Here is a 221,943-nt window from a genome sequence, read left to right as displayed (position 1 = left end):
TGTTTAATCCCATGTTGGTAAGTGGTTTAGATCAGGGTGGCCGATCCTCCTAACCACACCCCTCCAGGTCTCACTGTCATTGCCCACGCGAGCGTTGAAATGTCAAAGCAGCATAAGGAAGTCCCCAGGAGGGCCACTCAACAGCACCTCTTCAACAATTGGAAAAAAGGTGGGTAATCTAACCTGCTGTTTGTCAGGTAAGTACAAGCAGCAAATGACTGAGGACAGATGGTACCACTGAGGTCCACGTTTTACAGGAATTTCAAAGATTGGGTCAGGAATTGAAGGATATCTTAAATCGTCTGGACTGACTGACCATGGGAGTATCAGGGTCAACACATCGGTGTCACTGAAAAAGCATTTTCTCTTTATGTTGGAGTAGTGTGGTTGTAAAAGTAACTCACTCAAACTGTGAGCAAGCAAACACATCCAGGTCCATTTGGTCATGAGGAACATTGACACTTTCAAAAGCAACAAAGTCTTCTGATGCCTTTACTGTCAAATCCATAGTTGTGGTTTTGACGGTAACTTTCTCATCCTTAGAGGAATCTTCCATGTCCTTTTGGTCTTCAGGGTTCAATGTCAAAAGCAAAGTAGTTTGATCTCTCGTCCTCAGAGCTCTCTACAAAAATGTCATTGCCTCTTGTGATATATTCTAACAAATTTTCAACTCCCTTCGTAACAAGAAATCCAAGGTCCCATCACAGGCAAAAATCCTCTTAACTTGGTGTTCAGTTAAAATGGTTTGTAAAGTCAGGTTGAAGTCGTCTCTCTGGAATCGATCTACCTCCAACCAAGTTGAAAAGCAAACAAAGTACCATGCTAAGAGGCAGAGTGTTGACAATGTTTTATGTTGCTTGGTTCAGTTAATGAGATCTAATGAAAACTAGCAATGTTTGTTTTTCTGCAACAGCAATATGACTAACTTTAAACACTTATAAGCAGAGGCTGAAAACAGCTTTTACTTTTATTTTTTACCTTTCAATGAAAGTAAAATATATGTAATATACTATAGAAGAAACAAAAAAATTAATTTGCTTTATTAAAAAACATATAAAACACTCCATTAGTTAAACATTTAAAGCTATGAGTCAAATTTACACTGATCACAAATGTGTCAGAAATTACAGCAAACTTCTACAATACACAAGAAAAAGAAAAGAGAAATGTTTTAAATATTTCAAATTGTCAAAAAGAAGGTTTTCTGTGAGCAAAGCAATACTAGACAAGATGTGAAGTTTTCACCTGATGAAGGTTACCATAACTCACAAACTGAGACACAAACTGAGTCACAGCTCTTAGTTTGCAGCACAGATAAAATGAAACTCATCATGATCAGACTTGATGAACCAGAGATGGTCTCCTTCTTTCTCCATGGTTTGACGGTAACTTTCTCATCATTAGAGGAATCTTCCATGTCTTTTGGTCTTCAGGTTTCAATGTCAAAAGCAAAGTATTTTCATCTCTCGTCCTCAGAGCTCTCTACAAGGACATTGTTGCCTCTTGTGCTATATCCTAACAACTTTTCAACTCCCTTTGTAACAAGAAATCCAAGGTCCCATCACAGGCAAAAATCCTCTTGACTTGGTGTTCAGTTAAAATGGTTTGTAAAGTCAGTTTGAAGTCGTCTCTCTGGGATCGATCTACCTCCAACCAAGTTGAAAAGCAAACTGAGAATTCTTGTATCTCTCTGAACATTTATGACATCACTGACATCACACAGAGGTTCTCATGGATACGATGATGTCAAACAACCTGTGTCAGGGTTTTGTTTGTTTTAGTTGCTATGAAAACACAAGGAGTTATGACTGGCGTAAGAATATTGTCAATTAAAAATGCATGCCTAGACATCTAAATTAGTAAATGTTAGTCAACAAATGTGCAGAAATTTAAGTTTGTATTTGTCTTGTTTTCTAACTTATACATGCATGTATAAATGGGATATTGTACATAGGAGGATACTCATGAACAAATTTAAATAGTTATGGACAATCCATGAAGAGCACAGAGATCCAATAACAGAACACCACTCTGGTTTAGATCAGGGTGGCCGATCCTCCTAACCACACCCCTCCAGGTCTCACTGTCATTGCCCACGCGAGCGTTGAAATGTCAAAGCAGCATAAGGAAGTCCCCAGGAGGGCCACTCAACAGCACCTCTTCAACAATTGGAAAAAAGGTGGGTAATCTAACCTGCTGTTTGTCAGGTAAGTACAAGCAGCAAATGACTGAGGACAGATGGTACCACTGAGGTCCACGTTTTACAGGAATTTCAAAGATTGGGTCAGGAATTGAAGGATATCTTAAATCGTCTGGACTGACTGACCATGGGAGTATCAGGGTCAACACATCGGTGTCACTGAAAAAGCATTTTCTCTTTATGTTGGACTAGTGTGGTTGTAAAAGTAACTCACTCAAACTGTGAGCAAGCAAACACAACCAGGTCCATTTGGTCATGAGGAACATTGACACTGTCAAAAGCAACAAAGTCTTCTGATGCCTTTACTGTCAAATCCATAGTTGTGGTTTTGATGGTAACTTTCTCATCCTTAGAGGAATCTTCCATGTCCTTTTGGTCTTCAGGGTTCAATGTCAAAAGCAAAGTAGTTTGATCTCTCGTCCTCAGAGCTCTCTACAAAAATGTCATTGCCTCTTGTGATATATTCTAACAAATTTTCAACTCCCTTCGTAACAAGAAATCCAAGGTCCCATCACAGGCAAAAATCCTCTTAACTTGGTGTTCAGTTAAAATGGTTTGTAAAGTCAGGTTGAAGTCGTCTCTCTGGAATCGATCTACCTCCAACCAAGTTGAAAAGCAAACAAAGTACCATGCTAAGAGGCAGAGTGTTGACAATGTTTTATGTTGCTTGGTTCAGTTAATGAGATCTAATGAAAACTAGCAATGTTTGTTTTTCTGCAACAGCAATATGACTAACTTTAAACACTTATAAGCAGAGGCTGAAAACAGCTTTTACTTTTATTTTTTACCTTTCAATGAAAGTAAAATATATGTAATATACTATAGAAGAAACAAAAAATTTAATTTGCATTATTAAAAAACATATAAAACACTCCATTAGTTAAACATTTAAAGCTATGAGTCAAATTTACACTGATCACAAATGTGTCAGAAATTACAGCAATCTTCTACAATACACAAGAAAAAGAAAAGAGAAATGTTTTAAATATTTCAAATTGTCAAAAAGAAGGTTTTCTGTGAGCAAAGCAATACTAGACAAGATGTGAAGTTTTCACCTGATGAAGGTTACCATAACTCACAAACTGAGACACAAACTGAGTCACAGCTCTTAGTTTGCAGCACAGATAAAATGAAACTCATCATGATCAGACTTGATGAACCAGAGATGGTCTCCTTCTTTCTCCATGGTTTGACGGTAACTTTCTCATCATTAGAGGAATCTTCCATGTCTTTTGGTCTTCAGGGTTCAATGTCAAAAGCAAAGTATTTTCATCTCTCGTCCTCAGAGCTCTCTACAAGGACATTGTTGCCTCTTGTGCTATATCCTAACAACTTTTCAACTCCCTTTGTAACAAGAAATCCAAGGTCCCATCACAGGCAAAAATCCTCTTGACTTGGTGTTCAGTTAAAATGGTTTGTAAAGTCAGTTTGAAGTCGTCTCTCTGGGATCGATCTACCTCCAACCAAGTTGAAAAGCAAACTGAGATTTCTTGTATCTCTCTGAACATTTATGACATCACTGACATCACACAGAGGTTCTCATGGATACGATGATGTCAAACAACCTGTGTCAGGGTTTTGTTTGTTTTAGTTGCTATGAAAACACAAGGAGTTATGACTGGCGTAAGATTATTGTCAATTAAAAATGCATGCGTAGACATCTAAATTAGTAAATGTTAGTCAACAAATGTGCAGAAATTTAAGTTTGTATTTGTCTTGTTTTCCAACTCATACATGCATGTATAAATGGGATATTGTACATATGAGGATACTCATGAACAAATTTAAATAGTTATGGACAATCCATGAAGAGCACAGAGATCCAATAACAGAACACCACTCTGGTTTAGATCAGGGTGGCCGATCCTCCCAACCACACCCCTCCAGGTCTCACTGTCATTGCCCACGAGAGCATTGAAATGTCAAAGTAGCATAGATCCAATGACTTTACAGCACTTCAGTTAGCAAATACATATGGTGACAGGGAAAAAGTTCCACTGCTTAAAAAGAAATCTTCTGCAATCTGTGATTGATTGGTGGCCATTTGAGACTATAGGACCAGAGGAAAGCCAGAAAAGCACTACTTGACAATTAGTCTTTATGGGGGAAAAGATTAAAGAAAACATATTAAATAGCCACCCATGTCCAAGAAAGAAATACAGTTACACATGGAAGTATTAACCCAAGAGATTTCAGTGGTTAGGGAAAAAACATAAGCAAAGAGTCTGGAGTACTTTCTATGGGAAAGAAAAACAAAGAACGCAGTGAAGCAACATTAATAGAATAAATGCATTAAGGGGATGATAACAGAGTGAGGAAAAGGTTTGACATGTGTTTGAATTTGGCTGAATCCTCCATTAAAACTTATTGGCAGCAGTACTCTGTTGTTTATTGCTAAAAAAACAGGATCAATAGTGTTTTATTTACTGCATGTATCAGTGCTTCTCAATTCCAGTCCTCAGTCCCCCCTACTCTGCATGTTTTAGATGTGCCTTTATTCCAGAACAGCTGATTCAAATGATTGCATGACCATCAGATGCTGCAAAAGCCTGTTAATCACCCATAGATTCAATCCAGGTGTGTAACAGAAGGGAAACACCTAAAACATGCAGGGCAGGGGGGCCTGAGGACCGGAATTGAGAAACGCATAATGCAAAACTAGATTCAGCTTCCTTGTATATTTGTTTGCTTCATTTAATGCAATGGACTGATTTACAGTGACAAAAATAAATTTGAACGCAGATGCGCCTCCCTTTTGATTTAATTATTTAAAGGAATAGTTCAGTCATATTTAGTAACCTGTTGGTAAAGCCCTTGGAAAAGAATTTATATTTCTGTTGAAATTGCACAAAAACACGGAGAAAAGCAAAGAGGATGGTGACAGAGAACTGGAGCCAAAAAACATTTTAAAAATGTAGATAAAATATTTACACCCCATGATTTTTTTTGGAGTGAAACACTTCGGAGAAGTGAGTTTACGCTTGTGTACAGTAGGTGGCGGTGTACTTGGAAAGCTGTTCAAGAGCCGAAAAGTTTGTCAAAGAAGAAGAGACCACATCCTCCCAAGCTCAGCTGGCGCGGAGAACAAAATATTTCGGGGGCGTTGGAGTTATTTACAGGTAAGTAAAATAGCTTATTAAATGTGTTTACATTTTTAAACCATGGCAGTGAACTTTAAGTGGAAGAGTGAAATAGGTTCTCGTACTTCGCGCGACGTTTCCTTCGAATGAAAATAGCGTAGTGCTTAGAAAGTAATTGACGTTGCCGAGACCTTTAAAAACCATTGCAGTTGTTACTCTGGCAAAGATGGTGAGAGTGTCGGAACTCCTCTTTGTAAACCGAATCTCTGTTTGTTTTGTTTTTTGCCTTACAGATTTATGATGGGGACCTCAGGAAAAAGTGAGGAAATAATCATCCTCAGTGATGACGAAGATGATAAAGACACTTCCTGCCTCATTGTGGAAGTGGAAGCTGTGAAGAAGACCGGTAACGTTGCTTTTTTCAAATCTTCTAATATTTTTGATTCGTTTGTCTGAATGCCTCCAACAAAAAGTTGATCCTTCTCTTTTCAGGTGGTGTTTTACCTGTAAGCCCACAGGATGAAGACCTGGTGGTCACCTTCTCCCGTCGGCCTGACGTGCTTCCTCACGCCCGTTACGACTGCCCCATACACCCTTTTATGTGAGGAAACTCTTCCACAGACCCACTAACGTAGAATAATTTCGTGGCATAACAGACAATCACTGCTTGTTTTCTGTCCTGCTCAGGCCGACAGATTGTGAGAGGACTGCTCCGATGGCCAATAATCAACTTATTTGTGATCAGTGCTTCTGCTACGTCTGCGACAAGCTTGCGTCACTGGTGCGTGAGGAGGATGTTTTTATATCCCTTACTAGAGATGCACCGATCAGGCTTTTCCTGGTCAATATTTACAGTTTATTCTGTAGGTTTTATCTGCTGATTCAGACTTTTTTCTTCTTCAAAATGTCTGCTTTACAAATCTGTAGATCAGGGACCCCTGCTGCACCTTTTTAGATGTTGTTGCTTCAATAAAACTCCTCCAGGATTCTGTCAGGTTCAGCTGAAGCCTCAAAATGTCTCTGAAATCAGTTGTGCTGAAGCTTGAGCGTCGTTTTTGATCAAACAAGAATTCCAGATGTGTGATTATCTAACGGTGTGTGTCGTGGTTGTGTGTCAGTGTGGAATGTGGTGCTGCAGTGGAGCGTGTCACTGCAACAGCCACAACAAAAGTGACTTTTGGAAAAGCGTTAGGAACACGGCTCTGCTGGGGGAACTGCAGAGGTTCAACCTCACCCTGTCAGAAGTCGACCATCATCTTCGTAATGCAGGTGTAAAACGTCATCATGTACTTAAAGGCGTCATTTTAAATGTTGCTTTTATTAAAGTTTCCTTTTTTTTTCCTCTTTGTTTTTTACTTTGATTTGTCCAACTCCTTTTCAGACATGATGTTGCAAAGCTTCAGAGACGAACTGTCGGCTCTGTTTTCCTCCATTACGTTGAATCAGGCGAAGCTGCCAGATTACAAAATGGACCAGCAGAATCTGAGCTCCAGGTGAGCTGTTTAAAACAAAACTTAAACAATACATTTGAAAACAAAAACTGCTGAACGAATAAGCGTTGCCTTTAGAAGTGAAAAGTGCTGCAATAATCTTATTCAGTTTTCAAGATTTTATAGGAGACCTACTTGAAAAAGTTGAGAAACTACAGATGACATTATATCATTTAAAAACATATAATAAGCCAACTTATTCCTTTTTTTTCTTTGTTTCCCAGGTATAGACCTGTGCTTGAGTGTGTGACCCTGTTCCTGAATAAAGCCGAGAAAAAGAACAGTCGGGCTGCAGCCATCATGCATCTTGGAGCTGCTGAAGAGTTTATGAGACATTTTCAAGTGTTGGGGTGAGCAAACTGGAGGCGGCTTCTAAATTTAACTCAGGATGTGGGATTTGTTAGGTTTAAGGGCTAATGATGGAAATGTGGAGTATTTTTATATTTCCAGTCATTATTCATCATCTGTTTGTCTTCGTGTCGTCTCCACCTGTCTGACAACCTGACAGGTGTTGTCAGATCTGATATTCCTACAGTAAATCATAACATAATGCCATATTTGTACTTTTAAAATGGGCCAATAATGGAGTGCAAACTTTAATTAGAGTCTGGAAAAGTAGAGAATTTGGGAATTAAAGTGTAGGAACATCATCAGCTGTTAAACTCACCTTCTCTCTCTCCTTCACTGAATTTTCTTTCTTTAATATTTACAGGTTCATGGGTTCATCTTCAACTGCTACAATCTCTGAAACTATAATAATATTATTGCACAGGTAAAGAATAGTGATGCAGCATTATTAAGTTTGTACGTTTTATAATCCTTGAGGAATTTTTAATATCTTTTGGTAAACACACTTTGGTGCTCAAAAAGGAATGTCTGAACCCGACATTATTGGCTACAAACACATGTTAACATGTATATATAATTCATGCTTTTTTTCAGTCATTCTTTTTGATAATAACTTTGCTTTTTATGGTATTTTTTCCAGAGTAATATCATCAGTACAGAGACGTATAGTAATGGGTGACATTACGCCATTGTTTATGCAAAAACTGCAAACGTTTTACCAGAACAGGATATGTTTCCCAGCTGACATGAGGCCGCTAAAAGACAGGTGTGTATCAAAGCATTTTAACTCTAAAGGTTCAAATGCTTCATATTTGGACGTAACTTTTCATCCGTGTGCTACAGTCTGACCATCCGACACTGGCAGGACGTCCTGCTGGTGTCGGTGCTGAAGGGGCAGAATGTGTTGGGCTTCCGGAAGGACAAGGGCAAGAAGGACGTCCTGCTCGAAACCATTTCTGTGGTTCTGCTGAGAACTGAACTGCTCCAGCTTCAGTCCAGGTTAGCATGTGTGCTACTTCACACTCGTGTCAGTATTTGTCCATACAGTCCGTCTCCGGAGGAACGATGATGCATCCTGTGTTTTAACTGTGTGCAGGTACAGAGAGTTGTGTCGATACCTGCGAGTCGTCCTGACCGATAACACCACACTGTGAGTTTAACCCACGTTCTGCTGTATAAAAATAACCAGTGTGTTTAGCATTTTATGGCATCAAAATGTGTCGGCTTCCAACATAGCAGCAGCATCTCACTGAAATGCTTATTTTTAGGGCTACACTGATTGCAATTTTCTTTCAGATCGCCGATTACAGAGCTTTAAAAAGCCTAACTTACCAATTCCGATTTTGGCAATTTTTTTTGTCTGAAATGTTGCTGAATTGGCAACAGTGAGGTAACTATTGTTAACTGTGAATATCCAGATATGACCTGGTGGGCCGGACTGTCAATCAAACCTCTCACACGGGAGAACAGGAGAGGACAGTGGCTGATTTTTAGACTTTTGCCAAGGTAGAAAAACTCACTGGATGAGATCAGCTTCTCATGTCAAAATTGGCCAATCACCGATCTCCAAAAATTAAGGAAATCGGCACCAATATATCGGCACCAATAAATCGACTGGCCGATAAATTTGGTGCAGCCCTATTTTTTTTATTTAAAAAAATGACATCCAATTTGCTAATTTGTGAATAAATAAACCTTTAAGGAACAATTGATTTGAACAAAATCAGCTGTTATTGGTCCCACTATGAACTGCTTTCAATGAAATGAGATGTTTGCTCTACTCTTTTAGTTGATTCATGCTGTAAACTTCGGATTAGTAATTCATGACTTCCTGCTTCCTTTGGGTGTAAATATAATGTGACAAAGAGGCCTGTTTCTTATAGCTGCTATTTAAAATGGGAAAGATAATATTTATTTTAAGTAAGATGGAAAATGGATATAAACCAAGAAAATGGCTTTACGCTGAGGCTGGTTTATACACACACAGTCAAAGCAGTGAAGAAAAAGTTTGCAGCTCCTGGAACAGAGGCTGGAAGAGGACGCGCGTCTGTTTTGTCTCCATGCACAATGAGCAGGATGAAGATCCAGCCTGGGATTCATGTGACGTCTGAGCACAAACTGGGAGTAAATAAAGAGAAAGTTTTATTCATCAACACAGAAACCAGTTAATCGAGAAGATAACATTTCTACCTCTGCACGTTGTCTTGTTTTCTGATTGGTACAACAAAATGATCAACTTGTATTTCTGAGATCTTAAAGACTTCTTGGTAAGCTTGTTCGATCAAATCAAGAGGAAAATTGAAATGTTAATTTCTGTTGTAAGTTTCATGTCTTTCAAAAAACATCTCAAGTTATCACTTTTGGAAGAGAAGATTTTGACCCACTTGATCGTCCAAATATGTATTTTATTTCTATTTCCCATTTGTTAGGTCTTTATACAATTTTTCAGACCTCCTTGGTTTTGGCTGTTTCTGTTTCTTTTAAGAAAAAGCTCATCCCTAGATGGAGATATGTAAATCATTCAGACACAAACAGTAGTAAGTTGTTTTATTTCCTGATTTGGAATCAGGTATCGGCACCTCCAAGACCTCATTCCTTTCTTCAAGTGTAAGTTGGGAGAGTTTGGGTCTGCATTGGAAAGCCTCTTTCCCCCGGCCAGCCCCCCCGCCTCCCGCTTCACTCCGGCCATTTTCCTCCTCTACCTCCGGATATTTGAGACGGCGACGGCACCGAGGCTGACGGTCAGTCAGCCGGAGCATCTCTGCTTCGCTGGGGCATCCTGGGAACCGATTAACGGTCAGAAAGAGGATTGTTTGTTTTGAACAAAACGTGAAGAGGAATGGTTTTAACACGTCTCCTGTGTGTAGATGCTGTGCCACTGAAGAGGTCTGAGCTGGTGAAGTTTGCTCTCAAAGCCCAGAGATGCTCCTCGTCGGTCTACTCAGATGTAAGTCTGCAGCTCTCGTTTCTGCTGAAATGTTTCATGAATATCTGGCGTATCTCTATGCTAAAAGAAAAACACTCTTCAGTTGTAGTGGTTCAGGGGGCAGAAAAACACAAGTTAATTATATCTTCAAGTGTAAAAACTTTATTTCATTTAAACTATGACTAAAAGGAATAGAAAAAGCTGTGGGGAAAAACAAAGTTTACCATTTTCCTAATAGTTAGTGGAACGACCTTCAGCATCACTAACTCTTGTTTTATTTTATCTGTCTCAAATTAGATTGAATTTTAGTCCAAATTTCTTAAAAAACATTTCTTTATTTCATTGAGATTTGCATGCATTGATTTTCAAATGACTTTTTTCAGCTTATTGTCCTCTTGATTCTAGAACAGTCCAGGTTGGCTGTGACTCAGGCCTGTAGTCCAGCTGGAGCTCCCAGGTCTTTAGCTCTTCTGCGTGTCGCACCTTGTGGTGCTTTTGCTGGAAAGGCTGGCTGAAATGTTTTATACTGATCAAAATGCTCAAGTGTTGTAAAGTGGCCTGATGGGGGCGCCACATGACTAGGTGACAAAGTAGTTTTTCCAGGTTTGATTCCCAGCTCTGGCCTGCTCACTGCATGTCTTCCTCTTCTCTGTCTGCCACTAGAGGCAACAAAACCTTAAAAAAGAAAAAAAAAACTGGTCTGAGGACAAAGTGCAGAATAATTCCTAGAAACACAAAACAAGAACCAAAAATGTTTTTGGACAATGAGACCAGAAAACATGAACCTACTTTCCTGGAGCCTCTTGTTTTACCCCAACTGTGTTCATTTGCACCTCCAGGTCCAAACTGTTGCCTTCACATCATGGCTCCGGCTCAGTCTGGGTTAAAGGCTGCTTATTGGTCAGCAGGGCTCTGACTGTGTCGGCCTCAGATACATTTCAGAGTAAGATGAGACCAGTGTAAACGCCTCGGCTCATCCAACGTCTCAAACACCTTAAAAGAACAACCAGGACTGAAAACATTAGTGTACTGCAGATTTTCCGTAAACTTGTTTTATAAGTTCCTTTATGTCATTTCTTAACTTTTCTTTATCATTGAATTTTGTAGTAAATATTTATTTTTATATGATGACTGTTTCTATTATTATCTCTTATTATTTTTTCTGTATTGTCGCCTTCTCCTTCTCTACATCAGTTTCTTTATTGTAGTGAAAAGCAGCTTGACCTTGTGTATAAATGGTGCTGTACCAGGGCATTACTTAGTGTTTCCCACACAGATTTTCCAACTTTGCTCTATTTTTTGTGAGAAAAAAAATGACTAACCCTAAAATGTTTCGTATTTATATCCTATAAACTGTGGCGAGGCTGCGTGTTGGACAGTTTGACAGATTTGTGTCCGGTTCTCTCCTGAAGTCTCGGTGTTGGACCAGTTTACTGAAAGTGGTCTGCTCGCCTCATGGCTCTCCGACTGCCCTGCCCGTACCCAGCCAACAGTTTCTATACGTATGTCCTTCAGTTTTAATAGTTGCTCCTGAGACTCGGGATCTGCTATCGATTAATGCTCAATGTTTGAAGTTTGTCCGTCTTGTTCCTGATGGTCCAGGAGTCGCGGGATGCCATTATAGACCAGCTCAATCAGCAGGGTTACAACATACAGATTTCCCGCTGCTTTCTCAGGGTAAGTTTGCAAAGATATCCGTATCAAATATGTGACTCATTCATACTGCTGTGGTAATAGGTTGTGTGCTTTTGTTCTCAGACATACCCAGATCAGGCCTTGTTGCTGTTGGTAACAGGAGCCTTGGGTGTCAGAATCCTTCAGGGTTCTTTTAGTCCAGCTCTGCCTGTTCTCCATGCTTATAAGGTAACGTCTCCCCATATGAAAACAATGTGCGCTTGTTGCTGGTGATGAGGTTATTGGCTTCAGGTCGGCACTAGCAGCCAAACACAGACAACATGAAGTCTATGATAACCAGAGCTTATTAGGTTTTGTAGGAAGCTGGTGATTTGATTAGCATTTTTATGCTAAACTTTTAGGATGATTCACACCGAACTCTGTTTATTGTTTTATTTTTATTTTTTTTGGATTGCAGCTGTTTAATATAAAAGCTACATTTTAAAATATCCATTTGACAAACATCATATAATAAATTTTGGGGCAAATGCAGAAAATACATTTAAGATAAGATTTAAGATTCCTATGTGATTTATAAATCTGAACTATTATTAAAACTTAATGTAAGAAAATGTTTTTTTGTTTTTTTTAAACTAAAGTGTGTTAATGAACCATTTTGGTTTTTGGGTTTTATTCCGTGTTGCAGGACAACTTGTGGGCCTTTCAGTGGCTGTGTGATGGCATGACTTCCAGTAAAGACCGTCTCAAGTCCTTCCTGAAGGAGATCGCACAGGAGTCGTCAAACACACCAGGTATGAGGACATGTTGTCATGGCGATGGGCCAGAGCTTTGTCCTGGGCCTTAAGTCAAAAATGTTTACATCTGGCTGCACTGCAGTCCATGTTGGCTAATTATTGAAGTACCACAGATTCAGAAAACATTTTCAATAAAACCATGTTGTTCAGATGGAAATATTGAAATTTGGGGTTTTTGTTTGTTTGTTTTTCCCTTCAGCCTGAAGACTCAGACTGAATCTGTAATCTGTGTTGGTAATAAAAAATCATGAGTTGTGTTGTTGAGCGATTTTTTTTTTTTTTTTTTTTTCTTCTGAAGCCAAAGTTTGATTTCTTGATTAAACAATGGAGTAAATGAAACCTGCTTTATCTCTACTAGGCCATAGGTCCAAATTTTAAAATGGCTTTTTGCGTTATTTCCCCTTTTCATCAGCTGAGAATAATGCAAGTTCAGTATAAAAAGATTTTGATAAGTCCAAAATACAAAAGCACTAATGATGGTATTAAAGGCAAAACACATCTTTCATTGTTTGATAGGCATGTTTTTCTGTTTTGTCATTAAAATGGTTGTTGTAGTTATCATTTACTACTGTCATCAGATTCATTCTGACTTTTATGGTTGGGTTGTCCTTTTTGGGGGTTTTTTGTTGTTTTTTTGTGGTGGAATACCCCTTAAAACTTTGACTTTGCCTGTGTCGTCCTGATGAGCCAATCTGATTCAAATGAAGTTTTCGTTATTGTAACAAATGTCATAAACCTTCAGCTCAACATGGAGGTTTTCAAACTTCTTATCAGTGATGAACAGAGCTTAACAGCAGGGATGTGCCTGTAGCTGGAGGACAGGGGCCCGGATCAGAGTCCTGGTCCTGAACGTTGTCAGTCTGTGTGGTGGGATCATGTGTGTGCTCATGGTGCACACGTGAGTGGACACAGCTATTTGTGTCCTGTAGCATATTCTTGACAGATTCAATTATTAGGAAGGAGTTTCCCTTTTCAAACTCGGAGCACACGTTTTCACAGCGAGAGCTCAGATCTGCTCCGTCTGCAGAATCTTCCTGCTCTGATCTAAACCTGCTTCTCTTTGTGACCTGCACTCAGATTTGTTCTGTCTGCTGGTGAACCCTTGTGAGCGTACCAGACGCTCCCCAAACAGGGCAGCAACGTCACCATCATGGTCTTACTGTTACCAAGCTGAGTGGCCATTTGTCCTGGGAGGGAGCAGAGAAAAAACACACCTGGGTGGTTTCATCCCACAGTGAATATAAAGCGCAAAGTAATGGATTCCAACAGCAGAAGAGGCATTTATTATTATTTATTGAATTGAAGTGTCTCAATCAATTCCATGGCCAAGCAGCTGACATCAGCAGGTGTGAGGCAAAGTGCCTGATGCAGCACAGTAACATCAGAGCAGTGGGACCTGTTGGGGTCAGGGGTAAGTTTGGGCTTGGCAGCCATGGAAACAGCACTTGAAGTAAAGAGTGTAGTGCAGAGAATCTGCTGATGTTTCTGACATTATGAAAGGAGTTTGGGAATCAAACCGGCTCCAAAACACAAAGCCTGGCCTGGAGGAACCTGACTGACCTCAATCAGTCCTGGAGAACTTTGGGATGAATCCAAGTGGAAGATGGTGAGCACTTCTGGAATATTGGCCGACTTTCAGCTTTCTTTCTTGTTTTAAAGTAAGAACAAAGATCTGGGAGTAAAAATAAGGAGCCTTGCTCTCAAACAGAAATTTCTGTTTGGAAGAAAAAAATGTTGTGTTATGCAACCCTAACCCTGTACAGTTTATAAAAAGGCAAAAAGAAGTGAATCAGGTTTTGTTGCAGCCTGTTTGTGTTCTTTTCCCCCAATAATCTCTTCTCTGTTTTTCTTTTAACTCTGCAGGAAATCAGCTGATTGTTGATATCAAGCCCTTCCAAGTAAAGTTTCCTTCAGAGGTTCAGCTCTGAAGCTCTACAGTCTCACCTGGATGATCTTGCCTGTGCTGAGCCCACTTCTTCCAAAAAGGACTGTTTTTTTTTTTCTTTTTTGTTTTTTTTTTTAGCTCAATGTGAAGCCATGTGGGACTTTTGTTGGATTTCTTGCTTACTTTAAGCACCATGACAGTAACGCTGCGCAACAGTAAGAATCTGCTGTCATGTGCTTTACATTTGAACCTCTGTCTGCGGCGCGGTGGATGGTAGGAATGTTCATCAGGTGACGCACACAGTGAAAGAGAGAACTCTTTACTCTTTCACACTTTTGTTGCCACTTATTAAACTAAACATTTTTGCACTAAACACATCTTCAGTTTGAATTCCCTCATTTCTCTGCATGTAATTTAATGAAACTGGTTTTTGATGCGCTGTACAATAACACTGGTTTTAGACCATTACCTGTAGATATGTTGCTTTATACAGTTTGAAAATCAGTCATCTACTTCAACAATTTAGACAAAGCTGAAAGATGACTTTAAAAAATAACTTTAGAACAAACTAATACTGAAATTAGTTTTCATTTAATTATTTGCTTATGTTGATAAAGGTTCCTGTGCAGGTCTGATTTACAGACATGCACAGCAAAATGAACATTTCAGATGGAAAAATAATTATTTCCATACTATATTTTCTTTCATTAATGTACTCATCCATTTGACTGTTTTTTTTTTCTACTTTAATATTTAAAACAGCCGGAGCAGCTCTGCTGCTGTACATTCTTATTGAATCTACTTTTGAAGATTAACCAAATATTTGCAGAGTGCTGCTAAGGTGGACATGAATTCTGTTTCTGCTCCTGTCTAATGATTTTCTTTCATGTTCATTAGGAATCAAACTGCCATCAGTGTTAATGATTTCTGAGATAATCTGGTTTAATAAATGACTCCAGTGTTTGGCCATGATCTTTTCTCTGACTTTATTTTCAAAGTAATCATAAACAATAGAATATATCACATTTATTACATGTATAAATAAAACATATTCCAGCAATTTTGCACTCTTTAGCTGCTGTTTGATTTTTAAAGCCAAAGTAATGTTCATATATTAATAGGTTAAAACTTTTGCAGTCAAAATTTGGCAAATTCTTCAAAATGGAAAACTTTCAGTCATTATTGTTGAAAAAGTTTATTTTATGCATTAAAGTTAGGAAGCTCAACACTTATGCGGATGCAAGTTGCTGACAGTCGGTGTTAAAAAACTTAACAAAAATAAACCCTCAATTTTAGGGTTTCATATGCTTTGGATTTGATTAAATAAATCTTGAAAAGAAATATTGCAGATTTTGATTTCTCTGATTTGCTTTGTTTTACATTGTCTATAATCATGACATTTATACTTAGGGTTGCATAGTTTGACTAGCTTAAATAATCAAAATGACAAAAAGGTTTTTGTTCTGAAAAAAAGGAAAAAACTAGCAAAAGTCACAGTACCAGACTAACTGAAACCATCCGGTGTACAGGTTTTGTTTGCTTTGGCTTATTTATTGATGTGTATGAATTTATGATGAAGGTATAATTTAATTTGGATGGACTGGTGACCTGTTCAGGGTGGAGGTCTGCACCAGCTCTTTCATGTCCACCTCCAGGTCAAGCTGATGGCTGTAGAGAGTTAACATTCACATTCGTTTGAGTCTTAAATGTGCACATATTTATATTCATTTGAACAATCCTTTGTGCACATACAGCAACTGCTAATTACACCTAAGGCACTGTATGGAGGGCACGTAGCAAAATAAAAGCATCTTGCTCCACTCCTCAGTCTGTTTATGTTGGATATGTGTTCCTGTGAAGCTGCACAGAGCTGTAGGAAAACCTGAAAGGCGGCGGTCCATGTCTGGTGTGGCGCTGCGTGATCAGGTCAGTCAGAAAGTGCATCACTCGAAAATCATTTTCACTGCTGCAGAGTTGTGGTGCTTGCTGGAAGTCCTTTTCCTCGGCGATGGCTCTGTGAAGCTGGGAAGCAGCGGTGAAGGTCTGCAGCAGCACCCGGTTGGCCAGCGCAGTCAGGCAGCTCTCCAGGTGCAGCAGGTAGGTGAGGCCGCGGCCGATGCCGGTGTGAGGGTTGGCTAGGAAGCCGACCAGGGATCCGGCATATGAAGGACAGCGCAGCGTCTTCTGATCCAGGTCCAGCAGAGCGATGTAACGACTCAACTGAGTCAGAGACTGAAGGATGGAAGATGATGCACTGGAAGATGATCTGGAGAAGAAAACCAAGCAGGATCTTATGACATATAGAAGTATGAAGTTCTTGCAGATGGAACTTTGCCTCTGAATCGACTCACCTATTGAAATGTTTTCTGCGGTGCAACAATAGTTACTGACCTCATTATATGCACGCATACAAAAGTTTCATGCAGCTTAAAAGCTGCTATTTGTGTAAGAAAGATCAGCTTTATCTGGTCACAAATACCTTAATTAACAAATCTGTGTGGAAGGACTAGAAGGATTACAAAATGTTCTAAATGTATTGATTGGTACTAGAGATGCACCAATTTCCTTCATTTTGGGAGATCGGTGATCGGCCGATACTTCTATGTGAAGTCGATCTTATCTGTTTTAACAAAGGTCTAAAAATCAGCCACTGTCTTCTTCTGCTCTCCTGTTAGAGGTTTGACTGTTAGATCGCCCCACCAGCTCATGTCTGCACGTCATCCTCACTACTGGCAACTTTCTTGCTATATTTAATAACATTTCAGACGAAATAAATTGCTATTTTTTTGTCGACGTGTCAGGCTTCATACAGATTGGTAATTGGCCAGAAAACTGCAATCAGTGCAGCCCTAGTTTATATCAAAAACTTCTGGGACAATCTCCTGTCCAGTAACAATTGTTACTGTGACAGGAGGAATTAATAATGTCAACAAACCAATGCAGAGATATGAATGAGTCACATAACAGTCACCTGTGTATTCCTATGAGCCTCCAGGTGAGCAGGTCAGTCAGCTGGAGGGGCGTGGCCAAACATGACATCACGGCGCTCCCGTCAGCACCAGGAGCTGGCAGGAAGAGCCTCAAGCCGTCCACCAGCTTCCTCACCAGCTGCTCGTCTCCACCGATGACGACCAGCGGCCGGCCAATCAGCAGACAGAAGATGGCATGCTGGGAGAAGGAGAGCTGCTTGATGAACCGTAGGGCTCGCAGGCCAGCCCTCCTCCTCCTCCTTTTCTTGTCCACACATGTGCTGGTGAGGTTGACTGTGGTGGGAGACGGTGGCTCTGAGCTGCTGGTGAAGCTGGTGCAGTCGGAGAATTCGTCCACGCTGAGCAGCCTCAGAGGAGCGCAGGGCGGCGTGCGCAGAGCTCCCTCCGCCCCGACGCTTTTCGGAGCCATTTTTACATGGAGGTCTAACACCGGCCTCGACTTCTTCTGCCTCGACTCCACTGCATCTCCAGCTGCGTGGAAACAGATTCATCACGTGATTACAGCAAAGAAAACCGGTAAGCTTTTCTAGTACAGGAGTTTGTGGGCTGGTGCCAGCAGAACCACACACTGCACAGTTTATGTCAGGTACAGGGACTGGGAGGTAAAGTCGTCTAAAACCTTTTGAAAGATTTTTAAGTCCAAAAATCTCTTAAAAAATTACAGGAAGATCTGACTACCTGGGATAAAATAGTTATATATGTTGTTAAATGTACAGTAAATGTGTTACCTTGGACCAGTTTATTCATTTTGTCTTTATGGACTTCATTACTCTTCTCTGTGAGTGAATTGTCTTTGTCTGGTACATTGAACATTATTTCCTCCAAAAGTTCTTTTCTTCCAGCAGATTCTCCACTTTCGTCCCCTGCAGTAGCAGTGTTCTTCATCCTCTCCTCCTTGAGGACTTCGTCAGGCTTACAGTCAGCCTCTGACTCTTCCTCTTCCTCAAATCCATTGGTCAGAGTGTGATGCTCCGCCTCTTCCTCTGTGATGGCGGACAGGTCGTCAGGGACGATGGACTCAGTCGTGCTGAGAACCTCGATGCTGTCCTCGCTGTTGGCACGCCTGGCAGGGGCCCGCAGGCGCCGAAGGCCTGCGTCTCCTGCTGCATGCTGGAGAATCACGTCTGTCGTCCCGACACGGGTTTCTGTGCAGAACAACACAAACTGCTGAACCGACTGTTTTCAATCGGATCATTGCTGTAATAAAATGTAATAAAACACAGATCTAAATGGATCATTTTTGGAAGTTTAGTTACTTGATAAATTAAAGGCATAGTTTGAATTATTTTCAGATGTGCTTCTGTACCACTCTGCTGAGAGAACGAGACACAGATCATTAACTGTACAATAGAAACAAGATGGAAATAACACAATAAACTGTTATCTACTTAATCTATGGAAAAGTCCAAATGTCCTGTTTAAAACTCCATCCATCCATCCAGCCATCCATCCATCCATCCATCCATCCATCCATCCATCCATCCAGCCATCCATCCATCCATCCATCCAGCCATCCATCCATCCATCCATCCAGCCATCCATCCATCCATCCATCCAGCCAGCCATCCATCCATCCATCCATCCAGCCATCCATCATTCCATCTATCCATCACGCTTTTCCCTATTGGGGTCCCAAAGGGTGCTGGTGCGGATGAGAGTCGGGGTCACCCTGGATAGGTCACCAGTCCATCACAGGGCAATACAGAGACAGACAGGACACACACACACATACACCTAAGGTTAATTCAGAGAGACCAGTCAACCTAACAGTCATGTTTTTGGACTGTGGGAGGAAACGGGAGTACCTGGAGAGACCTAAGGCAAGCACAGGGAGAACATATAGACTCCATGGAGAAAGACCCCAGGCTGGGAATCGATTCCATTTAACACTACAGACTGGATTGTTTCAGAAAACTTGCCTAGAGTCAGAGACTCTGATGCTTCATATCAGACTGACTCGTCTCTGAAATATGATTTTTGACTAAACAGTTTATCATGTAAAATGCTTGATGACGGCACAGGAGATTAGAACAACTTTTCTTGATTGATAAAAGTCACAATCAATCATGCAGGTATTAAAGATACCATGAGGTGGCGTATCATTTCCACCAACATGTACAATAGAAATTAAAATGCAGATGAGTTATTAAGTATAGATTTCATCACCCAGGGTTTCAAAGTCCAGTTTTTGAAAAGCAACATTGAAGAAAAAAAATGCTACACAAGTAAAATTGTGTCTTGTGTACATTCGGATTGATGACATCACAAGAGGATGACATCACTTGAGCTTCTGTCAAACGAACAACTTCTGAAACGTGACGGTCTGAAGCGTCACAATCAGGAATTATTGACTTAAAACAACCACATATTTATTGCTGAAAATATGTTTTTAAGTTAGTTTCATCTTATCTCAAGTGTGCTAAGATATCTGCACTAGAAATAAGACCAAAACTATTTGTGTAAGGTTCTATATTTTAGCAGTGCAGCTGTTCTTAATTTGGTTCATCAGAGACTGAAAATAGTCATTAAATTTTCTCCAAAAGGCCAGGAGAAAATCTTTCATACCGTTTAGAGACGCAGGTTTTTGTTTTCCTTCCACCATCACTCTGAGAACGTACCTCTGCTGTCGGACACAACGGCCCCGCGTTGACTCCGGTACGACTTCTCCGTCCCGAGAACCTCGATGCTGTCGCTGCTGCTCACGCTGCCCATCACGTCTGTGAACGCGCTGGGGTCAGGGGTCGCTCTCCCGCCTCCCCCTCCTTCCATCTTTATCTGTATTTCTTCCACACAGGAGAACAACTCCCCACCATGCTTTTCTGATTGACCTCCCACAGCTCCCACGGTGCTCCCCAAGACCCGCTCTGCTTCATCCTCCTCCTCTTCCTCCTCAGCATCCACAGGGCAGCACAGCTCAAACAGGAAGTTTGTAAGTTTCACCTTCCTGGACAGTAGCTGTGAGACGCGAGCAGTTCGCAGGACGCTCCTGTCGCCACGCAGACGCCGCTCTGTGTCTGACAGCTGGTTTTTCACCAGGGACAGGAAGTAGAAGTTGCAGAGCTCCTCCAGTGGCTTCAGAAGCGACTCAGACATGCAGGAGGCAGAGGAGGGAAGGCAGGGAGAGGACGGCTCAGGCGGCAGGTCAGCCGTGTCGTAGGGCAGGAAGTCAGGCTGCTGGAGCTTCCTGTTTGGGTAGGATGTGACCTGGCGAAGGAGCTCTCTGTGGTTCAGGATCAGATGCTCTAAAGCTTCCAGCTCATCAGCTCTGCCTCCTGCTCCTGTGGAGGCGTGTGTGTCCTGCAGCAGGGCCCTCCGTCTGTACCTGCAGCAGTCAGAGGGATTCTTCAGTCAACAGACAACTCAGTTCCTCACTGTTCAGAATTTAATCACACACTTTGTTCTGAGAAATCAGAATAAGCAGGTTTTCTGCACATTTGCTGCACTTCCAATTCCATATGTCTTAGATTTTTATTTCTCAAAAAGAACAGAATAAAGTCAGAAAATAGGAATATTTCTGCCATATCCAGGCTGCAAAAACACCAAAATGCAAGATTTAACCCTGAATGTTTTTTTCTGAGACAGATCTAGCAAATAAGAAAATATATATCTGAATATTTAGTGCTCAACAACTAATTAGATATAAAAAAAACTTTTTGATTTGTACTTTTATCTTCTTCTTCCTGCTTCCTTTAAGTGTAACAACAGTGGATCATCTCTCTCTGTTCCTCCTTCTACTGCACATTTATCCTCCTTTGTGGACTTTTTTCCTCTTTTCCACCATATTTTCTACCTTTATCCTTATCAATCTCAAACTGAACCTTTTTAACTCTGAACTATTTGAGCTCCTGTCTTTGTATCGTGGCACCATCTACAACCAAAACTCTGCAGTCTGACTCCTCAACTGGAAACCTGTAGGAAACCTTTTTCTCCTGCTTCTCATTCATGCACATAAATCTGTACTCCTTCTATTAGCACTGCTAATTTGAAATGTATCAACACAAACCTTTATAAAGAATTACTGCCACATAAATACATTTATTTGAATCAGTTGAACCAATTCCACAAAAACACTTTACATCTTTATCAGGCTGAACTGACTGGAACAGTTTTGGGGTTGTTAGAAAATATGAACAATTATTGTTAGGTCCAAGATTTCTACAAATATTCCCGTTCAACATTCTAGATTTGTCAAGCATTTTTATAACATTCCAGACATTTGAGGACAAAACATGTAGTTGTTATAATCAGATAGTAAATATAGAAATCTTTAAAGCTTCTGATTTGATACATTTATTTTGTTTGTAAAAAGAACGCAGGTCTGGTTTAACTAAAAGTAGGGAAATGACCTGTTTTGATTTTTGAGTGAGTACATTTACCTGGAAGTGATCTGTGAGTAAACCAAAAAATAACATGATCTATTAGTTAAAAAGAGTTGAAAGTTGTGAAATGAAGGTTGCCATCCAAATATGAAACATCGAAATAACATTTTCTTCTTTTGTTAACAGAAGCAAAAAATCTGTTGAAAATGTAACAAATTTTCCAATTTCATCCCGTCGTGGAAAAGGTTCCTGACGGGGCTCCATGCTTCTCACACGTTTCAAGGCCCTGATTTTCTCTGCTGAACAAACAGACAGTTCTGCTGTACTTTACCCATCGCAGACCTTAATATGCTGCAGAACATTTGAAAGAATTGGCCTATTTGCCAACATAATGACAGCAAATTCTGATAGTGTGGAGTAGAAGGATGTGGTTGTAAGAATATTGCATTCTTTGTTTGACTGTGAACCACTTAATGAGGAAATTGAAATATTATTTAATAATTACAAATAATTTCTCTTTTCATCATCTAGACTATGATGAATTTCGTTACCAACAGCAAAGTCTGTTTTTGAAGGTCTTCCTTTGATTGGATCAAAATACCAATTTGCTTAATTATGCATCCTTAGAATTTGTTCCAGTCAGCTTCCAGACAAATTTACTCAAAATGAATTGGTAACCTCCTGGTTTGATGCAACAATCCTAAAAAGCTGAAGCAGCTCGTTCTTTTATTACTACAAACAAACAAACAAACAAACAAGAACTTACTCGAGCTCCTGCAACTTTCTCTGCAGTTCAGAGGAGAACGCTTGCCTGTTTCCCGTCTTCAAACTGTCAGAGGCCTGAGAAAAACACTCGGACAGCTCAGAGAAGTTCTCCATCAGCTTGGTCCGGTCCGAACAGACGTAGGCCATGCAGAAAGGCCGCACCATCCCCCGAGCCTCCAGGTCGTACAGGGTCAGGTGATGAACGTACGCAAACGAGTCGTCTGCGGAGTCTCCCAGGATTACCTTGGAGTCCTCGCTGAAACTGAGGCGGGGTCCAGGCAGAGCAGGGGCTGTGTGACCCGGGCCGGACGCCTGGTAGTCCACAGACATAATGCGGACGGAGAAGTGGTTGAGGTCAAACGAGCCGATGACCTTCGAATCATTTGGTATTGTTAAGACAGGCTTTGGACCAACCTGGAAGACAGAAGAGGATGATGTATCCAATTTATCATTGAGAGCAACAAGATGTCTGGATTCTTTTCTGAAAAAAATGACTTGCTCTGCTTTTCCATTTACACCACAACCAACACCACCAGTCTGGATTTTCATTTTAAAGATTTAATGACTTGCCACGTTCTGTGTGAACAAACTGCTTTTTATTTTACATTTAACCAAAAACCTGTACTGATGCTTAACTAAACTCCACTGCTGTTTGGTAATATGATGAGTAACAGAAGGATTTTGTTTCTTTTCTGATTTTCATCATAGCCATATCTGATTATAATGTACTGTTAAATTATGTTGAATTAAGATGATGAGGTTCAGCTAAGAGCACAAACTGTCTTTTTCTCATAAGGTTTGGTATTGGGGGAAGAAAAACACTCGTGTGTGAGTTTGTCTTTGTGACTGGTGTTTTGTTTTAATGAAGAATCATTTGAGGAACAGTTCTCTCTTAAAAAGGAGAAATACTTCCTGAAAAAGTGAAGTCCTGTAAAACAGTTTACTGTTTTACAGGACATTTTATTGATATCATACAACAGCAACAACAATGAACTTTTTTGTTATTTAATTCATTTATGAGATCATACTGCATAACAACCATGAAAAATACATAATTTCACGTTATTACACTTATCCATTCCATAAATCTACCCCACACACTGACATGTCAGTGCAAGTTGTATTTGACTTATGTTCTGTATTTTCACAGAACATAAGTCAAATACAACACACAATAAGTCAAATGTGGTACAATGAGTGTATTACATAAAGTATTCAGAGATTTGTTGTCCAGGACATCTTATCAAAACAGCAACACTTTTGACTAGTTTTGATTTTACAGATCTGTGGTTTCCAGCTAAATTTATCATCCGATGTTGTACCTAAAAATGTAATCTCAGGGACTCGTTCTAAGTCAAACGCTGTCAGTAGTTATTTTGATTGCATTATTTTCTTGTTTATTGCGGTTTCTAAGTTTCATGAATTGAATGATAATTTATTGTTTTTGAACCAATGTTTTAGTTTTTTTCATTTCTGTAGAGACCACCTCTGAGAGTTGTTGGATGTTTTCTCCAGCACAGACGATACAAAGACACTAAGTATCACCTTCAAATATAATGGATTTTAGCAGGTTTGATAGATTGACTGTCTTTTATATACAAATTAAATCATTTGGGACTCAACACTGACCCCTGCAGGACCCCACAAGTTATGATGTTTAATAAATCTGATTTCTGATGACCTTTCTATAAACTTTGTCCAATGAAGCTTCTAAAGCTACCCCACTAATTCCAAACCTTCTCAGCTTTTTGAGTAAGACATCATGATTGATGGTATCAAAACGTTTCTTGACATCAAGAAATACACCAATTACAAATTAGCTTTTATCCATACTGTCTATGATTTCTTCTGTTGACTGCATCAATCCCACTGATGTTGGTTTCTCTGAAGCCACAGTCAGTCAGTTTACTTTTTATTGAAATTATTTTAGATAATTTCAATATAATTATCTAACTTTTTACTAAACACTTCTTATAGTATTTTAGAAAATTGACAAAATTTCGACTCTATGTACTCTATAATTATTAAAAAATGATTGACAGATTTAAACAAAGGAATGACTTTTGCAATGTTCATAGTATTTGGAAATGCTCCAGTTATGAATGACACGTTACAGATGTAGGTCAGCTGGTCTGCAATATCATCAGTTACTTTCTTAATAAGTCATGTTAATTCCATTCCAGTACATTGATTGTTTTATTCTTATATTGATAAACTATTTCAATAATTTATTTTTTGTCTACATGGTTAAAGTACATTGAGGATGTATTTCTCATTGTCCCCATCCTCCACCATTACAAAATATTCATCCAGGGTTTGGTCAAAATAATTAAATTATTAAGGGTGAATCGTATCGGAAGACTTCTTTCTTATAAAGCTACATATTGTCTACTATATTCCCTTATGAACCCTAAAGAAGGATAATAATCCTTCTTACATTTTCTCATAATAGTTCATTCATTTTTATCGGTTTTATGTTTTGAATATAGAACTTCAGTAGTTCTATATTTTATAAATTTTTTACATAGATTATTCTTTTTCTTACATGCATTTTGTAATCCTTTAGTAACCCACGGCTTATCTTTGTGTTTTTGCCTATAATTAAAAAGGTCAGTTGGACAGTTTTTATTATACAGTGATTTAAATACTTTTTAAGAAATAGCTCAAAACCTTTATCAATATTGTGCTTTACAATCACAAAACTTTACAGTTCTGTGATTCCGAATAACAGAACAGATTCAGACAGAGTTGATTTAGAACCAGATCATATTTTCAGGTGTCATGTTGAATAATATACATTTAGCTGGAAACCACAGATCTGACGTTAATCTTTAGTATGTGACGTTTGGGCCCTAAATGTACTTTCTGCGGATCCCTTCAAGGATCACAAACACCGACATTAATAATATTATATTATATATAATATTAATAATTCATTCTTTCATTTATTCTACATAACTGCTCGTTTATTTTATGAATAGCACATGGATTTAATTATCCATTCATTCAATCACTTGCTTGTTTATTCTATCTCTATCATTTCCTTGTGTATTAATTTTATTCCCTATTTATTTACTTATTCATTCTCTCATTCACTTATTTCTTTAGTAATTGATTTAATCAGTCATTTTTCCCTTTTCATTCATTCATTTCGTTATTTGTTGGTTTTTATTTATTTACATAAAAAGTAAACATAGAATGACTGACTGACTCCAATCAACCTGAAATAAAGCGCTGACCTGCTCTGAGAATTCAGCCACCAGTATAAAGTCCCGGTGAAACTGGGCTGCTGTTCTCCAGGGGTTGTGAGGCGGCAAAAGGCGGACAGAGAACTCCTCAGGCAGAGTGTGAACCTCCGGCTCCTCTCCTTCCTCCTCAAACCCCCCGCTGCCGGTGAAGGGCAGCAGGTCCGGTGAGCCAATCATCTTCAGTCGGTGACGGCTCAGCCCATGGAGGATCCCACCGTCGACTTTCACCTTGAGGCAGCAGCAGGAACGTCTGGGTCGGACACCGCCATGTCGCGGCGTGGAACCGCCTCAGCCTGGCTCTCTGTCAGTGAGTCAGCTGTTTCTGTTGGACAACATAATAACAGCCGGAGAGTTACAAACAAGCTGCGCAGTTATTTTCGGCCATGGTGAGACATGGATATGCCAGAAGCTGAAGCAAACGGAAACTGCGTCTTATCCACTTATCAGCTGCAGTCTTTGACGCGCTAAAAACTTTACAGTGTGAAAATCACGCTGAAGTTAGCGTCTGAATTCTAGCTTCAGAATCGGTTCTTCTGAAGCCCTTTCAAATAAAGGGCTATTACACCGTTCTTAAGGCCTTCAGGCTTAAAAAATGTAAATCAGTTTGAGATTTGAGTGACAGAACCAAACAAATTAGACTGTGCAAATAAAATAATATAAAATATAATTTATATTATATTATATTACATTACTGCGCAGTGGCGTAGTTGGTAGTACTCTTGCCTTTGTAGCAAGAAGGTTTTGGGTTCAAATCCCTGCCCGGGCAGGTTCTTTCTGCATGGAGTCTACATGTTCTCCCTGTGCATGCGTAGGTTCTCTCCAGGTACTCCGGCTTCCCCCCACAGTCCAGAAACATGACTGTCAGGTTGATTGGTCTCTCTAAATTTTCCTTAGATGTGTGTGCATGGTTGTTTGTCCTGACTGTCTCTGTTGCCTGTGACGACCTGGTGAACTCATATGTAGATCCCTCATGTCCCCACAAGGATAAGTGTGTTACATAATGAATAGATAATATATTATTATTGTTGTCTTTATTATTATTAGGCCCGAGCAGCAAAAGTGCTGGGAAGACCTATTGTAATAGTGTTTATTATTATTATTATTATTATTATTATTGATCTTTTCAAGCCTGAGTTGTCTCTGGATACTTCAAACATGTTTGGTCAATTGGTCACTCTAAATTCCCTTGTGGTATGTTTGGTGCGTTCTCACTGTTTATCAGGCGTTGCCAGGTAACACAATGGCAAACTCAGTACCTATGTGGTCTACTTACTGTACAGTCTTTGCAGGTATCATCATAATCTGCATGCATTTGACTCTGAACATTGTTGCAGTTTTGTGGTGAGTCACTAATGTATAACATAATGGCAATGGTCCCAAGATGGATCCTTGTGGAACACCCATGTCATAGTTTTGAAAAGTTGTTTGTAGTCTGAACTTTAACACGCTGCTCTTGCTTTTTCAAATAGGAACTAAAGAGCTTGTTGTGAAAAAATTCACTTTTTAAAGTTTATTTAAAACAATGTTGTGAGTAAAAGCTTTGTTCATTCCAGGTTTTATACGCTTCAGCATTGCCATTAGAAAAGGGTGATTCTTACCTTTTTTCAACCTGAACGTATTGAACATAAGTGGAGTAAATGTTTAGGGGGGAAAATGTGTAATAGTTCTTCACTAAAGCAGAAGCATGAATCAGATACCAACTTCAGTGTCGTAGATTAGCAAGTTCCCTGTGGCTGCGGTCATGAGGCTTCCTACACAACCTTCGTCCCGAGATTTCTGTTCCTCTTTCGCTTCTGTTTCGAGGTAGCAAGTTTTTACACCCAAAGGAATGAAAACATGTGATGGACTGGCCTTGCGTCAAGTCGCATAAGTGAAGAAAGAAATATATTTCCGCTTTTTCACTTTCAAAGCAAACAAGCCTCCATAAAAAGGGAACATGAAAACAGTCTGAAAACATAGTTTAGAGATTTTAATAACTGTTCTATTTAAGGCACATTATGAACAGAGGGGTTCATTTCAAGTTTTCACCTTCTTTTCGACTCCGTTCTAGGTCAGTTATCGAACTGATATCGATCATGTACATCATCATATGTAGCAGCCAAACAATAAGTTGAAATGTTTAGGCACTAAAGAATATGCGGATTCATTTCAATAAAAATACTCAATATTACATTTTACAGAGAGTCTGCAAAACGGAGCAAAGAAAACAATCTCAAATTTTTTCATTGATAAACAATCTTCACATTACTTTGGAATCAAAATACTTTGTAGTGGAGGCGGCAGCCACAGTCCGAGTTCACATTCATCTTTATTAACATGTTTATTGTTTGCAGCAGCAACAAAAGCATAAATAAGAGTCTAGAAACTGATGACAGTCACATGTTAAGCTGCTTTCTTTATGGAACAGGTTCTTCCTCTTCTGCATCATGGCTGGCTCTTATTAACTGATCCAACTCTTTGAAATTCTCCCTTCCTTCACCTGTGCAAATTGTATGGAACCTGCATCTAAGTCCTTGTTTTTCTCTTACCTCTTTGTTCATTGCTATCTTGCTCATAAACTAAGGCTGTGACAAAGCAACAGCTTAATTATTACCCACTTCATTTTTGTATGATTCTGAGGCTATAAACTGGAGTTAATATTCAACCACCTTTATTGGTTTACACAAACGTGTGAAAGATCTTTCTATTTATCTGAAGTGCAAATATGACTTAACTCCTTTTTACCACAGACTGAATGATGATTAAAGTTTATCTTTGCACAGTAAGGAGAATGTTAAGGGCGTAAAACATCTCCAAAGCTTCCTGCTGGAGAACTTCAATGTTCATCATACACAGATGTCGTCTACTCGCTGTTTTTTGGGAGCAACAAAAGAAAAAAGAAAAACTTTACTTGCTGTAGTTTCTCTCATCATGTCACCTCTTGTGTCTTCTGGTTCTTATTCTAGACATTTATACTTCTTAAATAAACAACCACTTATAACATTAAGTTTATGAAGTTCTGCATACATTGCATTCACATTTAAGCTTCCCTTCATGCTTTACCTTAATGTCAGATGTATGGCTCCCTCTGCTGGCCCAGTTGCTCATCTTTACAGCAGAAATTCAGTTATGGCTTTAAATTAAAGAGGAAGTTTTTTAAAAATGGGTGTATGACAGAACTCTCATTTGAATTGTTTCATTTCTAGATATTAAAATCTCAAATCATAATTTTTACCTGGCATAAAAGTATTAACTTACTGTACATAGATATTTTAAGATCAGAAAAAATCCATGAACTTCACAAGTTACAGGACTGCTTGTCTTTAAATACGGCATAAACTAATGCAGTATTCCACTTATACTGCACTGCAACTTATAACAACTTATAACGGGAACTGCACTTATAACAGATTTCCATTCTAATGACAGTCGCGAGTCTGATGGTATTCTTCTATTGTCATTTAATCCGTCATGATCTACTAAACAGATTAAGAAAAAAACCTGACTGAAAACTGCTGAGTGGCATTTCAGTCATGGTGGGTTCTTCAAACGGACTTCAAACCCAAGAACAGACCAACTGTGAAGCAGGGTGGTAGCAGCATTATGCTGAGGGGTTGTCTCGCTGGCAGCGGTAGCTCTTCACCCTACACCCACAGATGGAAATCTGAAACTGGATCCCAACTGGGCCGTCCCACCGCAAAGGATCATAAACTCAACCAATCACAAGACAAAACCAGATAGAATGTATCAAGTTTATAATAAACCATAATAGCATCAACATTTTCAATACAAAACCACATTTCCTGACTTCAACCATTGTATGACCCAAGTCCGTTCATGTTGATAAAGCCTAATAAGACTGGGAGATGTTTTTCTTATTGCGGCGAGAAAAATGTCTCCTGGCTGCTGCTCTGTGGTTCCTCTGAGCCTCAGTCAGTCCGTCCACCGCAACGCCTGACTCACACTGCAGCGCCGACTGCTCCTTCTGCTCCTTCTGCTCCTCTTCCGCCTCAGTGCTCTGAGCCGCTGAATCCTTCAGCCACTGCTGGTAGTAACCACGGAAACCATCTATGTGCACCAGGTAGTTGTTTCTGGATTTGTACTGGGATTGAGCAAAGAGAGAGGGAATTAAAGAGGGGAATTATGAGAAATAAGCAACATCTGAAAATGACATTAAAGAGCATGATACTGGAAGGTGTGAAAAACAATATTATTTAAAATGATTTATGCTGGGTTGTTTTTATTTTTTGCTCTGACCTGGTTGTAGTTGGGAGGATATTGCGCAGCAAACTCCAGCTGCCGGATGATGACCTCATTAGGCCACACACTCAGGTCCTTCATGCTCTTCAGGAGAGTTTTCAGGTAGATGTAATCCAGTCTCCGAGTTGCCCGGCCAATCAGAGCAGAGAACACATGGACATTGGGCCGAAATCCTGCATCCTGCAGAAACAATCAGAGATAAGCAAACCAGTTTACTACCCGTCAAGTGGTTAGAACAGCTGTGTGTATTGTGTGCAGTGTCAGGTTGTTTAATGTCACCTGCATGTCTGTTAGCAGCTGCAGACCTTCCTCCTGCCGATCGCAGCCTAATGCCAGACATCCATATGTCTGAATATTCAGGCTGACATTCCTCTGTCGCATCACATGCAGCACAGCCTGGGGAGAGTACTATATATACACACGCATAGTTTTTCATAACATATACAGTAGTCACAGCCCTTCGCCTTTTCCACATTTTGTTATGTTACACACAAATACCCCGTTATGACAATGCATAGAAGGTTTTTGAATTGTGTGCAAATGTATTAAAAATAGAAAGCCAAGAAATCGCAGAATCACAATAAATATGAACCATAAACACATGGAAATGCATATTAGATCAGCCAGAAAACTGCACTCAGTGCACCTCTAATGATGTGTTTTAGAAAATGTCAATCACTGTCTTGAACTTAAAGTTACTCCAGATATCTCTAGCTAGTACAGGTGGTAGCTTTATAGAGTAAGAGTAATTATGCAAACATTGTCTCATGTTTTCATGTAGGTCAAATATAACTTGCACAGATGGACACCAGCAACTAGTTCAAGGGGATTTGACACTCACTTCGTTTCTGATTGGTTTTGTGTGTGCTGTTACCTTTACATCCTCTGGGTTGCTCACTCTGACAGTTCTGCGGATGGCGGAGTTAAAAAATGCGACGTCGAGCTTCACCTGATGCTGCTTGGCGGCCTTTAACAGCATCTGGAGGGACTGGTGGCCAGGCTCCATCATGTCAGCCAAGAGCGTCAGAGTTTTCAGGTCTGGACTCAGTCCATTAGCCTCCATCTTGTCTAGGAACCCTTTAGCTCCACCAATAAGGGCCAACCTGTCAGAGGCTGTGTCTACAGAGCTGAGAGCGAGCATGGCCCCTCTTCTGCCTTCAAAAAGGTCCAGCAGATTAGGGGCTGTAGAGTCGGCTACTATGTCAGAAGGCAGTGAGATGTTTTCTGTTTGTCTGACTGGCATAAGATGGGTGGGTTTCTCCTCTTCACTGAGCTTGTTGTTTGTCTGACTGTGTTGAAGAAACAGCTGCCTCTCTAGAAGGTCGATGTCTATTACACCCTTGTAACTGGCTTCTGACGCATCTTCCTTTTCCCTCCAAATTTCATAGTCAGGATTCAGCAGAACACTTGATGCTAAGGCTGGATCACCAATCCCACAATCCCTGGCTGTTCGTAGGAGCAGAGTATAGTTCTTTGAGTCTGGGACAATCCCCGACCGCAGCATCTGACGCCACACCTGCAGTTAACAGAAGCAGCAAAACGACAATCTTTAAACAACAAAATAAGAAATGCTTTGTTTTGGACAGAATATTCATTTATTTACATTTTCTTCACACATCTTTATCAGCAGTGCCAATAAGTGGAGGGAGCTATGTACTGTATACTCTCTGGTTCAGTCAAAAGCAACTAAGTTATTTGGGCAGCATTTGAAAAGCACTAAAAATATTCAGTCAGTTCAAAAAATGCTCACCGCTCCGGAGAATCAGAATTACCTGCAAAGCCAGTCTGAATCCTGTGTCTTTGTCCGTCAAACAGCCCATCAGCAGGTAATGAAACGCCTCCTGAGTTACAGCGTGTCCATTTTTCACCATTTCCTACAAACACAAGCAAAACTCTTCAACAGACGCAACGCAACGTCTTACACCCTGACATGAGAAGGCCGCTGTCGTACCCGGAGTGTGTGAACACAGGCTTGGATGTGGTTGGTGATGGCGTGGGTCTTGAGCAAAGCGTGGTACGTAATGGTGCTCAGAGGGTAGTTCTTACGCAGGAGCTCTTGTTCCAGCTTCAGGGCTTGCTGGAGTCCGGCTTGCTTCGATGGCGACTCGGCGCAGGCGTTGAACAACGCGGTGTAGGTTGCATCTGTTGCAGCCAGACCTCGCTTTTTCATCTGAAGGACACGGCAACAATTACACACAGCATTACAGAGGTCACTGACTGGGTCACTAGGAAGGTCTGTAAACTGGAGGGTTAGACTCCAGAGTATGAAAAGTTTTGGTATACGCAATATTCAGGCTTAACATCCAACGAATTTGGCTGTTTGAAAATATTTCCAGTCAAATCTTTTTTTTAAAAAAGCACACAAACAGTGAGATTGTGTAACACTAAAATAGCACCACTTATCTGGATTCCCACACTTTATCCATGTAAAAACTACAAACGTTTTTCAGACTCAACTTTTCAGATTTTACTATTCTTTTTGGTCATTTAAAAACATAAAATCTCAAAATACTGGAAATAAATAAGAACTACAACAAGGAAGAAAAGAAAAAACAGGGATGATGGCAGGGGACAAAAATGACAAGAGGCAGATATTAAACTTTACATCGTTGTAGAGCTTGAAGGCCTTTTTGAGTTGTCCAGCTCGACCACAGCCTCCAATGAGCACAGAGTAGTTGAACTCCTCCGGCTGCAGCCTCTCCTCTTTCAGCATGTTGCTGCTGAAAACATCCAAGGCCTCTTGCAGCTGTGGAGCAAATAAAAACATTAATACAGAGAAAAGAGGTGAAGGAAGTCGCAAAGACAGCTCACTAAGGCAAACCTTGTTCTCTTTGATAAGTCTCTTGCACTGTAAGAAGTACCAGTAGGCAGTGTTTCTCCTCGCAGTCCTTCTGTGGGGTTTCTTCAGCTCCTCATCCTCCTCCATAAAATCCTCCCGGTGTCGCAGGTTCTGGATGTCCGGGCGGCTCTTCCTGAACGACCTCCTGGAGGAAATGTCCTCAGACAAGGAGCCGAAGTTTTCCCGGTCAGGTGAGGCTCCAGTATCCGTTCCGACAGAGGCGGACAGGGACACAAACCTGACAGGGAGCCGACATAGAGCCGCTGAGAGGACTGCGAACCTGCGCTTTGGTATTCTGAGACCTCCTAGATGTGTTTTTAGAATCCCCGTCTCCGAAGGGAAAAAAGAAACCCTGGTCACAGATATTTTACTCCAGTCTCGTAAACATCTAACAGCTAACATCTTTAAGCGCTTTCACGGTGGTGACTCTCTATCTCTAAAATAAATTGAAAGTCAATTTATTTTAAAATATAAAATCTCAAATTTTGTTTGGAGGAAACCATGTTGACCTGAACGACCATGCTTCAATGACGCAGTAGTCCAGACCTGAAAAATAGAAACCGAGTCATAATTTAGAGAACAAATTCGCCAGACTTTAGCAAACAAACGAGGATTTAGACGATGTAATGTGTTCACAACATATGGTTCTGCTTCCTGCTAAACAAGTTGTCAAAAAACTCCTTCTAGTCCCACATTTAATCGATTTTATCATCAATGTATTATTCTGTCTGCCGTGATGCTAGACTTTTCTGCACACACTGCCCTCTACTGGTCATAAAGATAATTGCATGGGGTACACTCTCAAAACGTATGAAAAACCCCCTGCCAATATCGGATCATCAACAACCTTAATCAAATTAGGGTTTTTTTTTTAAGTTAAATATATAAAATTGGGTATAACAATGTAATGTATTTGATTATTATCAGGATTTCTGGGCGCTAAGTTCACTTTAGCCCACACTACATCTAATGAAGGCTCCATATGTGGAATGTCTCTACTCCGAATTATATGTAATGCCAGAGGTCTGGATGTGTGCTGCAACAAAAACCGATAGTCTTGAAGCAAAACCAGCTGTACCTTTAACAAAATAAAATAGTTTATGAAGTGGATGTATTGTGAGAAGGTCCTGTAAGGGGACCCCACCATCTTAAAGGTGATTTTACTTGCAAATAAAAGAAAAAAATGTAACTGTCCTGAAAAGTAAATAACCTTCCCTCCCCATAAATATTTTTCTGTCCTAAGAAATTAAACTACACAACTGAATCATTATAAAAAAAATAAACAAACAAAAAAACAGAAAGATGCCTTTTTGATAATCATATTTTTATGAAATACTTCCAGCATGGCACAAAACAGTTAAAATATCAGACTAAGAGCTTCCAAACAATGAACATAATCACTAATAAGGATATTTCTGTATTAAATAGAATTAAACCAGGTTTGATTCATCAAGGAAAACTGGAAATGTTTGTGGCTTAATGTGAAGAATTAATATGCAACAGAACAATTACACTTTCATTCATAAAAATCATATTTTGCACATCTTTAGGAACAGACCATTATTATAAGTGGACTTTTGTTTAAACTTCCAGTTTGTAGAAAAATACATGCACACAAGAAATCATTTAAAAACTCCAAAAAAAACCATTTGTTGTGTCACAGCTGAATTTACAAAGTTTCATTCTCTACAAATATTGTTGGCACTTATTTTAAAACAGAAACTAAGCAACTGAAATGATTTATTATTGGGATGCGCGAGCAGCACCATGTGTAGATGGACGACTAAACAAACCATTATTACCCAAAACAGTTATGCTGATGTATTTCTTTTACACTGCTGATGTTACCTAATCAGAAGCTTGACAGATAGTATTCCACTAAATTTTATTTTCAGCAACAGCAATTACGTTACAGATCACTGGTGATGTCACATGGGTGATAAATGTGGAGGCTGCGCAACGTGGCTCTGAAACAAAGTTATCCGATCCAGCAGCGTCAGTGAGATGCCCCTGATGACGGAGGGCAGGTCCTCGTGTTGTAGCGGGTAGATGACCACACTGAGTGCCGAACGCTCAGCTGAAAATCTAACAGAAAGAGAAAGCACAAAACTGACTTCTAGTTTATTGGATGATGCTATAATCGCACCATCGAACCTTCTGACCAACACCAGCAGGCAAGGTGGACGTTTTCCCCGAGGACACAGCGACAGAGGCGGAGTGTTGGTCAGTAAAAATAACTTCTCTTGATTATTTGCTCAACTTTGTTCTGCCATGCTCATCACCCAAACATACATATCATGAAGAAGAGTATAAACCCCATAACATTTGATACTGGCATGGCAGTGCCCCCTAGCGTTTGGACATGTAATACAAACAAAACAAAGGCCCAACGAGGAGCGGGAATCGAACCAGCGAACCACCAGTTGTAAAGAATTTACAATTGGTGGGTCGGTGAAAAGAAAATTATAAAGAAATGGCAAGGCGTTTCAGAGTCATCACACTGAAACGCCTTTCTGTATTTATTTAGGTAATATTTATCTAATATTAACACATATTCGATAGTTTGAAACACTGAAGTGTGACACAACAATAAAAGCACAAGAAATCAGTAAATACAACTTAATCTTCACTTACCTGTCCAGCAGGGACTTCTGCAGTGTCCGACAGGCAGCCAGGGTGCCGCCCATGAACATGTGGCACATTACAACATGGCAACACCGCTCCATGAAGGTCTCTGTGGCCAAAGAGTCGAAGGTGCCGCTACGGGAGATGATACAGAGCCGCTGCAGGCGATGGCAGCTGGACAAGGCCTCAAAGAAAGACGCATTGGCATTTAGGTATGGCTGCTCTAACCTGAAACAAAGATGAAGACTTCAGATTTTCAGCAGAAAACCACACTGTGAGGATGGATGGATGGATCTGTTAAAAGACGATTAGATGCACAGATAGACAAAAAATGGTTGGATGAATGGAAGGACACATTCAGACAATGTCAGAAAAAACTGCTTCAGTTCTCATCTTTTGGTGTTCTTATTGATAAGTTGCAAATCTTAAGATTAAATTCCAGCGTTTCCTTGACTGCATATAAATCCCAACTTGACTGAGATAATGCTAGCTAAATTGAAGACTACATTAAAGGAATATGTGGTTATGTTTATGAATTCACCATCCATGCACAGCCAAATGTTTCTGAACAAGGAAAAGAAAAGTCGAAGACATCCTCTGACCTGAGCTCCTGCAGCTGTGTGCACTGTGTAAGTGTCTCCAGCAAGGAGGCTGTGTAGTTCATGGTTTTCAGAGATCCCAAGTTGGCTAAGGACAACACCCGTAGGTCTCTGCACTTCCTAGTCAGCTGTACCAGTCCAGTTCCTTTGAGGACTCCAGGGAGTCCAGCCAGAGTCAAGCGATGCAGCCGAGGTAAAGCGTCTAGCGCTGCTAGGTGCACATCTCCAACTCCTCGCGCCCAAGCGCACATCCCACGAGGCTCCACGCTGGCACGGGTGCACGGCTCGAGCCGAGGCAGCGCCGATGCAAAACCTGGACCGATGAGCTCAAAGGTTTCTAAAAAGTGACAGCCAGCTGTGAGCAAAACCAGCCCAGAAATGCTGTCCCCGGCGAACGAAGGCTCCGAATCAGGTCTGTAATTCTGGAGACCCACACGCGGGGCCTTCTTTAGTCCCTGGAACAGCAGTGAGGGAGTTGAGCCGCGCGCTGAGGTGTGATTCAGATTTACACCATCTGACAAAGCGCAGGCAGGCAGGGTCAGAGACCGCAGGTGTTTGAATCTGCCCAGGCTGGCACCCAAGTGTGTTTGTCCGTCCAGCCCAGGTGAGCACTCGTGATGATAATGCGTGTGCATCAGGTTCAGGTGTTTAATGTTGGAGCAGGTTGCAGCCACCTGGCCCATTGTCTCAGCAACCAGCTGATCCTCCACACTCCTGCACTCCGAGTACGGAACATGGTTGATCCCGCTGAGGTTGAGGCTGACGAGCTGAGCGGCGTCTCTGACTCCGCCGCCAAGCAGCGACTGGAAGACCTGCGGCCACAACGCAGGACAGCGGCTGAAGCTCAGGTGCTTGGGGCTGTTTCCCTCCAGAGCTCGCTTCAGGGACAGTGGATCCAGCCAGGTGCGTGGCAGCTGCAGCGCCACCAGGTCTCCGCGCCGACCGAGGCTTTGAGCCAGCGAGGGAGCAGCGGGCCAGTGAGCCGGATTGGGACCAGGAATTGAAACCAGGAAAACTCTGAGGTGCTTTGGAATGTGAACGCTAAACACGGCAAGGTAGAGAAGGAGCAGCGTCTGGTTCACCTGGTGCAGAAAAGACATCGATTGATCTCTTAAAGCGTACATTACAGGAATCAGACGGATAGTTTAACAGGAATCCCAAATAACTCACCTCTCCTGGGGCCAGTCTGGCCGTGAACTCCTCCAGCTGTTCGTAATGTGGCACGCTGCTCTGGCCGACCATCAGCTGACAGCAAACACCGATGCCCTCTCTGGTCACATCTGGAATGTCAAACTGCAGCATCAGCCTGAAACACAACGGCAAACATTCAACTCTAACACTGTCCAAACATACACCTCACAGCCAGTGGAACAGTTGATAACAAAAAGAGATTTTTTTGGAAGTCGTTTATGTTTTTTCAACTGAATTAGGATTATTTTGCATCGCTGAATCCAAAAATGACATCCATTTTTCTCAGTCAGGTCAAGTTTTTATTCTAATTTGATTTAGAAAAATCGGATCTTCTGATTAAATTGATGACATTTTTGTGACATTATCAGTTCATTTCCGTTAATATTTCTCATCCAAAAAAGGTTTTAGGAGAAAAAACACTGTTTTCTAACAAAGTATTAAATAAATGTTATAAACTTGGACTTTACTATTAGACAGTTATTGACAGATTCATATCATCAATGAAGACAGTTACTGACCTATGAGGCAATCACTATTCTGGAAATGCACAGCGATGAAAATTCTTCATACTCTGTGTATGAAAAGCTGGATGTTTGTTCTCTGGAGAGCTTTATGAGCTCCTATTGTTGTCTGTAGTGATACAAATAAGTTGTAACCCCTTTTCAGTTATCAGTTTTAGTGATGTCATTACAGAAATAGAAATACAAAGAGCATATGTATCTGTGCATAATAAGACCTAACCTTACAATTTTCTCACAATTCCTTTGATCCCACAGACTCTTACTTGCGAAGTTGAGCACAGCAAGGCACTACGCCATAGCTCGGCGTAAACAGAGTCTGTCTCAGCTCCGTGAGGCGGCTCAGTGAATCAACGGCTTCCGAGCTGAGCAGTGCGGAGTTGAAACAGGACCTAACATCAAACGCCAGCGATCTGAGCAAAGACAAAGAGGATAAGAGACGCGACAGGCAAAGGGAGGTGAGGCGGCAGCCGGTTACATCCAGATGTGTTACTCCTCTGCATCGTGCCAGTTTGTCTAAGGTGGAGGCTGACAGCCAGTAGCAGCTGTTGAGGCTGAGCGATTGTACGTGGTTGGCTAGCAGCTTTAGAGTGTGACGAACCAACTGATCGTCAGCCTGGAAACAAAAAATGAAAAAACAAGGCTTATTATTATTAAAACCAGAGCTGCTGCCTGTTTTACACTTCAATGTTAGGGAAGGTTTTATGACTCATGAGCACCTGTACAGATATCTCCTAAAAAAAGTGTATTTGATATGCTGTGCATGTGGTTGTTTCTGACCTAAACACAAAGTTAAAACAAAGAATTTCTCAGTCCTGAAATGTCTTATCATCTCCAAAGAATGTAAGAGATTTTTAATTCCTTTACCCGATATTCTTCCGAAAATCTGACGTTTGTGAGCAGCATCTTGTCGTAGCAAAGTGTGTGTAACTTCTGGCAGACATTTGCCACATTAGTCAGCAGGTCACACACTGGAACATGACGAAGGATACACAACAGGATCTCATCAGACAGATCCGACATCCCAACCGAGCCAGACGACATGGTGTCCTGGTAACAGAAAGCCTGACAGAGAGACAAAAGATCCGTTATATCAGTCAGTTAACGAGACAGCTCACTGAGATAACCCAATAAAAGATATTGTAAACCGTAACATTTGTAAATATGTTGTTGCTTCAACCAAGAACCAGTCAAAGTGAGGACTGCTTCTGGTGACAGGACTGCTGATAGAATTCTGCAGAATCTACAGAATCAAATTTCCTGACACTCAGTAAAGAAATGCGGTTCTTTTTAACCTGAGCTAGGAAGCTGAAGGAACTAACACTCTTTTCCTTTCAGGAGCTCAAAAGTAAATGCCTTCCATGTTCTGGTTCATCCATGAATCCATTATCTACACACTTATCCTTGCAGAGTAGCAAGGGGGGGCTGGTGCCCATTTCCAGCGGTCAACGGGTGTCTACTGGTCCACTGCAGTTCAAGAATATCCAACAATATTTCACTTATTTGCTTTAATGAACACCTGGGCTGTTTTATCTGTATGTGTTGGATCATTGTCCATCTGTATTTAGAAACGCCGCCCCAAAGATTTGCCTGCATTTATCTGGATTTGGGCAAACGGTGTGTTTCTCAAAACCTAACGATTCACTCAACTGCTTTTGTCCTGTGTTAATATTAAAACATCAATGCAAAGAGGCCAGCCTGAGTCTCACCAAAGCTCTTATCGTAAACACTTAAATTGTAGTTGTTGTCGCACAATTCAGATGATCTTTGTCTGATATCACAATAACCTGAGCTAGGAATTTATGACCTAAAAATAAACATGACGTATAGAGCAGATACTTTTTCACACTGCGTGTACATTTCCTGTGGCAGAGTGTATGTGCCCTACATGATGCTACAGCACATGCAGTAACTTAGATTTTGTACAAAAAAATATGCTGCATAATCATTTATGATAATAAATGATTTTTCATAATAAAAAGAAATGCATCGTCGACAACATTTTCTTACTTTTTTTTTTCTTTTACGCTCTTAATCCACCAGACCATTTCAAAATGCCTACCAGTCTGTTTCTCTATATCTGAATATTAAAACCCTCCAGGGTAAACTAAGCAGAATGTCTTGATCTTAGAAGCGATTAAATTAACAAACGTTAGTTAAGATATCTAGCCCGCCCTGTTAAAACCTCTCCTACCTACCTGCTCGATCTGTCGATCCATTCCCTCCATAAACCCAGGTACAGTCTCATTCATGACTGGTGCGTTATTTCTAAACATTGATTAGAAATTAAACCCTCGTGCCTTTCATGTTCCAGTCCTCCTGCTTAAACACCGAACCACAGGCTGCCGTTAGCTGCTACACGGAGGATATTTGCGGCTGCACCAAAGGGAAGATCTTAATGAACGTACTAACTTCCTGCTGGTCGTTCTCTTCTTCGTGATTTGTATTGGCGATTGGCAAAAACTATAAGTAGCATTACCGCCATCTAAGTTCATGAGGATTCTATCTATCTATCTATCTATCTATCTATCTATCTATCTCAGACAGACAAAAAGTAAAAACAGAAAAAAATAAAACAAATAATCATGCCCATTGACATGCAATTTTACATAATTTGTTTGAAAAGGAACAAGTAGAAGATACAAGATCTTATGACTTTCTGCCTCTCGTATACTCATCAACCTACAAACATCTAAATCTCCCCACACCAGATGAACTATTAAATTGAATGATTCTTAAACCTCACATTCTCATCCTGAAAAGGAGTGGTTAAGTAGGAGGGATAGCTACACCCTTCAGAGGGTGGTTGGAGTTTGTGCTTCAAAGAGCCAGCCAGCAGGCTAGCCAATGAGCTACAACTGTAGTTCAGTCACTGCTTAACCAGGTAGATAACGTGTCTTACCTGAACAAACCAAGGATATCCAATTTTAAGATAAAAAGTTTTGCATTTCATTTGGAATTAAAGTCCCAAAGTCAGATAGAAAAGGGGTATGGTGATTAAATTGTTCAGTCAGTAATAATTTGGGAATTAAGCCACATCATTGGCTGGTGTTAGTCCACTGTTTGGTCTCAATTATAAAGTCTGTGGCGCCATCTTTAGAGCACTTCATGCTTCTATCTGCTCACAAGCTTTATGGAGATCCACTTCAATTTTGAGCAGAACTTGGTACCTGTCCACACAGCCACCAACACCTCCATTAAAGACAACAGTCTAGTTGTGCTTGATTGGCCAGCAAATTCTTCAGACCTAAACTACACAAAGAATATGCAGAATTGGCAAAGGAAAGGGGAAAAACTCCAGAATAATAAAAAAATGGTGATGAGCTGAAGGCCACCAATAAAGCATGTTGGGTTTCATTAACACTTTAATGTCAAAGGCACCTCCATCAATGCAGTGATTCATGAAAAAGGAGTCTAGACCAGCTATAAGAAATGAAGCTCAACTCCTTACACAGAATACACGTGAATTATGTTGCATAGTGAATGAGTTTACATTTTTAATTTATAAAATTTTTATAACTGATTTTAGATGGAGCTCTAAATCAAAGCTAAACATAAACATAAGTGTACCATGGTGAGTCATTGACCCATGTAACTGCATCATAAATTTCAAGATAAAATGCTTGATGCATGACAGCAGTGTTTAAACGTATGAGGCATTAATACTAGTTGTACAGAGTTAGGCCAGTAACATGTTTGATTTTAGATGCACATTTAACCACCACCCCCCCGACACCACTCAAGATCAGGCAGACAGAAATCTCAAACATGTGCGCTTTATTGGGCTGTTGTGTACATTAGAGACTTAACACCCCATGCACAAACCTTCATACACCTCAAAATGTAGAAGTCCTTTTTGCATGATGACAAACTGGACCAAATATTAAGGCTGAGTACGACAAAAAATAAAGTTCAGATTACATAATTTACACATTAAGCAATACACAGTAAGCCCAACAGAGAATAAACCTTCATAGAGGCAAATAAGGTAGTGAACAAAGACATCTGGAATGACATACACAACTGACATGTTTCACACATTCACACCGCCAGGGATGCTCTTTACTTCCTGTAGTGTCACCCCATCAAGGGCCATAGTGTCATAGCCAGAGTGATGACAGAATGGAAGAGGTGTCGGCTCAGCACAGTGTGTTGGTGCAGGTATGCAGAACCTGTTTGGGCTGGAGCAGTGTTTTTTTGGGAAGGTGGCAGGTTTAGAACTGAAAGTCTTTTTAGAAGCACTTCCTGTGGACGATGCTGGGGCCAGACTCATCATACTCCTGCTTGCTGATCCACATCTGCTGGAAGGTAGACAGGGAAGCCAGGATGGAGCCTCCGATCCACACAGAGTATTTCCTCTCTGGAGGAGCGATGATCTGGAAAGACAAGCAGCAAGTTGAAATTCAGAACTCTCCATTGTTCAGAATGTTTCAGTCCAAAGGCATTAAGGTCTTGCCATGTTCTATCTTACCTTAATCTTCATGGTTGTGGGGGCCAAGGCAGTGATTTCCTTCTGCATGCGGTCAGCGATGCCAGGGTACATGGTGGTACCACCAGACAGCACGGTGTTGGCGTACAGATCCTTACGAATATCCACATCACACTTCATGATGCTGTTGAAGGTAGTCTCATGAATGCCACATGATTCCATACCTGTTAAGCATAGTGATTTGTTTAAAACAAAAAATAAGTAAAAATTGCATTCAACTGTTAAAAGATTAATGCAACTTACCCAGGAATGAAGGCTGGAAAAGGGCCTCTGGGCAACGGAACCTCTCGTTTCCGATGGTGATGACCTGGCCGTCGGGGAGCTCATAGCTCTTCTCCAATGAAGAGGAGGAAGCAGCAGTTCCCATTTCCTGCTCAAAGTCCAGTGCAACATAGCACAACTTCTCCTTGATGTCACGCACAATCTCACGCTCAGCTAGAGGACAACAGGTTTTGACATGGTCAGGGCATAGATTACCTTAAGGCAACTTATTCCAGTGAACAGAGAAGTTTGCTTACCTGTGGTTGTGAAGCTATAACCCCTCTCAGTCAGGATTTTCATGAGGTAGTCTGTGAGGTCTCTGCCAGCCAGGTCCAGCCTCAGGATGGCATGAGGCAGAGCATATCCTTCATAGATGGGCACCGTGTGGGTCACACCATCACCAGAGTCCATGACGATACCAGTGGTTCGGCCAGAGGCGTACAGGGACAGCACAGCCTGGATGGCTACATACATGGCAGGTGTGTTGAACGTCTCAAACATGATCTGGAAGGAGAGGGGACTGTTACGCACTGAATTCAAAAGTCCTGAAAAAAAAGTTAGAAAGACAGAGCTTTGTCATTTTTAGTCAAGCAGAAAACCAGATTAGTCAGAACTAATCTACAGACGTGCAATTTGAAAACTTCATTGCCCATGCTGCATCTAGTCATTTATTCAGTGCAGGGAAACAGAAACCTGAAGAGATGAAAAGTTCAGCTCAGGGAAGAGAAACCTACAAGTTGAGGAACAGGAGGAGTTTAAGACCAAGAAATACTTAAAGACAGTCTTGCAAATAGAAAGCTTTGAAGAGACATTACACTAGTTACCTGGGTCATCTTCTCCCTATTGGCTTTGGGGTTCAGGGGGGCCTCTGTGAGCAGCACAGGGTGCTCCTCAGGTGCAACTCGCAGCTCGTTGTAGAAGGTGTGATGCCAGATCTTCTCCATGTCATCCCAGTTTGTCACAATGCCATGCTCAATGGGGTACTTCAGGGTCAGAATTCCCCTTTTGCTCTGTGCCTCATCACCAACATAGCTGTCCTTCTGGCCCATTCCAACCATCACACCCTGGAAAAGCAGTGTTTTAGTTTCACCCTATAAGGTTTGCAATCATGTTTTCAAATGAAGGGAGAAGGAGGCGAGTTCATACCTGATGCCTGGGGCGACCAACAATGGAGGGGAAGACGGCACGTGGAGCATCATCTCCTGCAAAGCCAGCTTTGCACATTCCAGAGCCATTGTCAACAACGAGGGCTGCAATTTCATCTTCCATTTTCTAAGAGGGAAAGAAAAATTTAGATCCAGTAGCTGAAAGTCTTGTTGTAGCGTCTGAACGCTGGGTGTCGCAGTTGAGTAAATCCTCGGTCAAATCCAGAGCTGTGAAACAAAAGGCAGTTTCTCGACCGGTCTGGACATGGCCATAAAAGGCAAAAAGTGAGGGTAGCCTGGAGGCAGCAGTGGCACACCGGCCCGGAAGTCATCACGGCAGTAGCCCCAGCCTCACGCGACCCCGACAGGCGGCCACACCCTTCACCGGAGTTACTGGGACAGAATAAATTATCCATATGTCGCATATGCAGTCCCTTAAAAAAATAAAGCTATTTTCTGAAGTAAACGATATCGACCAAGTCGTACAGACGTGGCTTTTTTAGATGCTGATTATAACTTCTCAGCTTCTAATTGCACGCTCAAACCATTTTTAATTTTAAAAAGACAAGTTGCACCTTAACCTGAAAGCCAAGGAATCAGAGGCGTTACTAACGCTGATGCGCAACTGGAAAGCCAGGTCAGTTTTAAGCCAGATTTAAGTCAGTGCGAGCGGTAACATGATGCTTTGAAGTTACCGTTTAAAAATGCAGCGACACTAAGCTGAACACCGACACTGAAAGGTTTTCTGGGGTATCAAATTAAGCCACCTTTAAAGATACGTTTAACGAGATCACAAAACATTGAAGACGAAAGCGACAACAGTACAAAGTCTGAAACCACTAAAGAAGTGCAGCCATAACATCAGCAAAAATCCTCCACATCCGTTGCTCTTACCTCTGCGAAGAAGAGTTATCAGCTTAGTGTCTGGACCGCTGTGTTTAGTGCTCGAGTGTCTGAGGTCGACTGCAATGAAGGCCAACAATTCCCTGGACTTTATTTGCGCTCGAGCTTCAGCCCCTTTCCATATAAGGCAAACTTTCCGCACAGCGCCTTCTGATTGGCTCCGCTGCAACCACTGGGTGTGGAGCATGCAAATACCAGCTCTGCTTGCTGATGCTTGATACTGAAGTACAGAAAAGCGCCACAAAAAAAGAAAAACTTAATCCATATGTAAGTAATTTTAAGAATTAGTTTTATTAAGTCAGCCAAAGGTCAGGGTCAGGGAAATACACCAACCTGTCTATTCCTCCTTCATCATTAGGATTTTAATGGCTTTTGGAAAAAGGCAAAAGTCTATTTTGTCATGATTTAACCCATAAACATACTAGTTTTTTTTTAGTATCCTACCATTATATTCATCATTTGTCTGATTTAGATGAATTAGATGTGTTTAGAAACACAAGCCTGGGCTTACAATAGTTACTACAGATAAACTGGAAAATTACAATCTCAGGTTTGCTGTCAGCCGTGTTAATACACTTTCACACACAATGACAGTGGTCTGAGTGACAGATACACGTGGGCATTTTGAGGTGTGTTTAACATCAAAACTCAGCAGACTGTAAATCTCATTACGTGTTACCACTTGTGTAATAGGTGAGCAGGGAACACCTTTTGGCTTCATGATACATAACAGGTGAGTTGGCATTAAATTATGTGGCCATGTTATGACTCATTTTAATATGCGTGCTCACCTTGCAAACATGGCAAACACTTCAACTTATTGGGGTAAAAACTAAATCTAAAATTGAACAAATATTGTAGTGTTCCTCTTGAGAATGAGAGGCAGGGTTAGGCCGCTGTTTTAACTTAATTAGGGCACTGGGGGAAGACTTATAAACTGACAGTGGGAATTCTTTCAAGCTCTGAGGGTTCCTAATAAGGATATATGGAATCCAGCTCACCAGTAGGGACGGGAAGCAGGGTTTTATAGGGACTCTTTTTTTCTCTCCCGTTGTTAAACACGCACGTAGGAAGTGACCACAGCTGAGGACAGCATCCAGGCTGGCTGAATGAGCTGATCAGGGAGTTGGCTTTTCACAGTGGCATTATCCTGCTTTAGACTCACAAGCACCAAGTATAGACTCAGGGCAGGGAACCATCCCTTTAAGAGGGCTTTTGGATGACGTCCATATAAGGAGATATTGGAGGATGTCACATGGGGAGGGAAAAATGCACAGCTCAGATCATGTGACTAGTCTGAGGAAATGAATGAAGCTCTTTTTAAGGGTATACATGTGTTTTTGGTGGTTTTAATTTAAATGGTGTTTGCAGGAACTTCTTTTCCCCTTATTTATTTATATTTTTGATACATTTTACCACATTGAGATTTCTCAGTAATTTATCTGAACTCTGTTTTTAAGCTATTTCAAAACTCAGCAGCATGCATGAGTAATACATGAATTACAACACAAACGTACAGTAGGCCCTCCTCCCTGCGTTACTCACTCACACATTCACAGAGAAACTCTCAGGCCTGGCTCTCTGCTCTGACTAAGACCTTATATGGAAAAAGCCAGCAGGTAGCCTCTGTCCACTTTCACCCCTGCCTGACCTCCGGTGCTGTCTCTCCTTTAAATACTGATTACCTTCTTTATCCTTCTTTATTTTAGAACATTTTCCCTTCCTCTTTACTGCAATTAACCACTATCGTTCTGCTTCACATTAGACTTTTGGGCATGTCAAACAGGTTAAAGAGCATTGTTGCCTTTTTGCCTTTACTGTGGTTTCTCCCAGGTGGTCTGGTAGGTTCATCACATTCCAGCAGAGTACATTAATTACAAGAGTTGTGGCTTTAGTGCATGCTTGAGTAAACTAAAGAGAAATTTGTAAAGAAGTCTTTTGAAACTTAGAGAACAAACTGATAGGATTTGATGCAATTCAATGATGAAACTTCTACAACAATTTGCATATGTTTGATCAAAATTCTAATCATTTGTGTGAGCTGTGTGCTATGAGCTAAAAGATACTTGAATAAATTTGGTAATTTCAAAATAAAAAAATATCTGAACCAGTAGTGTCTGAGATAATTTTGCTTAATTTAATTATTCTAATAAATGGTTCGTAGTGTCTAACTACACTGCTTTTTTACTTAATTTTAAGATACAAAAAACTATTTTAGCCAGTGTGTGCTGATAAACATAGAAAACAGCTGTACAAACAAGAATTCAAAACCAGATAAAAATAGCTTAGTATATACAGTAATCCCAACCTTTAACCCTAATAAATTAGAATATTGTCAAAAATGTAATTTAATAAAAAATAGATTCTTTACACATTGTATATTCCAAGCTTTTCTTTTTATTACAAAGGTTTATAGCTCATGAAAACCTCAAAATTAGTTTCTCTGATCATCACAATATCATGACCAGTAAGAAACAAACAGAAAAACAAGAACAAAACTGTCCACACACAGGGAGGATAAAAAACAACACTGGTTGGACAAACACTGCTACTCCTTAACTTATTCCTCTGCTCTTTAACGCTGTCTGCCCGACGTCCAGCAGAGACGGAGTCATGGATACGATCCTGCAGCCAAATTTCAGTAAAACATGTTACACTGCATTTCTGGAACTCTGGCTGACTTCTTGTCAGGGCCTGGACTTTATCCAACTAGCTAAGCCAACAGTTTCAAACTGCACCTTATGATTGATTGAAGAGGTGGTTTGAACTTCTTTTTTCCTCCTGCTCTGCTACATCCACGCTGCCTCCTTTTCAATTCATCTGGGATTTGTAGTTTCAATATAAGTATTTGTCATGTTTTGCTCTTAATCCATTGCTCAAGACTGTAAACTACTTGGTTGCCATGGTTAGTGATCATTCTAAATGGCAAAAAAAAAAAAGGTTTAATCAAAAATCTTTTCAGCTGCTCAGCATCAAAAACCAGAGAAGATAATTCTTCAAAAATATGTTTCTGCCAGAAATGGAGGAATTAAAGTTTTAAAAATAAAAAAATCTGAACATACATTTATAACAGGGGAACTCTAACATGCATCCACCCTGACAGGCGGAATGCTACAATGCCCTGAAACTGGTAAGAACAAACTGGGGCTCTCTTTCTGTAATGTTGATAAAAAAGCTGAGCAATAAAAATGACCTTATTGGTCCACATTGAAAACCAGGCAGTGCAGGTGAGCAATGAGACAAAAAACACCAACACTGGTAGTTACTCCAAAAGACAACACAGGCAGGATATGGACATTAGACACAACAAGGACCCAACAGGGAATGGGAAGCACAGGTGGGTATAAATACCCAGGAAAGGTAATCAGGGGAAACAAGGGACAGCTGGGAACAATCAAGGGGAAGACAGGACAACACAGGAACTAAATAAACACACAGAAAACCTAAATCCTCACAATCAGACTCACTTTTCTTCATTCAGTCTAGGTTGTATGATTCACAAATTTCCTAACTTTAATTTTTCTGAATATTCTGTATCATTGAATCAGTCAAAACTAGACCTTATTGATTCATTTAAGAACAATTCAGGTGGAAGCAATCAGACTGTATTTTGTTTTAAAACAGTCATTTGTGTGAAATGGGTTTTTATGAAATTTGTGAAACATTTCAAACTATGCAAATAATTTTCCACAAATGTACACATTATCTCAAACTGCTTAAGACTTCATTTTAGCTTAATCTAAATATTCTGTACTGTTTTTACAATTCTAACATTCAGATAAACCTTTGATAGCTTCATTATGCAATTCTCCAAGTATGTAAAATATGTTTTCTCTTAATAAAAAAAATACACATTCATATATTATTTCCTTACATCTTTTATTGACAAAGCATTTAGGTTTAACATAAAAACAGTAACAGATTTTCTTGCTCCTCAGGTCATCAAGCAGTCCAACTCTTTCCCATGTCTACCAGCTCCATGCCTTCGCAGTAGGACCGCGGCCGTGACATCCTGACCTGATGGAACAGGAGAAACATCATGAAACCAGATCTTCTCCTCTACCAAACTGTTTCCACAGTCAGACACTCACTGCAGGATTCCTGTGGGATGCCAGCTGCTGCAGAAGTGGGAACGGAGTCCAGTGAATGGGTTCCACAGGCCAGCTACAGACAGACAGGTCACTGGCCTTCCCCGAGTCCAACACACCATCCCCCATGCTCATCCCGCTGCCCCTCCAACCATACTGGGAGCTGCAAAGTCCAGGGATTATTTACACAAACCAAACTACAAAGAACTGACTGGTGCAATCTGAGGTCAAGGTACAAAACTGAAAAACCACAAATGTTCAAGGCAGATACATGATAAGATTTTCAGTATAATCAAGTATCTGCTTGAATCACTCAACGTTGATTTATTTTTCTGAGTAGCATAACTTTTTATCCTCAAAGTTAACAGGCAGCTGATGATCACTTTCAATAAGTAGTTCTGGAAAGATGAAAGCCAGTTTCTGTGAAGGCTAATGTGTTGAGTGTTCATGTTTCAGGACGGTAAGCACATGGTTTGTTCACAAATTGCATATGTAATTTGTCTGCACAAACAGCAACATGAACCTTCTTCTTCCAGAAGTACCCTAGGTTTTCAGAACTGGTGAAATGTATAACCATATGGAATATAACAAAGACACTGAATATGTGGGCTATTGTCCCTTAAACTTAACCATGAAAAGAAGAATTTAAAAATACCAACTTAACTAAAAGTGAAAAGATTTCTTAATTTCAGCCATTTTAAAATAAAGCCTTCTATCCTGCCAATTGTTTCTTGTTTCTAAAAATTGATAAATGCTAGTAACCAATATATGCAATATTTATGTAAATAAATATATTGAATAAAAATTGGATTGTATTATCAGAATTATATCTATATGTTCTAACTTGAATGTCACTTTTTGCTTTGAGCAGACTCCATCCTAGGTCTTCCTGTGTCACTTCTGTGCTGAGCTCTGGAACAGCTGAGCGTTTCCACAGGGCACTGACCCCACACACTCACATCCAACTGGACGGGAAACAGATGCTTGTAGGATGATAAAATATCTATTTCTTCCTGCTGGTACTCAAAAAACAATTAAAAAAAAATGTAAAACTTTAAGCATGTTTAATGTGCGGTTTCTTTTTAAACTATGAATTTAACTCCCACATTAAAAACACACACATCCATGTAGTGCAATCCTCCATCTGGAACTGGATGTCTTATTTGCTTCTCTTGTTGATTTGTTGATAGTGGATGATGTTGAATGTGTGTATGTTTACCTGTGGGGGTAAATTGTGTTGATACGCATCCCATGACTGGGGCAGGTGGAAGGAAGGGACAATGTGTCGTCGTGGTAACAGCAAGGCCGGTCAAGTGCCTGCAGATGCAGTAATTCATCCGACCGCATGAAGGCAGGGTTGTCCAGAGAATCTGCAGATCCGGCCCACGAACGCAGCCAGAACCGACCCGACAGCTCATCGAAATGGTTGAACCTACGATAACTTCACACATAAACTATAAGTAGTAACAGATGACACAATGTAAAATTACACTATGGATGATGTAATTTGTGTAAATCTGCAAGTCAGTTTTTTTTCCAATAATTTCTAAACTGCTTTCATTTTGCTCTACTGACCATTTAATAACCAGGTCTTTATAATGTTAGAACATTAAAGGTCATTACTATATAGTTTTAAACAGAGTTGTTTTTCCTTCAAAGACATTTATAAAATGGCAGAACACATTAAATTGGTGATCAGGACTGTTGTCTCAAAGAATGATGGTCCATTTTATTTTGCTACATTCATTAAGTGTTTATTTGAACAATTTGTGCCCAATTGAGGAAAAAAAAAGTTCTTACTTGAAATTTCTGGAGATTGAATTACTACTACTTACTAATTAAGATTGAATTACTTGTTCTTTGTCTAAAGATTAAAAATATTTGCCTTCATTTGGATAAAAAGGGAGTTGATACTATTTCAGTATAATCACCAATTTCAATTTGAAAAGTGCAGGTCTATTATTATTGCAATATCTTGGCTGTAATTAAATATGGAAATTAATCTGAGCCAGGGGTTGGAAAGGTGCTTAAGATACTATCAAAAGCAGTGGTTTCCAAACCTGTGAGCTTCTGACCCAGAGAATGATTGAGATACAGATTAGATTTAGAGCAGGACTAACCCCGATTAAAGTAATTAGCTACCATTTAATCTGCTATGGCAATTCAGTTTTCATTATCCTTCAGTTAATTTGTCTGAAAAAAGCTACATGTTCAGAGCCATTACTTGGTGCTGGAGCACAACTGACCTAATCCACTGAATCTATAAAAAGTAATACTAATAAAAAATTTAATTTTGATGCTAAAACTTTTGTTGCTAAAACTTGATTCTCAAAATCTTCTCTGGATCTAGAGAAGAGTTTATCTTGTCAAAAGATAAAATATTTTGGGAATATTTTATCTTCTCAAAATCCAGATAATTCTGTGAAGAATTATCTGGATTAACTCTACGACTTTTAGGATTTGAGAATTAACTGAACACTGAAATCTAGCTAATCTCAATAGTAGGATTTATATGCAACTGCCACTCTTTTCTAAGCAGTTAGTCTAATCTTTTCCTTTAATTGTGTCTGGGCACAATGTTCCCAATACTTTTTTTTAAATAAAACAGTTTAGGCTTGCACTTCCAACAGGTTAAATCAAAAATCTTTAGTTTTTGATTTAAACCACAACCCTACCCCCTGCTGGCACCAAATAGAACTATTACATTACTAAAATAAGAAATAATCATAATTACAATAATAAAGCTAAACTGTCCAACCAACCATATAGAAGTCAATACATTTTACATATCAGATCAATTTCACCGAAAAGCCAAAAATCCCCAACTTTTTGTGATTTCACTTTTTGTGAAAGTGTGGCGTTTATTTGTATTCGGCCACTAAACTCAATACTTTGTAAAATCAATCTTTTGCTGCCATAACAGCTACAGGGCTTTGGGGTATGCATCTAGCAGCTTTGCACATCTATAGACAGAAATTCATTACAAAATAACTCAGTACTCAATACTATTAGTTGTAGTTGGAAACAGATTCAAATGGAGGATGTTGCCATGGTTATTCAGGTGGTTAAAGCTTTCTATGCTAATTTGCATATGCATTTAGGGGTGGAGAAATATGTAGCTGCATGGTTCACTATAAATTTGGATTTATGAAGGCAGCATGTGCAGTGACATGGTTTTATGCATTTGATTTTTTTATGAACAGCAAGTTTCATAATGTATCCCTGCTGCAAACTTTCAGCATGAAAGCTGCTCACTCTTTTGTACATGAGGCCCTGCATTCCACATACCTGCTCTGTCCCCTACATGGGCTACAGCAATCTGTAGAAAGAAAACTTAAAGTTGTTCTATTTACAATCGGTCTCTGTGTTATTGTTCCTTAAAAGTCTGATTTTTGGAGAGCACAAGTAAAGTCCACTTTCACCCTGACCCGTCTGCTGTGTTCCTCGGTCTTCATGATGTCACTAGTTACTAATGTTCACCACATCACTACTTGAAGAAAGAAAAATGTAGGAAAGACAAACTACATAATTTTCCTTACACTTCAATCATATGTGACTTTGTGAAAATTTATCAAAGCTTGTGGTTGTATTATAATGGACTAGAAAAAGTTCAAAGGTTATGAATTTAGTTTTAAAATATGAGCTTTGGCCCTGCGACAGACTGGCGACCTGTCCAGGGTGACCCCGCCTCTCGCCCAGAACGTTAGCTGGAGATAGACACCAGCACCCCTCCTGACCCCACTAGGGACAAGGGTGTTAGAGAATGGATGGATGGATGGAATATGAGCTTTGCCTGCTAGCATTATGCTAACTAGCAGAACTCTTAACATACAAAAGAATTTTTAAATCTATTTCTAAACATACATGAACCAATAAAATTCCCCCAATAGAAACCTTAAATGTTGGTGTAGATTATAAGAAATCATTAATGAAGTATCATAGGTGCCCGAGTACCTGCTGCGAGTTTGGTCCACTTTTGCCTGGATCAGAATGGCTCGGTAGCGCCGCACAGCCAGACAAGCCAAAATGCCAATAAGCATCACTATGATGAGTAAGATGGAGAGACATGCACCTATGAGCCGAGCTCTGGTCATCCTCATGTCACACCTCTGACCCATGTACCAGAAGTCATCTCCTACAAGACAACTAAAGCAAAAAAAAAAAAAACTCACTCAGACCACAAAGATATTTTCTGATAACTGGACAGAAGGCGTCAGTGTGCTGATGTGGCTACCGGCAGACTGGAAGCTGCCCTGGATGGTGTGTGCAGATGCCGTGGTGGTGGCAGTAGTCATAGCGGCAGGCGGAGGAGCAGCTGTAGTTGGTGGTGCCGGGCTGGAGGACACATTTGTACCCGGATGGGCACTGCAGTAACCAGTTACACACGTCGCCCTGCAGGCCTGAAAAAAACATGTTTGAACGACAAAGGCTGGGGACAAATGTCCAGATTTGGATGCTTCACTGAAGTCACAAAACAAACCCCATGTTGTGTACTTAACTCAAATTCAAAAATACTTTATTAATCCCAAAGGGAAATAAAATTCCCTCCACCTGTAATCTGATACAAGTCACACTTACGAAGAGCTTCTAAATGATTGTGGTGGTTGATTACAACTGAGATGGTTTCAACTTCTTTTTAATTCATCGTATTGGTATGTAAACAAACATGTAAAACATGTAAACAAACATGTAAAACATGTAAACAAACATGCTAGAATTCCAGATTGATGGATTTAAGAGATCTCCCACCTTAAATGTGACACGAATACAAAATCAACTGAAAAAAACAATACAAAAAACAAATAAAACTGTTTGGGCGAAGGGCATAAATACAAACACCCTTCAAAGAAACTTGAATGGTGAACTGAAAAAATGTTTCAACAAACATCAGCTAGTCTGTCAGCATGAAATGTCTAATCTTGGCAATATTTAGCCACTCAACTGCAAAACTTTTCCAAATCTATCAAATTGGACATGGGCCTTCAAAGTGAATTAACCAGTAACTATATATACTGCTCAAAAAAATAAAGGGAACACTTTAAGTGTTAAACACCTGTTTAAGTGTTCCCTTTATTTTTTTGAGCAGTGTATAAAACTTTCTATTACAGGTATTTTAAATAAAATGTCCAAACAGAAAGTATGCAGGATGGTAAGAGGAAGGTAATCAAAAAGTACAAGCATACTTAAGCAACATCCATCATCATGACGGAGTGAAACAACAAAGCACCTCACCGATACTTCAAGCATCTTACAAATGTGTCTGGCATGATAATAGCAGGAACATAAACTAAGCCAGAGCAAAGCTGATGAAGGAGTGGCAGGAAACTAAAACATGTTCAGACACGTTCTCTGAATGACGACTAGCGACACATTGCATCTTTTCCCGCTGGTCACAGCAGTAATGACCTTCTAGAAAGAAGTTCCTTCTATAGACCAGATGCAATGATCAGATTTTTCATGAAAGAATTGAATCATGCCGGTTCAACTGAACTCACACAGGTTCGACTGCAGCTCACTGAACTCATTCAGGAAATTAAGGGATGAACTTTAAGCTGTTTTTGTCTCAACTGTGGAGAAACTACATGTGGAAGACAACTTGCACTGAGGGCTAGTCAGTGGTGTGTTTGCTCACCTCCAACTGTGATGTTGGTGATGCTACATGATCTGAACATCTTCCCCTGGTGAGCAGCCTGAGCTAGTCCTGTTCGTTGCAGCAGTGATGCGGCTCTGCTTACACCGAGCCACTGCAGAGCCTCACTAGTTTGAAACACAACCAGGCTCTGCACTGCCTGCCCACTGGGGAAAAAGTAAAACACAGAAATGTCAGCCTATGCAACCTTCATAGGGGGATGAACCAAAAATTACCTTTAACTAAATTAGCTCACCTGCGCCAGACTCCCAGCAGTTTACAGAAGCCTGGTGCTCTCTGCAGGTAGGACTCCAACTAAAATTTTAAAAAATGGAAAGCAGGAGGTGGGCAGAAGCAGAAAAAAACTAAAGTCAGACAGGTACTTTGTTATCTAAATGTGTTTATTTGTGCCCATTATAACATCGTCTGAGTACACTTTCTCACCCATGGCATTATGTCTTCCTCCAGACCAGCAGTCGAAATGGAACAAGACTCTTCTACAACTATCTGCAGGAGCAGCTCAACTGATTCCACTAGACAGAAAAGTGTCATAATCTCAACATTTAGTTTAATACAATAAATTAGAAGCAGTAGTGAACTTGGATGGCACCTCTTTGCTAGTTCACACCTTCATTCCGTCCCTTGGAACAGTAATTTTGTCCCTTTAAACTTCAGATTTTGTCATCAAAAATCTTTTTTTTTTCTTTGTAAATATTTTCCATGAATTGCATAGATAATATTGTCAAAAGTGCTTAAATCTCATTGCATTATTTTTTTCTTTAGAAAACCTTCTATGCCTCTCCTCTCTTTTTACACTGATTTTAGATATCACCCTGACTTTGGTCGACTGACTTATAAAATATGGCAAATTATGACCCTTGATCAAATAAAACATTACTGTGATCTTCTTCTAATAGATATTTACTGAGGTCATAAGACTAAAAGTAATCAACTGGAAAGCATTCTTTGTAAAACTGGGAGCAAAACATTCCTGTGTGGCAGACACAAACTGACACGTCAGGAAGCAACATCATGCTGAAAAGGTTTGGTTAGTTGGTTAGAAATGACCAAAACTTCAGAAAATATGAAATGACCGAGGCAAACTGACCATCACTCACCTCTAACTGTAGCAGGTTGGTTTGGAACAATATAGTAGATGGGACTTTTTGTTGAACTCCCCTTAAATAAAGGGGTAAATGCTGATGATGTGACGCCAAAATGGTTCTGTTTGGTGGGATGAAAGGGCTGAGTAGGTCCACCTGGACGTTTATGCTTCATCGTGCCACTTGGAGACCGCTGCCAGGTTGTGGTTCCCTTCACATCGCTACTATCAGATTTCACCGGGTGCGAAGGTGTATTTTCAGTAGTAAAGTGTTTGTTTGGAGAGACTGTAGCAGAAGACGGCAGGAACAGACGAAAGGTTTGTGAGGACTCAGACATAGTTTTTGGGTTCATGCTGCTTGTGTCCATGGAGGATTCAGCCATCGAAGAGGGAAAAGTCGCCTGCGTACCATCAGGAAGTCCAGTTTGTTTTTGAAGTCCATATGAAGGAGTAGATGAATCCATGGGTGATTTTAAAGTTTCACTAAATGATGGTGTATGCATTTGTCTGATAGTTGTTGTACCTGTTGAGGTCTGGAATTTGATTATCTGTGCTGGTCTGGTTGTAGAAAAAGATCCATCCTCGTTAAACAGAGTTTGCATCATGTTTGTGGGGATGTACAAATTAGTCCCACTTCTTTGCATTCCTTCTGTCGACGTTTGTGTGTCTATTCCGGGTGTTTGTGTTGGGATGGGGGAGGGATACAGAGGATGAGAGAGTCTCTCCATGTTTTCAGGAGAGTTTGTCTGATTCTGTGTGGAAGGAGTGACTGTATGAAATCCATCCGTATTGTCCAGCCCATCAGTCGACTTCACAGCAGCTCTCCGAGAACTATTGTCAGACTCAGTTGAGTCACTCTGAGCTGTGTGTGGATGAGGTAAAGCAGCCTCCACAGTGCCCACACCAGTGGGAATCTCTGCCATGTGGGTGGTGGGTGAAGGAGCCCGACTGGAGCCCTGTGAGGATGATGGTGATGACAGAGAGGGCTCTGTGCTGGTTGAGTCATGCTGTTTGTTGGAGGATTTTACAGTTTTTGAGGATGTGATGGAGGTGAAAGCCGCATAAAATCCGTCTGAGTGAGCTTGTTTATTCTCCGGAGTTTGATCAATAGCACCACCGTGTGGATTTATTGAGGTACTGCTGTCAGACGTCAATATCCCAGGTAAAGAAGAATTAAAAACACTGTAACTGGAAATACTTTGGTTTGTCTGCATATCTGTACGTCCATCCATCTGTGTAACAAACTCCTCCATCTTTAACATCTGTCCAGATGTAGATCTTTGTAAATCTGTGGTAATGGAAAGAGCGACTTTCGTGTCTGTCCAGGATGTCTCAGTTTGCACTTGGGTTAGGCCAGTAGGATTTTCTGTTTTGGTGTCTGTACTGACTACAGGCTGAAAATATGGGCGTGTTATGGCAGTCGTGGGAGTGTCAGCGAGGTTAGTCGCTCCAGATGTATCCGCTTCATTGTTCCATTTTTCCTCAGGAAGAGGGAGAGTTTCCCTATCAGTTCTCCCAGCGACTGGGAGTCCCCACTGGGATGAGGTTGGCTGCAGCAGCTCCTTGTCCTGAGAGAAGGTGCTAGACGCAGAGCGAGTGCCAAAACTACAAATTTCCCCTTCATGGACACGATCTCTGCCCTGTGGAGTACCCTCCACCACCCTTTGAGCAGCTGTGGCAATGCTTTTATAGGTGGCTCCCGTCACCGACCAACCAGTAGGGTCCTGCTGCTGTTGATGGACTGACTGGCCCTCTGAGGAATTTCTCTCAGCTTCCTGAACTAGATGACCAGGAAGAACACAGAAAAACAGAGAGGCAGAGAGGGTCAGGATGGAGAGTAAAAAATCACAACATTCCCCCAACACAACACAGCAAGTGTGATAAATTTCCAACAAACACATTAAGTGAAAACATTTTCACTGGATGTTTTGTTACACGCCCAGATTAAGCCTGAATAAACTTGTTCCAGCTCTACTGCAACAAAAACACATTTAATGCAACCAGAGCTAGTAAGAAAGCATGCCTCCAACTTCATTAGTACCGGATAAAGATCACATGAACTAAATAAGTAAAGGCAGTGTGGTCAAGCTGTAAATGAGGAATGTGTTTTCTCACCACAATAAGTCAGATGAATTGAATTTGAGGACATTCTTGGCCCTGTCCAACTGAGGACAGCTTTGTTTTCATCACAGTCAGAGAGCAATACTGTTTCCCCACGACTCTGTAGGATCTGATCTTCCTCAACACATCTCAGCGAGATCCTCCAATTACTTTCTGTCCATTTTAACTGTAAAAGTAGCTTCTTCCTCAGAGGAATGCCCAACAGCCAAGTGCAATTTGAAAGTGGTAAGCTTTCCTCCGACTGCTGGCTCATGGGGCTGAGGCTGCCGGTGTGGTTAAAGAACCCAGGTAAGAGGAGAGTGATGTGGCCTTCAGGTTCTTGGTCCAACGTGACATTTCCACCACAGTGTTGGTGCAACAACGTCACAGCTTTATCTAAAAGGAACAAATCAGATGAATTAGAGATGAAACCTAACATTTGTAATTACTTAGGGAAAAAAAAGAAAAAAACTCATTTATGGTCTTACATAAAAGGACTACAATCATGGACGTCTTCTGGGCTGTTAGAACTATAGCTATAATCCTTCTGATATCTATAAATATCCATTTGGATGGAAGCAAGTTTTTAGGTTGACATAATCAATGCAAGTTTTTAAATCGATTGATGCTATGATCATAAGGACCAAAGCAAAAATGTGTGAGATAAAAAAAAGAATAAAAGTGTATGATCTGTAGCATTTTTGTACACCTTAGTTTTGATTTTATTCAGACCGAGATACGAAAAATCCTAGGAAACACAAGGTTGAATGTAGCATATCTCTCTCCTCACCACAGTTCTGCAGAGGTCCATTACTGAACCATCATTTAATCCAGGTGTGCTGAACCAAATAAAGAGCTAAAGCATGCAGGAAACCAGCCCTTGAGGTCAAACTGTTTACACCACTGGCATAGGCCGTTTACCAGAAACATCCAAGATTTAGCAATCAGAGCTGTTTCACAAAACCAGGATAACATATTACAGATTGTCCAGATATTCTGGCTTAATTAAGCCTCAATTTGGTTTCACAAAAATGGTAACACAAGTTTCCATGGCAATTTATCCTGTGCCGCTTGCCTGCTCCAGACCAGGCTGACAGCCAGGATTAGTTAATCCTGGAGTCTGTGAGACGCTCACACCGATCAGAAACCAATATATTTCTGACATCTGCCTGTTTTGGTCTTCTTTTTAATCATCCTGCATTAAAATACCACTACTTTCTTTTGGTTCAGTCAAGTGCTATTATTTTAACATTATAAGATAAGATAGATAAGATAAGATAAATCTTTATTGTCATTGTCACAAGGACAACGAAATTCAAAAGGTGCCGTCAGTCGGTGCACATGCCCAAAAACAAAAAATAACTGTCTCACAATTCACACACAACGCAAGAATCAACAAACAACTGGCAAAAACAAATAAACAAAAAAACCCAAAAACCAATAAATAAGAAGTCACATTCTCACATACATCATTTATGATGATTAATGGTTGTTTTTGATTGCATTTAGTTTTGTTATTGTTATCGGGTAGAAACTGTCTCTGAGACGGTTGGTTCCTGTTCCGATTGCTTTGTATCTTCTGCCTGAAGGCAGCAGTGTGAACAGAGAAGGTCCGGGGTGAGAAGTGTCCTTTGTGATGTGTTGTGCTTTTCTTAGACAGCGGTCACTGTGCAGGTCCTCCAGTGAGGGGAGAGGGCAGCCAATGATTTTTTGGGCTGTATTCACAACCCTTTGGAGAGCTTTCCTTTGAGCCGCAGTGCTGCTGTTATACCATACGCAGATACAGTAGGTCAGTATGCTCTCTATGGAGATGTAATGTAACCAAATGTTGTGATGTTAGAACATATTATTATTAATTGTAAAATGATCCATGTGGACTATGTTATTGTTCTTTTGTGTTTCTGAAGACCTTTGTTCTAGTTTGACAGACAGGCCTTTAATAGACCATTGCAGTGATGAGTAGATTAGAGAAATGCCTGATAAAAAAACAAAGGTATTGTAATCAAGTCAAGCCATATCAGTTGTAGAATACTTTACTGATTAATTTTAACTTCACTTAAAATAAGGTTCAGATTATAAATGAACCCTAGTTTTGGCACATAATTAAAGCACACAACATTTAAAATATTTACTTATTTATTTACACCATAAACATCCTTTTGTCTCTGTCCAGGGGGCTGCTAATAAGATACATTTTACAAACTCCATTATAACTTATCTTCTCTTCTGTCTTTTGATTGATTAAGCCTTTGCACAGTAAAACAAGAAATTGGCCCTTCAAAACAAAAAAGCATCACAACTCCACAGGCACCCAAAGTGGGTCCTCGAGGGCCCGCATCCCGCATGTTTTAGTTCTCTCCCTGGTAACGACCTCCTCAGCAAGTCAATGTTCTTCTAATGAGCCATCATTTGATCCAGGTGCATTAAACCATTGGGTTATACTATTAAAGGCGATATAGGCACGGATCTTCTAAGTTATTAGTAAGTCATTTGCACATTGTACTCTATTGTTGTATTTTTTTGTATTGTATTTTATCCACATATTCCCCAAATAATGCAAAATGTTATTTAATTTTGACCTGTCATGTTTGTTCTGTATAAATATTGATAAGATGTGGAATAAAAAAAAAAAAGAGTAACAGGAATTAATCAGCTGTCAGATTAACTTATTATATTAACTTGCATTGTTCATTTATTAGGTTAAAGATGTTTATTTGAGCAGATGACAGGTATGATTATGACAATATTGGCTAAGAATTGTCTGCACTAATTGTGCATTTAATCAAGCTGCTATTGTTTGCTATGGTAGCATCAGTGTTTGTCTTTAGTATGATGTGCTTCAATTCCTCACAATCCTTCAATGAAAGATGCTGTTTGGTGTGAGGCATGGCGTGTGCAATTTATCTAGCATAGCATCAGTGAATCTGTGATTAACATCTTCATTTGATGAAAAAAAATCTGTTGATGCACATTCACCTGCATTATTTAAGCCTGGCTTGACATGCTGCACCTCCTGAACCGGGTTTGGTTTTTGTGAAACGGATAAAGTCAGGGTGAACTGATGACGCCTCACTTCGTCTCTTATCCAGGATTTCTGAATCCAGGACGAGTAAATATAGTAAATATTTGAATTTCAAGCTATGAAGGTTTCCCATAGACAATTCTTAGCCAATGAACATTAGCCAACACGTCTTATGAGAATTTCCCAGATAATAAAATTCACTGTCCCCGTTTAAAACCCTTGAATTGAAAAAAAAAGAAGATATATTTTGAATCATGTTTTCTTCCCTCAATAAAAGAGCCCCATTCTGCAGAATTTTAAATGCAATCTCACACAGCTATCTAAGCACAATTCATTTACAAGTCTGATTTAATTAGTCACATCCTAACGATTTAGTAGAAAAAGGCAGGAGGGATTCTAGAGAAAGGAAAACAGTATAAAACACGTCCTCACTATACAGTTAATAGCTATTAAACCAGTTCACTGAGCAGGTAAATGGCTTTCTACCCTGGGGGACGAAGCCACCCCTGACCCTTCAGTTTTACTCACGTCCTTGACGATATTGCTAGACGTATTTAAAAAAAAAACAAAACAAAAAAAACCGTTAAAACCAGCAAAGAGACATTTGAAATATTTTTTGTATCATCTTCCCCTTGGTTATTTTTATGCTTACGTTGTTAAGCAGGCATTAATACAAAGGCTAAAATAAAAAATATTTAGACTATCAATAAAATGAACATAAATTCTTCATAGTAACAAATTGCTATGCATATTCTTGCCGTTTTAGTCTAAAATGTTCATATGGCGAGGGCTGCAGATTCGCATTAGTAGTTAGGCTCTAGCTGCTGTTCCTACCTGTTGTAAAGAAAAGGAGCAACAGACAAACGTGGAGCTGCATTTCCAGCGGTGAGACATTTCAGAGACAGAACCAGCCCGTTTTCCTTTCTGCCGCGATGAGGGCGAACAAACTGCGCAAAGCCCGAATCAATTCATCCAGTCTTCCTGTGGACGGCGGGCAGAGAGGCGTCACAATCCCCCCTCCTCTAACACCACCATCATCATCATCATCATCATCATTTCCCCTGCAGGACACAAATGGAGCCCCACAGCCTCCCTGTGTCATCTAATGACACACACGTGTGTGTCAGTCAAACGCAGCGTCCTGCGTGGTCAGCGCCTTGTGCTTTAATGACGAACTCCACGGCGCCTCCAGGCTGCGGCTGCGTCGTTAAGGTCCGTGGAGATTTCCAGAGAGGAGAGAAAGGGATCCTCTGGTCGCTACAGATGCTGATGTTTTACACCATAGTTAACTTGTTGCAGGAAGTCTGAGTTTACTGCAGGAAGCAGTGAGATGTTAGACCAGACTCTTCATTAGCGTCTGAAACTCCTGAATACTCCTGACTAGCCAAGCTGAACAACCAATTAAAGCATTTTTGTACTACTTTTCAATCCCCACTGGCATAATAAGCAAACTGTTTTTAGTTTTTAAAAATCAACCGCACCCGCTTCTCAAAATAAATAAATAAAAATAAAAATCCAATACTCATTTTGAGTGTTTTAAATGGGCCACTAAGTGAAACTTTTGGACTTTTGGAAAATGAGAGAGGATTTTGGTGATTGGTTAATTATTTTATTCATTCATTTATTTATTTATTTATTTATTTTGCTAAATAAGTGCCTGCACTTCAATCTTTGAGCCCCCATCGAGCTGATTTCAATTGTTTTCAAGCAACATGGAACTGATCAGAGGGCTGTTTCACAAAACCGGGATAGTGGATTAAGTAGTGATTTTCCGGATATCCTGGCTTAATTAAACCTCGATCCGATTTCACAAAAGAATTGTCACATACGTTACCATGGCGATTTATCCTGTGCAGAAAAGAAACAAAGCACGTAGTGTTAATCACTTGCTTCTGTCCTTGACTTTACAGCAATCCTTCATACCAAGAATGCATGGAGCGACAGTGGAGAGGAAAACTTTCCTTTAATCTGCCATATGCCACGACCAACTGCTGGTTTGAGAAGAGAGAACAGCTGAACAAGAAGAAACAGATGAACTGATGAAGGGTTTTTTTTATGTTTATGAAAGTAAAAAGTTAATAGCAGAAAAGGGAGAACGATTAGTTGATGGCAGCAATATGCCTCTAAGAAGGAATCACAGCCAATCAGCATGCCAGACCAGGTTTAGTTTCTATGGAAAGAAAAATAACTGGGAGGAAACAAAAAGGTTAACTATTGAAATTAAAGCAAATAATTCAAATTGGTGAGTAGTAGAAACAGAAGGTAACAAGAAGTGGTAAGTTTGTCCTCCAGTAGCCTAAACCTATAGCAGCATAACTACAGAAATAGCTCAATCTAACCATAAGCTTTATTACAAAAGAAAATTTTAAGCCTAGTTTTAAAAGTAGACAGAGTGTCTGCCTCACAGAGTAAAACTGGGAGCCGCTTCACACAGGAGACAAGCCTGAGAACTGAAGGGTCTGCCTCCCATTCTACTGCTACAACCTAAAGAAAGCAGCAGTAAACCTGCAGGCTGACAGTGAAGCGCCCTGTTGGGAACATATGGACCAATCAGATCTCTGATGTAAGATGGAGCTTATTATTAAGGTCTTTATACATGAGAAGGAGAATCTTAAATTCTATTCTGGATTTAACAGGGAGCCAGTGAAGGGAAGCTTAAATAGAAGAAATATGATCGCTCTTTAATTTTTATCACAACTTTTGCAGCAGTATTTTTGGATCGTTTGAAGGCCTTTAGCTGTGTTTTATGAACTTCCTGACAGTAAAGAATTAGAGTAGCTCACTCTGCTGGTAACAAACGCCTGGACTAGTTTTTCAGCATCATTCCTGGACAGGATATTTCTTGTTTTGGCAATGTTCCAGCGATGAAGGAAGGAAACCTGTTTTCAAACTTTACGCACAAAACTAAAAGAGGAATCCTCCAATCAAAACCAGACTCAGCTGAGTGCTGAGCGAGGTGAGCTGAGGACCAGAGTTTATAAGGGAATCAGAGAAGTGGCACCAATATCTCCAAGGAGACAAGGAAGATGAAAAAATGAACAGAACAAACTGATAATAGAGTTTAATGAAGTGGCCTTGGAATTAGTGAAAGTGTTCTGTTAACTTGGTTAATAATTAAAGATGTCAAGCTAATGAGTAAAAGTGACTGTTACAAAACAGTTGTTTTCTGTGTAATGTCTTAATTTGAGTTTTTATAAGACCACATTTACCAAATTCAGAAATTTTAGCATTTACTCGTAAAGCCTAACAACAAAAACATTGTTCAAAGGAGTTACAGAAATGATTTCTTTTAAGACCTGGGTGTGGTGTATGCATACACATACACATACAACAGTACATCTAAAACATTAGAATATTGCATAAAATTGCATTGTCTTGCCAGTCATCTCAGAAAGTGAAACTCGTATCATAGAATCACCAAACACAGAATGACATATTACAAGTTGTTGTTTCTTGTAATTGTAGTGGCGCAGTTGGTAGAGATAGTACTAAGGACACACAGTACATTAAATATATAACCAACATTTAAAACGCAGAGCTGTAGAGAGTATATATATATATATATATATATATATATATATATATATATATATATGTAGCACAGTCCAGTAACTTTGTCACCTTCATTATTATTATTATAAAAATAATGTCTAGATTTTACATAAGAACATAAGAAATCTAACTTGCCAATTTGACACCTTGTAATTGGTCTCTGTCTCTTTAAGGATCTCCTGCTCTGTCCAATACTTTGCGTGGAGGATGTCATCACAACAATATTTCTCCATTATGCCATTTGCAACAGCTCTTAGGACTATCTGACTGAAAAGTAGTTTGTATGAAAAGCTCATCAGACTTGTAGTTCCAGATGATGTTTTCTAACTGCTGCTGCAGGTAGTCTGCAGGAGCCTTGAGGTGCAGGGACAGAAAGGGGTGTTCTGACTCAGAAAATCAAGCCCAAGAAGAAACTTTGTGGAAACAGACAGCGCTCAGTGGGAGCAAGCGTTTAGGCAGCCTCAAATGGTTGCCACAAGACATTAAAGACTCTTCAGGTATGTTTTTGATGAGGAATACCATAACTCACAAACTAAGTCACAACTCTTAGTTTACAGCACAGATAAAATGAAACTCATCATGATCAGACTTGCTGAACCAGCAATGGTCTCCTTCTTTCTCCATGGCTCCACTGGTGTCACAGTTTTCTTTTGTTTCTACAGCACAGTCATCAACCCAGAACCAATAATGGAGGGAGGAGATGTAGTGAAGGCAGAGCCATATGAAGGGACAGTAGCTCAGGGCTTCTTCCCAGGTCTTGTTTTGGTCAATCAGTAAAAAAGGTCAATCTTAATCTTTATATGACAGAAAGTCAAGAAACTTCATATAGGATATAATGTAAACAGCACAGTCAGCGATGCAATAAGTTTATAGCAGGTGTGTGAATGATGTTATTGTCTAACTGTTGATTGCAGCAATACACATTATTAGCAAATATAGAGGGCCCCAAAACCAAATTTTGCTTATCAAAGTTAACCAACTCGAAACAAAACACTCTTCAAATCGCCTAACAACCAACTCGAAAAAAAACAATGTTCAAATCGCCTAACAAAAAACAACAAAAACCAACTTGAAAAAAAACAATTTTCAAAACGCCTAACAACCAACTCAAAAAAACACACTTCAAATCGCCTAAGAAATAACTTGAAAAAAAAAAAGATTTTCAAATCGCCTAACAACCAACTCGGAAAAAAAACACTGTTCAAATCGCCTAACAACCAACTTGAAAAAAAAAACACTGTTCAAATCGCTTAACAACCAACTTGAAAAAAAAAACACTGTTCAAATCGCCTAACAACCAACTTGAAAAAAACCCCATGTTCAAACGCCTAACAACCAACTTGGAAAAAAAAACCATGTTCAAATGCCTAACAACCAACTTGAAAAAAAACATTGTTCAAATCGCCTAACAAAAAACAACAAAAACCAACTTGAAAAAAAACGATTTTCAAAACGCCTAACAACCAACTCAAAAAAACACACTTCAAATCGCCTAAGAAATAACTTGAAAAAAAAAAAGATTTTCAAATCGCCTAACAACCAACTCGGAAAAAAAACACTGTTCAAATCGCCTAACAACCAACTTGAAAAAAAAAAACACTGTTCAAATCGCTTAACAACCAACTTGAAAAAAAACCCCATGTTCAAACGCCTAACAACCAACTTGGAAAAAAACCCCATGTTCAAATGCCTAACAACCAACTTGAAAAAAAACATTGTTCAAAGTCACCAGGAAGTACTCTGCCCAAGTCATTCTCCATGGCCTCTGTGAACTTCTCTAATGCCCAAGTTTTGCCTCATCAACCACCCGAGCTGCATGCCGCTTGCACTGCCAGTACCCATCAGCTGCTTCTGGGGTCCCACAGACCAAAAAGACCCGATAGGTCTCTATCTTCATCTTGACAGCATCTCTCCCTTCTGGTGATTCTAGGGTTGCCCCCAAAACAGACACTGAAACCTTATGGTCAGAACTTCGATAAATTGCCTCAGCAATGAAAGTGGGGAATGTGGCTGACTCTGTGGGGGCCATGTTCCACCCACTTCCTCCAAAATGTGTCTGTAGTACTCTCTTTGTAGTTGGTCAGGGGTCACTTTGAGCCCAACACTAAATTCGTCCTGTCCTTCTGTGGTCTTTCATAGATGTAAATGTACCCATTATGGCAAATGTCAGCTTCACAGTCCATATTTGTAAGTGATACCAGGTCATCCTCAGCCTTAAACATCAGTCGTCCACACATCAGAAATGTTTAAAGGATGCTATTGTCAGAAGTTGTTTATCTTGTTTCTTCGTAACAAGAAATCCAAGGTCCCAACCAATGTCAAAAATCCTCTTGACTTGGTGTTCAGTTAAAATGGTTTGTAAAGTCAGTTTGAAGTCGTCTCTCTGGGATCGATCTACCTCCAACCAAGTTGAAAAGCAAACTGAGAATTTTTGTATCTCTTTGAACATTTATGACATCACTGACATCACACAGAGGTTCTCATGGATACGATGATGTCAAACAACCTGTGTCAGGTTCTTGTTTGTTTTAGTTGCTATGGAAACTCAAGGAGTTATGTATGGGGTAAGATTACTGTCAATTACAATTCAAATTGAAAAATACTTTATTAGTCCCAAACAACAAAATAAATGTTGTTGTGACTCATTAATTCTTCAAAGAGTTGTTGTAAATTTTAATGGCTGTTGGCAGGAAAGATCTCTTATAGCGAATTTACAGTAATTCATAACAAGCCTCTGACTGAATATACTCTGCCTTCTCAAGACAGTCTTATGAAGAGAATGGTCAGAGTTGTCTAAAATCTTCTCGATTTTATTAAGATTTTCCAGATAAGCAGAAAATGGATGAATGGATAAATAAATGCTCACGCACACTTTGCGCTGTTCCATTCCTGTTGTAAAATTGTCATTTCCTTGTTTAAAAATTTTCTACAAATTGTCACAAATGTTCCACAAGTTGTTTAAAAAATGAAAAAAAAATATAGAAAAATGAAATAATTCTAGCAAAATAATGTTTTATTCTTGTGTGGAATAAAACATAGTAGAAAATATTATAGCTCAAAAAGTGAATTTTTCATAATTCCAACTCCACCTTCCAACTCAAGTTCTAAGCAATCAGAATGTATTTAATATGAAACCTTGGTTAGATGCAGATCCTTCTGACTGTGTCACAGTATGTCGTGTCTTTTTGCAAAAGAATTAAATCAAATTTTAATATTTGGTAATGTGTTCTTTTGGTTGCTCATATTGAGATGTTACACAAATTAAGGTGCGAAAACTAAAACCAGGAAGATAGAGCACATAACACCAGTTCTAAAGTCCCTCCACTGGCTCCCTGTAGCCCAAAGAATAGACTTTAAAATACTGTTGTTAGTTTATAAATCACTGAACGGCTTGGCACCACAATACATTAAAGATATGCTTTTATTGTATCAACCTTCCAGACCTCTCAGGTCTTCCGGTTCTGGTCTGCTCTGCATCCCCAGAACCAGAACCAAACGAGGAGAAGCAGCTTTCAGCATCTATGCACCACGAATTTGGAACAAACTTCCAGAAAACTGTAAAACAGCTGAAACACTGACTTCTTTTAAATCTCAACTGAAAACCCACCTGTTTAGAATTGTATTTGAAATGTAATCAATTACAAATTTATTGATGTAACTTGACTTAATGATTGATTCTATATTGCATTGTGATTCTGTGTTTGTTATGATGTAAAGCACTTTGAAATGCCTTGCTGCTGAAATGTGCTATAAAAAAAAAAAAAAAAAAAAAAAAAAAAAAAAGTGCCTTGTGTAATCATCACCTTTATTCATCAGCTTATCCACTAACTTAAACCTCTATCTAATCTCAGATTGTTGTGTTGTTATGTCATAAATATCTCCTTGGAGATGTTGGTCATCCTCTCTCTGATCTCTTTATAAAGTCTGACCTTCTATTGATCTTCCTCAGGTGTTGGTGCTGAATCTGGTAATAACTGCTGCAAGTAGCAGGCAAACAGTAAGTTTTCCAACTTTTGCAGCTGATTCAAACTCTTTTAAAATTATTTTACTTCATATTTTCCAAAAATAAAATAAAATAAAATAATGACATAATTTATTCTGTAATGCATTGCTGCATAACAGAGAGAACAAATTGGCTTTAAACTACTTGGAAGAGAGGTTTACAGTTTTATGGTACCGTTACTAACTCCTGGTGCGTTTACCTCGCTTTGAAGTGTAACTGAAGTAACTGAAATATTACATCACAAAACCTGCGTTTAATGATAATGCTCTTGACATTCAAAATGTTGTTGCAGTTGTAATAACAGCAAAATATGCACAAAGGAAATGGAGCAGGTAGGATTTCCAGAGTTTGTTTTCTAGCTCTGTGATCTCTGAGTAAAAATGGACCACAACTCACTTTTGAATCAGTTATCAACCATATCTCCTATCATCTAAGAAACATTTCCATTCTTTCCCTCTCAGACTCTGAAAAATCACTTCATTCCTTTGTCTCCTCCAGACTGAATTACTGCAATGCACTAGTCCAGTCTGAAATGATTCATTGAAGTCTCATTGATAAAGACTGAACTGAAGACTGACCAAGTGTTTTTTGTCTATGTTTAATCAGTTTGGGCTGGATATAGCACTTAACGTCTCTGGCAGTCTGCAAGTGGGAGGAACCCGCTCCTCCGCCTACAGCTTTGCATCTGAGAGGACCAGAGAGGACAGCTACATTTTCAGCACACACAGGGTCACATGTGCTCATTATGGGTAGGATTGGAAATATTTTTTGTTAGGCTCTGACAGGTCATGTTCACAAAATAACAGACAATTTTTTTCCCTCTTGGTGTTCAGTTTTCGTGTATCAAGCACACCTTCCCTCAGCTCTGAGTTCAAAACGCATTTAAGCTCGCCACCAAGTCACTACACCTCCACCACTGCTGCTGCATACAAGGATGTTCGAAACATCTACGGCACACACTGTATCAGGACTCAGACCATTTAAATTGTTTTATTTTCCAGATAATTAGGGTAACCTTTTGAAGAACTTAAAACTCAGTTTTAGATTCATCTTGGGGGTCGAATGAGAAGAGTGACAGCTTCACGAACCTAAGCGGTAACAACGCGCTCATTTAAACATTTCAAATTTATCACAAGTTTGTATGTTATTGCACTAAAACACAAGATGACAGCAATTTCTGGTATAAGAAAGCCTAATGAGATGGTTTACAAGTTTTATTGCCTGATCCTGTTGTGTGTGTAACAGAAATACTCAAAAAACATTTCTATTATGAACATCTTGAGCAATAACATCGTTGTTCTTCTTGTCATCCAGGTCCACTCCTGTTTATTGAGTGGTATCGCTGTCGGCCTGGGGAAGATTAAGCTGTCTAGTGTCTCTACTTTGTGCAGTAGCATCCTACAACATCAGGATTCCTCCAGCAGCTACAGCTCTGGTCTCCTGCAACATACACAGAAGTATCAGGAGGAAATGGTTGGTTAGGGGAGTTTGCAATTTCTCAAAATGATTCAACTGGCTTCTCAACTTGGCTTAAGAGCCTGAAAAACCAGCCTAACATTGTCTGGTACTCCCTCCGGCCACTTTATGAGCTCATGCCAAGCAGCTCGCAAAAGACAGGGATGAAGGTTCCTATTGAGCAGTATTTGGAGAGCAGCGCCATGAAGATCTCACCTAAAGAGCCAACATGTTCAGGTGTTCCTAACCTGGGCACCAACTGCTGCCCCCTGGACCCTTCGAGGGGTACCCTGTCAAGGGGACTAGTTTTGAGTTCTACAACACTGGTGGACACACAGTTTAGCCTGAAAGGGGTACTACTTACAGTACCACCACAAATTGTTCATTTTTAAAAGTATATTGGACAAGATGATTATATTATTTGCGACATTCTGTAATTCTGCAAACTATTTTAAAAGCACTATTTTTGTTGTTTAACTTTAGTTGTAGTCATCAGCAATTATGCTTTGCAGAGATTTTGGAAATGTCTTAATACATCTACTTTCTCCTTGGAATTAATAAAGTCATACTGAACTAACTTGGTTTTTAATTAATTGTCGATTTATTTCAGTAATTTATTGTTTATTTGTGTTATATAACAACATTAATTTTTGTTCAACACATTGTTAATAAGGGATGAACTAGAAAGATTTTTAATGATGAGGCAAATATTTTGTATTCAGTCAGTGTGGCAAGAAACATTTTATCAAGAGCTGTCTTTGTATCTTCTGTAGCAGAGTTTGATGGGAGGAGTCACAGGTCTGATATTATGCTCAAAAATGGTCAGATATTACAATCTGCAATGTTGAGATTCAGGTTTAGAGTAGCACTTTCATGCAAATTGCATCCTCAGTGCATCATTTGTTAAATTTTTGCAACTATTCATATTTTAATATAATTATTAATACTTTCCTGTCATTTTTAAAAACTGGGCAGCTTTAATGAACAGTTCAATTAAGACTGTATTTTTATTCTGAATTTTTTCAGACTTTTCAATGCGTCTGCAGGGCTGCTGCCCGTTGAGCCGACAGGTTTCAGCCCTCAGTGCTGCTAGATCTGGAGAGAAACAAGCAACCAGCTCTATGAAAACCAGACCAAAAATGCCCAACTGGCGGCTACAAACACAGGCTGCTTGTAAACAGAATACATTTACACATTTATTATAAGAAAAAAAAAGATCAATAGTCTATGTTTCCACTAAAAATTAATAATGAGAAAAATAGCATAAATACAACAGTAAAAAAAAAAAGCAACAAAAAAACTTACTTTAGGAATTTTTGTGTGGTTTTGGGTGCATTTCACCATAATCTGGTAAACTCTAAATATTTTTTTAATTCTCAGCTCTGTAATTAAGCTGTTTCAACATTTTTTCGTCACTGACAGAAAACCTAAACGCTCCTCCAGCGGGTCCACAACTCAGATTTCCTCCTGCACAGATTAGACACTTCCTTTTATTTTAAGAATTAAAATGCCGTTTAGTTGTTTACCTTTACGGACACTTCGCTCACGGTTGTTTTCACGTTCAGGGTGCAGTCCAGATTAATCTCCATGTCCGCAGTTTGCTGGAGTGCAACGTCATTCCCAGAAAATATTACTGTGACATTAACAATAGACTACACTACACCACTGCAAACTACCCACCATCAGCGCATTTATCTATTGGTGAACTCTGCATTGATTTGGTCTGGGTCTGCGAGCACTTGTGATGGAGATAGAAGATAGCAGAAAAAGAAAGAATAATTAATGTTTCACTCAGTGAAATGTGACAAATGGAACTGAGTAAAGGGACAAAAATGTGTTTTATAACTTTATTCCTCAGTTACAACAGTGTCAACAATTTAAATGAATATTGATGCTTTTAAAAGCTGTGAGGACTGATGTTAAACCCTGCAAGCTTTCAATGGTACTGTCTTGGAATCAATCATGCTCTTTCTGAAGTCATTTCCATAAATGAACAAATTGTTAGTTTTTGAATGTTGGGTGTAGAACGCAAAAGAACAGCTAATTCTCCGTCTGCAGGGATGCACAACATCTTGAAAACGATTTAAACAGCCGACCTACAAATCTTGATAAAATGGTTTACATAAAGGAACTGCTTTTGCACACAGCAGGAATGGAGGAGAATAAAAAGCAAACAATATATGGTCCATTTTAAAGACATGCACATGTCAGTTACAGTAGCATCTGCTTTTCAGGAATCAGTCACAACTCCAGGCACTAATGCTTCTCTATCATGGCATTGCTGTGGTAGATAAAAGCTTCAGGTCTTTGGGAATAGTCATTTGTTCTCAAAGTCATTTTATTAATCAAACTTGAGTGTGGGATTTTGAGCACATGCAGTCAAACATTACTGCATGTGTTTGACTTACTGGGGTGATGAGTGCATTTTAAACAAATGGCAGGCCTGCTTGGGTTAGTTTCAGTAAATGCGTGTATGACAGTGGAGTGAGAGCAGGTGGTGCCGTCTTTCAGCCGGTACGTAAGATGATGTGAACTCCAGAGTCGGTAAAAACAGGCCCACTCATGTCTCCTACTTTGAGAGCGAAGGAGGCGTCTTCAAAAGGCTTCTGCATTTGACCTGAAGCATACAGAATGTGCATTCAACAAAGAATAGGATTTTTCACGAGTCAAAAACAAAGTTAGAATCCTTCAGTTATTGACAATAGCACTGTAAATCCTGTAAGTATTTTATGTGGATGCCATTCTGGGTTTACCTCTTCCAAACACACCAAGGTCGCCACCATTTTTTGCTGAGCTGCAGTCGCTAAACTGGGAGGCTAAGCTTTCAAACTTCTCCTCTCCTGACTTGATCTGTTCGATGTACTCTGCATGGACAAACACAAACATGACAACTCAATTAATAATATCTTTGAAAATCCACTTATTTAAAACTGAAATTTATATAATTATGTACAAAGAGTGATATAATACTTCAAGTGCACATTTCTGTAAAAATGGATGATTACGGCTTAAAAAAAAAAAACAAGTTTATTTTTTGCCAAACTTAGAATTAAATTAAGTGCTTTAATGTTTCCTGGAAGATGGTTGCTCCTGGTTTGAGCTGTGAAAACTTCATGCTGGACCTCAAGCAACATAGATCATGAGCCTCTCATCTCTTCTTATGGAGGACGCTCTTTCCCATGATGCTTAGGCTGTAACATGACTTTAACATACAGTACAGACCAAAAGTTTGGACACACCTTTTAATTCAATGAGTTTCCTTTATTTTCATGACTATTGACATTGTAGATTCACACTGAAGGCATCAAAACTATGAATAACACATGTGGAAATATGCACTAAACAAAAAAGTGTAAAACAACTGAAAATACCCCTTATATTCTAGTTTCTTCAAAGTAGCAACCTTTTGCTGTGATTACTGCTTTGCACACACTCCTTATAAATAGTCATGAAAATAAAGAAAACCCATTGAATTAGAAAGGTGTGTCCAAACTTTTGGTCTGTACTGTATGTTAAAAAAGAAAGTAAACAATCTTTACTTTTGAAATCAATTACTGACATATAACAATGACATCTTAACCTCCTGGACTGCAGCTGTTAGCAGCTCATGCTTTACACAGTGGCATCCTGCTGCAGCTCAGATCTGATCATCTCTACTTACTCTGAATGAGGTCCAAAGCCTCATCTTTAGATCGTGTGATATTTTGTTCTCGCCAGGAAGACGGTCGACGTGACTGATTGTGTTTCACCAGCAGATGAGAGCAGCGAACCTGCAAGAGGGAAAGAAAAGCCATGAACCCTACGCTCAAAGATCATTAATAATTTATCCAATGGGACCTACTGTAAGTCTGTCATGATAGCACATTTTGTAGATGAGAAATTGTCCCAGAAATTATTGCAGTAAACAACAGTATTGTTTGTTTTGGGACTATTTTCAAGTAATACATAGATAATGGCACAATAATGCAGGTTTACGTTCTCAAAGACGAGTAAACTTTAACTTTGTTAACAACTCTTAACACTGGAACTGGAAGATATTTTTAATGTCCAAAATAAAACAACTAAAAATAATAAATTAAATGTAAAATCCAAACACAACCAGGAGCATAAACAACACGGATTATGAAGTCTCTGTAACAACACTACACAGATACACAAACACAAGAGCTATAAAAAAGAACATCACAAACAAGGACAAGTGCAAAAACAGTAGGCTCAGGTTGTAACACAGGCATATTCATCTTAACTAATAGTGATACATTTCATATATTATTTTTGGTAATGATATACAGTTCTTGTCATTGGGTGCCCTGTGAAATCAATTAAAATGTAAGAATCGTTATTTCAGCTCAACCTTTTCTGGCTCTCCACGTCCGTCTCCTACTGGACGTTCCCACTGACTGGCATTGGTGATGTGATTAAAGTAATACACTTTTCCTGCAAGAGCAAACATACAGACGTCCAAATTACGTTCATTTTTGAAAAATAGACAATAGACACAAAACGCTGATTATGTCATATAATTTTGTCAATTTTTAACTGCAAATTAAATGACAGTAAATCATGCTTTGGCATGATTTGGAAACAAAACAACAAAAAGAAACAAACGTATAAATACAGTTTGTCAGTATCAGTGTTTAAAGCTCAAGCTCTCTGCACCATGTTGGTCCCAGCAGCATCAGCGCCATAACTGATCAGTATGACAAGATCCCTGTAGGAAACTTTTTTTTTTAACTCTAAAAGGAGAAAAGCCCCTGTCAAATTAGACATAAATATGTGACTTTGCTGATTTAAATCAAAGAATGCGTTTCAGCATAACCAGTCACACCTGGCATTAATTTCCTCTACCAGTGGTCAGATTTCAGCTCTCTGCCTTATTGCAAGGAAAGGTTGTCATGCACTACCTGTAAATAATGTGAACCAGCAGGAAATCAATCAGAATTATTTTGGTTTGCTCTGATCATTTATATTTCATAAGATTCAACTGGCTCAAACAAGATTCAAATCGAACAATAAAAATAACAAATAATTTAAAATCTAAATAATAGAAATTAAAAGAAGTCTGGCTAAGTTTTTAGAACATGACAGACACATGAAATCACTTTAGCTACTATATATATATATATATATATATATATATTTTTTTTTACACATTTAACAACTGATTTACATTAGGCATTTTGGTTTTATTTGCTACAAAACTCTTTAACAGCCTTATTAACAATTACAATGGGTGAAGGAGAAGAAATAGAGAATAAATCATGCATATTTTTAATTAAGGCAGTCAGAGAGAAAGGAAGAGAAAATAACCCAAATAATTGTTATAGGTGTCAAGCTGTACTAAATTGCATGTTTGTACAAAATACTGTTGCTTTAAATGTTTTTGAAGCTATAAAAAACAATATTCAGTCTTATGTACTTTCTTTCAACAATTCATCAAAATTCCAATTAAAAAAAATCAAATTCAAAAATACTTTATTCATCCCTAAATGTTGTAAATATATTGCAACATGAAATTTTTGCATGTACGTTAATTACTGAGTAATGAATATCCCTTATTTTAAAGTCAACAGTGTAGCCACAGCTAAAATTGCTTCATGAAAGCAAGTACTTAATTTGATTAAATATTTGATAAAAAATAGTCTGAACTGCATTTCTGGAGTCATATAGAAAAAAACAAATACAGACAATTACTCCTATTTTACTCAGGTTGGCGTTTGTTAAATCAGTTAAAACAAGATTCTCTTAAAAGGCTAGGCCAAGACAACCTGTCTCTTTTCAATTTTAGATTTGATTATTAGATACTTTTATGTTAATTAAAACTCTGGGTCTCGCGCTATTTTAACGCAAATCTCTACAACGGGATGACGTCATGCGTGGCCCTGCAGCAGCAAACCTGAATGAATTAGCTCCTCGTGCAACGACACAACCACTAAAGTCGAACCCGATCTGGGAAAAAAGCGTTCATGGCTTCTTATTCTACATCACTTCTTTCAGCCAATCATTCTGTAGTAATAGGGTTTCTCTAGTTTGTTTCTTTATTGTACCACGATGCACATGCAGCTAGCTAGCGAATCAAGCCTACTTACAATACAATTTTATAAAACTCTGTGGCTCATTTATCCTGTTTCAGATTGGGCTTCATTACCTGAACTACGACTCATTCTCTTCTCCCATCCGGACGGTAAATTTTCTTCGTCTCCCATATTTTCTGTAGTAGCACCGTTTTCAAATTTCAATTCACTGTTGCAGCGAAGCAAGGAAGGAGTTACAGCGCAGGACACGACAGTTAATAACTTGTTTTCGATACAAGTTGTTTTCAGTACTTGTCCCGCCCTACGGTGGCCTTCCTTCTCTCCCATTGGATTCCGTTTCTTGTGAAACAACGTTCCACTTGATTTGATTGGTCTAGAAATTGAACCTGCTTTACGGCAAAACGAACGAGAGCGTTGCAGAAAATACCAGAGAGGGAGAACTATTTTTCAACCTGCACTTTTAGTGTATGTGAAGAGTGTTTAAATTTGGTAAATGAATGTTTACTTAAGTAAGTATCTTCGTGATTATAGAGGCTGTTTATGCGTATAAACAGCCTCTATAATCACGTTTATAAAGTAATAATTTAACGACGGTATTTTTTTTTAGCATGTTAGCTAACTCACACGGTTACTGTGTTGAATTTAGGGATTTGCAGACGAAACTGCTTCATGTTTTGACCCATTGTTTAATCAAGTTCAGCTATGCTAAACGCGGGCCCAACTACGTTCTCCCTCTTTTTTTGTGACAGACGGTGAAAATGATCGAGGTGGTTTGCAACGATCGTCTTGGAAAGAAAGTCCGAGTCAAATGCAAGTATCCTTGTGTGACAGTGTGTGAAAAGCAGTGGGTTGATGAGAAAAAAACCCCAAGTTATTAGTTATTCAGTTTCTTAGTGAAACCTATTTGGATATTATTTCAAAGGACATCCGTTTTCCTTTCATGGTCCTTTCTCAATATCTTGGTTTTATGAAGGCCAAATTATTTCTGTAGTGCCAGGAGTCAAACTTTTAAGAGAAGTGCATCATCAAATCAATCCAGTGCAGTCCAATTTTCAATAATAAAGTGCAGTAAAATTCGGTTCCTAGTCCTAATTGTTAATTTTATATCAAAAGAAAAAAATCAGCCTCATTTAGTTCCTAATGTTAAATTTTGTTGGACGGTTGAAAAGAGTCTAAGCAGGATTTCAGCCTGTCTGTAGATGAGATTTTTGTTGTCTGACAGAAGCAGTAGTTGTTTTTGTGCCGTCCCACTGCTCCTTAACCTCCATGTTCAGCTCAGAGGATACCATCGGAGATCTGAAGAAGCTCATCGCAGCTCAGACAGGAACACGATATGACAAGATCGTTTTGAAAAAATGGTAGGCTGCTGATTTGAAATGCTCCCACATTCACTACTGTTCACATCTGCAAAATGTCCTCACATTTATTTCTGTTGTTTTTTTTTAAAGGTATACCATATTTAAGGACCATGTGACTCTAGGAGACTGTATCCTTTTAGTGCTCCTCTTGCACTCTCTATAGCTGATCAGTGAGACTGCACCAGGTTACTGATAATCACAAAGGAATGTTTCTGTTTTCTGGTTTGTTGTGTTTCCTGTTAGATTCAGCTTGTTTTGACTGGATTTTGTGCCCAGCAGCAAAAACTATTTTGCGGTGTTATGACACACAGATTGCATCTGAGGGACAAACGGGACTTAACCAGATGCCAATATCTTGTTGACAGAAAACGCAGCAGGTCTTCAGGAGGGTGGTGGTTTTTAGGACCTGTCAGGTCTGTTTTGGCAGCAAAAGTGAAATACTTCAAATGTGTTCAAATATTTGATAACCATAGCTTTTCCCACTAATCATTGTTAAATTAAACTTACTAATCAGGGTTTCTGCCTGTATATTATAAGTCTGGCAGTTCAACAGACTTTACTTGCCCACTCCCTAGCCCTGCCTGGCTTTGCGTTGCTTGTTTCTATAAAAAAAAAAAAACAACATAAAAATTTACTGAGCTGTAACTACAGAGAGAGCCATCATCCATAAATGCAGAAAGAAATGGCCAACCTATCATTATGACTCAGAGCACACCAAGGACTCATGCAGCAGGTCAGAAAGAATCAATTTAAAACACTGTAAGGCTCACTTGACTCAATGAAGGTCTGTGTTCATCGTTCAACAATAAAATCAAGAGACTGGGCCAAAATGGCCTCCATGGGAAAGTTCCAAGGCCAAAACCACTGCTCCAGTCCAAATGACGGTTTTGCAGTACCAGTAGTCTTTTCAAAGACTGGTGCTAATTCCAACTGAGTTGCTGTGAGATGACTTTTGATATCTTGGGCATGCTTGATTAAAACCACGCTGCAAGAACAACCCAAAATTCCTTCACAGGGATGTAAAAAAACCCCAAATAAACAAACAAAAAGAAAACAACTTTACATCCAGTGGCAGATCACTTTTGAGGGCAACTAGATCTTTGTTTTTCAGGTCCATTTGAATTGCATTTTTTCCCTTATTAAGTAAAACAAGCTGTGAAAACTACACCTTGTGTGTAATCAGGTTGTTTAATTTGAACCTTTTTGATAATATGAAGCCTGCTGTGGGCAAAATAGAAGAAATCTATGTGGGCACTTTGTTTGTTGATGTTTATTTTATACTTGTGCCAATAAACTCAGACTGTTGTACTTAACTGTTGCTCCTGCAGATGAAATCCACGATGGGATGAACCTGGAGTTGTACTACCAGTAGATGAGAAGGACCACAAGTCAGAGATGCTCAGACACAACTTCATAGACACACAGCCATGTTCAGCTGAAAGGGGGCGCCATCCACCGGACAAAAACACACTGCTGTCATATTAGTCTCAGCATAAGCAGTTATTATGGGAAAGTTATGTTCTGGTCAAAATCCATTTCTTTTGATATTCTGTAAATAAATGCAGTGTGTTCACAAGACAAGTTGCTGGTGATTGTTGCAGCTTTGAAAAAACAATTTTTCTTTGAACATAACCATTTGGATGATTGTTTTGTGATGCGGTGTTTTGTTATGATGTCAGCAATCTCTGTGTTGAAAATTATTGGAAAAACATGACTAATTGATAGGTGATCAAGTAGTTTAAAGTCTGTGGAGATGTAATCAGCTGTTTCTCTGCATTTTTCTGGACATGTAATTGAGTTTCTTTTCTTTATCAATCCATTATCTAAAAGGTTAAAACTATCAAACAGGCATAATTTTGATTCTTTTCTAGATGTCTTCTGTTTTCTATATAAAAAAGTATGTTTTTTCCAAAAACATTGGTCATTCTGGGGGTTTTTTTTTAGGTAAATTTTCCAAGTAAGATGCTCGTTCTTTTATGAACAAAAGTCAGTTTCAGTGACTTATTTTTCTTTAAAAGCCTCTAATTTTCTCAAGTTCATGCCTTCAAACTTTGCAGTTACACAAATGCAGGCCTATATTTTGCTATATATTTTTTTCTATAATTTAAAAAATAAATTTATAAAACCTTCAGTAAATAAACTCTCAACAGTTAAATTGTAGTGCATCAGTTTTGGTAATCATAGGAATTTTTTTTTTTAAGTAAGCATGGATAAAATAGGCAAATTTGAGGATAAGTAAGCTTACTTATCCTCAAATTTGCCTATTTTATAATTTGTGAAACTAGCTAGCTAATCAAGTTAGCTAACATTACTGTTTATATTCTATTGGGCTATTCTATTGTGTGTGTATTTGTTTATCCATTCATCCGGAGTTGGGTCATGGGGGGTAGCAGCCTAAGTAATTGAGGCCACTTGTTCCAGATCATCTGGGGGAATCCCAAGGTATTCCCAGCCTAGCAGAGGAACATTGTCTCTCCAGCATATCCCTGGTTTCCTCTGGTCTCCTTCTGGTGGGACTTGCCCGGAACACCTCACCAGGGACCAGATGCCCTAGCCACCTCAACTAGCTCTTCTTGATGTGAAGGAGCAGCAGCTCTACTCTGAGTCCCTCCTGGATGACTGAGTTTCTCACCCTATCTCTAACAGAGAGCCCAGGCAGACACCCTAAAAACTCATTTTGGTTGCTTGTATCTGTGGCCTCTTTATTTTGGTCATGACCCAAAGCTCATGACCATAGATGAATGTAGGAACGTTGATCGACCAGTAAATTGAGAGCCTCGCTTTTTGACTCAGCACTCTTCACCAGCACATCACCGCTCCACTGCAGATGCTGTCAATCTCCAGCTCCATTTTCCCTCATTTCTGAACAAGATTCTGAGATACTTCAACTCCTCCACTTGGGGCAGGACATCCTCCCGGAGAAGGCACTCTACTCTTTTCTGGCTCATTTATTCATGCATTTATTTATATACTGTAGCTATGAATTGAGATGATAAAAGAAAGAACGAACCTTGAATATATAGGGTTTTGCAAGGCACTCAACACATTCTCTTTCTTTTGGTTTTCTCATCCAGACAAACAGAGACACACACACACAAACAATACACATGCACAGTAAAATATAGGCAGTAATGTTAGCTAGCTTGGTTAGGTAACTGATGTTAGCTAACTTTGAAATAGGCTAATATGTAGATTTGTGACAATAACACCGTCAAGGTACTCATGATTGACACCCACACACATTTATGAGGTAAAAAATAAAGATAATACTTATATGTAAGCGTTATTATTGTGTAACATATTATTATTCAGGGGTGGCACTTAGGACTCAGTATGTATGGTTCACAAAAAATGTGTTCTGACAGTTACAGTTGGTAAGAAACAGATTCCCATTATTGCCATAGGAATTAAATGCGGGTCACTTTAGACACACTTGCAGAAGAATAGAATACTAATTTAAAAATGCTATTTCTTAATATGTATGCAAGGTGCATTAAAAGTTTTAATTGCAAAAAATCAGTAAGATGTTTTTCTTTAAGGTTTTATTTGCTCTAGTAGCCTTTATTTGATAGTGAAGTGACAGAAAAGTGGGTAATGAGAGGAAGGGGTAAGATGTGGCAAAGGTCGCCAGGCCAAAAATCGAACCTGTGACAGCCGAGTCGAGGACGAAGGCGCCATATGTGCATTGCTTGCTCAGTTTGAGTGAGTTACCTTTACAACCACACTACTCCAACATAAAGAGAAAATGCTTTTTCAGTGACACCGATGTGTTGACCCTGATACTCCCATGGTCAGTCAGTCCAGACGATTTAAGATATCCTTCAATTCCTGACCCAATCTTTGAAATTCCTGTAAAACGTGGACCTCAGTGGTACCATCTGTCCTCAGTCATTTGCTGCTTGTACTTACCTGACAAACAGCAGGTTAGATTACCCACCTTTTTTCCAATTGTTGAAGAGGTGCTGTTGAGTGGCCCTCCTGGGGACTTCCTTATGCTGCTTTGAGATTTCAACGCTCGCGTGGGCAATGACAGTGAGACCTGGAGGGGTGTGGTTGGGAGGATCGGCCACCCTGATCTAAACCAGAGTGGTGTTCTGTTATTGGATCTCTGTGCTCTTCATGGATTGTCCATAATTATTTAAATTTGTTCATGAGTATCCTCATATGTACAATATCCCATTTTTACATGCATGTATGAGTTGGAAAACAAGACAAATACAAAACTTAAATTTCTGCACATTTGTTGACTAACATTTACTAATTTAGATGTCTACGCATGCATTTTTAATTGACAATAATCTTACGCCAGTCATAACTCCTTGTGTTTTCATAGCAACTAAAACAAACAAAAACCTGACACAGGTTGTTTGACATCATCGTATCCATGAGAACCTCTGTGTGATGTCAGTGATGTCATAAATGTTCAGAGAGATACAAGAAATCTCAGTTTGCTTTTCAACTTGGTTGGAGGTAGATCGATCCCAGAGAGACGACTTCAAACTGACTTTACAAACCATTTTAACTGAACACCAAGTCAAGAGGATTTTTGCCTGTGATGGGACCTTGGATTTCTTGTTACAAAGGAAGTTGAAAAGTTGTTAGGATATAGCACAAGAGGCAACAATGTCCTTGTAGAGAGCTCTGAGGACGAGAGATGAAAATACTTTGCTTTTGACATTGAAACCTGAAGACCAAAAGACATGGAAGATTCCTCTAATGATGAGAAAGTTACCGTCAAAACATGGAGAAAGAAGGAGACCATCTCTGGTTCATCAAGTCTGATCATGATGAGTTTCATTTTATCTGTGCTGCAAACTAAGAGCTGTGACTCAGTTTGTGTCTCAGTTTGTGAGTAATGGTAACCTTCATCAGGTGAAAACTTCACATCTTGTCTAGTATTGCTTTGCTCACAGAAAACCTTCTTTTTGACAATTTGAAATATTTAAAACATTTCTCTTTTCTTTTTCTTGTGTATTGTAGAAGTTTGCTGTAATTTCTGACACATTTGTGATTAGTGTAAATTTGACTCACAGCTTTAAATGTTTAACTAATGGAGTGTTTTATATGTTTTTTAATAAAGCACATTAATTTTTTTGTTTCTTCTATAGTATATTACATATATTTTACTTTCATTGAAAGGTAAAAAATAAAAGTAAAAGCTGTTTTCAGCCTCTGCTTATAAGTGTTTAAAGTTAGTCATATTGCTGTTGCAAAAAAACAAACATTGCTAGTTTTCATTAGATCTCATTAACTGAACCAAGCAACATAAAACATTGTCAACACTCTGCCTCTCAGCATGGTACTTTGTTTGTGTGGCAACCTGGGGTGGATTTTCTTTATTTTGAAACCCAAATGTAAGATGTTAAAGTTTAGGATAAGGGAAACCGACAACGCCACCTGGAATAACTCCAGGAAAATAGAATAATAATAAGGACACAGGTACGTTCTACTGGGAATGAGACAAGATTCAGACAGTTCTACAAAAAATTTATTAAACTTTAATGGGTTGTTTAAATTCACAATAACCTGAAATTGAATAGTTAAAACAGTGAATGTCTTTTTAATAAAGTTGATTATAAAATGTTTAAATGTCGAAGGAAACTGAGGCTTACCAGTGGGGGGAGAGTAGTGAGGAAAGGGGCAACATCCAGTGAAGAAAAGGGATCACCCTGGACACTACAAACACACACACACAAAAAGGGGTGTTCCAACAAAACACACAAGACAAGACACCGCCACCAGGGGTCACCACCGCCACCACAGAAGCCTCAGTCCCTAAAAGAAAGACAAAAAAATGAAACAATACGAGTAAAACAGTGATACAATAGCACTACAATATTGCTTTTTTTTATCCCGTTTGTGGTGCCATCAATACTCCCGGCAGCGGGGGAAAGTTCATACAAATCTTTTAAAACAATTCAACGTAGGCAAAACAGCAGCGAGTGTACATCCAAATAGAATAGTTGTCAGGGACTCGGCAGGAGGCTAAAAAAATAAAGTAGATTATTAATACAACTGCTGATAAAAACTATGACTTATGGTAGCTGCTTACCTGTAAATTACCACACGGCCAGATTAACAGATCCACAAGTTCACCTACGGAGCGCAGCTGTAACAGAATACTACATAAAGGCTTCGTTTACATGAGACGGATGTTACCTAGCCATGCTAGCGCTTACCTTACCGGCAGCAAACAACCGAACAAATTGGTCCAGGAGTTGGAGGCACAGCAAGGGAGGCTAAACAAATCAAACCAGCTTGCATTAATGGCTATGATAAAAGCTGACAAACAAAGAAACAGCCACGCTTACCCAGCACAGCTCAGCAAACAAACTAAGCAAAATGAGTTGACGTCATGACGCAAGTAGTCATGTGGCAGGTAGAGACCTGCTTATATGCAGCAGCTGAAATTGATCTTAAAGTGGCAGCGTACCATTTATGCTGCTACAATCTACCCCCCCAACTTGCATCGACGCCCCGACGACGACCCCAAAAACACTAGCACCAAGGTCTAAACAGTGCAGAAACAGCATTACAGTGTGGATCAGGAGAGTGTGCAGCCCCATGCACTAATCCCATTGGTCTTGGGAGATGGTGGACATTGGAGTGCTGACCTGCTGTTGAGCGTGTAGTTCTTCTCATTACCCTTGGAAGGCCCTGATCTTTACTCGAGCTGGCAACACTAGGAGCTTGAGATGCAGATGTTGAAGGAGCTTCATGAGGATATACCTCGGCAGACAAAGGAACCGTGTTGTTTCTGACCAGATGTGGGTTGGCTGGCGGAGAAGGCGGTGACTGGTGGACATTTACCCTCAAAAACAAATCAGGATCAGTTTCATCCTCAGAGGATGAATCAGTCAACAGTGGTTCCCCAATAGGGGATGCTGGAATGTCACTGCAAACAACTGGCTTCAGTAGAGACCGGTGGACCCTTTTAGTTTTGTTCAACTCATCTGCAGGAGCCACAGTGTAAACTGCTCCAGTATCACCCAGTACTTTTAGGACCTTATACACCTTGGAGCGCCACAGATCCTGAATCTTGTGTCTTCCTTGTTGACTGGTGTCTCGAAGTAGGACAAGTTGGCCTTCGTGCAGAGGAGAATCTTGAACATGCTGGTCATTATTTCTCTTTCTCCTATCTGCAGCAATCTTCAGCTTCTCCCTGGCTTCCTCAAAAGCCAGTTGCAAGCGCGTCTGGTGCTCTGCAACCCACTTGTCAACACCGCCAGCACTTGGTTCTGATACATGGCCAAGCAAAAAGTCTAAAGGAAGCCTAGGTTGTTGGCCAAACATCAGGAAGAAGGGACTTTCTCCAGTGCTTTGATGTGGTGTGGTGTTATAACAAAAGATAACTTGTGGCAAATAAGAGGTCCAGGCTCTTTTACTGGTGGTGGGGAGGGTACGCAACAGGTTATGAAGCGTACGATTAAACCTTTCACATTGTCCATTTCCAGCAGGGTGGTACGGTGTGGTCCTGGACTTCTTGATGCCATAGAATTGACAGAGCTGCTGGATGAGGGAACTTTCAAAATTACGCCCCTGGTCTGAGTGAACACGGGCTGGTACACCAAACTTTGAAAACCACTCTGTCACCAGGACATGAGCCACAGTAGAGGCACGTTGATCTCTGGTTGGTATGGCCAGGGTGTACTTGCTAAAAACATCAGTTAAGACGAGCACATTCTCCCGCCCATCTTGAGAAGGCTCCAGGATTGTGAAGTCCATGGCAAGGATCTCATTGGGTCGTGACGCTAACAAATGGCCCATATAGGTCCGTGCAAGAGGTCGAGTATCTTTTGCCACTTGGCATCGCTCACATGACCTGCACCAATCAACGACATCAGAGGACATTTTTGGCCAGTAACATCTTGTTCTCAGCAATGAGAGAGTCCTGTCCACACCTTGATGGCCATGGTCCTGGTGAGCCTGAGTCAGGACCTCCTCCTTCAAGGCTGTGGGCAGCAACAGCTGTAGCATCTCCTCAGCACCATCGGGACGAAAGGTCTTGCGGTGGAGGACACCATCCTTCTCCACCAGGCGATCCCACTGCCTCAGGAATGCCAACAGAGGTGCAGGTAAATTCTTTCGCTCTGTGCGGTCGGGTTGTTTCTTGCGAGCCCAAAAGGTCCAAAGTTCCTGCAAAACTGGGTCAGCATGTTGTAATACTTGCATATCCTTTGTAGTGCGTTCAGGGAGGACTGTGATGGCAGCTTGCGTAACTTCCCGTCTCTCCATCATCAACTGCAGAGATTCAGGCAGACTACTCCCTGGAACAAGAGCACCAACCTGTTCTCTAGTAGATGGATGTTTTCTGGAAAGAGCATCTGCGTTCCTGTTTGTACGCCCTGAGCGATACTGGATCTTGAAATCAAAGGAGGCAAGTTGTGCAGCCCATCGATGTTCAGTGGCACCCAGCTTGGCAGTACCAAGATAACTGAGGGGATTGTTATCAGTAAATACAAGACATTTATGGCCCAACAAGTACTCTCTGAATTTTTCAGTCATGGCCCATTTAAGGGCTAAAAATTCAAGTTTCATGGAGCTGTAGTTATCCATATTACGTTCAGTTGGCCTTAATCCTCGGCTGGCGTAGGCAATGGGACGCACCACCCCGTCCTGTTGTTGGGAGAGGACAGCCCCCAGACCACCATGGCTCGCATCAACCTCTAGGATAAAAGGCAGAGAAAAGTCAGCGTAGGCTAGCACAGGTGAAGTAGTTAGCCTCCTTTTCAATTCCTCAAAGCTCTGTTGGTGTTCTGCAGTCCAGCCCTCAGCGATGTCCTGTCTTAGCCGCTTCTTTGTTTTTGAACTGCTTAAACGTCCCACTAGTTGGTGAAGGGGCGCAGCCAGCTTGGCAAAGCCTGCAACAAACCGCCGATAGTAACTGGCGAACCCAAGGAAGGACCTCAGCTCTGTGGATGTGGTGGGGCGCTGCCAGTTAACCACTGCCTCAATCTTAGATGGATCAGTTGCAACACCTTTGCTAGAAATGACATGGCCTAAGTATTTAACTTCTCGTTGAAGAAAGGAGCACTTTGTCAGCTTTGCCTTGAGACCCTCTTTCTTCAGGCGTCCAAGCACCATCCCCAGGCGCTCCAAATGCTGTTCCACAGTGGAGGAAAACACAACTATGTCATCAAGATACAGCAGCAATGATTGATTCTGCTTATCAGAGAAAATGCGTTGCATAAGCCTCTGAAATGTACTGGGCGCATTACAAAGGCCAAATGGCATTCTATTCCACTCAAATAGACCAAATGGAGTACAGAACGCCGTTTTATGACGATCTGCTTCTGCAACAGGTACCTGGTTGTAACCACTTGCCAAGTCCAAGGTAGAGAACCAGCAAGCACCTGTAAGTGCATCCAAAGACTCCTCAATGCGTGGTAATGGAAAGGCATCTTTGCGGGTTTTGCTATTAAGCTGCCGATAGTCCACACACATCCTCAGGCTCCCATCCTTCTTTTTGACTAGCACAATGGGAGATGCATAGGGGCTGCAGCTCTCTCTGATCACATTAATACTAAGTAACTGATTGATGTGATCCTTTACTGCTTCATAGTCTGACGGTGGTATACGCCGGTAACGCTGGTTTACAGGGGTCTCATCAATAAGGGGTATGTCATGACTAATTATGGTTGTACACCCCAAATCACGGTCATTTTCTGCAAAAACTGATGAATAATCCCTAAGAAGGGTCCTCACCTGCCCCTGGTGTGTGCAGGGCAGTTGGGAGAGGTCAATGGCCTCAATTTGGTCCTGCACAGTTGGGAGTACAATCTGAGAGGACACCTTAGCTGTATATGATGGCTCTTCTTTAACACCGGCAGGCAGACTAACAACATTAACATGATGCAGAGTACCTACAACAGTACGTGGGTAAAGCAAGATATCTGTAGAGCCTACATTAACAATTGGTATGTAGGCTGTGCCCCGCACCACACGGATTAGGGCAGGGGAAGCAAGCAAACCTCCTGGCAGACCTGCCTCAGGAGGCTGGTATAGTACAGCCTGTGACAGCTGATCAGAGCATGTAGCAGCCACAAGCTTCATAACCCCACCTGGGACCCTGCATGCTGCACGACCCCGCACCTTTACCTTCCCCACATAGTCTAATGGGCCCTGCAAGCTTGCCTGATGGCACTTTTGCAATGCAGGCCAGATTTCATGAGGAGCCTGGGGGACATTGTCCTGACTGAACAACCCTGCGCCATGCTGCACAAAAAGCTCATGATAGCATTTTTGGATTACATTCATGCCTAAAACACCTGGCGTGGGAGCCACTGTGCCAGGAGGATCTTTTACAATTAAAACCCCGCAGTTTGGGATGTCTTTGCCGCAAAGCTCAACACTAAGCTCTATGTAGCCAAGGTACGGGATATTTAACCCATTTGCTGCCTTAAGCTGCAACCAGTGACAAGGGCGTAAACCATCAGGGCCACCAGACTTGAAATGATCCTTAAAGAAACTTTCTGTAAGGGTCGACACCATAGAACCAGTGTCAATTAGGCAGGGCACCTGAACACCTCCCAAACACACATCTAAATGAGGACACGATGCAACAAGCTTTGGCGTTTCCATACCATTATATGGTGCTGTGACTGAGCCAATAGTGGCCCCACCCGAACTGCGGCTCAACAATTCAGTGGGAACTAGTTTTCCGAGACCGCAGAATTATGAGGCAGGGAACTCGAGGGCTGCTGAGGGCCTCGAGTGTGAAAACGGGAAGGGACACGTACACCATCACATTCCCTAGCATAATGACCTGGCTGTTGGCACCGTCTACAGACTATAGGGACATTACGAGGGGGACGACTCTGTTGGTGAGTTTGACTAAGAGAGGCAATGCTCTGAGTGAGTTGATTTAATTGCTCTTGTTGTCGTGCCAACATATCATGCAGTGACCTCAATTCTGACCCCTGATCCCTTGGACTAATCTGAGAAGTGCCATGGACAGCATATTGAAATCCAAGTGATGGAACTGAAAGACTCCGAGCCCTACTACCGCCTGATGATCCCTCCAGTTCCCACCTAATAGCTTCAGCCCTGACATCAAGTATTGTAGCTGCAGGTTTCTCCCGTACAAACTGTTTCAATGCACGCCGCAGTGGACCATCTAAAACATGCTCCACAAACTGATCCCTCAACAATACAGCAGCATTAACCATGCTAGTGGGTGCACAAGCTTTAACCTTCTCCATTAATCCCATTAGTGCAAGGGAAAATTCTTGAAGGGTTTCACCCTCCTGCTGCTTTCTAGAAAAGAAAGCCTCTTGCAATGAGACATAGGAATCAGTACAACCATATACCTCTTTTAGCACTCTAATAATGCAAGCTGGATCAGTCCGTTCAGCACTAGGACGGTGTCTAAGTTCCTCTCGTGCCTCACCCTCCAGATGATCATACAAGTAAAAAGCCTGATCAACAGGTGATAAGTGACGTGCCCTCATACAGGCCTCAGCCTCCTCCAACCACTCATTTAACCCTATTCCTGATCTTCCCCGGAACATCGGACATTTCCGGTCACGAGGCACAAACACCAACCTCTCTGACACAGGGGGACCCAAGGCAGGCAAAGCACTCTGAGATGTGCTTGAAGTAGAAGGGGCAGTAGAAGTACCTGGGGCCGAGCGTGACTGTTCCTGTCGTAATCGCTCGTTGTCTGCTTTCAATTGGGCAATCAAGTCCCGCATTTCTTGGATCTCCTCCTCCTCCATGACCTGGATCCTTTGTGATTAGATAGGCTCGCTGCTGTTTTGCCTGTACACACAACACAATTCTCTTCCAACGCAAAAAAAAAAAAATACGCCACTACACAAACCGGAAAAAAAAACAACAAAACACAACAACAAACAAAAAAAGAGAAACAGCAGAAGAATCAAGTCTCACTTTACACAGCAGATCCTGCCGACAACGCCAATTTGTGGCAACCTGGGGTGGATTTTCTTTATTTTGAAACCCAAATGTAAGATGTTAAAGTTTAAGATAAGGGAAACCGACAACGCCACCTGGAATAACTCCAGGAAAATAGAATAATAATAAGGACACAGGTACGTTCTACTGGGAATGAGACAAGATTCAGACAGTTCTACAAAAAATTTATTAAACTTTAATGGGTTGTTTAAATTCACAATAACCTGAAATTGAATAGTTAAAACAGTGAATGTCTTTTTAATAAAGTTGATTATAAAATGTTTAAATGTCAAAGGAAACTGAGGCTTACCAGTGGGGGGAGAGTAGTGAGGAAAGGGGCAACATCCAGTGAAGAAAAGGGATCACCCTGGACACTACAAACACACACACACAAAAAGGGGTGTTCCAACAAAACACACAAGACAAGACACCGCCACCAAGGGTCACCACCGCCACCACAGAAGCCTCAGTCCCTAAAAGAAAGACAAAAAAATGAAACAATACGAGTAAAACAGTGATACAATAGCACTACAATATTGCTTTTTTTTATCCCGTTTGTGGTGCCATCAATACTCCCGGCAGCGGGGGAAAGTTCATACAAATCTTTTAAAACAATTCAACGTAGGCAAAACAGCAGCGAGTGTACATCCAAATAGAATAGTTGTCAGGGACTCGGCAGGAGGCTAAAAAAATAAAGTAGATTATTAATACAACTGCTGATAAAAACTATGACTTATGGTAGCTGCTTACCTGTAAATTACCACACGGCCAGATTAACAGATCCACAAGTTCACCTACGGAGCGCAGCTGTAACAGAATACTACATAAAGGCTTCGTTTACATGAGACGGATGTTACCTAGCCATGCTAGCGCTTACCTTACCGGCAGCAAACAACCGAACAAATTGGTCCAGGAGTTGGAGGCACAGCAAGGGAGGCTAAACAAATCAAACCAGCTTGCATTAATGGCTATGATAAAAGCTGACAAACAAAGAAACAGCCACGCTTACCCAGCACAGCTCAGCAAACAAACTAAGCAAAATGAGTTGACGTCATGACGCAAGTAGTCATGTGGCAGGTAGAGACCTGCTTATATGCAGCAGCTGAAATTGATCTTAAAGTGGCAGCGTACCATTTATGCTGCTACAATCGCTTTTCAACTTGGTTGGAGGTAGATCGATTCCAGAGAGACGACTTCAACCTGACTTTACAAACCATTTTAACTGAACACCAAGTTAAGAGGATTTTTGCCTGCGATGGGACCTTGGATTTCTTGTTACGAAGGGAGTTGAAAATTTGTTAGAATATATCACAAGAGGCAATGACATTTTTGTAGAGAGCTCTGAGGACGAGAGATCAAACTACTTTGCTTTTGACATTGAACCCTGAAGACCAAAAGGACATGGAAGATTCCTCTAAGGATGAGAAAGTTACCATCAAAACCACAACTATGGATTTGACAGTAAAGGCATCAGAAGACTTTGTTGCTTTTGAAAGTGTCAATGTTCCTCATGACCAAATGGACCTGGATGTGTTTGCTTGCTCACAGTTTGAGTGAGTTACCTTTACAACCACACTACTCCAACATAAAGAGAAAATGCTTTTTCAGTGACACTGATGTGTTGACCCTGATACTCCCATGGTCAGTCAGTCCAGACGATTTAAGATATCCTTCAATTCCTGACCCAATCTTTGAAATTCCTGTAAAACGTGGACCTCAGTGGTACCATCTGTCCTCAGTCATTTGCTGCTTGTACTTACCTGACAAACAGCAGGTTAGATTACCCACCTTTTTTCCAATTGTTGAAGAGGTGCTGTTGAGTGGCCCTCCTGGGGACTTCCTTATGCTGCTTTGACATTTCAACGCTCGCGTGGGCAATGACAGTGAGACCTGGAGGGGTGTGGTTGGGAGGATCGGCCACCCTGATCTAAACCAGAGTGGTGTTCTGTTATTGGATCTCTGTGCTCTTCATGGATTGTCCATAACTATTTAAATTTGTTCATGAGTATCCACATATGTACAATATCCCATTTTTACATGCATGTATGAGTTGGAAAACAAGACAAATACAAAACTTAAATTTCTGCACATTTGTTGACTAACATTTACTAATTTAGATGTCTACGCATGCATTTTTAATTGACAATAATCTTACGCCAGTCATTACTCCTTGTGTTTTCATAGCAACTAAAACAAACAAAACCCTGACACAGGTTGTTTGACATCATCGTATCCATGAGAACCTCTGTGTGATGTCAGTGATGTCATAAATGTTCAGAGAGATACAAGAAATCTCAGTTTGCTTTTCAACTTGGTTGGAGGTAGATCGATCCCAGAGAGACGACTTCAAACTGACTTTACAAACCATTTTAACTGAACACCAAGTCAAGAGGATTTTTGCCTGTGATGGGACCTTGGATTTCTTGTTACAAAGGGAGTTGAAAAGTTGTTAGGATATAGCACAAGAGGCAACAATGTCCTTGTAGAGAGCTCTGAGGACGAGAGATGAAAATACTTTGCTTTTGACATTGAAACCTGAAGACCAAAAGGACATGGAAGATTCCTCTAATGATGAGAAAGTTACCGTCAAAACATGGAGAAAGAAGGAGACCATCTCTGGTTCATCAAGTCTGATCATGATGAGTTTCATTTTATCTGTGCTGCAAACTAAGAGCTGTGACTCAGTTTGTGTCTCAGTTTGTGAGTTATGGTAACCTTCATCAGGTGAAAACTTCACATCTTGTCTAGTATGGCTTTGCTCACAGAAAACCTTCTTTTTGACAATTTGAAATATTTAAAACCTTTCTCTTTTCTTTTTCTTGTGTATTGTAGAAGTTTGCTGTAATTTCTGACACATTTGTGATCAGTGTAAATTTGACTCACAGCTTTAAATGTTTAACTAATGGAGTGTTTTGTATGTTTTTTAATAAAGCAAATTAAATTTTTTGTTTCTTCTATAGTATATTACATATATTTTACTTTCATTGAAAGGTAAAAAATAAAAGTAAAAGCTGTTTTCAGCCTCTGCTTATAAGTGTTTAAAGTTAGTCATATTGCTGTTGCAGAAAAACAAACATTGCTAGTTTTCATTAGATCTCATTAACTGAACCAAGCAACATAAAACATTGTCAACACTCTGCCTCTTAGCATGGTACTTTGTTTGCTTTTCAACTTGGTTGGAGGTAGATCGATTCCAGAGAGACGACTTCAAACTGACTTTACAAACCATTTTAACTGAACACCAAGTTAAGAGGATTTTTGCCTGCGATGGAACCTTGGATTTCTTGTTACGAAGGGAGTTGAAAATTTGTTAGAATATATCACAAGAGGCAATGACATTTTTGTAGAGAGCTCTGAGGACGAGAGATCAAACTACTTTGCTTTTGACATTGAACCCTGAAGACCAAAAGGACATGGAAGATTCCTCTAAGGATGAGAAAGTTACCATCAAAACCACAACTATGGATTTGACAGTAAAGGCATCAGAAGACTTTGTTGCTTTTGAAAGTGTCAATGTTCCTCATGACCAAATGGACCTGGATGTGTTTGCTTGCTCACAGTTTGAGTGAGTTACCTTTACAACCACACTACTCCAACATAAAGAGAAAATGCTTTTTCAGTGACACCGATGTGTTGACCCTGATACTCCCATGGTCAGTCAGTCCAGACGATTTAAGATATCCTTCAATTCCTGACCCAATCTTTGAAATTCCTGTAAAACGTGGACCTCAGTGGTACCATCTGTCCTCAGTCATTTGCTGCTTGTACTTACCTGACAAACAGCAGGTTAGATTACCCACCTTTTTTCCAATTGTTGAAGAGGTGCTGTTGAGTGGCCCTCCTGGGGACTTCCTTATGCTGCTTTGACATTTCAACGCTCAGGTGGGCAATGACAGTGAGACCTGGAGGGGTGTGGTTAGGAGGATCGGCCACCCTGATCTAAACCAGAGTGGTGTTCTGTTATTGGATCTCTGTGCTCTTCATGGATTGTCCATAACTATTTAAATTTGTTCATGAGAATCCTCATATGTACAATATCCCATTTTTACATCCATGTATGAGTTGGAAAACAAGACAAATACAAAACTTAAATTTCTGCACATTTGTTGACTAACATTTACTAATTTAGATGTCTACGCATGCATTTTTAATTGACAATAATCTTACGCCAGTAATAACTCCTTGTGTTTTCATAGCAACTAAAAAAAACAAAACCCTGACACAGGTTGTTTGACATCATCGTATCCATGAGAACCTCTGTGTGATGTCAGTGATGTCATAAATATTCAGAGAGATACAAGAAATCTCAGTTTGCTTTTCAACTTGGTTGGAGGTAGATCGATTCCAGAGAGACGACTTCAAACTGACTTTACAAACCATTTTAACAGAACACCAAGTTAAGAGGATTTTTGCCTGTGTTGGGACCTTGGATTTCTTGTTACGAAGGGAGTTGAAAATTTGTTAGAATATATCACAAGAGGCAATGACATTTTTGTAGAGAGCTCTGAGGACGAGAGATCAAACTACTTTGCTTTTGACATTGAACCCTGAAGACCAAAAGGACATGGAAGATTCCTCTAAGAATGAGAAAGTTACCATCAAAACCACAACTATGGATTTGACAGTAAAGGCATCAGAAGACTTTGTTGCTTTTGAAAGTGTCAATGTTCCTCATGACCAAATGGACCTGGATGTGTTTGCTTGCTCACAGTTTGAGTGAGTTACCTTTATAACCACACTACTCCAACATAAAGAGAAAATGCTTTTTCAGTGACACCGATGTGTTGACCCTGATAATCCCATGGTCAGTCAGTCCAGACGATTTAAGATATCCTTCAATTCCTGACCCAATCTTTGAAATTCCTGTAAAAAGTGGACCTCAGTGGTACCATCTGTCCTCAGTCATTTGCTGCTTGTACTTACCTGACAAACAGCAGGTTAGATTACCCACCTTTTTCCAATTGTTGAAGAGGTGCTGTTGAGTGGCCCTCCTGGGGACTTCCTTATGCTGCTTTGACATTTCAACGCTCGCGTGGGCAATGACAGTGAGACCTGGAGGGGTGTGGTTGGGAGGATCGGCCACCCTGATCTAAACCAGAGTGGTGTTCTGTTATTGGATCTCTGTGCTCTTCATGGATTGTCCGAAACTATTTAAATTTGTTCATGAGTATCCTCATATGTACAATATCCCATTTTTACATGCATGTATGAGTTGGAAAACAAGACAAATACAAAACTTAAATTTCTGCACATTTGTTGACTAACATTTACTAATTTAGATGTCTACGCATGCATTTTTAATTGACAACAATCTTATGCCAGTCATAACTCCTTGTGTTTTCATAGCAACTAAAAGAAACAAAACCCTGACACAGGTTGTTTGACATCATCGTATCCATGAGAACCTCTGTGTGATGTCAGTGATGTCATAAATGTTCAGAGAGATACAAGAATTCTCAGTTTGCTTTTCAACTTGGTTGGAGGTAGATCGATCCCAGAGAGACGACTTCAAACTGACTTTACAAACCATTTTAACTGAACACCAAGTCAAGAGGATTTTTGCCTGTGATGGGACCTTGGATTTCTTGTTACAAAGGGAGTTGAAAAGTTGTTAGGATATAGCACAAGAGGCAACAATGTCCTTGTAGAGAGCTCTGAGGACGAGAGATGAAAATACTTTGCTTTTGACATTGAAACCTGAAGACCAAAAGACATGGAAGATTCCTCTAATGATGAGAAAGTTACCGTCAAAACATGGAGAAAGAAGGAGACCATCTCTGGTTCATCAAGTCTGATCATGATGAGTTTCATTTTATCTGTGCTGCAAACTAAGAGCTGTGACTCAGTTTGTGTCTCAGTTTGTGAGTTATGGTAACCTTCATCAGGTGAAAACTTCACATCTTGTCTAGTATTGCTTTGCTCACAGAAAACCTTCTTTTTGACAATTTGAAATATTTAAAACATTTCTCTTTTCTTTTTCTTGTGTATTGTAGAAGTTTGCTGTAATTTCTGACACATTTGTGATCAGTGTAAATTTGACTCACAGCTTTAAATGTTTAACTAATGGAGTGTTTTATATGTTTTTTAATAATGCAAATTAAAGTTTTTGTTTCTTCTATAGTATATTACATATATTTTACTTTCATTGAAAGGTAAAAAATAAAAGTAAAAGCTGTTTTCAGCCTCTGCTTATAAGTGTTTAAAATTAGTCATATTGCTGTTGCAGAAAAACAAACATTGCTAGTTTTCATTAGATCTCATTAACTGAACCAAGCAACATAAAACATTGTCAACACTCTGCCTCTTAGCATGGTACTTTGTTTGCTTTTCAACTTGGTTGGAGGTAGATCGATTCCAGAGAGACGACTTCAAACTGACTTTACAAACCATTTTAACAGAACACCAAGTTAAGAGGATTTTTGCCTGTGTTGGGACCTTGGATTTCTTGTTACGAAGGGAGTTGAAAATTTGTTAGAATATATCACAAGAGGCAATGACATTTTTGTAGAGAGCTCTGAGGACGAGAGATCAAACTACTTTGCTTTTGACATTGAACCCTGAAGACCAAAAGGACATGGAAGATTCCTCTAAGGATGAGAAAGTTACCATCAAAACCACAACTATGGATTTGACAGTAAAGGCATCAGAAGACTTTGTTGCTTTTGAAAGTGTCAATGTTCCTCATGACCAAATGGACCTGGATGTGTTTGCTTGCTCACAGTTTGAGTGAGTTACCTTTACAACCACACTACTCCAACATAAAGAGAAAATGCTTTTTCAGTGACACCGATGTGTTGACCCTGATACTCCCATGGTCAGTCAGTCCAGACGATTTAAGATATCCTTCAATTCCTGACCCAATCTTTGAAATTCCTGTAAAACGTGGACCTCAGTGGTACCATCTGTCCTCAGTCATTTGCTGCTTGTACTTACCTGACAAACAGCAGGTTAGATTACCCACCTTTTTTCCAATTGTTGAAGAGGTGCTGTTGAGTGGCCCTCCTGGGGACTTCCTTATGCTGCTTTGACATTTCAACGCTCGCGTGAGCAATGACAGTGAGACCTGGAGGGGTGTGGTTGGGAGGATCGGCCACCCTGATCTAAACCAGAGTGGTGTTCTGTTATTGGATCTCTGTGCTCTTCATGGATTGTCCATAACTATTTAAATTTGTTCATGAGTATCCTCATATGTACAATATCCCATTTTTACATGCATGTATGAGTTGGAAAACAAGACAAATACAAAACTTAAATTTCTGCACATTTGTTGACTAACATTTACTAATTTAGATGTCTACGCATGCATTTTTAATTGACAATAATCTTACGCCAGTCATTACTCCTTGTGTTTTCATAGCAACTAAAACAAACAAAACCCTGACACAGGTTGTTTGACATCATCGTATCCATGAGAACCTCTGTGTGATGTCAGTGATGTCATAAATGTTCAGAGAGATACAAGAAATCTCAGTTTGCTTTTCAACTTGGTTGGAGGTAGATCGATCCCAGAGAGACGACTTCAAACTGACTTTACAAACCATTTTAACTGAACACCAAGTCAAGAGGATTTTTGCCTGTGATGGGACCTTGGATTTCTTGTTACAAAGGGAGTTGAAAAGTTGTTAGGATATAGCACAAGAGGCAACAATGTCCTTGTAGAGAGCTCTGAGGACGAGAGATGAAAATACTTTGCTTTTGACATTGAAACCTGAAGACCAAAAGGACATGGAAGATTCCTCTAATGATGAGAAAGTTACCGTCAAAACATGGAGAAAGAAGGAGACCATCTCTGGTTCATCAAGTCTGATCATGATGAGTTTCATTTTATCTGTGCTGCAAACTAAGAGCTGTGACTCAGTTTGTGTCTCAGTTTGTGAGTTATGGTAACCTTCATCAGGTGAAAACTTCACATCTTGTCTAGTATTGCTTTGCTCACAGAAAACCTTCTTTTTGACAATTTGAAATATTTAAAACATTTCTCTTTTCTTTTTCTTGTGTATTGTAGAAGTTTGCTGTAATTTCTGACACATTTGTGATCAGTGTAAATTTGACTCACAGCTTTAAATGTTTAACTAATGGAGTGTTTTATATGTTTTTTAATAATGCAAATTAAAGTTTTTGTTTCTTCTATAGTATATTACATATATTTTACTTTCATTGAAAGGTAAAAAATAAAAGTAAAAGCTGTTTTCAGCCTCTGCTTATAAGTGTTTAAAATTAGTCATATTGCTGTTGCAGAAAAACAAACATTGCTAGTTTTCATTAGATCTCATTAACTGAACCAAGCAACATAAAACATTGTCAACACTCTGCCTCTTAGCATGGTACTTTGTTTGCTTTTCAACTTGGTTGTAGGTAGATCGATTCCAGAGAGACGACTTCAAACTGACTTTACAAACCATTTTAACTGAACACCAAGTTAAGAGGATTTTTGCCTGTGATGGGACCTTGGATTTCTTGTTACGAAGGGAGTTGAAAATTTGTTAGGATATATCACAAGAGGCAATGACATTTTTGTAGAGAGCTCTGAGGACGAGAGATCAAACTACTTTGCTTTTGACATTGAACCCTGAAGACCAAAAGGACATGGAAGATTCCTCTAAGGATGAGAAGGTTACCATCAAAACCACAACTATGGATTTGACAGTAAAGGCATCAGAAGACTTTGTTTCTTTAGAAAGTGTCAATGTTCCTCATGACCAAATGGACCTGGATGTGTTTGCTTGCTCACAGTTGTAGTGAGTTACCTTTCCAACCACACTTATCTCTTTGCCACCACAGATTTTATAAAAAAATGTCTTTACCAGTCTTTCCAAAAACGTAATGGACCTGGATGTGACTCCAAGCTGCAACAGCGAGGAAATTGTGACAGATTTTGAAGAAATCTCTGAGGATTTATCATTAGAAGAATCCTCTTCAGCAGAAGAAAAGAAATTCAAAATGACACTGATGATTTCAACAGCGTGGATGCTAATCTTGAGCCAACCATGTACTTTTGAATGTTTTCCAATTCAATCTTCAACTGTTGGACGAATGCCACAACATTATGAACTTGAGTATTACCTGAAGGTTTGTGGCTCAGAATCTGGACTTTTTGCAGAGGTGCTTTTGTTTGTGAGGTTTTTCTTCACAGCAATGCATCATTGAGGAAAATATTTTCCCCCAGATGAAGTCTTTACAGTTCAGAATGAAATAATTGAAACAGTGAAGATAAAGGATGTAGTACATCGGGACAAGCGCTTCCAGAGAGACGACTTCAAAATGATCATACAAACCATTTTAACTGAACTCCAAGTCAAGAGGATTTTTGCCTTTAATAGGACCTTGGATTTCTTGTTACAAAATCAGTTTAAAAGTTGTTAGGGTCTAGCATAAGAGGCAATGACATTTTAGAAATGTTCAATGTTCCTCATGACCAAATGAACCTGGATGTGTTTGCTTGCTCACAGTTTTAGTGAGTTACCTTTACAACCACACTTATCTCTTTGCCAACACAGATATTACAAAAAATGTCTTTACCAGTCTTCCCAAAAACATAACAGATCTTAATGTGAAACGCAGCTGTGACACCAAAGAAATCTTGTCAAATTTTGAAGAAATCTCTGAGGATTCATTATTAGAAGAATCCTCTTCAGCAGAAGAAAAGACATTCAAAATGACACAGTTGATTTCTCCAACATGGATGCTAATCTTCAGTCAACTATGTACTTTTACAAATTTTCCAACTCATTCTTTATCTGTTGGACGAATGCCACAACACATAGCATTATGAACTTGAGTATTACCTTAAGCTTTGTGGCTCAGTATTCCGAAGATATATCTGGATTTTTTACAGAGATGCCATTGTTTACAAGGTTTTTTTTACAGCAATGCACCATCCATGAAGATATTTTTCCCCAGACGAAGTCTTTGGAGTTCAGGATGAAATTAGAAATTTTCCAAAGAAATTTAAACAGGGCCTGCCAAAATATGCCTGTTGGTCGGAACCCAGCTTTCTGATACTAAAAATTTGCATCAATGCTAAAGTAAGCTACAACGTACTCAGTAGCATTGGGAGAGTGACAAGCTTGTTGAGTAACATGGGCTTTGTTGAGAAAACGAGATATTTTTGCTACCTGCTGCTCGTTGTGTTCTCGTCTCCCCAGGTCTGTTAATGTCATGTGTAAACGTGAAACCACAAAGACAACAGTCACTATTCAACTTCACAATCAACCAGAATTTTATTTAACAGACACGAAACAGTGTCAGTTATAATTTCTTTTGATTTGAATTTGGCTTGGTTTTCGCTAACAAGCCAAAAACAACTTCTGTTCTATTACAACAGAAGTAATAGTCCGCATGCTGAGATCCAGTCGCATGTTTTGATATATATATTGTGGGGGTGCACGCAGCGGTACCAGCCGCATTAATGGTGAAGTGGCAGTTATTTTGAGGTGTAAAGTAATAGGTGCCTTCCATGCCTTGCATGGAGGCATTGAAATACTTTGCTTTGCAGTTGCCCTGCTATGCATTGCTATGGCAGGCCCCAATAATTGAAACACTGAAGATGAAGGAAGTAGTACATTGGGACAAGCCAGGAGTTTTTTTGTTTTATATGTTACACTATCTGACCTGATATGGCATTAAGACTAATGAACTAATAATGCTAATAATGTGGATTAGCATTATAATTGCTGCAATCAGCAGGTGATTAGATCATTCGTACACCTGCTATAAACTTATTGCATTTCTGACTGTTCTGTTTACATTATATCCTATATGGAGTTGCTTGACTCTCTGTGATATAAAACATGTTTACATTTCTTTTTGAGATTCACCTTTTTCGCTGATTGACCAAAACAAGACCTGGGAAGAAGCCCTGACATAACCACAAAGAGCTGGCCTCCATCTTGGATAATCAGATGCAAACCTTTGCTGAAGTAGAGGCTGAGAAAGCCAACAGTCCCTTCGTATGACTCTGCCTTCACTACACCTCTTCCCTCCATTACTGGTTCTGGGTTTATGACAGTACTGTAAAGTTTAAAGACTGGGGCCACGACAAACCAAAAGAAAACTGTGACACCAGTGGAGCCATGGAGAAAGAAGGAGACCATCTGTAAATAACCCCAAATTAAGCTCCTTATTTGTTGTATCCTTTTTTAGGACTTATTGCCTTTATTTATTTATTTCTTTTGCATGATATCTGGTTGACTACCGGTTTTTGATTTGATGCCTTTATTTTGATAAGACAACTTCCGCTGTTTACATTATAAAATGGCAGCTTAACGACAGAAAAAACAAAAGACTAGTTGCAACAACATTGTTAAAATGTATGTTGTTATTAGCGGTCTCCTTGATAAAGGCACAAGGTATGTTTATTTTCTAAGTCTACAAAATTTGACTTTGTCACCTTTTTTCTTTCCATCACACATTCTGAGTCCTGGACTTAAAACCACAAATACTCTGACAATCACATCTATCTTTGACGTGCGTAGAGTTAATTTATCTTCATCAAGCATCGCAGCTGAACTGAGTTTAGTTTCATGCAAGTACCTTGCAGCAGCTTTCAAACAGATTGGCGTTAGGCTTTTCTGAATGCAGTGTAGCCTGATTTTAAAAAGAACCTATTAATGAGGCTTTATTTTTTATCAAATTACAATTATATTTCATAAAGCTCTATTCAATCCATTAGCCAAATATGGAAATTTGAAAACCTGCTGATCTGGCTGTCCACCTAAACTGGTAGAGAAACAGACGGCCAATAACTGGAGGACATGCACAGATCAGAGGTCAGAGAAAGTCTTGGATGTGCATTCCACAAATATGGCTTTCAAATAAACTTTGGTTTAAAGTTTGCCACAATCTTTGTAAGGTACAAAGCAAATCAGTGGAAGAGGCTGTGTCAAATACAAAACTAAACATAACACTAAAGCAGTGGGCTCAAACTCCAGTCTCTGCTTCAGCTCACTGGCTCCAATATCAGCTCATCTGTAGAGCTGAACTGCATGCTGGTCCGGCAGTTTCACCATTTAATTCAAGTGTGTAAAACAAGCGACTAAACGTTGCAGGACAGCAGCCCTCGATGAATGTAGTTTAAAGTAATGCTGAACTAATGCCAAAAGAGAACATGTAACAGCCTGTGAAAGACTTGAGACTGGGAGCCAGAGGTTCACCTTCCTGCACAAAAACCCTAACCAGACTACCAGAAAGCACATTAATGTCATATAAAATGGCCCAGTCAAAGTTAACACGTAAATAAAATTGACCACTTGTGTTACAACTTGAGCATTGATGTTCCTAGAAACCTACTATCCAATCTGTCTAAGCTTAAACTATTTTGCAAAAAAATGGGCAAAACTTTCAGTGTACAAATGGTTGCCACACTTTTCAGTTTTATTTTTAAAAAATGTTAAGACTTTTAGCATTCTCTCTGCCTCCTTCTTAATTATTTACTTTGTGCTGACATACTGTAATGATCCCATTGAAGCTTCTAAATGCAATAGCAACAATGTGGAAAAACTGCAAAGAAAATAAAACTTTTACAAGATCCTTAAAGACCCATTTTTGAAACTTTTAATTGATCTCAGATCAAATTCCTAAAGCTCCTATTACATATTTATATGTCCTATTACATATTTATTTATGTCTCAATAAATATTCAAGTGAAATTGTTTGCCAAAACACCGTAGAAAGGTTTGCTCAAAATCTGTAATGAATTAATGAGACGGATGAGACCAACTGAATAAAAAGTTTTATTCACATCACTGGACCCCAGCAGCAGAATCACATTTCCTTTCACACACACAGCTTCACACTCATGCATTTGGCTTAATGCAGTCACTCACAAAAAACGTTTGACATTCAGAGCGGGTTGACACATCTCAGCAGTAATCAGAGTAATCCTCCTCCACATAGTTGGATGGAAACAACCCCACCTGGAAGTAGAAGCAGAAACAAGTAAAACAAGATGGTCTCTCAATATTTGAACGTTTTGTCGTCGTGTCGATGACGTCTTGCTAGTCTCACCCGGCCGTAGACTTCTCCCTTCCACCAGCCCGTGTGTCCCTTCTTGAGGATCTTGATGGTGTCCCCCTCTCGCAGGGACAGCTCAGTGCGGTCCCGGGCAGAGAAGTCGTATCTGGCCCTCGCCAAGCCGAAGCTCCTTATGCTGCCCCCTGTGAGACAGAGCCCACATTGCAGCATGAAGAGGCTTAAAATAAGATTAGCATTTTAAAACACCTGTGTGAGAGTCTCATGTCTGTTATGAAGCTGCAGCCAGGACATCATTAGCCAAAACAGAAAGACGTCAAAAGAGTTGAATGTCATCAAAATCTCCATTTATTTTACTAATCCAATTGAAAATGGGAAACTCGTGTATAGATTAACTTTTCAGTATGATTGTTTTAATTAAGGAAATTCGGATATTACATAAGACCAATACAAACAATAGTTTTTTCTAATACAGACATTAATGGGCTACACAACCCATTAAAAAAAATCTAAGATCTCATTAAAATGAAATCTGAATCCACTTGAAATAATAATAATAATAATAATAATAATAATAATACTAATAATAATAATAATAATAATAAAACATTGAAAAAAATAAATACACAAGCTGTAATACATCAATTTTCGAAACGTACAACAAAGGCTATAAAAATAAATATTTGCGGTTTTGTGTTTAAAATTGCAGATTTAATCCTGCTGACCTGAGAAAACAGACAAAAAAACACATAAAGGTTTCAACTGATAAAATTATATTTTATATTAATTCATGAAGAAAACAAATTCCATTGACAAAAACACAGATACAACCTCCTATTTCTTTTTTATTTTTTATTTTTTATGTAGTCACTGGTATCAGCTTGCCAGATGTGCAACCTTAACATTCTGCCCGAGTTTTGTCTTTTTTGTCTCAGACATTGTCTTGTCCTTCACCCATTTGAGTAATGACTGCTGTTGTCCTGGAGACCGTCGCTGACGTCCTCTGCAAGCATGAAAAAACACAAAATGCTGCTGCTAAAGAGCACGGCTGTTCATAAAGTGCTGTGTCCATTAAGGGCAAGTTGGTAGTAGAGTAAACAGCCTAATTAAGGATTTTATTAAGCATCATTGCTGACATTTTAAAGCATGATGACATTTCTGTATTTTTTTATTAATCTCGGGTTATTTCAAATTTTCATACAAGCAAAATATGGAGTTTTCATAAGCTTTAGCAATCCTAACAGAAATAGAAACACATGCATGAAACATATCACTTTGTGTGTAAAGGATCCATATAATGTATAAATGCACCTTTAATAAATACTGGAAATGGACTAAAATGTCTCATGTCACTTAATTCCTCGTCTAATTAGCATAACAGAGCAACCATAAATAGTCCCTCAGTATACCCGACTGACACTTTAAGGTTCTCACAGGAAGGCTTCTGTACCTGAGGTTGTGTGTGGTGTGTTGTTAGATGAGTTGCTTTGCTCTGGCTGTTTAAAAGGGATGCGCAGCGTCGTGTCCACATCCTTAAAGTACTCCTTCAGAGAATTCTTCTGGTAGAACTCAATCATTTCCTGGTGAAGATAGAAAAAAGAAAAGGGCTCATGAGAAAACATAGAGTTGTCCTAAAAAAGGGAAACTTTGTCAATCCGAAATCCCTGACATAAGAACGGCTGTCCTACTTCAAACTTACGATTAAACCTCTGAATGCCTTCTTGTCGTTGATGCGGTAGAGGCCCTCACAGGAGGTGATCTTGATGTGTCTGATGTCCATGTTGAACCTTGAGACGAATCATTACTTTGATTTTAAACAGACCCTCATTTTCACAAATAAAGCAAAGAAAAATACAAGACAGTTCTTTGGTTAAATTACTGACAGATTACCAGCAACAAGCAGAAAGTCCATTGTTTTAATTCACTCTGAATCCACTTCTGCAAACAAGAGCTGCCTTTTGTATGTCAGTGATTTCCAGTCAGAACAAGAAGAAATCCTTTGTTTGAAAAGGTGTATTCGATGGAGAAGAAGTGGCATGAAACAGTTTGCACATTACTTTGTTTTTCACCACGATTAGCAAGATGAAGCTAAAACAATCACTTGAAGATAACCTGGAATAACACTTCAGCAAAAAAAATTACAATTTCCCTTCCATTAACATAAAAATATTAATATATGACTTAAAAGAATAAACTTTGCTCTCAAACAGAAGTATAACTTTAAATGTGTCATAAAGCCATGCAAATATATTTGTACCCTGCAACTTTGTAACCTCAACAAACTCTGTTACATTTTATTAAAAAAATATTAAGAAATAGACCAATATGATGAATGAGTAATTGTGGAAGGCATATAAAAGTGAATGAAACATCAACCATATTTTTAAAAATTTTGGACAAATAAAATCTGAAAAGTGTGGCATGAACTTCTTGTCAGCCTTCTGTTAGATTATAGCAATATATATATATATATATATATATATATATATATATATATATATATATATATATATATATATATATATATATATGAAAACCAGAACATGCTGGATGGAGGGATTTCTTTCTTTCTTGTCTGGCTGAGGAACACTTAGGGTTTCCCCAGAATAAAAGAATTGTATAACTTGGGTGAAACATTTCGGGTATCCCTTTTCACAAGCTAATCAGAATAGTTTGCTGGAATTTTGGCCCATTCTTCCTGTTAGTTATGTTTGAAGGCCGCCTCGCTCACAGCTCTCAAATTTGTTAAATGGGTTTAGTGGTCCTGAGCCTGAAAAGCTTAGGTTGATATAGAGTCTTAGTTTTACTCCTCATATAGTCTTTTGCAGGTGAAAACCATCATATTTGGTCTCATCTGAACAGAACTGTGTTCCCTGCATGGCTTGTGGCTTCCTCTCATAATCACCTTTCTCATTTGCATGAAGACCATCCTTGAGCTTTGCATTGTCTATCCCATTAAATTATCTAAAAATAAAATATCTATAAACGTATTAATTCAAGGGATATTAAAGAGGACATTATCATTAAATTAATTAAATGTGAGATCATTTTGAACAAGACAAACAAACCGAAAACCTCCATTTCCAAATTAAGCTTTGCTGACAAAGCACTCTTTGTTGCTATAACAAAACTAACATTTCATCAACAGAGAAACATAACTCCTAGAGGATTCTTACTTGATGCTGATTGCAAACTCTCCTCCATCCTTTTGCCTCACAAGGAACGTTCCATCAGAACGTGATATTAACAGGTTCTTGGCAGCAGTGCGGTCCATGTTTCCAGCAAACCTTTAATCAATGTGAGATAACAAAAACATAAGCTGGGAAACAAAACCAGAGTACAGTTCATGAGTATATGACAGATAAGTGCTCTGAATAATAATAATAACAATAATAATAATTATTAATAATAATAATAATAATAATAAATAGTTCAACTAAGAAAACATCAGAAAAACCAAAAAGCCAATTAAATTTAGTTACAGGAAAACAAAGTTCAATAGTAAAAAGTGTTAAGAGTCAAAAACTCTTCATAATTGTTTAAGGGAGAAGTTCTGGAGCTTGGCAGAGTAAACATACTGCTCCATTTCTCCTCTTTTGCCTATAAAGTATCAGTCATTAGAGGAAGTCTTTAAATCAGCTTTAAAGCCACAGGAGGTCAGTGGAGAAATTTGAGGTTGAAGTAATGTGCCTCCATGTCTGTGGGCTTCCTTAAATTCCGTCAATCCTTTGCACATTTGCAGCATATGTCTTTGGGAGGCCAATTGCAGTTATCGAATGTGGATAAAACAAAAGAACATATTATTCACTTCTACTTTAGTTAGTATCATCAGCATAAAATCGCATTTTGGGCCAAAATCACTGATTTGTCCCTGATTTATCATCGCACCACCCTGGTGAAAACCAGACCCTGGTACTTCACTTTGCTTTGTTCAGAGGGCCTGGGCTCCTCTGAACCTCTCCTTCCTGGAGGCGTGGCCTGTGTTTAAGTTTTAAATGGTGACCAGTCGCTAATGTTTGCCCGTGACATATGTAATGTGCCAGTTTGACATAAAGAAGCTTACCGGAAATTGCCTGTCCTGAAAACAACCATCTTCCACCACAAAGAGAGAGAACAGCCGATCTGAACGAAGCGGCTGTTAATGTTAATTCAATATTTGGAAGTGTGACCAACACAGGCTGAACGGCTTCCTTCACTTCCTCCTCTGCCATCGCTAAAACTATAAGTAGGCCACAATTCTAAAACAGCACAGAAAATTGGTCTGCTATTTTTTTTAAATACTCAATTTATTATCTAAGTTGTATTAACAGTTTTATTAAGCTTTTCATTTAAATTGATTTTGTTTGTACTGTTTATTTTACCGGTTTGACTAATTAGCTCTTATGACAGATGTTTAAAATAAATGTAGATTTTACAGACTACTATGGAAGAAGATTAGGGCCACTGAAAAAAAAGAATTCAGTCTTTAATCTCAGATTAAAGATTGATTTTAGTCTCAGTCTGACTTTAATCCAGGATTAAAGTCAGAATTCTTTTAATTTTTTCAGTGGCCCTAATCCTCTTCCGTACATACACAGACTCTACTAGGTGATGGTAAAATCTTTTTTATAAAAAAAAAAAAAAAGTCAAGGAAATTGTAGTCCAGACGGGATTTCATTGTGTCTGCTTTAACAATACTGACCACTAGGTGGCAGCAGTAAAAGATTCTGGCTTCTTGCAAAGTGATGTTTGGGACTTTATCTGCGTCACATATATTATCTTTTTTTTCCCTAAAGTTTAATCACAATCTTGATCTTTTGTTGCAGCATTTTACTTATAGTGAGACACCAGTCTCTGTACACTGGAGTTACATTTTGCACGGCAGAAATCGTGTTGAGCTGTATCGCCCCCATCAGTGTTACACAAAGTATCTCGCAAGCACAACTTTACAAACACCAGCATATTTTCCTCAGTATGCGCTTCTGTTTTATGGCTATCAATAGTGTTTCTTTCTCTGTGTCAGGATTGTGGTGTTTCCCAGTCAGGTCTGCTAAGGACTGAATTGCATACAATATGAGACTAGTTGTGGTTGGTGAGTCAGTCGCTTTGCTCAGTTCCTGTTCATACTCACCAGAGGAAGTCAGACAGGTCTGGGGTTGGCCTCTGGAAAAGAACCAGATCACACAGAGGTTATATGTAAGCCCATGGTCATGGGTGTAATAATTCCTCACTTCCTAATACTGCGAATGTTTGCTTTGTGCTACAAATGGTGTTAACTGGAAACTAGCTCAAAACACAACAAACTGAAGCTTGTGTTTTGTTAGGCCAGCTTGTGCTGACTGCTGTACTTACAGAGATGTAGGGCTGAACCCTCTGGCACGGGAACCATCCCACTTGACCAGCTGTCAGATTTCTTCCCTGAGAATCACAGTCACATGATCAGATTACAGCACATATACACTATTATACTAAATATAAATCATTTAGCTACATAAAGACAAAAATTAGGTTTGAAGCAAGGTTTTTATAGTCAACTAACTATTGACATAAAAAATGAAATTGAGAAAATATGTCAACTGAAATTAATAACTGCAGTAATTAATGGGGAAAAAAACGATAATTATCAGGAACTATATTGCACGTTTGTAAAACTAATTAAAACTTATTGAAATGATCGATATTATTTTCTTCATTTTCCTGTTTATGAATTTATTTATTAGCTATTTGAACTGAAGTGAAACAGATTTTTTCTCCCCACACAAGCAGTTTTTGTCAGCTGTCGGCAGATTCCAGCTCTGGCAGCACTTACACTAAGTTGTGACAGCAAAAGTTGGAATAAAACATCAAAGTCAGTTGGTTGTTCAAGAATAACTGAATACATTTTTTAAAATGGTATCTTCGGTTGAGTATTCATTACCCAATCAACGTATACAGAATCATAATACAATACTTGAATTCTGGACCTAAAAATTAACCGAAGTATGACAAAACTAAAACTACTGCAATAACTAATAAAAACTAAACAACTGATTAAAACTAACTAGATCAGACAAACTGAAAGTCACAACAAACCATATTGAAAAACTCAAAAATATTATAAATTTGATTTGAATTAGCAAGTGGTTACTTGGAGACAGAAAACTAACAAACCAACCATGAGAAGAGTCAGAGTTCAAAAAACACTTGTGTCCAGAAACTCTGCATATTGGTCCAAAATTTCTCCATTAATGCTGAACTGTTCTTACATTGTGTGTAGTGGAAAAATTTATGGTTTTAAATACCGCAAAGGAGTAAGGATAAGTTAGTAATAATAAACTACAGCCCCAAAGTCAAGGTGTCTTTATTAGTCTGCAATGGTCACAGTGCATAAACACACATCCATCTTTACACTAAATTGGTGTAGAAATGTAGCCTTATATTAAAATTATGCTTCTTTTAACGGTACCATGAGCTGTCAGTCATGTTCATGTTATAAGTTTTACCAAAATTTCCACTCACACTATTTTTCAATCTTCGTGTTTTCTTGTGTTTACCATCAATCTTGAGTAGAAGCCCTTCTTTTCTTTTCTTTTCTTTTCTTTTTTTTTTCATTCTCTGGATATAATAACTCTTCATTTTAAAGCAGCCTTAACTTTCCGGTAAATGTTGTGGAAGAATATCACAACGATGTTGCTGACTAGCTAATACTAAGTGAAGTAGGAAAGCTATGCTTTCAGAAAAAAGGCTTTTCTTTTGGAGCTGCAATAAAGTTATGCTGACAAACCAATTTTAAGGAAAATATTTCAGCTTGTCTTTTTAACAAATTATGTGCAGAGTTTTATTTACCAGCAATATAACACAGAGCCGGGGCATATAAATGCTTCTGCAGCTAAATGAAACGCCATTGCAATGTATTTATTTTTCAAGCCAACTTTCAAATGAATCTCACATCATGTAAAGACCGCAGACAGCAGCTGTGCAGTGAAGCCTTGATTTCAGGAAGGAAGTAAAAAACAGAAAATGAAATGAAAAAGAAAAAGGAACAGCAGCAACTCACACAAAGTCTGAAAACTGCACAAAAAAGTTGAGTGACCCCTGAATACTGAGCTCATCCAGTCTTACCTCCCACCAGGGCAGGTCAACGTCGGCACGGGTCAGCTCGATAATGTCACCTCTAAAGAGCTGAAGGGGCTGGCCGAAGCCCACGGGGGGCGGCGGCAGACCATAATACTCCTGACACACTTCCATCTTTGGACATGCTGTAAATGAAGGAGAAACAGAGGAGATGATATAATGTTTGAAAGGACATTATATCGCAATCGCTTTCACGTCCAGAAGTGTAAAAAAAATATTTACAGATCTGTCTTAAACCATGAGAATACTTTTTTTACTTTTTTCACCAGACAATCTAGGAAAATCCCAAAAAACAGTTTCCAGTAAATGTTTTCAAATATTTTCATCTATAAAGGGCAAGAAATGATCCAAATCTGCTGCATAATTGTAAATGATGGCTGGACATTATCCTTCAGCGTTTTCTGGAGCAGCAAAGCAGAGCTTGACCATCACACTGTCTGACTGTCAGTATGATGTTCCTCCTCTAAAATGCTGCAGGTCTCGCTTTAAGGCAAGTGAGGCCTGCAGGGGTTTTCTGACCTCCTGATGACCTTTGAACGTGCTTCCAGACACCAACCGCTCCAGGAAACGTTCTCTCCTGCTCCATGTTTTTTCTACTTGTGGATAATGTGAGCTTTAATTCACTAGAATCCAAAAGCCTTAAAAATAGTCTTACTCTAAGAAATATGGCTAATTACAACTAATTCATGATCATCTACAACTTTGGAAAAGTGTGACATGAATTAATCAATCAATCAATCAATCAAATTTTATTTGTATAGCACATTTCAGCAGCAGGGCATGAAAACCAAATACAAACAAAATCTGTAAGAATCTGACAGCATAAATGACCACAGAACTAAAATGCTGTGGCAGACAGATTATAAGGTAGTTTAGGTTTATTGTGTAACCTCACCTGTGTTGGAACTCCCTGAGTTTTTGTGACTTTTATCCTGAGAGAACAAAATAAAGTGATAATTTATATAAGTACAAAATTTCATTTAAAGAGGAAATTTAATTCTGTTCATGTAAAACAGTTTTGTACCTGTCTCTTAATATTGCCAGAATGATCTGTAAATTCAACAGGACAGTTTATGTAAGAAGAAATATTTAACAAATCCAGAATGACCTTACAGCTATGAATGATTCATACAGACCTGAGTTTCGTCCACATCCCGGCACTCTGCCTAAACACTCTTTATGTGCCGCCATTTTGCAACGAGTGCACTGGTAGCCCTGGAAGAATGTCCCTCTGGTGACAGTATGGACAGATTTCACCTCAGTTAACTTTTTTTTTTTTTTTTAATCATAAGAGTTGTGGGAGGTAGAAAAATATACCTTAACAGCATTGAACAGGCTTTGCAGGAGGTTGTTTCCTCAAAGCAGTGCATCTGGAAGTCGTGGTTGTTTGCAGTGGAGTTCTCAGGGCACATGTTTGACCTGCAGTTATATACAAAATATGAAGGCTTTGACCAAAGCTCCACACAGCTGGTTTTATTTGGTCGTGGTTGAATGAAAGCTAAGATAATGAATGTTTCTGCTCTAGTAGTGGGAATGCAAATAAGACAATAAACAAAATGAGAGATTCCCACACATTTCCTGTGAGGTTCACTACTGCAAAGTATCAGGCAATTCAGGCAAGATTAGTCTGTGTGAGTTAAGTTCATATTGTTTGCATATAGATTTTTTTTTCAGTTGAATTTGATCAAGTTTTAAAACTCTCCACACTCGCAGATCATGTCTTCTAACTTCAGACATGCAGCAGCTTCGATGTGAGCCAAGAGATTCTTACAGATTCTCATGAATTGTTTTTTAACAACTCCTTGGGGAAACACCTGACCATTCAGCTGTGAAAAGACAAGCCACTCCTGTTTTTTGTTGTTGTTGTTTTTTTTTCTGCTGTAGTTTGCAGCTGTATGTGTGTTTTTCCATTTTGCGGTAACTCACATTGCCATCTCAAACTGTTCCAGCCACTTTTTCTTCAGTTCTCTGGTTTTGAAGTAGAAATCGTAGCCACACCTCCCGAAGCAATCCAACAAGAGGAACAGATAGGACCACTGTTCACACACAAACACACACATTGCCTGCTTAGACAGCACAAATAATTGCTTTTCACATTTTTCAAACCCTCAAACATTGTTTTCTTGGGATCATATGGAATAGATCAACACAAAGCGGCAAATGTTTGCTTCAGCTCTAATGTTCTCCAACAGAGAAAGTGCAATTGTTCTGAGATTAAATTTCACAAAGGAGAAACATATTTACTAACTAACTGTGAGACCATTGGTTTCACAGTTTAGTTAAAGGTATTCAATTTATTTATTTTTTTTGTAAAATAAATAAATAAAATTATGCACCATTTATTTTCTTCTTGACAGTTATGTTGATTTATCAAGTAACATCCAATTAAAATTGATATGTGGTTATAATGTGCCATGTGTCAAGAGGTGTGAATACTTTAGCAAAGTAATAGATCATATAAGTGTTACTGTAGCAAAATGAGCCACACCTTCTTGTTGTCCTTCTCTCCTGTGGTTTCGTCTCGGATCTGGTAGTTATGCAGTTCAATGATATCCTTGAGCTCAAATGTTTCTCCACTCTTCTTTTTACAAATGACTACAGCTTTGTCAAAAAGGAACGCATACCTGATTCAAAGTAAAACAGTGTCAAACATAAGGCAACACTACAGACCTCATGATGACGATGGTAAAACAGACCTGTCCTGCTTGGACTTTTTCTCTGAGCTGCAGATCTTCAGCTCTCCATCGATCTTTGGGCGACCAAAAAGAGCCAAAGACTGAGTCTGAGGAGGAGAAAATTATCGACGTCACCCAAAGAACAATCAAAGAGAAAACAAACAAACACACACACACACACAAAAATATGACCTCACCAGGTTCTCTATGGACATCTGAAAACTGGTGATTTGTTTGATGACCTCGTTATCTCGTTTCACTTCATTCACACATTGAGCCAAGTCCTGATAATACACACAGAAAAGACTGAGTGGAAAGTCAAACGGTTCTAGTTATTAATGGTAACACACTTACTCTCATTGCATCGAGACCTGATCGCAGATTGTCCTTGTCTGCGGCATCAGTGGTGTGTTTCAACAATTCCTAACACAATCAAACATCACACTGCATGAAACCAGCCAGGAAACAAAGGGACAATTTTATCATTAGTGTCCACACAGACCTGTAACAGCAGGTGGTATTTAAGAACCCTCTGCATAGGAACCATGAGTAAATCTCTGAGGGAAAAACGGCCACTGTTTGCTCTCTTTGAACATTCCTGAGGAAGAAAACAAGAAGTTAATATAATGTAGATGCTAAATGTGGATAATAAAATGGTTTGATGGGCTATGAAGCTGTTTCACATGGTCATTTAACTCCTTATATCATGTTTACTTTGTGTGGAAATGTTTGTGTGAACATTTTGAAGGTTTTTTTAAAATTATTTAAGTCCCATTTTTAGTCCTTTTACAGTTTTGTTTAGTTTTCTGTTTCTCCACTCGTGTCCTCATGGTTTTAGATTTCATTGTGTTCTTCATGTTTGATCATATTACATATTACGTATCATATTACACATGTTCTGCCAATTCAAAAGTATGCCACATATCTCTTCATTATGTGCTTCTGTGTATTATTATATTTTCCTTTAAAAATATTTTTCTCTTTATTTTCAGTTTTTTTTGTTTTTCTTTGTTCACTGTAATGTCTGGATCTCTCAAAAATACTTAAAAATGTATTTAACTCTGGACAGTGACTCCAACACTGGAAAAGTGGCTCAAAAATACCTGGAGAAACATCCAACATTTCAGCCCAGAACAGAACAAACCTGGAACAGCTGAGATAGTAAAGAACCCGTAAACCCAAAGGCTGCTGGTAGAGAACCTGAACCTGAGATGAACAGCCCCCCCCCCCCCCCCCCCGCCCCCCACACACCCCCACCCCCCACCCCAACCCAGAGAGGAACGAGGCAACTGCTTAACAGTCAACATGGCATGAAGTACAGTTGAAACCAGATATTTACTGTACATACACTGAATGAAGAGACACAAACACTTTTTTTTCTAGCTGACTGAAATTAAATCAGACCAAACATTTCTTGTTTTAGCTTAGTTAGAATTACCAAAATTATTTCTATTTGCTAAATGTCAGAAAACTTAGTCAGAACATAACTTAACCCATAGTTAATAGAACACTTGAAAATGCTCAGAAAGAATAAATGCCATGCTGTTCTTTGTTTTTTAAAAAAATGCTAACTAGATTTAGTTTTTTATGTTGTTACTCATTGTTTCCTATTTTTATGTCCAAATAGAAAACCTTCTTCAACATTATAACCCTTGAATCTTGAGACGCTGAACACTTTAGTTGCCAGTAATAAAGCATAAGAAAGGGCAAAGAGATGAGTCATGAAATACATCAAACATGGACCAGAACCGGCCACTGTGTCTCTATAATAAGGTCAAACTGAGACTCAGTTCTCCTTTTCACTTCTAAATGACTGTGTTAGAGAACAAATCATGGATGTAAAAAAGAAAAAAAAAACACACAAAAAAAAACAGAACCAATCTCAAATGCAGTTTCCCGTAAGTAGATTAAAGTTGCTTATCCAGCACAGTTGAACAGAAAAAAAAGGGCAACTTTCTGTCTTCCCGGTTTTATGGAAGCTATTTGTGACTGTGTGGGACGTCCTCACCTCCAGCTTCATCCTGACGTCCTCCCTCGAGTTTGATACTTTGTCCAGGTGCTTGCTTGCTGCCTCCACCTGGCTGCAGTAATGGCCGTAGAGAAGCAGCCTGCAGGGAGGCACAACAGAAAAGGCATCCGCTGCTCGGATCAGTTCAAACACACAGTGGGGTGTGTGAGCTGCTGCTGCATACCTTTCCTTGTAGTTAATAAACACCTGGTAAAGATTCTGGGCTCCGAGATGCAAAATGGAGTTTCGAACGTCTTCCAGCAAACAGCGATGAGTTTTAGCCAACTCCTACGAAAAACCCACAGTCATGTGAAACATTGAAATAATCTGATGTTTACACCTGATATCTGAGTGTCTGTCCAGATAATCTCCCTCTTTACCTTTATGTTGATGAAGATACTTTCAATGTCATGAGGTTGAAGAAACTTTTCAAGGGGTTTCATAAAGTGCTGCACAAAACAGGGAGAAGTTCATGACTGTGTGGGCAAAGACGTTTTAAAAACTTTATAATGTTTTGGTATTATTGAAGCAACATTTCAGCTTTAAGAAAGAAGAAATATCTAAAAAAAATTATATACTGTATGTCATACCTTTAATTGATGTCTTTATATATACATCATGTGAAATTCATGTTATATATAAAAAAGCAAAAACAAAAGAATATACATTTTAAAATTGTATGTGAAATGTAATAAAATGTATTTCCAGCTGAGGAACAACATTAGAAAACCCCACATTTATTTTCACTTAAAATCTCATCAACTGATGAGAACATTTTTACTCATCACTTTGAAAGAGGTTTGGCCTGTTTAAACCACCGAAGTTCAGTTTAGTGTGCTCCTTTTACGTCTGTTAATGTGAGACTGATCACCATGGTTACGTCGTAAAGACTGCCTGAGACCTTCAGAAAGACTGCTGTTGCAGTTAATGAGTCCTGAAAGGGGATTAAAATGACTTAGAAAGAATTTGAAATCATCAATTTTACTGGGAAGTAGGTTCATCGTTTTGAATGTTAAAGGGTGCAGCGTGTTCACCCTAAAATCAGACCACAAGATGCTAATGGCAGCCTCCAAAAAATGCCTAAAATGCCATCAAAGGTCATACAGCTGACTCCTAATAATGTTTATATCAAAGTTTAGATCTGAACACTCAGAAAGTGAGCGCACATGTAAAAATGAAAAAAGAAAACGAAACCAAAAACAAAACTTTTGCTGTTTAGAAAAAAAACAAAAAAAAACATGAATGCCAGAGGCAGAATAAGATAAGATAAGACCAGGACTAAATTTAAATATTTGGCAGCAGAACAGAGGATCTGTTTGAACGAAACCAAAAACAGTTTTTCTGAAAAAAACAAAATAAAAAAAAACCCTCTTGAGAATCTATGAAGCAGCTTGAAGAGTTATGATTTGTGGAGGTTTTGCTAAAGCAAGAACAACCAAGCTTAAAGTAACAAAACCCATAAATAACTATAATGTTATTCAGAAGATATTTAAGGAAATATGAGACTGTATCTAAGAATTAAAGCGGAATCAGAACTATAACCTCCAACATGACAAAAGATACCAGTAAATCTACCAGAGAAAATTAAGTAATGGCAAGTCCAGGGCCTAGTCAAAGCCTAGTATCATTTTCCCTTATGATGAAATGTATTCTTGTTAAAGTCTGTTGCTAAATGTTTAAAACAAGTGAACTCTTTGATGCTTAAATGGAATTAAATCCCTTTTTCTAGGGATAACAAAATTTAACTATATATTGAAATGTGATTTTTTTTATTAAAGAACTGTATCCTCATTTTCTCATGTGATTGATATGCACAACGACTTCCACATTTATTGGGGAAACAGCTGTACATATGTAAACTGCCTAAACAAATTCACATTATCATGCTGTCCAATCTCTTTTTAGGTTGATGCATGTCAAGGAACGTTTCATTTGAGAGGTTATGCTTCCTTTTTCCTTGAGTTGTAAATATGATCACACATTTTTCTTTTCCACTGTTCAAAGTGGAAAAGAGGGGAGAACATCAGGTTACAGTAAGCCATATGTGTGTTGAATCATAATGGCTAATAGTTGACCTAGACTTGTTAATATAATAATTAAAAAGGAAGTTTTGATAAACAAGGTTGAAGGGGAATTTTAGTTAATCTTGGTGTGAGGATCATAAGGGAGACAAAAAATGACTAGTACCTAAAATAAAAGGTACATTTATTTCAAAATGATATATTTGTCATATGAATGCCAATACAGTGCACAGTATGTTTGTGTGTGTGCGGGTGTGTGTGTGTGTGTGTATATTTACCTGTAAGATAGAGTCCAGTGTAGCGGTGTACTTTTCTTCAGTCTGTTGGATTTCCTGCAGGCAACACTCTCGTTTGTCAACACCAACCTTCTGCTGCTGCATGTCCAAGAACACACACACTGTCAAACAAGGCCACACATTTCCACATTTCCACAGGGTGGTTACGTTTATGATTAATAACAACAAAAGTTGACCAAAGTGGTTCACAATTTTGCCAAACAAAATGAGGCTTTGACAGAGTTGAGCAATTTTATGGTGAAAGCTGGCAGAGCAGCGAGGCTCCACCACATTTGGGTTGCTACAGCAATCGCCTATCTGTTGTTAGGATCTGAACATCCAAGAGAAACTGTCTGGTTGACCATGGGGTCACCTGTGTGCCAAACATAGCCCCGAATAAAATTAATCACACCACTTTTCTTTTTTATTCACCCAACCACAGTCTTACAGAAAGTGCTCATGAGATGTGTTACTGTTTTCTGATGGCTCTTAGCCAATAAATCAGGCTCTGGTCACGTCACACAGTGCGTTGGGCCGAGTCACAGCGCAGATAAGCTTAACAGTTATCTGTGCTAACAAGCTGTTTGTAATTTGATTGGCCAAAAGCTTTTTGACTTGATGTAGTTCTATTTGCTTTGAATCTGGTCACCAGAAATTCACCACATTTAAAGTCAATATTTTTACCAGGTACAGATTTGCAGGTGAAGGTGAATTTTGGATGGAGGATCTAGTAGGTGAAAGGTTTGCTGGCAAATTTAATGCAAAAAAGGCACAAACTTATTCATAAATGCACATGATAAACATTAAATGTTGTCCTCTTAATATCTGAAAAAAAAAGCTGATTTCAATGAGATCATATTTCTTCCATACACATGTAATCAAAAGGATTAAAACATGGCAAATAATAAAAACATTAGGCAAAAATATCTAGAAAAATTAAACAATATACTTAAATGCATGAGTTTTAAATTTGGCAAACAGTTTTTTCACAACGCAGCAAACTTTCCTCTAGTTTGAATCTAAAAAAAAAAATCTAGAATATTTTTATTTTGTTGCAGTAAATTACTCAAACGAAAGACCTCAAAGCTCTCAGGCTGGTGTTTGACGGTGAACAGGTGTCGGGGCAAACCAGACTCATTTCAAAAGTTCAAGATGGTGAATGTCAAAGACCTGCAGAGATGTGGGTAACCAGATGCTGCACACAGGCTGCTTTCTGTTTGAAACTCACAGTTTCAGGCGGCTCCTCTGTCCTCATCAGGTCCTCATAGATCTCATCCCCTTCATTATCTTCATCCTCCACAAAATCGTACAAATCATCATCTTCATCCACCGTGTCACTGTGAGACATCATACAAACATCATGTTACCACCTTTAGTTTTCCTTTAGTGAAATTTGTGCACAAAGTTGCACTAATGTGCAGTTTTTAAAGGTAATTTGCGATAGTGTGAGATGAGACTTTGTAAATCAGCATTAAGGTCATTTCTGAAAAACAGTTTAAATATTTAAGAACTTTAAAAATGTTTTTTCTTCTGTTTTTTCAGATAAATTTCCTTCTCTTTTTTGAAACTGTGCAAACTTTTTGCATTGGCAGAATTCTTTAGCTAAAATCTTTCTGACATAATGCCTCAAAAAACCTAATTAGAAAAAATAACTTATGATTGTTATAGTTCTATTGTATTCTACTGTATCCTATAAAAGTACTTTTTTATATTTGGTTTAACCTCAAGAAGCAAATGAAGTTAGTATTAATACTATATGATCTGCTGCTAAAATGTTGTATAATTCTGTTTACAGTTTCTTAGTCGCTTTGGTGCATTTCTAAAATCAGTTTTGATATTTGCACAGGAGTAAGTGCATTTCTCAACACAGTTTGTACAAATAGCAGAACACCATGGTTTTCCTTAAAAGTCAAGTTTCCTTCTCAAAATCCTTACTTCATCTCTCAACATTAAATATCTGTATGAATGATCATATCAGTGCTTCAGAATAACTTCTTGTTTCATTGTGTCCGGACCGGACAGTCAAATTGATTGGTCATGTTGTCCATATCACAGTGATTCTGGACGTTTTGATGTAAACTATGGCAAAGGTATTGTAAGTTAGAATGGTGGGAGATCAATGGCAAAAGACTGAACAAGATTCACATTTATGAAGTTATTGTAATTTTTGGGAGATACTGTCAGTGTGAGACAGGAAGGAGAGCACAAAGAAAATAAAGCAAAAGTAGAAATGGGAACTTAAGTCCCTCTCACAGTTTTCCTCAGTCACTTTGCCACATTTCTCAGAACAGAATTGAAATTCTCAAGACTACTTGTTCAGTCTTCAAATCAATTTGTCACTGGTGCACATAAAAAAAACGATGTTTCCTGTTCCTTTGAGCAAGTTACAAATGTTTTTTTACAGATAATCTGTGAAAAGGTCGATCTCCTCCACCTCCTCCCTGAGCGGCTACCCGGCGGCAATTACATTTTCATCAAAAAACACTAAGTAACTAAAATCAAAATAATAATAATAAAAAATACTATTTGTCTCTTTTTTTTCATTAAGACTAAGAATATATGACTTCTGAGAAAAAGACTTACTCTATCTGGTCGGAAAGGCCGCTGTAGATCTCATCATCAGCAGCACATCCTTCCAAAGGAAAAGGCCTGGAGCAGAGAAAAGGATGTTTAGATGAATTTGTGTTATGACTGTGCAAAACACAAACCATCGAGACAAAATGTAATGAGAAGTGTTATGTTGTGAGCATTTTAGCTTTGCGTTTCTGATTATAAAAACAATACATTATACAAAGCGTGTTTGTAAAGACAAAAGTTTTGCTTGGTAGAATAATGTGTAGAGAACAAAAGGCTTATGGCCAGTGGTCTGTGCAGCAACAGTAACGAGGAATTCAGACCAAAGCATTGCAGCTCTACTTTATATAGACCATAAGTGAATGATTTACATGTGAAAAGGAAGGATTGAAAAACCTGATGTATCCACTTTAAATGGAGTCTGGTAAAACTGTATGATTTTTTTAAAAGATGCACTACGCTTTAAAATTTTAAAATATAATATATAATATAATTTGGTTCACAGCATAGGACCAATATTGTATTATATACAGTTATATATACAGATATAAATATATAAAATATTAGATGAATGTAAAGCTAGTTTTAAATGTTGTTTACCAAAAAGAAACACTTTTACAGTTGCATTAAATGTTAGAATGAGAGGAACAGATTTACTCACTGAAGTCCTCGCTGTAGAGCAACGTGTGAATGGGACAGGATGGACAAAGTGTTCATAACCTGTAATTCAAAAAGACCCACACATTTAATGAAATGCATGAAGAGAGAAAGAGACAGAATAATGCTATTAAACATGTTTCAAGTTAACACTGAATAATTGTTAACTTGTTACTGCCTCTATTTCAATGAGTGATCTCAGGAAACCAGCTTCACTAACCACTGGCATGTGACATAGTGGTCAATACTAGACTGTCTGTGTGTGAACGCAACGAGTTTGAAGTTTTATGCCACAATTTGGAAACTTTAAAATGCTTCTTTTTCTTTTAAACAAAGACTAATTATTGACATTGTTCTGTGTTGAAATACACCAAAAATAATCCTTAGTGCAGCTTTTTGTCTTTCAGTAACGCAAACACTTAGTTCAATGGCACTGAGTGACAAAATGCCCCTTCAAACCATAAAGATTGCTTTGTAGTCAGCAACTTTTGAAAGTTTCAGTTTGATTTCTGCTTTCACTCAGGGCAAAAAAAAAAAAGGATGAAAGATTTTTAGAGAAGTAAATATTTGAATGAACTGGTTTCTATCTTTAAAAAAAAGTACTCTCAGTTGATTGGTCGGTAGGCTGGTATGACTGGCAAAAGGCAGAGCTCAGCCCAGTGTGTTCAGCAGGCTTCAGAAAAATAGAGACATTTGGCAAGAAACAGTTTTGGTTCTTTTTTGCTTTTCTAATCCAGGAAAACATCTCGATCTGGACTTTTTAGCAACTATTTGATTAAACATTTTGTCTTCATATGATATGTTAAAGGTGCATCTCAATAAATTAGAAGTTGATTGAAAAGTCAATTCATTTCAGTAATTCTATCCAAAACCAGAAACACATATTGTCATTTTTATCACACAGAAATCAGTTTCACTTTTCAAGACGTATTTTTAAAAATACGGCTTCAGTCTAATGGAAATGTCCCCAAAATCTGATTTCTTAAATAGTAAAAGTTTTATCTAAGACCAGTATAAAAGTATTTTGTTGATTTACTTTATCTTGGGGAAAAATGCTGACTTGAAGATTGTCCCATTGACTGTCTCTGACACCCTCCACTGAATGCTGTGTCCACCCATTTGTATGGAAAGTAAAAGTGTAATTGAAAAATCAGCGGATGCCACAGAAATAACCTTCAGATCACTTATTTTTTAAGTTGTTTTTTTTTTTTTGGCTCTAGTGGCCTTCATTTGATAGTGACAGGACAGTAGGTAATGAGAGGGAAGACATGTGCCAAAGGTCACCAGGCTGGGAATTGAACCTGCGACAGCCCAGTTGAAGTCAAAGGCCTCCCTATGTGGGTCGTGTTTAACCCCTGCGCCACCACAGCACCCCCAACCTTCAGAGAACTTTGAAACAAAACCAGATCAAGAATTTGGTGGTCTGAGCTTTAACAGCCAGAACTGTCAGTTCTGCTCAGGATCCTGAACACATCCTGAACAGGCTGTGTTCAGGATGGGGGTCAAGATTGTTGTATTTCTTACTGTGGCGTTTTGCTGTATCTAAACCCCATTCACAATCTATAAAGTATTGTCAAGAGAAAGATGAGGAAAGCCAGATTCAACAATGTAAATCACCTGAAGGCAGCTATCAAAGCAACCTGGGCTTCCTTCCCTACTGCAGCATAGCCACATGCTAATCGCTCCATGATACGTTGTATGCATGTACAGGACATGGATATCTTTTTTGAATGTTGATATTTCTGTATTATAATCCTTTTAGTGGATCTTGTAAAACATTTCAATTGTTTGAAAAAGTGAGTTTTTGGTTTTCATTAGCTGAAAGCCATAAACATAGAAATGATCAGTTATATAACATTCCAACATTTGAACTATATTGCTTTATGCAAAATGAAACTACATGAAAAATGTTTCACTTTTTTTTAAATGAATTAAATTTCCCATGATACTCAGATTTATTGACAAAACCAAAAACTGTACACCAAAATACATTTACCATCAGTAAAGATACGTATTTATATGCAGTATATCCCATATATTATGATTTTTATTACTTTATGTCCAAATAATACAATAAAGTTGAAATGTTTCATCATGATATAAAATGTACCGCTCTCCATACCTCACTGCGTGACTGACTGGAAGTAGTAAAGTGAAGCAAGAAGAGAAGTGACAGTAACAGGCAGGAAGCTAAAAGAACAGAGTGCAGGTATCAGCAGCTCACTGACTCATTATGTTACTGAAGGAAGAAATTCTTTATTTACACATAAAGCCAACAGAGCGGCCATCTTTGAAGCCGCTTTTTCTTACTTTAGACAACGATTAAAACACAGAGAGTGAAAGAGGGCCGTGAAACACTGAAGTGAACGCCGTCACTCAGCCCTTTCAAATGACAGACAATGACAGTATCAAAGTGCTTCCTGTTGGGGCTCTGTGGGTTGCCTGCAAGCTGCACTAACTAGTCCAAACTCCGATCATGGCTTTGGTTTCTGCACTGTGTTACATATTCCCCATTTTTGTAGGGACTATTGCTAGGACTGCATAATAAGCACCACTCCTAAGAAGTTGTGAACTATTTTTATTCAAAAACATTTTGAATAAAAACAATGACACTAATATATCTAATGTTCTTTTTTAAATCGGGCCATACATTCTTCCAGGTCTTCTAGGAGTCTACTTTACGTAAATGAACTGTCTGAAGTGTTAAAGACGAATCAGGTGCAAAATGTCTCACTTAAGCATCCACAGCTTTGGTGTTTTTTTCAAAATGAATCATGTTCATTTTGAACCATGTACACCACAGAAATGAATGCCATTAACCCAGGCATTCTGGGTTTTGAACTGTGAGTTGGAGGAACTCTAGCAGTAACATTTTTAGAGAGGTTTTGAATTTATCAGTACAGATGTGTTCACGCAGTTCACTGTGTAAACACACCAAATGGTGCTCTGCTTCAGAGTGAATTAAAGATGGAAACAGTGACCTTGGATGTACTAGCTTTGGTACTTGTAAAAAAGAGTCACAACATTTTTTCCTGACGGCAAGAGCTTGGTGACAATTCAGTGTTTCACACGTCTCTCTCTGTGGAGAGCTCTTTTTGATATTTCACTTTAAACTTTAATTTTCTAACCTGAAGGCTCATGCTTCAACCAGCAACGATCAGTAGAACTGATCGATCATGTTGTTTCTGTAACCCATGGAATCCTAATACGGGCAGGAAATAAATGTATCTGTGGGTTTTGCAGCTCAGTACATTTTGTCACCATTAACGTTTCTCAATGACCACTATGAAGATAAGAGATGTAGCTGAATAACTTTTTAACAGAATCAGGATTTTAGAATAAAAAGGATTACCATTCAGAATGTTGTGGATATGTCCAACAATCAAAAATGTTGTTTTAGAATAACAAACATATTGTCTGCACTCTGACAACTAGACCGGTATGTCATGTAAACGAGAGCCCATTTATTTAGATTTCAGATCAATTAAAATAGAATTTATGAAAGCAAACTGCAAATCTTACAGCCTCATGCCCTCTGTTAACCTCTACGTATCCAGATGTTTCTGAAGATACACCAGTAGGTTGTGATACACAAAAAGACACTAGTGTCCTAACAGAAACGTTTGTTCATACCTTTCCAAAGTCCCGCACGTCGAACAGTTCAAAGGCTTCAAACAAGTCATTCTTCTTGAGATAAAACTTCTCCTGACAGATTGCCAGGAAGGTCCGGATATTTTTCAGGCATAGAAACTAAAAAAAAAACAAAAGCCCAAACATTATTACACATAGAGCCAATTTATTGCACAATCAAGTAATTATGTCGTTGTAAAAAATTCTGCATATATCAAAAATAACTTAAAAGAAATTTCACTTCACAATTTCTGGAGCTCCACGGCAACCTTTGTGTAAATAGGTTTAGTTTAGTTTAGTTTGGTTAGGATCCACATGTCATAGTTGTTCTTACAGTGATCCACACATCACTTCACTACATCACTAAAACAGCTTTTAGAAATTAAATAAAAACAAAACAACAACAACAACAAAATTCAATACTGCCACATTGGACGAGCAAGCGTTGACTGCCAGGAAAGATTAAAGGATTTCTCAAACACATGTGAAAGAATCAAAGTAACTCTTTAAGTATGTTTTTCATTAGGGAATGACATCATAATATGATATGAATCTCAAAATAAAGTTTTAACTGTTCAGTCTTCTATTTTAGACAATTTATTAACAGAGTCCCAATTCATGAGTAATTAAAGTAAAACCATATTGAAACACTTATTTTTAGCCACACCATGAATAAATCTTCCATCAGGTTTGGATACCTGCTTATCATCTCTTGGTAATGAGGGGCCCGCTGCCCTGCACGTCAACAGCGCTAACAACTCTGATTGTGTGCAAAACACAATTTCAAAAGTAGGTAAGAAAGAATTCCTTAAGGCAACGTTTAGAATGTATCATTAGTTGACTTCCTTCAACAAAAAACAAAGACAGATTTTGAATCTTTGCTGAGTTTTGCTGCGTATTTCTAAAATAAACAAATCTCCATACTAACATTTATATTCACTTTTCTGTTAATTCTTCTTTCATTTCAGTGTTTGATGTTTAATTTTGACTTACAGTCACACACAAATAATCTGCAAATGTAAAACTTCAGTAAGTCAACAGTCCATGAGTGTTGCTGATTGAGTCTCCGTTTCATGTCTCCACCTTCATGAAACTGTGTCGCTGTTAGTCGTACAACATGAAGGCTGGCTTTTTACGCTGAAATAACAAATGATCAGGCAAGACGACCCGCTGAATTTAAGCATATTACTAAGCAGAGGAAAAGAACTAATATGTAATTTAAAGAAAGCACACGTTTCTTTAAAAATTTCAAAGTACTCTTCTGAAACACATTGGCATCCACTCATGAGATTTAATCATTTTCCCCCACCGGCTTCCAGATTGGGCTCAGAAGATGAGAGCTTTTCTTTCAAGATAATATCAGGTATATTTTAAAAGGTCTTTGTGCAACAATATTGATAAACAAGATTTTTAATGTTTGATAAATGATTTTCTGCAACCTTTAAGGACATAATTGTCAGCCACGAACCCTTGTTTTAAAAAAATATTCCATTTGTTAAATGCTCAATTCAACCCCAGTCAAAAACTAATGTTTTGATTCTATAACATTTTTACTTATCTTGCATTTTGTGGTGTAGCCTGAGATTTATAAATGGAGACGCTTAAAGTCTGCCCCTGTTGACTAGCAACCCAAATGTTGAAAACATCTTAGAAATTGGATCTTGCAGACAGAACGGGCCACATGAACTCACACAGAAATGCAATAAGATAAAAAAAAGTGTCTTAACCTAAAACAACTTGTCAGAAGAACGGTAATTGAGACCAAAATAAGGCAATGAGAGAAACCGCACGGAGCACGGTTTGAGTGATATGGTGGTCAGACATTTGCTGCTTTTTGTAACTTCCTGAATCTGCAGCTCTCCCTCAGTCTGTTTCTCTTCCTGGCTGTTTCTCTCTGTTTGTCTGTCTCACTGTGTCTCTGTCATTCTACCTCTACACAACTAAATGCAGAACTCTAATTTGAGAAAAGAGGAAACATTAAGTTCTAGCTGCTGCTGCTGCTGCTGCTGCTGCTGTGCACATCAGGGTATAAATGAACAAAACAGCAGCATACTTGTTCTCACAGAGCAAACATAATCAGAGCAAAGTAATCATTGGTGTTTGATCATAAGGGATATCTCCGACTTGTGTAATGTCATCAGGTGAGCCGATGCTCTGACGACACATCACAGTGGACTCTCTGTCTTCTGTTATTCAGAGGATATTTCTCAACCAAATCTGACCTCATAGGATTTCCCAGAGTTTCACGTGCACACTGCACCCTGCACCCTGCACCCCGCTCACGTCTAGCAAGGTTGCAACGGCACACACTCATTTAGACACACACTTGAATTGGTGCTCAGACACAGTGTCATTTCTCTTGAGGGGATTAGACCCAACATGTGACAATCTCTCTGTGTCAATGTCTATTTTGATGTTCCCAAACTATCATACTGTCATCTAATATTGGCCTCTTTGCTAATTATGTCATCTCATTTTCATCCTGTAGCAACAGTAATTTTCACTGCACTGAGAATATGATGCTATCAGAATGTAATCCCTCCCAAAAAAGCAAACCTTCAGGCCAGTGCTTGCCATGCATGAACTGCTGGTCTCTCTGAGTTTTGGAGCTTTTTCTTCTTTTACATGCATGTTTATATAAGATTTATGTCAGCTTCTGTCAGCCTCTTCAATAACTTAGAAGGCTATATAATATAGGTAATAGTGGCTACATTAGCTAGCTCTCTGCTAGCCTGGCTACCCCGATCCAAAATGTAACAAAATTAAATCCCACAAATTCGTACAACTTCTGAAATGTTTTTTTTAAATTTATTTCTTTAATTAACTTTAACTAGATTTCAGCCACATGTACTGTAATATATATTGATTAGTCGGAAGATAGCATTTAGTTCAAAGTGAATCTTGTTGGCTAACCCTATTAGTTTTAGATGTGAATCAGCACATTTTATGACATATTTTACAATGCATGAAGAGCTTTTTGACATACTTCTGTTTTCTGTTAAAAAACAGAAAACAGTAGGAGCCTCATTGACGAATCATTCATCTTTTTATCTAAATTCAAAATTCAGACACTAAATTCATTGGCAGATACAGTTTTATGATTTTTCCAGGGTCTAAAAAAGTCATACAAATTTAAACATCTACATTTAGGTAAGTTTTAAATAACAAAGATTTTCCTCATAAGGGCTGAAGTAAAATTTAGTTACATTTGCATGTGTATCCATTCAAAACCTCTTTTCTTGCCTTTTGTTGTTCCTTTCAATGTAGCAATAAAATTGGGAGTTGTGCTGCTCTACTGGGAAATTGGGTCAGTTCTGGCACAAACTGCTCCCTCTTTTTGCTTGATTAACTAACAACTTCAGTGTCATTGACCAACAGTTGTCTTATTTTCTCACAATGCTTACAGTGTATTCGTATGACCGAGGGAAACCCACTTCACATTGACAAGGCATGCCACAAAACAATAAAACATATTGCCTGATCGATAGCTTTTTTGTGAGTGATTATGGCTCCTCCCAAGCGGTGCTGCTCTATGTACAGCTAAGTTTATGTATGTCACCCTGATTAAAGAGAATTATATTCATAGCAAAAACATAAGAGAAGTCTATGATAATACATCGCAAAAAATGCTAAGTTTTTGTATTTTTTAATTTAAATTAAAACCCCAAAGTTGATTTAAATGTATTAAAATATGTTTACGTTGTTTATAATAAGTTATCTTTCATTTGTTGGGAATTATCAGCCAAAATTGTATTTTCCTACAGGAGTATGGTCTGTGAAGGTTGCACCATGTGCAAGGCAAAAAACCCCCAAAAACAAATACAAAAAAACAGCGTGAGCTCACAAGGCCAGACAATACCGATTCCCAGAAAACGTCTAAGAAGAATTTTACTTCTAGTTTTCTAGGGTGTGTTTAACATATCTTTGTTTTTTAATAATTCAGCACTTAGATTTAAATTAAAATGATCTTTCAAATGTTTCATAAAGTCTTAAATTTAACTGAAATTTAATTTGCAGGAATGGAGTTGGTATGACAAGAATATACTATGAGTAACTCATTTTTATACCTTGTTTCAGATTTATTGTCACTAAATCTTTTTAGCGTATTTGAGCTTCAAGCAATAAAATTTCTTGTAAAAGAAACTTTGGTATTTTCTTATATCAACTACACAAAAAGTCAGCGTTACGCTACTGATTATCAAAAAACTCCTAAATGCGAGCTTACAATATACTTTTTTTTTGTCAATGTACCAAAATTGGTTTTTAATGCAGTGTATAGATTTTTTTGAAATGTATGTAAACTTTACCACATTTATTGAAGATGCTGTTTTGTGAGATATGAAAAGTTTTATAACTCCTAAGAATGATTAGCTGTTTGATCAGAAATTGACTGAATGCAAAAAATCCCCTTAATTTGCTTGAGGTGTAGATGGTGTAGATCAGTAAGAAGAGAAAGTCTACAGTTTGGGTTCAGGAATTGAATTACAGAGTTTTTGGGTTTCCTGTTTTTCTATGTACACCATTTCTTTCTGTTTGGCTGCAAACTTACTCCACCATCACCACCATCTCTACTATAGTTCTGCATGCTTCCAGAGCAGGTGCGATAAGACATTTCAATATTTTCTTATCATACAGCCTTTTGGGCCTCAGTGATGCATGCTGGCAGAGTAGTAGCTATGAAAATCACCTATGGAAATGGAAGAGGAAAAGATTTGAGTGATGCACCTGGGACATTTGTGGCCGCAGGTTGATCTCTCTCAGGTTGACAGCCTGAGGCAGCAGGTTGTTGAGCAGCTGGCAGAGCAACACACCATCTCTGAGAGCTTGAGCCAAGTCACACACCTAAGGACATCAACAACACACACACACACAAATTTGAATGGAGAAGCAAAGAGATGAGGATGTACATTTGTATGCAGGTGTTTAAGTGTGGGTGAGATGTAGCTGATTTACCTGTGCGCCCTCCCATGTGACCCGGTGGTTCTCAGGAAGAACACGGCACTCTATCAACCACATCGCACACTGCCTCCATAGCTCCATCTTTGCTTTTCCTCCAATATAAAGTTTATACAGAGTAATTTACAATATATGCTTCTTGCAAAAGACAAACGCTTGACTTTTTATTTGACCTTTGACGCAGTAAGAGTCCATTTAAGTTCAGCTTTACAATAAATCGGTCGAACTACGAAGATCACTGAACTGTCACGCTTGCAGCCATTTCAAAGAAGCAGCTTTGTGAAAAATAACAATTCCCTGAAATCTACACGGAAATACTTCCTCTTTCAACTAAATGACATTGTACGAATTTAAAACAGTCTAGTCTTACCTTTACTAATTCCTCTTCACAGCTTTATGTCTTCTATCAATGTTCACTCCGTAACTTAACTTTCATTATCTCATGTTCAGACTTCAACTTCAGTGCTCTTGTTCTGCCTGTCTTCCGTAGTGGGTGTTCTGCAGAGCTGCACTGTGTTGAAGGCTTTTAACTTCATCCCGCAACTTCCTTTTTCCTCTGACGCACCCTCACACACAACCATCGCCCAGACACACACACAGAGACACACGTGTGGCCATACGCAAAGTTTTTGCTGTTGCTGCTGTTGCAAACTGATAAAAAAAAAGAGTGTGAGTCTGCATGAGAATGTGTGTGTAGACTTATTGCAAGGAACTGATCAGATGCAAAATTACTAAGCGTGCATCTGTTTGTGTGACATGCAAAACAGAGGTTTGCCTGCATCAATTTTTATAAAAGCACCTGCACATGCAGATTTTAGAGCTGGATTGTTGGGTTTTGTATCATTTTACCAAAATGTTAATTTAGGGTCATGTTGAAGAAATGTTTGAAAAGCACATGCAGACACCAAATAACTAAGTAAAGCTGTTACAATGTTGATGAAACATTTCTATGTTTCTGTACAGTGTTCTGAATTTTGGTAAGTTTGTCTTGAAGCTGAAAACTGCAGACAGATTAAAATTTTGGTTAAGGAAAAAAAAACATCCTAAAACTGCATAATGTATATGGATACATTATACATTATATGGATATATTTGTTCACAAAGAACAGAAACACCTAGCAGCAGTGAATCAGACTCAGACTGTTTTCAGACGTTTCCTCTGAAGCAAACAGAGGCTCTAAGAAATAATTCTTCCAGGACAGGAACATTTAGTTTTTATTATTACTTAGAAACTGTGGAGTACTCATTACTTTTACAAATTTAGAGCATACTTAGAAAGACCAGAGAATACTTATACTTATCTACAACTCTGAATAGGAGTATCCAGAGATTACTTACTTATACTTATCTAGCATCCCAGAGGTCCAGAGGATATTTACTTACTTACAGTTATTTAGCAACCCAGTACAGGGATTAGAACTTGGAATCCAGAAAAACTACCTTAGCAACTACTTTTTAGACTCCTGTTCTTCCAACCCAGAAAAGGAATTATACCAGAGGATACTTAGTTATACTTATCTACCAACTCTGAATAGGAGTATCTAGTTTATTTACTTTGGATCAACATTATTAGTTTTTTCTTCTTTTGCTATTTCTTTTGGTTTGTTATTTTGTTTGTATTTCCTTTTAATTCCTGTAAAGCGCTTTGTATTGCCTTGTTGCTGAAAATGTGCTATATAAATAAAATGACCTTTACCTTTTACCTTTAAGAGAAGAAATGTGATTTTTAAAGGTACTGTTACATAGAGCAAAAACAAGTCTTAAAAATATAAATCTTGCATTTTAGCTGTGAATAGGTTCTGAACTCTATATAGTATAAACCACTAAGTAGCTTACACTGTGGCAAATTGTTTTTTTGTTAAATTATGAGCAAATGAATCCATCATGATTACAAAGGATTACTCAAGATTTCTAACGTTTCATTAAGTATGCAAAACCTTCACACAGTCCTAACTGTTTAACAATATAGACATGTTGTTAAAAGATATATTGCTGCTTGCTGTTTATAGATGATAATAAATTCAAATTTTAAGTGTTACCTTTGTAACCCTTAAAACATAGCAGACTAATTAAATGTAGTTTTTCCAAATACATAAAGCACGTTTGATAAAGTCAGCCGGCACATTTATACTCCATAAAATATTAATATTAATACTCCATATTAATACTGTTAATATAATAATTTATAATAATTTATACTCCATATTAATTAGTAATGCACACAGTATCAACAAAACATATTTGGAATTATTTTAAAAAAATTCTAAATTTCAAATATTATTGAAGTATTACTGAAGACAGATACATGATTGTATCAATAATTATTGATGCCTTTACACTAAAACCCAGAGGATGATGATCCTAGTTTAGATTTCTGCTTCCTGGTGTTACATCATTGAAAATCTGAAGAAGTCAGGCAAGACATGAGGAAGAAAACTGTTGATCCAGATTTGTCTTAGGAGGGCAATTACAATAGACAAGGTTATTTGCGGAGACAGACATTAGCAATGGATGTCAGAATCTAACACCCAGCCAATCCAGTTACGCTTTATTAGTCACTAAGTTTCAAGCTTGTGTGGTGGCGCTTGTGTGGTGAAGCAGAGCTATTACCGAGGCGATCAGGATGTAATGAGTTTAACGTTTTTCTTTTTATGCAGCATTGTTTTTTGTGCATTAAGTTAAACATGTTATCTTACAGCGTGACAGGTGGTCTGTGGGGCAGTAAGAGGCCCCAAAAAGAGCAGAGGGCGTGGCATGCCGGAGTTTATGCCACCTTGCTCACACACACCTTTCAGTCCTGCCCATAAATTTATTACATAATAAGTTAATTACAAAATTGCTTAAGAAACAGAATTTTATCATCTTGGAATAGCAATCAAACAGATTTAAGTTCCATAAAAATTCTTGGGGAAGAGTTCCAGATATGTGTAAGTGTAATTATGTGTTTTTACCGTTGTGCAGGTTTAGTGTTTTCATTTTATTATTATTTATGTGCTGTGTGTTGAAACTGGGTGTTGAGCATTTGGCATTGCTACTTACTTGTCCTTGTGCACACAATAAATATCTATTAAAGGGGCCATGTTGTTAAACGAGACCAAGACAGAAGCATAACAATACGAGACCGAGACGGAGAACACACAGGTCCAGACCGGACTGCAGCTCTCCATCCCTGCTAAACCCTGATGACCCTCCAGCAAATTTGAGAGGGTCTCTTTCCTAAATCCATGATGAAAGTCATATTGCTGGAGTGCTATGGTGGTGCAGGAGTTAAACACAACCGCGGCTGTCGCAAGTTTGATTCCTGGCCTGTTGACCTTTGCTGCATGTCTTCCACTTTCTCTCATTACCCACTTTCCTGTCAATTCACTATCAAATAAAGGCCAGAAGAGCCGATAAAACCTTAAAAAAAGTCATACTGTTCCTGAATCCAATCCAAGATTATTGAATTGTATTCCTCTCTCAATTTGCAGTTGATAAGAATTTATTTTCAATGTGTTAATGACATATCACGATAAATTAAAGTTTGAAGTCATTTTGTGCTAATGCTTTAAAATGTGTCCCAGCACAGTGGAACTTGGGAAGATGCTACTGTTGAAAAGGTCTTAAAGGTTAGAGAATCTGTGGTATATCAGACGGTGTGTATGACCCTAACATTTATTTTATTTATCCTTTCAGAAGCAGAAACATCAAATTAGTACAGCTTTCATAATAATAATAATAATAATATTTGTGGGGTTTATTTTAGTTCCCAACCTGCAAGGAAACAACCAGAGACCTAAATTGCTTTTCTGCAGAAGAGGGGAGAGAAGTCAGACACGGAGGACTGCAGTCAAACAATTGTCTGGGATCAACTCCACCGGCTCTCAGTCCTCAGCTGCCTTTTATTATCACAACAAGGAAAAAGGGGGTTGGGTTTCTTCACATAGTCACACAGGCAGTTTTGTCAGAGACTTCTACCACAGGATGTCCTGGGACATGTTCTTTCAACTGCACAAGGCTGACCAGTTTATATCAAGCAGTTCGATAACACAAGAAGAGTGAGTAAGCGTTTCTAATCTCCAAACAAACATCCAAAGAGCAGTTAATAATGTACCATAAAAGAAAAGGGGCCAAAGAACAGAGAAAAACACAAAATAATAATAATATGAAAACATAACCTTTCAGACAAACGTATTAAATGAACTTAAATAATAATAAATCCAATAATAATAATAATAATAACTCACCAGCAAGAAAGTGTTGGCTGAGTCTCTTACCTTTCTTTTCTTTTATTTGTTTTTTGTTGTTTGTCTGGGGTTGTTTAAGTTTGGTTTTGGATTTTTGTCATTTTTTATTTTCCTTAGTTTTTTTCTATTCAGCGTTGCCTTGTTTTCTAATTCGGTTCTTCCTTAGTGATTCTAGTTACATTTATTTCTTGCTTCTAGTTATTCTCTGTTCTAGTTTCATTAGGTGCAGTGTCTTCCGGCCGTCTTCTCTTGTTGCTGTGTGGTGACATTGCAGGAAAAAGGCTCTACATGCCACAAACTTTGACTGAGCAGCAAAGTTTTATTAGAATAATGCAGCCCAAGTCAGTATGACCGAATTGTGAGGAAATCTTGGCCCAATCATAAGGAAATGCTCCTGATCTCTGGGCAGTGTCACATACACATGTTCCCCAAAGTAAACAAATCACCACATGTATACATTTCACGTTCACGTCTTCTTTCGGGTCCTGGCTTCGGATTGTCTGCTTATACATCTGGAGACCATATATTAGACTTATTTTTCAAGCTTAGTGTCTTTTGACCCTTGACCTGACTTCATTCCCAAATCCTCCAGAAAGTTCTCCTGTGTGGTCAGACACTACATAGGTTTCTTTAGTCCGGTTATTCTTTCGTGCTTGTATTTTGCCTGTTCCCCTGAGTTCTCTCCCTCGCTTCCCTGTGCCACTTTCTCTCTCCCCCTCCTGAGTCTGCCTTCACTCCCTCCACTCAAACCTATGATCAATTGGCTCACCAGCCCAAGTCTTTTGTTCCTACACTCAACCTCCCCAGTATTTAAGCACTTCATTTCTAGTCACTACTTGCCGGATCGTTATGTCTACTCCCGTGCTTCCTATTCTCCCATTTGAGTTCTGCTCTGGCTCCAGTGATTTTTGTACTTGTTTTTTTTTTCATTTTTCATTAAATACCTTAAAATAAACCATGGTCCCAGCTCTGGTCTGCTTTTTGGTTCAATCACAAACCCACACTTCATGACAGTTTTATGTTTGTATAGTCTCTTCTGTTAATCTAGCTGCCTTTAATAGTCTAAAACCAATAGTGTAGTTCTCTAAGGAATGTGCACAACTGTCTGCCCTGTATCTCTCTGGCTCAGAGATGAACTGGGGTCCTATCCAGGGTATGTACTTGCCTATTGACTGTTAGAGAAATGGTATGTCCAATTTATACACTAGATGTCCCTCTTACACAGCTCAGTTGCACATACAGACATACCATCTTTAACTGTCTGTTTCCACTGACTTGAATAAAGACAGCTTGGAGGACACACCAGTGTGCACACATACCTATCTCTGACCTGACATGCTGCTTGTTTTTCTCCTCTTCCTGACATGCTTATACCTGCTCTCTCCACCTCCTGGGAGCTTATTCTAATCCTTGCATGGTGATTTGCTGATCTCTTTGGGGTGCTGGGTGCCCGCTGTACAATCTGATTGGCCTCTAAGTGACCCTGCAGGTTTGAGGGGGGAGCGGGCCTCCACTGTAACCACAAAGAGAAAATAACACTGACTGTATGACAGGGATGAATTGGAAGGGAGCAGTTGGAAAAGAAAACAGGAAGAAAATACCAGAAGGAAGTAAGATGAATTAGGAGGGGCACATGTAAAGATTGCTAAACAAAAAAGCTAAGAGTGCCACTGTGAATCCTGCAAATAGGTAGGTGCTGAATTCTCTTACTACTGAAAGCCAAACAGTACAAGACCTATTCCTCGTGTGTCTGGTAGAATGCTTTCTGAAAGTACGATGATGCCACAATAATCCTTCATTTGTCTTTCTTAAGCACTTTTTTTGTTCAGAGACATGTACAGGCATATGTGTGTTAGCATTTGCTTTCGTGTGTCAACAGTTTCCTTTCTCCTCAGTTCGTTCAGACATGAATAATCGTTCTATCACCTGGTGGCTGAGACAGATTGGTCTGCCCCAGTACAGCAAGACGCTGGAGAGTGAATATTATGGTCTGGAGGTATGTGAAGGCTCAAAAGGCATCTGTTTGTGCTTGCTGGGATGTACATATTTCTTTCTTCTGTGTTGAAATCCTCACTTCAATCCGGTGTAATCCCCTGCTGGCTCTCACTGTTGTTACTCTGCAGGGTTTGCTGTATGTAACGGATGGAGAGCTGAGGGATGCTGGTATAGAGGATGCAACACACAGAGAGACAATCCTCACTCAGCTTTCAAGAGATCGACAGAGGCTGGACCCACTTTCTGGTCAGACACAAAGAACACACACAGTGTGATATGTACACAGTCATGCAGGAAAAAAAAATTAAAAAGGTTTTCTTACTTGAAATCTATTTTTGTAACTAAAGCTAAATTATTCACAATTTGAAACACAGCTAGTTGCAAATTTTTATAGTGTTAGTGAAAGATTACAGTGGCAGCAAATGACCCATTTCTGTCTGGATCAGAACAAAGTTTTCAGCAACACCCATCACTAAACTTACAAAATGGCGAACAGCTTAATTAATGGTCATAATTAACTTTCAATTCATGAATCATAATCAATCCCACAATCTTTATTAGAATTATTGGGAGTTTCAAATTGCTGACTTTTCTGACTTCCCGTTTCAGCTAGTTGTGCTGCAGTACAAATGATAGCCCATAATTAAAAGACACAATGATTCTGTTTGTGCTTTCTTTATATGTCATTCTCTATTATATTTCTAACACTCTAAATTTGACATGTTCTTTGCATTTTTAAAGATGCTGTTAAGTTACTGTAATTGTCCAGCCAGTGATTACAGAACACACTTAATATTGGTTTGCTTGATGTAATATTACAGCTCATATGATGCTAAAACAAATCATATCCAACAAATAATAATAATAAAAAAATCTAACTCCTACAGTTCAGATACTAAAAATGAAATATTTTTGTTTTTCAAAATTAAGTCTCTGTTGCCAAAGACTGCTTCTATGTTCGGTCACATTAAAATCATACAGTTTAAAGCTTTGGGGGGTTCAGTCAGTGTGAGAGACCAAGATAAAATAGCACGTTGTGAATTTAAAGGAATATAAGCATTACTCTGATGCTTCTAAGTTAAACACAGTGCAAACAACTGCCTTTATAAATGCTGTAATTAATAAATAGTGTGTGTGTTTATATTATTCTCAGTATCCAGCTGTTTTGTGAAGGACTTTAAGGCTTCTTATAGAACAAAGAGCATCATAACAACTAAGAAACACAATGGACAGCACAGGAAAGATTTTCACAAGATAAGTTCAAAGTACAGTAAGGCTAATAAAATATCCTATGTTTCGAACAACTTGCAGAGTTTTGGAAAAGAAGTGTAAGGCAAATTAAAATCTACAAATACAGACAATAAACCAAAGTCCACACCAAATACAAATGGTAATTGCAGACTTTAGAATTCCTGTATACAGAGCCTCTAGATTCTGATTTTAAGTTTATTTCTAATGAAGAATGGGGGCAAAAAAATCTATTTCTACATGTGCAAAGCTGGTAGACATCCATGCAAAATGACTTGCTGTGTTGGTTTTTATTTCTTAAGAGATATAAAAGCCTGAATCTTTTCATTTCACAATATAGTACTACTCTTTTCTTGTTTTGCTTCATGACAAAATCTAAATCAAAACATCTTGACCTTTGTTGGTGTATAATTCTAAATTCTAAAAGAGTGTCTGCAGTGCTGACACGCTTATCACAGCACTGCCTAAAGAGAAGACCACGTTGGCTCAATTAGAGGTGCCACACACACATTTGCTCATCAAGATGTTTATTAGCAGACAGACCAGATGGAGGAGCAGCAGGTGTGGAGGTTTGTACTGAAGATTTGTCAAAGACTTAATAGCCGTCCACAGTTTGTTTTTCAACTTGCGCTGAAATTCCAGCCCTTTCAAAATCAGTCACTTTCTCAGCTTTTCATTATTTTGCCAAAGTAAATAGCGCTTTAAAAGAAAAAGCACACACTGTCATGTTGTGAAAGGGAGCATCTCAAATTAGTCACTTGTTTTAAGGTGATGCTGTTTTAAAACTAAAGTTGGCAAGCTGCTGGGCGGTAGCACAACTGACAGCTGCCTTTAATATTCTGTACAATAAGCATTTGGCAACTAATACCACCTTTAGCTAACATTTAGTCCATATTTTCATTAGGTAACCCAAATAAATACACATTACAGATGACACGTTTGTTCATATAGTCAATCAATACACTTTACAGTTACAGTAGCAGTAGAAATAGTGGTTATTTTCCCATTTCAAATAAAAGCAATATGATCATGTTACAACATTTTATCTGTCATTCTTGAACTACTTATGTGAAATGGAAATCTCTTACTAGCTCATGTTTAAATCAGAAGCTTAAAGACAGTAACTGACAGCTTTCTCTAAATAAGCTACCAGTTCAAGGCGTTCTCCAATAAATTGAGGGAGACCTTTTTAGTTTGCAACATAGTAAAACAAAACCAAAAGTAAACACACGATGCATGAATACACCTTCTTTTTCAAGGATACCAATGCCTGCTTTCATTGCAATTTTAATTGACCACAACTGAAAATCTATTTATCAGGCTGCTTGTATTCTTGAGAATTTGAAAGCTTGATTTAGTCCTCAGGTGTAAAACTTTTATCTGTACTTTTTTACTTGAAGACAGTCAGTCGTTACTAAAATTGTTTATGATGTGCATGACGAGCTGGTTTATCAGGCCATCTTGTTTGGTATTTAGATGTCTCCTTCAAAAAATCGAATCCCTCAAGGTAAATGTATCAAACAATTTAATGGCAGAAATTTATATAACATATATCCTTTACATCCAAATTGAATTTGTATGTGAAAAACAGATTAAACATCCACTTTGGCTCAGTACGAACATACTGTTAACATGGTGTTTCCTTCTCTTATCTCACAGGTTCATTTCTACCACACAGATATGACTGTGGTATGCATCTTCTCTTCTAAGAAATGTGTGTGTCTGGCCCAGGAACTCAAACCTTAATGGCATTTCTCCTTGTCAGATGATCAGGTTGTGAAACACAAAGTCAGTCGACAATATTCCCTGGGATCATCATCGGACCTGGTGAGGCCTTCAGTAAACCCAAAGTTAATATTTACTGTATTGTTTATATCAAGCAATACATAGATAAACCAATCAATAAAAAGATTGTAATTTATATTACTTGCAAAATAACATAAATCATCAATTGATGTAAACATTTTTCTCAGTTTAAATCTTTCTAATGGGGCCACTGAAAGTTCACAACAAATGTCAACGTCAACCCAAATAATTCATATACACAGGAAATCAAAGCAAGGTAGTCACTGACTGAAGTTGTGTGGAAACAACTGGAATGACACTGGGAATATTAAAAACAAGAACAAAAAGAAACAAGGAAGAGAAAGAAGGGCGCGATGGTGGTGCAGGGGGAAACTGCGACCCATCTATAGAGTCCTCAGCCCTGATGCAGACGTCACAGGTTCAAGTCCCAGCCTGTTGATTTTGGCCACATGTCTTCCCTCTCTCACAACATACTTTCCCGTCAATTCACCCTCAAATAAAGGCCACTTTAGACAATATTCTTTAAAAGAAAGTCAGGAAATCTGAAATCTGTCAGTATTTGGAAAGCATTCCAGTTTATGTGCAGATCAATATCAAGTGGTTTTACATTAGCTGATGGCCTTTGGAAAGTTTTTTAAATACCAAAGAATAAGAAAGCTTTATGAATGATGCAAATTTGGGTTTCCATCCAAGGGAATAGTTCATAAGACATATCTAAGGAAACTTGAATTGTTTTTTTTTTTTTAAGTAAATGTTACATTCATTCTTGAATCAAATTGAAAAACAACAGAAAGAACTGGAGATAAGAAGGAATAAACAGCACTTCAAAATTTGAAGTGCTCAAATAAATTTATTGTAGCTCAGGTGGGTCAAAATCCCACCTGAGCTACAAATGTGACTGTAATTACTGTTTATTTCCTGTACTATTCCTCTTCATCTCACAAAACTTAACTGATGGACTAATTTCTATTTTAGGCAGCCTGCCTGTTACTTGGGTTGTTGCAGACATCTGGTGGAAATTTTATGTCAGTTGCCCCATTGGGGATATTTAAATAAAAAAAAAAACCTTTACATGGTATTTTTATTATTAAAAATGTTGAATAAGTAATAAAAAAAACAATAGTACACAATGAATCTTCATCTTGCAACTGTTTGCTGTGGAACCAGCCAAAGGATCTGTTTCGTCAGCGCGTTCTTCCCCGCCTCCATCGCACTGACAAGAAACACCGTTTGTCGGCCTCCTGCTCGCAGCTCCGCCCTCTAGATGAGGACAATGCTCTCAGTCAAGAGGGCAAACACAGGTAAGCTTACACCTGCTGTGTTTGTCTGTCAGAAGCAGGAACATGACTGTGGCTTTAGGGCAGGGGTTTTGCAATTCCAGTCCTTGAGGGCCAGTACCTGCAACTTTTACATATGCACCTGCTTCAACACACCTGTAAAATAATTAATTCATTAGCAGGGCTCTGGAGAACTTCACTGCAGACTGAGGAGGTGATTCAGACATTTAATGCAGGCAAATCTAAAAGTTAAAGGACACTGCCCCCTAGGACTGGAGTTGAAGAGCCCTACTTTAAGAAGCAGCCCACTCACATCAGGATAATAATTAACATGTTTGTCATAAAACCTCTGAGACTTTGTAATCATAAAACTAACCATCTACTGAAAATCTGAAAAGCCTATGAAGAACTGCTCCGTTTGTGAAACATTAAGTATGATTTAATCATCAACGATAACTGCATTTTTTATGAGTAATGCTATGAATTAACCATCTTAATCTCAAGACTATTTTAAAGCATTTTGATTTTAAGACTGTCTTTGATGTTTGCTTTAAAGTTCAGGCTATTATAAACTGGAAACTAAAGTAATTAAATCTGCCATTGGCTTTCTAGTTCGAACAAACAAATAAATAAAAGCAGTTTCAACAAAGCAAAGTAAAAAGCCTTCAGTCATCAAACTGCTGCTTAAAAATTTCAAAAGCATCTTTTAATTGTTGGGTGATTAAATGGGACACATTTTCTCCAAAAGATATTATTTAAAACACTGGTTAATATTAGCAAAGCACAATGAAAATATTTGAAACCACAGATATAATATTTATTCTTTCTCTGACCCTCTATAAAAAAAATGATGTGGAATTGATGTACAAATGTAACTCTTTTATTTGACATTGGCAGCTATTTAATTCATTTTCTGTCCAGTTCTTAATCATTTCTATTCCAACTGTACTGTGGCCTTGAAATGCAAACCACTTCAGCAAATTGAAAAACGCAACAACATTAACAAAGCGTAATAAAAAATGACAAAAAACACAACAACAAATTGACCTCAGGGCCACAGTACATCTGTGTTCAGTGTGTATAAAAATGTTATATATTTGAAGTAGAGGAAAACAAAGTGACCACCACCAGCAGGCGAAGTGTTTTGCCCAAGGACTCAATGACAGAGTCATAATAGAACCAGCGACCCACCGATTGCGGGATGAACTCCTATCACCGTTGCCACCATCGTCCCAGTTATGATATTAAAAGTCCAATGTGGCATTATTTTGTACTTCTTATCAATATACAAAATGCTGAGAAATTAATAATTATCAGTTCATAGTTGCTAATATGTTCTCACAGTTCAATGTAACATTTTCTTTATATCCTTTCAGTGTCAAGAGTAAAAGAGTAATAGAGCAGAAGGTCGAGCTGAAAACCAAGTTCTGAAGGAGAAGATGGCTAACATAAGTTAGAACCCAGACTGTCCAATCTTTTACCAACATGGTAATGGTGGTAGAAGTTCACCCTGTAATCAGTGGGATTCCTGGGGCAAGACACTTCACCCACCTTACCTGTGTTGGTGGTCAGAAGGGCCAATGGCGTGATATGGCCTGTCAGTCTGTCCCAGGGCAGCTGTGGCTACAATCCAGTAGCTATCATCACCCTATGAATGAGAATGACTGATTTTGTTGTAAAACGTCTTTGAGGGTCCTGAAAAGTGTTATACAAGTCTGACTTCACTTCATTTTACCTGTTTGCTTGTAAGATGTTCATATTAACACCTATGCAGTGCAATTGCTTACGCTAATTAGTGCAAAACACGTTTTTCACTGAAATTATACGACCACATGTCATATTTAAAAATAAGCCTTGAGTAATCAAGGAATAAAAAGCTCAGGACAACGTTGTAGCAAGATTATCCACCGAGCTTAGTAAAATGAGTCATTGTGTTGGTTGAGACACCAGCATCAAATACAAACATATTAGCAAATCGGAACAGCAAACATGAATCCCTTTTATTTGTAGGCACCTTTCAAGGCCCCCATGCCACCTTACATAGCCAAGTGTAAGCAACATTGGTGAGGAATGACTTTGAAGCCCTCTAACTGTTTCGGACCGTGTAGAGTGGTGTGTGCTGGTAAAAGTAGGTCATTTAAGTTGAGGGAGAAAATCAGCTGAGAAACACCGTAATACAGCTGCTCTCCTAAAAACAGACAGGAAGGCAAGGTAGTCCTGCTAAATGAGACCAGGTGATGTGTAGGTATCTCAGGAATGCCTGACGCAGACTGCCACAGGAGGAGGAGGAGAGAGGAAGGAGAGCTCGGCACAACTTGTGGTAACTTGTCGACTCTGGGCAGGAAGGACAGTATCAGGAGCTCAGGGAGGGGCCAGAGGAGAGAAAAGACAGAACATTACATGTAACCCCAGCTGTTGTTTGGTTGCTGTTGGTGTTAGCGTGGAGCACAAGCCGCGAAACATGCCCGAGGGGAGTGAGTTGTGAGGCGGTCTTACAGGTAGGAACCACCGCTTTGGTCAGTGCTACGCCGCAGCCTGACACGGTATCATTTTCAGCAAATGTACCTAGTTTGTTCTTGGAGGGCTTGAGGAACATATAGAGCTTCAGACAAATGCTGCTGTTTACGTTGCTCCTGCTGTATAGCTTAGTCCAAAAAAAGTCAGTATGCTGTTACTATGTGTTTGCTTCCTGTAACTTTCCCAGGTTTTCCATTAAATAGCTTACCTGTTGCGCAATTCTACTGATACTCTTCAGGTATTTAAATGTATTTGGGGTTTGATTGCGTTTTTTTTTATTTATTTACATTTTTTAAAATGTTTTTTATCAAAGATACAACACAGGTGGTCATTATAGGTGCTGCAATCAGTGACCTCACATTAGATTTCACAACGTGGTTTCTCAGCACATTTAAAAGGTGTTGGTAGTGGCGGTTCCACCGTGGCCAACGCCCCTTAAAACTTGGTTGCCCCATAAAAACTTTAAAACTTTGATCACATGGACTTTGTATCTACTTCAAGCTATGTTTTTTAAAAATAACTGAAACACTCAGCTAAATAAAGAAACATAAACAGACCATATTATTCTAATTAAAGTCTAATGCTTTATTTTGTAGCATGTTTTATGTTTTCTTCTATGGAAGATTAGGGGTAACACAATTATTGAAAACATCATTAAATATTTAAGTTTGCCACTAAGTAAGTATATATATATATATATATATATATATATAACATTAATAAATACACTAATAAATAATTTAATATGTTGTGAAACTATACATAGTTAATAAATGCCATGAAATAATTAATTCAAATAATATATTGTCATTTAATGATATATTTAAGCATTTGTTAGTGACTTTAATTATTTCATGATGTTTAATTTTATGGTACATTTATTAATTGGAAATTCACATGACTGTATTTCATGATGTATTTAATTTTGTTACTCTCAGACCTCTGTGCTCTTTGATGTAACAACATGCATTAATGTTTACAAGGCACAACAAATAAAGTACCTTGGAGTCAGAGAAAAAGTATGCTTCTCAAACATTTCGCAATTTATCAGGTTTCAGACATGTGCTGTTTTACTGAGCTTTCATGAGATTGGTGAGCATAAAGTTGACCATAATTGGCAAATTATGGCCAAAAGTAATGACACAATTTTCAGAATTTTTTTATTTTTAACTCATAAATATGCTTTGATGTTAAATATCCTATTGTTCTTCTACCTGCATGTTCAGTGTTTGTGTTTTGCTGGAAGGGGAACCTTTATCTTGGTCTTTTGCAGTCTCAAATAGTTTTACTTTCCCAAGATTGCCACAACTTGCAACAATTTATCCAACTAGTGGGAATATTGAAACATGTAACTGCAGATATTCAGAGTTATTTTCTGTTTCCCAGAGTGAGGTCCAATTTTGGAGGGCACTCCAGTCAGAATTTTCCACATCTGAGTACAACTTCAATGCAGTATTATTTTCAACTGTTACATTTTTTCATAGTCGTCTCATGTTATGTTTTATTGTAATTTTTGAATGTGCTTTTTAATTTTTACTCATTTGCCTGACTAATTCAGACTAAGATCTGAATTTGTTAGTATAATCAAATCAAGAATAATAAATAAAATGTTAGATGTTTAACAAAATTGGCTATAAAGTAAGGCATACACATTTGTTAGAAAATGTAAAAGTTAACAGGGATATTGTTGTTGCTAATTTGTCAAGAGGATTTTCAGTGGTTGGAGGGTCTGTGCAGGGATCTGCTTTTGCTGTTGACAGTAAAGCAGGAGTGTAAACCTAGTGAAGGCTGATGACTTTGAAACCTGTTAGGTTAACAACTACTGAGGCTTTCTTTATAATAGTGAGTTGTAATGCAGTGGAGTCTTATTTCTTGTGAAATAAGAATAATTGTGTGTTTTGCTACTAATTATATTGTAAAGCTTTTAGAGACAATTTGATGATAAATCTTTGAATTTTGTACTGTCCATATTTTCCACTCTGCCTGGGATATGAAGTGACCTAATCCACTTCCAACTTAACAGTCTATTTCCAAGTCCCAAGGCAGGAAATCAACAGGATTGGTTCTGTTTTACTCTGTGACTTTGGGCTAGCTACTGTTAGCGATGTATTTCTTTTCCAGTGTCACTGAATCAATGAGAAAAAAATAAATAAAAGAGGAGCAAATAAATGGTTTATTGCTGACATTTCACAATGTTTGTGACAACCATCTTGGATTTTAAGGGCGATGTTAATTAGGAACCTCTAACTTTCCAGTTTAGACTTTACTTTTTTTTACAGTACAAATGAAACGCACCCAAAGGTTGAATAATTTCATTCATTAGCTGAATTTAGTTTTTTTCAAAGGGTATGTTCATGTTTTCCATTTTTAGTTTGTAGTTGTCTCTTTGTTATCTGATGTAAAGTTGAGGTGGAAGTGTTTACAGTGGGAGGAAGGTGAAAACTCAAGGGAGGAAGGAAGGACAAAAATGAGGCATGCTGTTAGTCTGTTGGTTTTTCTGGTACTAATGACAGATCCAGACCTTGGTCTTCTGTCCTTGGCTAGTAGGAAAGTGCAGCACCATAATCTTTGGCCTGTACAGTAAACCTGCATCCCTTCCGCTTTTGTTTGTTTCAGCAAGAGGAAGAGTATCAGTGCATACTTCAGCCACCTGAAGGTAAGGACAGAACCTCTCTGTGTCTCTGCCCTTTTCCCTCCCCCCTACATATTGGTCTTCAAAGCCACTTTATACAAAAGTGGATAGGCAGATATAATTTTAATGATGTTTTCTAGATGTTTGGTGGTCGGAAAGAGATGGACATTCTGAAGAAGGAGCTTGAAGAGGAGCTGAAGCTGAGCACTGAGGATCTGAGAAGCCATGCCTGGTACCACGGATCGCTGAGACGAGAGGTGCACATACCGTAATATATTTGCTGCACACACACACAAATGAAACATTATGCTGTTAGTTTAATAACATCAATTATCACAACCACAAATTTTCAATTAAAACTGTGATATGGGTCTGCAACCAGATCTACCTAAGTATTTTATCAAGTATCAAATTATTATTGACAGTTCTGAACATCCTCCTTATGAAACTGGTATACAACAACAGTCTTCAGTCAGAGGCTTCACAGTAACACAGACCTCTACAGGAGATCCTTCCTTTCCATAGCCATCAGCATTTGCATACATGTTTTTGAAGAAAATTGCACAATGAGTTAAAACAACATTTAACTCATAAATCTCTGAGTAATAAATTATTTTGGAATACAGGAAATAAAGGAAGTTCCTCCTTTTTTAAAAATTTGTTAATTGCAAATACAAACTTATTTAATTTTGATTTTATGGTAGACCAGCACTAAAACATTCATAAATTGAGGTGGAAAGAAAATTATTTATTTATACAAACACAATTTGATTCATTGATTGATTGAAAGAAAATTATGCAGCTCTGCATATCTGGAGACTGAAAATGTGTCCATTTCCATTTTAGTTTTTAGGGATGAGCAATATGGACGAGAAAGTTTATCACAGTATTTTGTGATACTCATGTGATAAAAATAAGTGATAATAAAAACTATTGCAGTCATTTTGACAAAACGATAAATATGTACATATACAACAAACATAATTGAAATGCAATTTATGCATGTATTCACTAGCATTATTCAGCACACCTTTGTGTTTTTGAAAAATAAACCCAATGATGCAATGATTTTCTAGAAAAACTACAGTATTTCTCTTACTTCCTGAGACTTCTGCTGTCAGTTGGTTGAGTGCTGCTGAGTGGTTGGGGTTACGTCACGTCCTGTAACACAGCTCTGTGGGGCTTTTCTCAGGCTGCATTATTTCTGAATTCACAAATACTAAAGTGATGTAATCACAAGCAGATATATTGCCTAGTGCTCATACAAAGAGGATGCCATATGAAGAGTTTTGCTTTAATTCAGCCATTCAGGCTTTTGTTGTAGTCTTAGTGATTTAAATATTAAGTCCGTCTTACTGAAGTTAATGCTCATTAAGACAAACATACAACTTGTTCATTATAAGACGAAGTTGACTTATTAACCTAAATGTACAAGCAAAGTTTAATGGCAGTTATTTGTAGGTGAGTTATCATAAAGGCTGTAAAGTCTCCATCATCATCAAGCCGAATATCCTGTTGGCATATAAAGTGAGAAGCCATTATACTTCTATTAGGAGACAATTATTGCATTTTAAATATATAATAATAGTCCTTTGCAATGTTGTGTACAAGCAACACTATTTTGATGTTATTCATGTGATGCTGTATTCAGTAGAAGCTGATAAGACAATGTAATATAAAGCAAATGCATCAAAACATAATGGGCATGAATTTGTCAAAACTTGTTTTATAAAGGTGTTCACATGGTAGTATTATATTTTGATGCTTTGTGTCACTGGTCTTTATCATTGCTCCTGTTTTAGACTGAACTATTACAGTGTTGATTTACTGGAGTTAAGCTTGAGTACAGGGTCTAAAATGGTAAACTAAATTTCTGCTCTGTTGTGCCTGGTGGTTAATTAGCATCTTTCTTAAATAATGTGTATTCTAGCATCAGCACAAATGTAATTCTATACAGACCCATACAATAAATTAGAATACCATTAAAAAGCCTGCTTATTTTAGGAACTTTATCACAAAGTGAAATATATTATATAGACTGATTACATGCAGGCGGATGTTTGAAATACTTGATTTGTCATTTATGATGATTTTCCACTTACATATCCAATGATATGCAAGTGGAGTAAAACTGGATATTTAAATTTTGAATATTACATCAGACCAATAAAAAACTATTTTTAAAAACAGAAATGTGAGCTTAATATGAATTATGTTTAATACTTGCTTAAGGATATTTCTTTCAGAAACTACTTTTAATCTGATAAATGAGACTCATTTGGGATTATATTCTAATTTATTAAATATGACTGCTGCGTTTCCTCCAGGCTGCAGAGTCTCTGTTCGAGAGAGACGAGGATTTCCTGGTCCGAGACTCATCCTCCACTCCTGGAGACTACGTTCTAAGCTGTTTCTGGAAGAATGGTCCGCACCACTTTAAGATCATAAAAGTAGTTCTTCGGCCTAAAAAGGTGTGTGTATGTCCTGCTACCATTCACATATCCACATGATTTATGGTTTTACAGTAAATGTTTCTGTACAGGTTTTATATTTTTCACTGTTTCCTTATTACTGGCTGGACTAAAAGCTCATGTAAACATGCCACTGGTTCAATGGATTTTCTTGTTTTTGTTTTTTTTTCTTTATTTATGGTGGATTTGTAATAATAACACTAAATATTAATCAAATAAAAATGACATTAATGTTTGCAATCATCATATTTGCTTTATAAATTTTTTATTATTAGTCATGATTGTAAATGCATGTACATGTACACGTATGGAGATCACTTGAAATATTTTCTAAAAATACTGTTGCTATGCCACCAATAATTAAGAACCCAATAAGAGACCAAAAATATGAAACAACTGTTTTGTTTCTGAATCAGGATTTCTTTACAGAATTGTTGCATTTTGTTATCCAGGGTGACATAATGACTTGATATGTATCTTATTAGTTAGAAATGATGGTTATAATCATAACCATCACAGAAAAAGGAAACAAAACACTCTGAAACTCCTCAAGTCAAACCCAGAAAGTGACTCCCTTCTCTCTGCTTGTCAATAATTTCTGCCTCCATCCACTCAGAACGAACCTCTTTGCAGCTATTGATTGACAGTGATTTCACATAATATATTGAGAAATGCATAATTTTTGAAGTGCTGTGCTTCAAAATAGATTTGAGAAATTTTAATACTGTGTTCTGGTACGGGTTGAGAACAGCTGCTGGGTTTCCACCCGTTTGGGCTCTTTCTGCTTCAAAGTACTGTGCTGATACACAAGTCTTCCCTGTGACAGGGTTACTCCCGGGAGCTGTTCCAGTTTGAGGAAGATCGCTTTGACAACGTTCCCGCTCTGATCCGATTTTACGTGGGCGGAAACCGACCCATCTCAAAGACTTCAGGGGCCATCATCTCCCACCCGATCAATCGGACCCTTCCTCTGCGTGTGATCAGTGAGGGTCACATGGAGCTTAAAAACAGCAGCAGCACCATAGGCAGAGTGAGAGAAAACCAAGGTGGGAGCAGCAAAAGGCGCAGCCTGAGCTACTCCCAACAGGACACGCTGCAGGTCATCAATCCACTGCTAAGGTTCGGGACGAGGTCTATGAGTGTTACTGTACTAAATATTACATACCATAGTACATGCAGTACTGTCAAACAGTTGCAAAGCATATCTCCTATGTTTATATCTTGCTTCCAAGGAGTCAGACTTTCAATAATGTGACTGTTTAGTTCTTTTAGTTTGATCAATGTTTCTACCACACTCCTCAGTATCCTGTCAAAGTCCTGTTGAAGGACTAAATTAAAGATGAGTTGGAAAAGAAGGTTTGGCATCTTGTTAGCAACATAATAAACTAAGAGTGGTTGAAAACCTTTGCACTGAATTGCGATGTTGAAATAACAAACTCCATACTGTATGTGTGACAGGAGTGGAAGCCAGCCTGCTAACTTGGAAAATGTTGGACGAAGGCCTTCACTTCAGTCTGCACAGTCTGACAGCAATCTGCGAACTGGTACACCGTCATGTTTTTTTTATTTGTTTTTTTTTAACTCATCATCAAATGTAGTGTAGAACTGGCCACTACATTTGAAGCATTGTGGTGCTGCAAAAAAAAAAAAAACCCTGAAAAAAAATACAGCATAATTAATAACTGGCCTACAAGACGAGCACAACATTTCCTCCACGGGCTGAACCACCGGCCCACTAACGCACCGGCCACCTGAAGAACACATACAGACTTTATTAGCACAGACACGGAGCCACCCACCGGTGGCAACTTACATTATACTGGGGGAAGCCTGAAGATGTCATAATTTTCTCAGATTGTTTAAACACAGTAACCTTAGTTTATCTAGTAGTAACAAATTCATTATTTAGCATTTAGTGGTGAGAAATAATTTCAGGTTTAGCCTGATTTAATGCCAGATGGTAAAAAAACATGTATTTTTCTACAGCATATGTAAATACTGTACCTGGTTTCAATAGTTTATGTTCTCATTCAGGTGCTCCAGAGACAATCCCACCAGACGACACAGACTCCGACCCCATTTCTCCTGTGTTTCGCACAGGCAGCGAACCCCTGCTGAGCCCAAGACCACATCACACGCGCCCCTCCCATCCAGGTACTAATAAACTATTTTCCCTAGGAAAATATAGTGAACCCACATGAAGCACACTTGTCTCTGCCTCCAGGTGGTGGTGCAACATTGCGAGGTTCAGATGGGCAGCTGCATCCCAGAGCTCCTCCCAAACCCCTCAGAGTCTCCACCGTCTTCTCCAACGCCTCGCCTGTTCCTTCCACAGACCCAGATGAAGACCCCTCATCGTACTACAGTGAGCTCATCATACGGGTAAAAATAATAAACTATTTTATTCCTAGCAGTAAGTCCTCCACAGGAGTATAAGGCCTGTTGTTGTGTTCAGGTCCCTCAGTCTCAGAGGAAGGGCCATGTGGACCGGCTGCGTGCGGAGGAGAAGTGGCAGAGCCGAGCTCGCCTCACAGAGACTTCCTTTGGGTTCTTGGAGGCCCAGAACAACGGCCTGTCCTCACAGCTGCTGTTTCAGAAAGAGCTCCAGAGGAAAGCAGCAGAGGAAGAGAGAGACTGGCATTTTGAACGACCGCATGTTTGTATAAATAACATTCAGTTTACAGTTAGGAGTATTTATATTTGCAGCTGATTTGAGTAGATGTATGGACTATACTAGCAATTATTATTATTATCAATAATCTATACAGTTCTCCCAGAAAGTATTCACCCCGCTTCACTTTGTTTCATATAGTGTTACATCACATGGTTGCTTTAAGGCAGCCTTGTGTTAATTTTCTCAAGGATAAACACAATTTCCCTTAGTGAAAATGAAATATTTTTTCTCTAGAAACTGTTTTTATTGTCAAATGTTGGGTAATCCAGTCTTTCATAAGAATTTACACTCATACCGTAATATTTTGTTGTAGCAGCTTTGGTAGTAATCACTGCCAGATGTATATCTCTACAAGATTGACTCACCTACGTTTGGGCATTTTCTTCTCCTTCTGTCAAGTCACAATAGATGAACACCATCAGTAAACTATTGAGGTCTTTTCTGAGATGATCGGTTAGACTGATTCTAGCCTCTGGCTCTGGTTTTGCCCTTCAAAGTCTGCTCCTGAATTCACTCCTTTGTTATTTTGGTTTTCCGTGTCAAAGGAAAGCCATGACAAAGAATAAATCAGATTATTTTTGCTGTGCTCTACCCAGCCTTTCTGTTATCTGCTGAAGTCCTCGCTCTCACAGCCTCACATCCCCAAAAGCATGAGAGACAGTTCTTTAATTTCATTTTATACACTTCATTCTGAAAATAACAAACTTTTTCTCTGAATTGCAGCATCCACACTCAAGAGTGTTGTTGTTAGCACAATCTGGTAGAGCTTAGCTATGATCAAAAGAAGGCAATTTATTTTAGTTTCTAACTGCTTTGGGTCTTTTGAACCAGAGATTACTGGTCAGTTCGGATCAGGTTGAAAATTGTCCGATTCCAGTCAAAACCACTGCCTGGTACACTTCAACTTTCTACCTGCTTATGTTAAATGAAAAAGATCAGTGTTAAAGTTGGTGCAGTCAAAATTAATAAATTCATTTCAAGTTTGGACTTCAATTTTGGAACTTTTAGCTCTTCAATGATTACCATAAGTTCAGACCAAAGGTGTGACAGTTGTCCTGTTACTGACTGTGCTGCAGATCGAGACGTCGTCCTGTTTCCAGTTGGACCAGTTCACCTCGCTGCTCTTGCCGGATCACAACAGGCCTTTGGAGTCGAATGTTTTGCTCGCTGTCAAGGAGCTCTTCAGCCGATCAGACACCAAAACTCTTGCTCTGCACATGCTCAGTGTTGACTGTCAGGTAGGAACTTACATTATGCGATGGCAGCTGCAAACATTTCAAAACCTTGTATTATGTTTACATTATGTTTATTTAATGAAAATATGTTTGTCCATTTTAATCTTATATCGACTAAATATTTGACAACTTCTATCTTATTTACCAGCATTTACAGTCAGAAGTTAAAAGGAACCACCAAATATACTTCATTTTTAATTAGTTTGCACTCATTTTAACAAATTCATCTGAATTCCTTGACTGCAACAGGTTGACCAGGAAATAACTAATTGTGATTATTAAGAAATAATTTATCTATTTTGATTATTTGGGGTTTCTACATCATCTGACAAAGTTTGGAAAAGTATATTGTTTATTATTATTATTTATTTATTTTAGTCTTTAAAACTCTGCTGCTTTGGCTCTTTTGAAATTTAACCTTTTTTCCCTAGAATTCTCACTTCATTTGTCATTCACATGTGGTTTAAATATTAAATACACTAAAAACTATTTTAATGTAATCATACATGCATTCTACATGATTGTAGCTATCAAACTGTGCAGCAAAGTTCAGTTAGCTATTCTAATTGGTTTGAAAGGTTTTCCATCTTGCACATACTTGTCGCTATCATGTCTCTATTGTGATTACTGAATTACAAGCTCCTGTACAGCAAACACCTGTAAAATGTTCAAAATGTATTTAAAATGAATCAGCTAAACAAATGAAGTCATGTTGTCCTCATTTAGAACTTAATGTGAAAACCTTTAATGCAGGTAGCACGCATTGTTGGTGTGACTGATGAGCAGAAGAGGATTATGGGAGTGAATTCGGGACTGGAGCTTGTTACTCTGCCACATGGACATCAGTTACGGCAGGACTTGCTGGAAAGGTAATTAGCAGTGATGCGTTTGGTTCTTTAAAACGGAAAATTAGCCGACCCAGACAACTTCTTGGTTAGCTTCCAAATGTTTATGGTCACAATTTCTTTAAAAACGCTGTTTATATTCTTTTCAATTGCTCTGTGAATTATACCATGAAAGCAAGTTGCACTGAAGTCTGTTTTAGTAGTTTGATGCATCTAGTTCTAGTATCCTGACAACCCCCTGCACTTAATTTCTATTCTTTTCTGTAGGCATCATCTGATTACCCTTGGCGTGGCAGTAGACATACTGGGCTGCACGGGGACGGTGAACCAGAGAGCAACGGTTCTGCACAAAGTAATCCTGTTGGCTCAGGCCCTGAAAGAACATGTGTACAACCTTTTCTCCTTCTCAGCTGTTATGAAGGCTCTGGAGATGACTCAGGTAGTGCAACTTGGCAAGAGGCTTAAAATCCTTCAAATTTTCTTTCACTCATCTTTGTTTGTGCTCTCGTGTCCAGATCGTGCGGCTGGAGGTGACATGGCGAGCGCTCAGGAGGAACCACACAGAGTGTGCAGTTTTGTATGAGAAGAAACTCAGACCGTTCATGAACTCATTGAATGAAGGAAATGGTGAGTGTTTTGATTGTCTGATTGTCACGTCTGCATGTTCGGCGTTAACAATAGTCACCATACCTTTACCAACACAGCAACTATCTTGCTATAGTTAGCCGCTTTCAGGACAAAAACATTGGTATTGGCTAAAATCAGAATCGGCGGGTCAGGCTTCCTAATGGTCGGTAATCAGTGATCATTACCGATCATTAGTTATTGATTGGTTGAGTAAGTTTAAAACTCAACCAAACTATTTCTTGAGTAAGTTTAAAGCTACCAAACCAAATACTTTGGTTTGGTCTGAGGAACTCTGAATGCAGCATGGTTTGAAGTTGAAGTGGGAATGCAATCAATAAGTGGTTTTCTCCTATTCACTGCAATTCTTTAAACTCACATAATTAGATATTTTTAAACTTAGATGGCCACCAATGTGTGGCAAGTTACCTTAGACAACAAAATATCTATTGTCAAGCTCCAAGTAGTTTGAAAATGTCATGTTGTTTAATAACTGAGGTCAACATACAACGTAATAAGGTAATGTAATTGACCTGTTAACTGTATGATTTGACTGAATTTACTTTCTCGTGGTCCTTGAGGCGAGTTGTTAATAGGCATTATGTTAACGAACTGAATTGAGTAAAATAAATACAACTGTAACCCATTTCTTTAGCTGGTGACTGATGGGGTTCATGTTCGTCTGCAGATTCTGTAGTCCAGGGTCCCATTGCTGTGCCACACCTGGTTCCTCTTCTCATGCTGATGGAGGGAGAGGACCCAGTGGAAAACAATGAGCGGGGCTGCCAGGTGCTGTACGACGTCCTCCAATCAGCTCGCAGCGCTGCGTTACACTCCCAGGTTTACCAGAAGAATGCGCAGACTCTGCTCACAGGTTCGCCTTCATGACATTAGTATGAGAGCTGATTAATTTAAAAACTGAAACAGAAAGTAAATGTAGAGGGGGTATGGTGACCTGAGCGGGGTACGTTACCTGAGCAGCAGACGATGCTGCTGCTCAGGTAACGTCTCTCAGCACCCCTTCAAATAAACGCAGGCTGAATCTTTAAGCTTTAGTCGTTAGGCTGCAAGAGTTTTGAGACTCATAGGAAAATTGCTCATCACAACTGTCTTATGCTACATATCAATCTGTTTAAATATGGTTATTGATTAGGGCCTTTTCAGGGTAGGATCAACATGTTGCATGCTCAAAAAGTGAGTTCTGATCTCATTTCTGCTGCACCTCTTCACCAGCAGACTGGACTCCAGTCCCGGAACTGCTGGAGACTTTCCGGACAGAGTTCGCCCTGCGGTTGTTCTGGGGGCAGCAGGGGGCGGCCGCAGACAAAAAGGAGCGATACGAGAAGTTTGACAAGATTCTTTGTGTTCTCTCTGATAAACTGGAACCTGTGGAGGTCTCTCCACAACAACCGGGCACTTTAACCTGAACCAGTTACTGCACAAGTAAACTGGACTTCCTCATCAGTGGAACACATCAGTGACCCTCGATGCGTTCAGAAGTGGAGAATATTGCAGCGGCGAGATGTTAACTGACAGAGATGAAGGACTCTGTAAAGTTTCAGATGACTACTTAATTTTATCTAGAGTTTATCTATGAGCAGACTCTCACTGTGAAAAGACTTTGAGTATTTTTTTCATTAACAGGAAATCTGAATAAGATTTATCAAAAACATTTTTATTACTTTAGGTTTTAATTTAGCAACTTTTTCCTGCTGAGCTGTTGGTTCTGTTCACCCTTGAATGATTGTTTTATGGGACTTTATTGTAAATAATGTTTTTCATTTCAGGATGCACAATTCAATAAAACACTTTACTTTAAAGTAATAGTTCTTTTAACTGCTTCTGAAAAGACAGAAAAGACATACTGTATGTTTGTCACTTGATACAAGGGGCACTTGTTTAAAGGTCGTGTAATGTTTGTTAAATATTACATAAAAAGACAACAAAGGCAACAGATGATTAAACATGATATGACTCAATAAGAAGGAAATCTCTTCATAGTTCAAGTCAGGAGATCAATCTTAAATCCCTCATTTCCTCCATTTGGAATGGTTTGCATGAAGATGCAACTTATTTATTGCACATTGGGCAACACAGTCGATATGGATTTCCAGTTATTTTTTTGATGACTTGCTTCTTTTTTTGAAAAAGAACTTTTGTTTACTCCCAAATGTTTCAGTCTCAAAACATAAATGGATCAACAACTGATTAAGAAATCCACATTTTTCTTCATTTTAATTTTTTTTAAGTCTTTACTTTTAAAATAAAGCATTTTGGTTCTAAAATAGTAAAGAAATAACATTTTAGACATCTGAGTTTATACAACATAGGTAAATGTGAAGTAAAAAATTACATTTGAGGTATTCTGGAAGTTGAGAGTTACTCTTGGACTTTCAGCTACATTGACTTGCAAAAGTACTTTTAAACCTTCAATGTTTTCCATAATGTGTCACGTCACAGGCATAAACTTTAGTGCTTATTCTGGGAATTCTGTGTGATTGTCAAACATAGTGGATTATTGTGAAGTGAATAATAAATTATGAATGGTTTTCTAAAAATTTCATCAACTAAGTTTTATTCAGCCACTGTTACACTGATGAACTTGGAACCAGCAAGATTACGGAGCTGAAAGTTTTTGCAAAGTTCCTTAGTCTGTTTTAGACTCAGAGGACGTGAATACAGAAACTAAAAACATAAGAGTGAGTTGGTCATGCTAAGAGGCAGAGTGTTGACAATGTTTTATGTTGCTTGGTTCAGTTCATGAGATCTAATGAAAACTAGCAATGTTTGTTTTTCTGCAACAGCAATATGACTAACTTTAAACACTTATAAGCAGAAGCTGAAAACAGCTTTTACTTTTATTTTTTTACCTTTCAATGAAAGTAAAATATATGTAATATACTATAGAAAAAAAAAATTTAATTTGCTTTATTAAAAAACATATAAAACTCTCCATTAGTTAAACATTTAAAGCTGTGAGTCAAATTTACACTAATCACAAATGTGTCAGAAATTACAGCAAACTTCTACAATACACAAGAAAAAGAAAAGAGAAATGTTTTAAATATTTCAAATTGTCAAAAAGAAGGTTTTCTGTGAGCAAAGCAATACTAGACAAGATGTGAAGTTTTCACCTGATGAAGGTTACCATAACTCACAAACTGAGACACAAACTGAGTCACAGCTCTTAGTTTGCAGCACAGATAAAATGAAACTCATCATGATCAGACTTGATGAACCAGAGATGGTCTCCTTCTTTCTCCATGTTCTGACGGTAACTTTCTCATCATTAGAGGAATCTTCCATGTCTTTTGGTCTTCAGGTTTCAATGTCAAAAGCAAAGTATTTTCATCTCTCGTCCTCAAAGCTCGCTACTAAAGCATCATTGCCTCTTATGCTATATCCTAACAATATATCAACTCCCTTAGTAACAAGAAATCCAAAGTCCCATAAAATAGCAAAAATCATCTTGACTTGGTGTACTGCTAAAATGGTTTGTAAAATCATGTTGAAGTCGTCTCTCTGGAATCGCTTGTCCCGATGTACTACATCCTTCATCTTCACTGTTTCAATTATTTCATTCTGAACTGCAAAGATTTCATCTGGGGGAAAATATTTTCCTCAATGATGCATTGCTGTAAACAAAAGAATTTCTGTAAAAAGTCCAGATACTGAGCCACAAACCTTCAGGTAATACTCAAGTTCATAATGTTGTGGCATTCGTCCAACAGTTGAAGATTAAATTGGAAAATTTTCAAAAGTACATGGTTGGCTCAAGATTAGCATCCACGCTGTTGAAATCATCTGTGTCATTTTGAATTTCTTTTCTTCTGCTGAAGAGGATTCTTCTAATGATAAATCCTCAGAGATTTCTTCAAAATTTGTCACAATTTCCTCGCTGTTACAGCTTGGAGTCACATCCAGGTCCGTTATGTTTTGGGAAGACTGGTAAAGACATTTATTTTGTAATGTCTGTGTTGGCAAAGAGATAAGTGTGGTTGGCAAGGTAAAACTGTGAGCAAGCAAACACATCCAGGTGAGGAATATTGACACTTTCAACAGCAACAAAGTCTTCTGATGCCTTTACTGTCAAATCCATAGTTGTGGTTTTGACGGTAACTTTCTCATCCTTAGAGGAATCTTCCATGTCCTTTTGGTCTTCAGGTTTCAATGTCAAAAGCAAAGTATTTTCATCTCTCGTCCTCAGAGCTCTCTACAAGGACATTGTTGCCTCTTGTGCTATATCCTAACAACTTTTCAACTCCCTTTGTAACAAGAAATCCAAGGTCCCATCACAGGCAAAAATCCTCTTAACTTGGTGTTCAGTTAAAATGGTTTGTAAAGTCAGTTTGAAGTCATCTCTCTGGAATCGATCTACCTCCAACCAAGTTGAAAAGCAAACTGAGAATTCTTGTATCTCTCTGAACAGTTATGACATCACTGACATCACACAGAGGTTCTCATGGATACGATGATGTCAAACAACCTGTGTCAGGGTTTTGTTTATTTTAGTTGCTATGAAAACACAAGGAGTTATGACTGGCGTAAGATTATTGTCAATTAAAAATGCATGCGTAGACATCTAAATTAGTAAATGTTAGTCAACAAATATGCAGAAATTTAAGTTTTGTATTTGTCTTGTTTTCCAACTCATACATGCATGTAAAAATGGGATATTGTACATATGAGGATACTCATGAACAAATTTAAATAGTTATGGACAATCCATGAAGAGCACAGAGATCCAATAACAGAACACCACTCTGGTTTAGATCAGGGTGGCCAATCCTCCCAACCACACCCCTCCAGGTCTCACTGTCATTGCCCACGAGAGCGTTGAAATGTCAAAGCAGCATAAGGAAGTCCCCAGGAGGGCCACTCAACAGCACCTCTCCAACAATTAGAAAAAAGGTGGGTAATCTAACCTGCTGTTTGTCACGTAAGTACAAGCAGCAAATGACTGAGGACAGATGGTACCACTGAGGTCCACTTTTTACAGGAATTTCAAAGATTGGGTCAGGAATGGAAGGATATCTTAAATCGTCTGGACTGACTGACCATGGGAGTATCAGGGTCAACACATCGGTGTCACTGAAAAAGCATTTTCTCTTTATGTTGGAGTAGTGTGGTTGTAAAGGTAACTCACTCAAACTGTGAGCAAGCAAACACATCCAGGTCCATTTGGTCATGAGGAACATTGACACTTTCAAAAGCAACAAAGTCTTCTGATGCCTTTACTGTCAAATCCATAGTTGTGGTTTTGATGGTAACTTTCTCATTCTTAGAGGAATCTTCCATGTCCTTTTGGTCTTCAGGGTTCAATGTCAAAAGCAAAGTAGTTTGATCTCTCGTCCTCAGAGCTCTCTACAAAATGTCATTGCCTCTTGTGATATATCCTAACAAATTTTCAACTCCCTTCGTAACAAGACATCCAAGGTCCCATCACAGGCAAAAATCCTCTTAACTTGGTGTTCAGTTAAAATGGTTTGTAAAGTCAGTTTGAAGTCGTCTCTCTGGAATCGATCTACCTACAACCAAGTTGAAAAGCAAACAAAGTACCATGCTAAGAGGCAGAGTGTGGACAATGTTTTATGTTGCTTGGTTCAGTTAATGAGATCTAATGAAAACTAGCAATGTTTGTTTTTCTGCAACAGCAATATGACTAACTTTAAACACTTATAAGCAGAAGCTGAAAACAGCTTTTACTTTTATTTTTTACTTTTCAATGAAAGTAAAATATATGTAATATAGTATAGAAGAAACAAAAAATGTAATTTGCATTATTAAAAAACATATAAAACTCTCCATTAGTTAAACATTTAAAGCTATGAGTCAAATTTACACTGATCACAAATGTGTCAGAAATTACAGCAAACTTCTACAATACACAAGAAAAAGAAAAGAGAAATGTTTTAAATATTTCAAATTGTCAAAAAGAAGGTTTTCTGTGAGCAAAGCAATACTAGACAAGATGTGAAGTTTTCACCTGATGAAGGTTACCATAACTCACAAACTGAGACACAAACTGAGTCACAGCTCTTAGTTTGCAGCACAGATAAAATGAAACTCATCATGATCAGACTTGATGAACCAGAGATGGTCTCCTTCTTTCTCCATGTTTTGACGGTAACTTTCTCATCATTAGAGGAATCTTCCATGTCCTTTGGTCTTCAAGGTTCAATGTCAAAAGCAAAGTATTTTGATCTCTCGTCCTCAGAGCTCTCTACAAGGACATTGTTGCCTCTTGTGCTACATCCTAGCAAATTTTCAACTCCCTTCGTAACAAGAAATCCAAGGTCCCATCACAGGCAAAAATCCTCTTGACTTGGTGTTCAGTTAAAATGGTTTGTAAAGTCAGTTTGAAGTCGTCTCTCTGGGATCGATCTACCTCCAACCAAGTTGAAAAGCAAACTGAGAATTCTTGTATCTCTTTGAACAGTTATGACATCACTGACATCACACAGAGGTTCTCATGGATACGATGATGTCAAACAACCTGTGTCAGGGTTTTGTTTATTTTAGTTGCTATGAAAACACAAGGAGTTATGACTGGCGTAAGATTATTGTCAATTAAAAATGCATGCGTAGACATCTAAATTAGTAAATGTTAGTCAATAAATGTGCAAAAATTTAAGTTTTGTATTTGTCTTGTTTTCCAACTCATACATGCATGTAAAAATGGGATATTGTACATATGAGGATACTCATGAACAAATTTAAATAGTTATGGACAATCCATGAAGAGCACAGAGATCCAATAACAGAACACCACTCTGGTTTAGATCAGGGTGGCCGATCCTGCTAACCACACCCCTCCAGGTCTCACTGTCATTGCCCACGAGAGCGTTGAAATCTCAAAGCAGCATAAGGAAGTCCCCAGGAGGGCCACTCAACAGCACCTCTTCAACAATTCCAAAAAAGGTGGGTAATCTAACCTGCTGTTTGTCAGGCAAGTACAAGCAGCAAATGACTGAGGACAGATGTTACCACTGAGGTCCACTTTTTACAGGAATTTCAAAGATTGGGTCAGGAATTGAAGGATATCTTAAATCGTCTGGACTGACTGACCATGGGAGTATCAGGGTCAACACATCGGTGTCACTGAAAAAGCATTTTCTCTTTATGTTGGAGTAGTGTGGTTGTAAAGGTAACTTACTCAAACTGTGAGCAAGAAAACACATCCAGGTCCATTTGGTCATGAGGAACATTGACACTTTCAAAAGCAACAAAGTCTTCTGATGCCTTTACTGTCAAATCCGTAGTTGTGGTTTTGATGGTAACTTTCTCATCCTTATAGGAATCTTCCATGTCCTTTTGGTCTTCAGGGTTCAATGTCAAAAGCAAAGTATTTTCATCTCTTGTCCTCAGAGCTCTCTACTATAAGGTTGTTGCTTCTTATGCTACATCCTAACAACTTTTCAACTCCTTTCGTAACAAGAAATCCAAGGTCCCATAAAATAGCAAAAATCCTCTTAACTTGGTGTTCAGTTAAAATGGTTTGTAAAGTCAGTTTGAAGTCGTCTCTCTGGGATCGATCTACCTCCAACCAAGTTGAAAAGCAAACTGAGAATTCTTGTATCTCTTTGAACATTTATGACATCACTGACATCACACAGAGGTTCTCATGGATACGATGATGTCAAACAACCTGTGTCAGGTTCTTGTTTGCTTTAGTTGCTATGGAAACACAAGGAGTTATGAATGGGGTAAGATTACGGTCAATTAAAAATGCATGCGTAATTGTGATATACCATAAAGTGGGAGATGGTAAACATCATTTGTTTATATAGTAAAGAAAATTTGTTTAAGGGTATAAGTCACCACAAAATTATTAGTATTGCAATGCATTAGATTTGTTTTTTTAAAGTGAAATTGACCAAAACGCCACGTCAAATCAAAAAAAGACAAAAAAAGGAACCAAATTATAGCCAGCGTTTCACCAGGAGAACTAGAGTGAGGAGCCCCGCCCCCTCGCTCCTCAAACAGAGTTTGGGGAAGAAGAAGGTGGTCGTTCTCTCATTCGCTAAAGCTGTTCTTGTTCACAGGTTAGTAGTGTGAAGCTGGTGGAAACTGTCCCCTCTAAAATATAAAGTTACAAGTTAATTTGGTGTTCATTTCACAATTACAGTACATGTTAGATGTGCTTAGACGTTCAAGGGAAAAAAAGTGATTTTTTTCATAATTACAGTTAGCGAGATTTTAGCTATAATGGTAGTAAAACAGCCGTTATAGAGTTTGCTACATGTATCTGTAAACGCCGATCCACTCCCCGACCCAACCTTAGTAAGGTTATGGTGGTATCCTGACGTGGTGCGTTATCTGTTAATAGGAATGTTAAGGTTACTCTCTGTTACATGAAATCAGTTCTCATCAGAGTTCCAAACATTTATTATAGACGTTACCACTCTATAACGTCTATAATAACGTTTATAATACGTTATTCACACTAGATTCACACTTGAATCTAGTGTGATTGATTCAATTGCACTAGAATCAATCACTGTGTAATTGATTCTAGTGTAGTTATTCAGAGTTTAAAGTAGTCATCTATATATGTCCATATTAAATTATATAACTAATAATATGATTAAATTTTTCAGAATTATTACAATTCAAAGAAATTAGTAGCCTTAAAATTTCACTGCACTTGAGAAATAGGTTTTCTTTTTATGTAAATCTGTAAGATTTAAATTGATTGTCGAATTGTTTTGATTTGGCCCTTGGATGCTGTCACAGCTGGTGAGGGCTGATGCTGTTTATTGAAGTAGATGGAATATGGTTGTTTTGGAGCAACAGAAGGACACATGGACATGAATGCACAAAGGAATGTTCATTGTATAATTTCATGATTTCATAATTTTGAGAATTTGTAACAAACAGACAGAGTTTGGGGAAGAAGAACGGCGGTCGTTCTCTCATTCGCTAAAGCTGCTCTTGTTCACAGGCTTTCCATTTGGAAGAAAGGAGAAGTGGAGACGTAAAAGAAAAAAACATCATTTGTTACAACTGTTTCAATACAGCTGAGGTGTGTAACAAACTGTGGGGGCTCGTCCGGGATCTCTCCTCATCAAAACCGTTGGAAGAAGATCCATTGATACCAGAACCATGTGACCAAGGTGACAGTACACAGCTGAAGACCAGGAGTCAACCCGTGGGTGTCCAGGGTGGAAGATCAGACTGGGAAGGAACCGCTATCCACCACTGGAACCGCGCTGCTGATCTTGAGGTCAACGTATGCTGATTGCCGAGGAGCCACATCTCCGATCCAGAAGACAACGTACTCTAGCTGCAGCAGAGTCACATTGCCGATCCAGAAGACAACGTACGCTAGTTGCAGCTGAGCCAAGTTGTTGATCCAGAGGACAACGTGCGCTATCTGCAGAGGAGTCAACTCATTGATTTTGAGGACAACGTGTAATTTATCAGAGTGTCGCAGCCTTCGGTTCCAAAAAAGCAAAAATAAACTCCAATAAAGGCTGTGGGTGGTAACGGGTGGTTTCGGATTTGTACGCACTTTTACTGATTCATTTATTGTTAAAGTTGAAATAAAAAGTCTTGTAACTTAGTTGAAATAAAAAAATAGTCTCGATTTAATGTTCAACTGTTCCAGTGTTCAAATGTTCAAGTGGTCAAAAAATCATTCTACAAAAGCCTCCCGTCCACCCCAGACATTCATCAAACAATCTACCAAACAATCCACACCGCACCCAGCACCCGGTGTGTTCTTAATCGCTCTAATTGGTGGGCGGGTCTAACAATTAACAATGTAAAATAATTCCAAATATAAAAATGAACTACAAATTTTGAATCTAAATTAACTTAAGTATATTTCCACTACACAAAGAACAAAACAAAATTGGTAGAAATTATAAACTACAAAACCTTTACATAAATGGCCACGACATCCCGGCCCCTAATTCATGTACAAGAATTACATCTAACATCTGCATAAGTGGCCATTAATAAATGCAAAATTAATATCATTCGTAGACTTAGCTCTTCAACAATATTTTCTATTAACAAATACTTCATTTAAACATTAACTTATGCAGTAATCCATGTTATACAATTTTTTTTTTTTTTTTTAAGTCCATATGTCTTCTTAGTGAAAAAATTAAAAAAGGGAAAAACAGTTAATGTTCCATGACTTCCACGTTCTTCTCTTGTCCTTGTGCATGGTCTGTGTGTGTATAAAAGTGTAGGTAGTAGAATGAGATGTTCAGCATGTCAGTAAATGAGTATCAGTGTAAATGTAGAGCCAGAGGTTCCAGAACTTAGCTCAGTTGGAGACAAACATTTGCTGTCGTCTCTACACAGCCTCCAGCAGGAGACATATCTTGTTGATCGGCTTCTCCAGCTCATTTGTTTTCGTCTTGACTCGAACACGTCGAACCAATCCACTTGCATCTGCCATGGTTTCTGTGATGCGTCCAATAGGCCAAGAATTTCTTGGTGCAGCCTCGTCAACAACAAGCACCACATCATCAATGGCAAAGTTCCTGCGAGTCTTGTTCCATTTCCGTCGCTCTTGCAACATAGGGAGATATTCTTTCACCCACCGTTTCCAGAACAGGTCCACAATGTATTGGGCTTGTCTCCAACGTCTCCGCATGTACAGGTCCTCCTTTTTGAACAAACCTGGTGGTAGCACAGGCTTACCTTTTAACTGGAGCAAATGATTTGGAGTAAGAGCCTCTAAATCATTGGGATCTTCAGAAGAAGGTGTAATCGGGCGATCATTTAATATAGCCTCCACTTCACATAAAACTGTGTGCAAGCCTTCATCATCTAGTACTTGCTGGTTTGTGATGGAGCACAGTATTTTCTTTATTTCCTGCACCAGGCGCTCCCATACACCACCATGATGGGCTCCATAAGGAGGGTTAAAAGTCCACTTTATGCCATCTTGTGCTAAGCATTTTTGGATTTTACTTTGCTTTAGCTCTAACATGGCTTGTTTCAACTCACGATTTGAGCTGACAAAGTTGGTTCCGTTGTCCGACCGGATTTCCTTGACTTGTCCTCTGCGGCAGATTAATCTCCTGATGGCGTTTATGCAGGAATCTGTATCAAGAGAATGTGCCACCTCAAGGTGAACTGCACGACAGGTTAGGCATGTGAAGAGAACTCCATATCTTTTTACAATAGTTCTCCCTCTCTTCACTTCTATTGGTCCAAAGTAATCAGTACCAACATAAGTAAATGGTGGAAGATCAGTTGAGATTCTGTCAATAGGAAGATTTGACATTTTTTGCTCACCTGGCTTTTGTCGTTGCCTTTGACACACCATACAGTCTCTGATGATCTTTCTGGCTGCTGAATTAGCATGAGGGATCCAGTACTGTCGTCGAAGGGTAGAAAGCATGCGATTTCTTCCTCTGTGTCCAACCTTTTCATGGATATGTTGAAGAATGAGCTTTGAAACATGACTTCCTTTAGGCAATATTGCAGGATGTTTTGTTTCTTCAGGTAAGGCTGCTTTGCTCAGTCTGCCTCCCACTCTCAACACACCATCATTAACAACAGGATCAAGCTTGTACAGATGACTTGACTTCTTCACTGCACCAGAGCTCAGAGCAGCCATTTCATTGCCATAATGTTTTCTCTGAACAACTCACTATGGCTTCCTCTGCCTTGGACAGATCATCAGTAGTGAGCTGAACATCTGTTTTATTGTCCTGTTTATCACACATTTGATTTCCACAGTGTGCAGTTAGCAACTTCTTTGTTTGTAGCATTTCTTTTAGTTTCAGGAGCCATGCTACACATCTTTTTAGCTTTGTCCAGCTGGAAAAGTACATTAGCAGCTTGGTGGTGGGACACACTTCTTCCAGCACAGCTGCACATGTCAGGACTTCATCTTTAACCTCTGGATCAGCTTCCAAATGGACAGGTAATTCTTTAATCACTGCTGGCCATTGGATCTCAGGTTTTGTGAGGAATTCCGGCCCACTGATCCAGGTGGAAGACTTTAAAAAAGAGCCAACCTTCATGCCTCGAGAGGCTGCATCAGCTGGATTCAACTTTGAGCTGATGTATCTCCACTGAGTAACCTTTGTAAGATCACGAATGATGGACACTCTATTAGCTACATAAGTTTTGAACCGTGTCGTTGTGTTTGCAATGTACTGCAGGACGGTTGTGCTGTCAGACCAGAAGACTGATTCACTCAGATTGAGTCCAAGTTGAACTAACAGCATTTTGTCCAGACATACAGCTAAAACTGCAGCAGCAAGTTCAAGTCATGGTATAGTGATTTGTTTTAATGGTACTACCCTTGCTTTACCAATAACAAAGGAAACGCACACTTCCTGTTTGCTATTAGTTAGCCTAAGATAAGATACAGCACCAAACCCAGTTTCACTGGCATCACAAAAGTGATGCAGTTGTGCACTTCTTATTTCCCCAAATCTTTTGGGTGTGATGCATCTTCTGACACTAAAGTTGTCAAGAAGAACTAAATCTTTGATCCATTTTTTCCAAACTTGTGCCATTTCTGGTGGAATTGTCTCATCCCAGCCAAACTTCAGTTTACATAAATGTTGAAGAATCTGTTTAGCAGGGAGAATAACTGGAGCTAAGAAACCCAAAGGGTCATAAATAGAGCTGACAATGGACAAAATACCACGTCTTGTTAGTGGTTTGTGCTTGCTTACAATGCTAAAGGTGAAAACATCCTGGTCAACATCCCATTGTACCCCCAGGGCTCTTTCAGTGGGAAGCGGGTCCCGGCTAAGGTCTAGCATCCTTGCACCTGTTGCTCTGTTTTCCTCAGGGATCTGCGAGAGGACAGAGCGCTCACTACACACCCATTTATTGAGCCTAAATCCCCCCTTGGCGCACACCTCAGTGAGTTGTTGATAAAGAGAAATGGCCTGCTCAACTGTCTGTACAGACCTGAGACAGTCATCTACATAGAAGCTGTGTCTGATTGTATTAATAACCTCTTCTGGGTACAGATGTTGGTTGTCATCAGCAGTCTTTAAAAGTGCATATGTGGCACAACTAGGGGAAGAGACTGCACCAAAAATATGGACCAACATTCTATGTTCAACAAGCTCTTTTGTGATGTCACCGTGGGGCCACCAGAGAAAACGTAAATAATTTACATGTTCCTGAGCAACTCTGACTTGGTGGAACATCCCTTTAATGTCTGTCATAAGGGCTATTGGACCTTGCCGAAAACGAATGAGCACACCTAATAAGGTGCTAGTCAAATCTGGTCCCTGTAACAGCTCTTTGTTTAGTGATGTTCCAGCAAACATTGCAGCACAATCATAAACAACCCGCAGTGTTTTCTTACGGGGGTGGTAGACCCCATGATGAGGTACGTACCACACCTTTCCTTCCTCATGTTCCATTTGATCTTGTGGTACGATTTCTGAATGCCCTTCCACACTAACATTATGCATAAATTCTTTGTACTCTTCAAAGAATAACTTATCCTTCTGAAATCGTTTTAACAGACATTGCGCCCTCTGCTGGGCCACCTGTTTGTTGTTGGGCATTTTTACTTCTGGATTACGAAAGGGTAACTTCAGGTGATAATGACCATCTTTAAGTACCGCTGACTCTGACATGATATCCATGAACTGTTTGTCTTCTACAGACATTTCAGTTCGCTCATTGCACTTGTGCTCTATAAAATCCTGATTATACTGACTGACCAGCATTTCTTCCAAACTGCTTATTGAGATACGGTTCACCTGAATAGAATTAGCAACATGTCCATTTCCTTCACTACCCTGATTGAGTGGACCATTAACAACCCAACCAAGGCGTGTTAGCACAGCATAAGGCCCACTACCTTCACTGTTAACTACTTTCTAAGGTTCCAATGCCTTGGGAGAATTTACACCAATGAGCAGCCCAATGCCAGCATCTATTGGTGTCAACTCAACAACTTTCAGATAAGACCATTTTCTTAAGTCTTCTTCTTTAGGGATGTTTTCTTTAGTGACCGGAATGGACTGTTGAGTATAAACATCAGGCAACTTCAAGTACTCATTTGCTTTTAAAGCAGCTACTTCCAAACCAGATAATCTATAGCTACTTGCGGGTTTTTCCTGACCCATGGTTTTTAGCATGATTTCCACTTTCTTTCCAGATGCATTTAACTGCATCATCAAAGCCTCTGTACAAAATGTTGCAGAGCTGCCTGGATCTAGAAAGGCATAAGTCTCCACAATCTTTGTCCCCTTTTCCAACTTTACTTTTACTGGGACGACTGACAGAACACACTCATTAGACCCGGCCCCAGTGTAGCTACCAACATTCAAAGATACAAGAGCATTTGAAATTGGTGACTCTTTACCCTCAGCCTTAAATGCTTGGTACTGCTGCTCTGTTGGTTTAATATGCAGAACAGTAGGGTGACTTTTATTACAGGTGAGGCATGTTAGACGTTGTGGACAGTTCTTACTCATATGTCCTTTCTGTAAGCAACCAAAGCATAAACCTTTACTTTTAAGGAATGTCACCTTTTCTTTGTTGGCTTTCTGCTTGAATGAGTCGCATTTTTCCATGCAATGATTTCCATCACAAAATAAGCACCGAGCTTGAACCAGCTTTGTAACCTCATGGTTAAACTGGACCTGTTTGTCATTGTTCTGTTTAGAAACCACAGCAACAGAAGTGGCAAAACTGCTGCTTTTGGTTTTAAAAGGAACCTTTGATGGTTTTAAAGCCATTTTTTCTTTTACAGTTTGACCTTCTCCATAAACAGGATCTAATGCAGCTTTTGTTTGTTTTTCCAGAAAATCGAGAAGATTTTTAAACCTTGCTCTACGATCATACTTTTCTGCTATGTCAACCACAATTAGTCGCCATGTATCACGAAGTCTAAAAGGCAACTTTGAAACAAGAATTCTCATATTGGTTGAGTTTTCAAGCTCTTCAATAAACCCAGCTTCATCCATTGTGTTGAAACAACTTCTTAAAAAGAATGTATAAGCTCTTAAAGCTGCAGCATCATCAGACTTTAAGACTGACCAATTCAGAGCTTTGTCTATAAATGCAGATGTTATTTTTGCTCCGTTACCAAAGTTCCACTCAAGCTGTCTTTTTGCTTCCAGATAAGCAGTTTGTGGACTCATGTGCATACAACTTCTCACTAAAGCTCTAGGCTGACCTGTGGTAAACTGCTCTAAGTAATAAAGCTTGTCCTGCATGTTATCTGTCTTAGTTTCTATTCCTTGCTCAAATGCCTTAAGAAAGGACCTAAAATGCAAAGGATCTCCACTAAAAACAGGGATTTCTACAGATGGCAGGAGTGACAGTCTTTGTTGTTTTACAAGCATCTCAGTGATTTCATTCTGCTTCATCATAATCTCTGTTAATGCACTACTATGAACATCAACCTGAGAAGATATTTGTCTTGGGCTTTCCCCTTCTGGTTTCACTTTTAATGTTTCATTAATAGGTGTATCTTGGGGCATTGGCAAAGGTACAAGAGTAGACAATCGTTTCTGTGTTCTTGGAGCCTTTTGAGCTGTAGCAGCGGGTATGAACTCAGTAGATGTCGCAGAAACTGATGTATCCTGATTTATGACACCAGAGCTGGAAACATGACTTTTCTGATCTTGCGTAGAGTTGTAGATTTTCATCTTTGCATCCGCCTTCACCAGCTTGGTTCTCAAAACCAATGCTTCTTTTCTTGTTTTTAACTGAAGTTCTTCCAGCTCAAGCGCATGCTTTTCTTGCAGCGCATCCACCTCCGCCTTCAGAGCGGCTCTTTCCACCTCGGCTTCCATCAGCGCCATTGAAGCCGCACGGGAACTTTTACTCCGCGAACAAGAAGCCTTACTCACTATACTGGGCGCTGTGCTGACTGGTTTAGCTGCGGACCCAGATAGCCTTTCAGAGTCTTTGCCGACCGTTTGTTGCGCAGTCTGTGAGACGCTGTCATCCGGCTCAACGTTACGGTCATGAGATGCCGCCTTTGATTCAACATTCAATGCTGAACATGCTTCGCTCTTCTGTGCATCTCGATCGCCATCCATCCAATTTTCGATGTCATCCAAGAACTCTTTAAAACTGATCAGCTTTGGTTCGTACCAATCGCCGTGATCAGTTTCTTTTTCTTCATCGCTAAGCAGCCTTTGAACTGAAGATTGCAAGTCCATAAACTCCGCTAAATAATTATTAAAAATTTTCATATGCTCCTCTATGGAGGATTTTGATTCTCCCGCATCAATTAAAGCATGAATGTCATTTCTTTTTCTTGTCAGCACGCTGAGTTTGGCTCTGCGCCTTTTAATTAAATTAAAGAGTTCTTTTTCCTTTTGAAATCCTTCATCTTGTTCATCCATTTTCAACACAAATTTCGTTTCTCCAAATCCAAAAGAAAATTGTCCAAAACAAACTTTTCACTTTGCAGTTCAGGCTCTACTCTTTCCAACAAAGCACCGCATTTACTCACGAACTTTGCGTCTTCTCCAAGTCCATTACGTGAAGTTTCAGTCCTCCAAGTTCGATCATCCAAACGTTCCAAGCCAGTCCAAGAAAAATAAAAATATAATGATTTTTTGACTTAATGTCGCAGCCTTCGGTTCCAAAAAAGCAAAAATAAACTCCAATAAAGGCTGTGGGTGGTAACGGGTGGTTTCGGATTTGTACGCACTTTTACTGATTCATTTATTGTTAAAGTTGAAATAAAAAGTCTTGTAACTTAGTTGAAATAAAAAAATAGTCTCGATTTAATGTTCAACTGTTCCAGTGTTCAAATGTTCAAGTGGTCAAAAAATCATTCTACAAAAGCCTCCCGTCCACCCCAGACATTCATCAAACAATCTACCAAACAATCCACACCGCACCCAGCACCCGGTGTGTTCTTAATCGCTCTAATTGGTGGGCGGGTCTAACAATTAACAATGTAAAAGAATTCCAAATATAAAAATGAACTACAAATTTTGAATCTAAATTAACTTAAGTATATTTCCACTACACAAAGAACAAAACAAAATTGGTAGAAATTATAAACTACAAAACCTTTACATAAATGGCCACGACACAGAGGACTAAACTGGAGGACTGAGCTGTGGTAGAACCAAATACCATGGCAGTGGTTCGCAAAGAGTTAATATGGAACATCAAGAAACAACTTTTCAAACTCTCAAGCGACAACGTTTATCAGGTGGCAAAAGACATTGCTACTAACAGCCAGGATGGAGATGAACTGGACCCAAACGATGAAGAAAGCTGCATGAACTTTGTCATCTCCTTTTTGCAGTCTGATACCTTACTCGGGCGGGAAGACAAAGCTATGGGTTGGTTGCTGGATTTGAATGACTTGATATATAAGCTAATGAATGTTGATGCTACTGATAATTCTGAAGCGGGTGTGTTGAATGATGTTTGTGCACGTATTACACCTAGTCACACTCAGTCTGTAATGATCAAACACTCCACATCACAACCCCATGCTCACTTTAACAGTACAGTCATGCAGCTCCAACCTGACTCCATTACCCAACCCAACACAAAAATGGGGTCGGCATAGGACTGAGACAGGTGTATGAAGAACTGGGCGAGAAACTCCAACAGTATGAATCTATTGTGACTCCACAATCCCAATTTCTCCCCCCCAAGGTGAGTCAGAGTTATATGACAGGCCACAAATGACCCCAGATCAACCTGTGTGTCTGAAGGACCTCTCCTACCTGCAGCGCAAAGATTTCAAAGTACACGGAGGTCAGGTTGGAGATCAAAACTCTGACTTAAGCTACAACAACATCAGTAAACAAATCGATGAGGGAGTAAAAGAGGGTTTCACAGAGGCAGAAGTGGTCAGAGGGGTGTTGAGGATCATAAAACCAGGAGCCTTTAAAGACATGCTTGTAAACAAAGACTCAATTACTGTATCTGAGCTCAAAGGCTTCCTCAGGGCCCACCTTGGTGAGAAAGCATAGACTGAGATGTTCCAGGAATTGATGTGTGCCAGGCAATCAGACCAAGAACCACCTCAACAGTTCCTGTATCGCATGATTGGGCTAAAACAGAAACTTCTTTTTCAAACTCGGCACACCAGTACAGACATCACCTATGACCCCAAGACCATCCAAAAAGTCTTCCTCCATACCATATACCAGGGTTTAGGGACAAAACATGCAGATCTCCGACAGAGACTGAGGCCCCTGATCACAAATAGCCAAGTTACAGATGAGGAAATCCTCAGCCAAGTCATAAAAATCATGAGTGATGAGAATGTGCACCAACACAGACTGGGCCAACTCCCTAGACAAAAGACAACACAAGCACACAGTACCAAAGTTGAAACAGGAGGTGACCACAACAAGTCACAAGACACAGTAGCAGACAGTAAGAATCTCCAGACAATAGGGCAGTTCAGTGCTCAAGTTGAGGCCCTGACTCAGATGGTGGCTTCATTGATAGATCTGCATGCAGCTAACCCACAAGTGTTTCAACCTTTAACTAGGTCAGCCCATATGCAACCACACCCTCTCTACCAACCATTCTCAAGCAGGCCGCCACAACCTCTTTTGAGGCAACCCGCAGCTCAGATGAGGGGCAGGATGGCTCATTGCCCTAGGTGTACTGAGCAGAACTCACAGGAGTGTAACCACTGCTTTACATGTGGAGAAGCAGGGCACAGATCGATTGGGTGTTTGAAGCGAGTCATGCCGCAGGGAAACGGGACTCGGTCTCTGTTGAGGGACACCCAGAGACCTGCGAGCAATTCCAGTCCCGAACAATAGATCAAACTTCAAAGTAAAATAGCAAGACGCCTCAATCAAAGACAACATCAGGGGCCTCACACACCCCTCAGCACCCCTGGTTGGAAAGAAAAGCCTGCTGAAATGCCTGCTACCCAATTACAGCCCTATTTGATTCAGGGTCGCAAGTGAGTATAATCGACCAAGAATGGGCTGCCACTCACATTTCAAATTGTACAGTGAGACCCCTTTCTGATTTATTAGAGGAGGAACTCAGTATATATGCAGTTACAGGCCATGCAGTCCCATACAGTGGATGGGTGGAGCTTACTGTCAACTTAGCAGGAAACGATGACCCCAACCTAACCATACAGGCTCCTTTCCTTGTCAGTCAGATGCCCCTGCCCCAGCCCCTTCTCGGAGCCAATGTATTGGAGGAGATCATCAAAAAGAAGGAGTCCTCAGGTGAGGCAGTTACCACAGTGGTCAGTCTCCTCCGGAATGCATTTGGAATAGAGGAGGAGCAGGTAGAGGCCATTGTGAGTTTTCATCCAGGTGTCACCCAGGACATATGATGATCCAGTCACAATAAGAGTGGGTAGAGACCACACTATTATTCCCCCTGGCAGAACAACTCATGTGTGGTGCAGGGTACCCCTAAACTTTAAAATCTCTGACCCTTTTGTAATAGGGCCTGCAGAGGGGAGCACTGCTATAGGACAATTGGGTGTGGGGGAGGGCCTCTTAAAAGTCAATGAGGCCAGGCAACCATATGTTAAAGTGCCCATCTCCAATCACTCAAAACATGAAGTCACTCTACCCAAAAGAACTATCCTGGGAACCATCCAGCATGTCATAAAAGTTCTGGAGACCAACACTTCAGGGTCCCACCAAAAAGAAATGGCTGCAGTTAAGGTCAATGGTGTTACATCCTCCAGCAGCTCTCCAACCGACTCCTGGCTCCCTCCTGTCGAGATCAGTCACCTAAGCCACGAACAACAACAGGTGGTAAAGGAAGTGCTCTGTGAGGAGTGTAGAGCCTTCTCTCGTGATGGTGATGACATTGGATGCATCCCTTCTCTGCAGATGGAAATCAGGACTAAGGATGATATCCCAGTCCAAAGAGCCTATGCATCCATTCCAAATCCACTCTACAAAGAAGTGAAGGAAAACATCCAGGAACTTCTGGTTAAAGGGTGGATTGTGAAGTCTCAGTCACCATACGCAGCCCCTGTCATATGTGTCAGGAAGAAAGATGGATCCTTACGACTTTGTGTTGACTACCGACTGCTCAGCAACAAAACCATACCCGATCGCCACCCCCTCCCTAGAATCCAAGACCTCACTGACTCCCTGGGAGGATATGCGTGGTTCTCTATTCTGGACCAAGAGAAAGTGTACCATCAAGGATTTATTGCCGAAGGATCAAGGTACCTGACCGCATTCACAACTCCATTGGGCCTGTACGAGTGAGTCCGAATACCGTTTGGGTTGTCGAACGCACTGGCAGCTTTTCAAAGGAGCATTGAGGGGATGCTTGATGAGCTGAGAGATGAGTGCTGCATCCCTTACCTTGATAATGTGTTGTGCTTCTCCAGATCATTTGAAGAGCATGTGCAGGTGTTATGCAGAGTCCTCCAAGCCTTGCAGCGCCATGGTGTAAAGCTGAAGCCAGAGAAATGCGAGCTCTTTCGCAAGGAGGTCAGGTATGGGTCAGGTCAGGAGGTCGGTTGGTGTCGGCGGATGGAGTAAGGATGGACCCCAAAGATCTTGAAGCAGTTCAAGCACTGAAACACAAGACACCACAATCAGTTGGGGACATCAGACAAATGCTTGGGTTCCTGAGCTATTACAGAACATACGTGCAGGATTTTTCATGTATAGCCAAGCCGCTGTATGACCTGCTTCAGTCAAAGGCCGACACCTCTCAGCTTAAACAGCTGCGGGGGAAAACAAAAGACCACCAGCAGTCCTCCTGAACCCCACTGGAGTGGACCAAAGAACATCAACAGGTCCTTGAGCATTGACCGACTGACCAAACCCCCAGTACTGGCATACCCCGATTTCAACTGCTCTTTCACGCTTCACACAGATGCCTCCCAAAAAGGCCTCAGTGCGGTTCTCTATCAAGTCCAGGATGGAAAAATGAGGGTGATTGGATATGGGTCACACACACTGACGCCAGCGGAACAGAATTATCACCTACACAGTGACAAACTTGAATTCTTGGCGTTAAAGTGGGCGATATGTGACAAGTTCCGTGATTATCTGTTCTATACCCCACATTTTACAGGGTCCCACCAAAAAGAAATGGCTGCAGTTCGGATCATTTTAGAATGATCCGAAATGGCAATGCACTTGCAAACAGGAAAAACATTGGTGGCACAGGGTGGATTCGAACAACGTTCTCCTGGGTGGGAGGCAAGTGTCCTAACCATTGTGCCACAAGGACATGTAACATCATAGGCCACATCATTATTATGTATATGAGCAGACAGGCTTTCTGAAAGCTGGAAAGTTCTTTACTGCTTCATCATTGTGAGAGGCACGACCGGCAGTGCACACGGGCTTTGGTAGGAGTGAATGGTAAGTTGTTTTTAATGACTGAAAATTGTTCAAATGTGTTTATTCTAAGAAAAATAAGTAACTGCTTTGCCACAGCGGTCACATGTCCTCACAGCTGCAGCTTGTTAACTGCTGTAGAACAGCCATGAAAATAAATACAGAAGCAGGAGCTCTGCCACTGCGGGTCACATGACATGATCAAGCAGATGAGCACCTAAGTAGTTAGGTGCTAAACTTATTGTGAGAGAGACTGCAGAGGAGCAAGCAGCACATTGAGAGAGGAAAGAAAGAAAGAAAATCTTAGTAAATTTAGCAGTTCCACAGGAACACTCGACGGTAAGTTGTTTTTAATGGCTTAATAGCGTTAAAATGCGTTTATTTATGAAGATATTTAAGAGCACATGTGCCTGCCTGCTTCAAAATGGCAGTGAGTGGCTGCCATTTAGTATCATGTTAGCTGTTCTACAGCTTAAACTCGACGGTAAGTTGTTTTGAAATGTGTTTATTTAAGAGCACATGTGCCTGCCTGCTTCAAAATGGCAGTGAGTGGCTGCCATTTAGTATCACGTTAGCTGTTCTACAGCTAACACTGGACGGTAAGTTGTTTTTAATGTCTTAATAGCGTTAAAATGTGTTTATTTATGGAGATATTTAAGAGCACATGTGCCTGCCTGCTTCAAAATGGCAGTGAGTGGCTGCCATTTAGTATCATGTTAGCTGTTCTACAGCTTAAACTCGACGGTAAGTTGTTTTGAATGTCTTAATAGCGTTAAAATGTGTTTATTTATGAAGATATTTAAGAGCACATGTGCCTGCCTTCTTCAAAATGGCAGTGAGTGACTGCCATTTAGTATCATGCTTGACTTCTCCTACTTATGTGACTTTAGCTCTGTGATTTCACACCAATTTTTCATATTAAAATAATTAAAACTGTCTTATTTCTCCTTGTCAGGAGAAATGATTCCACCCAAGTCCACAGCATGTTGCCCAATATGCGAATTTGAGTTTGCTTATCTGGGCAAACACTTGGCCAGCAGACACAGCGTGGTCAATAAAGCTGAAAAAAGGCTCTTATTAAACCACGCCACAGGGCGTGTTAATTACCGCCACCTTCCCTGCCCTGTCCCTGGATGTGGCTTTTCCAAGTCCCGGGTGGACAGGCACCTAAAGGAGCAGGGCCACCCGGAGCTGGACAAGGCCCAAGTCCAGGAGTTTGTCAAGGATATAAAGAGAAAGGTCACCATGGACGGCTTAAGGGCCCTCAGGGCCTCCAACCCCACCCCGCCCATGATGTCAAGCCTAGATCTCGACCAGGACGAGGATGAGCTCATCCACGATGTTTCAGATGCGGCAGAGTCCTCCAACCCTTTTTGCTCCACCTGCACCAAGCTCGCCGCCGACAACAAGGTGCTTTGGCGGCAAATCAGAATCAAGAAGCGGTGGGCCAAAAAAGCAAAGGCCAAAATAAAGTCTCTGGAGGAGGTATGTAAAATTCTTCAGTATATTCAATTACTTACCTGAGTTCTTGCCACTTAAGATAATCTTTGAATAGCTACTTATGTAAGTAATTATATCACTTTTTCTTTGTGAAAACTTAAAATAAAAACAAAATATTGAACAACTTCCTTTATTTTTCAAGGCTAGAAATGTGTTGTTGCCGGAAAAAAGGAGCAAAGTGAGCAAAAGCATGTGCCATGACACTGCCACAGCAGAAAAATTTTACGCCTTGCACCAAAGCACTGAACAACTTGCGGAGCTCCGCAAGAAGTTCCTACAGGCCACAGACCCGGACGCCCAAGGTTGTAGCGAAACGGAGGAGCCTCGTCTCCTCACACTGTCGGAGTCGTCGAGTGAGGATGAGGGCAAGGAGCCTTTAGAGAAAAAGAGGGTAAGTCTTGTCATTTTAAAATTCACATCTATTTGTCCTGTTAATATTGATAATGTTAACTGAGTGCCTTCCACATGGGATCATGTGTGACTGCTACTAAATGGCAGACTTGAAGCTGTCATTTGGGATCATTCCAAGATGATATATACTATAGAAGAAACAAAAAAATGTAATTTGCATTATTAAAAAAACATATAAAACACTCCAATTAGTTAAACATTTAAAGCTATGAGTCAAATTTATACTAATCACAAATGTGTCAGAAATTACAGCAAACTTCTACAATACACAAGAAAAAGAAAAGAGAAATGTTTTAAATATGTCAAATTGTCAAAAAAAAGCTTTTCTGTGAGCAAAGCAATACTAGACAAGAGGTGAAGTTTTCACCTGATGAAGGTTACCATAACTCACAAAGTCACAGCTCTTAGTTTGCAGCACAGATAAAATGAAACTCATCATGATCAGACTTGATGACCCAGAGATGGTCTCCTTCTTTCTCCATGTTTTGTCGGTAACTTTCTCATCCTTAGAGGAATCTTCCATGTCCTTTTGGTCTGCAAGGTTCAATGTCAAAAGCAAAGTAGTTTGCTCTCTCATCCTCAGAGCTCTCTACTAAAATATCATTGCCTCTTGTGCTATATCCTAACAACTTTTCAACTCCCTTCATAACAAGAAATCCAAGGTCCCATAAAATAGCAAAAATCATCTTGACTTGGTGTACAGCTAAAATGGTTTGTAAAATAATTTTGAAGTCGTCTCTCTGGAATCGCTTGTTCCGATGTACTACATCCTTCATCTTCAGTGTTTCAATTATTTCATTCTGAACTGCAAAGACTTCATCTGGGGGAAAATATCTTCCTGAATGGTGGATTGCTGTACAGAAAAACCTTGCAAACAATGACATCTCTGTAAAAAGTCCAGATACTGAGCCACAAACTTTCAGGTCCATAGTTGTGGTTTTGACGGTAACTTTCTCATCCTTAGAGGAATCTTCCATGTCTTTTGGTCTTCAGGGTTCAATGTCAAAAGCAAAGTATTTTCATCTCTCGTCCTCAGAGCTCTCTACAAGGACATTGTTGCCTCTTGTGCTATATCCTAACAACTTTTCAACTCCCTTCGTAACAAGAAATCCAAGGTCCCATCACAGGCAAAAATCCTCTTGACTTGGTGTTCAGTTAAAATGGTTTGTAAAGTCAGTTTGAAGTCGTTTCTCTGGGATCGATCTACCTCCAACCAAGTTGAAAAGCAAACTGAGAATTCTTGTATCTCTTTGAACATTTATGACATCATCGATGAGAACATAGAGCTTCTCATCGACATGATGTCAAAACCTGTCAGGTTCCTGTTTGTTTTAGTTGCTATGGAAACACAAGGAGTTATGTATTTAGTAAGATTACTATCAATTAAAAATTCATGCATAGACATCTAAATGTGTAAATATTAGTCAATGAATGTGCATAAATTTCAGTTTTGCATTTGTCCTGTTTTCCATCTCATACATACACGTAACAATCTGAGATTCTATGAGAATACAAATAAATAAATAAAAGTATTTTTGACAGATGTTATAAAGAGAGTAAGTATTTTTCCAAAAGTTAGACTCATATCAGTCACCTTTAAAAACTGTCTCTAAACCATCAGCTTGATCTATTTTGAACTGTGGGTAAGGAGGATCTTTTCTTTTTTCTTTTTACAATATCTTTGTAATTAAAAGTTTTCATCATTTCATATTCCAGGTATTCCTCAAAAAACATGATGCTGATATCCTGCAATCAAAATAGTTAATTTACCTTTTATACATTTTAAGAAGTAGCCATTTTTAAATTACTATCTCCTGATATGGACTGGCGACCTGTCCAGTGTGTTTCCCTCCTCTGGCCCGTTGACAGGTGAAGATAGGCACCAGCATTAAGTTTGGCTCATTATTCAAATTAGTTTCAAAAGTTGTCGCTCTAAAGAAACCCAATAACTGGGTAATCTAGTAATATTTCTGTCATGTACAAATCCACCTTCCTGATAAACTGAATACATGAATTTTATTAGCTGAATTTTATTGGCTGTAAAATCAACAAAAATTAATCAATGAAGTATCAGTGTGTCCAATAAATATATATGAGGTTGAATCTTTTAACTGAATTACAGAAATGTTAATGTAATGTCCCTGTGGGATCTATAAAGTTTGACTAATTGAAAATTATTTTGTACTGAAATTCAGCAGTACAATAAAGACTGAAAGGAAAATGTTTTTTCAAAATTCACTGAAAATAGTAGATTTAGTCAAATTGTAATAATGAATGAACAAAATGTGATAAAAATTCTCAGACAGCATGCCTGAAATAATGATTTTTCTTTAACTGCCACGCAAACTCAATCTTAATAACTTTCATGTTTACATAAGCAATGCTTTGACTTCACATCCAGCTTAAAATGTATTCCTTACATTTCCATAGAACTAGTATAACTGCTCTCTATTTGCAGTCAAGTATAAAAAAAATTACAAATGCAGGTTTGCAGAGAACACAACGACTTTTGGTTTCTAGATTACCCTTGAACAAACACAACTCTCAACCTGCTTCACAGTCATAATGTCTCCGTCTCTTGTCATCCCGCGTGTTGGTGTGTGGGCATTCGCTTTTACAAGACTTCTTGTACTTTGCTGAACTTTCAAAGTGCTGCCACCAGCAGACGAGGTGTTTGCTAATTGCTGCTGCGGCTAGTCTAAAGGAGCTGTATTGGGGAAGGGTGGGGGTGGGTGCTCTGTGAACCAAATGTTTAGCTTGAAGACTATAGCTCTAAGGAGGAGCTTTATGGAAATAAGCAACCGTTTGTATGAGCAAGCAAATGGAGATTCAAGGATCAAGGAATCACAGGTCTGCTTTTTATGTGGGGAAACATTTTAACATGATATAAATCTCAAAAATCTAACCCACTGTTAGCTAAATTATATGGATAAATGGTGTAAATCTTATTGTCTAGATGTTTATTAGCAATAAAGTTGTTTCCTTGTACATCAAGCATTGCTTGAGTCTTCACTCCACAAGATCTTTGCCTCTCTAAACAACTTGGGAGTTGATGAAGTCATGCCAGGAACTTTTGGATTTCAGTGGTAAACATAATCCATCTGGCCATATTAACATAACAAAGACTCATCCTTTTTCCCAATTATTTCCTCTCTGCATTTCTTCTCCAGCTCTGAGACACCTTCTGTCTGCAGTCAATGCTTGAGTGACATCATTATGCAGCCATGTCCTGGACTCTGCCTGAGGCAATTCACAGTTAGTCTATAACGTCTGGATGTTTAGTCTGCAAAGGACAGAAATGGACAGTGATTGATCCGTATGACACTCTGCAGCCGGGGTTGATTCTTCGGGATTCTTCCAATGTTGATTCTTCACCTCAGTTGTTGTGCATGTTTTGGTCAAACGTCATTTTATCTTAACTGTGATGTTCATGAATAATAAACGTTAAACACTAGAGATCTTGAACATTAATCACTGGAGGTTTTGTGATGTGTGTAAGTCAGGATGTAAGCAAGACATTTGTTCAAAATGTTTGTTCACTATTAAAGTACATGTTCTTTTGTTCCACGTTTCTTTTCTTCTAAAATCAAGAACACAACATTAACAATTATAAATTCATATTTATAAAATATGGGTGTTATAAATATATTCCCCTAGATTTTGTAACCCATGTTTGTAAAATACTAGCCTGGTAAAAACCAGCCCCATGTTCTATGCTTTGCTTTGCTCAGAGGGTCTGGGCTCTTGGCTATTGAGAAACAATATCGATATAAATATAATTTCTCAACATCATTTCTGGAGGCGTGGCCTCTGTTTAAATTTTACTCAACAGTAAACATTTGTCCACGACATAATAATGCTCCAGTTCAACACTATGACGCTTAACGGAAATAGCCTGAGCTTTAAAAACCCCATCATCCACTGCAAAGAGAGAAAAGCCGAGCTGAACAGATGAATATTAATTCAATATTTGAAAGCGTGACCAATATAGACTGAGCAGCTTCATTTACGTTCTCCACTGTCATTGCTAAAACAGGCAGACCACAATTCTAAAACATCGCAGAAAATCAGCATTATCGTTCACAACTCCTGTTCACTGATTGGCCCGGTCAAAAATTGACTGGAGACAGACGAAGTGAAGGGGAGAAATCCCAGACTGTGCTGGAAGCAAGAATTTTAAAAATGTTTTGCTCACATGTGACTGTTGATGTTTCAATCATCAGAGAATGGACTGATTGGAAACAAGACTTTAAACTGAGTACAGAAGATGAGATTTGTTGCTAAAAATTCAGATGTGAACAAATGAAGCACTAAAAAGTAAGACTACTTTTGTTTGTTTTGGAGTAAGATGAGGGAATGGTGACCTCTGGATGACCTCGACTCATTTTTAATATCTCAGAAACCAAAGCAGCACAGACAGAGCACTAAGAGCTCATTCTTCTATCTTCTGTTATTTTTCACATGGATGGAGTGTCAGCTTCATTCAACTGAAAATGTTCCACCATTTTAACAGAAGTTATTGCCTTTGAACCAAAGCATATGTACAGTAGAATATACTATTTAGTCCATCACTTGATCTGGATGGCATTAAGTTGGCCACTGATAATAAAGTAAAACCCTCTTTTATTTTTGATCAGGATATGAAATTTAAATCCTGTTAGATTTCTATAAATTCTTTTTTTTTCTTCATAATGGTGGATACTAGAATTTCTAAAAGTAGAATTTGATGCAGATTGTTTTAGTTACCTCAGCTTTACCCTTTAACTAAATCAATAAAAAAATATCTCAACTAAGTATCATGTCTGAGCTGGACTCGTGGTGCAGCTGAACCAGATGTTTCCTGTCTGCAAAATCTGAAGGACGACTCTTCTGTGTATCCCCCCCTGTGGTCAGTGATACAACCAACGGCTGACTTCTAACCAGCCCTGCTTCCACAAAGAACCACAACTCTCATTGCCCCAGGGAACAGGGTAGGACTGAGATCTAAGTGCTAATGCACAAACGCTGAACCCAGGATTGAACCCAGGCCCGGCCTTCACCACGTCACCACAACAATTCTTCGGATTTGATTATGCCGTTAACCGACATGCATTTTGTGTAGCACTGAGAAGTAGTTTGTATGATGAGGTTGTCCACACATCAGATATGTTTGAAGGCTGTTAGTGTTAGAAGTCGCTGCTTGTCACCAGCAAATGACTGAGGACAGATGATACGACTGAGTTTAAGTTTTTACAGGAAATTCAAAGATTGGGTCAGGAATCAGGATATTTTAAATCATCTGCACTGAATTACCATGGGAGTATCGGGGTCAACACATCGGTGTCTTTGAAAAAGCATTTTGTCTTTATGTTGGAGTTGCAAGTTTCACAACATTTTCCACAAATTTAACAGTTTACAATAGTAGTTGTATTGTCCTCTTGTTCCTTTGGTAGGATAATGGCAGGTGAATGTCACTTCTGACATTCACTTCAATGTCAGAAGTGAAGACTATTGTTCACAATAGTCATCTCTGTACAGCTCACAGTCGGTGTTAATGACATATTGGGTCAGATAGTGCAACATAAACAAAAAGAATACTGGCTTTTCCTGATGTACTACATCCTTTATCTTCAGTGTTTCAATTATTTCCTTCTGAACTGCAAAGACTTCATCTGGGGGAAAATATCTTCCTGAATGGTGGATTGCTGTAAAGAAAAACCTTGGAAACAATGATGTCTCTGTAAAAAGTCCAGATTCTGAGCCACAAACCTTCAGGTAATACTCAAGTTCATAATGTTGTGCCATTCGTCCAACAGTTGAAGATTGAATTGGAAAATTTTCAAAAGTACATGGTTGGCTCAAGATTAGCATCCACACTGTTGAAATCATCTGTGTCATTTTGAATTTCTTTTCTTCTGCTGAAGAGGATTCTTCTAATGATAAATCCTCAGAGATTTCTTCAAAATTTGTCACAATTTCCTCGCTGTTACAGCTTGGAGTCACATCCAGGTCCATTATGTTTTTGGGAAGACTGGTAAAGACATTTTTTTGTAATATCTGTGTTGGCAAAGAGTTAAGTGTGGTTGGAAAGGTAACTCACTACAACTGTGAGCAAGCAAACACATCCAGGTCCATTTGGTCATGAGGAAAATTGACACTTTCAAAAGCAACAAAGTCTTCTGATGCCTTTACTGTCAAATCCATAGTTGTGGTTTTGATGGTAACTTTCTCATCATTAGAGGAATCTTCCATGTCTTTTGGTCTTCAGGGTTCAATGTCAAAAGCAAAGTATTTTCATCTCTCGTCCTCAGAGCTCTCTACAAAAACATTGTTGCCTCTTGTGCTATATCCTAACAACTTTTCAACTCCCTTCGTAACAAGAAATCCAAGGTCCCATCACAGGCAAAAATCCTCTTGACTTGGTGTTCAGTTAAAATGGTTTGTAAAGTCAGTTTGAAGTCGTCTCTCTGGGATCGATCTACCTCCAACCAAGTTGAAAAGCAAACTGAGATTTCTTGTATCTCTTTGAACATTTATGACATCACTGACATCACACAGAGGTTCTCATGGATACGATGATGTCAAACAACCTGTGTCAGGGTTTTGTTTGTTTTAGTTGCTATGAAAACACAAGGAGTTATGACTGGCGTAAGATTATTGTCAATTAAAAATGCATACGTAGACATCTAAATTAGTAAATGTTAGTCAATAAATGTGCATAAGTTTTAGTTTTGTGCTTGTCCACTTTTCCAACTCATACATACATGTAAAAATATGAGATCTGTGTGTGTCTGACACCCTGGATGAGAAAACCAACAGAAAGAGAATGTTATGAATGTACACGCAAAACCTGTTGATCTATGTGTTCAAGGTTCTTTCTTTTATCATCTCAATAAATCATATGTATAAATTCATAGCTATATAAATAAATATATAAATAAATGAGATAAATGAGGGTTTTCTAATTGTTTTACAAATGTTTTCACCAAAAACATTTCAATTTATACTCATCTGAATACAACACCATCTTTTACATGTTTGCTGTTTCTTCATTGTGTCATATGGCACACTGCAGACTTCAATAGTTTTCTGGTGCTACTCTTCCATAGCTGTCGAGACCTCAGCTGTGATTGTCTGCAGCTCTTCCAGATACCGTTGACTCCATGGCTTCTCTGATTAATACTCCCCTTGCCATCAGATGTTTAAAAGTTGGAATATTATTTTATGTTCTCAAATGTATATATACGGGATTAAATTACACCCACCTGGACTCTAAAAGTCCCAGACTAAAGGGGATTGAATACAAATGCAGGCCACACTTTTCAGCCTCATATCACAACATAACATTGTGCATTGCTTTGTTTGTTTACTGCAAAATGACCTACTGAAACACTTTGAGGTTTGTGGTTTTAATCTGACGAAAAATGGAAAATTCAAATGGAATGAATACTTTAATAAGGTTCTATATAACAGCGCTTACATCATCAGCGTGACACAAATTAAGGTAAACATTCACAAGATCTGTCATTTCTAAGTTCTAAATGCACTTAAACTGATAAGGACCACACCAGGCTGGTAATCTGCATATTGAGGCAGCATTTCATGCCACAGAGAGCAGAGATCTGGAGTGTACTATACTGCAATATAAGTGAATAATACCCACTCATATTCATTTCACTGTAACCATCTTGAAGTGATGAAACACAAGTTGAGGGCAGCTGCAATTATATCCCACGTCTTTGTGTTCACCACTAGATTTTTGACCTTCCAGAAAAAAACTCTGGGATGGAACTAAACTAAGGTGTGAGTTTGACATATGATGTTGGTATGTAGCCCTCCTGTCCACTGGCTCTGAGGACTCTCATCCATCCATCTCCTTTATCCTCCTCCATGACACTCAGCAGCTCCCCTTCAGTAATAGGAATGGTGCCCTCGCTGTTGCCTGTACGCCAGAACACATCAGATGTAGAAACATGGAGAGCAGATTTATTCTAGCAGAAGCTCAATAGGTAAATCACAAATGTACCTGCGAAGGTGTAGAGAGCAGTGCATTGACCAACGGGACTTTCAATGTCATCAAACTCGTCATCGAACTCTGCGTAGACGTTAGATGATGAATTTTGTGTGGCTGTTATGCTGGAGGAGAACAAAACGAGATTCACAAGACGTTTTCCTGTTCATTAAAGTTCTGCAAATTCATAACAGTGACCCATGAGGTAGGCGTCACAAATGAAAAAGAAAATAACTCTCCTTATGGTTTATTTTGTTTCTTGGATTAGTTAAGATAAGCAGTGGAATTACCAAAATGTTCCCTTTTTTGTGACACTAAAAGCCTTTATTCTGTTATTAGTCAGAAAATGGGACGATAGAGAAGAAGGTAAGAGAATAGGAAATAATCCCTTCCTTCTGTATATCAGCCCACTCTGCCTGCATGCCACCACCATATGTTCCTTTTTTAACCTTGACTTGCAGGTAGGCATTATGTTTGCCAAAAGTAGTTACATAAAAAAAACTTGTAATATTTGTAAATATTCAGCTATCAATTTTTTGTTTAGGAACACTAAAGTTAAACTCAGATGAAACTCTTAAGGGTTCCACTGTGGTGAAAGTGCAATAATTGTTGCCACGTGTCCAGGACAGTCACCAAAGTCTTTGCTTTCTTACAATTTTTCTTTTTTTTTTTTGTCAAACCACAAATGAACTTAAAGTCTGCATCCCCACAAAAAGGTTCTGACAAATTTAAACTCGGCACACTTTGACCAGCAGCATGTCACAGAGACATAGTTTGTTGTCATTTCAATAGTTGAATTGTTTAAAAAAATGCCAAAAAGAAAAACTAAATTTGACAGACAAAAACTAATAGTGATTCCCAAAGACATTTTGGCTGCAGACTTTGAAAATTGTTGTTAATCCACTGATGGATTTTTACAAATTTCCTAAATATGTGACTTGATTCAAACAAACTGTTCTTCTGCAGTAGACATGTTTTTGTGGCCGTTTCTCCATCTTTAACCCAACATGGCACAAGATGATACCAAGGTTCAACAGAAATGAAGTGAAGAGAGACAAATAAAAAAAGTGAAAGGCTGCCTGGTTGACAAAAGTCATTTGACTAGAAAGCCTGGCTTTCTACTGAACAACAACAAAAGTATTGCAGATCCTAAATAATCCCTTAAATGCAGGTCTTACCCAGACTGACTGTTATTGTTGGTGGTATTGTTTGAGGAGTCTTCTCCACCCACTGCCTCTGATAACCACATCTGGGAGGAATGGACAAGTCAAATGTTTAAACTCACACAGTGTGTTGTACATATGCATATCTGCATGTTGTGTAATAACCTCATATTTAGCCAGTTCCCCCCTCAGGCGGCCAATGTTCTGGCTTGTCTGTGTGATTTGGGGCTCCAGACAGGAGGGGTCGCCCATCTGTGGATTCTGCTCATACACACCCCTCATCTTCTCCAGAGCTTCGCTGAGGTCAGACAGACAGACAGACAGACAGACAGACAGACAGACAGAGGTGTTACTGCTGGGGAATGATCTGCTTCTAATAAGGAAGTGTTGTGTCCTGGGTTGTTTTTGAGGTTTGATAATTCTGTGTTCCTTAGTCTTTCTTTTTTATTACATCAGTCTTGTTTCTGTTTTACTTTAGTTCAGTCCTTCAGTGATTCTAGTTCATTATGTTTACTTCTTGTGTCCAGTTATTCTTTGTTACTTCAGTTTAATTTTGTTTCTTAGGTCTAGTTATTCTTTACTGTTAGATTTACAGTATTTCCTTGCATACTCTCCCTCGCCCACTGTGCCATTTTCCCTCTCTCTCCTCACATCTGGAACCCATTAGCTCATCAGCCCAGGTCTTTTGTTCCAGTATTTTAACCCTTCTCCTGCTCACACCCCTTTGCATCCCATCTCTTCTCTGATTACCTGGATGTTTTTTTCCCTTGGAGTTATGTGTTTTGCTCTGCTCTGGCTCCCTGTGTTCTCCTTTGTTTTTTTAAGTTCTGATCATCATTTTTTCATTAAAACATTCCTCATCTAAGCTACCTCAGCCTCTCTGCATTTGGGTCCACCATCAAAAACACCTATGATGACAGGAAGCCTCTTTCGGTGGTGGAATTTCTGATAAGAATCTGAATAATGGGAAGTGTTCAGAGGACATGTTGTATAACAGAGCATTGCATCGATAAGGCAGCATATCTCTAAGATTTTCCACTGAACAGAGCCTGGTTTTACTTTCACTTTGTTTCCAAGTAACAGAAGTTAGCAACTCCCGGTTTTACCCTGAGTCCTGTTCCTTGGTCAGTTCTTTGGTGATGTCATCAATCTTTGCCTGCAGCTTCTTCTTCCTCTGTTCTGGAGGAAGGTGGGAGAAATCCTCTGCAGGAGGAGACTGCACAAACAAACAGTGCATCAATGCAGATGACTATGACAAGTGATAGGGGCATAATGAACAGTCCCTGGCAAAAGTATCCATATCCCTTCAACTTTTCCACAGTTAGTCATATTACAGCCACATATGTTACATTTTGTGTCATAGACCAACGCAAAGTAGGGTATAACTGTGCAGAGAAATAAAATATGTAGTTTCATAGTTTTCTTAATAAACTGAAGTGTGGCATGCATTTGTATGAGTCAGCATTGACTCATCTGTGAGTCAGTATTTTATAGAATGTCTTAGAGCAGTTACAGCTGCATATCAAGTCTTTCCATGTACGTTTTTACAGACTGAAATTTTGGCCTCTTGTTCTCTGTAACTCCAGCGTGATGGTGAGAGTCTATGGGAATCAAGGCTCAAGATTCTAACTTAGATTTAGGTCTGGTCTTTGACTGGACCATTCTGACAAATACACAGACCATGGCAGGTCTGGTTGCATGTTTAGGGTATTTGTCCTGCTGAAAGAACATTCTTCAGACTGTAACAACATATTTTGTTGTAGTAATGCCTCTAAACCCTCACCAGCTCTGCTGTCCATCCTGAACAAAAGAAGCCCCACAGCATGCTGCTGTGGGCATTCAGCGTGGTGCTTTCAGAATGATCCGCAATGTTCATTTTTATAACACAAATCATTTTGAATGAAGGCCAAATTGTCGCTGTTTTCACTGTTCCCTACATCTGGCAGACATCGAAAATAAATTTTTGCATCAGATTATCACCGTCTACAAGTATTGTGATCCTTCTCTCCAGCCTAAGCTGTGAATCTCTGCAGCTCATTGAGAGTTGTTATGGACCTCAGGACTGCTTAGAGCTCTCTTTGCTCCTCAGCCTGGGTGGATGACTATGCCTTAAACTTTGTGCTATAGTCTTAATAGTTTCAGATGATGTATTGAACAGTGCTTTGTAAAATATTTAACTTTGGTCTAATGAAAGTTTCATAAAGAACATGATGACTCTGTCTTAGGTACAGCTTGAATAGTGGCGCCTGAGTTTGTGTTCTTGAAGAAGTTTGATGAAAAATGCTGTAACACTCAAACGTCAAAGGTTCAGACAGAAACTTCCCACACAGCGAAGTATTCCCAAAACAACTGCTAACACAGTCAGCATACCGTGTGAGTGTTTAAATGAGCGGCAAGCTATGTGGAGCTGATGTTTTTTTATAAATGCATCTCAGGTTTTAAGCAGCGTGACAAATCGATTTCCACATATTTCTTGACTTTTTCAATTTTTAAATAATGAGCAAATATGTAAAAAAAATAATGTTTGGACAGAAATACTCAAAATAAAACTAAGGCTATGTACATTTGATATTGATATCTAAATTACAAAGAACTGATGGCATAATCACTCTGTCTATTATGCCATCACAGGTAAAAGTTTGACCAGAGATCCCTGAACAAAATCAAATCAAACATTTCTCAAATTAAACTCACTTTGGTTATTCTAGTGAAACAGTAACTCCACCTAGATGAGTAATCCTGCACTCACAGGATGACAGCAGGGATTTTCATCAGAACATAATAATAAAAGGGGTTCAATAAAAGTCTCAGCAGCTTCAGCCAGATAGTTTGGATCTTTAGAATTTGGATTTTGTGACGGCGATACTGTTAGAAGTCAGTAGAAACGGTTTGTAGAAACAGAAATCAAATCAACTTTGAAATCAAGGCAAATGCTTGTCAGACTGGGACGAGTTGCAAAGAGGATTTCTAACATTTCTAATAAACAAGAACCTGAAGCAGTTCATAGTTCTCCAGGTCTGATCCTCACTACTCATTGTTGGCTCTAACCCTAACCAATGGGGAACATTGGGACTGTCTGCAGATCTCCAGCCTCTCTCACAACAACCTGAGATGAACTCTGTATTCTGATGACTTTCTGTGGAGCAGCATTGACTTATCATTAATTTGAGTCACAGGTAAGGGAACTACATGTTGACTGTAGATACAACAGATGTGAACACAGACCTGGTCCAAAATGGACCAGCTCTCAACAGCCACATTTTATGTATGAAGGGAAAAGTTCTGTGTGTGTGTGTGTGTGTTGGGGGGGGGGGGGGGGGGGGGGGGGAGATTTTTGACTGAACTCATTCAGACCGGGACAGAACAGCGTGGAGAGCGGAAAGGACAGACAGATGGAAAGATTGAAGTGTGAACTACAGACACATAGAGCATCAGTACCATTTCTTTCACTATCATGCTAACTACAATAGTGGTTGCATTTGATTTTGTCAACTAAATTGACAGTAGATTTAGTTAATTAAATATTTATTATAATTAGTCGACTAAAATTAGACTGAAACTAAAACAATTTTGATGACTAAATTACAACTAAATCTAAATTACATTTTAAGTTTAATCAAACTAACATTACACTAAAACTAAATAAAAAGTTGCTTTCACAATTGACACTGCTGGAGAACACAGCAAAAACCCAAGATGGAGGGATTTGTTGAAACAAAACAACAGTGATCAAAAGGAAAGACAGGAAGAGCGAGATTTTGAGATGAAGAAATATTTCAAACAGCACGTATTAAAAGTCAGAGGAGCATGTCTCTGCAGCAAACTGGAGTTAGAATTTACCCCTGAGTGAGAACGTTGGCTGATAAGATAGAATTTGTGTAGGTGTGTGTGTGCATTTATTTTAAGACATTGTGATAAAAGATAGTGTGTTTCTTATAGCAGGTTCCTACAGGTAGGACCAGCAGAGCAAAGATAAGGAGAGCCGCGCTAACTTCTCTAGTTATTTATCTAAAGTTATTGACGAGGCAGCAGGTCTCTCTGACTGCAGGAGAAAGACAAGCTGATTAATATTTATACATTTTAATATGAAAGGGAAACAGATGGGTGAAGCTGTGTTAATAGCTGACTCTCTCTCTCCAAACATATTCAGAGACAGTCAGGTTCACCTTGAGCTTCTTGAAGATCTTGTGCTTGCGTCCTTTCAGAGGGTTGAGGGTAGATTCTGAGTTTGATGGTTTGACGCCCTGGGAGTAGTCCTCAAACTCCACATCGGCGGGTCTGTCAAAGCCAGACTTGTGTTGCTCTATTAAAAGTTTTGAGTCCTGCCACGACACAAAAATTAAACATTAGGTGTGAATCAACACACACTGCAGAAAGGGCGATGTTTCAGAGCTCATGGTTTTACACATTGGATCAAATGGTCCAGCTCTGGTGGTTGATTTTGATTTCCTATCTGAAATCAAAAATCATACATATTAAGTATGTTTACTTAACATGTTGTTGATGATCCTTTGGCAGCAGTTACAGCCTCAAGCCTGTTTGAATCTGATGTCAGATTCAAAAAGCCTTAAACATATTGATGAGGGTCATTTAAGTTCCTGTGTTCGCCGGGTAAAACAAAACAATTTAAACATCTCTTCACCTCTCCTTCCACTGGAGGGCTCAGGTCACAATGTGCTATAAAACTCCTGCTGCACAAAACATGTTTTTGAGTCATTGTCACAAGAGTTCACAGAAATAAAGAGGCTCCGAAGCTTCATGTATTGCAGAGTATCTGATTTTTCTGCATGAACTGTGACATCATGGTGGGTCAGCCAGCAGCTGGAGAACAATGCTGTCCAACTGAACAAAGAAACATCAAACGAGAATTGCACCAAAGAATTTGTGGTGGTCTGTTGAGAAAACCCAGAAATATTCTCGAAAAATGTCACAAAAATTATTTCTATTATATGGAATTATTGCCTGCCTTCTATATACAAGAGAACGCAACTGAAGCAACATTTCTGTGTTCAGATATACATCTTTCATAAACAACACATTAACTGGCTCCTAATATCTTTGGTTACTGTTAATATTTTTTTTCCATAAAGCTGGCCCAATTCTTTAGTGTCTGCTACCTGCTCTAGGTAGATGGCTGCTTTAACTTTAGTTTTACGGGTTTCTCCTTTACTCAGGATGAGAGATTGCTTCAGAGGTAACAGCTGATGCTATCTGTCAGGCTTCCTTAAATCGCATGTTTTAATGAACTGGAATTATCTGATCTACTTCATTTGACTCCATTATATTGCATTTATGTATTAAATGCATCATTGGCTTCAATTGGCCCTGTTTGTTGTAAATTGATGCTCTGGATTTATTGGTTTTGGGTTTTGGTGATGGCACTTGTCACAATGTGATGTTTGTTCAATTGTTGTGATGTTTTCTTTATAACTTTGTAATTTAGTGTTATTATTATGTAAAGAACTTTGAACTGCCTTGCTGCTGAAATGTGCTGTACAAATAAACTTGATTGATTGATTGATTGATTGATTGATTGATTGATTGATTGATTGATTGATTGATTGATTGATTGATTGATTGATTGATTGAGCTTGCTGCCCATCAGATCAGAGAAATGTCAGACATGTCAGAGGAACAGAGTGACCCACTTGCCTTTTTGTGATCAATTTTTGTTCCTGCAGCAGCAATTCCCTCCAGACACTTGGAGATGATTGGCAGGACGTCCTTTTCGATGTGTGAAAACAGGCAGTAACACTCCGCCAGCTGCTGGATCCTCCGCTCGTCCATGACTTGGAGTTTCTGTTCACAACACAAATCGTTAAACTCTTTTAGATTCAAATTAAACAGAAACTACCGAGCAGCATTGTTACAGTGCGTCAAAAAGACTTTCTCACGTTGTAGATCTGTGGTATCTCTGTGTAGTAGAAGTACTTTTGTTCTTTGTTGTATTTCTGGAGTTCTGCTGCATAGTTGTTCCTGAATTCTTCTGCTGCACGCGTACGAGCAAGAGCATGGTTCTTTGCCTAGAGAATAATAACATAAATACATAAAAATAAAGTCAATAGAAGATTAAAGGATGCAGGTCCAAATATAAAGGATGGCGTAAAAAGGACAGGTAAAGGAAAACATTTAGAATACTACTGTTTAACAGCCAATGTTTAAGAGCATTTACTTTTTCAACATCAAATTTGGTGGCATTAGTGTCGCTCTCTGTTTTCTCTGCCTGCTGTGTGGCTTTGTCAGCCTCCGCCCACTCCTTGGCAAAGCGCTTTTTAATCTGCAAGCATGAACATGTACAAATGTGTTACATTTCAGCAACAGCAGTTTTAACAAAGCAAAGTCATAGAACTAAGACCCAACTCTACAAATTAGGGAAGGATTAAGATTTGCTCTGTTCTCCTCACCTCTTCCTGAGTGTTATTAATATAATCTGTAAGGTATAATTGGATCATTGGATCAATACAAAACATAAATCAAAACTGTGTTTGAGTGAGAACAATTACCAAAGAGTTACTAAGTTAACAATGCAAAGTTAACATAAAAACAGAGTTTGTTTCAACATGTTGCTCTGTTTTCTCTTAGATAAACTCTAAATTAATCTGTTTATTCAAGAAAAAAACTGACATTTTTAAGATTTAGGAGCCTGTAAAACAATTCCACAGCAAAAGCAAGACATATATTATAATTTATGACATGGTGTAATTTAGATTTAAAAAACTAAGTCACCAACACTTGACTCACACTTTCTAGGTGTTTAAAGCTGCTCTCGAGATTCTGCTGGGCCTTCTTTACATCAGAAAGGTGCTGAAAACAGAGAGGCTGTGAAGAATCTGCTGCAGCTTTGGATGATAACACTGCAAACTTCAGCAAGATGGGCAAAACTTCACATTCCTCCCTCACTCACTGTTTTACGTTCCTGTTTGAGGTCCTGGAGATATTTGGTAAGCTTATCACAGATGTTGGCCGTCATGTTCTCAGCAACAAGCTCACGTTGGCCTGCATAGTCACCCAGCTCATTCAGGATCTCCTGGAAAGACGCGTGGTTGCTGAACCTACACCAGCAGTGAGAGGGAACATTTGGAAAGTTGGAAATACATCAGAAAAGCAAAACCCATCAAACTGTATTTTGTGGTTGACTACTGTAAGCAAAGAATATGTTCTAATTAAAACACCTGCAGGGTGATCTACTCCATGCCCACCGCTTTGATGCAGTAATTCATGCAAAGGGATTCCCAGCCAAGTACAGTACTGAGCCTATCACCTCTGTTCTCAAAATCCTTTTTCATTAGTTAATAATCTAAGTTATACAAAAAATGAAACAGAAATAATATTGCACTCCATGTTTGTGTAATGAATCTAAATAATAGACTGTTGCTGACAAGGAATAATTCTGTTTTCACAAACTTGTTCTGTATATTTTTGTTTTATTTCTTATGTGGCAAATAAAATAATTAAAAAAAACATTTGGAGAAGACTACATTTTATCTGTGGACAACAAATCTAAACACAGTGAACCAATCATTTCATGAGAAGACATAAGAAAATATTTGTGTTTATTTTGGGCAACATTGAGTTTCATCATTGTATTTACATTGTGAACTCAATTACCTTTCCAGTAAAAAATATAATCTACTAACATGCAGCTGTAGTGCAGTTTACTTCTCCCATAATCAATATTTGTTTGCATTTTATGTGAATGATCAGCGCTACACTTGCTAACTGCTTTGCTTAATAATGTCAAAACAAACATCTCAAAAACAGCAGTAACTGTTCTTATTACTTTTAAAAAATGGACTTGAACTGCTTTTTAAGCAGAACAAAATCTGAACTAATAATTACTTTATATGTTTGGTTATACTCTTTCTGTCACAGCATATTAGGCTGCTTTTGAATAAATCCTGCTTTAGTCAAAAAATATTCATTTCATATAATGTGCCAACTGAGAACAATTAGATCATTTTAAAATATGTATTTCTATTGTTAACACTTCTTCTCAGTCACGGATGGCAAAATATGGTAAATCCCTTCTGGAAGAGACTTATGACCTCAGTGGGAGTTTCTGATTAGCTGAAAATAGAACAATTATTGAAATATTTATGACCGCTGAAGAAGAGTTAAAGTCTTATTGCTCAGAATATCACTTTTAATGAGTAACACCTAGTATTAGTCGGCCAATTAGTCATCTAGCCTGCACTCTGCTTAAAAGAGACATGCCTTAGATTTTTTAAATACCAGTCTCACATTCAAAAGAGCATTACCTTGACAATAGTAATGGGTGACATCCTTTGATTTAATGCATAAATCTCCAATAAGCCAGCTGTCTTACTCTTAAACCAGAAGAATTAGTTTGAGGAAGAGCTGTAATGAGTTGAGAACAACTCTGCTTTAAACTATATTCACTTCCTCTGGTGATTCATCAGAAAAACTTTATACTGCAGGAATGATAGAAACTTTTAATGCTTTTAAAACTATAGCTTTAAAACATGGCATACTTTGAGATGGCCAGTGAAGCCATAGCTTAACGCTTACAATGGCTATTATTCTCAACATTTGTACAAGGTAGAATTTTGTTGGGTCTGAGCTATATCTTCTTTAGCAGCATAAAGTATCGTCTGTGATTATATTAAAAATGGGTAAATAACCCTAAAAATGATATTTTGAGGAGGGTGACTGCAGGATTGACCATCCAGCGCCTGTCTCATTTAATATTTGTACATGTAAACCGGAAGTCATGCATTACTGATTCAAATTTAATTTAAAACACTCTAAAAACTATAGCATACATTATGAAAAAGCTTAATTTATATCTGCTTCAAAGTGATTGTTATTTGTGAAAAAAAAAGATTGAGGAATGTTTTCCCACTTAAAAAAATCTAATTAAAGGTAGGATTTTTCTAAAAATGCTTCATGTGAGTTTTTAAGCAAGTGCAACACAAAATGAATTTATTTTGTACATATAATGCCCATGGTTGTTAACAAACTCACAATGTACATAATACCTGAAGGCTAATTATTACAATAACTACCTGTCTAGTTTGCTCTGTCCTCCAGTAGAGCTCCCAGGCCTCCCCATGCCCAGCAACTTATTCCAGTTTTTCAGTGGGAATAGAAGGCGTTCCCAAGTCAACTGCAACATAAAACCTGTTCAAAGTGGTCTGGATCAGCCCAGAGGCTGGATCTCAATGGACTACACCCAAAACACCTTCCTGACCAAACCTGACCAAACCTAATCTGAGCTGATGCCAGTCAATTATGCAGTCCTCCCCTGATATGCTAAAGTTACTAAAATCCTCCAAAATGACTATTTCTCCTTTGGACAGACACCCTCTGTCTTACATGCTTATTGGTATGAAGATTATGAAGATCTTTTGGCATTTAATTATGCAGCATTTTGCAGCCTTCTGGGGTTTCTAATTTCACTAGAATGGAAGTATGACAATCAATCATTGTTTTAAAAAAAGCAATGATAGATAGGCCTCATCATGCCATTGCAAAATCAACACAATGTCAAGTGCAAGAAAAGAAAACCAGAACTGTAGAAGATTTTGATGAGCGATTCATTTTCTTACTTGCACTCCTGCTCCTCTTTGCCTCCTCGTTTGGAGTACTTCTTTGTCAAATTCCTGTTAGATAATAAAAAGAAACAAAATTGACATTTGCATGCCGGTATAAAGGTACAAGTTCACTGAAAGTCTACATGTCCATGCAAAACTCTGCATCTCATTGAACTTTGCCACTTTTTGTGGGATTATTTCAGTGTATTTTATAGGGATTTGATGACAGATGAGTATGAAAGGGTGTTGGGGATGTTAGTCTACATCATAGCAGAGCTCAGATTCTCAGCTCTTGCCATAGATTCTTTGTTGGACTTAGATGTGGACTTTGGCTGGGCCATTGCTTCTTTTACAGGTTTTAATCATTAATTGTATTATTATTTATTCAGTATTGCCTTGTATTTACCTTCATCCATCTTCCCATAAAATCTGACCAAGTTATTTGTCTGTGCTGAAGGAAAGCATCCCTGCAGGATGATACTGCTACCATGATGCTTTTGGGGGTTATTCATTGCACATACTGGTATCAAATTCAGAAGATGAATACTTCCACACCTTTCCATTTTTCTTTATTTGAAAACTTAAAAGCCACAAATCTTTTTCATTGCAGTTAGTCGTAGCTTTGCATGGAACTCTGACGTTTAAAACTGTAATATGCACAGAAAAATCAATGCGAGAAAAAAAAAATCAGAGCACACCTGAGCTGCTTGGCGTAGTTCTGTTCTATCTCCGTCCGCTCCTTTACAAACTTTATGTAACGCTCCATCAGGTCAAGGCCAGACTGAGTGTGTTTATCGATGACATCATTCTGGTCCTAAGAGGAAAAGCCCAGAGTGATTAAATTCTTCTGCGGAGACACACCATTACGTTAACATGTGTAACAAACAGCTGGTCCCTGAGGAAGTCAGTTTTATGTCTAACACTGACACACTGCTCAGTCAATGCTAAGTACTTCTGAGAAAATTACTGGGCTGAGTTCTTACCGAAGAAGCATGGCATGCATATTTATGAACACATAAAAAACAGTGCAAAGGTATAATAACCAAAAATACCTCATACTTTACTCTCCCAATAGCCTACAACTCTTATCTGTTTACACACATTCATTTACCAAAAACACAAAAAACCTGTTGGACCAGTAGCAGTTGTTCTCAGTGAACCCTCAGGCCTTTATCCCCACAGCACTGGATAACAATACGCTCAAAGGTTTTCTGAAAAACAACACGCCACCAAACTGAGCCATCCGCTTACACAGAGCGAAACACAGATTCAGGGTGGCTCCTCAGTCTGCTGTATAAGGGAAATGAAAAGAAAGAGACTCGTATGTTTTGCTTTAATGGAGAGCTGTAAACATAGATACTGGGAAGTCAAAAGGAAAATCTAAACGGAGATCACACATGAACACAGTCAGCGATGGTCGGGATGTGAAGGAGAAACACAGCAGGACAATGGAGCGGCATGTTTGCACCAGGAAGGAAAGCAATCAGGAAAATCAGATGGCCGACAAGAAAACCAAAGCAAAAGCTGGTGTTGATGAAGAGATTAACCCAGCAAATCTCCCAGATTTATCACTCCTGTGTAGGAACACACCGTGGCTTTGCTTTCTTATGTCTACATGCTTGTGTGAAAAGGGGGAAATATTGTTTAGGAATGAGATAACCATTAGCTCGCTCTACCTCCACCCTGTGACTGACCGTCTCTGGGGCTGCTGTGAAACCTGGAACCAGTTTGACTCGTCCTATCCGTCGTTATGACGCAGCATACTGGCAGCAGCACAAATGTTTGTGATCTTAGCTTATTCTGCCTCATCTCAATCACAATATAAACCCGAAAATGGCTGGGCTGGTTCTGTCATCTGCTTCTTACTGTTTCTGAGTTGCTTTTTTAGCATTTGTCAGTATAGTAATTTGACCAAACAGTTTCAACATTCCATATCTCCATTCAGACACAGTTGACCAAAAAGTCTCATTCTTTTTCAAAAGCATCTCAGAGCCATTTTCTAAAACAAATGAAGTAGCAAAGTGGACCAAGTGTGAGGTTCAGGTTTTGGGAGCATTTTAATGTTAAAATAATTTGATAATAAAATCATAACATATATTTGATGTACATCTGACATTTATACACAGAGTACACAATTGTTAGGCAAGAAAGTTTTTAGAGCTTAAGGTTATTTTTAAATATGTATTTTTCTACTACAAGCTGAATAAATGTTTTAGGATTTAAATATATCAGAGGCTGGTATTTGTGGTATTTGTGGGTGTGGCTTAGGAAGATCCACACCCTAGTCCAATGTGTGCATATGTCTCAGGCAACTTCTGTTGCTCATGCATAATTGGCCAATTCCTCAATGTTGTTGTGCTTCTGTACATTATGCGGAAATGTAAAATGACAATAAAGACTTTACTTACTTACTTAAAAATATATATATTTAACCTTAGGCTTTTCAGATGAAGCAGTCCTGAGATTGTGAAGATGTTGAAGCATGATCACAAAAAACGTTTTGCTTGAAAACAGACAAAATTTTTAAAAACATAATTCTAGTCATTGCCCTGCGACAGACTGGTGACCTGTCCAGGTTGACCCCGCCTCTCGCCTGAAACGTTCGCTGGAGATAGACACCAGCACCCCTCCTGACCCCACTAGGGACAAGGGTCTTAGAAAATGGATGGATGGATAATTTTAGTCATAATTCTAAATGTAGGTTAAAATATAAACATACATCTTCACTATTTGGTTAAAAGTCCTTTAGCAACCTGCATATTTTTACACTTTCTAAGAAAAAGTAAAGTACTCCTGCACCAGTGGTTCTGTGTTTTTGTGTTTCTGTTGTTTCTTATCAAAGCCCCAGCTCATTCTGCTACACACTCCTTCCTGTTAGAGGGAGTTGTTCAGGATGATAAGTTTCAGAAAAGCAAAAGATACAATTCAGTGAGCTGGGTGTTCTCATTGATGAACATTGTGTAGTTGTTTTTTTCTTTTGCAATTTTTACAAACTGTCATGATAAGTCAACATAAACTGCATCATATCCTAATTTAATTTATGATATTTAATTTGTCTATGTGACTGTATTAATGTTGCTGTATATTCCTGGGTCTAACTTGGATCTGTTCGTCATAAAACAATCTAAATTTCTGAATTTAAAAGAAATTTGAAAATCATTATGAAGCAATTTAGTGTTGAATAAGCTGATTTCCTTTATAATTTTTGTGCATTAGTGTATTTCCTTGTATTTGAAATATGGCAGTAATAGACTTCTGAATTGAACAGCTAATATTCTAACATTTAGGTGAGTAGGGGGCAGATAATGTAAGTTTGTAGTTCTTTCCGCTCTTTCTCATTCATGATTTCTTTTAGTTGTCACATGTAATATTCATATTTATTAATGAGTAAATAATAAATAAATAACAAATCAAATGGAAAAAGACGGCTTTTTGTTGTGAATGATGTTTGTTGTGAATTGGGTCTATGAAAATGAGCTGAACTGAACTGAACTGAACTGAACTGAACTGAACTGCTGTCCATGTGCCTTCTAGTTTAATTGTCAGATAAGAAAAGGAATTAACTCCTTGCCACAGTTACAGGTGACATTTTCAAATCTTTATCAACTTCCAAACATAGTGGAGGTATCACAGTGCAGTGTGGCTGCTGTACTGGTTCTTTGGTAGATGGATGAAAGTTGAATCAAACTGGGAGTTCCAACAAGACAATGAATGATCACAACCGTGTGCGTATGAGTTTTAACCTGCAGGTTCTATTTTCCCCTGGTTAGAGAATTCCCCATTAAATTATTATTATTTTTTTTACTTTGGTTTTCTATATTCTATTATGAGTCACCTTTGGAAAAATAAATTAAACTTAACTCTATCTACTGAATTAGGAAACAGGTTTGAAAGACACTCCAGCAACTATTGTTGCTATGGCAACGATAACTTTTTGTTTAAAATCTAAACACAACAGCAAGGCCAAGGAGGGTGAAGGTGACGATAGTTTAGGAAGGATTAAATTAACCCCTGGTGAGAAAGTTCAATCCTCTTCATCAACTCTGAACATGTGAATCAAAGGAAGAGAAGTGGAGACCTGACAAGGAATAAAAAATAGTTAAGGCTTCGGATAAAAGCTATCAAATGAAACCAAAGTAACTGGCTAAAGTATTAAATATGTGCTTTAAATCTATTTTTGATAAGGTAGAAAACAACAGCAGAGAGAAGACCCTCTGTGTTTGTGTTGTTCTGAAAAGTGGCCAGACGGTTTCTATTGGTGTTGAGGTGCAACAACCGAGTATCTATTTAGGACATCCACCACTTTGGTAATACCCTGGATTATGCTTTGTGTTTATCAATGATAGAGCAAAAAATAACTATGAAAGTAATTCTTTATGTTTATCCTGTATGACATCACTCTAAGGTAAGATCTGACTGCTGACTGAACCTGCTGAGGATCCTGGGTAAATGTCCAGAGAGGAATCATCTGATTCGCATCTTCTTAATCAGAAACCAACATGCAAAGTTTTTGAAACTTCAACAATTGGTAACCGTACGTGATCTGTGTGGGATCTTGAAGAAGTTTAAAGTTTTTTAAACCAAAGTTTTTTTTATAGACTTGAGGGTTTTTTCATCCCTTCATCTCCCACATTCCTCTTTGGAACACGTGGAAAAATTCCTCAAAAGAGATGTAAGACTTTTTCTTGTTTCTATAACCTCAGTTTAAATTAACAGGTTTTACTGTTTTGCTCTGACAGAAACACTTGCTTGTATGTAAGTATTACAAACAGGAGCAATGACAGTTGATGTGAACACAAAAACAATCCTGCAATTTATTAAAGGTCCATTTTAGATGAGTTTGTTTATGCTGTCAACACTTTCTGTTAATTAGAAACACAAAGAAATATTCAATGCAGTTTTCTGTCAGAAAAGATTGAATGGAGGTTGAACATGGCTCTTTTTCCTTTCAGCTCATCCTTGATGAACTCAAACAAAAAGATGCTTACACTGTAAACATGCTGAAAAGCCGGGGAGTCAGAACCTGTTCTAGGATGGTAATGGTACGCAGGTAAAGGAAAAAATATTAAATAGGGGCACAGTGAAAATATAACTTGTAATAAAGATGGAGCTAAACTTGTACTTAAACTGTCTCATAACAATAAATGAAACAACTCTGAAGCTACACTAACAAGGAAGCTCTAGACATGTTTATGCTTTAAAAACAGACAGACTTTGACTTTGTAAGACCTCTTAACTGCATTTACTGCTTTACAACAAGACAGAGCTGTAGCCTAAAGCACGGCTACACTGAGACTGACTGTAGAGTGGAAAAGAGGAGTCAACACTGACTTAGTTGAACAGCAAACAAAGTCAGTTTAATGTTTCACAAGCTTTACAAGGGCAGCAACTTTCAAAACAGCAACTCTTCCATGTGTCTCTGCAGCCCCAGAGACGCTCACTCTACTGCATCCACCGATTTATCCTTCCTTAATTTTGGGAGATCGGTGATCGGCCGATTTCTACATGTGAAGTCGATCTGATCCACCTATTTTATCGACCTCAGCAAAGGTCAAAAATCAAACACTGTCCTCTTCTGCTCTGCTATGAGAAAAGTTTCAGACATAAAAAACTGTGTTTTGTTCTGGTACAATAACAAACTGACTGTATCATGTTATCCTAAAGTGAGTTGATTGATTTTAAACAAAACTGTCACCAGTACCAAGAACACACAGGTTTATAATCAGGTTAATGATAATCACAGCTGGTCAAACTGACTCAGTGTAATTACAGACTATTGTATCAAACAATGTATTGATGACAATTCGTGGAAGTCATGGATAACTATGATGAAGCTTCTCCCTGTTTTCACATTTTTCACACATAAAAAAATATTTACTGATTAAACAAAACTGAAATAAATAAAACCTGCATTAGCTGCAGCTGGACACTGAACAGCGTTTGGGTTCTCAGCCATGCAGAACCCAAATCTACTGATGTTGTTTTAGCTTTATCATTTTTTTCTGCTATACACCATCTACATCTATGCATATGCTAAATAAACCCAGGATTAACTGACAGTTGTCCGTGTGTAAGCACAATGATTTTAAACTCAGCCTTTCCTTCCCAGTTTTCTAAATTTAGTTTGTGATCATGGCAGAGCATCTCTTACACAAGTTCACAAGTTTGGAGGAGGAGGAAATCATTTTATAAATGAGAAAAATCTCATTTTATTATTTGTTATCAAGAGAAAAAAAAAGAATGGAAGGTTATCCCACTGCATCACACCTGGAAGGTCAGGCTGTTTTCCACATATATAAACACGCCCATGAAATTCTGACCAAACACACAACAGGTTAGCAAAGAATTGCCCTTAATAAAGAAATCTAAATTTTAAAACTGGATCTTAATTTGTGCCTGTTATCTTTATATTATATTAAATCATATTTTAATCATCTGAAACATTTGAATGTGACAAAAACAACAACAAGAAAACAGACTGAAGCTGTAAGGGGCCACAGCACAAAAGTATTCGCTTTAGATGCCATAGGTGGCGCTGTTGTTAATAAGCTGTGTGTAGTGTTTAGGTTTTTCTAACCTGTTCACTGCTACCTGGGAACACAGGTGACACAGTGTACTTTCTCCTGCTAATTTGCGCCCTGACCGGGGTTGTCACACAGCAAATCTCTGATTAAGAGCACCGCATTAAGACGCGAGAGTGACAAAGAAAAAGCTTGTAAACCACAACAACAGTGTAAAAAAAAAAAAAAAGTGCAGAACCTTCCTGTGAGCAGAACGGGCCATAAACTGTTTTACTTCCTCTGCTAATGATGAGGTATGCAGAAGTTGCGAAATCTCCGTCTGCGGGAGTCTGTTCAGCCCCGCAAAGGATCATTCTGCTCAGCGACGTTACAGTAACGACTATTACATGTTGCGTCTCCGGGAAAAAAAAAAAGAAAAGTCGAGCAACAAACATTTAGGAGATGTTGAAAAGTTTGTTTTCTGTCAGGAATGACTCCAAAAGGGTTGTCAGCTGTCAACTCACCCAAAGACTTGTTCCCCAGTCCATGTCTGCAGAGGCTAAGATGTCTCAAAATAAAAAAAGAGAAATTTTCTCTGCTATTGATGGGAAAAACAGGAACACAAAACAACGCGAAAAATGTAAGAGCAAAGCTTGCGCCAAACTAGGTTTGTATGAAAGCGAAGAAAAATGTTTAAAGGAAGTCTACGCCTACTCCTCCTTGGCACCGACAAGGCTGTCCTGATTCCTCCAGCAGAGAGAGAGAGAGAGAGAGAGAGAGAGAGAGGGAGAGAGAGAGAGGAGAGAGAGAGAGAGAGAGAGAGAGAGAGAGGGAGAGAGAGAGAGAGAGAGAGAGAGAGAGAGAGAGAGAATGCCTAGGCGCAGTTTTACGGAAACAACTTTGATTGTTCCTATAGAGGACGGAGGGGGGAATGTAAAACTACCGGCTGTTTGCTTTGTCTGCCAGAAGCAGCTTTAGGCTGTTTTCCTGTCCAGGAAATTTACAGGAGCGGATCGTTAAAATCATAATTAAAACTAAAGAAATGTCTGAGTAAAAACGCTAAAGCCCCGTCAGCATTTCACACCTGAGAGAAAAAAACAAACAAAACACATCAGAGCTTTCTGAAAGTGTTGATTTGCTGTCAACACAGAAACAGTCAACTAGAAACAAGCTGCTCGGTTATTTGTACACTGTAAAAAGAAACTTAGAGGATATTAAATATTACCTATTAAAATTACTGACATTTTATCGAGCATCATAAGGTGATGGCTAAATTCTAACAACATAAACTTATTTTATTTTGGTAACAACTATGGATGTCGGTCATAATTTAACTGAAGTTGGTTAAGCCAACATGCTGTACTCGGTTCATTGATGCTCATATGATTTCCCATCACATTTCAACAAAGCAAAATCACCATTAAAGGTGGCTAATATGAAATTTAAAGAATAAAATCTGTTTAGAAGGAAAATAAAAAAGACGTAAAAATATATATTCAGTATCCAACTGTTACGCCGTAGTTATACATTTAAAAATGTTCTGTGATAGTTCTTGATATTAGAGAAATTTTAAGACATAAAGTTGCCTAAACTCCTAAATGTCTAATTTATGGGCTAAAGAAGATTTAACCCATAAATTCTTTAGAAAATGAAAACTATTTTATTTTCATTTCCTCTTGTTATTTTGCTTTATTTGTTTTTTGTTTTTTTTTGATTGGCCTATGGTCTATTTGTGTGTTGACATTTTCTCCCTGTGTGGTATAGGGGTGACCAGATGGGGCCACACACACACACACACACACACACACCCACCCACGCACACGCCCACACCCACACACACACACCCCCACACACGCCCACACACATGCACAAACATAGTGTAGAAAGACATGTAGTATATCTTTCTACCTTAATAAGGACTCTTCATTGACATCCATCCATCCATCCATCCATCCATCCATCCATCCATCCATCCATCCATCCATCCATCCATCCATCCATCCATCCATCCATCCATCCATTCATTTTCTTCCTCTGGGTCAGGTGGCAGGGGCAGCAGCCCCTGGGTCTAGGGCTGCCTCTAGAGAGGGAAGCTCTCCCTAGTCACTTGTCCGGCTCTTCTGGGCTCTCAGAGGCCAACCGACAAACATAGTCCCTCCAACATGACATGTGTCTTCCTCTGGGTCTCCTCTCGGTGGTATGGGCCCTGAACGCCTCGTCAGGGAGGCGTCCAGAGGAATCCTAACCAGATACTCAGAGCAGCAGCTCTACACTGAGCCCCTTCTGAATTATTCAGTTTTATGCGTCTATTTATTCAATTCAATTCAATTATATTTGAATTGCATTGCATTGCTGTTGATCCTAGTTATCAGCCAGTGCATTAAGCTCAATTAATTATTCAAAGTAGTGTAAAACGTTACTATCTAGGGAAGCACAGTAGATTGCATCGATTGAGTCACTGACTTGCAAAAGGCCCCACATCTCCATGGTAAAACATAGCATTGCTAGCACAATTTACTGACATCCTACATTTTACTGTAGAATTTTAATGTAGTGCAACGGCTTTAGCAAATTTCAAGTTTCTGTTACAGACAATAATTTTCAGTCACTACAGGGCTTTGCATGCTTAAAGAACATCAGCCTGCCAGTTGAGAGCACATGTTGCTACAGATAAAAGATGACTGTTGCCTCCGGTCCATGACTTAAAAAAAATGTGGGTGGAACAAATAATTTCAGCCTCAGTCATGCAGTTCAGCCAAGCCTGTGAAGCTCTATGAGGTTCTCCAGAACAACACTGACACCATGTGTCAGGTGAACATGCAGCTGTAAGGTCTCATGTTGAGGTTTAAAATGTGTTCTTTTTACTTCATTCAAATTTATGTCATTTTTGTTTCTGTTATAGAGCCATTTACTGTATGCTTCACCATATTTCCCCTACGATTTCAATATTAAGATGAATTGACAGAAACACACATTCATCCATTTATGATCAATTAATCCTCGTAATATTGCTGGAACCAATCTTTTGGGTTCAATGTTGCAGGAGACAGTAATGTACTGCAGGTCAGCGTTAGACACTGTGTGGTTCAACACACACTAGCACCAAAAGGCACTGTGTAGGTGAACAGTTAACCTCATGTGCATGTTTTGGATGGTGGAAAAGGAAAAACTGCTGAGAAATCCACACCGAAAGGCAAAAATGCAGTTTATCTGCAATGAGGCAACAGCAGTAATAATTGCAGCACATAGCTTCAGCATGAACCTGCTTCAGAATTTAATCCAGCTGATACAATTCTGTTTAATGCTGCTAAAACTTTAAAGTGAAAAAAAAAAAACCAAAATTGTCAAAAACCTGCGCTATGGGATGTTGTGAAGAAGTTAAAACAAGAAATCTTAAAAACAAATTGAATTCATCAGTTAAGCGGTGCAGTTACCAAACACCCAGTTCCTTTAACATTAGGGATTTGCTCATGACTTAATCTTATCAAACTTATATTTTGTGAAGAAATAGGAAAGGATATTGGATCAAAAGCAATACTGAAAAGTAATAGGATGATTGCTGGGCCTCAGCCTCAGCATGAAAACCCCTGCATGCACTGTGGAACGTATAAACTCCCTGCAGAAAGATTTGAACCCAGGATCGTCTTACTGCAGTACAGCAGTGCTACTAACTGTACCGCTTTGCTAAGAGCAAGTTATAGTTAGATGTTTTTATATTACTGTAACTGTTGTCCTTCAGGTAAAGCCACATTTTTAGTCAAAATACACAAAACAGAGTTTATAAAAGTGTAATGAAGAGAATAAGATTAATGTGTGCATGAACACTTTGCCACTGATCTGATCTTTATTGCAACAGTCTTGAGAGAGCAGTCTGAGCTCCTCCCAGTGGTGCCAAGTCACATGAACACTGTTAAATCTGATGGCACCATGTGTTGCATACAAGCCAGTGGAATTAGCCCAGAGGCAGTTATTGTACCAGGATCCACCCAGAAAATGCTGAGCACAGTTTTTTTCCCCACGTATCCTGGTCTTGTTGAAGGTAGTGAACTTCATGGAGCTGTGAATAGACAAATTGGAAGTAGAGAGAATAAATCATTTCAGTTATGTTTTTAGTGACTTTGATAAAGAAGGGATTGCTGGGCTTTGGATTTAAAGCTTATCGAGCTCAAAAGATATAAATACTGAAAAGAGTGTAAAGTTGCATCTCCAGCCAGATCAGTAAAGTCAATCAGGCCAATGAGGCCCAGAGCTGGAGGAAACACACACCAGTAGTGTCTTCATTTCAGTCTGCTGGATGTTATTGACTCTGGGATGGTGGTGGAGATAGATTATTGCAATAAATGATCTACTTGATCTAGGGCTGAAACAATTCCTCGAATTATTCAAGTACCTTGATTATTAATATTCCTCGAGGAAAATTTATCTGCCTTTAAGCTTTGTTAAATTATGTTTTATTATGTAGCGCACTGTGTTCCGGCCGGATCATTATTTGTGGAGGGCAGCGCTCTTACTTCCGCCTGTGAGTTGTCGTGAAGTGCTAGCAGCATGGGGTTGAATTGTGCGGCGTTTTGGCAGAGCTTGGGAGACAAATAAGGATTGTTGAAGTTTGCGGTGCGATGGTTGGACTATGACAGTTTTGTGGCATCGGAATCACGTCGTCACGGCTTTGGAGTGAACGGTAAGAATGGCGCTCAGAGAGAGCGAGAACAGAACCAGAAGAGACCCAGCCTTCATTACCAGGTTGTTGAGCCGCTTTAGGCCACATGTTGGCCACTCGTCCAAATATTGAGCAATTAAAGTCGGAGCAAGAGGAATGAATAAGACATTTTATTGCTGGCAAAGATGTCATGGCTCTAATCACCCTGGGTGGTTTACAGTGCAGGACATTTCTGGTAAGCTTCATTGAGCAGGCCCACTACATAGTCACGGCCAACATTAGCATTTGGATGAAATCAGATCCAATTGTTTAAACTTGAACAGAGACCACAACTCCAGCAGGCAATTGTTTCTCAACAGCCCAGGGTTCAGACTCTCTATGCAAAGCAAAGCGTAGAACCAGGATCTGATTTTCGCTGGGCTACCTCTGTGCAGATTGATCCTATAACCAGTGCAATCTCTTCTTTTTGTATTGCTTGTTAAATTGGGTCAAACTTGAACACCTAACATCTGCTCCTAATTTACAGTTTTAGCCAAGAGAAGCTGGCGTTCTAAATTCCTATTTTAAAAACTTGCTGATTAAAATAAGCCCAGGACTTTAAGTGATATGGAAACTTGCTAACTAATGTTGAGATCTGTTTGATTTTTATAAGTTGCATTGCTCCAAAGTCCCTTTTTGTTTTCCAACATGCAGACGTCTGGGTGCATGCAGTCATTAGGCTGCGGGTGGCTCTGCAGGCATTCAAACCAGAAGCAGTGTGATGCTGTGAACATTAATGTGATGTTCTGTGCAGACCATTATGATTAGACATGTGAGGAGTTATGTTACTTAACAATCAATTCCCCTATCCTTTCTGATCTCCATGTCAAAAGAGCAGAGTCAGTGGTGGCTTGATATTATTGATGACTCATCTTGAGCACACAGGGGAAATCAAACACCGGGTCTTCTGAATCATAAACAGCAAAAAGGTCAAATAAAAAGTGATTCCTTGTATAACCTACCATCCCTGCTTGTGTTTCCATTTCAGCGAGCCTCTCTACTCGGCGTCTGTCAGTGAACTGGTGCGTATGTGTCGATCAGGAAGACTTTGTCTTGAATTTACTGGGTTCAAACATGTGGATAGATAACTGCTGAGGTTACAAAAACAGCAGGATGGGAGCAAAGAAGAAAATAGCAGGACACACATAGTCAGTATTCTTGAAAATGTATCTGTATGAAATGAGAGATGTTTTGTAATATTGTCCAACAAACAACTTAAAATCATCTGACTTGTTGCCAGACCTTCTTCTCTTACTTTGTAAATATATTGGTCATAAAAAAGATTGAAAGCTGTCAACTCTGTACAGTGTGACAGATATGTCGCATTTGCAATGACAAAAAAAAACCAAGTGACAAATTACTTTTGTAATGTTAAATGTGTTTTACGACTTGGTGACTAAAGTCTGCACACTTTGAACTGCCTGGATTGTGGCGCCGAGGTGGTGGGTGCGAAGGTATCTGCATGACAGAACTAACAACTACGCTGCTCTAATAATGAAACAGAAACTTGCACATTTCAGAGATCTGTGCAGCAGGTTCTTGTTCTATTAAGGGAAAAAGCAAACTGGTACTGATCACATTTAACACACTGGATGCTGTGCAGTGCAGCGAAGCACACAGACAGAACAACCTCATGGACGTCAGATAGGGAGAGACTTTTCAGCAGCCGAACAAAAGTGAAAACAATCAGAAAGAAACAGAGACTCTTCTGAGAGTTTGAATTACTTTGTGTCAGGTCTGCTGTGTTTAATCCATATCAACCCTGTGTTTTAGCACGTCAGATTCAAAAATATGAATAAGAATTCCTGTTTGAATGTTTATGTAGATGTAAAATGTAAAACTAGAAAGATTTATTAAAGGGGGCTAAATGAAGAAGTCAGGTTCTGCTCTGGGAACAACTGTAGAACTGGAGATGATGGTGCAAAGAAGGATTTTACATAAAATCAAGAAAATTATTGATAGCCCTCAACATCCTCTTCATAGCACTGTCATAGAAAAACAGTGTCTTCAGCTTTGTAACAAGGCGGCCCTTTGCAGCTGGATTTACAGCGGAGATGAAAGTTGAGGCAGAGTAAGGTGGAAACAGCAAAGGTTTATTCTTTACACAGAGAATCAAGAACCACACCACATGTGCAACCGCAGCCTTAAGCAGTCCCAGCTGTGAAGGACCAAACCACCTCCAAATCACAGGGGATCTCAATTTACCAATTTCCACCTATTTGAATAAAATAACCAAATATAAGCATTTCTATTTACTTTTTATACATATTTTATGTTTTGTCCTTACACCATAAACACCATTATGAAACACCACAAAAACCCAGAAACAATTCCCCCCCACCCCACTTTTCCATGGCCTATCCTGGAACCTATGAATGGTGTTTGGACCTCTGGGGAAGCATTTGTTCAAACACCCTGGAGAGGACACAGAAAAGACGAGTGAGTCACTCTAGCTTAGCACCTCCACACTTAATAGATTATGCACAAACATTTGCTCAAGTTTTACAAACCAGTAGCTCATTGCTCTGAGTAACATTTATCCTCCCTTCACAGGGAACCAGCTCACTTCTCAATGAGGAGCAGCTGTGCAGAGCCCAGAACAAAAGGCTAAATGCTAACCACTAAAATACTCAATAAATACAGTAAAAACTTCTTGTGTGCAAATTGTTATTGATATGCAAATCTATGCATAAAGTGCAGTGCAAAATAACGTGCTTGTTAATAAAGTGCTATACAGTGACTTGAGTAAAAATCGTTACAGGAATGAAGATCTTCATTACACAGAAGCTTCTTTAAATTTGCCATAATGCAGAAGATGCTTCCTTCCAACAGCCATCACAATCCATATCAGCTCTTTGAAGAATTTAATATGAATTAAAGAAAAATGTAAAATAAAAAGGAAGCAAACCGGGCCAGGCCTGAACTGAGTGACAGACATCAGACTCACAACATGGAGGCCAAAAGGTTGACATAAACATAAGTACCTAAAACGCATATATAATGCTGACTAACTGAAGTATTTTTTTCTTCTTTTTCAAGTAATTATTAATTGAAAAATATTAACTACATAAGACCTTCTCATCAGGGCGGTCTAACTTTAACATTTTTGAGTCTCTAACCATTGTATGTTGTGGAAACTGCAGCAGTTCTAACTGGGCTTCTGAGTGTGAGATCATTGGTTCCTCTTTCACTATGTACTGTAGAGTCAGGGGAAGTGAAAATAATCTTAGGTTTTGCTGCTTGTTTGATGGAATAAAGACCAGAAAACCACTGCAGGACACTAAAGTACATTTCTTCTTTTTTTGAAGGCCATGGTTTTTTAAAATCCTATTTTCTTCTTTTGCTCTACATTTAAAAAGTGAATAAAACCAGCTGTCATACCTGGTTATTGTATGTAAAGGTTGCTGAACCAAAAAGCTTTGACCTCTGACATTATGAAGGTTATGGAGACGCTGGTTCTGGTGCACCGGTATAGATGTATCTAGATCTCTCTTTCTCATATATATATATATATATATTTTTTTTTTTTTTTTTGTGTGTGTATGTATACAGCTATGGAAAAAAATTAGGAGACCTTTTCACCGAACCCAATTGAAAACCTCATGGTTATTCCATTCTGAACTCTTCCTGAGTTGAAACAGTATTATTGTTTCTAAATGAACATGAACTTGTTTTCTTTGCATTAGTTGAAATGTGAAGTACTGCATCTTTTTAATTATTTTCTGCAAATAAATACTAAATTTTTGCTTAGAATTTCAGACATGTTAGTAGTTTAGAGAATAAAAGAACAATGTTTATATATATATATATATATATATATATATATATACCTAGAGGTGTGAGTGTATATGATTGTTTGTCCTGTCTGTCTCTGTGTTGCCCTGTGACAGACTGGCAACCTGTCCAGGGTGTGTGTGTGTGTGTGGGTGCGTGTGTGTGTGTGTGTGTACAGAAACACAAGGAGAAACTCATAAGGTTCATTTGGTGCATTTCTGTCCACCACTGGATGGCACTGCTCCTCTTCATACTCCACTCCCTCCTCTCTTTAGCTCCCCTCCCCCCCTGCAGTGCCTCTCTATCTCTCGCCCTTTCCTTGAGTCTCCTTGTCTTATGTAGGAGGAAGATTAGAATTGCCAGAGACCACAGCAAGGATTACCAGATCAATATCAAAGACAATCTTTTCCTCCTATCTCTTTTACATGGTGTATCTCTCCATTTCCTTCTCCACTTTAGCTGCCACTCCATTGCTCTCTGTGGTTAATGTGTGTTTTCACCCTCTGCCCTTCAAGTCACTCATTGCCTCTGGGTGAGCAAGGGGGTAAAGGGGTGCTGGGGGTTGGGAAGGGGGGACTAACTAAGAAAAGAAAGTGGCAGATACAGCTGTGAGAGAGTGAGATTGAAAAATGTTATTTCTCTGAAAGCCCTGATTCACTGTGATCTGCGTCAACACAATCAGAACATGAAGCAGTGATAGTTCCTCACAAAATTCAAAAGCGGTTCAGCTGATGCTTGAGGACGGTGGTAAATATCCAAGACCACAAATTCATATCTGGGTAAAAATGATGAACAAACCAGTTGTGAAAGAAGAGTCTTGTTTGTTCATTTCTTTGGTACCTAAATTGGAGGCAAATGCAGACATATAGAAAGAGGATTTGTCAACAAGCTCATCAGTGAGAATACAGACATGTGTGTAAGGAAGAAAAGGACAAGAGGAGCTGATCTGTTAGGAATAAGAATTTGATAACACCCATCACTATGTTTAAAACAAGTTTGGTTATAGTACATCACATCCAAACCACAGATTAAGCAATAATTTTAAATATGAAGTTTTTAGGTACATTTGAGAAAAATAAAATAAATTTAAAAAAAAAAAAATCTCATTACTCTGGCACTAAACAGAATAAAATTTGGTAATCTTATAAAATCAGAAAAGGAAAAGATTAAGATTTTACATTAAACGGCATGAAAAAAACGCATAGCTGTCTTTTTATATGGTGTATGCAAACTTCTGGTTTTAACTGTAGTTTTTGCTTGGAATCATTGGAATCAGTTATTTCTGTGAATGTCCATGTTTACTCCTCTGTTTTTAACATGTGACTTCGTCATTTCATGTGAAAACACTGTGTACATGCGTTTCAATGCGTATGCACTTGAGTGGCCAGCTTGTAGCTCAGCAGGATGCAGGAAATGAGTGTTAGATAGGGAACATGATGCATGGCTCAAGTGCACTGTTTATATCTATCTATATCTATATATATATCTATATATATATATATATATATATATAGATATATATATATAGATATATATATATGCACTTCTTCAAAACCACTTTGTTACAGTTTCACAGCAAGACATGATTTGAGCCTTTCTTAACCATCAGCAGGAGAGAGAGAGTCTCCCCCTGATCGGAGTCACCCAGCTTTTAAATCATCAGGACTAATTAAAGGATGGAGGCGGCAATGAAAGGGGGATTGAAATCAAACATTTTCTGGATGAGATTATTCTACTGCCAAATACTAGTAATTTATTTTATGTATTTTGTTACATAATTAAATTAAATTAAATAGTTGAATAAATGAATAAAGATTTCAGAATGATACTGATAATATTTACCAAGTAGTACAAGAATCAATGTTATTTAAAATGAACTAAAATGAGTAATAATATAGGTAATGAAGAAAAATACATCCATGATCAAGTAAGTATAGCAATTAATTTAGATTCTGGGATTCTGGGATTCTAACATCAGTTTAAATATAAGAAAATACTGTGAATAGAGACGGAGAGCAGAGAGAGACTGGCAGCAGGAAACTGGGATCAGCACAATAATCTGTGCAAGGAAGAAACAAAATGCACACCAAAGAACACAAAACCCAGCCCACAAGGCTTAGAGCCACAACCATCTCACATAGATGAATAAATAAATAATTTATGTATCTTTGCACAGCCATATTTTGTGGGTAAAGCATGCAGGGATAAAAGTAAGGTTCAGAAATGACAAGAAAACTCAAATAAAACAGAGACAGAGAAAAGCTATTTGTCATGTTCAATAGATGTCCTCATTTACATAATAATAATAATAATAATCACTATTATTATTAATAATAGTATGTTTTTCAGTCTGTAAAACACACATGCTGATTTGTTTGCAATATAAAAAGTTCCAAAGCACAAAATATGCAACTACTAAAAATAAGCTTTGAGAGAGGAAATGCTCTAGAGAACCAGAACTAACTAATGCATGAATAAACAAGTCTTTGCCTGTGTGACTAAGAACGCTAACTTCAAACATAACTTCATTCTTTTATATTAAGATTTCATACACTTCAAAACAAGAAGTTTTGAAGAACCCTGTGAACAGCTCAGGGCTGGCTTGCAGCCTGCCGTTGGGTTTGTAGTTGGATAAAATTAACTAATCTTTTCTAGGATTCTTCGCAGTTTAGGAAGTACATATTTTCAGACCAGGTCACTCCCAACACGGTGAGTGGAGGGAAGGTCAGGGTTTAAAGTTTGCCAGACTGAAAGCTACAAACAGTTTTTTAGAACTCTAGAAAATTTTTAGAAATCTAGCTCAGTTTAGATTTGATTAATAATAAAACAGAATTAAAATCCAAGCAAACAAATAGAAAACAAAGGATCCTGCACAATACATGGATTCACAGGATTAAATAACAGACTTTAGAGGGAGGATCAGTTATTTTCCTGTCTAATTCATCTAAATTAAAATTTGTGCCACAGCTTTTGAATAATGCATTACCACAGTCTGCACTAATCTTCTAAAAAACAGCTTATTGTTGCAAGTCAATGCTACATCTAAAGAGATTACATCCAAGAGAAGCTCTTGGGCAGGACTAAATGAATGTCTGGCTAATGTGCAGTGCCATTTTTTACATGAGTAATATTACAAAAATATGTATGTTTTTCTGATATCACAGATTCACAATGAGATTTCTGTAGCATATTGCATGTGCTGTCAAATTGGTGCTTTATGAGTAGGCAACCCCTGATGGATATTGGAACGCCTGTTTTCTGACTGACTATCAGGTTTTCTGCATCATAATTGTTTTCTAAGAGGTGTGGCTGTGTTTGAAGTCGATCAAAGCCCACATTGGATGAATTGCAGGTTATTCTGTGACATCTTCTCTGCCTCTGTGTTTGGGACAAATTGACTGAACGACATGAAACACAGTTATTACCTGCATTTATGAAAATGCAAGTAATAACTAGTGTAAAAAGAATAAAAGCACAACCTAATTTAAAATGTATACATTAAAATCAACTGGTCCTTATCAGAGGGAACCTTTGTGCAGATTTTGCTCTGAAGCTGCTGCCCCAACAAATGATCAATGAAGAGATGATGCTCTCAAAAACAGACTTATAGAAGATCTGTAGTATCTTGCTGCAAACCTTGAAGGATCTTAACTTCCTCAGGAAGTCCAGTCTGTTCTATAGAGCAGATAATACCATCATATGATAGACAGTTCACTGTTGATTCTCCAGTCCAGTCTGTTGTCCAGATGAACACCGAGGTATTTATATTCCTCACACACCTCCACTTCTTCTCCAGTGATGGAAATAGGATTTGATCTAATCCTGTTTCTCCTGAAAGTTATAATAATCTATTTTGTTTTTGAAATTGGGCAAACATTGTTATCTATACTGTTTATGATTATATAACAAATTATATAAAACTTTTATATAACACTACTACGGCTTATTCCACACAAGAATTATTTCATATTTCAACCCGAAAATCTTAGATTTTTACATGCATGTATGAGTTGGAAAACAGGACAAATACAAAACTTAAATTCACGCACATTTATTGACATATTTATTAATTTAGATTTTGGTTACCATACCTAACTCCTTGTGTTTCCACAGCAACTAAAACAAAAAATAAACTGACACAGGTTGTTTGACATCATCATATCCATGAGAACCTCTGTGTGATGTCAGTGATGTCATAAATGTTCAAAGACATACAAGAAATCTCAGTTTGCTTTTCAACTTGGTTGGAGGTAGATCGATCCCAGAGAGACGACTTCAAACTGACTTTACAAACCATTTTAACTGAACACCAAGTCAAGAGGATTTTTGCCTGTGATGGGACCTTGGATTTCTTGTTACAAAGGGAGTTGAAAAGTTGTTAGGATATAGCACAAGAGGCAACAATGTCCTTGTAGAGAGCTCTGAGGACGAGAGATGAAAATACTTTGCTTTTGACATTGAAACCTGAAGACCAAAAGACATGGAAGATTCCTCTAATGATGAGAAAGTTACCGTCAAAACATGGAGAAAGAAGGAGACCATCTCTGGTTCATCAAGTCTGATCATGATGAGTTTCATTTTATCTGTGCTGCAAACTAAGAGCTGTGACTCAGTTTGTGAGTTATGGTAACCTTCATCAGGTGAAAACTTCACATCTTGTCTAGTATTGCTTTGCTCACAGAAAACCTTCTTTTTGACAATTTGGAATATTTAAAACATTTCTCTTTTCTTTTTCTTGTGTATTGTAGAAGTTTGCTGTAATTTCTGACACATTTGTGATTAGTGTAAATTTGACTCATAGCTTTAAATGTTTAACTAATGGAGTGTTTTATATTCCTGTAAAAAGTGGACCTCAGTGGTACCATCTGTCCTCAGTCATTTGCTGCTTGTACTTACCTGACAAACAGCAGGTTAGATTACCCACCTTTTTTCCAATTGTTGAAGAGGTGCTGTTGAGTGGCCCTCCTGGGGACTTCCTTATGCTGCTTTGACATTTCAACGCTCGCGTGGGCAATGACAGTGAGACCTTGATGGGTGTGGTTAGGAGGATCGGCCACCCTGATCTAAACAAGAGTGGTGTTCTGTTATTGGATCTCTGTGCTCTTCATGGATTGTCCATAACTATTTAAATTTGTTCATGAGTATCCTCATATATACAATATCCCATTTTTACATGCATGTATGAGTTGGAAAACAAGACAAATACGAAACTTAAATTTCTGCACATTTGTTGACTAACATTTACTAATTTAGATGTCTACGCATGCATTTTTATTTGACAGTAATCTTACGCCAGTCATAACTCCTTGTGTTTTCATAGCAACTAAAACAAACAAAACCCTGACACAGGTTGTTTGACATCATCGTATCCATGAGAACCTCTGTGTGATGTCAGTGATGTCATAAATGTTCAAAGAGATACAAGAAATCTCAGTTTGCTTTTCAACTTGGTTGGAGGTAGATCGATCCCAGAGAGACGACTTCAAACTGACTTTACAAACCATTTTAACTGAACACCAAGTCAAGAGGATTTTTGCCTGTGATGGGACCTTGGATTTCTTGTTACGAAGGGAGTTGAAAAGTTGTTAGGATATAGCACAAGAGGCAACAATGTCCTTGTAGAGAGCTCTGAGGACGAGAGATGAAAATACTTTGCTTTTGACATTGAAACCTGAAGACCAAAAGACATGGAAGATTCCTCTAAGGATGAGAAAGTTACCGTCAAAACATGGAGAAAGAAGGAGACCATCTCTGGTTCATCAAGTCTGATCATGATGAGTTTCATTTTATCTGTGCTGCAAACTAAGAGCTGTGACTCAGTTTGTGTCTCAGTTTGTGAGTTATGGTAACCTTCATCAGGTGAAAACTTCACATCTTGTCTAGTATTGCTTTGCTCACAGAAAACCTTCTTTTTGACAATTTGAAATATTTAAAACATTTCTCTTTTCTTTTTCTTGTGTATTGTAGAAGTTTGCTGTAATTTCTGACACATTTGTGATTAGTGTAAATTTGACTCATAGCTTTAAATGTTTAACTAATGGAGTGTTTTATATTCCTGTAAAAAGTGGACCTCAGTGCTACCATCTGTCCTCAGTCATTTGCTGCTTGTACTTACCTGACAAACAGCAGGTTAGATTACCCACCTTTTTTCCAATTGTTGAAGAGGTGCTGTTGAGTGGCCCTCCTGGGGACTTCCTTATGCTGCATTGAGATTTCAACGCTCTCGTGGGCAATGACAGTGAGACCTGGAGGGGTGTGGTTGGGAGGATTGGCCACCCTGATCTAAACCAGAGTGGTGTTCTGTTATTGGATCTCTGTGCTCTTCATGGATTGTCCATAACTATTTAAATTTGTTCATGAGTATCCTCATATGTACAATATCCCATTTTTACAAGCATGTATGAGTTGGAAAACAAGACAAATACAAAACTTAAATTTCTGCACATTTGTTGACTAACATTTACTAATTTAGATGTCTACGCATGCATTTTTATTTGACAGTAATCTTACGCCAGTCATAACTCCTTGTGTTATCATAGCAACTAAAACAAACAAAACCCTGACACAGGTTGTTTGACATCATCGTATCCATGAGAACCTCTGTGTGATGTCATTGATGTCATAAATGTTCAAAGAGATACAAGAAATCTCAGTTTGCTTTTCAACTTGGTTGGAGGTAGATCGATCCCAGAGAGACGACTTCAAACTGACTTTACAAACCATTTTAACTGAACACCAAGTCAAGAGGATTTTTGCCTGTGATGGGACCTTGGATTTCTTGTTACAAAGGGAGTTGAAAAGTTGTTAGGATATAGCACAAGAGGCAACAATGTCCTTGTAGAGAGCTCTGAGGACGAGAGATGAAAATACTTTGCTTTTGACATTGAAACCTGAAGACCAAAAGACATGGAAGATTCCTCTAATGATGAGAAAGTTACCGTCAAAACATGGAGAAAGAAGGAGACCATCTCTGGTTTTTTTTTTTTTTTTTTTTATTTAATATTTTTATTAGAAGGGAAAGAGACATTACAGGCAAAATCTTTACTCTTAAAGTATGCCGTGATATACATCCTCTTTATGGCATCGATAGAAACGAACAGGTTACAGAAATAGAAGAGGTAGAAAGTACCTAACTCACAAAAGGCATACAATTCACCTCCTATGAGTATTTTTCTTTTTCATACGAGAACAAGACACAAGAACAAACCTAATAAAAACAAAAAAAAGAAAAAAAAAACACAAAACAAAACAAAACAAAAAAAAAAAGGGGTTTGATGGGGTGTAGCATTCAATCCGGGGGAAGAGACTGAAGAGAGTGAAAGAATGTCATGAAAGGGCACCATAAGTTATAAAATTTGGCTGAGTTGCCTTTCACTGAATATCTAATTCTCTCCAGTTTTAGAAAGGACATGGTGTCTTTTAGCCACTGATTGCTAGAGGGTGGTTTAGTTAATTTCCAGTGGAAAAGAAGACGGCGTCTTGCCAATAAGGAAGTAAATGCTAAGACGTCCAATTGATTGGAAGTGAACTGTTTGTAGTTAACTGGAAGCCCAAATATGGCAACATGGGGAGAAGGTTTAATATCCAATGAGAGTATCTTTGACATAGCAACAAAGTAGGTCTGCCAAAAACTATGAAGTGATGAACAGGAATAAAACATGTGAGTTAGATTACATGTAGGCGCACGACATTTCTCACAAATGTCAGAAACGGAGAAAAATTGCGACAATCGATTTTTAGAGAGATGAACCCTGAAGAGAACTTTAAACTGGATAAGAGAAAGTCGAGCACAGATTGAGCTTGAATGAATTTTTTTAAGGGCATTATTCCACCAATCCTCTCCCAAATTTAGACCAAGTTCGAGTTCCCAAGCAGCCTTAATCTTAGTAATGGGTGAAGAATTAAAAGACAGAATTTCATTATAAACTTTAGAGATATATGACCTTTGAAGAGGATCCCAACTCAGGAACAGCTCCCAGTACAGGTTTGGTGGCCTAGAGGGAAAACTGGGAAACAGAGCCCTGGCGCAGTGTCTGATTTGAAAGTACCGGAATAGATGGGAAGGGGGGAGATTAAATTCTGATGCAAGGTCTGTAAAGCTGCGAAAAATACCTTCTTTGTAAAAATCCTTGAAACATGACAGCCCTTTATTATCCCATGACAAAAAGGCGGGATCCGTGAGTGCTGGTTGAAACAAGTGGTTCCTCATTAAAGGAGCAAGTGTAGATGCTGAGTTAAGTTTGAAATGCCTCCTAAACTGGCACCAAATTTTTAAGACGGAGCGAACTACTGGGTTGTTCGTAAAGCCAGAGGGGTTGGATGTAAAGGGAGAAGTGAGAAGAGCAATTAGTGAGGATTGAGAGCATGATTGTGCTTCCAACTTGCACCATGGGAAGTTCAGGGATCCAAACCAAAATGAAATTTTGTGGATATGGGCCGCCCAATAATACAGCAGGAAGTTTGGAAGTGACAAACCACCGTTGAATTTGCATCTATGAAGAGTGGATTTGCGGATTCTGGGTGATTTACCACACCATAGGAAGCCAGAAATAACTTGATCCAACGTTTTAAAGAAATGTTTCGGCAGAAACAGTGGAAGACTATTGAACAAAAATAAGAATTTAGGTAAAACATTCATTTTAATTGCATTGATTCTACCTATAAGTGAAAGAGGTAAACTATTCCATCTTCGGAGGTCCAATTTAATTTTAGCAATTAAAGGCAAAAAGTTGGCAGCAAAAAGAGAGCTTAATGACCTGGTTATACTGACGCCCAGGTACTTAAAACCAGAGCAGCTCAACTTGAACGGAATGTCGGAGTGTAAAAGCTTTAATGCAGCCGCGTTGATAGGGTAGCATTCACTTTTAGCAATATTTACTCTGTAACCAGAAAAAGATCCAAACCTTTGAAAAGTAGCTAAAATTGACGAGATGGAAAGACTAGGGTTTGAGACGTACAGCAATAAATCGTCAGCATAAAGAGATAGTTTGAATTCTGTGCCTAATCGGGAAATTCCGGTGAAAGTGTTAGAGGACCTTAAAAAGATTGAGAGAGGCTCTATAGCCAAAGCAAACAACAAAGGGGATAACGGGCATCCCTGTCTAGTGCCGCGGAAAAGTCTGAGAAAACTGGATTGAATACCATTGGAGGAGACACTAGCATGAGGGGAAACATAAAAGAGACGTATACAAGAAATGAATGCATCACCCAGTCCAAATCTCTTTAAAACTGCAAATAAGTAATCCCATTCAACTCTGTCGAACGCTTTCTCAGCGTCGACCGAGATCACAACCTCAGGTATTTCAGTGGAGGATTTAGAGTAAATAATGTTCAGGAGTGTACGGACATTAAAGAAGAGTTGCCTCCCCTTAACAAATCCAGTTTGCTCATGTGAGACTATAGTTGGTACTATACTTTCCAGACGACAGGCCAAAGCCTTAGCAAGGATCTTAGCGTCTACATTTATTAAAGAGAGAGGTCTGTATGAGCTACAAATATTGGGATCTTTATCCTTTTTTAAGAGGAGACAAATAGAGGCTTGTGTTAAAGTATGAGGGAGACTGCCCTTTTGTAGTGACTCTTTGTATACCGCGTGGAGAATTGGGGATAGCTTGTCTTGGAACTTTTTAAAAAATTCAACAGGGAATCCATCCGGTCCGGGAGCTTTGCTACTTTGCATGCTTTTCATGGCCGCAACAATCTCCTCTATGGTTAAAGGCAAGTCAAGTTCCTTAGCAACATTTGGGTTTATCACAGGGAAGTTGAGGCTATCAAGGAACTGATTCATTTCAGTAGGATTAGCTGGAAATTCAGATTCAAATAACACAGAGTAAAAAGACTGAAAAACCGAATTAATAGTAGTAGGATCCTGATGTAGAGTGCCTGACAAGTCCATAATCTGTGGGATCATGTGCGAAGCTGCCCGACGACGAAGCTGGTGAGCGAGAAGTCGGCTAGCCTTATCACCATGTTCAAAATAAGTAGAGCGTGACCGTAAGAGAAGTCGCTCTGCATCATTGGTGGTAAGAAGATCAAATTCAGTCTGTAAGTCAACCCGTTGTTTAAGTAAACCTGGAGAGGGGGAAATAGCAATTTGTTGATCCAGATTAGTAATATCAGTACTAAGTTCTAACAATTTCGCTTTGCGCACCTTATTCAAGTGGGCGGAATATGAGATAATTTGACCTCGTAAAAACGCTTTTAATGATTCCCAAAGTAAAGAATATGAAATTGGATTACTCTCATTTTGATTTAGTACAATGAAATCATCAATTTGAGCTGCGATAAATGTGTTGAACCTTTCATCTGAAAGAAGTAGAGGGTTGAATCTCCAAGGTGTGACATACCGATGTTGAAAAGCAAACTTAATATCTAATGAAAGAGGAGCATGATCAGAAATAACAATAGTGTGATAATCAACAGATAGAACATTTGGAATTAATTTAGAGTCGACAAAAAAATAATCAATACGAGAGAAAGACTGATGCAAGTGGGAAAAGAAAGAAAATTTCTTGGATTGGGGATTATAAAATCTCCACGGATCAACGCATCCATTCTTTGACATGAAATCTGAGAGTGATCTAGACATTAATGTAGGGACCAAACTGCGTGGGGCAGACCTATCTAATTTGGGATCGATGACACAATTCATATCCCCGCCTACAATAAGGAGATTATTATCTAAAGAAGGAAGAGATTCAAAAAGCTTATTCAAAAAGTTTGGGTCATCAAAGTTGGGGGCATATATATTCACTAATAGAATTGGGACATGGAATAATTTACCAATAACAATTAAGTATCTACCATTTTTATCCGAAATAATTTTAGAAGCTGAAAACTGAATTGATTTACTAACTAAAATAGCAACCCCCCTGGCTTTAGAGTTAAAATTTGAATGAAATACATCAGAAGCCCAGGGACATTTTAGTCTGACCTGATCTCTGATGCGCATATGGGTTTCCTGTAAAAACACTAGGTCAGCTTTAAGATGTTTCAAATGGGCAAAAATCCTTGATCTCTTAAGTGGGCTCCCCATACCTTTGATGTTCCAGCTCAAAAATCTCACAGAAGACCCCGTTTGTGGGATGTTCACATTGTTATCTTTAGTAGACATGTTTCAAGACGATTGTAAATGTAGAGACAGGAAAATTGAGTATGGTGTACCAACCCCCACCACCACAAAAAAAAAAAAGAAGGAACCCTAACAAATAGAACAACAACTTCCCCCCCACACCACCCCCGCAGCACTTACAACGACCCCATCCCCAAACGATGGGGAACCCAGTGCAGACCCCAAAAGGAGTCAGATCCCTAAAATGGATGCTCACGGTTTTTAGCAACGTAAAAGCAGAAAAGCTGCAAACCAAGCTCCTGCAAGCTCAACAACATTCGTCATTATGGCACATCCAGTTGAGACCAAAATATAACAAATTACAAAATGTTAATTACAAAAAGAGAACATAGGCTCTGTAAGGCAAAGAGAATAATAATAATAATAGCCAGTAAATGTGACACGTAGCTGCTTAATCAAAGCCGTGTACCTTTGCAAAGCTCTCTTATACTTTGAGGGACTTGATGAAGACGCTGGCCTCATCTGGTGAATTAAACTCCCTCTCCATACCATTGTGTGTGACCCGGAGTCGCGCTGGATAGAGCAGACCGAAACGGATCCCGGGGATCTCGCGCAGCTGACGGCGTACATCATTAAAAGCAGCACGGGCTCGGGCGGTCCTCGACGTGTGGTCAGGGAAAACAGAGATGCGCGTGCCTCCAACCGTGATCCGCTGCTGGGTCCTAGCTCGACGTAAAATGTCCACACAGTCCGAATGATAGTGCATACGAACAACTATAGGACGAGGTCGCTCACCAGGTTTCGGCCTCGGTTGGAGAGTACGATGGGCACGGTCGACCAAGGGCTCTTTCTCCAGCTGAAAAGCCTCCTTAAGCAAAGTGGAAATGGCTGTAGATGTGGTGGAAAAATCCTCTGAGATGCCTATCAGTCGCAAATTGTTGCGACGAGATCTGGCCTCCAGGTCATCACATTTATTGTCCAATTTTTTCAAATCCGTGGACATCTGCTGCACCTTAGCCTGTAGAGTAGTGATATCGTCAGCGCACGTAGAGCATGATGTCTCCAACTCGCCCACGGTTTCCTTCAGGGCGCGCACATCCAGCTGAACAGTTGTAATATTGCTAGTCAATTCCGACTTCACTGCTAGGAGTTCAGCCTTTATACTCGACAAATTTTCAGTGAGAGCTGCTTGGAGTTCAGTCTTGAAGATAAGTGCCATTTCAACCCGAAGAGCCGATAGCAGCTCAGACTTAAAGGCCGAGGAAGGAGAAATGTCAGCGAGTTCATCCGAGTGGGTAGGAGAGTCACCACGAGGCGAGGATGTAGCATGAGAAGCAGGCCTCTGATGCTGTGTGGACGGTTTGACTTTTGGAGGCATTTTAATTAAGAGAAAAAAGCCAAGACTTGAGACGAGTGAACAAAAAACACACCGAGAGGGAGTTAAAAGCTAGCAAAAATGTGCCTAAAATAACAATTATATCTAATAGTTGCGGGAGCTCAGCTACACGCGTCCTACCCCGCCATTCGCTCCACCGGAAGCCATCTCTGGTTCATCAAGTCTGGTTCATCAAGTCTGACCAGAGATGGCAAACTCATTTTATCTGTGCTTGATGAACCAGAGATGGTTCATCAAGTGAGTTTCATTTTATCTGTGCTGCAAACTAAGAGCTGTGACTGAGTTTGTGTCTCAGTTTGTGAGTTATGGTAACCTTCATCAGGTGAAAACTTCACATCTTGTCTAGTATTGCTTTGCTCACAGAAAACCTTTTTTGACAATTTGAAATATTTAAAACATTTCTCTTTTCTTTTTCTTGTGTATTGTAGAAGTTTGCTGTAATTTCTGACACATTTGTGATTAGTGTAAATTTGACTCATAGCTTTAAATGTTTAACTAATGGAGTGTTTTATATTCCTGTAAAAAGTGGACCTCAGTGGTATCATCTGTCCTCAGTCATTTGCTGCTTGTACTTACCTGACAAACAGCAGGTTAGATTACCCACCTTTTTTCCAATTGTTGAAGAGGTGCTGTTGAGTGGCCCTCCTGGGGACTTCCTTGTGCTGCTTTGACATTTCAACGCTCGCATGGGCAATGACAGTGAGACCTTGATGGGTGTGGTTAGGAGGATCGGCCACCCTGATCTAAACAAGAGTGGTGTTCTGTTATTGGATCTCTGTGCTCTTCATGGATTGTCCATAACTATTTAAATTTGTTCATGAGTATCCTCATATATACAATATCCCATTTTTACATGCATGTATGAGTTGGAAAACAAGACCAATACGAAACTTAAATTTCTGCACATTTGTTGACTAACATTTACTAATTTAGATGTCTACGCATGCATTTTTATTTGACAGTAATCTTACGCCAGTCATAACTCCTTGTGTTATCATAGCAACTAAAACAAACAAAACCCTGACACAGGTTGTTTGACATCATCGTATCCATGAGAACCTCTGTGTGATGTCAGTGATGTCATAAATGTTCAAAGAGATACAAGAAATCTCAGTTTGCTTTTCAACTTGGTTGGAGGTAGATCGATCCCAGAGAGACGACTTCAAACTGACTTTACAAACCATTTTAACTGAACACCAAGTCAAGAGGATTTTTGCCTGTGATGGGACCTTGGATTTCTTGTTACGAAGGGAGTTGAAAAGTTGTTAGGATATAGCACAAGAGGCAACAATGTCCTTGTAGAGAGCTCTGAGGACGAGAGATGAAAATACTTTGCTTTTGACATTGAAACCTGAAGACCAAAAGGACATGGAAGATTCCTCTAATGATGAGAAAGTTACCGTCAAAACATGGAGAAAGAAGGAGACCATCTCTGGTTCATCAAGTCTGATCATGATGAGCTTCATTTTATCTGTGCTGCAAACTAAGAGCTGTGACTC

The 221,943-nt window shown here is 38.8% G+C and overlaps 12 protein-coding genes and 1 long non-coding RNA gene across 22 annotated transcripts; 4 read left to right on the top strand and 9 right to left on the bottom strand.

Annotated features, from left to right (window-relative positions):
- The first annotated feature begins 5,206 nt into the window (after window positions 1–5,206).
- On the top strand, window positions 5,207–15,325 carry LOC116719756 (uncharacterized). The gene is made up of 18 exons (XM_032562409.1): window positions 5,207–5,319; window positions 5,574–5,686; window positions 5,773–5,881; window positions 5,968–6,061; window positions 6,399–6,549; window positions 6,662–6,773; window positions 6,995–7,120; window positions 7,483–7,542; window positions 7,759–7,884; window positions 7,962–8,117; window positions 8,215–8,268; window positions 9,688–9,914; window positions 9,986–10,065; window positions 11,457–11,546; window positions 11,647–11,721; window positions 11,803–11,907; window positions 12,365–12,470; window positions 14,337–15,325. Exons 2-18 carry the CDS (start codon window positions 5,578–5,580, stop codon window positions 14,399–14,401), a joined length of 1,845 nt encoding a protein of 614 aa, XP_032418300.1. The 5' UTR covers window positions 5,207–5,319; window positions 5,574–5,577; the 3' UTR covers window positions 14,402–15,325.
- A 5-nt stretch (window positions 15,326–15,330) lies between these two features.
- smcr8b (Smith-Magenis syndrome chromosome region, candidate 8b) lies at window positions 15,331–27,180 on the bottom strand. 2 transcript variants are annotated; one of them, XM_032562408.1, is made up of 6 exons: window positions 25,672–27,180; window positions 22,434–22,744; window positions 19,967–20,670; window positions 18,077–18,493; window positions 17,330–17,819; window positions 15,331–16,624 (listed from the first exon to the last, which is right to left on the bottom strand). In XM_032562408.1, exons 1-6 carry the CDS (start codon window positions 25,855–25,857, stop codon window positions 16,192–16,194), a joined length of 2,541 nt encoding a protein of 846 aa, XP_032418299.1. In that variant the 5' UTR covers window positions 25,858–27,180; the 3' UTR covers window positions 15,331–16,191. The 2 variants fall into 2 exon arrangements, with proteins under 2 accessions (XP_032418299.1, XP_032418298.1); XM_032562407.1 differs by having other exon boundaries at window positions 22,434–22,846; window positions 25,672–27,179.
- Window positions 27,181–29,393: 2,213 nt separating this feature from the next.
- Window positions 29,394–33,405, bottom strand: ptcd1 (pentatricopeptide repeat domain 1). 2 transcript variants are annotated; one of them, XM_032562405.1, is made up of 8 exons: window positions 32,741–33,405; window positions 32,525–32,665; window positions 31,871–32,089; window positions 31,692–31,793; window positions 30,794–31,435; window positions 30,199–30,327; window positions 29,917–30,099; window positions 29,394–29,761 (listed from the first exon to the last, which is right to left on the bottom strand). In XM_032562405.1, the coding sequence occupies exons 1-8, from the start codon at window positions 33,158–33,160 to the stop codon at window positions 29,510–29,512; spliced, it is 2,088 nt and encodes a 695-aa protein (XP_032418296.1). In that variant the 5' UTR covers window positions 33,161–33,405; the 3' UTR covers window positions 29,394–29,509. The 2 variants fall into 2 exon arrangements, with proteins under 2 accessions (XP_032418296.1, XP_032418297.1); XM_032562406.1 differs by having other exon boundaries at window positions 30,199–30,315; window positions 32,741–33,319.
- Window positions 33,406–34,063: 658 nt separating this feature from the next.
- fbxl18 (F-box and leucine-rich repeat protein 18) lies at window positions 34,064–40,083 on the bottom strand. Its single transcript, XM_032562403.1, has 7 exons — window positions 39,890–40,083; window positions 38,559–38,756; window positions 37,958–38,307; window positions 37,153–37,288; window positions 35,986–37,064; window positions 35,393–35,611; window positions 34,064–34,843 (listed from the first exon to the last, which is right to left on the bottom strand). The coding sequence occupies exons 1-7, from the start codon at window positions 39,965–39,967 to the stop codon at window positions 34,687–34,689; spliced, it is 2,217 nt and encodes a 738-aa protein (XP_032418294.1). The 5' UTR covers window positions 39,968–40,083; the 3' UTR covers window positions 34,064–34,686.
- A 1,368-nt stretch (window positions 40,084–41,451) lies between these two features.
- actb1 (actin, beta 1) lies at window positions 41,452–44,612 on the bottom strand. Of its 2 annotated transcripts, XR_004339250.1 has the most exons (8): window positions 44,481–44,612; window positions 43,588–43,713; window positions 43,266–43,505; window positions 42,699–42,945; window positions 42,424–42,615; window positions 42,163–42,344; window positions 41,808–42,067; window positions 41,452–41,767 (listed from the first exon to the last, which is right to left on the bottom strand). XR_004339250.1 is itself a non-coding variant. In XM_032562309.1 (7 exons), the coding sequence occupies exons 2-7, from the start codon at window positions 43,708–43,710 to the stop codon at window positions 41,924–41,926; spliced, it is 1,128 nt and encodes a 375-aa protein (XP_032418200.1). In that variant the 5' UTR covers window positions 43,711–43,713; window positions 44,481–44,612; the 3' UTR covers window positions 41,452–41,923. The 2 variants fall into 2 exon arrangements, 1 of the variants encoding a protein (XP_032418200.1); XM_032562309.1 differs by having other exon boundaries at window positions 41,452–42,067.
- Window positions 44,613–46,866: 2,254 nt separating this feature from the next.
- Window positions 46,867–61,591, bottom strand: LOC116719699 (mucin-12). 2 transcript variants are annotated; one of them, XR_004339249.1, is made up of 12 exons: window positions 61,265–61,591; window positions 57,424–57,804; window positions 55,325–57,088; window positions 54,651–54,739; window positions 54,463–54,521; window positions 54,210–54,373; window positions 52,812–52,977; window positions 52,532–52,723; window positions 49,797–50,018; window positions 48,581–48,740; window positions 48,189–48,506; window positions 46,867–47,960 (listed from the first exon to the last, which is right to left on the bottom strand). XR_004339249.1 is itself a non-coding variant. In XM_032562307.1 (11 exons), exons 1-11 carry the CDS (start codon window positions 61,305–61,307, stop codon window positions 48,432–48,434), a joined length of 3,315 nt encoding a protein of 1,104 aa, XP_032418198.1. In that variant the 5' UTR covers window positions 61,308–61,591; the 3' UTR covers window positions 46,867–48,431. The 2 variants fall into 2 exon arrangements, 1 of the variants encoding a protein (XP_032418198.1); XM_032562307.1 differs by having other exon boundaries at window positions 46,867–48,506.
- Window positions 61,592–71,273: 9,682 nt separating this feature from the next.
- Window positions 71,274–75,922, bottom strand: pin1 (peptidylprolyl cis/trans isomerase, NIMA-interacting 1; the record flags this gene model as incomplete). Its single annotated transcript, XM_032561926.1, has 5 exons — window positions 71,274–72,057; window positions 72,194–72,304; window positions 73,102–73,210; window positions 73,795–73,877; window positions 75,589–75,922. Coding segments are annotated over 5 exons (747 nt in total), but the record flags the coding sequence as incomplete, so codon positions are not given.
- ubl5 (ubiquitin like 5) lies at window positions 75,840–78,748 on the top strand. Of its 3 annotated transcripts, none has more exons than XM_032562949.1 (5): window positions 75,840–75,940; window positions 76,225–76,289; window positions 76,750–76,833; window positions 76,924–76,961; window positions 78,162–78,748. In XM_032562949.1, exons 2-5 carry the CDS (start codon window positions 76,234–76,236, stop codon window positions 78,203–78,205), a joined length of 222 nt encoding a protein of 73 aa, XP_032418840.1. In that variant the 5' UTR covers window positions 75,840–75,940; window positions 76,225–76,233; the 3' UTR covers window positions 78,206–78,748. The 3 variants fall into 3 exon arrangements, with proteins under 3 accessions (XP_032418840.1, XP_032418839.1, XP_032418841.1); XM_032562948.1 differs by having other exon boundaries at window positions 75,842–75,964; XM_032562950.1 differs by having other exon boundaries at window positions 75,857–75,984.
- Window positions 78,749–82,553: 3,805 nt separating this feature from the next.
- LOC116720000 (uncharacterized) lies at window positions 82,554–83,608 on the bottom strand. Of its 2 annotated transcripts, none has more exons than XR_004339295.1 (2): window positions 83,013–83,608; window positions 82,554–82,942 (listed from the first exon to the last, which is right to left on the bottom strand). It is a non-coding gene; the product is annotated as an uncharacterized LOC116720000 (long non-coding RNA). The 2 variants fall into 2 exon arrangements; XR_004339296.1 differs by having other exon boundaries at window positions 83,018–83,608.
- Window positions 83,609–101,464: 17,856 nt separating this feature from the next.
- Window positions 101,465–128,124, bottom strand: vav1 (vav guanine nucleotide exchange factor 1). Of its 2 annotated transcripts, XM_032564123.1 has the most exons (29): window positions 127,974–128,123; window positions 127,601–127,698; window positions 127,373–127,489; window positions 122,651–122,767; window positions 119,022–119,080; window positions 118,370–118,435; window positions 117,015–117,123; window positions 115,790–115,885; window positions 113,871–113,939; window positions 113,675–113,778; window positions 113,491–113,590; window positions 111,985–112,080; window positions 111,837–111,905; window positions 111,680–111,766; window positions 111,504–111,589; window positions 111,296–111,431; window positions 110,734–110,843; window positions 110,125–110,226; window positions 109,944–110,038; window positions 109,832–109,857; window positions 109,703–109,739; window positions 108,796–108,932; window positions 107,047–107,112; window positions 106,826–106,857; window positions 104,892–105,002; window positions 103,415–103,502; window positions 103,166–103,295; window positions 101,752–101,900; window positions 101,465–101,660 (listed from the first exon to the last, which is right to left on the bottom strand). In XM_032564123.1, the coding sequence occupies exons 2-29, from the start codon at window positions 127,685–127,687 to the stop codon at window positions 101,607–101,609; spliced, it is 2,535 nt and encodes an 844-aa protein (XP_032420014.1). In that variant the 5' UTR covers window positions 127,688–127,698; window positions 127,974–128,123; the 3' UTR covers window positions 101,465–101,606. The 2 variants fall into 2 exon arrangements, with proteins under 2 accessions (XP_032420014.1, XP_032420015.1); XM_032564124.1 differs by lacking the exons at window positions 101,465–101,660; window positions 101,752–101,900 and adding an exon at window positions 102,041–102,718 and having other exon boundaries at window positions 127,974–128,124.
- A 5,219-nt stretch (window positions 128,125–133,343) lies between these two features.
- On the top strand, window positions 133,344–152,977 carry sh2d3a (SH2 domain containing 3A). 2 transcript variants are annotated; one of them, XM_032563484.1, is made up of 20 exons: window positions 133,344–133,518; window positions 133,725–133,825; window positions 133,953–134,070; window positions 136,732–136,761; window positions 136,838–136,899; window positions 138,046–138,179; window positions 143,289–143,328; window positions 143,445–143,561; window positions 145,632–145,775; window positions 146,602–146,894; window positions 147,234–147,319; window positions 147,810–147,929; window positions 148,000–148,157; window positions 148,231–148,431; window positions 149,526–149,687; window positions 150,438–150,553; window positions 150,797–150,968; window positions 151,045–151,156; window positions 151,842–152,027; window positions 152,390–152,977. In XM_032563484.1, the coding sequence occupies exons 2-20, from the start codon at window positions 133,736–133,738 to the stop codon at window positions 152,578–152,580; spliced, it is 2,532 nt and encodes an 843-aa protein (XP_032419375.1). In that variant the 5' UTR covers window positions 133,344–133,518; window positions 133,725–133,735; the 3' UTR covers window positions 152,581–152,977. The 2 variants fall into 2 exon arrangements, with proteins under 2 accessions (XP_032419375.1, XP_032419377.1); XM_032563486.1 differs by lacking the exons at window positions 133,344–133,518; window positions 133,725–133,825; window positions 133,953–134,070; ... (1 more) ...; window positions 136,838–136,899; window positions 138,046–138,179 and adding an exon at window positions 139,467–140,653.
- A 20,182-nt stretch (window positions 152,978–173,159) lies between these two features.
- On the top strand, window positions 173,160–177,992 carry LOC116720312 (uncharacterized). Its single transcript, XM_032563492.1, has 3 exons — window positions 173,160–173,874; window positions 174,032–174,280; window positions 177,471–177,992. The coding sequence occupies exons 1-3, from the start codon at window positions 173,350–173,352 to the stop codon at window positions 177,474–177,476; spliced, it is 780 nt and encodes a 259-aa protein (XP_032419383.1). The 5' UTR covers window positions 173,160–173,349; the 3' UTR covers window positions 177,477–177,992.
- Window positions 177,993–181,711: 3,719 nt separating this feature from the next.
- Window positions 181,712–200,274, bottom strand: trip10b (thyroid hormone receptor interactor 10b). The gene is made up of 14 exons (XM_032563491.1): window positions 200,032–200,274; window positions 193,706–193,821; window positions 193,023–193,076; window positions 190,358–190,505; window positions 190,195–190,257; window positions 189,626–189,730; window positions 189,348–189,476; window positions 189,106–189,252; window positions 187,620–187,775; window positions 184,560–184,669; window positions 183,619–183,751; window positions 183,469–183,539; window positions 182,306–182,415; window positions 181,712–182,221 (listed from the first exon to the last, which is right to left on the bottom strand). Exons 1-14 carry the CDS (start codon window positions 200,053–200,055, stop codon window positions 182,076–182,078), a joined length of 1,512 nt encoding a protein of 503 aa, XP_032419382.1. The 5' UTR covers window positions 200,056–200,274; the 3' UTR covers window positions 181,712–182,075.
- Window positions 200,275–221,943: the final 21,669 nt, after the last annotated feature.

Source organism: Xiphophorus hellerii, chromosome 5 (genome assembly GCF_003331165.1).
Source record: "Xiphophorus hellerii strain 12219 chromosome 5, Xiphophorus_hellerii-4.1, whole genome shotgun sequence".
Taxonomy (NCBI): domain Eukaryota; kingdom Metazoa; phylum Chordata; class Actinopteri; order Cyprinodontiformes; family Poeciliidae; genus Xiphophorus; species Xiphophorus hellerii.
The sequence above is the reverse complement of the archived record's forward strand: the minus strand, read 5'-3'. Positions and strand labels throughout refer to the sequence as shown.

Coding starts and splice junctions, on each gene's coding strand:
- trip10b (XM_032563491.1), bottom strand. CDS start 200,055: ATGGACTGGGGAACAAGTCTTTGG. Junction 189,731..190,194: donor GCTTTAAACACCTAGAAAGT/GTGAGTCAAGTG, acceptor TCATGCTTGCAG/ATTAAAAAGCGCTTTGCCAA. Junction 184,670..187,619: donor AGATCTTCAAGAAGCTCAAG/GTGAACCTGACT, acceptor TTGTTTGTGCAG/TCTCCTCCTGCAGAGGATTT.
- LOC116719756 (XM_032562409.1), top strand. CDS start 5,578: ATGATGGGGACCTCAGGAAAAAGTGAGGAAATAATCATCCTCAGTGAT. Junction 6,774..6,994: donor CAGCAGAATCTGAGCTCCAG/GTGAGCTGTTTA, acceptor TTTGTTTCCCAG/GTATAGACCTGTGCTTGAGT. Junction 11,908..12,364: donor CTGTTCTCCATGCTTATAAG/GTAACGTCTCCC, acceptor TCCGTGTTGCAG/GACAACTTGTGGGCCTTTCA.
- fbxl18 (XM_032562403.1), bottom strand. CDS start 39,967: ATGTTTAGAAATAACGCACCAGTCATGAATGAGACTGTACCTGGGTTT. Junction 38,308..38,558: donor GATTTTCGGAAGAATATCGG/GTAAAGGAATTA, acceptor TTTTGTTTCCAG/GCTGACGATCAGTTGGTTCG. Junction 35,612..35,985: donor ACACAGCTGCAGGAGCTCAG/GTCAGAGGATGT, acceptor TCTTTGTTTCAG/GTTAGAGCAGCCATACCTAA.
- ptcd1 (XM_032562405.1), bottom strand. CDS start 33,160: ATGTTAGCTGTTAGATGTTTACGAGACTGGAGTAAAATATCTGTGACC. Junction 30,328..30,793: donor GCAACCCAGAGGATGTAAAG/GTAACAGCACAC, acceptor GTGTATATATAG/TACTCTCCCCAGGCTGTGCT. Junction 30,100..30,198: donor AGCTGCTAACAGACATGCAG/GTGACATTAAAC, acceptor TTGTTTCTGCAG/GATGCAGGATTTCGGCCCAA.
- LOC116719699 (XM_032562307.1), bottom strand. CDS start 61,307: ATGCAGCTCCACGTTTGTCTGTTGCTCCTTTTCTTTACAACAG. Junction 57,089..57,423: donor AATTCATCTGACTTATTGTG/GTGAGAAAACAC, acceptor CTGGTCATCTAG/TTCAGGAAGCTGAGAGAAAT. Junction 52,978..54,209: donor CACCAACATCACAGTTGGAG/GTGAGCAAACAC, acceptor TGTTTTTTTCAG/GCCTGCAGGGCGACGTGTGT.
- actb1 (XM_032562309.1), bottom strand. CDS start 43,710: ATGGAAGATGAAATTGCAGCCCTCGTTGTTGACAATGGCTCTGGAATG. Junction 42,946..43,265: donor ATAGGGAGAAGATGACCCAG/GTAACTAGTGTA, acceptor CTCTCCTTCCAG/ATCATGTTTGAGACGTTCAA. Junction 42,616..42,698: donor TTATAGCTTCACAACCACAG/GTAAGCAAACTT, acceptor GTTGTCCTCTAG/CTGAGCGTGAGATTGTGCGT.
- vav1 (XM_032564123.1), bottom strand. CDS start 127,687: ATGGAGCTATGGAGGCAGTGTGCGATGTGGTTGATAGAGTGCCGTGTT. Junction 122,768..127,372: donor TGCGGCCACAAATGTCCCAG/GTGCATCACTCA, acceptor TTTTTTTTTTAG/TTTCTATGCCTGAAAAATAT. Junction 103,503..104,891: donor GAGTTTGCAATCAGCATCAA/GTAAGAATCCTC, acceptor ATTCGTCTCAAG/GTTCAACATGGACATCAGAC.
- LOC116720312 (XM_032563492.1), top strand. CDS start 173,350: ATGATTCCACCCAAGTCCACAGCATGTTGCCCAATATGCGAATTTGAG. Junction 173,875..174,031: donor AAATAAAGTCTCTGGAGGAG/GTATGTAAAATT, acceptor TTATTTTTCAAG/GCTAGAAATGTGTTGTTGCC.
- sh2d3a (XM_032563484.1), top strand. CDS start 133,736: ATGAATAATCGTTCTATCACCTGGTGGCTGAGACAGATTGGTCTGCCC. Junction 134,071..136,731: donor GAGGCTGGACCCACTTTCTG/GTCAGACACAAA, acceptor CTTATCTCACAG/GTTCATTTCTACCACACAGA. Junction 143,562..145,631: donor ACGGATCGCTGAGACGAGAG/GTGCACATACCG, acceptor CGTTTCCTCCAG/GCTGCAGAGTCTCTGTTCGA.
- ubl5 (XM_032562949.1), top strand. CDS start 76,234: ATGATCGAGGTGGTTTGCAACGATCGTCTTGGAAAGAAAGTCCGAGTC. Junction 76,834..76,923: donor AAGATCGTTTTGAAAAAATG/GTAGGCTGCTGA, acceptor TTTTTTTTAAAG/GTATACCATATTTAAGGACC. Junction 76,962..78,161: donor CCATGTGACTCTAGGAGACT/GTATCCTTTTAG, acceptor TTGCTCCTGCAG/ATGAAATCCACGATGGGATG.
- smcr8b (XM_032562407.1), bottom strand. CDS start 25,857: ATGATTGGCTCACCGGACCTGCTGCCCTTCACCGGCAGCGGGGGGTTT. Junction 20,671..22,433: donor AGAAAGTTGCAGGAGCTCGA/GTAAGTTCTTGT, acceptor TGACTGCTGCAG/GTACAGACGGAGGGCCCTGC. Junction 18,494..19,966: donor CGTTGTGTCCGACAGCAGAG/GTACGTTCTCAG, acceptor TGTTCTGCACAG/AAACCCGTGTCGGGACGACA.